At 45.5% G+C, this 288,358-nt stretch overlaps 1 protein-coding gene across 1 annotated transcript; it reads right to left on the minus strand.

Annotated features, from left to right (window-relative positions):
* Nucleotides 1-86,910: 86,910 nt before the first annotated feature.
* On the minus strand, nucleotides 86,911-227,509 carry LOC138259036 (parapinopsin-like). Its single transcript, XM_069206446.1, has 4 exons — nucleotides 227,066-227,509; nucleotides 171,933-172,261; nucleotides 108,840-109,082; nucleotides 86,911-88,151 (listed from the first exon to the last, which is right to left on the minus strand). Exons 1-4 carry the CDS (start codon nucleotides 227,391-227,393, stop codon nucleotides 88,017-88,019), a joined length of 1,035 nt encoding a protein of 344 aa, XP_069062547.1. The 5' UTR covers nucleotides 227,394-227,509; the 3' UTR covers nucleotides 86,911-88,016.
* Nucleotides 227,510-288,358: the final 60,849 nt, after the last annotated feature.

Here is a 288,358-nt window from a genome sequence, read left to right on the forward strand (position 1 = left end):
TTGTAACTGGTTGGAACCCCCTCTCCTTCTCATTGTAAGAGACACTGCAAACTGAGTATAAGTACAGGGGAATTTCCCCCACAATTTGGACATTCTTGAATCTTGAAGAGACTTACCTGAAACTGGACACTGGACGCTGCTGAGAGGACTCACCATGACCCACCTGGAACTGCTGCTGCTGTGTTGACCTGTGACCTGCCTGGTCACTAGGAGGAACTCCCACCATCTGCAACCCTTGTGCTGGACTGTAGCTGGGTTCGCCAGCCCTGTGCTCCTTTTCCACTTCTGTCCCCAAGGGGCAGGGTGCCATGGCCCCTGACCTCAGCCATCAACTCCTTCATGAGGAGTGCTGCTTGTTGAAGGAAAGCACCTAGAAGCGTGCTCACTTGTGACCCCTGCGTCTCCTGCGTCCAGTTGCCGGGGAAAAAGAATCCTTCTCATACCTCGCCGCCAAAACCTGGAACACCCTCCCCACCAACCTGCGACAGACCCAAGACCTACTCACCTTCAGAAGACTCCTCAAGACCTGGCTCTTCGACCAGTAACTCCAGCTCCCCCTACCCCCCCAGCGCCTTGAAACCCTCACGGGTATGTAGTGCGCTTTATAAATCCAATGATTGATTGATTTATTGACCAGGACCCACCTGGAACTGCTGCTGCTGTGCTGACCTGGGACCTGCCTGGTCACTAGGAGGAACTGCCACCATCTGCAACCCTTGTGCTGGACTGTAGCTGGGTTCACCATCCCTATGCTCCTTTTTCACTCCTGTCCCCAGGGGCAGGGTGCCGTGGCCCCTGACCTCTGTCATTAACTCCTTCACGAGGAGTGCTGCTTGTAGAAGGAAAAGGCATAGAAGTGCGCTCACTTGTGGCCCCTGACCTCCTGCGCACAGTTGCCGGCGAAAATGAAGTATGGCAGCAGCCTGGGATCCAAGATGTGCCTCTAGTGCTTTTAAAAGTGCTCCACGTGCTGCCCAAGTTCACCGCCGCAGCCCGGGTGTAATTTCACTGTTGTAGCGCATCGCGCTCTATCCAGTGCCCCCAGGGCACCAAAAGAGGGAACAGAGGAGTGAGCGTGCTCCAATCGTGCCCCCGGGGCACAGAGCGCTTTCAGATGCGCCCCCGGGGTACCAGCCAGCACCATCCTTGGTACCTGCTCATGAGAAACGGTGAGAAGGACAGGAGAGTGGCTCGCGCACCCTGTCGGGTGCGGCCGCCCTCCACAGCAGAAGGAAAGCCTGTGTTGTACAAACGCTTTACACATTGCCTCCGGGTTAGGCCTAACTGCTCGTGCCAAGCTACCAAGGGGGTGCACCGGGGTTATCTTGGACGTGTAACTCCCTTGCCCTGACTAGAGTGGGCGGGCTCTGCCTGGCTTAGGTGCATGCCCTAGCCAACCAGAAACCCCATTTCTAATATTGGTTGTCAACGGTGAAGATAGGACTTGCGCTTGCACAGTACGTTTGAGACTCATTTTTGCACCTCAATTTGCACTTAGACCATTACATGTTCTAATTCTCTTTTTAAAAAAATTATTCTCCTGTTCTCTCAAACTAGTCATTTTTATTTTTACTCCTGTGCTGTATACTTGCAATTTGGACTCTGTTTTACGCCAGTGTTGTGCTCTTAACAAAATCGAGTCTACCTTTGACATGGATAAGTTGTGGTATGACACTCTAGAAGAGTTAAAGGGATTCTGCAGGGAGAGAGGTATACCAGTTATGTGTGGAGAAAGCAATATGATGCTCCTCAGAAGAGCCCTATATTATTTTGAGCAGGCATGTGAGAAAGCAGCAGAAGAAGAGGCCCAAAGGGGGGATGGTTCTGAGGGAGACCCTGAAGAGACCCATGAGAGTAGTGAGGACTCTGAGAAGGAGGGTCCCCAGTCCAAACCCCTGGGGGACAGTGACCCCGAAGAGTTAGACACTGAGGTAGAAGATGACCTGCCAGGGACGACAGGAGAGAGAGAGGACCCCATAGTTAGGGAGTCTCTTACTGGGTTCTTGCCTAGCAGCAGTGCCACCTCTCATTCCCCGTCATCTGAGGAGCTCAGAGATAGGCGGGAAGAGAGTGACCTGAGGCTGCAGCTAGCCAGGCTGGCTGTATAAGAGAGATAGGCTGAGGGGGAAAAGACCTTAGTCCAGGAGAGGATGGCAGAGGCTGAAAGGGCCTTTGCGAGGGAAAGACTAGCTCTAGAGCGCAGTCTGACAGATCTGGACTCACCAGTACTGCAGGTGGAGTCTAGAGGTGGCAGCATAGATTGTAGTGTTAGGCACAATCCTTACCTACCCACAGACTTGGTACCTAGGTTTAAGGAGGGGGACTATGTACGTCAGTGGCTGAGGGAGTATGAGGAAGCTCTAGTTGCACGCAGTATTCCTGAGAAGGATTGGGGAACTGTCCTAGAGAGCTATACTACTGAGGTGGAAAGGGATGCCCTACTGGCCCCAGAAGGGAGTGACAGGCAGAGGTATCCCCACATCAGAAGGGCCCTGATAGAAAAGTATGGTCTCACTCCTGAAGACTACAGGTTGAGGTTCAGAGGTAGAAAGAAGCAGTCTCACCAGTCTTGTGAGGATTTCATGGGGAATTGTTGCAAAGCACTAGAAGGATGGGTGGAGGGTAGCACAGCAACCACTTATGAAGGGCTGTTTAATCTCATTCTAAGGGAGCACACTTTCCGTTGCTGTTTTTCAGAGCTACGCCAACACCTGTCACACTGTGAGTTCTCTGACCCCAGGGAGCTTGCAGAAGAGGCTGGCCGCTGGCTTAGTGCCAGAGGAACTGGTCAGACATCAGGGGCCATCTTATATTCACCCCGGGAAGGGGTGAGGGAGGTTCTGGGTACTCCAGGCCAAGTTCTCAGCGGGGAGGGTACAGGATCAAGAAGGACCTGTCCTTTTACGTATGTCTTAAAAGGCTCCTCATTGGTGCCCAAAGGCAGGAATTTAACTGACCCCTACAAAATCCAGCGCAGGGAGGGTGCAGGATCCAGAGGGACCTGTCCTCTTACGCTTGTCTTGGAAAGCACCCAAAAGGGGCCCTGAGGCGGGAAAGGAGTTGTTACCAAACTCCGATCATCTGAAAGGGATCCCCTAGTGTCTGAAGGATAAGGAGGGACAACTGGAAACAGTGTTGCTCCAACTCTGGAGACGAGCCAGCAGCACCACCCCGCAAAGGGGGGTGCGGACGCTTCCTCTGAAGGGTTTGAGGGAGGACACTTCCCTAACTCGTGCCCAGCCCAAAGGTACCGTCCCTAGGTTGGAGGACCAGGTCATGGGCAACCCCCTAGATCTGGGAGTAGAGACTGCTGTACCCAGCATCCCTACTGTTTTGTTCCCTAGGAATTCAGTTTCTGAGGGGAAGGGTGTGAGGGAGGACTCCCCCCTAACTCATGTCCAACCCAAGGGTACCGTCCCTAGGTTGGAGGACCAGGTCATGGGAAATCCCCTAGATCTGGGAGTAGAGACTGCTGTACCCAGCATCCCTAGTGTTTTGTTCCCTAGCCCAGGGATTCAGTTTCTGAGGGGAAGGGTTTGAGGGAGAGGGAGGACTCTCCCCTAACTCATGTCCAGCCCAAGGGTACTGTCCATAGGTTGGAGAACCAGGTCCTGGGTAACTCCCTTGACCTGGAGATAGAGACGGCTGTCCCCAGTTTCTCTACCAATACTTCTGGGGGAATCACTCCTGATGGGAGGGTGCAGAATCTAGAAGGAGGGGCAGGAGGAGGAAAGGCTCTTTCCTGACCCCGGCTCAGCCAGAGGGGAAGGACCCTGGGTTGTGAGACCAGTTACAGGGGGGCTCCTCTGAACTGGTGGGTGAGCTGACCAGGACGACTGACACCAGCGCCCTGTCAGTTCTGGATTCTGGGGGTACCACTCCTCCTCGGAGGAGGCGGAACCCTAGAAGGAGGGGCAGGAGGAGGAGAGTCTCTCCCCTGACCCCTATTCAGGCAATGGGACCAGTCCGTAGGCTAGAAGACCAGTGGAAGGGGGTAACTCCTGAACTGGTGGGAAGGAGAGTGGAGAGAGGATGCTATGCACCTGGGGCTCCATCCCCCCACTCAGAGAGGTTTCAGAGACCAGAGGCCTCGGGATGGCCTGGGACTTAGCTCTGGCCACAGACAACTAGGACACCTCCATGGGTTAGCTTAGATTGTCTGTGGAGCATAGACAGAGGGATTCAACTGGGTTCAGATTGGCATAGAACTGGATCATGCCCCTGCAGTTGCAGGCCAAGGTCCTGGTTCTATCGCCCAAAGCAGGGCAGTCCATCAAGGTATTGATTGGTCCCCCCTGGCCTTAGGCTGGTAGGGGGTCATGTTGGACCTGGCCCTTTTACAGGCTCATTTCCCAGACTTTTTGCCTCCTTAATTTTCTGACCTTTGTTGGCTGACGTTATGACTCTGAGCACTTTTTCACTGCTAATCAGTGCTACAGTGCATGTGCTTTCCCTAATAAAATTGGTATGATTGGCTTATACTTAATTGGCATATTTAATTTACCTATAAGTCCCTTGTAAAGTGGTATCCCTATACCCAGGGCCTGTAAATTAAATGCTACTATTGGGCCTGCATCAGCCTTTCAAACCTATCTCAGGCCTGCTAGCGCAGGGCCTGGGTGCGCAGTTTTCTGCCACAGGGACTTGCTATCTAAATTTACTTGCCAGGCCCAGAACTCCCCTTTTACTACATATAAGTCACCCCTAAGGTATGCCCTAGCTAGCCCTAGGGGCAGGGAGCCATGCATGCCTGGTAGTGACAAACAGCCTAACTTGGTGTCTCACTGCTGTGAGTGCTGCCTTCTCATAGGATTGCATTAGAAATGCCCTGCCTTATGTGTAAGGGGTATTGTCTGCTTTATGAGGGGTAGTATAGGCATGTTTGGTATGGTGGTAATGGTGATAATAAATGCTGCTTACTGGTGTAGGTGTATTTTTTATTACTTTTACAGAAATGCCACTTCTAGAAAGTGAGCATTTCTCTGTGCTTATGACTCTGGTGTTTTGCAGCTTGACTCCAATCCACGTTTGGGCAGACTGACAGTTGGGGCTTTGTGCATACTTTTCAGACAGCCTGTACACAAGGAGGGTGGCGGTGTCACAGAGGTGCATCTCCATATTGTATGGCCTTCCTGGGCCTGAGAGAAGAAGGAGGCGGGGCACACCTGCATTTGTAAAGGCTGTGCCCTGGAGTAGCACAATAGGGTCCTTTACCCCCCACTGATGTTTGGAGCCTGTGCTGGAGGAGAGAAGGGGCACTCCCAGAACCAGTTGTAACTGGTTGGAACCCCCTCTCCTTCTCATTGTAAGAGACACTGCAAACTGAGTATAAGTACAGGGGAATTTTCCCCACAATTTGGACATTCTTGAATCTTGAAGAGACTTACCTGAAACTGGACACTGGACGCTGCTGAGAGGACTCACCATGACCCACCTGGAGCTGCTGCTGCTGTGCTGACCTGTGACCTGCCTGGTCACTAGGAGGAACTGTCACCATCTGCAACCCTTGTGCTGGACTGTAGCTGGGTCCACCAGCCCTGTGCTCCTTTTCCACTTCTGTCCCCAGGGGCAGGGTGCCGTGGACCCTGACCTCAGCCATCAACTCCTTCATGAGGAGTGCTGCTTGTTGAAGGAAAGCACCTAGAAGCGTGCACACTTGTGACCCCTGCGTCTCCTGCGTCCAGTTGCCGGGGAAAAAGAATCACTGCCGCAGCCCGGGATCCAAGATGTGCCTCTAGTGCTTTTAAAAGCGCTCCATGTGCTGCCCGAGTTCACCGCCGCAGCCCGGGTGTAATTTCACTGTCGGAGTGCATCGCACTCCATCCAGTGCCCCCAGGGCACCAAAAGAGGGAACAGAGGAGCGAGCACGCTCCAATCGGGCCCCCGGGGCAAAGCACGCTTTCAGACACGCCCGCCGGGCACCAGCAGGCACCGTCCTTGGTACCTGCTCACGAGAAACGCTGAGAAGGAAAGGAGAGCGGCTCGTGCACCGTGTCGGGTGCGGCAGCCCTCCAGAGGAGGAGGAAAGCCTCATCGGAGGCCCCTGCTCCAACTTACCTTTGTTTTGGACATCCGCCCGAGGACGCAGGTGGCTGTCCACAAGACGCAGGGCCCGTGGAGTGGAAAGGGAGTTCCTTTCCCCCTGGCAACTGCCAAGGGGCGCGATCGCCCCAGTAACTTAACTTTGGGCATTTTTGGTGCCCCCTCCTTTAGAGGTTGTGCCAGTGGAGGCCTGGGGGGGGGCAGAGATCGCAGGCCCTGGGAGGGGCCCATTAGAAAGTCAGAGAGGATGCTGACTGCCCCTCTCTCCCGGGAGCTGAACATGGCCCCCTTGGAGCGCACAGGAGCGCTGGGGGCCCGACCTTATCCTTCCAGGCACTAGGAGTGCCTTTTTCCACAGAACCAGGTACTTTTGGGGACACTGGGATGGTGGTACGCTCCAGGCTCCTTTTTCTATGGATATATATTTGCTACATGTTCCTGCTATGGGCATGATAGGCTGGTGTATGTTTTCTTTTTCATGACTTGCCATATAATTTTATAATGTTCCTGATATAGGCCTTTATGATATTTTCTATGACAAGTGCATTTATTTACTGTGATTCCTGACTACTGCTTATGTTGCAGACCTGTACATGGACCCCAGGCCACACCTCGCCCCCAAGACAATCAGGAACCGGGGGTCAGCGGCAGTGGGCACACCGTTCAGGGGACAGAGGCACAGGCCAACAGGGATACTGGGAGGACCGATGTGCGCCGGGGGAGGCCAGGCCCAGGGAACCGACTCTCCAGGAGGCACTCACGAGAACTTGGGAGCCTACCAACATTCCCAAGACACGATGGGCCAGATCCTTGACAATGTGCAGGAGAACAGGCGGCTGCAGGAGGAACAGTATCAGGGGATTAGGGAGGACTTGGAGGCCATCAACACCACATTGATCTCCATAGCAGGGGTGCTGGCAGACATGGCCAGCATCACGAGGGAAGCAACAGCACACCAGCGGGCCCCTACCACTAGCCAATCCATTGACCAGCCCTCCACTTCCGCTGCAGCTAGTGAGCAGGAGGCCCCGCCACAGGACCCACAGGCCACCAGCAGAAGGTGAACCACCCTGCAAACGGCTCCTGTGACCAGACAGCAGCCAGAGACACTTGCAAAGACTACCCCCAGGAAATGAGACTCTCCTGATTGTCCCCCTTGTGTCCCACACTGTCACCTTGTCCACTTTGAACTTCCTTTGCTCCCCTTCCTATGGCCACTTGGACACTGCACCTGTGTTACAAACAGACTGGAACAATACCCTGGACTTTTCTCCATCATCATCCCATTCCACAGCACTTTCCCTCAATTTCATAGCACTACAATGAACACCCTTGAATAAAACTTGACTACTAGTATTTTATGTGTTGAAAATGTGCACTTATGGAAACAGTCACATCTAGTACAAATGATCTGAACACTGTGAGAGCATAGAAATAATGACCTGTAGCTGTCTGTACTCATCACATCAGTACACAGGTGGTATCTCACCAACATCTGTAAAATGACAAGCCATAGGTGACAGTAAGTTGAGATGCATTGGAATTTATTGTTATCATGCTACAGCCACACAGAAAACATCAATAGTCAGAGGAATGGTCAGTTGCACAGTCTCACCTGTGTGTCACTGGAAGTATTGACGTATAACTGATGTTCTGTTGTCCTCATCCTCTTCCTCCTCATCCTCACAGTCCTCAGGGTCCACTGCTGCCACAGGGGCACCTCCAGTCTCCTCCTCCTGCAGAAAAGGTACATGCTGTCTGAGGGCCAGGTTGTGCAACATGCAGCATGCCACTACTATCTGGCAGACCTTCCTGGGTAAGTAGCACAGGGATCCGCCTGTCAGGTGAAGGCACCTGAACCTGGCCTTCAGGAGCCCGAAGGTCCTCTCCATGATCCTTGTGGTTCGCCCATGTGCCTTATTATAACGTTCCTCAGTCCCTGACCTGGCATTCCTCACAGGGGTCAGCAGCCACGATTGGTTTGGGTAGCCAGAGTCACCTGCAAGTATTGAGGGACACCATTTAGCCTCACATAATGATATGGGGATGACACCTGAAGGCATACAGTAACATACAGTGGGTGGGGACCATGGCTTACCTATTAGCCACACCCTGTGCCTCTGTAGTTGGGCCATCACATTTGGAACAAAGGTGTCATGCACCAACCCAGGATACTTAGCATTGACGTGGGAGATGTACTGGTCCGCCAGGCACACCATTTGCACATTCAGTGACTGGAAACTCTTCCGACTCCTGAACACCTGTTCATTCTGGCGGAGGGGGGGGGGACTAAAGCAATATGTGTCGCGTCAATAGCCCCAACAATACTGGTTATATGTCCTATTGCATAGAATCAGGCCTTCACAGTGGCCAGATCTTCCACCTGGGGGAAAGCTATGTAGCTGTACATGTGTTTCACCAGGGCAGACAAAACTCTTGCCTGCACGATTGAGAACATTGGCTGTGACATTCCTGCTGCCAAGCCCACTGTCACTTGGAAAGAAACAGTTGCCAGGAAATGGAGCACTGATAGCACTTGCACAAGAGAGGGATCCCAGTCGGATGACAGATATCAGGTCAGGTTCCATTTGGGCACACAACTCTGTGATTGTGGCCCTGTCATTCTATAGGTGAGTATAATGTGCCTGTCCTCCAGTGTAGCCAAGTCCACAGGGGGTCTGTACACAGAGATTTGCCTCCTCCTCCTATTCATCCGCAGCGTTAGGTATCTAAGGGACACAAGAGTGAGTAGGCTGTCACAATTTGAACAATGGAACCACAACCTCAGTGTACATAGTGCATTTATGTGATGGGACAGTGGGAGTGGCGAGGTATGTACTAATCTAGGCTGTGACGCAGTTATGGTTGACATGACCGTTGTCCACCACCATGAAATGGCAACCGCCTGTCCTGTATGTAGGGACGGGTGGAAGTGAGGTAACTCCGCCGGCATTGGGGGTTGTGACAGGAGGCGGTCTTGCACCGCCGTGCAATTGCTCATTGGATAATACGGGGCTCTATGGAGTACAGTGGCCAATGGGGATCAGCGCCGGCGGTGATGGTGTACACCTCCGCGGACGTGACCGCCATTTTCTATCTGATTCCTCACTTGTTTCCTGACCTTAAACAGAAGAACGCCTACACTGTGTGTGCTGCTGTGACCTGTGTCTGGAACCTACCATGGCCCGCGTGACTGGGGAAATAGCCCCTGCCTTCAGTTCGGAGGAGTTGGAGCGATTAGTGGATGGGTTCCTACCCCAGTACGGACTGCTGTATGGGCCTCCAGACCAACAGGTGAGTACACCTTGGGCATGATGCATGTGGGAAGGATGCATGGAGATATGAGTGCAAGCATCGTGTCATCGGTGGAGGATGTAATGTGGTGGTGTACATGGTGTGCGCTGGCCGATGTGTGTCCCATTGGTGACGGAAATGGGATTGGTGGTCCATATGTGTGACAGGCTCAATTGTATGTGTAATGGTGTCCTCCTGTCTGTATTACCTCTGCAGATCATCGCCCTTCAAAAGAAGGGATTATGTTGTGCCATCGCCAAGGACGTGTGGTCCATGGGGGTCTATGGCAGGCGGACCATCCGCTGTCGGAAACGGTGGTAGGACTTGAAACACTGGGTATGGAAGACCGCAGAGGCCTAGCTGGGGACAGCCTCCCAACGAGGAAGGGGTGCCCGTCGAAACCTGACCCCCTGATGGCCCGCATACTGGTGGTGACCTACCCAGAGCTGGATGGGCACTTGAGGGCATCACAGAAGCCACAAGGGGGTGAGTACAGTGGGCATTACTACAATCACTGGCAGGTGGCATGGGATCTGGGTGGTGGGTGGGAGTTAGTAGGTGGCCCTTAATGCCAGACCAGACATTCCAGCGTTATCCAGCTCAAGGGTAATGGGTGTATGGCAAATGCAGGTATCCTAGTTTGTTAGCATTCCATGTCAGTCAGTGTTTTGTGGGTCCCAGGAGGGGTGCAGTTGGTGGTGTGTGGCCCTCATCTTGCCGTGGCATCTAGCCAAATCACTGGCAGTGCAATGCATAGTGCTCAATCCTGATCCCTGTGTGTGACGGTGCTGTGTATGCCAACTGTGGTGTTGGTGCAGTAATTGGCCCAGTGTTTCCTTTCTCTCTCTCCCCCTTTTTTCTTCTGTCATCGTGTCCATGTGTGCATTAGCATCATCTGGCGGAGGAGCAGGGGCACCAGCGATAGAGGCAGCTGCATCCCACACGACCCTAGAGGCAGAGTCCACTGATGCCGAGGGAACCAGTGGGATGGAGGGCAAGGGGAGCACCATGGCAGGGACAGGAGGTCACAACACTGACTCAGGTACCTCCTCCGATGGAATCTCCCTGGTGGTCCCTGTGTCCTCTCCCACCCTGTCTGTCCCCCGCCTCCTAAAGGACACAAACGCAAGCACTTAGACACCCAAAAGCCATCCACCTCACATCAGCACACTGCTCATGCGCCTGCACCCAAGTCCAGCAGACATACACCTCCAACAACCACTCCCCCAACCTCCATTCCCATCCCTCATCCCTCATCCCGCCCCACCGTCACTAAGAAGCTTTTCCTTGCCCAACTTGACCTCTTCACTCCCCCTCGCCCCCCGTTTTGCCCGTAAGAGCAGGGTCCCAACAACCCAGCCCAGCACCTCAGCCAAACAGTCCACGTGGACAGTGGTGGCACCACCTAGTCATGGTGACAAGTCAGTAAAGGATCCCACTCCACCAGCCAGGAAGGTTGAGGATCCCACACCTCCTGCCATGAAGGGGAAGGAGCCCGCACCGCTGCCATGAAGGGGAAGAATCCCTCAACCCCTGCCAGAAAGGGTAAGGATCCAACGCCTCCTGCCATGAAGGGGAAGAAGCCCTCGACTCCAGCAGATGCTGTCAGGGTGACACTGCCACTACCACCACCAGTGGTCACTGGGCCCTCTCCACCAGCTGAGGAAGTGCATCCTATCCTCCTGCAGAGGCTGCCCAGGAGGCACCTTCACATGCTGAGAGAGTGCAGCCCTCACCACCAGCAGAGGCTGCATAGGAGGCACCTCCACCTGATAACACAGTGCAGCCCTCACCTCCAGCAGAGGCTGTCAGGGTGACACCGCCACCACCAGTGGTCACGGGGCCCTCACCGCCAGCTGAGGAAGTGCAGCCTACTCCTTCTGCAAAGGCTGCCCAGGTGGCACCTTCACCTGCTGAGACAGTGCAGCCCTCACCTCCAGCAGAGGCTGCCCAGGAGGCACATTCACCTATTGACACAGTGCAGCCCTCTCCTTCAGATGACACAGTACAGCCATCACCACCGGCGGAAGCCATGTATGCCACCCTCCAGGGACTGCTGTACAAGGGGTCCCCTCCAGAAGCAGTGGGTGTGTTCCCCACCTGAGAGACTGTGACCTTGCACTCCCCAGCATAGGTAATTGGGCATGGAGCCCCCTCCAGAACCAGTGGGAAAGTCACCCACCTCAGAGACTGTGGCCTTGCACTCCCCAGCACAGAGAAATAGGCATGGAGCACCCTCCAGAACCAGTGGGCAAGTCACCCACCTGAGAGACTGCAGCCTTGCACTCCCAAGCACAGGGAAATGGGCATAGAGCCCCCTCCAGAACAAGTGGGAAAGCCACCCACCTGAGAGGCTGTGGCCTTGCACTCCCAAGCACAGAGAAATGGGCATAGAGCCCCCTCCAGAACTAGTGGGAAAGCCACCCACCTGAGAGACTGTGGCCTTGCACTCCTTAGCACAGAGAAATGGGCATGGAGCCCCCTCCAGAACCAGTGGGCTTGTTACCGTATTCGGCTGAGGTGCCCCCATCCCCTCATCCCCCTGAGGTGCCTGCCCACTTGCAAACTGATGCCCCTGCACAGTTCTAACCGGATTAAGTCAGGATTCGAATTGGGCCTTGGACTGTGCCCTGTGGCCATGTGGGCCCTTAGTACTTTGGACTAGGCATTGGCCCTTTTGTGTCCATTTGTACCTATCTGTTTTTCATACAATTGGTTCTTTTGGTAGCTGTTTACAATCAATACATTCTCATTACTGCATTCTTGTTGTCCTTGCCTTATTCTGCCATGTATTGTGTGCCATTGTTTTTCATCTGCAGCTGGTTGTGTGTATGGTGTGTGTGTGAATGGTGTGTGTCATGCATGTGTGTGTCACTCTTGTTTTCCTCCCTCCCTCCCTTGTGTGCTAGGCGGCTGTACTCACCGCCATCATCTTCATTGGCGTTGGTGTTCCAGGTGGAGCATAACATAGATGAGCATCGGGAAGACTTACAGTTCCGGTTCCATGGCGGGGTTGTTCTTCCCTGTGTCTCTGATGGTAAGTCTTTGCTCTTCTGTGTTCTGTTTCCTCCAGGCTTTTGATAGCGTTGGTACCGCCCCAGAAATCCTGGAGGATTGCAAGGTCATAATATGGTGGGTGGTACTTTGTCCTCCGCCTGGCTGTTGTTGGCTACTGCCGTGGTCAGTGGTGTTAATGCCCTGGCGGTTGGTGTGGTACATTGGCTGTCTATGGGAGTTATCACCGCCATTGTCATAATTTGGCGGCAATTACCACCAGCCTGTTGGCGGTATTACCGCCACTTTATCACTCACCGCCAATGTCATAATGCGGGCCTAAATTGTTTTATCAATAAGTTACAAGTTAATGGGAAAGTTTTTGGCCATTTCAATGGGAAATGTACTGTCTGTAAATGACGGTGTGCTACCACATCATGCTTTAGTAATGTATTTATTAAAAGTGGGCTCAGAGACGTCTCCCACCCCCTCCCACTGGGGCAGATGAGCATCACCCCCCTGCTGCCAGTGCAGCAAACATGAAAAATAAAATGGTAATACAATGAATTACCATTTAATTTTTCACTTCTCCCAGCCCAAGAAATGTTTGGGGGTGCCCCATTGCTGCCGACTGGAAGCAGGGGAGTGGTGCATGCTTACACTGTGCCTGGCAGTTTGGCCGGCTGTCTTGGGCTGGCCAGCCTCACATGCACAGTGTAAACCTCTCTAGTCAGCTGTCTGAGACAGCTAGGTGGAGAGCAGGTACAGGCCCCCTGTGCCTTCTGGAGCGTCGAGGCATCCTGCTCCAGCCAGTCCTGGCACTGCTCACATGCTGCTCATTTGCAGCATGAAAGCAGCATCAGGATTTAGATAGGGGAAGCGCCTGAGGTACCAGGAAGTGTGAAACAAAGACGAGGACGAGGAGAGTTGTTAAGTACCCTTTTTCTTTTTTTGTTTTTTTTGGCCCACTGACGGATATTGTGAGAAACTCACATTGCCTTCAGCTTTAATTCCAAAGCTCTCAGTCATGGCCCGTTATAATAACGAGCCATGATTAGGAGCTTAGGCATTGAGCTAAAGGCATTGTGGCGGTCATTCCAACCGCGACGGGCGGACCGCCGAATGACCGCGGCGGCCATTCTGGCTTTCCCGCTGGGCCGGCGGGCGACCGCCAAAAGGCCGCCCGCCGGCCCAGCGGGAAAGCCCCAGCAACGATGAAGCCGGCTCCGAATGGAGCCGGCGGAGTTGCTGGTGTGCGACGGGTGCAGTGGCACCCGTCGCGATTTTCAGTGTCTGCTTTGCAGACACTGAAAATCATTATGGGGCCCTGTGAGGGGGCCCCTGCACTGCCCATGCCAGTGGCATGGGCAGTGCATGGGCCCCGAGGGGCCCCACGACACCCGTTCCCGCCATCCTGTTCCTGGCGGTATTTACCGCCAGGACCAGGATGGCGGGAAGGGGGTCGGAATCCCCATGGCGGTGCTGCAAGCAGCGCCGGCATGGCGGATTCCTTGGGCCAGGGGTAAACCGGCGGGAAACCGCCGGTTGCCCTTTTCTGACCGCGGCTTTACCGCCGCGGTCAGAGTGGCTCTGGAAGCACCGCCAGCCTGTTGGCGGTGCTTCCGCGGTCCCCGGCCCTGGCGGTCATGGACCGCCAGGGTCGGAATGACCCCCTGTGTGTTTTCTTAATGAATCCGTCACTGGACTGCGGCTCGATGACCCTCAACTGTTGAGGGTCATTGACCACCACTGATTGGGCATTTAAACTTCAACTTAGAAACACTCCAACCGCTGCCCTGATGGCAATGCTATTAGTAAACTAAGAGGCAAGTCAGGGATCATGTGTACCCTACATGTGGGCTAGATTCTTATTATACATGGAGCAAACGTTTAGTCTATTTAATAAAAAAAGAGTTTTTTGTACACCAGAAATTCTGAACTTACATATTTGAAGGTGCATTGTCAGGAAATGGCCTCTCTGAAGGGTCACCCCAAAATGTTTTGCCTTCTTCCTCTTCTTCTGACCTAATTTTTGCTGGCTTTAGGACTCTGGACACTGTACCACTGCATCTCTTCCTAAAAACATCGCCTCCATTTTGTGAGCTTCGGCATCTTCCCCGTGTCCTAGGGGCGGCCCGGTGTTCGGGGATTGCTGGGGGACCTAGGTGGGGAGCCCCCTGACTTTTCTGGGTGAATGGTGGTTGTAATGGGTTATTTATCTCCAGGTGGGAGAGATATTGGACTAACTCTATAGGTGCAGGCTTGAGTGGATAAGTGGTTTATCTAGACTTAATTAAGGTTGTCCTTTTTATTTCTTATGTCTCAGGTCTGCTTCCTGTTATTCATCCAGGTCCTTTTTCTCACGTCAGGATTTTAATTGATTTCTGGTCTGGCCTGTTCCCGAATTGAAGGAGGTCCGGTCTTTCCCTCGTGGCAGCAGCCCAGGGTTTCCCAAAATAAAAGAAGAGCGGAAAATTAGGTAAGTGTGGAGGTAAGGCAGGGTTTAATTAGGGTTAGTAGGGTGGTGGGAGGGGAGGTAAGATTTGGGGGTTTGTGGTGGGACAACTTCCATTCAATAGTGAGTGTCACCTTCCCGTGAATCCTCTAGTTTCTTCTTGCTTTCTTTCGACGGACTTCCCCTCACAGTGAGGTTAGGGAGGGAGAGTCAGTATGGTTTCCCCTTTCTTACAGGAATTTCCCTTCCTTACTCCCCGTCTTCCCCTCCCTTGTTTCTTTTCCCCTTAACCACCAGAAAGCCCAGTTTAGGTACGAACGTACCTCTGGGTGCCACGCCCCTCCTGGGACGTGGCTGGCCCCTTCGTGGTCTCCCGACTTCTCTCCGGTAGGGGCAGGAGGCGCCCTAGGGTCTCCTTCCTTCCCTGGCATTTCTCCTGTCGCGTCGCGCTCTACTTCGACGTTCTGCCACTCCAGCGTTTCTCTCCCTTCCGTGCGCGTCTCTCCGGTCTCCTTCTCTTCTCTTCTCTCCGATGGCGTTCGAATGGTCCGTCTTCCCTTTTCTCTATCGATGAGACGCCTTCTGCGTCTGACGTCATCCCCCCGGGACTCTCTCGAGTGGCCCGGGGGTATGTAAATACAGACTCTGGAGTCGCGCGTGAACCGGCGTCGACGGATGCCCGGTTACAGTGGTGTTTGTTCAGAGGTGTTTTTTCAGCTGCCCGTGCCTGTTTTGCTGTGGTCTCTCTGTGTTTCAGGCAGCTTGGCCTTTCGGAGTGGTGGTTTTGTTTTTGGTTTAGTTTTTGCCGTGACTGTGCGGGTTGCCTTTCTGGTTTGTGTCACATGGCTTCGTGCCCCCCACTCTTTTCTGGGTGGGGGGAGGGCTGCATGCATCTTGCAGAGTGTGTTTTTGGGGGACTGTTTGCTCTGTTTCTGTGATTTGGGTTGTGTTTGGAGGCTGTCTGCTCCCCCTGTTTTTTGCTTTGGAGAAGCTACATTTCTGAGTGTGCAACAAGCAGTGTTCCAGTGTTTGTCTTTGGAACAGTCTCTGCCTTGCCTGGAGGGTGGACTCTGCTGGCTTGGAGGTGTGGATTCCGCCTGTCTGTATCCAAGGACATTCTGAGTGGAGCAGTAGCTGCCTCCTCCCTGGCCAAAGGGACTTGACTTGGCTGATTGGCTCTCTGAGTTCCTGGCAACCTGGGCCCTCTTCCCCACGCCTGCTCTGGCTCCTTCAGTTTGTGGAGCGAAGCCCAAGACAGCCACCTCTATTTTGTGAGCCTCAGCATCTTCCCTGTGTCCTAGAGACAGCCCAGTGTTCAAGGATTGCTAGAAGACCTAGGTAAGGAGCCCCCAGACTTTTCTGGGTAAATAGTAATATTTGTTCAAAAGTGTTTTTTCAGCTACCCGTGCCTGTTTTACTGTGGTCTCTCTGTGTTTCAGCCAGCTTGGCCTTTTAAAGTGGTGTTTTTTTTATTTTGTTTTTGCCATGACTGTGTGAATTACCTTTCTAGTTTGTGGCACATGACTTCATAACCCCCCCCACTTCTTTTCTAAGTAAAAAGGCTACATACATCTTGCAGAGTGTGCTTTAAGGAGACTGTTTAATCTGTTTCTGTGATTTAAATTGTGTTTAGAAACTGTCTGCTCCCCCTGTTTTTTGCCTTAAAAAAGCCACATTTCTTAGCTCTCGACAAGCAGTATTCCAGTGTTTGTCTTTTAAACAATCTCTCCCTTACCTGGAAAGTAGACTCTGCTAGCTTGGAAGTGTGGATTCAGTCTGTCTGTATCCAAGGAGATTCTGAATAGAGCAGCAGCTGCCTCCTCCCTGACCACAGGGACTGGACTTGGCTGATTGACTCTCTGAGCCCCTGGCAACCTGGGCCCTCCCCCCCACACCTGCTCGGGCCCCTTAAGTTTGTGGAGGGAAGCCCAAGACAGCCACCTCCATTTTGTGAGCCTCAGCATCTTTCCTGTGTCCTAGGAACAGCCCAGTGTTCGGGGATTGCTAAAAGACGTAGGTAAGGAGCCCCAGACCTTTGTTCAAAAGTGTTTTTTCAGCTACCCGTGCCTGTTTTATTGTGGTCTCTCTGTGTTTCAGGCTGCTTGACCTTTTAAAGTGGTGTTTTTTTTTTATTCCGTTTTTGCCGTGACTGTGTGAATTACCTTTCAAGTTTGTGGCACATGACTTTATAACCTCCCCCCCCCCCTCTTTTCTAAGTAAAAAGGCTACATACATCTTGCAGAGTGTGTTTTTAGGACACTGTTTGGTCTGTTTCTGTGATTTAAATTGTGTCTAGAAACTGTCTGCTCCCCCTGTTTTTTGCCTTAAAAAAGCCACATTTCTGAGCAAGCGACAAGCAGTGTTCCAGTGTTTGTCTTTTGGACAATCTCACCCTTGCCTGGAGGGGGGACTCTGCTGACTTGGAGGTGTGAATTCAGCCTGTCTGTATCCAGGGAGATTCTGAATGGAGCAGCGGCTGCCTCCTCCCTGGCCACAGGGACTGGACTTGGCTGATTGGCTATCTGAGCCCCTGGCGACCTGGGCCCTCCCCCCCACACCTGCTCTGGCCCCTTGAGTTTGTGGAGGGAGGCCCAGGACAGCCACCTCCATTTTGTGGGCCTCGGCATCTTCCCTGTGTCCTGGAAGTAGCCCAGTGTTCAAGGATTGCTAGAGGACCTGGGTGGGGAGCCCCCAGACTTTTCTGGGTAAATAGTGATGTTTGTTCAAAAGTGTTTTTTCAGCTACCCGTACCTGTTTTGCTGTGGTCTCTCTGTGTTTCAGGCAGCTTGGCCTTTTAAAGTGGTGTTTTATTTTTCAATTTTGTTTTTGCCGTGACTGCGTGAATTGCCTTTCTAGTTTGTGGCACATGACTTCATGACCCTCCCCCCTCTTTTCTAGGTAGAGGGGCTACATACATCTTGCAGAGTGTGTTTTTAGGAGACGGTTTAATCTGTTTCTGTGATTTAAATTGTGTTTGGAAACTGTCCGCTCCCCCTGTTTTTTGCCTTAAAAAAGCCACATTTATGAGCTTGCGACGGGCAGTATTCCAGTGTTTGTCTTTTGAACAATCTCTCCCTTGCCTGGAAAGAGGACTCTGCTGGCTTGGAGGTATGGATTCAGCCTTTCTGTATCCAAGGACATTCTGAGTGGAGCAGCAGCTGCCTCCTCCCTGGCCACAGGGACTGGACTTGGCTGATTGGCTCTCTGAGTCCCTGGCAACCTGGGCCCTCCCTCCCACACCTGCTCTGGCCCCTTGAGTTTGTGGAGGGAGGTCCAGGACAGCCACCTCCATTTTGTGGGCCTCGGCATCTTCCCTGTGTCCTGGAAGTAGCCCAGTGTTCAAGGATTGCTAGAGGACCTGGGTGGGGAGCCCCCAGACTTTTCTGGGTAAATAGTAATGTTTGTTCAAAAGTGTTTTTTCAGCTACCCGTGCCTGTTTTGCTGTGGTCTCTCTGTGTTTCAGGCAGCTAGGCTTTTTAAAGTGGTGTTTTATTTCAATTTAGATTTTGCCATGACTGTGTGAATTGCCTTTCTAGTTTGTGGCACATGACTTCATGACCCTCCCCCCTCTTTTCTAGGTAGAGGGGCTACATACATCCTGCAGAGTGTGTTTTTAGGAGACGGTTTAATCTGTTTCTGTGATTTAAATTGTGTTTGGAAACTGTCTGCTCCCCCTGTTTTTTGCCTTAAAAAAGCCACATTTCTGAGCGTGCGACTGGCAGTATTCCACTGTTTGTCTTTTGAACAATCTCTCCCTTGCCTGGAAAGAGGACTCTGCTGGCTTGGAGGTGTGGATTCAGCCTGTCTGTATCCAAGGACATTCTGAGTGGAGCAGCAGCTGCCTCCTCCCTGGCCACAGGGACTGGGCTTGGCTGATTGGCTCTCTGAGTCCCTGGCAACCTGGGCCCTCCCTCCCACGCCTGCTCTGGCTCCTTGAGTTTGTGGAGGGAAGCCCAAGACAGCCACCTCTATTTTGTGAGCCTCAGCATCTTCCCTGTGTCCTAGAGACAGCTCAGTGTTCAAGGATTGCTAGAAGACCTAGGTAAGGAGCCCCCAGACTTTTCTGGGTAAATAATAATATTTGTTCAAAAGTGTTTTTTCAGCTACCCGTGTCTGTTTTACTGTGGTCTCTCTCTGTGTTTCAGGCAGCTTGGTCTTTTAAAGTGTTTTTTTTTTCAATTTTGTTTTTGCCGTGACTGTGTGAATTACCTTTCTAGGTTGTGGCACATGACTTCATAACCCCCCCTCTTTTCTGAGTAAAAAGGCTACATATATCTTGCAAAGTGTATTTTTGGGAGACTGTTTAACCTGATTCTGTGATTTAAATTGTGTTTAGAAACTATCTGTTACCCCTGTTTTTTGCCTTCAAAAAGCCACATTTCTGAGCGCACGACAAGCAGTATTCCAGTGTTTGTCTTTTGGACAATCTCTCCCTTACCTGGAAGGTGGACTCTGCCTCCTTGGAAGTGTGGATTCGGCCTGTCTGTATCCAAGGAGATTCTGAGTGGAGCGGCAGCTGCCTCCTCCCTGGCCACAGGACTGGACTTGGCTGATTGGCTCTCTGAGTCCCTGGCAACCTGGGCCCTCCCCCCACACCTGCTCTGGCCCCTTAGGTTTGTGGAGGGAGGCCCGAGACAGCCACCTCCGTTTTGTGAGCCTCAGCATCTTCCCTGTATCCTAGAAACAGCCCAGTGTTCAAGGATTGCTAAAAGTCCTAGGTAAAGAGCCCCCAGACTTTTCTGGGTAAATAGTAATATTTGTTCAAAAGTGTTTTTCAGCTACCCGTGCCTGTTTTACTGTGGTCTCTCTGTGTTTCAGGCAGCTTGGCCTTTTAAAGTGGTGTTTGTTTTTAATTTTGTTTTTGCCATGACTGTGTGAATTCCCTTTCTAGTTTGTGGCACATGACTTCATAACCCCCCCCCACCTTTTTTCTAAGTAAAAAGGCTACATATGTCTTGCAAAGTGTATTTTTGGGAGACTGTTTAACCTGATTCTGTGATTTAAATTGTGTTTAGAAACTATCTGTTACCCCTGTTTTTTGCCTTCAAAAAGCTACATTTCTGAGCGCACGACAAGCAGTATTCCAGTGTTTGTCTTTTAAACAATCTCTCCCTTACCTGGAAAGTAGACTCTGCTGGCTTGGAAGTGTGGATTCGGCCTGTCTTTATCCGAGGAGATTCTGAGTAGAGCAGCAGCTTCCTCCTCCCTGGCCACAGGGACTGGACTTGGCTGATCGACTCTCTGGGTCCCTGGCAACCTGGTCCCTCCCCCCCACACCTGCTCTGGCCCCTTGAGTTTGTGGAGGGAAGGCCAGGACAGCCACCTCCATTTTGTGAGCCTCATCATCTTCCCTGTGTCCTAGAGACAGCCCAGTGTTCAGGGATTGCTAAAAGACCTAGGTAAGGAGCCCCCAGACTTTTCTGGGTAAATAGTAATATTTGTTCAGAAGTGTTTTTTCAGCTACCCATGCGTGTTTTACTGTGGTCTCTCTGTGTTTCAGGCAGCTTGGCCTTTTAAAGTGGTGTTTTTTTTTAAATGTTGTTTTTGCCATGACTGCAAATTAGCTTTAGTGTGAATTACCTTTCTAGTTTGTGGCACATGACTTCATACCCCCCCCTCTTTTCTAAGTAGAGGGGCTACATACATCTTACAGACTGTGTTTTTAGGAGACTGTTTGGTCTGGTTCTTTGATTTAAATTGTGTTTAGAAGCTGTCTGCTACCCCTGTTTTTTGCCTTAAAAAGCCACATTTCTGAGCAAGCGACAAGCAGTGTTCCAGTGTTTGTCTTTTGGACAATCTCTCCCTTGCCTGGAGGGGGGACTCTGCTGGCTTGGAGGTGTGAATTCAGCCTGTCTGTATCCAGGGAGATTCTGAATGGAGCAGCGGCTGCCTCCTCCCTGGCCACAGGGACTGGACTTGGCTGATTGGCTCTCTGAGCCCCTGGCGACCTGGGCCCTCCCCCCCACACCTGCTCTGGCCCCTTGAGTTTGTGGAGGGAGGCCCAGGACACCCACCTCCATTTTGTGGGCCTCGGTATCTTCCCTGTGTCCTGGAAGTAGCCCAGTGTTCAAGGATTGCTAGAGGACCTGGGTGGGGAGCCCCCAGACTTTTCTGGGTAAATAGTGATGTTTGTTCAAAAGTGTTTTTTCAGCTACCCATACCTGTTTTGCTGTGGTCTCTCTGTGTTTCAGGCAGCTTGGCCTTTTAAAGTGGTGTTTTATTTTTCAATTTTGTTTTTGCCGTGACTGCGTGAATTGCCTTTCTAGTTTGTGGCACATGACTTCATGACCCTCCCCCCTCTTTTCTAGGTAGAGGGGCTACATACATCTTGCAGAGTGTGTTTTTAGGAGACGGTTTAATCTGTTTCTGTGATTTAAATTGTGTTTGGAAACTGTCTGCTCCCCCTGTTTTTTGCCTTAAAAAAGCCACATTTCTGAGCGCGCGACGGGCAGTATTCCAGTGTTTGTCTTTTGAACAATCTCTCCCTTGCCTGGAAAGAGGACTCTGCTGGCTTGGAGGTGTGGATTCAGCCTTTCTGTATCCAAGGACATTCTGAGTGGAGCAGCAGCTGCCTCCTCCCTGGCCACAGGGACTGGACTTGGCTGATTGGCTCTCTGAGTCCCTGGCAACCTGGGCCCTCCCTCCCACGCCTGCTCTGGCTCCTTGAGTTTGTAGAGCGAAGCCCAAGACAGCCACCTCTATTTTGTGAGCCTCAGCATCTTCCCTGTGTCCTAGAGACAGCCCAGTGTTCAAGGATTGCTAGAAGACCTAGGTAAGGAGCCCCCAGACTTTTCTGGGTAAATAATAATATTTGTTCAAAAGTGTTTTTTCAGCTACCCGTGTCTGTTTTACTGTGGTCTCTCTGTGTTTCAGGCAGCTTGGTCTTTTAAAGTGTTTTTTTTTTCAATTTTGTTTTTGCTGTGACTGTGTGAATTACCTTTCTAGGTTGTGGCACATGACTTCATAACCCCCCCTCTTTTCTGAGTAAAAAGGCTACATACATCTTGCAAAGTGTATTTTTGGGAGACTGTTTAACCTGATTCTGTGATTTAAATTGTGTTTAGAAACTGTCTGTTCCCCCTGTTTTTTGCCTTCAAATAAAAAGCCACATTTCTGAGCGCACGACAAGCAGTATTCCAGTGTTTGTCTTTTGGACAATCTCTCCCTTACCTGGAAGGTGGACTCTGCTGCCTTGGAAGTGTGGATTCGGCCTGTCTGTATCCAAGGAGATTCTGAGTGGAGCGGCAGCTGCCTCCTCCCTGGCCACAGGACTGGACTTGGCTGATTGGCTCACTGAGTCCCTGGCAACCTGGGCCCTCCCCCCACACCTGCTCTGGCCCCTTAGGTTTGTGGAGGGAGGCCCGAGACAGCCACCTCCATTTTGTGAGCCTCAGCATCTTCCATGTATCCTAGAAACAGCCCAGTGTTCAAGGATTGCTAAAAGTCCTAGGTAAAGAGCCCCCAGACTTTTCTGGGTAAATAGTAATATTTGTTCAAAAGTGTTTTTCAGCTACCCGTGCCTGTTTTACTGTGGTCTCTCTGTGTTTCAGGCAGCTTGGCCTTTTAAAGTGGTGTTTGTTTTTAATTTAGTTTTTGCCGTGACTGTGTGAATTGCCTTTCTAGTTTGTGGCACATGACTTCATAACCCCCCACCTTTTTTCTAAGTAAAAAGGCTACATATGTCTTGCAGAGTGTGTTTTTAGGAGACTGTTTAATCTGTTTCTGTGATTTAAATTGTGTTTAGAAACTGTCTGCTCCCCCTGTTTGTTGCCTTAAAAAAGCCACGTTTCGGAGCGCGTGACAAGCAGTATTCCAGTGTTTGTCTTTTAAACAATCTCTCCCTTATCTGGACAGTAGACTCTGCTGGCTTGGAAGTGTGGATTCGGCCTGTCTGTATCCGAGGAGATTCTGAGTAGAGCAGCAGCTTCCTCCTCCCTGGCCACAGGGACTGGACTTGGCTGATCGGCTCTCTGAGTCCCTGGCAACCTGGGCCCTCCCTCCCACACCTGCTCTGGCCCCTTGAGTTTGTGGAGGGAAGCCCAGGACAGCCACCTCCATTTTGTGAGCCTCATCATCTTCCCTGTGTCCTAGAGACAGCCCAGTGTTCAGGGATTGCTAAAAGACCTAGGTAAGGAGCCCCCAGACTTTTCTGGGTAAATAGTAATATTTGTTCAAAAGTGTTTTTTCAGCTACCCGTGCCTGTTTTACTGTGGTCTCTCTGTGTTTCAGGCAGCTTGGCCTTTTAAAGTGGTGTTTTTTTTTTAATTTTGTTTTTGCCATGACTGTGTGAATTACCTTTCTAGTTTGTGGCACATGACTTCATAACTCCCCTCTTTTCTAAGTAGAGGGGCTACATACATCTTGCAGACTGTGTTTTTAGGAGACTGTTTGGTCTGTTTCTGTGATTTAAATTGTGTTTAGAAGCTGCCTGCTACCCCTGTTTTTTGCCTTAAGAAAGCCACATTTCTTAGCGCTCGACAAGCAGTATTCCAGTGTTTGTCTTTTAAACAATCTCTCCCTTACCTGGAAAGTAGACTCTGCTAGCTTGGAAGTGTCGATTCAGCCTGTCTATATCCAAGGAGATTCTGAATAGAGCAGCAGCTGCCTCCTCCCTGGCCATAGGGACTGGACTCAGCTGATTGGCTCTCTGGGTCCCTGGCAACCTGGGCCCTTCCCCCCACACCTGCTCTGGCCCCTTAGGTTTGGGAGGGAAGCCCAAGACAGCCACCTCCATTTTGTGAGCCTCAGCATCTTTCCTGTGTCCTAAAAACAGCCCAGTGTTCAAGGATTGCTAAAAGACCTAGGTAAGGACCCCCCAGACCTTTCTGGGTAAATAGTAATATTTGTTCAAAAGTGTTTTTTCAGCTACCCGTGCCTGTTTTACTGTGGTCTCTCTGTGTTTCAGGCAGCTTGGCCTTTTAAAGTGGTGTTTTTTTTTATTTTGTTTTTGCCATGACTGTGTGAATTACCTTTCTAGTTTGTGGCACATGACTTCATAACCCCCCTCTTTTCTAAGTAGAGGGGCTACATACATCTTGCAGACTGTGTTTTTAGGAGACTGTTTGGTCTGTTTCTGTGATTTAAATTGTGTTTAGAAGCTGCCTGCTACCTCTGTTTTTCGCCTTAAGAAAGCCACATTTCTTAGCGCTCGACAAGCAGTATTCCAGTGTTTGTCTTTTGAACAATCTCTCCCTTACTTGGAGGGTAGACTCTGCTAGCTTGGAAGTGTGGATTCGGCCTGTCTTTATCCAAGGAGATTCTGAATAGAGCTGCAGCTGCCTCCTCCCTGGCCACAGGGACTGGACTTGGCTGATTGGCTCTCTGAGTCCCTGGCAACCTGGGCCCTCCCCTCCACACCTGCTCTGGCCCCTTGGGTTTGTGAGGGACAGCCCAAGACCACCACCTCCATTTTGTGAGCCTCAGCATATTCCCTGTGTCCTAGAGACAGCCCAGTGTTCAGGGATTGCTAAAAGACCTAGGTAAGTAGCCCCCAGACTTTTCTGGGTAAATGGTCATATTTGTTCAAAAGTGTTTTTTCAACTACCCTGCCTGTTTTACTGTGGTCTCTCTGTGTTTCATGCAGCTTGGCCTTTTAAAGTGTTTTTTTTATTTTATTTTGTTTGTGCCGTGACTGTGTGAATTACCTTTCTAGTTTGTTGCACATGACTTCATAACCCCCCCTTTTCTAAGTAAAAAGGCTACATACATCTTGATTAGTGTGTTTTTAGGAGACTGTTTAATCTGTTTCTGTGATTTAAATTGTGTTTAGAAACTGTCTGCTCCCCCTGTTTTTTGCCCTAAAAAAGCCACATTTCTGAGTGCGCGACAAGCAGTATTCCAGTTTTTGTCTTTTAAACAATCTCTCCCTTACCTGGAAAGTAGACTCTGCTAGCTTGGAAGTGTCGATTCAGCCTGTCTATATCCAAGGAGATTCTGAATAGAGCAGCAGCTGCCTCCTCCCTGGCCATAGAGACCGGACTCAGCTGATTGGCTCTCTGGGTCCCTGTTTGCCTGGGCCCTCCCCCCCCCACACCTGCTCGGGCCCCTTGGGTTTGTGGAGGGAGGCCCAGGACGTCCGCCTCCATTTTGTGAACCTTGGCGTCTTCTCTGTGTCCTAAGACCGGCCCAGTGTTAAAGGATTGCTGGGGGTCCTGGGTGAGGAGCCCCCAGACTTTTCTGGGTGAATAGTAATGTTTGTTCGGGGGTGTTTTTTCAGCTACCCGTGCCTGTTTTGCTGTGGTCTCTCTGTGTTTCAGGCAGCTTGGCCTTTTGGAGTGGTGTTTTTTTTCAGTTTTGTTTTTGACGTGACTGTGTGAATTACCTTTCTAGTTTGTGGCACATGACTTCATGCCCCCCCTCTTTTCTAAGTAGAAAGGCTACATACATCTTGCAGAGTCTGTTTTTGGAAGACTGTTTAATCTGTTTCTGTGATTTGAATTGTGTTTAGAAGCTGTCTGCTCCCCCTGTTTTTTGCCTTAAAGAGGCCACATTTCTGGGTGTGCGACAAGCAGTGTTCCATTGTTTGTCTTTTAGGTGACCTCTCCCTTGCTTGGAGGGTGGACTCTGCTGGCTTGGAGGTGTGGATTCGGCCTGTCTGTATCCAGGGAGATTCTGAGTGGAGCGGTGGCTGCCTCCTCCCTGGCCACATGGGCTGGACTTGGCTGGTTGGCTCTCTGAGTCCCTGGCGGCCTGGGCCCTCCCCCTCATGCCTGCTCTGGCCCCTTGGGTTTGTGGACGGAGGCCCAGGACGGCCACCTCCATTTTGTGAGCCTCAGCATCTTCCCTGTGTCCTAGAGAGAGCCCAGTGTTCAGGGATTGCTAAAAGACCTAGGTAAGGAGCCCCCAGACTTTTCTGTGTAAATAGTAATATTTGTTCAAAAGTGTTTTTTCAGCTACCCATGCCTGTTTTACTGGGGTCTCTCTATGTTTCATGCAGCTTGGCCTTTTAAAGTGGTGTTTTATTTCAATTTTGTTTTTGCTGTGACTGTGTGAATTACCTTTCTAGTTTGTGGCATATGACTTCATAACCCCCCCTCTTTTCTAACTAAAAAGGCTACATACATCTTGCAGAGTGTGTTTTTAGGAGACTGTTTAATCTGTTTCTGTGATTTAAATTGTGTTTAAAAACTGTCTGCTCCCCCTGTTTTTTGCCTTACAAAAGCCACATTTCTGAGCGCCCCACAAGCAGTATTCCAGTATTTGTCTTTTAAACAATCTCTCCCTTACCTGGAAAGTAGACTCTGCTACCTTGGAAGTGTGGATTTAGCCTGTCTGTATCCAGGGAGATTCTGAATAGAGCCGCAGCTGCCTCCTCCCTGATCACAGGGACTGGACTTGGCTGATTGACTCTCTGAGCCCCTGGCAACCTGGGCCCTCCCCCCAACACCTGCTCTGGCCCCTTGGGTTTGTGGGGGGAAGCCCAGGACAGCCACCTCCATTTTGTGAGCCTCGGCATCTTCCCTGTGTCCTAGGAACAGCCCAGTGTTCAAGGATTGCTGGGGGTCCTGGGTGAGGAGCCCCCAGACCTTTCTGGGTAAATAGTAATATTTGTTCAAAAGTGTTTTTTCAGCTACCCATGCCTGTTTTACTGGGGTCTCTCTGTGTTTCATGCAGCTTGGCCTTTTAAAGTGGTGTTTTTTTCAATTTTGTTTTTGCTGTGACTGTGTGAATTACCTTTCTAGTTTGTGGCACATGACTTCATAACCCCCCCTCTTTTCTAAGTAAAAAGGCTACATACATCTTCGAGAGTGTGTTTTTAGGAGACTGTTTAATCTGTTTCTGTGATTTAAATTGTGTTTAGAAACTGTATGCTCCCCCTGTTTTTTGCCTTTCAAAAGCCACATTTCTGAGCGCCCGACAAGCAGTATTCCAGTGTTTGTCTTTTAAACAATTTATCCCTTACCTGGAAAGTAGACTCTGCTAGCTTGGAAGTGTGGATTCAGACTGTCTGTATCCAGGGAGATTCTGAGTAGAGCAGCAGCTGCCTCCTCCCTGGCCACGGGGACTGGGCTTGGCTGGTTGGTTCTCTGAGTCCCTGGTGGCCTGGGCCCTCCCCCCAACACCTGCTCTGGCCCCTTGGGTTTGTGGGGGGAAGCCCAGGACAGCCACCTCCATTTTGTGAGCCTCAGCATCTTCCCTGTCTCCTAGGAACAGCCCAGTGTTCAAGGAGTGCTGGGGGTCCTGAGTGAGGAGCCCCCAGACTTTTCTGGGTGAATAGTAATGTTTGTTCAGCGGTGTTTTTTCAACTACCCGTGCCTGTTTTGTTGTGGTCTCTCTGTGTTTCAGGCAGCTTGGCCTTTTGGAGTGGTGTTTTTTTTTTGTTTTTGTTTTTGCTGTGAATGTGTGAATTACCTTTCTAGTTTGTGGCACATGACTTCATGCCCCCCTCGTTTCTAAGTAGAAAGGCTACATACATCTTGAAGAGTATGTTTTTGGGAGACTGTTTAATCTGTTTCTGTGATTTGAATTGTGTTTAGAAGCTGTCTGCTCCCCCTGCTTTTTGCCTTAAAGAGGCCACATTTCTGGGCGCGCAACAAGCAGTGTTCCATTGTTTGTCTTTTAGGCAGTCTCTCCCTTGCCTGGAGGGTGGACTCTGCTGGCTTGGAGGTGTGGATTCGGCCTGTCTGTATCTGGGGAGATTCTGAGTGGAGTGGCGGCTGCCTCCTCCCTGGCCATAGGGGCTGGACTTGGCTGGTTGGCTCTCTGAGTCTCTGGCAGCCTGGGCCCTCCCACCCACACCTGCTCTGGCCCCTTGGGTTTGTGGAGGGAGGCCCAGGACGGGCACCTCCATTTTGTGAGCCTCGGCATCTTTCCTGTGTCCTAGGGATAACCCAGCGTTCAAGGATTGCTAGGGGACCTGGATGGGGAGCCCCCAGACTTTTCTGGGTAAATGGTAATATTTGTTCAAAGGTTTTTTTTCAGCTACCCGTGCCTGTTTTCCTGTGGTCTCTCCGTGTTTCGGCAGCTTGTTCTTTTAAAGTGGTGGTTTTTTTTTGGTTTATTTTTTTTGCCGTGAGTGTGTGAATTACCTTTCTAGTTTGTGGCACATGACTTCATAACCCCCCCATCTTTTCTAGGTAAAGGGGCTACATACATCTTGCAGAGTGTGTTTTTAGGAGACTGTTTAATCTGTTTCTGTGATTTAGATTATGTTTGGAAAATGTCTGCTCCCCCGTTTTTTTGCCTTGGAAAGGCCACATTTCTGAGGGCACAACAGGCAGTGTTCCAGTGTTTGTCTTTTAGATAATCTCTCCCTGCCCTGGAGGGTGGACTCTGCTGGCTTGGAGGTGTGTATTCGGCCTGTCTGTGTCCGTGGAGATTCTGAGTGGAGCGGCGGCTGCCTCCTCCCTGGCCACAGGGACAGAACTTCAGTTAACTTACTCCTTATATAAGTTCCTATTGGTTGTTGCATATGTTGTTGTGATAGGTTGTTGGGTGCTGGTCATTCTATTGGTTGCTGTCTCCAGGGCTGGGGCTGTGATTGGTGCATAGGGCTGGGATTCTGATTGGCTGTTGTTTCTAGGGCTGTGATTGGTAGATAGGGCTGGGATTCTAGTTAGCTGTTGTTTCTAGGGCTGTGATTGGTGGATAGGGCTGAGCATCTGATTGGCTGTTGTTTCTAGGGCTGTGATTGGTAGATAGGGCTGGGATTCTGATTGGCTGTTGTTTCTAGGGCTGTGATTGGTGGATAGGGCTGAGCATCTGATTGGTTGTTATGTCTAGGGCTGGGGCTGTGATTGGTGGTCAGGATTAGGGGTATGATTGGTGATTAGGGCTGGGTATCCCATTAGGTGTTTGAATCAGGGTTAGAAATTGGATTGGTTAGGGTTAGGACCAGGTTCCTATTGGCCAGTAGGGCTATTTCAGCCTAGGACTCAGGGCGTCTTAGCCCGGGCGTCGAGGCTAAGGGCAGAGAGGACAAGGGCAGTTGCCTGTACAAGGGCAGTTGCCTGTTTGGGCCTGTTCGGGACAGGTAGGGACTAGGGCCTAGGGCCAGAAACGCTGCCCAATTCACTATGGACCAGGATTGATTTCAGTCCCTACACATCCATCAACATGCAAACACATTGGCGGTCATTCTGCGGTTACCGCCGAATGACTGCCCCGCGGTCAAAAGACCGCGGCGGCCATTCCAACTTTCCCGCTGGGCCGGCGGGCGACCGCCAAAAGGCCGCCCGCCGGCCCAGCGGGAAAGCCCCTGCAACGAGGAAGCCGGCTCTGAATGTAGCTGGCGGAGTTGCAGGGGTGCGACGGGTGCAGTGGCACCCGTCGCGATTTTCACTGTCTGCAAAGCAGACAGTGAAAATCTGTATGGGGCCCTGTTAGGCGCCCAGGGGCCCCACGACACCCGTTCCCGCCATCCTGGTTCTGGCGGTGAAAACCACCAGAAACAGGCTGGCGGGAAGGGGGTCGGAATCCCCATGGCGGCGCTGCAAGCAGCGCCGCCATGGAGGAATCCCTGGGCCAGGGGAAAACCGGCGGGAAACCGCCGGTTCCCCTTTTCTGACCGCGGCTTTACCGCCGCGGTCAGAATAGCCCAGGAAGCACCACCAGCCTGTTGGCGGTGCTTCCGCTGCCCTCCGCCCTGGCGGTCACAGACCGCCAGGGTTGGAATGAGGGCCATTATCTGCAAAGACATCCAACTCATGTATCACAAACTGACCACAGACAGATTGCAATGTCCCATCACCCAACACAATACCCATTATACAACACATATACACATATCACCCACAACTACAACAGTCAAACACCTGCATTCTCACAACAAACATCCTCGTTCTTCGTTTTCAAAGGGTATTGTATCTGGGGGTCCGTGTGACTCTGTGACCGGCACCGGTGGTGTCGGTTGTTGGGAGCGACTTCGTCAGCAACACCATGATAGACTCAGTTGGAGCTATTGTGTTTTATAGGCTCTTTAGTTGGATTTAACCTTTGGAAATTCATAACTTTGCTTGTGTACATTGGATTTTAATTGTTTTACAGTATTTTATTCAGATAAATATAATCTATTTTTCTAAATGTGTATTTCTGTGGTGTTTTCACTCTGTTACTGTCTGATTTATTGTACAAATACTTTACAAATTGCCTTCTAAGTTAAGCCTGACTGCTCAGTGCCAAGCTACCAGATGGTGGGCACAGGATAATTTGGATTGTGTGTGACTTACCCTGACTAGGATTGCGATCCCTACTTGGACAAGGGTGTTTACCTCTGCCAAGCAGAGACCCCATTTCTAACATGCATCATATGTGAGAATGAAGAAAAAGGCGACTCTGTAAAATAAAATATTTGCCTAGGATTACACAGTTTGAGACCAGCTTACAGATCAAATACATTTCAGTTACGTCCAGTAGATTATTCAAGTTACTCAACCTGCAGGACTAGTAACATTTGTGTTATTTTTCAAGGTCTGTTTTTGTTCACTAAATCTGGTCCTAAATTCTCTCCCTGTCTTGCCAGCACAGTCTATGTTGCTTGAGCACAAGATGAAATATATAACGTTGCTGGTTCTGCAATTCTTCATGTTACCAAGTCTCCCTTGGATCTTCCCATATGTAATGTTGTTAGAAACAATCCTACTGTTGCAGGTATGGCAATTACCAAAACAATGGTTACCAGTGATTGGGGAATTACCCAAGATAGATTTTTGAGTACATTTTGAGTGCGAGGGCAGTCTGACTCTAACCAGCCTATCACTCAGGTTTCTGTTGTGTCTAAATGACAATACCGGTTTAGGCAAAACCAGATCATCGTCATTAGTATTCAGGTTATGCAACTATGCATTGATAAACCTGTCTAACCTTGTTATTGATGTTAGAGTGTCTGACCACACAAACTAAATTGGACTTCTTCTGTCTGTTTCCAAACAAACTCTCACAGTTATAATATTTGGCTCTTTTATCGGCTTCTCTTATCACCCTTCTTGTGTAGCCCCTTCTGAGAAAATTTTCTTTAAGTATTTCTGCATTCTGATTGTTCTCCTGTATGGTGCTGCAATTCCTTTGGACTTGAAGAAATTGACGAAGTAGAAATACCTGTTTTTGACACAGTGGGTGAAAACTTTGAACATGCAGGAGCATGTGATGTGCCTTTGGTTTGGTATTCAGGGATACTTGTAGCTGGCCTTGCCTTCATCATTGTAGATTCAAATATCAATAAACTCATCTTGGGTTCTGCTTATACTGGGAGTGAATTTGAGATTTTCATCTCATAGATTTATCCAACCTACAAACCCATTTAGAGAGTCTTCTTCCTTCACCTAAATTAAAGAAAATATCATCTAAGAATCTAGCCTATATCTTGACAGTTTCAAAAAGGGTCAATTTTGTTATAGATTCAACTTGATTTAAATTGGGCCATGTAGATGTTCACCACTCTGGGGGCATAAGCAGCCCCCATGCTGACTCCCTTCATTTGTTTAAAGAGGTCCCCCTCAAATACAAAATCATTTTCGTCTAGAACCATATTCAGACATACCAGAAGAAATATGTTGCTTGAAATGAAATTTTACCTTAAAAAAACAAAAGACAAGAGGTGTCTGGCAGGGCAGGAAACAGTTTGTTTAATCAAACATTACGGCCGGGAGAGCAGTTACAGAATCCAGTGTGAGGACTGCCTCTCAGAGTACAGGGTATCAGTTGGCGTTGTGGCTTGCAGCTTCCATTGGTACAACAGGTGCAGTGTACTGGGGTCCAAAGCCCTGAGGGGCCTACTAAAATCTGATCACTGCTATAATTCAAACAACAGCCAGGGTGTCCATTTCCTTCTTTGCACTAAGGGCCATGAAACACTGGCCACACTACTGTTGCCGACAATCGATTCGAGTATATGAAGCAGTGCAAGTATAGAGCAAATGGAATTGACCAATCATTGAATCTAGACAGAGAAGTGAAAATTCTAACCAGGAATAAGTGAATGGACAGACATGCCTGAATATTGTGAAAGAACATCCCTTCTGCTTTCTACATCTAGGGCATGTATGGGAAGAGTCTTTGCCCATGTACCAGAGTCTATCAGAGGAGTAATAGACTCTTTGTAGGTATTCAAGTTACATGAAGTCATATCAAGGGGAGATGCATCTTTCCTAGGTTACATGAGGGCATCCTACCAGTCCTCTTCAGTCAGAGGACCCACATATCTCTCCCAGGCACTGTGCAACTTGGGGAATATGTCCAGGCAATTAATAATCAGACTGTAGTACACCTGGGTGGGTTTTCCATTTAATAGGCCACAGTGTGAGCTTGCTTTTAAGTTTTCTAAAATCTACTATGTTGTTGAGGTTTTTCATGTGGAGTTAATGATGTGCTTGAGCTGGAGGTATCAAACCAATTGGGATTTATTAAGTTTATAGTCAGTTTGGAGCTTGAAAATGATTTCAGGTGGACTGACATGTTATATCATTGAGTTGAAATATGCCAATGATCTCCCACCCTTGGAGCCCTGGAGGAGTGGCACCTTTCCTCTTCACTGGAGAGTCCTGCCAATTTGTTATGCCATCAGATTGCATGCAGTGAGTCACACCCGATGACCATTTTAGCAGTCGGTGATTATGGGGTGTAACATTAGCCCCAGCAGCCCCCCACAGAGCAGGGGGGCTCTAAGTTCCAGAGGGCCCCCTCAGCACAGTACACTGTGCATGAGTGCCAGACCCCTGGCCTGAGAGCTCCTGATTGGGTACGGGTGTGGGCCCCTCCATGTACTTGGCAGGGGAGCCCCCTCATGTTTTAGTATGCCACTGCGGTCAGGCTGTCGATAGGACTCGTCAATCATACAAATAGTGTATAGCTAATTAGTCTCCAAGCACCTTTTGCTCAGTGGTGTGGGCTTCGTCGATTTGGAAACTATAGAGCTATTCAATAATGGCTAGCAGGTGCAAGGCTTTATAGCAGGAGGTGATGTCCATTAAGCCCATGCCTCCATCGGATGGGCCCTTGTAACACTTCACCATGGAGATCCTAAGAGTTCCACCCTCTCTAACAAAGACTTAGAGCAATCCATTAATTCTTTGATAATTGAAAGAAAGACAGTACATATTTAGGGGGTAATTTTATAGTGCATAGAACAGTTGAGGCAGGAACACCATCTTCACTATGGCAACCCAGTATGGAGAGTAGAGACAGGGGTTAATGTGCCATGTCTTTCTGGGTGGTCTTGATGATAGGATAGAAATTACTGTACTCTGAAGTACTGGGAGCCCTTGGACACCACCATCAGGTCAGGGAAGTAGTCGACTGTGTCCAATCGGAAACGGTGTGGGTAAAGAATTGAATCAAATTGGTAAACTTTCAATCCTGAAGTAGACCAAAACGGTCAAGAATTTTCATTGCTTGTAGCTTCGAACTTTAGAGTCAGCACACAATAAATCAGATTATCTGTAGGGAGACACAGGACCCGATTTAGAGTTTGGGGGACTGGTTACTCCATCACAAATGCAATGACTATCCTGTCTGATGTTTTACGATCTCCATAGGCTAGAAGAGGATCGTAATACGGCAGATGGAAAATCCATCTTGTTGTGACGGAGTAACCCCCTCCGCCAAACTCTAATTCAGGGCCATAATCTTCAACTCTTGCATTCCAGTGGCATCCTTGTAGGATCTGGTCTGATCTCAGAGTCGCAGCTAGCGTTTCTATCGCAAAGGTACAGAAAAGAGAGAGAGTGAGTCAGAGAGAGAAAACAAACTCTTGGATTGTATCATCATGCACTTGGGTTCCAGTGTAATTGTTATAGTGTCAATTACTGTTTGCACCTGCTATCTATTAGGCCCATTCCGTTGTTGTGTAACATGTGATTTCCTCCCAGGTTTATTAAAATGTTCCATGCTTTCAAGTGGGACATGTGCCCTTCTGGAACATTTTTGGCTTCCTGTATAAATAGCCCCTCTGAACTTGCATCAGGGCTTGGCCTTAAACCTGTTACCGACATGTGCAAGCATCATTCCTGCACTCACCTTCAAGCATCCAGTCCTGCGCAAGTGTCATCCCTGTGATCATCTCATGATTCGTCTGTAGGTTCCAGTGCTCTAGGCGTTTATAGTGTATTGCATCTGCATAGAGGATATAAAGGCCCAGAGAGTTCTTACCTTCCAGGCAGGGCACGAGACAGACGAGCAGTTCCTTCAGAGATGTGAGCTAATCTTTTTCTTGTTTTATCCCATCCTCCTTTCCTCTCTGGGGTCTGTCGGTGGAAGTAGGCAGTGTGTTACTTGTTACACTGTGCAGCCCCAGCTGGGATTGGAGCTTCAGCATAGCCCCGCAGTTGGAACCAGGTGAGTGCATTACAAGAAATGAGTTGGGATATGTCCTCTTCCACTTCAATTGTAACCTCGTAATCAAGACCCTTCTTGTCTACCAGGTTTAGCCTCAACAAGAGGATGCTAGTCAGAAAGGTGTTGAGGTCACAGAGGTAGTTGTCCATGATGCTGTGGAACTGTGCATATTATAAGCTGAAAGTGGCAGCAACCAACTTTCTCTATCAAGCATGATTTAGTGCAAATTTCCCTCATGTGTCTGGGATGGATCTTCTTCTGTACTGAGCAAGGAAAGTAGTTTGCCTGTAGTGTTGCCATGTCCATAAACTCCACACTATGTCCACAACCAAGTATTCTTTTCATCTTCAGTCAGATGCTGTAGGGAAATTTATGCACATGGTCTGCTGACTGGCTTCACTAGAGTTTGAGATCAAGTAGATACCTTTCAAGTGTCATGACTCAATCTTGTGCCCTATGTACGGTGGGTATTACTCGCCAGCCTCATGGCATTACTTCCACTGTGGTGCCTTTTCATCTCAAAATGCTCCATGACTCCCCCTTCCGTTATGCCATTGACCCTCCTGTGTGTGTTGCTAGCAGGTTTCATCTAGTTCGCACCTACAAACATCATGTGCCTTCATAGGATAGTCATGTTTCCACTGTGAACCATTGGCTTATACTATTATGCACTTGGGTTCCGTTGTACTTGTTGTTGTCAATTATCGTTTGCACCTTCTGCTTGTTAAGACATTCCCAATTGTACGTAACACATTACTTTTCCCAGGTTTCTTTGGATGCCTCCATGTGAAGCACATGCCCTTCTGGAACACTCTAGGCTTCCTGTATAAATAGCCCCTCTGAACTTGCATCGGGGCATAGCCTTATACCGGCCCGCACAAACTTTCTTCAAGTACTGCTCAAGCAGCTTCCCTGCACTCTCTTCCAGAGTTGCCTGGATCTCCCATGTACATGTTCAGCGCAGGTTTCATCCCTGCACCATCTTCCTAGTCACCTGGACCTTCCTTGCTTCATTCCTGTGCAACCTTGTTTCTTCCCTATCTGCCAAGTCATCCGGAAACCACCCATTGTTCCAGTCTTCCAGGTCCTTTCCGTTGACTCCAAGATCCTGACTCCCGAGAACCCTCCAGTGTATCTGTCTATGAGCTTCAATTCAATCTCTTCTCTATCTTCTAGCAATTATCCACCTGCTACCTCCGAACTACCGTAAAGTGATTTAGTGGTTAAGTACTCCCCCTATGTTAGTGCGCACTAATCTTTAGTAGCCATTGCAGCCTGCCTGTTATCACATTGCTTCTGCCTCTGGATTCTTTTTCTAAGTCTTGGTTTTCTGAACTGTGTTGCTTATGGACTACAGACTGTATCCTGAACCAACCTATACCTCCAATTTATGTACTGAGTGTAATAGTGTTTTCTAGCATACCTTGGGAGAGTTTATGACTCCAGTCTTGAACCAACCATTATTGTGTTTTCTAGTTTATGTTGCAAGTGCCCTGGACTGCAACCTGTGTATCAAAAGTAACCTTGTTTCCAGATTGCCTTGGGAGTGCCTTCAATCAATGTTCCCAGCACAACCTTGGAAGTATCAGTATTTCCAACCTTCTTTCATGAAGTAAACTTGTCTCATGTATGCTCTTTTATTCCAGTGTGAGGCAACTACAGAGTGTAATCCTGGGAGTGTTGATAACTCCAACTTTGTGTCAAGAACAATTCTGTTTCATGTGAATTTACATAATCCACTTCTGACCTATGTATCTAGCATAGATAGAGACTCTGTATCCCAATCTTGTGTCCCATCTGGTCTTGTTTCGAGTTCATGTAATTCTGAATGTAATCCATTTCCAGGAGTAGCATGTCTCAAACAAGCCTTGACAATGTTTGACAGCCTATGTGTTCAGAGTCACCTGGTTTTCTATTTCCTTGTGAATGTCTCTGTTTCCAGAATATGTGCTGGTTTTGGAGTGCCGTTAAATCCAGTCTGTTCTGAGTTCTCTGTGGAGTGACATAATCCTACCTAGTACCTCAAGTTCTTCTTCGAGAGTTCCAGAAGATTCCGCTTGAGTATCTGATTCATCTCCTCCCATGTTATAATTATTTAAGAAACATGTAAGTATAAGGAAATCAAAAACATTGTATTGTAAACTGTTTAGAGAATGTACGCACTGATGGTAATTACCTCTTCCTGTTACCAGAGAATTGTGTTTTCATGATAACCAGAAGTGCTGATCCGCAAAGCCTATCTTCGATAAAATCAGAAGGTCAGTAGCACCATTGCAGAGCAGAACCAGTACCACAAGTTCTTGTATATTATTTTGTACCTTCCTCCCTTCCTCGTTCAAGTCAGCGGGTACTAGGAGTATTATCCCTGAACCTGTCTTCTTCTTGACATGGGACTTGCGTCCCAACGTAAGCTCCAGTGTCATCCCCGCGGTTAGAACCAGATGAGTGCATGACAGAAGGGCCAACCTCTCACATTCCACAGCTTAGGAAACATGGATGTCCAAATGTATGTTCCGAATCTCGGCCAGGTCCCGTGCATGAATATCTTGAAATTTTTAGATATTGTTAGGGCCTTAGTGGACATGGAGTTTGTAGTCCATTTTGACGAATTAAGAAAACACATAAATGCACTCACTTACAGACATGTACATGACTCTGTCACAGTTTTCTGGGTAAATCTACCTCCTATTTGACCTAGCCCAACCTTACATGATTTTAAAACTCTAATTTGGACAACTGATATTGAGTTACTAGTCAACATCAGAATAGGCAGAATCGCTTGTATTCACTTTATTGTAATTGATACATGTATTATGGAATTTTATTGGCCTATAGAACAAAGAAGCCTTCCTGTAGTTAGATTATCAAGTTGTGAATGTAAAACATCCTTGGCACGCCTTACAAAATCTGCTTCAGACTGTTCCCAGTTCAGAGACTCATTTGCCAGGTTAAACCATAAGATAGTGGAAGGAAGGACGAAAAGTAAACTTTCTTTATTTTGTGATGTTGAGCATTCTATTTCTGAGCCTCCTGCCAAAACTATGAAAATTCAGAGGGTTGATGCCTTGACCTTGGTCTCGGTCCCTAATAGACTTGAGTGCCCAGTTGATGTAGGCATTAGTCAGTCTGGTCCTACTTTTGGCTTAGAGCTCCCTCAAGTGACTGATACCTCCCATAAGGTTCCTCAACCCATAATGTAACCAGTGACCTTGATCGTTTCACTCCAACTGAAACTGAGGCTTTCTATGCTTGTAGATTCCAGGCCTTAGAGAAGTTCCTAGATTTGACCTTAGCCCATTCAGTGCCCATCCCCAAGGTCTATAAAAGTGAGCCAGAGCAAGGTAGAACAGTATAGGGTTCTGAACTTTTCTTTGGGTTGATTGTATCACAAACTACTCCAGGGTTATTGATTTATGAAGAAGAGCATTCAGAGACTTTGACCTTTGATCTTATACATGCTCGTAGATCTGTATTAGGAATCCCTTGGTTTCAGTTGCACAATCCTGCTATTGACTGGGCCCTACATCTTGTCACGTTTGAACACGATTATTGTTGAGATCATTGCCTTGATAAAACGCTTAGCGTAGTGTCCTTATTGGCCCAAGTGGCCCTTACTCTTGACTCCTTGACTCTTAGCTCAGGAAGTAACCCAAATATTCCAGACTACGATGGTGTATAACTGAGTACATTACACCTTGCTGTAAAGAACCACACAGATGAATAGATGCTGCATCACACCCAACTCCATCAGTTAGTCAGGTTTCTGCCCCTATAGAGCCCGAAACAGACCCTATTTTATTAGTTGAGAGTGTGAACCTGAACAAAAAAGCGATTCCATTGTTCAGACATGTAGACCTTGTTCACCCTATCTTGTAGAAGCTAGTGTATCACACGTATTTGTTAACAGAGTTCCTACATCACACAGTTATGCGATAGGATATCTGACCCCTGCACCCAGGTATTAAAAAAGGTATTGCTGGTGAAGCAAAGCTCTGTTAGGTAGGATATTCTGAAATCAGATTCCATGCATACGAGGATTTCTGAACACAGTGAAAATTGAAGGGGCCAAAGATCCTGTGAGGGTAGTGTGAGGCAAAAAAAGAGTACGAAAGAAATCGATCCTTGAAAAACAAAAGAAAATGTACGTCTGCAGCTCCCTTATTATGATGCTGCCCTATCTGTTCCTACAGAAGAATTAAAACCAGAAGCCAGGAATCCTAGACACCTTAATCAGTGGTTAATTTGTAAATAAAAATGTGCTGTTGCCCAAATCTCTTCTTTGAAACACATGGCTGCTGCAATTAACTATCTGAACACAGATTACTGAAGCAGCATAATCCTAAAGCCATCTCGGACCTCTTTCATCCATTTAAGTACTGTCCCTGCCCCTATAGCTCACTCTTGCATCTTTCTGCTTTCGCCCTTTGTGACCGATTTCCCTCTTTCTTTTCTCCGCCTTTCCCATATGTGTCTTTTGCTCGCAGTAAATGCCGATGCAAAAAAAAAGTGTTGCCCCTCAAAAATAAGTGCTGGTGCCCCCCACCGGCAACCACCAGCTCAAATTAAGCACTGACCTTAGTAGATTGCCAGTTGTGGTTTGAATGGTCCACATTGTCAAGGGATATGCATGATGGTGCTCAGATTAACCCAACATGTTCTCAGGAGAGATCTTCACACTTTGCCTGTGTTAGACCTGTCAGTTCTTGGCATGATTTTCCCTGTCTTTTTGGCTTCTGACCTCCTGTTTTCTTTGTTCCTGTGCTGTATTTCTTTTTTTCAGCATTAGGGCTCTGAGCACTTAACCACTGCTGACCAGTGCAAAAGAACAAGTGCTCTCTTTCTAAATGGTATCAGTCATTGGTTTATCCATGATTGGCATATTTGATTTACTAGCAAGTCCCTAGCATAGTGCACCAGGTGTGACCAGGGGCTATAAATCAAATGCTACTAGTGGGCCTGTAGCACTGATTGTGCCACCCACATGAGTAACCCTGTAAACATGTCTCAGACCTGCAACTACAGTGTCTGTGTGTGCAGTTTGTAACTGCGAGTTCGACCTGGCAAGTGCACCCACTTACCAGGCCCAAATCTTCTCTTTTGCTACATGTAAGTTACCCCTAAGATAGACCGAAGGCAGCCCCATGGGTAGGGTGCAGTGTATTTAAAAGGAAGGACATGTACTAATGTGTTTTACATGTCCTGATAGTGAAATACTGCTAAACGTGTTTTTTACTATTGCAATGGCTATCTCTCCCATAGAGAACCTTTAAGGAATGCCTTGAAACATCTTTTAAGTGTAATTTCCCATTGGGAGCAGATAGAGATCTAGAGTTTGGGGTCTCTGAACAATTTAAAAGTTGAAGTTGTTTTTTAAATTGTTAAGTGGATATTTTCTTTCTTAGCCATTCCGTGCCCCTGCCTGTCTGTGGAATATACGTCTGGGTCAGGTTGACAGTTGGGCTGTTTGTGAATTCACTCTATGCAGTCACACAAAGGGAGCTGAGGTGTGCCCTGCATTTCCTGATGGGTCTTCCTGGGCTAGACTGGTAGGAGGAGCTGACACTTACACCTGTATAGGGCTGTGCCTGTCCTTACACAAAGCAGTCTTGTGCACCACAAATACTTTCTTTTGAAGTTGTCTACTTCAAAGGTAGAAATGAGTATAAATATTGAACCTCTGAGACTGCAACTTTAAGAATTCTTCTGGACTGAGGACATTCTGCTAGGAAGAAGAGCTAGATGCTGTAGGAGGTACCACGACTCTGCCTGTTTCTTTGCTATGCTGACCTGCTGCTTCTGTCCTGGAAACGAAAGGACTGGACTTTGCTTTCTACATTCTGCTTCCAAAGGTTCCCCAAGGGCTTGGACTGAGCTTGCCTCCTGTTAGAAGTGTCAGGGACATCAAAGATTTAATCTGCCAGCACTTGGGATCTCTTGCTGAGAGTCCTGACTCTCCAAGGGATGCCAAATTCAGTATCTGGACCCTTGGGAGCTATTCTGGTCCCTGCTGAGTGCAATGATCACGACCGATGCTGTAGGCCCGACGCCGCAGCAGCACCTCCGAAGTCCCATCACAACGGGCAGTGGCGTGTCCCAGATGTCTGAGACACCTGACTCCGACTCCGTCGCAGCAACTATGGCCCTGTGGTGTGATCGCAACACCGTGAAGTTGACGCCTTGCGTCTTGACCTGTAGGATTCAACAACCCCCTTGGATCATAATGTACTGACGCCTTGCCACCAAAGCTGCATCACCTCCCCTGCAAACTTAAGGAACTGAAGCCTCACCTGCCCTGCCTCGAAGTAAGGAACTTATACCTCACCTCTCCAGTATAGTATGAGGCTGGCTCTCTTTATAGTGTGCAGAGCTAGGCACACTGTGCAGAGAGCCGGGGCAACCACACATTGGGTTACAGAGGTAAAAACTAGACCTCCTAGTTGTTTAATTTTTATGGTGGCTTGGTCAAGCAGTTAGGCTAATCTTGGAGAAGTGCAAAGCATTTGTTTTACTCACAGTATCAAGAAAGCAAGGCACACTCTCAAAAGAACAACTCAAGACCAATTAACAAAAATGCTACAGATTTTCATACATTTTAAGACCAAGATCATCAAAATCAGGTAAGTACTTTTTCAGTTATGAATTTTAAAAGTTTAGAAAATGTCTCATTTCTGTGCTTAATTACGCACCATAGGAATCATGGGAGAGATACTTTAAAAATACATATAAGATCAGGCAGTGCATTTACCAATGTCTCCCTTTGTAGATAGGTCGAGGACAACGGAGGGCCCAGTGGACCAGCTGGAGAAGTACGGGTGGCTCCCGGTTTGGGCAGGAGCAGCTGCAGAAAGTCATTGGAGCTGGTGCAAGGCCACTTCAGGGAACCACTTGGAAAAGCACTGCACAGGTGGACCTCAAGGTGAGTCTGGTGGGTGTAGAGGTCGCAAGGGTTGGGGGACCCTTAGAACATAGTTGGATCTTCAGTTCAGGGCACAAGGCGGCTGAGTGCAGAGCGAATAAGTGAACCAGGAGCTGTGCACAAAGGTGCCCTTGGAAGCAGGAGATAGGTTGCTTTGAGGGTCACTTTCAGGTCAGCAGGAGCACTATGGTGGGAGGTCCTGATTTTTTCTGAAGTCCGTCAACTGGGGCTTCCGCATAGTCCTTTTTCAATCTGGATTGTACTGTAATTCTGTGTTTCCGTCATTTAGTGGCCAGTACCTGGGGCTATTGCATGGTTCGGCCACTGGAGGTCACAGTGCACACTTGCAGATTTTGACCCCACAGTCCGTTGGGTGAGATTTGGTCTGGCTATGATTTCATGGTTAGCAGCCGGTCAGTAAACTGGACTTCACTGACTTTTGGTTGCAGGAGAGTGATGCCTTCGGTCAGAAGGGAGATCATTGGTGATTTTCAGAAGTGGGGAAGTCCACTGGCGTTTGTAGAGTCTGTCTGATGTCTATGCAACCCCTCAGCGGTGATTGTTGAGTCCTGGGTGCAGCAGGCAGGGTTTGCGCCTTTTCTTGGTGCAGCAGGACTTCAGTTCTCAAGCCTTGGGTCTTCTTTGTTGCTGGTCTTCTTGTGTCCTTGGAATCTGAATCTCTGGTCTAGGGGTGCCCACTAAATACTGTTTTAGTGGGCGTTTAGGGGAGTACCTATTAGTGACCAATGGGTCATCTACCTTAGAGTGGCTACTTCATGCAAGATGGAGGAAAATGAAATTGAGGGGGTCACCTCATGTGTAACACCTTAGGGGTGGCGCAAGCTGGGGCTGACCACTCCTCCTGTTCTTTGTGTGTTTTCCTGCCATTGCTACCACTAAAAGTGGGGTTTGCAATGGGGGCAGCCGTCTTCTACGAGCAACAGGCTTGGGGGTTGAGTTTCAAACGTGGTAAGCCCTTTGAAGCTCGCTAGCAGAGCAGTGCACATTCCTGAGGAGGGAAGTGTGACACCTCCACCCAAAAGGGCTTTGCTCTGAGACTCAAAGAGCAGGAGCTCTCACCCCAGGGCTCCAGAATCTTGTCTGGTGGTGGCAGGCTGGTGGTGACCAGCCAGCAACCATGCCAGTGTTAGTTAGCTTTGCAGGGGTCACCTCTAAGGTGGCTTCTGGGTACATCTTGCAGTAAATCCAATACTGGTACCAGTTTGGATTTATCATTCTGAGTTGTTTGATCCCAAACAGCCCAGGATTCAGAGTGGCCATCATGTAGCTGTGAAACTCATACTGACCAGTGTACAGCACATGCATTGAAAATGGATGCTCTGTTCACTTACTATGTACTAGGTTTGTCAATGACACAGTAGGGGCATAGTGCTCATGCATCTATGCCCCTACACACATAATATAGTGCGCCCTGCCTTAGTGCTGGAAGGCCTGCCAGAAGGGGGACTTACTTATATTGCGTGCAGTATATGGTGAACAGGGCACACCCGCTGTGTACCATGTAGAGTTTGCATTTTAGAATTGCAACAGGACACTCAGCCTGTATTGGCAGTGCTTAGTGCATCTGAATGCATGGCCCTAGGGGGTGGTACAATCTGTGCTGCTGCCCTCAGGGGCCTACCCTTAGTACCCCATACTCTGAGAACCCAAGTACCATTTACTAGGGACTTATAGTGGCAGCTAAAGGTGTTGCCAATTGTGCCAATGCATCACAACAGTTTTGGGAAAGAGGTCTAGCCCAGGGAACCTGGTTAGCAGGGACCCTGGGCACTGACAACTTTGAGACCACATCAAATACCAGGCAAAAAGTGGGGTATAGCTATGACAAAAAAGGCCTTTTTTCACAGGAAGAGATTAGGAACCAGTGCCACACTGGCTCCAGCGACACTCACCACCCCAACTCTGTTCAGCATCTTTGTTTCCTCATTTTCCCAAGGTATTGTACCTGGGGGCCATGCAACTCTGTGACCGGCCCGCACTCCTTCGTGAGTGGCGTCAAGACTTCGCGATAGCCCCAGTTGGAGCTTTGTGTTTCTAAGCGCTTTACTCAGATTTAGGTGGTAAATACAACCCTGTCGGTCGGTGTTAAAGCGGCGGTAAAACCACAAACAGGCCGGCGGTAAAAAAAATGGAATCACAACCATGGCAGAAACCGCCAACTCAGACAGCCACTTTAACACTTCGACCACCACGGTGGTACAAACAAACACCGCAGCGGTAACCACCAACAGACAGGCGGAGGACAATGTACCGCCCACGTTATTACAACAGTCCAATCCGCCACCTTTTCCGGGGCGGATTCACCGTGAACAAAAATACGACAGAAACAGGACTTGGAAGCAAAAATGCTCACCTCTACACACCCCACGAGGAACTAGGACACCATGGAACCCTAACTCCAGATTCTCCCAGCCTTTGTCTTCCTGCTCCTCTACCAGGAACATCAAAGACTGCGGCGAAGACCACGGTGAGTACTGCACCTACGACACAGGGGAGGGGGGAGGGAAAAAAGAGTGACACACACACACACACACACGCAACACCCCCACCCCCACCCTCACCCACTACAACACACACACAGGTACATGTTGATACATTACATTTACAGCCCCCAACCCCCCTGGAAGAATGCAAGGACAAAAGGAAATGAGTTGAACGTTTGTAATCTATTAAAATACAGTAATCAAAAATATATATATATTTACACTGTAAACAACTATATACACCAAGAATACAAGTCCAAGGTATTCCACCATTAAAGTCCATGGACCACTGGGCCCAAAATGCATGGGCGAGGCCCACACAAGATACCCGATCAAAATGGAGAGAACACTGCTGGGGCATCAGATAGAAATACAACAGGCACCTCAGGGGGAAGGGAAGGGGGGGCACCTCAGCCGGATGAGTGCACGACGCCAGACCACGAGGGGGCTCCATGCCCATTGATGTATCCTGGGGAGTGCAAAACCACAGTCTCACAAGTCTTTCCAGTGGGTGGTTTGCCCACTGCTTTATCCTGGGAGTGCAAAGTCACAGTCTCACAAGTCTTTCCAGTGGGTGGTTTGCCCACTGCTTTATCCTGGGGAGTGCAAAGCCACAGTCTCACAAGTCTTTCCAGTGGGTGGTTTGCCCACTGCTTTATTCTGGTGTGTGCAAAGCCACAGTCTCACAAGTCTTTCCAGTGGGTGGTTTGCGCACTGCTTTATCGTGGGGAGTGCAAAGCCACAGTCTCTCAAGTGGATAACAGTCTCCACTGGTTCTGGAGGGGGCTTTGTGCCCAGAGTGCTTCATCCTGCCAAGGACTGAGGTAGTGGATGTGAATCTCCACTGGTTCTGGAGGGGGCTTTGTGCCTAGAGTGCTTCATCCTGCCAAGGACTGAGGTAGTGGATGTATCTCTCCACTGGTTCTGGAGGGGGCTTTGTGCCCAGAGTGCTTCATCCTGCCAAGGACAGAGGTAGTAGATGTGAATCTCCACTGGTTCTGGAGGGGGCTTTGTGCCCAGAGTGCTTCATCCTGCCAAGGACAGAGGTAGTGGATGTCTTTCTCCACTGGTAATAGAGGGGGCTTTGTGCCGAGAGTGCTTCATCCTGCCAAGGACTGAGGTAGTGGATGCCTTTCTCCACTGGTTCTAGAGGGGGCTTTGTGCCCAGAGTGCTTCATCCTGCCAAGGACTGAGGTAGTGGATGTATCTCTCCACTGGTTCTGGAGGGGGCTTTGTGCCCAGAGTGCTTCATCCTGCCAAGGACAGAGGTAGTAGATGTGAATCTCCACTGGTTCTGGAGGGGGCTTTGTGCCCAGAGTGCTTCATTCTGCCAAGGACAGAGGTAGTGGATGCCTTTCTCCACTGGTAATACAGGGGGCTTTGTGCCCAGAGTGCTTCATCCTGCCAAGGACTGAGGTAGTGGATGCCTTTCTCCACTGGTTCTGGAGGGGGCTTTGTGCCCAGAGTGCTAAATCCTGCCAAGGACAGAGGTAGTGGATGTCTTTCCCCACTGGTTCTGCAGGGGGCTTTGTGCCCAGAGTGCTTCATCCTGCTCATGGCGGCGTCAGTAGCGTCGGAGCTTTTGGCGCTCATTGGACTGCGGTGCTTGTGGCGGCGGTGTCCTGTGCAGCGGTGCTTGTGGGGGTGGTGTCCTGTGCAGTTGTGCTTGTGGCGGCGGTGTCCTTGGCAGCGGTGCTTGTGGCGGCGGTGTCCTGTGCAGCGGTGCTTGTGGCGGCGGTGTCCTTGGTAGCGATGCTTGTGGCGTCGGTGTCCTTGGCAGCGGTGCTTGTGGCGGTCTTGTCCGCCATGCAGGTTTTCGGCGACTTGCCTGTTTTTCTGTACCCCTTCCCCACCTAGGATGGTGGCGCAGCTGTCTTCCCACTCCCAACTGTACTCCTGGGAGAGGCTTTGGTGGTAGATGTTTTGCCTCTCTCCCGCCGGGCAGTGGCCACCTTTTTATGCTTTTGAGGTGGGGGACTGTCCGTGGTCTGGCTCCTTGGAACACTGGCTGCCCTGCTGCTTGGCGCACTCCAGAAGCCGGTTACTGCTGGCACCACTGTTCCCGCAGATGTTGTGGTTGAGGTGCTGGGTTGGGACCTGGAAAGGTGGGCCCTAGGGGACTGAAGGGGTGGGGGAGGTGAGGGGAAGAGGTCAAGGTTGGACAGGAAAAGTTTTTGGGACAGACTGGGACGGGTAGATAGTGGGGGTTTGGGAGTGGAGGAAGAAGTAGTGGTTGTAGGAGGTGTACGTTGGCTGACTTTGGGTGAAGGTGCATGGGCTGGAGGCTGTCGTGAGGGGGATGGCTGTTGGGTGGGTGTGTGGCTGCGTTTGTGTACCTTGGGAGGTGGGCTCACAGACACACTGGGAGAGGACACAGGGGATGTGTGAATGGTAGTGGGGGTGGTGAGTGCAAGTGAGCGGGGTGTGGTGATGGGTGTGCTGGTGATGGACATAGTGGCTGAAGATGTAGTGCATGCAGGTGTGAGTGGATACGAGACTTGGAGGGAGGAGGGAGACGAGGAGGAGGGGGACACAGTGGAGGCAGTGGATATTGGTATGTGTGCATGGGTATGATGCTTGTGTGAGTGCCTGTGGGATGTGTGGTGCTTATGTTTGCCTGAGCTTCCCTTGTGTGTTGAGGTGTGTGCATGCTGGTCAGATGGTGTGCTTGGGATACGCTGAGGTACAGGTGTTTGGGTCTGGGTGGAGGAAGTTGGAGGGGGAGGCTGGACACAGGGACAATGGCTGCCATCAGTGCTGAGGCCAGAGTCTGAAAAGCTCGCCGTTGGGCTGCCTGACCAGAATGAATGTCCTCCAGGTACGCAATGGTCTGTTGCAACTGCCTCTCTACACCCTGGATGGCATTCAAAATGGTAGACTGCCCAACAGTGAGGGACCTGAGGAGGTCAATGGCCTCCTCACTGAGGGCAGCAGGGCTGACAGGCAGGGGCTGAGGTGCCTGGGGCGAAGGAGATGCCCACTCTCCAGGGTGAGCGGCCACGGGGCACATGCTGAGGGGCTGCTGGGAGGGCGGTGCTGGTAGGGGGGTGGCGGCTGTACCTGTAGAGCTCCTATCAGAGGAGGAGTCTGTGTCGCTGGTTGCAGCTCCTGTCCCTGCTGTGGAGCTCCCCTCGCCCTCTGTCCCACTGGTGACTTCTGACTCCGTTGTGTCGCACTCCAGGGCCATGTGAAATGCAGCTCCCTCCTGCTCCGGTGCCACTGCTCCTCCGCCTGATGATGTTAATGCACACAAGAACAGGGAGACCAAAAAAAAGGGGGGGAAGTGAGAAGAAAGACATGTTGAGTGCATGCAATACCGCTATCGTTGGCGGACACTACATACACAGAAGCCCCCTGCACTACGCCGTGCACTTTGAGTTCCCTAATTAATCCCAGGGACATGGGGTACAAGGCCTATGTCTGATTGCTGCACACATGGAAGTCACAGGAGCCTGACTAGGTGTAGTTGGCTCTGAACACGTGTGGGGTGGGGTGCCACATGGCCTGCCTTACGAAGGGACCTTGTCAACTAAACTCACCCTGGCCTAGGGGAATCCACAGCCCACCTCCCCCACCCAAACACCTCCAATGCACGCCTAATCAGCAGAATGAGAGTGTACTCACCCCCTTGTGGCTGCTGTGATACCCTCAAGCGCCCACCCAACTCCGGATACGCCACCGCCAGGATCCTGAACATCAGGTTGGTCATGGTGCAACGGGCACCCCTCCCACATTGGGAGGCAATCCCCAGCTGGGCTTCTGCCGTCTTCTTGCTCCAGCGGCGAATGTCCTCCCATCTTTTCCGGCAGTGGGTGCTCCGTCTGTGGTGGAACCCCTGGGTCCGGACTTCCTTGGCGATGGCACGCCAAATATCCTTCTTCTGGTGAGCGCTGACCTACAGGAATAGTACAGGGGAAAAGGAGAAGATATAACTGTCCGCACCGTCACAGTCATTGGCTCCCATCCATACCCTTGCCATGACACACATGCACTCACCGTTGTTTCATGCACGCCTCATTCCCCTCCTCCCCATCTTTCATCCGCACCACTCCACACAGGCATTGCCCATTCGGCATGCTCACAGTGTACTTACCTGTTTGTCTGGAGGACCGTAGAGTAGCATGTACTGGGGGAGGACCCCATCCACAAGTTTCTCCAACTCCTCCGTGCTGAAGGCAGGGGCCCTTTCCCCAGACACATGAGCCATTGTCTCTTCCAGACTGAGGTCACAGCAGCCCTTGCAGTGTAGGTCCTCTCCTGTCGAAGATCAGGTATCAAGTGATTGAACAGACAGAAAATGTCGGCCACGTTTGCGGCGGTGCATACCGTCACCGCCGGCGTACATCGTCATTGACTCCTGAGACCCATAGGGTCCATTGTTAACCAATGCAGGATTGTGCCGTGGTCTTCGTCCACCTACTGCGATGGTGTACAACGCCAGCGCAGTTACCTCATATCCCCTTGTCCCAACTTACAGGTCAGGCAGCCGCCATTTCAGGGTGCCACATGGCATTAATTTTAACTGCGTCACACATATCTAGGCCTTGCATACACCCTAATACAGGCACATAGCAGTTTAAAAAAATTGTGGAATCAAGTTGTGTTTACGTACCCCAGTGTTGGTTGACTCTCTGCTCGCTGTTCTCCTCCACAGAGCACGCCCGCTGGGGCAGGTGAGGAGATAGCGGCATCCTCCGGTGTACAGACCGCTGGTGGACCTGTCGACAGTGGAGGAGCGACATGTAATTGTCACCTACAGACTTGATCGTACCACAATCCTGGAACTGTGTGCCCAGTTGGAGCCAGACCTGATGTCAGCTATCCACCATCCCACAGGAATCCCCCTCTAGTGCAGGTGCTGTCAGTACTCCATTTCCTGGCAAGTGGGTCTTTTCAAACTACAGTGGCCATAGCATCAGGGATGTCCCAGCCTATGTTCTCCAACGTGTTGTCCAGAGTGTTGTCTGTCCTGCTGAAACACATGCGCAGCTACATCGTATTCCCTCAGGTGGAGGATTTGCCTACAGTGAAAGGTGACTTCTATGCCCTGGGACATATCCCCAACATCATTGGTGCCATTGATGGGACACATGTGGCCTTGGTCCCCCCCGCAGGAGTGAACAGGTGTACAGAAACCGGAAGAGTTACCATTCAATGAATGTGCAGATGGTGTGTTTGGCTGACCAGTACATTTCCCATGTAAACGCCAAGTTTCCATGCTCAGTGAATGACGCTTACATTCTGAGGAATAGCAGCATCCCTTATGTGATGGGGCACCTCCAGAGGCACCGTGTGTGGCTATTAGGTGAGGACATAGACCCTATACAGTGTGAATAGTTGTCTGGGTCTGAGGTTGTCCCTAAGGGTTAGTGTGTGTCTAACAGTTGTCCCTCGACATTTGCAGGTGACTCTGGGTACCCCAACCTGTCATGGCTACTGACCCCAGTGAGGAATCCCAGGACAAGGGCAGAGGAACACTACAATGAGGCCCATGGGCGAACTAGGAGGATTATAGAAAGAACCTTCGGCCTCCTGAAAACAAGGTTCCGGTGCCTCCATATGACAGGTGCTTCCCTATTCTACTCACCAAAGAAGGTGTGAAAGATCATCGTGGCCTGCTGTATGCTTCACAACTTAACTTTGCGACGACAGGTGCCTTTTTTGCAGGAGGATGGTCCAGATGGAAATGTTGTGGCAGCTGTGGAGCCTGTGGACAGTGAAGACGAGTAAGCAGAAGAAGAGGACATAGACAACAGAAACACTGTTATCCAGCAAAACTTCCAGTGAGACACAGGTAAGAAGACATCACTGCCCGCTACATCTGATACCCTTGTTCTACCTCTCATCTGTCTGTCACTTTCACCTAGTGTATGAACACTGATTTGTCACTTTCCCTTTCAATTTCACAGATGTGGGTCCCACTGTGTGACATCTGCTTTGTTTCCGCATGGACTAGAGCTGTGTGACATAGGTATGTTGACAATACATAGGCTATAGCATTTTTCCACAGTTATTGCAAATACACATTTTCGAAAACACAGACTGACTCCAGATTGTTTTGTGATTTAAGGGTGTTTATTTAAGTGCTAAATATTGGAAGGTGTTCTAAAATGGTCAGGGGTGATTGTGGAGGAATGTCCATGGCAGAGTCCAGTCTATTAGTCTCACAGGTGCATTGTCCAAAGGGGCATAGGAAGTGGAGCTGGGGCAGTTTAAGGATGGACAGGGTGACAAAGTGGGACAGAAGGATGACAATCAGGGTGGTCTCATTTCTGGGTGGGGGTCTTGGCATTGTTCTCTGTCTTTGTCCTTGATCTCACGGACTGTTTGCGGGGTGGTTCTCCATCTGCAGGGGGTGGGGTGCTGGTGTCGTGGTCCTGTGGCGGTGCCTCCTGTCCACTAGCGCCGGCGGAGGTGGTGGGCAGTTTGTCATCCAGGCTAGTGTCAGGGGCCCCTTGTTGTGCCACAGTGTCCCTACTGGTGTTGACGAGTTCCTTCAGCACCCCTACAATGGTGCCCAGGGTGGTATTGATGGCTTTGAGTTCCTCCCTGAATCCCGAATACTGTTCCTCCTGCAGCCGCTGGGTCTCCTGAAACTTGGCCAGTACCATTGCCATCGTCTCCTGGGAATGGTGGTAGGCTCCCATGATGTTGGAGAGGGCCTCGTGGAGAGTGGGTTCCCTGGGCCGGTCCTCCCCCTGTCGCACAGCAGCCCTCCCAGTTCCCCTGTGTTCCTGGGCATCTGTCCCCTGAACCGTGTGCCCACTACCACTGCCCCCAGGTCCCTGGTGTTGTTGGGTGGTGGGTTAGCCTGGGTTCTCTGTAGTGGTGGACACACTGCTGCCTGACGTGTCCTGGGGACAGAGGTATGGACCCGCTGGGTGGGTGCTGTGCTGGTGTTTTCCAGAGGGGGGAGGCTCTGTGGTGGCATATGCCAGTGTGAGGGGAACTGACTGTCCCTAGGTCCCAGATGGGGCGGGCTGGTCATCTTGATCCAGTTAGACAGAGCTGCTGTCATCACTGTGGGCCTCTTCTGTGGGTGGAGAGGACATGGGTGACCCTGTACCCCAGTGCTTGCATTCTTGTGTGGGACCTTGTGTGATAATTGTTTAGGGGGGGTGTGGTTATGTGCAGTGGCCATGCATTGGTGATGGGTGTCCATGCTTTGGTGTTGCATGCAGGGCTTGGGGTTGGGATGGGTGGTTTGTGATAGTGGGACATCTGTGAGGAGTTGGAGTGATGGGGGTGAGGGCGAGGGTGGGGTATGTGATAGCATGCAGGTAGGGTGGGGATGAAGTAGTAAAGATTTGCCTTACCAGAGTCCATTCCTCCAACTACTCCTGCGAGGCCCTCAGGATGCAGTATAGCCAACACCAGTACAGTGCACGCTCTACAGGCGACTAGAATGCAAAAACCCAACACTCTCAAGATAATGTAATTTATGCATTGTGCTGATATGTTATTGTTTAACCTTTTGCATTGCAGAATTCAATCCTGAAGACTCATTCTTAAGGTGCTTATAAATACTGTTCATTTGCAATGTATTGCTGCAGGCTTTCAGAGTGAGTCAGGGTGTGGTCCCTTTCCAGGGCCTTCTAGAAGCTTTCCCTGCAGCATGCTTGGGTGTGGTTGTGGGCTGGGCCAAGACTCTATAAAAGGGAGCCAGCCCAGCTCCACGTGCTCACTATTCAGAGGTCCCGGTGCAGAGCAGCAGCAACTTCCTGAGCTCCTGTTCCGGAGGCCTACTTTGATCTTCCAGGCCTCTGCCCTTCATACTACAGTGGTGATCCTTATTCAGGGCAGTAAGACGGAGGTTGGGCTGGACCCCCGACCCCGTAATCGAGGACGCTCAAATTCTTGGGCCTAATTCTTCATGGTAAACAGTTTGCTCTTGCGCGTGTGAAAGCGCGTTTGGACTTTTCATGGCATTTGCATGCTGGCATTCGAATTGGCAAGACACGCGATTCTTTCCTTGTGATTAATTCATGATATTCATTGTACGCTACCATTTCCTTGGCAGTTTCATGGTGGCATTCGAATTGGCAAGACCCGCGATTCTTTCCTTGTGCGTAATTCATGATATTCATTGTGCGCTACCATTTCGTTGGCAGTTTCATGGTGGCATTCGAATCGGCAAGACACGCGATTCTTCCCTTGTGATTAATTCATGATATTCATTGTACGCTGCCATTCCTTGGCAGTTACATGATGGCATTCGAATCGGCAAGACGCGCAATTCCTTTTTCGTGTTTTAATTCATGATATTCATTGTGGGCTACCATTCCTTGGCAGTTACATGGTGGCATTCGAATCGGCAAGACGCGCAATTCTTTCCTTGTGCTTAATTAATGTTATTTACTGTGCGCTACCATTTCCTTGGCAGTTTCATGGTGGCATTCGAATCGGCAAGACACGCGATTCTTTCCTTGTGATTAAATCATGATATTCATTGTACGCTGCCATTCCTTGGTAGTTACATGATGGCATTCGAATCGGCAAGACGCACGATTCCTTCCTCGTGTTTAATTCATGTTATTCATTGTGCGCTACCATTTTTTGGCAGTTACATGGTGGCATTCGAATCGGCAAGACGCGCAATTCTTTCCTCGTGCTTAATTAATGTTACTTACTGTGCGCTACCATTCTAAGGCATTTACTTGGTAGTATTCGAGTTGACAAGTCGCATGATTTATTCCTTGAACCTACGTTCTGTATTCATGGTGCACAATCCTTCTATGGTGTTTAATACTAACATGAAAACATGCAATGTGCACAATTCACTTTCCATTGTTTTGAGAGAACACAAAAAGACCAGAGTTCTAGATGTAATGCTATGTGTTCCTGATATGTATTCTTAAAATAAGATTCATATGATGGTTCAGAAATTACTCAGATTGTTTCCTGATTCTCATGCTAAAGAAAGTACTTGAATCTGAAAGTTTTATCTAACCTCTCTTGCTTTCCCCCACAGGTATTCAGTCACCTAAAAGTCTAGTCATTTTAAGACTATTCTTAGGTTGTTCATGTTTTCTGAATGACGATGCGTAGAGTCATAGCATAGTACTGATTTCATGAGATGTTATTTTGATGTTGTGTGTTTTAACCTTTTGCTTCCTACAGGTCTCCTTCCCAGCTGTTCCCTTCCTAATCCCCTTTTCCCCACTTGGACTCCCTTAGACTCTGTGACAAATCTAATCAGAGTATTGGAGTTGTCTTGTGGTGGAAGTGTTGGGAGTATGCACAGACCCCGAGGATCTGGTGACTCTGACAGAATCGTGAGCCCACAAATTATTATCCTCCTGGTTTGTGTATGTTCTCAGCATGGCCACACTGGACGAGCTAGTCAAGGCTATTACCCAGCTCCAGTCAGAAGTGGTATCATCAAAAGATTTGACAAATAGCCTAGCTGAGAGAGTGAGTCAGTTACAGGATAAGGTAGAGAAGAAGGAACAAAGTCCCACAGGCGTGTCTTGGCCAGGTACTTCTTCTCAGACTTCTGGAGGTAATCCGACAAACATTTCCCTCAATGTTCCCTCAGCCATTCCTTTAGCTCCCCCAAAACGTTTCTCAGGTGACCCCTTGAAAGTGCAATCTTTCCTGGTTCAAGTGGAACTACACTTCACCTGCAGACCACAGACTTTTCCCGATGCCCAGTCCAAAGTAGCCTTCTTGTTATCATATCTGTCTGGAGATGCAGCTACCTGGGCTATTCCTCTTGTGCGTAAAGATAGTCCCCTGTTGTACAACTGGAGAAACTTTGTTCGTGAGTTTGAGCGAGTTTTTGATCGTAGAACTGTAACACTGTCAGCAGATCGTGAACTATTAGACTTACGCCAGGGGAATCATGACTTAGGTGGTCATTACAACCCTGGCGGACGGTGTTAAAGCGGCGGGAAGACCGCCAACAGGCCGGCGGTAAAAAAATGTGAATTACGACCGTGGCGGAAACCGCCAACAAAGACAGCCCCTTTAACACTCCGACTGCCACGGCGGTACAGACAAACAGCTTGGCGGTCACCACCAACAGACAGGAGGAAGTCAAAGTCCCACCCACAGTATCACAACCTACCAATCCGCCACCTTTTCTGGGGCGGATTCACCGCGGACAAAAACACAGCGGAAACAGGACTTTGAAGGGAAAACGCTCACCTCTACACACCCCACGAAGAATCCGGACGCCATGGAACCAGAACTGCACATTTTTCCAGCACTCATCTTCTTGCTCCTCTACCAGGAGCACGAACGCCGGCGGCGAAGACAACGATGAGTCCTGCACCTACGACACAGGGGAGGGAGAGGAAAAAAACAGGGACACACACACGCAACACCACCACCCCCACCCTCACCAACTACAACACACACACAAATACATATTTATACATTATAGTTACACCCCCCATCCCTCCCAGAAAAATGCAAAGACAAAAGGAAATGAGTGTAACCATTGTAATCTATTAAAATCAAGTATGCAAAAATATATATATACACCATAAACAAAATATACACCAATCTTAGTAGTCCAGGTAGTGCTCCAATGAAGTCTGTGTAACACTGGGCCCACACGATATGGGCGAGGCCCACACAAGATCCCCGACCATGACGGGGAGAACACTGCAGGGGCATCAGAGAGCAAGAAAACAGGCACCTCAGGGGGAGGGAAAGGGGGGGCACCTCAGCCGGTTGAGTGCACAACGCCAAATCCACGAGGGGGCCAAATGCCCACTGTTCCATCCTGGGGAGTGCAAAGCCACAGTCTCTCAAGTCTCTACAGTGGGTGGGTTGCCCACTGTTCCATCCTGGGGAGTGCAAAGCCACAGTCTCTCAAGTCTCTACAGTGGGTGGGTTGCCCACTGTCCCATCCTGGGGAGTGCAAAGCCACAGTCTCTCAAGTGGATAACAGTCTCCACTGGTCCTGGAGGGGGCCTTGTGCCCAGAGTGCTTCATCCTGCTAAGGACAGAGGTAGTGGATGTATCTCTCCACTGGTTCTGGAGGGGGCCTGGTTCCCAGAGTGCTTCATCCTGCTAAGTACAGAGGTAGTGGATGTATCTCTCCACTGGTTCTGGAGGGGGCCTGGTGCCCAGAGTGCTTCATCCTGCTAAGGACAGAGGTAGTGGATGTACCTCTCCACTGGTTCTGGAGGGAGCCTGGTGCCCAGAGTGCTTCATCCTGCTAAGGACGGAGGTAGTGGATGTAGCTCTCCACTGGTTCTGGAGGGGGCTGGTGCCCAGGGTGCTTCATCCTGCTTGTGACTGACTCAGTAGCGTCAGTGCCCTTGGCGCTCATGGGCCAGCGTTGCTTGTGGCGGCGGTGCCCCGTTCAGCGGTGCTTGTGGTGGCGGTGCCCTGTTCAGCGGTACTTGGAGCGGCGGTGCCCTGTTCAGCGGTGCTTGGGGCGGCAGTGCCCTGTTCAGCGGTGCTTGAGGCGGCGGTGCCCTGTTCAGCAGTGCTTGAGGCGGCGGGCTCCTTTGCAGCGACTCAGCTGCTGGCGGTCCACTCTGTCCCAGCGGGGCTTGTGCTGGCGGTCCTCTCGTCCCAGCGGGGCTTGTGCTGGCGGTCCTCTCTGTCCCAGAGGGGATGATGGCGGTGGCCTCCTGGGCAGCGGGGATGATGGTGGTGGCCTCCTGAGCAGCGGGGATGATGGCGGTGGCCTCCTGGGCAGTGGGGATGATGGCGGTCTCGTCCGCCGTGCTGCTCTTCCCAGACTTGCCGGGTTTCTTGTGGCCCTTCCCCACCTTGGAAGGTGTCGCAGCTGACTCCATACTCCCACCTAGACCCCTGGGAGCGGCTTTGGTGGCTGGAGCCTTACCCCTCTCCTGCCGGGCACTGGCCAACTTCTGATGGTTGACAGGTGGGGGACTGTCCGTGCTGTGGCTCCATGCCACACTGGCTGCCTTGGTGGCCGGTGCACTCCAGATTCCGGTGACTACAGGCACCACTGGTCCCAGAGATGTTGTGGCTGAGGTGCTAGGTTGGGACCTGGAGTGTCGGGCCCTAGGAGACGGACGGGGTGGGGGAGGTGTGGGAAAGAGGTCAAGGTTGGACAGGAAACGTTTTTTGGAGACACTGGGACGGGTAACTGGAGGGGGTTTGGGAGTGGAGGAAGAGGTTGTGGTTGTAGGAGGTGTTCGTTTGGTGACTTTGGGTGAAGGTGCATGCGCTGGAGGCTGTCAGGGGGATGGCTGTTGGGTGGGTGTGTGCCTGCGTTTGTGTATCTTGGGAGGTGGCGTCACAGACACACTGGGAGAGGACACAGGGGACGTGTGGATGGTAGTGGGGGTGGTGACTGCACGTGAGCGGGGTGTGGTGGTGTGTGTGCTGGTGATGGCAGTAGTGGCTGTAGATGTAGTGCATGCAGGTGTGAGTGGAGACAAGACTGGGAGGGAGGTGGGAGACGAGGAGGAGGGGGACACAGTGGAGGCAGTGGATGTTGGTGTGTCTGCATGTGTGTGATGCTTGCGTGAGTGCCTGTGGGATGTCTGGTGCTTATGTTTGCCTGAGCTTCCCTTGTGTGTTGACGTGTGTGCATGCTGGTCTGAAGGTGAGCTTGGGATAGGATGGAGTCCAGAGGATTGGGTCAGGGTGGAGGAAGTTGGAGGGGGGAGGCTAGAGACAGGGACAATGGCTGCCATCAGTGCTGAGGCCAGAGTCTGAAAAGCTCGCTGAAGGGCCGCCTGACCAGAATGCATGCCCTCCAGTTATGCATTTGTTTGTTGCAGCTGCCTTTCTACACCCTGGATGGCATTCAAAAGGGTAGACTGCCCAACAGTGAGGGACCTGAGGAGGTCAATGGCCTCCTCACTGAGGGCAACAGGACTGACAGGGGCAGGGGCTGAGGTGCCTGGGGCGAAGGTGATGCCCACCCTCCTGGGTGAGCGGGCACGGGGCAAAGGCTGAGGGGCTGCTGGGAGGGCTGTGGTGGTAGGGGGGGTGGCGGCTGTCCCTGTAGATGCGGGGGGCACAGATGTTGCCGCCACCACAAGGGAGCTCCCATCAGAGGACGAGTCCGTGTCGCTGGTGTCAGCTCCTGTCCTCTCCGTGGAGCTCCCCTCGCCCTCCTTCCCACTGGTGAACTCAGAGTCCGTAGTCTCGCCTTCCATGGACATGTGGGATGCAGCTCCCTTGTGCTCCGGTGCCACTGCTCCTCCGCCTGATGATGCTAATGCACACAAGATTAGGGAGACCACAAAAAGGGGGGGATGACAGAAGAAATACATGTTAAGTGCATGCATTACCGCTACCGTTGGCGGACACAACAGACACAGAAGCCCCCTGCACTATGCCGCGCTCTTGGGCTCCACTGTTCAATCCCTGGGACATGGCCTACTAGGCTATGGATGACATCTGCACACATGGATGACACAGAGGCATGACTAGGTGTACTTGGCACTCTACAGAGGTGGGGTGGGGTGCCACATGGCCTGCCTTACGGAGGGACCTTGCCTACTAAACTCGCCCTGGCCTAGGGAAACCCACAGCCCACCTCCCCCACCCAGACACCTCCACTGCACGCTAAATCAGAAGGATGAGAGTGTACTCACCCCCTTGTGGCTGCTGTGGTGCCCTCAAGGGCCTATCCAACTCCGGGTACGCCACCACCAGGATCCTGAACATCAGGGGGGTCATGGTGCGATGGGCACCCCTCCCACGTTGGGAGGCCATCCCCAGCTGAGCCTCTGCCGTCTTCTTGCTCCAGCGGCGAATGTCCTCCCATGTTTTCCGGCAGTGGGTGCTCCGTCTGTGGTGGACCCCCAGGGTCCGGACGTCCTTGGCGATGGCACGCCAAATATCTTTTTTCTGGTGGTCGCTGACCTACATGATTTGTACAGGGGGAAGAGAAACTTATTACCAACTGCACCGTCACAGTCATTGGCCCCATCCCTACCCTTGGCATGTGGCACATGCACTCACCGTCGTTTCATGCACGCCGCACTCTCCCCCCTTCCTTCTTACATCCACCCCTCTCCACACAGGCATAGCCCATACAGCATGCTTCCAGTCTACTTACCTGTTTGTCTGTAGGGCCGTAGAGTAGCGTGTACTGGGGGAGGACCCCATCCACGAGTTTCTCCAACTCCTCCGATGTGAAGGCAGGGGCACTTTCCCCAGACACTCCAGCCATTGTCCCTTCCAGACCGAGGTCACAGCAGCACTTGCAGTGTAGGTCCTCTCCTGTCAAAGATCAGGTATCGAGTGCTTGAACAGATAGAAAATGGCAGTCACGTCCGCGGCGGTGTGTACCGTCACTGCCATCGTACATCGTCATTGCCTCCTGGGACCCATAGGGTCCAATGTTAACCAATGCAGCATTGCGCTGTGGTCTTCGACCGCCTACCGCAACGGTGTACAACGCCAGCATAGTTACCTCACATCCCATTGTCCCACTTTAGAGGTCAGACAGCCGCCATTTCAGGGCCCACATGGCTTTATTTGTAACTGCGTCACACACACCTAGGCCTAGACTCAACACACATACAGGCCACTTTTCGGATTATGATTCGTGTTCTGTGTAAGCTTTGGGTACGTACCTCTGAGTTGGATGACTCTGTGCTCGCTGTTGTCCTTCATAGGCACTGTCCGCTGGGACATGTGAGGAGATGGCGGCATCCTCCGGTGTACAGACCGCTGGTGGACCTATCGACAATGGAGGAAAGACATGTGATCATCACATACAGGCTTGACCGTGCCACAATCCAGGTGCTGTCAGTGCTCCATTTCCTTGCAAGTGGGTCATTTCAAACAATAGTGGCCATAGCATCAGGGATGTCCCAGCCTATGTTTTCCAACGTGTTGTCCAGAGTGTTGTCTGACCTGCTGAAACACATGCGGAGCTACATCGTTTTCCCTCAGGTGGAGGATTTGTCTACAGTGAAAGATGATTTCTATGCCCTGGGACATATCCCCAACATCATAGGTGCCATTGATGGGACACATGTGGCTTTGGTCCCCCCCGCAGGAGTGAACAGGTGTACAGAAACCGGAAGAGTTATCATTCCATGAATGTGCAGATGGTATGTTTGGTAGACCAGTACATCTCCCATGTTAATGCCAAGTTCCCTGGCTCAGTGCATGACGCCTACATCCTGCAGAATAGCAGCATCCCTTATGTGATGGGTCAACTCCAGAGGCACCGTGTGTGGCTATTAGGTGAGCACCTGGTAGCAAGTCAGTGGGAATGGTTGTCTGGGTCTGGGGTTATCCCTACAGGTTAGTGTGTGTCTAACAGTTGTCCCTTGCCATTTGCAGGTGACTCCGGTTACCCCAACCTGTCATGGCTACTAACCCCAGTGAGGAATCCCAGGACAAGGGCAGAGGAACGCTACAATGAGGCCCATGGGCGAACACAGCGGATAATCGAGCGGACCTTCGGCCTCCTGAAGACCAGGTTCCGGTGCCTCCATATGACAGGTGGATCCCTATTCTACTCACCAAAGAAGGTGTGCCAGATCATCGTGACCTGCTATATGCTTCACAACTTAGCTTTGCGATGACAGGTGCCTTTTCTGCAGGAGGATGGTCCAGATGGCGGTGTTGTTGCAGCTGTGGATGCTGTGGACAGTGAAGACGAGGAAGCAGAAGAAGAGGACATCGACAACAGGGACTCGATGATCCTGCAATATTTCCAGTGAGACACAGGTAAGAATACAAACCTGCCTACTACATGTACTTTAACACTACTACCTCTCTACTGTCTGTCGTTTTCGCCCTGTGTATGGTCACTGAGTTGTCACTTTCCCTTACGATTTCACAGATGTGGGTCCCACTGTGTGACATCTGCTTTGATTCCTCATGGACTAGAGCTGTGTGACATAGGTATGTTGAGATTACAATTGAAAGAGCTTTTTGCCACAATAATTTATAATACACTAATTCGAAATCACAGACTGACTCCAGATTGTTTTGTGCTTCAAGGGTGTTTATTTAAGTGCTCAATATTTGAGGGGGTTGCACAATGGGGAAGGGTGATGTTGGAGGTATGTCCATGGCAGTCTATTGGTCTCACAGGTGCATTGCCCAAATGGGCATAGGAAGTGGAGCTGGGGCAGTTTGAGGATGGACAGGGTGACAAAGTGGGACAGAAAGATGACATTCAGGGTGGTCTAATTTCTTGGCGGGGGTCTTGGCATTGTTCTCTGTCTTTGTCCTGGATCTCAGGGACCGTTTGCGGGGTGGTTCTCCATCTGCAGGGGGTGGGGTGCTGTGTGGTGGTCCTGTGGCGGTGCCTCCTGTCCACTAGCGCCGGCGGAGGTGGTGGGCAGTTCATCGTCCAGGCTAGTGTCAGGGGCCCCTTGTTGTTCCACAGTGTCCCTCCTGGTGTTGAGTACTTCCTTCAGCACCCCTACGATGGTGCCCAGGGTGGGATTGATGGCTCTGAGTTCCTCCCTGAAGCCCAGATACTGTTCCTCCTGCAGCCGCTGGGTCTCCTGAAACTTGGCCAGCCACGTTGCCATCGTCTCCTGGGAGTGGTGGTAGGCTCCCATGATGTTGGAGAGGGCCTCGTGGAGAGTGGGTTCCCTTGGCCTGTCCTCCCTCTGTCGCACAACAGCCCTCCCAGTTCCCCTGTGTTCCTGGGCCTCCGTCCCCTGAACAGTGTGCCCACTGCCACTGCCCCCAGGTCCCTGTTGTTGTTCGGGTGGTGGGTTATCCTGGGTTCCCTGTCATGGTGGACACACTGCTGCTTGACGTGTCCTGGGAACAGAGGTATGGGCCCGCTGGGTGGGTGCTGTGCTGGTGTTTCCAGAGGGAGGAAGCTCTGTAGTGGCCTGTGACTGTGTGAGGGGAACCGACTGTCCCGAGGTCCCCGATGGGCCGGGCTGGTCCTCTAGATCCAGTTGGACAGAGCTGCTGTCATCACTGTGGGCCTCTTCTGTTGGTGGTGTGGACATGTCTGGACCCTCCTGTGTGGTGACGTTGGGTAGGGGTCCTGCAGGGGTGTAACAGCATGATTATTGCATCTGTGTGTGCCATGGTGTGCAATGGGTGGGTGACCGTGTACCCCAGTGCTTGCATTCCTGTGTGGGACCTTGTGTGAGGATGGTTTAGTGGGGTGTATGGGTTTGTGCAGTGGGCATGCTTTGGTGTTGGTTGTCCATGCTTTATTGTTGCATGCAGGGCTTGGTGTTGGGATGTGTGGTTTGTGATATTGGGACATTTGTGAGGACGTGAGGGTGGGGGTATGTGATGGCATGCAGGTTGGGTGGGGTATGAAATAGTGAGAGATTTGACTTACCAGAGTCCATTCCTCCATCTACTCCTGCGAGGCCCTTAGGATTCAGAATCACCAAGACCTGCTCCTCCCATGTTGTTAGTTGTGGTAGAGGAGGTGGGGGTCCGCCGCCAGTCCACTGAATCGCAAGGTGGTGTCTTGAGACCACGGAACGCACCTTCCCCCGTAGGTCGTTCCACCTCTTCCTAATGTCATCCCTATTTCTTGGGTGCTGTCCCACTGCGTTGACCCTGTCCACTATTCTTTCCCATAGCTCCATCTTCCTTGCAATGGAGGTGTGCTGCACCTGTGATCCGAATAGCTGTGGCTCTACCTGGACGATTTCCTCCACCATGACCCTGAGCTCGTCCTCCGAGAACCTGGGGTGTCTTTGCCATGCCATGGGGTGGTGTGGGTGATGTGTGGGGTGGTGTGTGTGGTGATAAGTGTGCTGATATGTAGTGGTGTGTTGTGTGAGGTGCATGGAAGTTATCTGGGTGATGGTCTGGTGTGCCTGTGGATGTTAGTATTGTTGATGGTGGTGTCTCTCTCTGGCCCTCTCTCGGTGATTCTGATCGTAGGGGTTTGTGGGTGATGTTGGTGTGTGTTTTATATAGTATTGGGTGTGTGGGAGTTGTGTGTGTATGTGTATCTGGTGTGTGTATTTTGAATTGTCCAATGTGGCTGTGTTTTGTAAATGTGTGTGTATTTTGAGCGCGGCGGTGTGTACCGCCAATGGAATACCGCGGTTGAAAGACCGCCGCGTGGATTTGTGTGTCGTGATAGTGTGGGCGTATTTCTGTTGGCGTGACAGTGGAGGTTTTGTTTTTGCCAGTTTATCACTGACCTTTGGTGTGGCGGACCTGTGTGGGTGTCTGAATTTTGGCGGATTCCTTGCTGTGGGTCATAATAGCTGTTGTGGATTTCCACGGGCGCAGCGGTGTGTTGCGGTGTTCTGCACGGCGGTAAGCGGCTTTTACCGCCAATGTTGTAATGACCGCCTTAGTGTCATATTTAGCCAACTTTAATCGGCTGGTCGCTGAGACATCCTGGCCAGAGGAAAAACAAGCGGCCTTGTTTAACAAGGGACTCAAAGAGGAGTTAAAAGATATCTTAGCGCAAATTGATCCGCAACCTACAGACTGTCAAGAATTAATTTGAGGCTTGATCATCGTTTAACTGAACGAAAAGGAACGCGTAAAAAGACTGAAAAATATTCCTGCCGTGTTCACGATAACAGAGACTCAAGAACTCTGAAAGAAAGAACGCCTGAACCGATGGAGATTGGAACCATCAGGAGACCTTTGACCAAAGATGAAAAGGACCTACGCAGAAAAAATGGACAATGTCTCTATTGTGGACAGAAAGGTCATTTTGTCAGACTGTTCAATCAAACCAAAGAACAAGCGAGGTCCAGTTCAGAAGGTTGCAGCCAAGGCATCAGTCAAGTCAGAAAACTAAAACACCCAAGATGCAGAGAAGGGTTGCTCTTGGGTGTCACTGTGGACCCTTCACAATCTAGACATCTCAAACTGGGACTAAGAGTTCAGGTTAAGAAAAATACCTATTTCAAGAAGGCTCTAGTCGATTCTGGGGCTACTGGGAACTTTGTTGACGCCCAATTGGTTCGTGCATGGGGGATCCCATGTATTGAAAAGAAGACCCCAGAAATCCTCCAGGCAGTCGATGGAAAACTCTTGACTGGAGGTCCGGTAACTCTTCAGACTGTCCCCTTGTCGGTGATTTGTGAAGATAAAAATGAAAGAAAGAAACATAAAGAGAAACTTATCCTTGACGTGATCCATGCTCCCCAGTATGGGATTATCCTTGGTTTGCCATGGTTAACTCATCACAATCCAGAGATTGATTGGGCAGAACGAAAGGTTGTGTTCTCATCTGCACTATGTAAAGAACGATGTCTCCAAAGGACTCAAGAATCGGAAGTTCACAACTCTTACATAGCTACTACCGCAGAGAAAGAAGTTCAGTTGCCCAAACAGTATTCATCTTATGAAGATGTATTTGATGAGAAAGAAGCAGAAAACTTACCTCCTCATAGATCTTATCACTGTCAAATTGATCTAGTCCCAGGTGCGATACTTCCCAACTGTCGTGTGTATGCCCTGTCAGAACATGAAAATCAACATTTACGAAAATACTTGGATCAATTCTTAGAGAATGGTTTAATTTGCCCCTCTAAGTCTCCTGCAGCTTCTCCTTTGTTTTTTGTTGCGAAGGCGAATGGAGAACTTCGAACTTGTATCGACTACAGGGGTTTGAACAAAATCACCATCAAGAACAAATATCCTTTGCCCCTAATTCCAGTCTTACTGGAACAAGTAAAGAAAGCAAAAATCTACACAAAGCTTGACCTTGGAGGGGCTTATCATTTGGTCAGAATGAGAGAAGGTGACGAATGGAAAACAGCGTTCAAAACAAGATATGGCCTTTTTGAATACACCTTCATGCCTTTTGGTCTGTGCAATGCTCCAGCAGCATTTCAATTTTTCATGAATGATGTTCTTAGAGAGTACCTCGATATATTTGCCATAGTCTACATTGATGACATTTTGATCTACTCAGACAGTGAAAATGAACATGTTCAACATGTCAAGAAAATTCTGACAGCCCTTCGTAAGCACCATTTATATTGCAAACTAACCAAGTGTGAGTTTCATGTTACCACAGTTGAGTTTTTAGGGGTTATCCTTACCCCTCCATGTATGGTGATAGCAGAAAAGAAAGTAAAAACTGTATCTGATTGGCCCACCCCAAAGACTGTTCGCGATGTACAATGTTTCCTGGGGTTTGCAAATTTTTACCAGAGGTTCATAAATCATTTCTCCCAGACAGTGGCTCCAATTACTAAGCTATTAAGAAAGAAAGAAAAATGTGTATGGTCCCCAGAAGCCGATCAAGCCTTTTCAACTTTGAAAGAAGCTTTCTCCACTGCCCCAGTCTTGACTCATCCAGATGCGGATCGACCTTTCATAGTGGAAGCTGATGCTTCAGATGTGGCGATAGGAGCAGTCTTGTCACAACGAAACAAAGACACTGGTCAACTTCATCCTGTAGCTTACATGTCTCGGAAGTTGAACAAAGACGAACAGAACTATGTCATTGCTGAAAAAGAGCTTCTGGCGATTCGTGACACCTTTAAAGAATGGAGACATCATTTGTTGGGTGCCAAATATACTGTCACAGTATATACTGATCATCGCAATCTTCAATTCATGAGTTCTGCCAGACTTTTGACTCCTCTGCAATTATGCTGTATGTTGTTTTTTGCCGAGTTTGATTTTGTGGTAACCTTCCAGCCTGGTAAAGATAATTGCAAAGCTGACGCCTTGTCCCGCCAAGAGTCTACCGCGTTGCCTGCAGTTCAAACCTACAGAGCTGTCATTGCTCCTGACAAGGTCCTATGTATCATAAAAATTGAAGATTTCTTTGAAGACATCCACAATTCATTCACTGATGAAAAATGGCAGACGTGGGCCCAAGCAGATCCCAAAAGGTCAATCAAGCAAGGACTACCCTTTCATTACGCTCGTTTGTTCGTGCCCACTATCAAACTTTGCAAGATAGTGTTTCATTGGTTGCATGTTATACCCACGGCAGGTCACCCAGGTACTCCTAAAAGTCTTGAATTAATCCAACGCTATTTTTAATGGCCTACCCTAACAAAAGATGTAAAAACAATGGTAAACAACTGCGAAGTCTGTGTTCGCACTAAACCAAGTCATTCAAAACCGAAAGGGTTGTTACACCCACTCCCAATCCCAAGTCGTCCATGGGAGTGCATTTCTTTAGACTTTATTACTGGTCTGCCAGTGGTTCAACAGCATTCAGTAATTCTTGTGGTAGTAGATAGTCTCACGAAATATGGACATTTCATTGCCTGTAAGAAATTGCCCACCTCCAGTGAACTGGAAACTATCTTACTGAATAGAGTGGTTGGTTATCATGGACTGCCAAAAGTGATCCTCTCCGATCGGGGGTCGCAATTTGCCTCCAACTTCTGGAAGACATGGTGTAAAACACTCCAAGTGACATCTACACTATCTACTAGCCACCATCCTCAAACAGATGGTCAAACGGAGAGACTAAATCAGACTTTGAAGCAATACCTACGTGCTTACGCTGAAAAAGCACTTAATTCTTGGATATCAATGCTCTGGTTAGCTGAGTTAGCCTACAACAACTCCTTCCACACTTCTACTGGCATTACACCCTTCTTTGGTTTGTTTGGCTATCATCCTGATACCTTGCCCATCACAATTCCTCAAGAAAGTTATCTTACTCCAGCTGTGGCAGAAACCATTCAACATTTGCATCAAACACAGAAATTGATTCAACAGCATTTAGAAAAAGCCAAACAAAAATACAAAAAGCATTATGACTAGAAACATTGTGAGGGACCGCAGTATCAACCAGGTGACAAAGTGTGGCTTTCCACAAAACATAAAGACTTCAAGAAGAAGCACATGTTCAACCCCAAATTCATAGGTCCTTACACTGTCCTTCAGCAAATTAATCCTGTGACCTATAAACTGCAGTTGCCAAGATCATTACGGATTCATCCACTGTTCCATACTTCCCTCTTAAAAAAGGCAGTCCAAAAGGTCCGCCCTCATCCAGCTCCTGTTCTAGTACAGGGGGAAGAAGAATACGAAGTCAAGAAAGTGTTGGATTCTAAACTGAGAGGGAGTAACCTATGGTACTTAATCTCATGGAAAGGTTATGGCCCTGAAAGTAACTCATGGGTTTCCGCATCTGATGTTCATGCTCCAGTACTTGTGAGACGCTTTCATCATCTCAATCCAGACAAACCAGGCCCCAGAGCGCGTCTGGGAGAGGGGAGTACTGTCAACACCAGGACAGTGCGCGCTCTACGGGCGACTAGAATGGAAAAACCCAACACTCTCAAGATAATGTAATTTATGCATTGTGCTGATATGTTATTGTTTAACCTTTTGCATTGCAGAATTCAATCCTGAAGACTCATTCTTAAGGTGCTTATAAATACTGTTCATTTGCAGTGTATTGCTGCAGGCTTTTAGAGTGAGTCAGGGTGTGGTCCCTTTCCAGGGCCTTTTAGAAGCTTTCCCTGCAGCATGCCTGGGTGTGGTTGTGAGCTGGGCCAAGACTCTATAAAAGGGAGCCAGCCCAGCTCCACGTGCTCACTATTCAGAGGTCCCAGTGCAGAGAAGCAGCAACTTCCTGAGCTCCTGTTCCGGAGGCCTACCTTGATCTTCCAGGTCTCTGCCCTTCATACTACAGTAGTGATCCTTATTCAGGGCGGTAAGACGGAGGTTGAGCTGGGCCCCCAACCCCATAATCGAGGACACTCGAATTCTTAGGCCTAATTCTTCATGCTAAACAGTTTGCTCTTGCGCGTGTGAATGTGCGTTTGGACTTTTCATGGCATTTGAATGCTGGCATTCGAATCGGCAAGACGCACGATTCTTTCCTTGTGAGTAATTCATGATATTCATTGTACGCTACCTTTCCTTGGCAGTTTCATGGTGGTGTTCGAATCAGCAAGACGCGTGATTCTTTCCTGGATCGTAATTCATGACATTCATTGTGCGCTACCATTTCCTTGGCAGTTTCATGGTGGTATTTGAATCGGCAAGACGCGCGATTCTTTCCTTGTGCGTAATGATATTCATTGTACGCTACCATTCCTTGGCAGTTTCATGGTGGCATTCGAATCGGCAAGGCGCGCAATTCGTTTCCTAGTGACTTAACCTTTGATATTCATTGTGCGCTACCATTCCTTGGCAGTTACATGGTGGCATTCGAATCGGGAAGACGCGCTATTCCTTTCTTGTGTTTTAATTCATGATATTCATTGTGCACTATCATTCCTTGGCAGTTACATGGTGGCATTCGAATCGGCAAGACGCGCGATTCCTTCCTTGTGTTTAATTCATGTTATTCATTGTGCGCTACCATTTTTTGGCAGTTACGTGGTGGCATTCAAATCGCCAAGACGCGCTATTCTTTCCTTGTGCTTAATTAATGTTATTTACTGTGCACTACCATTCTAAGGCATTTACTTGGTAGTATTCGAGTTGACAAGTCGCGTGATTTATTCCTTGAATCTACGTTGTGTATTCGTGGTGCACAATCCTTCTATGGTGTGTAATACTTATATGAGAACCTGCAATGTGCACAATTCACTTTCCAATGTTTTGAGAGAACACAAAAGGACCAGAGTTCTAGATGTAATGCTGTGTGTTCCTGATATGTATTCTTAAAATAAGATTCATATGATGGTTCAGAAATTACTCAGATTGTTTCCTGATTCTCATGCTAAAAAAGTACTTGAATCTGAAAGTTTTATCTAACCTCCCTTGCTTTCCCCCACAGGTATTCACTCATCTAAAAGTCTAGTCATTTTAAGACTGTTCATGTTTTCCGAATGACAATGCGTAGAGTCATAGCATAGTACTGATTTCATGAGATGTTATTTTGATGTTCTGTGTTTTAACCTTTTGCTTCCTACAGGTCTCCTTCCCAGCTGTTCCCTTCCTAATCCCCTTTTCCCCACTTGGACTCTCTTAGACTCTGTGACAAATCTAATCAGAGTATTGGAGCTGTCTTGTGGTGGAAGTGTTGGGAGCGTTCACAGAACCCGAGGATCTGGTGACTCTGACATGCTTCTCCCATGTTGTTAGTTCTGGGGGAGGAGGTGGGGGTCCGCTGCCAGTCCTCTGAACTGCAATCTGGTGTCTTGGTACCACAGAACGAACCTGCCCCCGTAGGTCGTTCCACCTCTTCCTGATGTCATCCCGTGTTCTTGGGTGCTGTCCCACTGCGTTGACCCTGTCCACGATTCTGCGCCATAGCTCCATCTTCCTAGCTATGGTGGTGTGCTGCACCTGTGATCCGAATAGCTGTGGCTCTATCCGGATGATTTCCTCCACCATGACCCTGAGCGCCTCCTCAGAAAACCTGGGGTGTCTTTGCGGTGCCATGGGGTGGTGTGGGTGATGTGTTGGGTGGTGTGTGTTGTGATTTGTGGGGTGATGTTTAGGGGTGTGTGGTGTTTTGTGCGTGGATGTTGTGTGAGTGATGGTGTTGAGTGCCTGTGGATGCTAGTTTGTAGATGGTGGTGTCTCTCTCTGGCCTTCAGTCGCAATTTTTGACGTAGGGGTTTGTGGGTGATGTGGGTGTGTGTTTTATATTGTATTGAGTGTGTGGGAGTGGTGTGTGTATGTGTATCAGGTGTGTGTATTTGGAATTGTACAATGTGGGTGTGTTTTGTAAGTGTGTGTGTATTTTGAGCGTGGCAGTGTGTACCGCCAATGGAATACCGCGGTTGAAAGACCGCCGCGTGGATTCGTGGGTCGTGATAGTGTGGGCGTATTCCTGTTGGCGTGACAGTGTTGGTTTTGTTATCACTGACCTTTGGTGTGGCGTGCTTGTGTGGGTGTCTAAATTTTGGCGGATTCCGAGCTGTGGGTCATAATAGCTGTGGTGGAATTCCGCGGCAGCGGTGGTGTGTTGGCAGTCTTCTGCACGGCAATAAGCGGCTTTTACCGCCAATGTTGTAATGACCCCCTTAATCTTCAAATAAAAATGTGTATCTTTACTTGTGTATGTTGTATTTTTGTGGGTTTGGTCTTGTTTTACTCAGATAAATATTGGCTGTTTTTCTAAACAGGTATGGAGTATTTTTATGGTGTTTTCACTGTGTTACTGTGTGTGTGTGTGTGTGTGTGTGTGTGTGTACGAATACTTTATGCATTGCCTCTGAGATAAGCTTAACTACTCTTGCTAAGCTACCAAGGGGCTGAGCAGGGGTTGTCTTAGCTGTGTGGCTTCCTTACCCTGACCAGAGGGTCCCTACTTGGATGGGGTACCAACCCCTGCCAACTAGAGACCCCGTTTCTAACAGCCCCTCTAAGTGAATTAAGTGTCCACAATTCCTTATCCTTGGTATGCCATCAGTATGGTACTAATTACCGACCTTCCTAGCACCAATGGTAATACTATCATTTTGGTTATAATTGATCTTTCCTCCAAGATGGCCTATTATATTGATCCTAAAGAAATACCTACTGCCAGAACCCTTGCAAGGTTATTTGTTTAATACATTGTACAATTGCCCAAGCTACCTTTGGTCATTGTGTCTAAAAAAAGCCTGCAGTTTTTTCAAGATTCTGGTGCAATCCTTGTACATTATTGTACATTGAGCTCAGCTGGACAGACAGAATGGATAAATCAAGTTCTAGAGCATGCATTACAATGTCTTGTGACCATTTCTCCCGATTGTTGGGAGTCTTTGTTGACAGTCACTGAGTTCGCTTAAAATAATGCTCCACCGTTACAGGGATTTTCCCTTTCAGTTGTGTTACTGGCATACATCCATGTAGAATCCCGGAATACTTTGTAACAAACCTTGAAAATGCTCCTGCAGTATAAGATTTTGTTAAACATCTCTCTGACTCTCCTACTAAAAACCTTCAGCAACCTCCAGACTAGAAAAGTAGAAATCAGGTTTGGCTTCCCACAAGAAACCAAAACCTACATGGTCCTTGTAGAATGCAAGCTCGTTTTTGAGACCCTTTTAGATTGAAAAAGTGATTAATTTTGTAACAGTTCAGCTCTAATCCAGTGTTCCATGCTTTCCTTCTCAGACCATATCATATCCAGTCTCGGCCCATTCCTCTGCAGTCACCTGTGACCCTGGAAGATAATTCAGAATCTGAGATCCGTAGAGTTTTAGATTTGCAAGGGTACCTTGTTTTATTCAATTGCATGGAAAGGAATAGGTTCAAAGAGTAATTTGTGGGGTCTAGCTTGTAACATTCATGCCACTAGCCTGGTTTGCTTGTTTCATGCAAGTCAGTATGACACGCATCGCACGCTGGGTCGTCCTTTGCCGGGGGAAGGAGGAAGGGGGGACTGTCACTACTCAATTTTGTGCCCTATGTACAGTGGGTATTACTCACTGGCCTCATGTCATTCCTTCCACTGTAGCGCTTTTCGTCTCAAATGTTCCATGACTCTACATTACCATTAGGCCTGAACCATTGACCCTCCTCTGTGTGTTGCTATGCGGCTATCATCTGGTTTGCACCTGCAGATATCACATGCCCTCTTAGGATAGTCATGTCTCTATTGCGAACCATTGGGTTGTACCATCATGCACCTGGGTTCCGTTGTACTTGTTTTTGCCAATTATTGTTTGCACCTGCTGCTGTTAAGACATTCCCACTTGTATGTAACACATGACATTTCCCAGATTCCTTTGGAAGCCTCCATGTGAGGCACGTGATCTTCTGGAACACTATTGGCTTCCTGTATAAAAAGCCCCTTTGAACTTTCATCGGGGCTTTGGCCTCATACCAGTATCTGGACCCGCACAAGCTCCCGTCAAGTCCCACCCAAGCAACTTCCCTGCACTCACCTCCTTAGTCACCTGGATCTCCTGTGTTTCTGTTCAGTGCAAGTTTCATCCCTGCACTCATCTTCCAAGTCACCCGGACCTTCCTCGCTTCATTCCTGAGCATTCTTGTTTCTTCACCATCTGCTAAGTCTTTCGGAAACCACATGATGTTCCAGTCTTCCAGGTCCTTTCCAATGATTTTGAGATCCTGACTCCCAAGAACCCTCCAGTATATCCCTCCATGAGCTATGATTCTACCTCTTTTCTAACTTCTAGCAGCGACCCACCTGTTACCTTTGAACCGTAAAGTGCTTTCCAGGTTAAGTACTTGCCCCCAGGTTAGTGTGCACTAATCATTAGTAGCCATTGCAGATCTATCTGTTATCGCCTTGCTTCTGCTTTGGACTCATTCTCTAAGTCTTGCTTTTCTGAACTGTGTTACTCATGGAGTAGAGTCTGTCTCCTGAACCAACCTATAACTACCATTTATGTACTGAATGTAATCGTGTTTTCTAGCATACCTTGAGAGTGTTTACAAATCCAGCCTTAAACTGAGTGTTACCTTGTTTTCTTGCATACCTTGAGAGTGTTTGCGACTCCAGCCTTGAACTGAGTGATACTGTGTTTTCTAGCATACCTCAGGAGTGTTTACGACTTCAGGCTTGAACTGGGTTTTAGTGTGTTTTCTTGTTTATCTTGGGAGTGCACTTGATCCCTGTGTATCAAAAGCAACCTTATTTCCAGATTGCCTTGGGAGTGCCGCTTAACTCCAATCCTTGTTCCCAGCACAGCCTTGGAAGTATCAGTCATTCCAACCTTGTATCATGAAGTAAACTTGTTTCATGTATGGTTGTTTTTTCAAGTGTAAGTCAACTTACAGAGTGTAATCCTGGGAGTGTTGATAACTCCAATCTTGTGTCAAGAACAATTCTATTTCATGTGAATTTACATAATCATGTTCTGACCTACGTATATAGCACAACCATGGGAGATTCAGTATCCCAACCTCGTGTCCCAACTGGGCTGCAGAAGAAGGCTTGTGGTTTTTTGCATGAAAATGGCATCAACAAAGGTTTTGTGGTGCTAAAATTACCATCTTCCCAGCTTTTATGAACAGGCAGACTTGAATCAGAAAACCCAATTTTTCAACACAATTTTGGCATTTTACTGGGACATACCCCATTTTTACTATTTTTTGTGCTTTCAGCCTCCTTCCAGTTAGTGACAGAAATGGGTGTGAAACCAATGCTGGATCCCAGAAAGCTAAACATTTCTGAAAAGTCGACAACATTTTGAATGTATCAAGGGGTAATTTGTGTAGATCCTACGAGGGTTTCCTACAGAAAACAACAGCTGAAATAAAAAAATATTGAAATTGAGGTGAAAAAAACAGCAATTTTTCTCCACATTTTACTCTGTAACTTTTTCCTGCGATGTAAAATTTTTGAAAGCAATATACTGTTATGTCTGTTGCACTTTTCTGGTTGTGGGGATATATAGGGCTTGTAGGTTCGTCAAGAACCCTAGGTACCCAGAGCCAATAAATGAGCTGCACCTTCCAATGGGTTTTCATTCTATACCAGGTATACAGCAATTCATTTGCTGAAATATAAAGAGTGAAAAATAGGTATCGAGAAAACCTTTGCATTTCCAAAATGGGCACAAGATGAGGTGATGAGAAGCAGTGGTTATTTGCACATCTCTGAATTCCGGGGTGCCCATACTAGCATGTGAATTACAGGGCATTTCTCAAATAGACGTATTTTTTTACACACTGTCTTACATTTGGAAGGAAAAAATGTGGAGAGAGACAAGAGGCAATAACACTTGTTTTGCTATTCTGTGTTTCCCCAAGTCTCCCGATAAGAATGGTACCTCCCTTGCATGGGTAGGCCTAATACTCCTGACAGGGAACGCAACATGAACACATCACATTTTTACATTGAAATCTGACGTGTTTTTTGCAAAGTCCCTGGCTGAGATTTTTGCCTCTAGCTCAGCTGGCACCTCGGGAAACCTACCAAACGTGCATTTTTTTAAAGTAGACACCTAGGGGAATCCAGGATGGGGTGACTTGTGGTGCTCTCACCAGGTTCTGTTAACCAGAATCCTTTGAAAACCTCAAAATTTGGCCAAAAAAACACTTTTTCCTCACATTATGGTGACAGAAAGTTCTGGAATCTGAAAGGAGCCACAGATTTCCTTCCACCCAGTGTTCCCCCAAGTCTCCCGCTAAAAATGGTACCTCACTTGTGTGGGTAGGCCTAGCACTCGTGACAGGAAATGCCCCAAAACACAACATGGGCACATCACATTTTCCCAAAGGAAACAGAGCTGTTTTTTTGCAAAGTGCCAAGCTGTGGATTTTGGCCTCTAGATCAGCCGGCACTTAAGGAAACCTACCACTTAAAGAAACCTGTGCATTTGTGAAAACAAGACACCCAGGGGAATCCAGGATGGGGTGACTTGTGGGTCTCTCACCAGGTTCTGTTACCCAGAATCCTTTGCAAACCTCAAAATTTGGCCCAAAAAACACTTTTTCTTCACATTTTGGTGACAGAAAGTTCTGGAATCTGAAAGGAGCCACACATTTTTTTCTACCCAGCATTCCCGCAAGTCTTCCGATAAAAATGGTACCTCACTTGTGTGGGTAGGCCTAGCACCCGTAACAGGAAATGCCCCAAAAGACAACGTGGACACATCACATTTTCCAAAGATAACAGAGCTGTTTTTTGCAAAGTGCCAAGCTGTGGATTTTGGCCTCCAGCTCAGCCGGCACCTAGGGAAACCTAGCAAACCTGTGCATTTTTTAAAACTAGACACCTAGGGAAATCCAGGATGGGGTAACTTGTGGGGCTCTCACCAGGTTCTGTTACCCAGAATCCTTTGCAAACCTCAAATATTGGCCAAAAAAAACACTTTTCTCTCACATTTAGGTGACAGAAAGTTCCAGAATCTAAGAGGAGCCACAAATTTCCTTCCACCCAGCATTCCCCCAGGTCTCCTGATAAAAATGTTACCTCACTTGCGTGGGTAGGCCTACAGCTCGTGAAAGGAAATGCCCCAAAACACTATCTGGACACATCAAAATGATCAAATACAGAACTACCTGTTTTTGCGGGGGGCACCTGCGTTTCTGGTCCTGGGCTCAGCAGCCATACAGGGAAACCTAGCAAACCCAGACTTTTCTGAAAACTAGACACCCAAGGGAGTCCAAGGAGGTGTGACTTGCGTGAATCCCCCAGTGTTTTCTTACCCAGAATCCTCACCAAAGCTCAAATTTAGCTAAAAAATCACATTTGTCCCACATTTCTGTGTGGTATCACCTCACCGGGACAAATTTCCTCCCTCCCAACGTTCCCCTCAGTCTCCTGGTAAAAATGATATCTCACTTGTGTAGGTGGGCCAAGTGCCTGTGACAGGAAAGAGCCAAAAACATTTCAAAACAGAGGGGGAACCAAAGTGGGTCCAAAAGGGCAGTTGGAAAAAAACAAACTCACAAGTGGGGCAGAATGTTTACCAGTATAGATGAGACAATGCTGAGTGGGAGGAATTTTATGCATTCCTGCAGATTCCAGAAGGTTCTATCACAAAAATGGGGAAACAATGTGTGATTTCCAGCAACATTGGAGGTTTGCAGGGCATTGTGGGTAAGAAAATGGTGCAAGGTGCATGTGAAGCAAACCACCCTGGACTTGTGGATTTTTCTACATGGCAGAGTCCCGAAGTCCCAAAAGTGCAGCCCTCACCATTCCAAGTGGGACGATTTTGAGAGTTAGCCAAGCTCTCATGGCCCAAATGTAAAACCAAAACCTAAAATAATCAAATGTCCTCTTGCTTGCCGTGGGATGAGATGTTTTAGTGTGTGGGGGAGAGCTGAAAGACTGTTACCCCCTTCAGTTAGGGTGGGGGCATAACCAGGTCCATACTGGTTGGTTCCCACCACCCCACTATTTCTTGTCTTTATTTAATTCCCTGGCATCTCGTAGACTTTCTGCCCTCCCCGGGGTGTGGATCAGGAGTAATTGCCCTATCTGCCCACTGGTGGGCAGAACAACGTTGGCTCCATTTATTTGGGGTGGGGATATAGCCATACCACCACCCTCTTATTTTGGAAACAAATCTTACCGGGTCTCGGATGGGCTTTCTGCCCCCTTGGGGGTATATGGGCCTTCCAAAAATAGGCCGATCTGCCCCCAAGGGGGGCAGATGTGGCCAACAGTAATGTGCCCCCATGGGGAGCGACCCTTGCCCAAGGAGCTGCCCCCCAAACAAAACACAGACATACACACACACCAATCCCTGGTGCCTAAGTGGTTTCTGCCCCCATTGGGGGCAGATCGGCCTAATAAAAATAGGACGATCTGCTACCAAGAGGGGCAGAAAAGGCCTAAAATACATTTGACCCTCAGAGGAGCGACCCTTGCCTATAGGGTCGCTCCCCTTATGTGAAATTGACACAAAAAAATAAAAATCCCTGGTGTCTAGTGGTTTCTGACCCCCTTTGGGGCGGATTGGCCTAATAAAAATAAGCTGATCCCCCCCCAAGGGGGGCAGTAATTACCTAAATACAATTTGCCCCCTAGGGGAGCGACCCTTGCCTAAGAGGTCGCTCCTCATATATAAAAAACATAAGGTTAACAAAATAAATATATATCCCTGATGTCTAGGGGTTTCTGCCCCCCTGGGGCAGATTGGCCTAATTCTAATAAGCCAATCTGCCCCCGGGGGGCAGAAAAGGGCTAAAAATATTTTGCCCCCACTGGGGTGCGGCCCTTGCCCAAGGGGCCGCACCCATCATTCACTAATATATAAAAAATAAAATCCTTGGTGTCTAGTGGTTTCTGCCCCTCTTGGGGGCAGATTGGCCTAATAAAAATAGGCCGATGGGGAAGAAATGGCCTAAAAATAATTTGGCCCCTGGGGAGCGGACCTTGCCCAAGGGGCCGCTCCCCTCATGTCAATAATGGGAAAAAAAACTCCCTGGTGTCTAGTGGGCATTTCTGCTGTGCGATCGGGCACCAGAAATACTGAGAAAGACATCACAGGAAAAGAAAGGCCTTTCCTTTCCTTTGATGCCTTTCTCTGCCCCTCTATGTGTTCGGAGGAGAAATGCAAAAACATTTCTCCTCCAATCCGCGCTGGGCAGGCCTCTGATGAGGTCAGTGCACAATGGCCTGCTAACGTCATTAGATGCCACAGGGGTGTGGGGAGGGGTTGGGGTGGTAGGGGAAGCAATTCCCCTTCCATCCCTGCAGTGGGGGTGCAGAGGTGAGGCACATAGGGGGGAGCGCTAGCGCTTCCCCTGTGAGCTGGTCTCAGGACATAACGGTTACGCCCTTGGTGCCTCAGCGCCGCAGCCAAGGACGTAACCGTTATATCCTTGGCTCTGAAGGGGTTAATGTGATTGTGTATGCTATGGTAAATGTTTGGAAGATGCATACAACACTCAGAGCTGACTGTCACACAGACCTCCCCCACTGGCTATGGGGATGTAATCTAAGGCCTCTCTATTGTGCAAGAGCATGGTCTTCTTGGCATCTAATTAACCGTGTATTACACCTAGGGAAATGGCAGTCACGTTAGCTACTTTTTTCAGTATATGAACATTGTGTCTATTCTCTCAATGGCCTATCTTTGCCATAGTAAGGGACTTAAATAGAGAATAATCTGCTTGTTTCACATAATCTCACTGCACCCCAGCTGCTGTTGTAGAGGGTGAACTGCAGAGTGTCTGACAGTGTGGATGATGTAGCCAGGGTAACAGACCACGACAATTCTCAGTGGGGGATAGACTCTTCTGCTACGGATGATATGTGCATAGTTCCTTCGATGTTGGCATTGTGAGTACCAGGCTAGGGGGAAGGCAGAGTTCATAGGGTGTTGCTTCATAGTATATTGTCTCTACAACTATGTCAAATTCACTCTGGCCCACAAAGACACTCCAGTTAGTTGTCTCACGATATTAAAAAAAACTGACCTATATCTGAGAAGGCTAAGTGAGTAATGTTGAGTTATAGAGGCCTGTGGGATTGTTACTATTCAAAGTCTTGCAAATTCTGTGGGATGACAGAACAGATGAAGTTTCGTTGTTGCTTAGTAGTACTATGATGAAAGACACAACCCAGAAAAATCAGCAGGCAAATGCATGCAGATCCAGCATGAAGAAAGGTTATCCATTTAATGATATTTCTCACGGAACAGTATGTAGTAGTTTTTTTCATATACAGAGTGGCAGCTTTGCTTAATTTCAGCAGCAGTACAGTTAGGCTTCTTGATAGCTCCCCATTCTACAGCAAGGATGTAAGAGCCAGAGACCAAGGGCAGTGGTGAAAATAGAGGGCCACACCCACAGATCGATCCAGTATCCAGGAGATGGCTGCTTACCTCAGGTGCAGGAGATAATAGCAAGGGGCAATTGTGCAGCGTTGGTGATGCAGATGAGAAGGGTGGACATTGGAAATCTGACCCACTAGCATCAGGAACGGCTCCAGCAGAGGACCACTGCACAAGGCTTTATGCAGGTCCGGAAGCAATCACCATCTGACAGGAGTCTTGGGAGGTACAGCACTTGTGATCTGGCAAGTGTGGACCATTACCAGACCATGGCACTTGGCAACTGAGTTAGTGATGAGTAGCACCTGATAGGGGCTGTGCCAGTGAGGCTGCAGAACAGCCTATCTCTGATGAATCTGGATACAGATCTAATCACTGGGCTGGATGGAATATCACACTTCGTTGTACACTCAGGTGAGGCAGCTTGAACCTGAAAACGTAATCTATAAAGAAAGCATGTAAGCTTTCTGAAGTATTGGATGACTGCATCATCATTCAATTGTAAGTCTGACTTGACAGCTGAGATGGGAGAGTTTGAAGGTAACATCCTACGGCATCCAAAAATTGTCTTGCACAGACTCAACTTGATTTTTTGCTTAAGTACAACCCTAATGGACAACAGAGCTAGAGACAGGGTCCTGGGCCACTCCAGCTGAGTTTCTGAACAGATCCTTACTATCCTTTTTGAGAGTGTACTGTTATTTCTCTCCAATTTGCCTGCTGACTCAGAGTGATAGATGCAGTGGAAGTACTGATCCATCCCTAAAGCTTTGTAAATCTCCTGCACTATGACTTAAATGAAGTGTCTTTCTTGGTCACACAATAAGTGATTCAGGTTTGCAAAACGTGCAATGAAGTCCCTAAGTAAGTGCTTTGCAACTCTAATGGCATTGCTCGTGCACAGGTATAGGCTTCCGCCTACTCTGAAAAAATACATACAATTGCTAGTTGGGAAGAATGTAAAGCACACTTAGGCATGTGAATGATATATATTTGGAGATGGACAAATGGGTTCTAAGGAATGTCAATGATTTGGGGCCATAACAGACAAAAGTGCATACCAGTGAGTTTGAGCAGCACAAACCATGCAGTCCCTTCCAACATTGGCAGCACCATGATCTCGAAGTCCAGATCCTGTATCTTCAAAGATAATGCATATGCACCTCCCTTCCTTACCTACTTTGTTAACTTGAGCTTGATAAGATCTCTCTTCGACAGCTTGCAATGGAGGAAGCTAGGCAAGCCTGACAGGCATTTGCGAACACGAGGACGAGTCAGGCAAATTATTACAATGACTGACCACTGGTGGGTTAGCATCAAGAGTGGTCCCTGAGATACAAGACCACTTGAGCGCACTACACCAAACAACTCTGAACTTTCCCACTTATTATCGGTCCCCGTACACGCCCCACTCACAGGCCCTGGAGGAGTTACATAATCCTGTACTGCCTGACATCCCCGTACCCCCACTCCTGTTCACAGCTCCTCATTCATGACACCCCACTCACTCTTGAAGAGATTGGGGACACCATATCTGAATTACACTCTGGTAAAACATTCAGCCCGGATTAATATCCGAGTGAATACTATCAAAAGTTTCAGGAGCTTCTTTTGCCCCATCTATTGGATATGTATTTGGAGGCAGAATCCACCTGACCCTTCCCCAAAGGGCTGGGCCTAGCAATCATAATGGTCATTCTTGAAACTGGATGACCACCTGACCGCTGATCCTCCTTTTGGCCAATTTCACTGATCAATGCTTAATTGAAGATATTTGCTAAAGCCCTGGCTCTATGACCTGATACATCCCAATCAATTTGGCTTTATACCCAGTCACAGAACTAGACGCTGCATTAGGTGGCTCCACCTTGCTCTCACTGCTGCTCACACATTTCTTCTTGTCGATTTAGAAAATGCCTTTGACTCCATGCCTTTTGTAGATGCTGTGCTGTGGGAGTTCCTGCTTTAGAGGTTTTTCCCTTTGTTTTTTTTTTCCTCTGTGCTCCTTCAGGAGGGCACTGACTGTTTTTTTGGCGTTCCTTTGTCGGCAGCACCGTGGCTACCAGAAAGGGCCGCCCTTACCTTGATAAAGGCAGAACCTACAAGAATCAAGACCCTTCTGCAGTTCCAGTGGGCCAAAGACATAAACACCGAGTAGCTGGTGACACTTACTGTATGGAGGCACACTGCCCTGGAGCCTCATGATCCCACCCAGGTGGTGGTCCAGAAATGGCGCCCCAGATGTGGGGCTGGAAGTGGCTTACCGGCGAGGAGGACCACATCTCCTTTTATGTGAATGACCTTCTTTTATATGTCAGTAACCCCAACAAGTCAGCCACTAGTATAATGAAGATCCTTTTATGGAGATGAATTGAGACACTGAGCCAGCTGGACCGAATCACTCCTGGTGCCTTTGTCTGGGGTCATATATCCCAATGCAAGACAGTATCAAATCCCGATTTGGTGTCTCAGCTTTTACTATCTCAGCATTCACATTTCAACTTTGCCAGAGCTCTTAAAGCCTCTCAACCTGATGCCTCTGGAAATGCTCAAGAAACAAGACTTTAAGGCTTGGTTCTGACTCCTGCTCCACATCTTGGCCAAAATAGCACTGTTCAAAATGGTGACCCATCCGTGCTTCCTGTATACCCATCAATATTACCTTTCCCTGATTCGATGCAGTGGTTCTTAACTCTTAACTTTCACATTTGCCCCTTCCTCTGGGCAAGAAGACACCACATATAGCCTTTCTTTCATGCTTCCAACTGTCATATAAAGGGGGGTTGGGCATTGTATATGTATGCATACGTATGGCTCTATTACTGCTCATCCCAACTCCTAGTAATTAACAGTTGCCTCACAGGAGGCTGGGGAGACTCTGCCAATAGGCTCAAACTAACCAAATTTAGTCTTGGCAACGTACTGCACTTACTGTCGCGCTGCGGCTGACCGCGGCACGAGCCAAGCATTCGGCTCAGGGCACAGCCGCGGTTCGTGGCGGCCTGGCGTGCCACCCCCCTTTTGTTCTGTACTTTCTCGCATGAGGCCCCAATGTGGGCATGGGGCCTCAGCGAGTCTTGGGTGCGGCGTGCCCTCAAAAATACTATGGCACCTTCCCCCTACCCCTCACTTACCTGGTGAGCGTATTCTTTTTTTTTCTTTTCTCTTCTTTTTCTTCTTTTCCTCAGGTTTTTATGTGTGCATTCAGCAGCCATGTTCTTTCTTTTTCCCAGCATGCCTTCTTTTTTCCTACATGCCTTAGGACCCTTTTTTAAAATGGCGTATTTTCTCTATATGTTCCTATGTTTCTTTCCCAATCCAATATGGTGACTTTCTACTTCCTGTTGGTCATTTCCTGTTCTTGGGTATATAAGGTGAGTGATTCTTGTTCTCCTTGCGCTGCAACACTTCCTTTGGTGGTGATCGTCACTCCTGCAAACTTTTCTCCAGTTATTTACCTTGCCTGTACCATCTTCTTCCAGTATTGTTTTATCCTGTTGGAAGACTCATCGTTTTGCTTCTTTTTGTTCCAGGGAGCTCCTGCCTTAGAGGTTTTTCCCTTTGGTTTTTTTTCCTCTGGGCTCCTTCAGGAGTGCACTGACTGCTTTTTTGGCGTTCCTTTGTCGGCAGCACCGTGGCTACCAGAAAGGGCCGCCCTTACCTTGATAAAGGCAGAACCTACAAGAATCAAGACCCTTCTGCAGTTCCAGTGGGCCAAAGACATAAACAACGAGTAGCTGGTGACACTTACTGTATGGAGGCACACTGCCCTGGAGCCTCATGATCCCACCCAGGTGGTGGTCCAGAAATGGCGCGCCACCCTCCGGATGATGGGCTGGAACAAGTGAGTCAAGCAGCAGACCCCTGTATAGGGGGGGACCTGGATGTCTTAGGTGTTGCCGCTGCAGGGCATCTCTAATTGGGATAATATTGGCATCACACTGCTTGGGGATGTCTGGCAGGGGTCCACTATGAAAGCGTGCCAGGAACTACAGTTCTTCTTTTCGCTTTCCTCCACCTAATTCCATAAATATCTACAATTATTAAATGTATTAGCCTGCCACCGGGAGGCCATGCCATACCTCCTGGAATGTAATCATCTCAGAGCCAGACTACTTCAGGGCACATTGAGAAAAGGGGGAAATTCCTAGATTTATAGGACACTGACACATAATCCCCCCATCAAATTTGATGACCTGAAGGAAAATTGGGAACAGTGGGTGAGCTCAGTAGGTGACTCAGACTGATGTGCTTCCCTAATGGCTCCCGATATTATAGCCATCCCAGCCCACCTCAGGTGCACCCAATTAAATTACCTACACATTACCTATCTTATACCCAGGCGGCTCTCGCTGGCAGGTAAACACACTTCACCTAAATGCCCAAGTGCCACTTGGCTGACCCTAACATCTTCCATATGATGTGGGCTTGCCCCATTATAATGTCATACTAAAGTGCTATTGTTGACATTTTAATAGGCATCTTAGAGAAACCTGTGAGCTTACCCCAAGAGTTGATCTGCTGTGCATAGCAGAGGACTTGGTGTTTACCAGTGTGGAGTGGACCCTGGTTGGAATCGCCACACTTCTGGATAAAAGAGGCATAGCTCAATATTGGACCCAATCAACAGTCTCTAGCATCTCTAAATTAACTGCTGCTATTGACTGATGTGCAAAAAACGAGGAACCCATCAATAAGGCCAGAGGATGCCTGCAGAAACATGACAAAATTTAGGGACAGTGGTGGAGTTTTTCAGGTTTAACAAATGGTCACCATTCTTAAGGTTGTTGGGTGGGCTGGAGATGCTCCAGAAAAATTACTCTGGAGTGGGGGGCATCCCAAATGGGATGAGATAGGACACCCCGAAGTGATATGATGTCATAATGTTGGTTTAAACTCAATAAAGTTGGTTATGAAAAAAAGCATGAATAAAGATGAAGGGTTTTATGTTTCAAGAACAGACGGTGAAGGGATAGTCTAAGTCGAGTTCACGTTTTATCCTACCTATACATTACTTATACCCTGATGATTCTCTTTTAAATAGGACAGGCTCATTCAGTCATTGAATAATAACCCAAGATACTTTTCAAAATGATAAAAAACATGAAAATAAATTTCAATGAAATTGACTGTTTGTCTTGATACATATTAATTATGTATGTTCAGAAAACCGGACTGTATTTTACCTTGTAGTGGCTAGATGAGCCCAGCCCTTCTGAGCCAGCCAAACATAAGTATTCTCAACACGTTTCCATGCTTCTTCTTGCTCACGCACGTCTGCCTTCTATAGCGCTTTGTACCACACTACTGCTGTTCTAAGATTTGTAAATAACAGGTGCCAGGATTACTCGGTTTAATGGTACTCAGCGGACAGCTCAGCTGTGCTGGGATTTAAAATCTTGTCTGGGAGATCCCCATACACACACATGGTCTTCACATGGTCTCAGTGGCACATGTTTATCTCGCTGAGCCATCTTGCCACTGATTAATGGAGCATCCCTAATGTACTGAATTGAAAATGCATTTATAAAGCACTTACTACCCCTGACGAGGCGTTGCCGCCCTTACAAGGCATTCAAACACTTATTGCATTCCTAGTACATACCATTTTCTATGTATTTCCTGCTTTTCTCAGAAATGAGGCACACCAGTGTCAATATTCCTTAGATCATTTATGTTAACAACATTAACCTGTGGGGGAGGCGCCGCCACCAAATATAAGTCACAGGCACTTTTATCACTTAATGATGAGAAATTGAATTGGAAACCTTTGCAGTCCATCCACAAATCCCAAGGATTCTGCATTAGGTCACTGGATTGCCAATGGAGTATTATGTTATTAGGAGATTATTACTGCATTAAACTCTAGTGGCACCACCCTTTTGGAAGACCCTAGAGATCTTTTCTGTGCCAAAATTAAGGCAGCTACATCTTAAAGTGTTAATTATTCTATGATCAATGTCCAATGTCCTTGGTACAGTCTTACTCATATTCCTGAAATTCCCCCATCCTTGATGAGTCCGACCTTTAATCCCTTACATTGACAATGTACATCCTTCTTTCTAGTATCCCTGATGCTCCTCAGTCATTGTTGTGTCTATATTTTCCATTTCTAGCATTGGCCTTTATACCAAACTCCTGGAAAGGTACAGCATTGTTTTATCCCTCACAGAACTGTTGTTTTATCTGGAGGGGGTGTTTTATAGCTTGTTCTCTAAATTCAAAATCGCTTCCCCTTTCAAAATGGAAAATATGCTATAGTCCACTGTGAGACCATGAGCGCAACCTTGCCAACCTGGATGTATGCCTGTCTGAGTTTGGTCTAATGATGTAGATATGGAGGATTAGTTTGCCCAACCCCAATAGTTATGTCCTATTTGATGATCTGTGATATTAGGCAATTTTGTGATGAATGGTTTAATAAATGTATAATTGATGTTAGGAAATGGGCAATCTGTAATTTAGCACTCTTCTACTCTGTAATGTCTATTGGGTTTTATAAGTCTCTCCCCACCTGAACTACAGTTTAACACACAGAATTATTTTACATGTATTTCCATTTCTTTCATTTGTTTTTGCCAGTGATGGTTAAGACCTTAAAATGTCCGAATAAGGAATTCCCTCTTCTGGCATCACTAAAGTGTATCTTAATTTTGTAATATTTGTATTTGTGAGACAACAACTGTCACAGGAGATCATGTTCATTGCATGGTTCACATCTGTACCAAAGTTACTGTGAATCCTCTGCTGTATAATATTGCTATGATCTGAACCTCTAGATATGTTCTACAGGCCCCACCAGCTCACCTATCACTGATCTCTCTTATCCCTTCCCCCAATCCTTCTCTTTTCCTGCTATTTATCCTACTCCCTCTTCCTCATCATGGAAGAAAGACCGATCTCGCAATCCTTCTCTCCCAGGTTCTTACTCTTTTAATCATACATCCATAGAGCGCACCTAAGAAGGCCACTAAAACTACAAACATATGTTACTTAGAGATTCCTAAGAAACACTCATCTCAAACCAGTATTATTTGTCCCACAGTGTGTGCTAGAATGTGGATCTTATTTTTGTCAAGAATGCACATCCCTCTAGCTGAAGGTCATATCATCCTATGTATCCATCATCAAACTATTTAAGATCGCTTATGGTGGGACTGCCCTCATTTCTGTTTCAAGGCTAGGATTTCTATCTTTAGTTGTAAGGAGAGAGAAATTATCATCCACACCTTGCATTTTTGATTTTCGTTTCCCAACATTTATACATGCTTTTTAAATATATAAATGCACCAACATATGTTCTTCTCACCCTGGCTGTCCCAGAACAATGACTGTAGAATAAAACTAAGGCTGTCCAAATTTATAGGATATCTATTGCAATATTCACAACAGGATGGAAGTTCCCACTGACATTAAGTATCTTAAGTATGAATGCGTGGTACACTGTAGTCAGAATCGCCATATCTTAACTGCTCTTATAGAATTTATTTTTGTTTTTGGCAGAAGTAATTTCAATGCTGTGAAATAGTTTAGCGGATGCTGGAATTTTATGCTGCAGGTTATAATAGCGCAACATGGGTTATGTAGGGAGCTGTTACATAAGACCAGGAAGACTGTGTTAGGGTTCTTATTTTGACATAATCCTCACCTTGGGGATGGATGTTTCGTTTATATTTGTGGATGTAGATACTATCTGTATCTGCTGGCAAAGATAGTAGATGGCTGATACCTCTTCTGGAGTTTATTATGCAGTGGACTCAGTGATCATGTTGCTCATGTCAGTTGCTCTTTTTGCCTTCACTAATTTAATAACCCTAGTAAGGGTTGTACTACCTGATATCAACCCCTAGAATATTGTGGTACAGGAATATCATGAACAGAATATCCGGGGACAAAATATCAGAAGGTAAGTGCATATAAGGAATTGCAGATTTACTATTTTTAACTGCACTTCTCTGTACCTTGAAGATACATGTATATATACATACAAATGTAATTATTTTATTTATTTAGCAACATAGGTAGATATATGTGGATTTAGGTATAGACAATCTAGACTTACCTAACCATCCATATTTTATGTTGTGTTTGATATTGTGTGCCATCACACAATGATGTATTGCGGTGTCGATAGTCAGGGTGTCCACCATAGTGAGTGGCCCACTGCTTAACCTAATGGCAAGGTCCTATTTCTTTCAATGTTACAGCTCCTCTTAAAATAGCAGTGTGCTTCCCTCGACATACCATCATAATGCTATGCTTCTTGATCAAAGCATCAGTGCTGATCTATTCAAGACACCTCGTTCTATTGTATATTGATTTTTCTTCTAGTCCTTTCTCTTATGGATAATCACAGTGTTTCTCCTCTTACAGTTTCCTGCTCTTATTTCATTGACTTTGCTCTACACCTCTAGTTCAGTACCAAGGCCGTATTTTAGGTTATGTCCCTTTCCTTATTCATAATTATACTTGCTTATATTCCTTCTGTGAATGCATTGTTTATGTGGCTTATTTTCTTAAGTTCTGTACTCATACCATACTACGCTCCTTTATATCTTACCCCCTTTCTTTAATTGAAGAAATACTGATGTTATTGTTGAAATGACAAGTTCTCATCTTCTGTGATTTGCCTTGTCCTTACACAAAGCCCTTCTCTCCTCTTTTGGACTATTCTGCTACATTTGCAAGAGTACCCCTTTTGAGCATGTCCTGAACCTTCCATTTTATACACAGTGTTTTAAAACTAGTGCAGTGCTCCTCCCCTGAATTGCCCAGCTGTCACTGATTTTACCCTATCGCTTTACAAAAGTGTTACATTCCTTTCGAATGGTTCATTAGATAATTAAACAATAATCGGGAAAGGAAGAAGATATGTATATATAATGAATGAAGAAGAGGAATGGAACAATAGAACAAAAGATGCAGATAATTAGTTTACCAGATGGGAATAGTGGGAAATGTAATAATATGAGCAGCTATAGCCTATATAGCCAGCACAAAAATGAAATATTCCTGATTTCTGCAATCTGTTTTTATATTCTCAAAAATGTCCTTTGATCTCTTTGTCTGGAAGTCAGACTTTAGGGGGTCATTACGACCCTGGCGGTCGGTGGTAAAGCGGCGGTAAGACCGCAAACAGGCCGGCGAAAAAAAAAATAGAATTATGACCGCGTCATCCGCCACTTCACCATTCCGACCGCCATGGCGGTGAAGACCGCTGGGCTGGAGATTGCGGTCTCCAGCCCGGCGGTCGTCATTAGACCGCCAACGGTATCAGGACCCTGCATACCGCCATGGATCTCGGGTGGTTGGGACCGCCGTGAGATCCATGGCGCTAGGCACTATCAGTGCCAGGGAATTCCTTCCATGGCACTGATAGAGGTCTCCCCCACCCCCGCAACCCCACACAAATTCTCCCCCCCACCCTCCTGCCACCCCCCAAAGGTAGCACAACCCCCCTCCCCACCCGACCCCGAACATGCACATATACACACCCCTACACGCACACACCCCCAACATGCACATATACACACCCCTACACGCACACATACACCCTGACAACACATACCTACACACATACAAACAAACATGCACACCGTCCGACCAGCACACTTTCCCATACACACAACACCCCCGCACGCATACACTCACTCACTCACCCCCTCTACACTCTCACACACACACCCCCATGCACGCACACAACACACAACAGCCCCCCGCCCCCTTCCCTAACGGACAATCAACTTACCTTGTCCGTTGATCCTCCGGGAGGGGACGGGATCCATGGGGGCAGCTCCACCACCAGAACACAGTCACCAGAACACCGCCACACCGAATCATGGGACGTGATTCAGGGGGCAGTGTTCTGTTGACGTGGCGTTTGAGGTTGAGCAACCTCCACTTTCCCGCTGTCCGCCAGTATGGCTGCTGGCGGCTTTCCGTACGAGAAAGGACGGCGGCCTGCCAGCGGTCATAATATGTGGCGCGGAAGACCGCCACCACTGGCGGTCTTCAGCACGGCGGTACCGCGGCGGTCTTGCGAAAAGACGGCCGAGGTCGTAATGACCCCCTTAGTGTCTTACAAGTCCATCCAACGTTTTCTTGCATCCTTCCTTTTTCGGTGAATAACAGTACAAAATATTTCATACTGTTCATAACATTAAAAAGTGTTTATTCCCAAAATAAATATTAATTGCTTGTTTGGAATTTGCACCACCACTGTTAATAGAGACAAACAACACATGCAAGGTTTCCAAAAACAAACTATGGTATAACAATAAGAAACATTTTCCTCTGGAAATGACTGAGATATTTATTGGCAAAAGTTGAGGGTAGTTAGATTATTCACTTAAGAGCTACCGTGTAAAGGGTGACTGAAAACGAAAGCATAGTGTCTGAAGGGATTGGCACCCTACGTGATACGCTGAGAGAAACATTGATAAGTATAACATTTAACTTGTGGTACACATGCTTTGATAAAACAGTCAGGAAAATATCAGAGTTTAAAAATGTTTTATTTTTAATGTATAGTGATTGATCTTAAACTACGGATTCCTTATGCCAGCAACAAAAGATGGAATAAAGATGAAAACATTTTAATGCATGTTATGCAAAATATGCCAGAAGCATGCAAGTACCACAGTATTTGATAGTACCAAACAGCTCGATGAAGGTATAATTTGGCAATAGCTCTCTGAGTGGATTTTGACAGGAAATAGGTACTACGGCCATACCGGAGTACCCTGCAGGGGTTCACTATGCAGTTTCAGAACACAACATTAATGCAGGACAGATGAGCAACAAAGGGCTGTATACATCTTATGACACAAGCCATACAAATATGTAAGATCACTTTTTGGTATTGTAAGCAGCAAAATGCGGATTTTGGGATTTACACAAAAATAAGTACTTTTATCTGGAGAGGAAAATTAAAAAGATGTTTCTTGCACTGAGATGCTGCTGGTCAATGCACAGTGTGAAATGCTGTGGCCACAAATCAAGATATAATTATTAATGCTATTGTTAATTCGCAATTTTTGCTAACAAAGAAATGTTTTAGAAAGAGAAACCTACGGTACACTGTGATCTGTCCATACAATTATATCAAGGGAAACCTTTTGATATAAGGGAGAATATTAGAGAATGTATTGCAGTGTAAGCATGATCTCTACATAAGGTTTATGAACGGCAAACAAGTACAATTGTTCTTTTCATTTTTGTAACTGATATTTTGCCTACATAAACTGCAATATGATTCAACCAAGATTCTGTGTAACATGATCAGGTATGTAACTGAAGAAGAGTGTGTAATATGAATTAATAATGAATTAGTTGACTTTTCTTTGCTGTAATACACTGTATGTCGTATTGTTTGAAGTGCCCCACTTTATAATAAATATCTGTCCCAGACTGATATCGACCACTCTATGAAAATGCTAAAATATTGACGGATATTTCACAGCTTTACATTTCTCTCATACATACCAGGTTAAGATGATTTTCTTTCGAGATCACAATAGTACTTGTGACTTAATACAGAATATTGTTTTTTTGCAAATACATAAAAAAGAGGGTAAAATGGATAATGTTTGTGAAAAAATACTTTAAACGGGTGCAACTTTTCCACGTCTCGAGGAGAAACTAACAGACAATGTTTCCGTAGTGGTTGATTCTCTCATTTCTGTAGCCCATGGGTTCTTCTTTCCACACAGGAGGAATGGGAAAACACAGTCACGAAACTACAACAGAGCAATGAAAGAAATTACAAAGTATTAAGTATAGGTTATGCCCTGTTTTCAAATTGCAATTTGTCTGGCTAGTGCCATCATGTACATATTTTATATTTATTTTATTTGGGAGGGTGTTTTTGTTTGTTTTTTATTATAATTAGTGTCCTTGGTATTGTATTATATATTTGGTTGTCATTTTCATGTCTGTTTGTTAAGGTGTGTATTTTGCTCACCTTTTTGTTTTTTTTTAATATTTTGCATGCAGTGAAAAGTGCGTCCCCAACTTGTATATTTCTACATTCGTTTACCCAATAAACGTGCAGTCACACTTTGGTGCCTGTGGATTTATAGTGCTGTAGTCTATAATACAGCACTGTACTTATCTGAAAACAAAAGTGGCCCAGTTGACAAAGATTTCGCAGTGGGTAGATGTCCTGTACTCTTGTAGTTCTTCAGACTTGCTATTATCACATTAGGGTTAGCCTAACACAATCCTAGCTGTATAACCTTTCAATGATCAAACAATAATATTACTGGTACCCGTACATAGCTATGTGGGTTATCATTCAGCTCAGAAAACAATCACAGAAATTGGGGTCTACCAAGTATTAAAGAAACACATATATGATGCGTGCACCGTTTGTAAGTTTGTTATTGAACGGATGCAATCCAAATGCTGAATGTGATGGATAAATTCAGGGAACATATTAATTGTAAATCACGTACTGTGATTTATACAGTTTTTTTGTCCAGGTGGTTATTTATATATTAGTATGACTACCAGAGAGTTTAGACTTAGAATCACTGAGCATAGATCGGTGATAAGTCAAAAAAGAAGGACTGCACCATTAGTTCAGCATCACATTGAGAAAAATCTTTCAATGATAATATAAAATGGTAATTATCGAAAGACTGAATTAAAATGCAAGAAAGGACGATATAGCTGAGAGACGGCTGTTGAGAGAACAACTATTTATTTATTGAACTGGTGCTCATGTGAATGGGCTGAACGAGGAGAGAGATTGGAGAACAACAGCTATGTTATGAAGATAAGTAGAGAACTGGTCTGTATAATGTTTTTAAGGATTCCATAGGGAAAAAGCATATAGCTTTAAGCTAGAGAGTCAACGTTAGTCTACTTTTTGTTAATTTAAACTAATGGATCAATTTATTTAGTGAAATAAATAGGTTTTATACCAGAAGAGGTTCATTCTTTAAAAAGATCGTGTTGGCTGGAACTTGATGATTTTTGACTTGTGCTGACTCTGAGCAGTAGGGCTGAGTGTGAGCTTTCCAGGTAGAACACTAACGACCAGAGCACATGCATTACAAATGGGACTAACTACCAGAGCATGTGTGCAAGAAAAAGCGACAGGGGTATTAATGGGTGCACAGTGCAAGTAGCTCAGTAATTTCTAGAATGCCGAGCATCACAGAATGAATATGGCTTTCCATTTTTTTTGGCATATTGGGCTGGAAGGCTAGATCAATTGGACTTCAATGAAAAGTTTGGAGGGGGGCTGAAGGTTGATTTGGTACATAAAGAGTTAACGAATGTCTTATAGTAAGCAAAAATGAAGGGACAGGTTTTAAAATATCTCTTCTCTGACCCTAATATAGTTAAACAATGAAACAGAAACATGATGAATCCCACCGCCCATAAAAAGCACAGGAAGGTTGGTGAGATGCAACAGGACAACACCATTGTTTAAAGATAGGCAAGGAGAAGATCAGTCTGATACATTTTGAAGGCATGAGTGTTAAAATACGAATTGAAGCTACATGTGTTGTTTCATAACAGATGTAATTATGGGAAATACAAACTAAATAAAATGCTATATTTAATACATCAGCTAAGGAAACCTGGCAAGACATGTAAATAGACCCTTGCACACACGTACATAATTTGAGCTATTTATGGTTTATTCTGAAATCTTATTCCTTTTTTTTTTTACTACCCAAGCATCATTCTCCACAGTTTTTAGCTTGCGAGTCAGGACTGGCCTCATTGAGGATCACCCAAAACAATACGTATTTTCTTTTACGTACATAATCTATTAGATTGCCAGTGTACAGCCCTAAATTCAAGGCAGACTTGTATTTTGTTCAGAAACAAATAGTTATTAATGAACATCTGAAACGGTCAGTTCATTATCATCAATAAAAAGTTTATTCGGCCTGATGTGGCCATAAAAGACACAGCTCAGTACAAAACATCAGATGTAAAAATGATAAATATCACACATATTAAAAAACACAGAATCATCTTCAACTTAACTATTCCAAGTTGACTTGGAGAACTTCAATGCTGCAGATTCTATTCAGCAATATAAAACCAAAATAAGTATTAACAGTTGATGGCGCTCCTATAAAGTGCAAAGTGCAGAAGAGACATAAAATACAATGTGAAAACAGATCAATTAAAATGGACCAAGATACCCAAATGGATGGAGGAGCAATGGGTTCACATTAAGAAATTACAGGCCAAACATACTGATTATCCCTCCATTGTTCTCCTTGCGTGTACTGCAGCTTTGAAGAATGAGCACGCTCTAAAACAGATATCTGGTGTGTTCAATGATTGCAAATGAAACAGAGCCTCTCTTCACCTACGATACCTAGGTGAATTTAAAAGGGGTTTAGGAAGGAGTCAGCGTGGAAAGCCATAGTACTTACAGAAAACCATATAATGCAACAGTGACATTGTAGAGGTCCTATTGCAGGTGCAAGTTGAGGCCGAAGCTCCCAGCTGACCAAGTTGGTACCCATGGCTCATGAGACGTCAAACTGTGCCAGCTCTCAAACGGAAAAGAAGGGACCTCTCCCAATCTGTTAATTCCAACGAGAGGTAAAGAGCGGGCTCAGTGTTGGCAAAAGACCTATAAAATGCCAACACTCTGCTTTTTGCCAACTCGGATTTTAACCTTCTTTCCTCACAAAACTCCCAAAAAGCACCCTGTACCCTGAGTTTGTCATCTATCTTAATTTTCTCAGGCTGAATAAAAAGGGCAAAATAGCCCTAGTAACTGAAATGTTCTGGAAACATAGCTCAACTAGGGGTTAACACATCATCTTTTCAGACTAAAGCAGTCCAAAATTATGTCTCTGCATATTTGTGCTCAAGGATTAGTCACGATGCTAATCCAAAACAAAAGCGGGGCAAGTTGTACCTCATCTTCAATGTATCAATGGGTTAACTCATTATGGATGCTCTAAATGGAGGCTGTTGGAGATAATTGAAGTAGTCTCTGGCAAATATGGTCTTCCACAAAATGTAAGGTAGTACTATTATGATATCCCGAAATCCCTGCCCCATATATAGCGGCCGGGAAACATTCTGCATTTTATACTGTTAGGCCTGTCAGTTCTTGGTGTTGTCTTGTCTGTAATTTTTGCTTCTGACCTCCTGTTATGATCCTGTGCAGAACTTTGTTTTTGCTGGCCTTAGAACTCTGGGCAATTTATCACTGCTGACCAGTGCTAAAGTGCAAGTGCTGTCTGTCTAAATTGTATTGGTAATCTGTTTATCCATGATTGGCATATCTGATTTACTACTAAGTCCCTATTATAGTGCGCCAGGTGTGACCACGGCCAGTAAATCAAATGCTAGTAGTGGGCATGCAGCACTGATTGTGCCACCCACGAGTAGCCCTGTAAACATGTCTCAGACATGCCAATGCAGTGTCTCTGTGTGCAGTTATGAAATGCCAGTTTGACCTGGCAAGTGCACCCACTTGCCAGGCCCAAACTTTCCCTTTTCCTACATGTAAACCTCCCCTAACGTAGGCCCAAGGCAGCCCCATTGGCAGGGTGCAGCGTATTTAAAAGGTAGAACATGTTCCAGTGTGTTTTACATGTCCTGATGGTGAAATACTGCCAAATTCTTTTCACTGTTGCAAGGCCTATCTCTCCCACCGGGGTTACAAGGAGATTACCTGAAAATATCTTTAAAGTCCAGTTTCCCATTGGGAGCAGATAGAGATCAAGACTTTGGGGTCTCTGAACTCACAATTTAAAAATAAATCATTTGGTGAAGTTGTTTTTTAGATTGTAAGTTTGAAAATGCCACTTTTAGAAAGTGGGCATTTTCTTGCCTACCCATTTTGTACCTTTGCCTGGCTGTGGAATACACACCTGGGTCAGACTGACAGTTGGGCTGTTTGAGAATTAACTCTAGACAGTCAGACAAAGGGAGCTGAGCTCTGTCCTGCATATCTTGATGGGTCTTCTTGGGTTGGAGTGGAGGTAGGAGCTACCGCTTGCACCTGAATAGGGCTGTGCCTGTACTTCCACAAAGCAGTCTCCAACCCCCCCCCCCCAGAATGTGTCTGTGGACAGGACACAGAGGAATAAGGTCAAAACACTTCTGGACTGAGGACATTCTGCCAAGAAGAAGAGCTGGATTCTGTACGAGGAACTGCCATTCTGCTTGTTGCTTTGCTGCGCTGCCTTGCTGCTTCTGTCCTGGGAGTGAAAGGACTGGACTTTGCTTTCTGCATCCTGTTTCCCAAGGTTCTCCAAGGACTTGAACTGAGCTTGCCTCCTGTTATGAAGTCTCAGGGAAATCAAAGACTTCATCTTATAGTGCCTGAGGTCTTCTGCTGAGCGTCCTGTCTTGCATAGTGATGCTAAATCCATTCCCTTAGAAGTGGAAGATGGTGACCTGAGTGAAAATCCACGTATCAAGGCTGTTGCAGCAGAAAAATTGACGCAGCGCCTGCACCACGGCTGAGAAATGGACGCAGTGCCACTCGCAACTACAAAATAAACGTAGCGCCTGCTTTAGCACGGATCCATCCTTGCTGTGCATCCAAATATTCCATGCTTCATCCTTGGATGGCATTTTCTGCATCAACGGTACTCTGCAACCAGGAATCGACACATCGCTACTCCAGCAGGAAAAGAATCCATGGATTGCCAGCCGGGTGGGAAATGAATTGACGCATCGCCAGCAGGGCAGGAAAAGAATCCATGCAGTGCCTGTCCAGCATGAAAATAATCGACGCATCGCTTGCCTTTCCATCACATCACCTCCTTTGCGGCCCGCATCATCTTTGTTTTGACGCATCAAAGGCACTGTGTGTTACAAGATTGTAACCACTGATTTTTCAGGATTAAGATTCTTTTAAATCTTTATAAAGTGATATCTTCATTTGTGTATGTTGGATTTTTGTCGTTTTTTGTCATTTGATTTAGATAAATATTGGCTATTTCTTGAAACGGGTGTTGAGTACTTTTGTGGTGTTTTCACTGTGGTACTGTGTGTGTGTACAAATACTTTACACATTTCCTCTGAGATAAGCCTGGCTGCTTGTGCTAAGCTGCCAAGGGGGTGAGAAGGAGTTATCTGAGTTGTGTATCTCCCTTACCCTGACTAGAGTGAAAGTCCCAACTTTGACAGGGTGTAAATTGACTGCCAACTAGAGACCACATTTCTAACATATGCTTTGAGCAGGGGTGCTAAAGTCCTTTCCCCCTTTGCCCTAGGAAGTTTAAGGATAGCTCTGGTTGACCTGTTTAGCTTAAGACAAGAACTGGTTAGTTGAGACTGCCAAGAGCCTGAGGAGGTACAAATTACACCCAAGTAGCTAAAAATGTTTATGCTACTCAAAGACTGGCCTTGAATAATAGCATTTTGGACAGGGATACTAAGTGGACCAAAGGCCATGATCCTTGATTTACTGTAGTTGGTTGCCATGTTTAAACTACTCATGAACTGAACAAAACAGGCCACCAATGTTCACAAAGCATTGAGGGTTCGGGCTAACAAAACCACTTCATCAGCGTATAATAATGACGGTACCTGTCTGCCAGCGAACCTGGGGGTATCGACCAAGCTAGCCATTAGATGGGAGCAAAGATCATTAATGTAGAAAATAAAAAGTAAGGGGATCAAGATACAGCCTTGGTGCACTCCGTGCTTAAGGTGAATGTTCAGAGACAATTCCACGTATGGGCTTAAACACACTGGTTATCAAATCATTATGCAGGATAAACAGCAAATTCACTATGGGTGCGTCAACGCCCATATCCAACAGCTTCAGCCACAGCTTGGACCTATTGACTGAATCAAATGCTGTTGAAAGATCGCTTAAGGCCTCGTACACAGGGCAGTGCTTAGCCTGGACATACTTGTTATCTTTTAGACTCAGGTTAAGGCACTGCTCTACTGTGACCATCCCTGGGCGAAACCCAAATTGAAATGGGGAAAGAATGTTTCACTCTTGAGCCCACTCAAGCAGACAATTATAAATCACACTGCCAATAATTTTAACTGTGCTATCCAGTAGAGAAATTGGCCTCTAACAGTTAGGGGACATACAATTGGATTTTTACAAAAATGGACACAATGGTCGATAGTTTCCAGGAACTGGGGATTCGCGTGTTCAGAGAGCTAGTACAAATGTTGGTGATCAAAGGACCCCAAAGGACAGTATAGCACCTTGTTAGATTGATTGGGATCCCATCAGGGCCTGGTACCTTACCTCCTGTACTCTGGCTTATTGCCAGTTCTACTTCTGACAGGAGTACCACAACTGGTAGTGTATTATCTAACCTACTATGTAGAGAATTTACCATTTCAGTATTTTCCTCAAGGTGATAAATTGCTGAGAAAAGTGCCACCCAATCAGAGCCTAAGATGTTATATTGCAACAGATAGCTTTTAGGAGAGTCCCTAGCTCTAACTCTGCTGACTGATCCCCAAAATGATTTACATTTACCACCCACTGCTAATGATTCCAGCATTACCCAATCCAGCTCATGCAGACTCTCCTTTCTAGCTTTCATGGCAAGTTTATATACCTGGCAGGCAGTTCTTACCTCAGCCGCTATTCTTGGTGAGGCAACCAATGCATAGGTGTTGCTTGGCTAATGAACAATCCTCGTCAAACCACCATGGGTCTATCTTGTTTGCCCGTGCAGGCTTGAGGAGAAATTGTTCAATGGCCTGAGCTAAGGTACTAAAATGGGCCAATACTACGCTGCTGCTGGCATCTGACAAGCAGTTGAGGAATAACCCCTGATGTTTAATCAGAAACAGACCCAGGGTTGCTAGAGAATCTTTAAGGTGTCAGACTAGCATTAGTCCGCCTGTAGAATGTTGAATAGTGATAATGTTGAGAGTGGGCGTAATCCTGCTTTTAGGTAAATGCCCTGTAGCAGACAGGCCATTGTGGTCCCCCACCCAGTCTGTATGATCTCCCCACTAATGAATTGCTGTACCAGGTTCCATGTAACAAAAATAAAATCAGTAGTGGATGGGCGTCCGTGTCCTCTATAAGTTGGCTGATGATGCTCTTCCTCACTTAAGGTTGCAATTAAATTAATCAGATTGTGCTCAGCCAGGTAACTTGCTAACTCTACTCCCCTTGCATTGCTAAGGCCCTCCAATTTTTCACCCTCAGTAGTCCCCCCAACCACGTAGGACCTGGAAATTTGGCTTTGAAGCCACCACATATCACAAGAGCAGCCTGCGTCTTGGCACTCCCCTGCAAATTGGCATGAAAATTAAACAACTGCATAAAGAAAGTATATGAAGAATTTACAAAATCATTTTTATAAACATTGATCAAATAAAAGGTAAACCAAGAGAGACTGTCCTTAATCTGTAGCACTTGAAAGGCAACAGAGCCAGAGGGAATAGGCAAACCATCCACACCTAGATTAACAAGGACCCAGGTAACAAGGCCTCCTCTGGCCCTTCCACGGCAAAAAGGGATTGCTAGGCCATGATAGCATTCATACACCTCAAATAAGATGGGAGAAGTGGCGGGAGATGAAGGGAGATGAAATCATATTTGTGGATAAACGCCCACCAGTCTGGCTTATCTATTTTCCCTTTCAAATCTGCCTCATTTCAACTCAGCAGGGGTATTTACGAGCTGTGTTGGTACTAACAATATTGCTCTCTTGTGGAACAAGGGTTTGCTGGGTAGTGGTAACACAGGAGGGTCCTTCCGCTGGTGAAAGTCAGTCTATATCCACAAGGACTTCAAATCGATTGACTGTGGGGATAGTAAAGGGAGCTGCTTGCCCCTGTATAATGGCTAGCAGACTTTGATGGAGGGCCACAGGAATGGCCTCATTATGGTGAGAGTCAAGAAGATGGGACTGTGCTAGGCGTTGATAGCCATTACAACTTTTAGATTGACTGGTAGAAGCTTGTCTTGGATGGACATTGTTCCCCAATTAATGATGCAGAAGTTTGTAAAAGTAACCCAAGAGGGCAAAGTTAATACTGCTCCTCAGGGCTAACAGTGAGTGTACAGCAAACAACAAATTATGAACTAAAAATGGAAGTCTGAAGGTTATGATGGTGCAGTCACTTGTATGGTCTCCAGGATCAGATCCAATCCAGGCGCACCTGCTCATCATTAAAATATCTCTGGTGTGGAACATTGGCTAGCCTTTGTGCCCCACTATCCAATCCAAGGTTTTGTTGAAGAGCTCCTTAGAGGGTTCTTCCTGCCCCCTGCACAGGGGGGTAGCCCAACAAGAACAGCCACATATGGGGTTGCAGCGGTAAGAAGATTAACTATGTCTCTATTAGGATCCAAATTGAGTGCTTCAGAACCATTCCATGTTTTTAGGGGTAATGTGGGTACATGAGGAGTTCTTGCTTGTGGGACTGGCCTTCATATGTTTCTTGGTCCCTTCCCCAAGAGACCGGCACGCCGTCTGGTTTGTGCATATCTGCTCCACCCTCATAATTTCACTATTGGGAACTGGGGCCGCAGACTTCACTGAATTGGACATTGCTGCTGGCAGCTCTTTATGAGGTAAGTTCAAACTCAAAGGGTGCAGGAAATTTAGAATGACAGGTGGCACTGTTGCACGCTGGATTAGAGAGAAGAGGTGAAGTGACAAGATTGGTGTATCTCAGCTTCCAATACTTCCAAGCGCGCAACCAATGCCGACAGCTTCGATTTGAGCCATACACCAAGCCGCTCAAAATGGCCCTCAATTAGCTGAAACAAAGCGTCATTGTTGGTTGATTGTATGGGCTCTCCCTCATTCGGGGTCCACACTAGTTGGAGGAGATTTCCAACCTCTATGTTGGTGGTCTAAAGAAAGGCCGGTTGGGGAACCTCCTGGCTGATATCGGGTGTGTCGCTGTTAGCAGCCTTTATGGCAGCCTTAGGATTAGATTGCTTGTGATGGACAGCATGCTTATATTTCCTCTGGGCTACAGCAAGTGGGTCCATACTTCGTAAAGGTGGAGAATATGTTGTAGTCGGTGAGATTGAAGATGTTTGAGGATGTCCCAGAGGGCTCCCTTCCACATCCACTTGGGAAATAGATGAACAGGCTGTGGGGAAGCGGCCAATGAACTTGGTCCCCTGCCGCCACATGGGGAAGTACTGGTGCCTAAAGACAGTCTTCTCTGGGTGAGTGCAATTTCCCTGCTAATGATATTTACGGCATGCTCCAACATGCGATCAATAGAAGTACTTTTTCCATATGGAGTGGTGGACCCCCCCGATGTTCTTCTTTTTCCCCCATGGTGATTAATAACTAAGGGTTGGCTATACAAGTTCACACTAGACAAAAAACAACATCACAGAAGCTTAATCAGGAGCTTCCTACCTGTAAATGACACTTTCACGAATAGACAGTGCTGTACCTTTTGAGCTGAAGAACCAAGAGATGCAGCCCAGCCCATCCTCTTTTGACTGATGACAGGCAAAGATGGGCCTGGTTTTGGCCTGGTCCTCGTCTGGGCATCCGCCTCAGTGCATCCTGCACATGTTCCACACTGCAGGACTCTTCTGCCACTTTTCAGCACTTGTCCACTGGTCCCGCCATTTCATAGTGTAGCCTGAGGGATGTAGTCCCACCCCATGCGAAACCAGCACTACCAAAGTTCAGGCAGGAGGAAGAGTGGTGAAAACACACCCACACTGTTGGATTCTTCTGGCACTTTTCAGCACTTGCCCATCAGCTTCACCTCTCCACAGTGTAGCCTAGGGAATGTAGTTCCACCCAGGGCGAAACCAGCAGCACCAAAGTTCAGGCATAGAGGAGAGCAGCGAAAACACATCCATGCTGCAGGACTCTTCTTGTGCTTTTCAGCACTTGCCCACAGTCCCCTCCTCTCCACTATGTAACCTAGGGGACATAGTCCCACCCCAGACAAAACCAGCAGCACCAAAGTTCAGGCAGGAGGGAGAGCTGTGAAGACAGTCAGTTAATATGGATAAAGTCTATGGCCCTCGATATGGCGCTGGTGGTAAATCCTGCTTACCTCCACACTGACGGCCGCAAACTTACCGCCACAGTGGCAGATATCCATTCACCATATTTTGACACACACACCAATCTGACAGAATTCAGCCACATACACAAATCCACCAGACCAAAGGTCAGTGATAAAGTGGCAATCCCAAAACCCATACCTTTACGCCAACAAAACAACGCCCACCACATTATGACCAACGAATCACCACGGCGGGTTTCAATGGTGGTAAACCATTGGCAGTACATACCACTGCGCTCAGAATGGACACCCACATACAAAACAACACTACATTGGCCAATACGAAAAGTATACACCTGACAACCATACACACACCACACCCACTCACCCACAGCACTATAAAAAAAACACACCCACATTACCCACAACCCTTTACAAACAACAATTACTGCCAGGAGACTGAAAAGAAGAGCACAGAGACAACTAGACACACACACCACATACAGCCATACACCCCTCACGCACGCCACATCACACACCCCACCACATTACTCAACACACCCTCACCAACACACATCACACAACACCCATGGCACCACAAAGGCACCCCTGTTTTACTGAGGAGGAGTTAAGGGTCATGGTGGAGGAAATTGCCAGGGTAGAGCCACATCTCTTTGGAGCACAGGTACAGCACATATCTATAGCAAGGAAGATGGAGCTATGGTGGAGAATCATGGACAGGGTCAACATCGTGGGACAGCACCCAAGAACAAGGGACGACATCAGGAAGAGGTGGAATGACCTACGGGGGAGGTACATTCCATAGCAGTAAGGCACCAGCTCGCCATACAGAGGACTGCCCGTGGGCCCTCACCTCTTCCCCCAAAGCTCACAGCATGGGAGGAGCAGGTACTGGCAAACTGAATCCCGAGGGTCTCGCTGGAGTAGCCGGACGACTGGACACTGGTGAGTCAACATTTAACACTTATCACCCCCATACCTGCATGGCATCACACCCCCTCACCCTCACTCCCATCACTCCACACCATCCCACACACTGCACATACACATATGACTAACCACAATGCCCAACTCTGCATGCCATACCAATGCATGGACAGCCCTCCCATCTCTGCATGGACACCCATCACTAAAGCATGTACAGCATAGGGAAAGTAACATAACCACAATACATCACCATACACAAGCAAAAGCTGGCAGGGCAACACCAAACATAGAGGAGAAGCTACAGCAGTACAAATGTCATGCACTTGAAGCATAATACATAATTTCATCCCCACAGGTACCCCAGCCAATGTCAGTGAAGAGCAGGTGCCACCACTATCCAAGTCCCCCAACAGAAGAGGCCCCCAGTGACGACAGTAACTCTGGACTTTTGGATCGGGAGGACCTACCTGGTATATCAGGGACCACTGGACAGCTGGTCACCCAAGCCCACTCACAGACCACCACAGAGACTCCCCTATCAGGAACCAACACCACAGCACCCACCCAGCGTACCCACACCTCTGTCCCCAGTGTGCCCACCTGTACAGGGACCACAGGCCACACCTCGCCCACAAGGCAATGAGGGACCTGGGGTCAGTGGCAGTGGGCACACTGTCCAGGGGACAGGGTCACAGGCCAACAGGGACACTGGGAGGACTGATGTGTGCCAGGGGGAGGACAGGAGCAGGGAACCAACTCTCCAGGAGACATTCCCAGGACACGATGGGCCAGATCCTTGACAATGTGCAGGAGAACAGGCAGCTGCAGGAGGGACAGTATTAGGGGATCAGGGAGGACTTGCAGGCCATTAACACCACCCTGATCTCCATTGCAGGGGTGCTGGAAGACATGGCCAACATCATGAGGGAGGCAGTGTCACAGCAGCGGGCCCCTACCACTAGCCAGTCAACTGAACAGCCTTCCACTTCCACTGCTGCTAGTGGCCAAGAGGCCCCACCACAGACCCACAGGTGACCAGCATCCCTCCCCTTGCAGAAGGTGAATCACCCCGCAAACATTCCCTGCGACCCAGACAGAAGCCAGAGACACATGCCAAGACCACCACCAGGAAATGAGACTCTCCTGATTGTCCCCCTTGTGTCCCACCCAGTCACCTTATCCACCTTGAACTACCATTGCTCCCCGTCCTGTGTCCCCTTGGTCACTGCACTTGTGCTGCAAACAGACGGGAACAATACCCTGGACTTTCCTCCATCACCACCCCGTTCCATTGCACTTTCCCGTCAATTTCACAGCACAACAATAAACACCCTTGGATAAAACTCGACTACTAGTATTTCATGTATTGCAAATTTGTATTGATTGAAACAGCTACATCCATTACAAACGAACTGTACATAGTGAGAGCATAGAATGAATGACCTGTTGTTGGCTGTTGTGATCACATCACAACATTGTTGGCATATCACCAACATCTGTAAAATGATAATCCATAGGTTACAGTAAGTAAAGGAATGTGAAGTTGCACTGTCTCACCTGTGTGTCATTGGAAGTACTGACGGATCACTAATGTTCTGTTGTCCACATCCTCATCCTCTGCCTCCTCATCCTCACTGTCCTCAGGGTCCACTGCTGCCACAGGGGCATCTCCAGTCCCCTCCTCCTGCAGAAAAAGTACATGGCGTCTGAGGGCCAGGTTGTGCAACATGCAGCATGCCACTACTATCTGGCAGACCTTCTCAGGTGAGTAGCAAAGGGTTCCACCTGTCAGATGGAGGCACCTGAACCGGGCCTTCAGGAGGCCGAAGGTCCTCTCAATTATCCTTCTGGTTCACCCATGTGCCTCATTATAACATTCTTCAGCCCTTATCCTGGCATTCCTCACAGGGGTCAGCAGCCACAATAGGTTTGGGTAGCCAGAGTCACCTGCAAGTATTGAGGGACAACATTTAGCCACACGCTATCCTATTTGGCTAACAGCAGAGGCATACACCAACATACACTGGGTGGGGACCAAGGCTCACCTATAAGCCACACCCTGTGCCTTTGTATTTGGGCTATCACATTTGGGATGCTGCTATTCCTCAGAACAAAGGCATCATGCACCAACCCTGGATATTTAGCATTGACGTGTGAGATGTACTGGTCCGTCAGGCACAACATCTGCACATTCATAGGGAGGAAACTCTTATGATTCCTGAACACCTGTTCATTCTGACGGGGGGGACAAACGCAATATGTATATCGTCAATCGCCCCAATAATATTGGGGATATGTCCCATTGCATAAAATCTGGCCTTCACAGTGGCCAAATCCTCCACCTGGGGGAAAGCAATGTAGCTGCACATGTGTTTTAGCAGGGCGGACAAGACTCTTGCCAGCATGATTGAGAAAATTGGCTGTGAAATTCCTGCTGCCAATCCCACTGTCACTTGGAAAGAGCCTGTTGCAGGAAATGGAGTACTGATAGAACCTGCACAATAGGGGGATCCCAGTGGGATGACAGATAGCTGAGATCAGGTCAGGCTCCAACTGAGTACACAGCTCTGTGATTGTGGCCCTGTCCAGTCTATAGGTGAGTATTATGTTCCTGTCCTCCAGTGTAGCTAAGTCCACCAGGGGTTTGTACACAGGGGTATGTCTCCATCTCCTCTTCATCTGCAGCGTAGGAATCTAAGGGACACAAGAGTGAGTAGGCTGTCACAATTTGAACATTTATACCACAACAGCAGTCCACATCGTGCAATGATGTTTTGGGACAGTGTAAATTAAAAGTGTGTGACTATTTATCCTGTGACGCAGAAATTATCGATAGGGCTGTTCACCCCACCTGAAATGGCGACCGTCTGTCCTGTGTGGAGGGACAGATGGAAGTGAGGTGATTCAGCCGATGTTGCGCGCCGTGGCAGTAGGTGGTCGTGAACCGCTGTGCAATTCCTCATTGGATTATATTGGGCCCTATGGGGTACAACAGACAATAGGGATGTACGCCAGGGTGACGGTGTACACTGCCGTGGACGTGACCGTCAATTTCTATCTCAATACTCACTTGTTTCCTGACCTTCCACAGGAGAAGACCTACACTGCATGTGCTGCTCTGATCTGTGTCTGGAACCTACCATGGCCCGTGGGACCGGGGAAAGGGCCCCAGCCTTCACTTCAGAGGAGCTAGAGTGACTGGTGGATGGGGTTCTACCCCAGTACGGACTGCTGTATGGGCCTCCAGACCAACAGGTGAGTACACTGTGGACACGATGCATGTGGCATGAATGCATGCAAATGTGTGTGAAGTCATCGTGTAAGGGTGTGTGGGGGTGGGGGATTGTCTGTTGGTGGTGTACATGTTGAGAGCTGGCCTATGTGTGTTGCACTGGTGATGGGATCGGGTAAGGTGGGCCATGTGTGTGACAGGTTGGACTGTTTGTTTAATGGAGTTCTCCTGTATGTATTACCTCTGCAGGTCAGCGCCCATCAAAAGAAGGGATTATGACGTGCCATCGCCAAGGACGTGCGGACCCGGGGGGTCTATGAAAGGTGGAGCACCCACTGTCGGAAACAGTGGGAGGACCTGAGACGCTGAGCACGGAAGACTGCGGAGGCCCAGCTGGGGATGGCCTCCCAATGAGGAAGGGGTGCCCGTAGGCCTCTGACCCACCTGATGGCCCGCATACTGGTGGTGGCCTACCCTGGCTGGTTGGGCGCTTGGGGGAATCACAGCAACCACAACGGGGTGAGTACAGTGGATATCATTACAACTTATGGCTGGTGGGGTGGTATCCGGGTGGTGGTTGTGTGTTAGTAGGTGCCCCTAAGGCCAGGCCAGACATAGCAACGTAGGTCCTCTGAAGGGTAATGGTTGCATGTCAATTACAGGTAACCTAGCTTGTTAGTATTCACTTCTAGGCAGGGCTGCGTGGGTCCCAGGTGTGCTGCATTTGGTGGTGTGTGCTCCTCCTCATGCCTTAGTGAGTAGCCATTTCACTGGTAGTGCAATGCATAGTGCGTAGGCCTGTTCCCTGTGTGTGAGAGTTCTGTGTACGCCAACGGTGGTGTTGATGCAGTCATTGACCCAGTGTATCCTTTGTATCTTTCCACCCCTTTCTAGTTTTGTCATCCTGTCCTTGTGTGCATTAGCATCATCTGGCGAAGGAGCAGAGGCACCGGCGACAGAGGGAGCTGCATCTCACAGGACCCTGGAGGCAGAGCCCACGGATGCCGAGGGAACCAGTGGGACAGAAGGTGAGGGGAGCACCACGGCGGAGACTGGAGGGGACAACACAGACTCTGATACCTCCTCCGATGGAAGCTCACTGTTGGTGGCAGACACCTCTGTGACCACCCCAGCTGCAGGTACAGCCGCCACCCCGTACCAGCACCACCCTCCCAGTAGCCCCTCAGCGAGTTGCCCGTGCCCACTCACCCAGGAGGGTGGTCATCTCCTTCATCCCAGGCACCTCAGGCCCTGCCCCAGTGACAAATGCTGCCCTGAGTGAGGAGGCTATTGACCTCCTGAGATCCATCTCTGTAGGGCAGTCAACCATTGTAAATGCCATCCAGGTGCTCGCATCCCAGATGCAGCAATGCAGTGCATTCCTGGAGGGCATTCTTGGTGGTTTGGCAGCCGAACAGAGATCGATTCAGGCTCTGGCCTCCTCTCTGATGGCAGCCATTGTCCCTGTTTCTACCCTCCCCCCTCCATCTTCCACTTCCCAGTCCCATTCTCCTCAACCCCAACCCATCCCAAGCACACAGACAGATGAGCATGCACACAAGACAACACACAAGAGTGGCACAGGCAAACACAAGCACCACACTTCATCCCACAGGCACTCACACAAACACCATGCTGTTGCAGACAAGACAACATCCACAGCCTCAACCGTCTCCCCCTCCTCCTCCTTCACCTCCCTCCCAGTTACGTCCTCACTCACACCTGCATGCACTACATCTACATCCACTATCAGCATCACCACACCAAACAGAACACACACCACACTGGCAGACACCTCCACAACATCCATGCACGTGTCCCCTGTGTCCTCTCCCACCGTGTCTGCCCCCCCTCCAAAAGGACACAAACGCAAGCACTCAGACACCCAACAGCCATCCACCTCACATCAGTATACAGCCCATGCACCTGCACCCAAATCCAGCAGACATACACCTCCAACAACCACTCCCTCATCCTCCACTCCTATTACTCCTCCCTCCTCTCACCCCAATATCTCTAAAAAGCTTTTCCTTGCCCAACTTGACCTCTCCCCTCCCCCCATGTCTTACACGTATGGGCAGGGTTCCAAGGACACAGCCCAGCACCTCAGCCAAACAGTCCAGGGGGACAGTGGTAGCACCACCTACGCGTGGTGGTAAGGATACCAGACCTACGACACTGGAGGGGAAGGAGCCAGCACCACCAGGGATGAAAGGGAAGAGTTCTGCACCAACTGTGAGGAAGGGGAAGGGGCCTGCACCAGCTGTGAGGAAGGGGAAGGAGCCAGCACCAGCTGTGTGTAAAGGGAAGGAGCTTGCACCAGCTGTAAAGAAGGGGAAGGAGCCTGCACCACCAGGCAGAGAGGGGAAGAGCCCTTCCACCCATGCCTGGAAGAGTAAGGGATCCCTGACCCATGAACAGGAGGAGATGAGGCACTTTACACCAGCGGAAGCTGTCAGGCACACACCGCCACCACCACCAGCTGTCACCGGGCCCCCACTGCCAGCTGTGGATGTGCAGCCATCAGTGAGTGCAGGGGCTGCTCAGCAGACTCCTCTAACAACCACCACCGTGCAGCAATCAGTGAGTGTAGGGGCTGCCCAGGAGCCTCCTCCAATAACCGCCACCATGCAGCCATCAGTGAGTGCAGGGACTGCCCAGGAGCCTCCTCCAACCACCACTACCACAGTGCAGCCATCACCGCCGGTGGACACCATGTAGTCCACCCTCCTGCGGGCTGTCCCCTCCAAAACCAGTGGGCAAGTCACCCACTCAAGAAACTGTGGCCTTGCACCCCAGGACAAAGCAATGGGCATGTTGCCCCCTCCAGAAACAGTGGGCAAGTCACCCAATAGAGAGACTCTGGCCTTGCACTCCCCAGGACAAAGCAATGGGCAGGTTGCCCCCTCCAGAACCAGTGGGCAAGTCACCCACTCGAGAGACTGTGGCCTTGCACTCCCCAGGACAAAGCAATGGGCATTTTGCCCCCTCCAGATTCAGTGGGCAAGTCACCCACTCGAGAGACTGTGGCCTTGCACTCCCCAGGACAAAGACATGGGCATGTTGCCCCCTCCAGAATCAGTGGGCAAGTCTCCCCCTTGAGATAGAGAGACTCTGGCCTTGCACTCCCCAGGACAAAGCAATGGGCAGGTTGCCCCCTCCAGAAACAGTGGGCAAGTCACCCAATAGAGAGACTCTGGCCTTGCACTCCCCAGGAAAAAGCAATGGGCAGGTTGCCCTCTCCAGAACCAGTGGGCAAGTCACCCACTCGAGAGACTGTGGCCTTGCACTCCCCAGGACAAAGCAATGGGCATGGTGCCCCCTCCAGAACCAGTGGGCAAGTCACCCACTTGAGAGACTGTGGCCTTGCACTCCCCAGGACAAAGCAATGGGCATGCTACCCCCTCCAGAACCAGTGGGCAAGTCACCCACTCCAGAGACTCTGGCCTTGCACTCCCCAGGACAAAGCAATCGGCATGGTGCCCCCTCCAGAACCAGTGGGCAAGTCACCCACTCCAGAGACTGTGGCCTTGCACTCCCCAGGCAAATCAATGGGCATGTTGCCCCCTCCAGAACCAGTGGGCAAGTCACCCACTTGAGAGACTGTGGCCTTGCACTCCCCAGGACAAAGCGATGGGCATGTTTCCCCCTCCAGAATCAGTGGGCAAGTCTCCCACTCCAGAGATTGTGGCCTTGTACTCCCCAGGATAAAGCAATTGGCATGTTGCCCCCTCTAGCACCAGTGGGCTTGTTCCCGCATCCGACTGAGGTGTCCCCTCCCCCTGAGGTGACTGCCTTTTTGCAAACTGATGCCCCTGCAGTGTACTATGTGGTCAGGAATCAAGCTGGGCCTTAGACTGTGCCCTGTGGCCATGTGGGCCCTTTGAACATTGGACTGGGAAGTGTCCCTTTGTGTACATGTGTACATATCTGTTTCATTGACAAATTGAATTATTAATTTTGATGTTGATCTGATTACAATCACTTTAGTCACTTCATGTTCTCCTTGCATTATTCTGCTGTTTTCCGGGGACAGATTGATTTTCGTGTGCAGCTGGTTGTGTGTATGGTGTGTATGTGTTGGGTGTGTGTGGTGCGTGTTTGTTTCACTCTTGTTTTCCTCCCACCCTCCCTTGTGTGCTAGGAGGCTGTACTCGCCATCGTCGTCTTCGTCGGCGTTGGTGTTCCAGGTGGAGCATAACGTAGAAGATCATCGGAAAAACATGCAGTTCGGGTTCCATGGTGGCGTGGTTCTTCACTGTGTCTCCAATGGTGAGCCCTTTCACTTCTGAGCTTTGTTTTCACCAGGCTTTTGTTGGCATTGGTACCGCCCCGGAAAAGGTGGCAGTTTCCTGTTTCCTAATATGGTGGCCGGTCTTTGTCTTCCGCCTGGCTGTTGGCGGCTACCTCCGTGGTGGCTATTGTTTCCACTGTGGTGATTGGTGTGGTACATTGGGTGTCTATGGGAGTTATCACCGCCATAGTCATAATTTGGCGGTACTTACCGCCAGCCTATTGGCAGTATTACCACCACTTTATCACCCAGCGCTAGGGTCATAATGAGGGCCTATATGAACTCACGATAAATCAGAATATTTTCACTTGGTCATTGTGAGAAGCAGGTCTATCTGGGGATGCTCAGCAGTCTAGTGTAAATTGAAGGAGGAGGTGTGGCTTGGCAGCTAAAGGTGCTGAGATTGAACTTGGGGAACCAGCCTGGGTTAAACATCCTGTGATTCTGGGCAAATGACTTAATCTCCCATGCCTAATGATTCTCATGTAAAAAGGTCTGGTTCTCACATAAAGCGCTAAAATGCACTTGGGCCAAGACAGAGCTAAAACTGCAAAAAAAGAAAAAAGAAAGTGATTAGTTTTTTAAGGAGTGCAACCTGGACTGACCTTTAGAAGGTTGAACCAAGCAACAATGCACTCCTCACAGAAAATGTTTGTGGATGTGGTGATTAGGAAGTGAACCAGTACACCAATTAAGTAAGAGGAAAGAAGGTCAATGTTCTCAGAAGGTTGAAGGAAAAAGAACAAAAATATTAAGAAAAAAATGAAAGGAAAAATGGATACACAGTTAACAAGCTATGAGAACAACAAAATCACCAATATTCAGTGGTTAAGGAAAGGTACATGAAAATCCAAGAGATAGCCAAGAATAACAAAAACTGTCAGTAAAAAAAATTTCATCATAGTTAATAAGAATCAGATAGTGAGCCATCAATGCAGTCTTCACCTCCTGATTTTGCATTTTGTCCAGACTTTGTATTGTCAACTTCTGGCTCAGTTTAATGCATGAACCTTAACATATATAAATTGGATTTCTCCAACAGTCCACAGGTTTCCTTCTGATTGAGCAATATTTATATTTTTTTCTTGTACCTTTATAACAAAGAACTGAAAATGAAATCCTGATTTTCGATGCATGTTCTTTGGATAATGGTGTCCTTACTATGCAAAAGTACTTCTACCCTATAAAGTAATAACACTTGTTCCTCCCAGAACTAGGTAGCAGTTATAGGAGTAAAGAGGCACATTTTGACCTGTTAGATCAGTAAAACACTGGACTGAAGGTGCCATCCCTTGGGTTAGACAACAATGATTGTTTATACAAGTAAGGTGGAAATGTTTTTAACTTGATTGTTTGCATATTATTGGGGGATATATTTTGGCGAACTTAAACATTTTTGTTGTAGTAAAGAATTTATAGACAAAGAGAGTGCAAATACCTTCAAAGATTAAAATTTACAAATACCGACTAATGATAGTAGATAACATGAAATATGTTACCCTTGCAGTAGATTAGTTAAGCGGATCCATCCATATTTGAGAACATATTCTACATTAGATCGGTAGCCTTTGTTCTCAAGAGACTATGGGACAATCCCTATACTTAAGTATAAACTAAAAGAATGCCAGCCAAGTAGACATTCAGTGAAAGGAATAGCAAATACTAGAAAAGGAGGTATTTTTTTAAAATGTATATTTTCTGCCTAAGTGTGTCGTAGACCTAATGTGAACTTTAAGGTTGAAACTGCCATAAGGAAGTTCTAGATTTTTTCATTTATCTTTCTTAGAACAATAAAATTAATTATGCTCAGTTTAAGTGCAAAATCAAAATAGATTGAGGAGAGTGTAGGGGATGACGCGGAGGTGACCACAGCAACCTTTTTTGACTGCTCCAAATTTTGGACTTTTTGGAACAGTACTTCAGGCAGATGCATGTGACAGCTCCTGTGATGACACAGCAGGTCGAGTTCTGTCAAATGCAAACACAAAAATCGTAACAACCAAAATAAAAGGTGATTATAGTTACCTGTCTGTTCATGAAGATGTAAATGATAGGGTTGTAGACAGTGCTGGTTTTACTTAGGTACATGGGAACTGTAGCTAGAATAGGATCAATGTAAATTCCAGGATTAGCTACCACTGTCATTGCGAAAGCGGCATATGGAAGCCAGCAAATCAAAAAGGCAATAATCATTACAAGGACCATCCGTGCAACCTGGGATTCAGCTTTGTGAGTTGTGCCTCCTTGTCCAATCCCTAGTCGAGCAACCTAGTGGAAAGAAAGACATTTATATAAGTGACTGCATATAAGTGTCATTGTGATATCATAGGATAATATTTATGAGATTATTAGATGGCATTTCAAGCCACATTCTTCATTTGTTGTTTGATGCTGTTCAAATGTAAGGTTTGACAGTACATTTTATGCATGATAAATGGAAACAGATGGAAAAACTAAAGGGACTGTCGCTTATCACAAAAATACATTTCACCTCACTTGCTGGATTGTAACATGGTGAAACACAGACATCAGAAGATGAATTGGTATATTTGGGGAAGAGTTAAGAGTGTGAGATCTTTGTCAGTGATAATATTTTTTTAATTCATAATCTCATTTCATCTTCTTGCATATTTAATATCTCCCTTATTGCCTTTATTAAAGGGGATTAAAATATAAAAAATGTTATTGCAATATACTTGACTTTAGAATGAGATAAGTATTGAGTGAATCTGCACTGTTGTAGGAATATAATAAGAGGCTGACTTAGAGGTTGGCCATTGGAGTTTACACCATGGGAATGGCTGAGGGCATTACCTCTGTCATCTTAAGGAACCTCCACCGACCAAATTTAGAGATGTCCTGTTGCTCCATGGACACCTCTCAACATTAACAAGAACCACCATCATGGTGGTTTCTGTCAATGTAGGAAACATTCAACTAATTTTTCAATAGGTCTTAGTTTTTAAAGAAACTTGTCCTGAAATGGGAAATTAGTTTTGAAAAATTAACAACTAATGAACCCCACACCATGGGACTTTTCTCCCAGGGTTTTTTCCTGTCTCTGACTGCCAGGTTTTTCCTGGAGTTGATGAGCATGAACAAAACATTACACCATATACCCTAAGTAGGATGGATGGTGTAATACCATTCATTTGATGGCTCCTACTCCATTTCATTTTTGCTGGAAGTATTTAGTTAACTGAGCCAACAGAGGTTCTGTTGACAGATTACGCCAGTCTGCCTAAGGATTTGGCAGGCAGCTGCTCTGTTCATGTTTGTGACAGAGTACCCTGTCCTCAGGACTCTAAATCAGGCATTAAAAATTGTATTCAGTGTTTCAGTAATATTTTAAGGCTAAATATATCACAACATTAAACAAATGTTTTCAATAAAATCTTATCAAATGTAGAATGTTGGTGAATGCAGGAATTGGTGAGTAAGAGTTTTTATTAATGACATTCAAGAAAAGTAAAACACATTGCTTTGTTATATGGCAGTTAAGAAAATTCTGCAGTGAACCAGTTATTCAGTATGGAGAAGTAAGGTTACATGAACTAGTAACTCAGCGTCTGAATGAAAGTAAATCTGGGAAGAGACAGACTTCTAAAGGAAAGAAGAGAGTTCATGTTTGAGTCAGTGATGTAATAAAATCGTATCCCATCCCCACTTCAAAGAATGGTGAGGGGGATCTTGCAGCACCTTTATACTTGTCAATTCTGGTAATTCTGACCACTGAAATTACCGCAATCAAATTGAAATGCACTGATTTCATTTATAGAGATCAATGTTTAAGACTAAATTAATAGGTAAAGGAAGTAACGAGTTGTCCACAAAATATCGAAGACTCTAAGAACTTGACTGACTAGGTCAAGAGATGTATTGCCTGAGTCTGCATACAACCTTCAGTGTCTGCAATATGACTAGAGGCAAGCCCTCAGTCTAAGCGAGGGTCTAGGAGTTTGTCATGGTCTGTTGGCCCACTTCACCTGTGCACAAATCTGGTAAGACTTTCTCTTGCAGAGTCTCTGAAAAGCTTTGGAAGCCTATTGGTCCAGCTACGCTGATGCAATTTAGTCTGGGAGGTACTAGTTGTAAGCCTCCCAAAGCAAAGATCTCAGGCCCATGTCACTCTCAAGCAGTCTTACACCCTTCCCTATACATTACTAACTGGGGTGGGCTCAGAAAGGTTCACTTTCTGAGCTGAGCGGAAAAGGCAGGGGTTAAGGGAGAGCCTTTGTTTATTACTGGTCTAGCACCACCATGCTCCCTCTTCTTAGAGAGGAGAGGGAAGAAATAGACCAGTCAACATGTGACTGTGGTGTACATTATGTGCCAAACCAATCCATAGTGAGAGAAGCCATACTCTGAACAAGTGAACTGAGTGAGAGAAGATAATGCACCAAGGAAATACTTGGCAATAGTGGGGGGATGTGGGTTCAGTTGGTAACAGTGTGAATATCCACTCAAAGCAATACATTTTAGAAATTATAACATGATAAAATTATTAAAGATTTGGCTTTGCTTCTAGTAACTAAGGAGCAAAATATGTGCATTCTTTAAAAATGTACACATAGAAATAATAATGGGACTTGTTTTTCCAAATGGATTTCTCAACTTAGAGGTAATGCATTGCTAAAACTATTGATAGAAGGGATTGCACAATCAGAGACTCAAAGCCAGAACAAGATAGGAGTAACCTGGGTCAAGCCACTGTTAGACAGTTTTCCTTTGATCCTCCATATTTGTGACAGTGTCTAATCAGCCAAAGTCAAGCCTGGTGATGTAGCAGACATGCATGAACCACTGAGAGTGGTAAGTAGGTAACAGAAGGTAGGTCACCCGGAGAGGGCTATTCATTCAAATGATTGAGAAAAGGTATAGGCAAGAGCTTACATCCAGGTCCACAATGGTGAGTGTGCCTTAGATCTTGTCCAGATCCCAATATGGAACCACAATTCTGATCTCAAGAATACAATAGGGTCATCCAACTCTTGGGTGTAGCCGTGATAAGCACAAGAGGGTCATTGATGCAACTGCACTCTTCTTGTTCTATAGTATAGTTGGAGCAGGCAGAAGCAGTAATCTATCCCCATAGGCCATGATTGGGAAATTAGGAGAACCCCCAATGACATTTTATAATGTGTTGGCACTTGATTGCACAAAATGAAGTTGTAAAAAGGCCATATTTCTCAAATTAGTGTGAAATGGGCAAAGTATTTCACAGTTGCACACACAAATACACACATGATAGTGTGCACACTTTGCCCCTGTCATCTTAGTCCAGTCTTGGAAATACAGGTAAATGCTAACTGTGTTTTGTTCTTCCTGAACTTCATGAGATAGTGTACCAGATGGTACCATATGCGGGTTGTCAGTTCAGGGGGGTGTGAGCTCTTCTGAATCAACAGCTACAATCCTTGTCAGGGTGAACCACAATGGTCACTAAATTAACCCATACTATACCCTCTGGTAGCTTGGCACAAAAGCAATCAGGCTTAACTTAGGGGCAATATGTAAAGTATTTATGCAGCACACAAACAGTAATAACGTGAAAACCCAACAGAAGAAAATCACACACCAATTTAGAAATATTGAGTAAAATGTAATAAATTATTTGACACCAAAGCAACAAAAATCCAATTAGGGGAACCGGATATATATAAAGTTTCAAAAGTTTAGGTAAACATAGTGCTTAAAAGCACTAATCAACAACTGTGCTTATCTGGTCGCAATGGAGTGGGACAAAGTCACAAGTTCAGGCCGACTGCTATGGAGCACACGCAGGATCCAGGGACCAAGTTAGTTCAGCTGAGAAATGTACCTGAACTACACCACGCAGCAGCAGTCCAAGAAGCGATGTGAGGTCAGCATTGAAGATGCATCATGCAGCTGGGGTTTCAATGAGCTACGAGGGCTGGGATGAGGGCTTGCGTTGAGGCTGGAGGGTCACAATTATTGGGGTTAGGACTCATAGTAGACAGGGGTAGAGTTCAAAATGGTTGGAGGCTTTCCTGTCTCTGAGGCTATGATCAGGAGGTCACCCAACTAGCCCTTGAAGTCTCTCTGGTGGTCTGGGGTTCAACGAGCAGATCCAGTCCTTCTCACTCAGGCAGCAGGGCAGCAAGGCAGCAGAGTAGCAGGTCAGCAGAACAGTCCTTCTTGCAGTAGAGTACCACAGCAGTCCTTCTTCTAAATCCTCTAATGGTTCAGAAGTGTACTGAAGAGTTGGGTCTGAGGGTTCACTATTTATACCTGATGCCCACTTCAAAGTGGGGGGAAGTTTTGATAGTCTTCACCCTACAGAGGTGTCCTGAATTTCCTGCCCCCTCCCACCTTAGCCCCAGCTTGTCTGGAGGTACAATAGATTGGTATGAAAGCCTACATGAGTGTGCTGAGGCAGAGTCTAGGTGATGTGCAAATGCGGGAGGTGACAGTTCCTCCCCATCATCCTTACAGAGATGGTCCATCCTGCCAACACCTATTCCCCACTTGTCTCACTGTCAGGGAGTAATAAACAAAGACAACCTACCGACTACACCTAGTCATGTGACCCATATTCCAAGCTATCGAAACCAATTGGTGGGAACAAGAAAATGCCAACTTTCTTAAAGTGGTATTTTCAGAATTGTGATTTGAAATCCAACTTCTGTTAAAGAGTTTTTTTTTTTTTATTACAATTCTTTAGACACCAAACTCAAACTGCTACCTGCTCCCAATTGAAAGATACTGTGAGTGCTTAATCTGAGTCTGTGGTTTCCTGTGCTCAGCACCGGCACTTATGGCAGTCTGCCACATGGTGGCATTGTTTATCTAATTTGAAAATGAACACAGCAGCAGTTGGTTATTAAATGACTAATACCTGCTGCCCAAGCCAATGTGTAGCTTCAGGTGCCTGGAATAGTCTTAACTGTCACACTTGTAGGAGTGTGATAGTTAGTAGTGGTGTTGCTATGATAATTATCAGTGCAGGCAGGGGACATTGGTGGTGCAAGTTGCTATGGCCTCCTGGACGGACGAGGGCCCTTGCACCTACGTTTTTTACCCATTAAGTCCTGGTTATTGCTTATTAAAAGCAATAAGATAACCCAATGTTATCCTATGAAAGGGGAGGGCCTCATAGTGGTGAAAACATGATTTAGGAGTTTTTCAGTACCAGGTCACATTAAACTTGAAAGTACATGGCCAACTTTTTTATTAGAATGCATCCTGCCCTCTGATCTTTTTGGAGCCTACATTAGGAGTGACTTATATGTAATAAAAAGGGAGTTCTAGGCTTCACAAGAGGGTTATTTTGCTAAGTCGAATTGGCAGTTTAAGTTTGTTACAAGAATGCAGTGGCAGGCCTGGGATATTTTCTAAGGGGCTACTTCATTGGGATGCACAATAATTGCTGCAGGTCCACTAGTAGCATTCAATTTTCCTGCCCTGGGTTTATGATAAACCACTTTACTTGGGACTTATAATTAAATATGCCAGGCAGGTGCATACCTGCAGAGGTAAAGTGCACAGAGTTCTAAAGCCAACAAAAGCAAATTCAGCAAAATAGGAGTGAAGGCAAAAGGTTTAGGGGAAGACCACTCTAAGCTGACAGGTCCAACAATGGGGTGTACCAGAAAGTACCATTTATATAGTTCAATGTAAAGGTCCTGTTTGTTATAAGATCTACATCTGAATCTTTTAGCATAAGTCAGTATTCCCCTGAGGAAGAAGGAACATCCAGACCCAGCCACCTAAATCGCATTCTCAACATAGAAGCTAAGGATGTCTCTATGTGTTTCTGTTTCCTGATAATTTGTCAGGGTGGTATAGCACGAGCTCCTAATCAAAACAAGCCAGATTACGTCTTTTGGGGCCAGATGTATCAAACATTTTTGTGATGCCATTTGCGACTGCAAAAATTAATTTTGGTATGTAACAAGTCCAATTTGCGATTCAGTAACTTGTTACTGAATTGCAAATTGGATTTGCGACTACATACCGATTCGGTATTAGGAAGGAGCGTGTCAATGGCGTCCTTTCTTAATACCAAATCACAGAGGTATGTATGATTGTTTTGAGACCGTGAATGCTGTTGCAAAACAATCGCAGTTACCACCAATTTCAAATTGGTGGTAACCCATTCGCAAAGAGGAAGGGGTCCCCAAGGGAACCCTTCCCCTTTGTGAATGTATACGAAAACGATTTGTAAGAGCAGGCAGTGGCCCTAGGGACCAATGCCTACTTTTAAAAAATGAAAAGAAAACTTTTCATTTTTAAACATATCCTGTTTTCCTTTAAGGAAAACGGGCTGCATTTAAAATAAAAAAAAAGATTGCTTTATTGAAAAACAATCACAGACATGGTGGTCTTCTGAGCCCAGCAGGCCACCATCCCTGTGATTGTAGCCATTTGCAATGGCTTGCAAATTGCGAACTACCTCATGAATATTAATGAAGTAGGTCCATTTGCGAGCCCTTGCGAAATGCAGTATGAAACTCCTGGAGTTTCATACATTCCAATAGCGATTACTTAATTGAGATTCGCAAAAAATCACAATTAGGTAATTGCTATTGGATAAAATGGTACATCTGGCCCTTGGAGTGGTAACAGTCTCAGTGATTTATAGTAAGTTATCTTTGTGGTAGTGGGCACTTTAGAGATAAAAAAGTGTTGACCGTAGCATGGAGAGTGCAACCCATGTAGCTGAAAATGTTAAGCTGTAAGCATTCCCCTCACATCAATTTCGTTTTTTTGATAATTCTAAGACATGCGTTTGGGGGTTTCTAATCAGATGGAGTATTTAGCTATGGCACTCTGAACTTACTGTCCTTTGGAAATATTCATGAAGAAAACAGAGGCAGAAGTGCACTTGGGTTCATTTGTTCTGGGTAAAGGATGAGAATTGAACTGCTTCTTTGGAGAAATAGCAACTTTATTTTCATTTGGTTGGCTTTCTTCCATTAAAACTCTGCATATGCCCAACAGCTTACAATGCACAGATTCACAACTTTTGGATTCTAATAAACTGACCATCCCTGGCACACATGATGGCAAGGCTCTCAAAAATTATCCCAGATATGTTGATTCGGAAGCTGTGTTCACTGGCACTGGACATATATTGTCATAGCACAGGATTGAAAAGTGGTTTCCTGACGCAGGATATATAATGGCTGTTTTTCCTCTGGGGTAACATGCAACAAATACTATTTCTGTTGTGTCAAAAGACACTTTTCTCCTTGCAGCCAGTTTTGTGGGCAATACATTTTCCCTACGTTTGAAAATTCCTCAGAACAGTTTTTAAACTCTGATATTTTTAAATTAAATGTTTAGAAAATGTTTCATAGTCTGACTTGGGAGTTGCACACATACTCAGAGGTTTCGTTAAAATGTCTTTGAAGTTATATATATCTTCTTCGAAACTTAATAGACCTCTGGAAGAGGCTGCTGTGCATTTTTTTGTTAATAAACTGTACTGTAACCAGATGGAAAGGAAGAGCCCGTATCTCACACAACAAGTCCAGGTAACCATGTGCTGCTGTGTTGGATTGCTGTTCATCCTAATGCTAAAGCTGAGCCAGAACGCAGAGTTGAATGTGGTGAGACAGCGTAGCATTTATACTCAGTATTAACATGAAATGTTTATGAACTAATGCATAATAATGCTGTATAGAAAATGTATAAATGTACTTTTGCTAAAAAAGCGCTTGAAATGTGTCCACGGGGAGTGGCCATCAATGTATACAATGACTAATGAGACTGACTGATAATAATGAAAATGAGATGTTTAATGTATGATTTTACACTAATATTAAGAATTATATGTTAAGGTTTTGCTAATAAATCATTAGGCTTTAGTTAGCATGAGTCGAGGCCTAGCTGCCCGGTTTTCATATTAGATGTGTTTTTCTAACGTGCAATGTGCTGACTTGCTGAAGGACATGTACTTGTGTTCTTCCAAAGCTAAAGGATGAATTTAACCGTACTAGATCCGTTCTCATGAAATTCGACTTGCTAGGAGAAACATTTTTGCTAAATGCAACACTGTACAGTAGTAACAGGTACAAGGTCGCCTGAACCAGTACAGACAATGGACCTACTGACTGAAGATGCGAGAGGACCACGAGAGTATGAAATCATACCGGACATTCTGCCTGCTGGAGACGTCAATCATAAGCACCAATAAACTACGTGAGAACTGTTATGGGGTGACAATTTTGATGAAATCATTGAAAAGCTATTGGATGGAGATAGTGGGGTGCCAACCCCCACCAAGCAAGAATTAGGGGACTGTACAACAGAAAAGGGATAAAAACCTTTAACACGAGGAGCCATTAGGAGAGATGCCATTGCGAACTTGTTATGACCCAGACACTTTGTCACTCTGCATAGAGACTTTGCTGTTTGGTTCTTCAAACCATCCTTGCCTTGCCTTGCCCGTTATATACTTTTCCTCCTTATGAGGGAAGTGTCCCTTTTTACCTGTCTTGCTGTGTTTCCCTGACTGATGGCAAATTAACTGATGTCCTGAGGACGAAGACTGAATCTGCATGCTGACCCATTATGGAGGGTAACTATTTGATGATGAAATTGTAATTGTCTGATTGCCTTTCCTTTCTAGGTACCAACTGCTTCTTTTGACAGAGACCATAGTTAGCTGTTTTTCCAAATTTGTGTTACCAAATTGTTTGCATGAAGCCCAACATGCCAATGCTAATTCAAGGTTAGTTAAGGGGATCACTGAATCAGACACAAACAGACAAATGACTGGTTCAATGCTTTGTTGAATGATGCGCTAATGATACTCTTCTAAGGTTAACCTATGTTGACGTCGTGCTATGTTCTAATGTTTGTGATCTTTGCCTTATTGAAATCCTATTTGAGTTGCCATATTATGACAATGCTAATGTGTTTCATGGTTTTGAGACTAATAAACTTGCTAGTAAAATTGTAATCAATAGGGAATAAACTTCATATAATCGTACTAAACTGGTGTGGTTATTCATGACTACAAGGTCATGGTAGTGCCTGAGTCTTATTGATGACGTTATTGACATATTGATTGACATGTTGATCAGTTATCTCATCCTAAGGTGTCTTCAATCAGGGTCAAAAGATTAATTGGCCTAAAATGAGCCCCAGAGTGAATAAAATAATCAGAAAGGGAGGCGTTAGCAGTGGAAAGTACTGACAAAAAAGGTATTTCTAGAGGAAGTGCATGTTCTAAGGTTTCAGGAAAAGATACAAATAGATGCTGATACTTTCTGATTGAATGGCAATTGTGCTTGTTTGTTAAATCACAGGTTACGCAAACAGGTGAACAACGATCATCCACATTCCACATACTCAGTAGTATCTCGCACACACACTTACATGCACCCTCTCTCACACACACATTCTCTCCCATATGCGCAATCACACACATTCTTTGGATGACCCTTAATTGGACCCTTTGTCCAACCAATTTAAGGGCCTAATTTAGAATTCAGCGGAAGGGAATACTCCATCACAAACGCGATGGATATCCCGTCTGCAGTATTATGATCCCATTCTATCCTCTGGGGATCAAAATAAGGCAGACGGAATATCTGTCACATTTGTAACAGAATATTCCCTCCACCGACGTCTAAAGCAGACCCTAAATTATACTTAAAATGCTGACTGTCTTAGGCTGTCCCTCCTTAAGACTGGAGGAGCATCGCCCCACATGCTGCGAGCCCAGCAGACAAACAGAAATAAAATGGCATAATAATGCCATTTCATTTTGCCCTCACGCTCACGCTGTGTACAATGCGAGCGTGAGGGGATGGGGCGGGGCAGAATCCTACAATTGCAGGAACACTGCTGCCCCTTACAGTGCTCATGTCGGGTAGGCACGCTGTCTAAGTACAGCCAGCCGAATATGCACACTGTAGACCCAGCAATCCCAGGGCTGTCAAACAGCTGGGGGAAAACTGGCACAGGCCCCCAGCCTCAAAATGAGCACTGGATTAGCCTGCTCCCACCAATCCTGGAGCTGAGCTGCTCTCATGCTGAGAGCAGCATGAGAGCAGCTCCAAGATCGGCTAGATTTGCGTTACCACTGAGCAGGAGTCCTTCCATTTCTGCTTGTGGATGCAGGGGGTGAAGTGCCGCACCAGGGGAGCCGCATATATGGTGAGTTTGGCGCAATCGCACCCCACCTTATTCTCCTGGAGGCCGCCACTGACACTTGACACTCATGCAGAGCTCCTTTCATTGGAAAAGCCCACAATCTGCTAATGAAAGTCTATATCCAGCTACTTGGTACTGCGCCAAGAGTCAAAAGAATTGTTGAACCTGTGCTATACAAAAACAATGTAACATAAAGAAATCATCAAGGCAATGAAACATCCTATATCTAAACTTGAGTTATAAGTTACCCCTCTCACAACACAGATCTCCATAATATATGGAGTTACTGGGTAGATTCTCTTTAGGAAAATGCATTCACCTACCTTTTATACACAACATACTAGCAAGATGTAAGAATGCGATAACTAGAAACAGATCCTCTACGCTATTTCTCAGGACCTAAGTTGTCTTTCTTAGACCAAGTAAATATACTGGCTAGCAGAGGGCGTGTGCTTCTGAACATTACAATAAGTTTTGTTTTTCTGTATTTATTCACAGAAAGGGTTGTGGAAAATAAAGGTGAGGCTTCTCTAGGCTCTTGTTGCACCTTGCCCTATCTCTAAAGTCATGTACGTTTTTCTAGTGCTTAGGTACACAATGGTTTGTGGGCTATAAAGGGCCTCAGGTGTATATTAACCATGCTGTGAGGGACAAGTTCAATTATTAACAAGCATTTTCAATGCAACGGGTCTCGCATTTGTTCGAGTTAGACCTATTAGCGTTGTAAAGCACACAAAAAAAACGCTATGTAAAATTCAGCGCGATCGCACTGCGTGGATAATACACAGATAAAGTAGATAGGACTCCAGGCTGAAAACATTGAGCCTGGTATATTTTTGGTACTTTACCGGTGCTGTGTAGGTGGGCTAAACACCGGAAAATGCATGACGTATGCATGCCTTTCACAAATGAAAGCAAACGGATTTTAAAAGGAAAGCCCACGAACCAGTGTGAGTGACTGACGTGGCATGGGCGTGGTTTCAAGCCCAACGAGAGATTACAGAATGGATGGAGCACTTTGTGCTCGCCCATAAAAACGCTTTAAATACTGCATTCAGTCACTAATGCCGAAAAAGCTGCGTTACTAGTTACAAAATTAGCTCAAAATATTTCCTCTAGAAAAATTGTTTGTTGAAGGAAGACTGCATACTTACAGGTGGCCTGGTAGGGCGTCCCGCCCACTCTGGTAAAGGGCCCTTTCATGTACTGACTGAAAAGAAACAAATACGTTTTTTTGTTTCTCTTCAGTCCTGGGTCAGCGTGGTGTCAGCTGCAGCTGCCTTAGAAAGGCAACCATATTTATTGCGCTGACAGTTAAATCCTATTGAAGGTAAATCTGGTTTGAAATACATCACTGAATGATATTTAGGCTCAACAATGTAAAATGCATGCACTGAAGATTTTTCTTTTTTTAATTGAGTATTTGTGAGCATTAACTGATTTGCATTGTGAGAGATAGCAGTCTATCAGACATTGAGAGAGTAGAGGCAAGGTATTAGTCTATCTTCACTGCTTCGAAAGTAGGAGAAGTAACTGTTTCAAGTCACTAATAGTTTGAAAAATGAGGCCATATTTCATTAGACCAGCCCTTTGATGTGCAGTTAAATGAACAGAGCATTGAAAGGAAATAACAGGAATGCCAAGAATAATTTCAATTTACATGTATTGGTCAGCCATATATGTTATCATTACCTAGCAGTATTCATAAGTAAAGGTAAATGGCAACTATTACTAGAACACACATCTGCAAAATGAAATATCAAAAAATATTGCAAGCAGTACACTGATCGTATTTATTAAAATAACCCTCAAGTGCAGTACCTAATTCCTGTGTCTCTAATCTGCGATTTGTAGGATAGCTACTTTTCCTTCTCTATTTATGCTTGTGTTAGTACTCTCTGCATTGCTATTTGGGTCCATGGTGTGTGCTCTATCCCTAAAAAGGTACTGTCAAAACTGGTTTCCCCCAACTGTTCTTTTAAGCTTTCTGCAAAGCCATGGTCGATGGTGTTTTCACTGTGTGGATTAGGTTCGGCTCTCCATGAACAGTCCTTTGTGTGATTAAAATATTGTTTCCACGTCCTCGCCTGCAAAAATGCTAAAAGCATGACTCAGCTCACAATATCTCTTTTGACATTGAGACATTAATGGGACTAACATAATCTGCTTCTATTCATTCCCTGAGTCCCCTAGACTTCCTGACTTCAGACCCACCAGAAGGAAAATAGTTATTGGCTCTGAAAGAGGGAGGCAATCTCATCTGAATAAAGAGTGGTATAAAGAGACTTAGAGACCCTTCTTATAGAAGTTGTATCTACACAATGTGCACTACGGTGTCTCGGAGTTTTTACAGTAAGGGAAAATAAAGTGCTGCAAAAGGGGGTGGTCATAGGGTGAGAAAATAGACTGGGTTATATTACAATTCTCCTATCATTGGCACAGGATAATACTGGCTCCCCACTACTACCTCCTCAGAAAATTTGTATCTCTGGGAAGACAACACCTGAAGTAAGAAGACACTGCTGAAAGAGAAGTAATGACTCCTACTGAATCTCAGAGACACAAACAGTAGAAGGATTCTTGACTCCAAAAGGAGCAGCTTCCCACAGAGAACTGGACTCTGCAGGAGTTCTGGATGGAGGAAGGCCTGATGCCTCAAAGTCTGTCCTGAGAACCTCATGGGTTGACACAGTGAGTAGACATACATTTCCTAGCAGGTGAAAAAAAGTAGGATTTAGCCATTCTTTACCCCTTCAGAGGAAAAGGACCAGGTGCTGAGGCTTTCCAAAGGATATTGCACCCTAAGTGTGGAGGTAAAACTGGGGTTTTTGTTGCACTGAGGTTTTGTTACACTGACAGCAGGTTCAGGAGAATCCTGCATTAAAGGTATTCAGCCCTGTAGAGCTGTTCCTGGCTACTAATTCAATGTTTGCCCTGTTTAATGATTTTGAAAATAAAAAAAATATGACTTAGGGCCTGATTGTGATCTTGGTGGGCAAATCACAACAGTGGCAGATATCAGGCCGCCAAAATATAAATCCCATTATATCCTATAGGATTTCTTTTTCAGCAGACGGGATATCCGTCACCGTTGTAACAGGGTAACTCATCCACCAAGATCTCAATCAGGCTCTAAGTCTGAAGGTAAAACTTTGGACCGGGGCAAGGGTGCAGGTCTATGCCAGTGGCAAAGCGACCTCGGTGACTATGAAATTTGTCTTTGTCTCACTCAAACCAAAGACTGAGGTCAAGGAAGGTCATCAGTCTTGGACCTTGCCTCATTAGAAAAGGCTGGAATAGTGTTGGAATAACCTCCAGTGGCCTGGCAGAGGACTCAACGGCCACCAGGCTGAGACTGCTCTGACCAGCAAAGCCGACTGTTATTTCTAAAGCACTGGCAGGAACAGCCTTCATGGTGGTTCCTATAAATGCTGTTTCTGTCTACCTTAGGGAGCCCTGCAACACACTGGTTTTCTTTGTTTTTCAAAAAGAAAATCCCAAGGCGGTATTTCCCTTTTGACAGTAAAAAAAAAAATGCTCCCCTCACCATGCGAGAGGACTCCCATGGTGACTACATTTAGCAGTTTTCACTGCCCTTTACCACCAGGGTTTTCCTTGTGGTGATGGGCAGTGAACACTGACACCCTAAATCTGCCCATCTAAATTAGGGGGTGGAATTAGAGGTCTGCAGGGCCCTCTGAGAAGTTTAATCTAAGTGAAGATGGAGTAGTCTCCACTGTGATTAAACCTATGGTCTGCCTGCATTTAAATCAGGCAGGTGGACCTTTTTTTTGTAAACCTTTTTTTTTTTTTTCATACCATCTCTATAAACCCACATAAAGTACATTTGAAGCAATGTAATCCTTACACTATAAGACATCGGACATTGCAAGGACATCTTAGGTCACACTGATATTGTACAAGGAGGAGATTCTACTCCCATTCCCCTCCCAAGATCCAATAACCAGTTAAACATAAAATTCAGCCTTTTCCCCCTTGTGTGGGTGTGAGTGTTTGTTTAAGGTCCAGGGCGGGGCAGGGCGCCAGGATAATGTCAAAAACATCAGTCCAACTCTGCCAGATCTTCAGGTGTTTTTGTGGGCATCCCTGCACCTGGTAGATCAGTCTTTCCAAGCTATATAGTGGTCCATGCACTTGGCCCACTTATTGGTGGGTGGAGCTAACTCCAAATCCCTTTCCTGGGTGATGTCTCTTTTCATTATCACTAAACTCAACTCCAGTAATGATCTATTATATCTGGTCCCCTCCGTGACACAGTAATATTAATTTGGGGTCTCTAGGAACAAGCCATCCCAATATCTCCTACATGGTATCCAAGATGTGTTTCCAATAGGCCACTAGGGCAGGTCATTGCCAGAAGGTATGCACCATGTCTCCCTCCAGGTGGCCACAGCACAATTATAGACCTGATGGAATCAGTCCCATTCTATAGAGTTGTATTTGTCTAAGGTATGTTCAGTGTAGCAATTTGAACTGTATTTGTCTGAAATGAGAGGCCATTGCTGCTTAGCGCGGGCCTGCCAGAACTTCAATCCAATCTTCACTGTCAGGGGGTCCCAAGTCAGACTCCCCGGCATCTCGCACCCCAACCTTACAGTCCGGCATGTTCCAAACTAGCATGCGGTAAATATTGGACAGTTTATGTTTCTTAATGTTAATCAGGAGCAACTTAGCCTCCAACGGGGAGTACTCAGGGAGATCTTTCCCAGGCGGCAAGCAGGGTTGAAGCGCATGCTAAAGTTGGAGGTATCTGAAAAATTGGGATCTGTGGAGGTCATATTCCTCTTGTAAATCTAAAAAGGATTTCAGTAGCCCCTTTTGTAAGACATCTCCTAATGTCAAAATTCCAATGGTGTCCCAGTGGAAAAAATACCAAGGGCCACCACCTGTGGAAGCCGGTTCCCCCACCACATGAGTTGGAAGCCCACCCCATGTTTCTGAGTGCATCCGCCCACACCTTCAGCACGGCCTAAGTGGCAGACTATAGCCAGTCTGGAACTGCATCTAAGTTAGCCATCCCCATAACCCAGCCTTTCGAAGCATAGGCCGGGTCATCGAATCCGGTGAGCCACCAGTCATTCAGGATGAGATAGCGGGCAAGTTCGAAGTGGCTAGGCAGGTGGACATTTTTCTTGGAGGCATGTATACTCCATTGCAACAAAGTATACATATACCAGGATATAAATCAGCCTCGAAATCCCAAGGTGAGAACTTTGACAATGATGACAAATTGCTGTGTTGCCTTACTGTGTCCTGGGAAGGCATTCCATGGGTGTTGTGTGGGTGATCCCACACACTCCCATGGTTTTTTAAACATTCTGAAATTTATCAGCAATGGTAGACCTGGAAATGCACCCAAAATATATACCTTCCCAGATAAGGTGTAACAAGGAGGAATATCTTTATTTCTCCTTGTTACTTCCTTTTCTATGTGTGCTGCAGTATGCTTCTCATGGCACCTTTTCTGGTGTACCTTCCTGCACTAAAATGATCCTGCTTTCAACACAGGCATTCTGGCTAGGTTGACAAAAGGGCACCAGTGCAGGGTAAAACGAAGGAATGCTCTGTATTGCCTTAAATATCAAATCACACCTAAGCTCCCATAGTGTGTTGCTGTCTAGAGGGAATGCACAAAGCGCAGTGGTCACCCTCCCCAGACAAGTGATCAGAGACAGGTGCTATGCACCAAATTGCTAGTCAGAAAATACTTTCTAAAAGTGGCATTTTCAGAATTACAATTGAAAAGCCACTCCCCCATAAGTTGTGATTTTAAATTGTAATTCCACAGACAGCAGACTTGAAAAGTTTATCTCTTCTAGATCGTGAATTAATAAATTGTAATAAGGTAATCCCAATGTTATCATATGGGAGGGTAAGGCCTTGCTGTAGTGAGAAACAACTTTGGGAATGTTTCACTACAAGGACATGTAAAACTTAAACGTACATATGCTGCCTTTTACACACATTGCACCCTGTCCTCTGCGTTGTCCAGGACCTACCTTAGGGGTAACTTATATGTATAAAAAGGGAAGGTTTGTGCCTGGCAAAAGTTTTTTTTTTTTGTTGCTAGGTCGACAAGTCAATGTTACCATGTTTAAGGAAAAGAGCAAAAGCATTTTAGCACTGGTTAGCAGTGGTAAAGTGCACAGAGTCCTAAAGCCAGCATTAACAAGGTCAGCAGCATAAAGCAGGGGCCCCTTCAGCACATCTTCTGGAGGGGACTCTCACATTATTTTATCCCACTGCACTAAATAAATTAAATACCATAACCTGTGTTTTATTTATATTAAGGAAACAAGGCATTTACATATTCAGTGTCTCCTGAAAGATCCCAAAACACTTGTACCAAATTGGAAAGATAAGCTTCCTCCCGCTTGCAACCTATAATGGTTCATGAAAGTATTAGGGGTTGCACAGGTGGTTGCATTACAGATGTCCAAAATAGAAACTCACGTGATTGCTGCCAAAGAAATTGATGCTCCTAGAGTACACCTACCCTGAACTGGACCAGAAGGATCCCTCCCTGATGACACATAGGTGATGATTACCTATTTTAGCCCACAACTTATAGTTGTAAATGAAGGATGAATCCCTTGGCTAGAGGCATCAAACGCTACAAACAAAATATCTACCTTCCAGAATAAAAGAATTCTGGCTAAAATGATAAAAGGGCTATATGGGTGTCAAGTGAGTGAAGAGAAGAGTGTGAAGAGAAGATTCCACTACCGAAGAGGTAAAATGGGGAAAAACCGGCAGTACCAGGTTCTGAGCACAAATAAAAGAAGGAGGTGCCTCAGGAGAACAGGACAGTCTCAGCTTTGAGACTTCTTTGTCTGGAAAAAAAACCTGAAAGGGCTTTGAACTCCAAAGTACACAAATCTCAACTAAAAGCAACACCTTATATGATAGAAACATAAGTTTACTAAATCAAAGGATTCCAAATAAGATTCCTGTAAAGATTTAAGACCAAAAGTAAACACCACACTGACACAGGAGAGTAAATGTCCCAGCCCTCAAAAAAGTAATTTCTCAGCAATCTAACTGCCAAAAATGAAATAGACTCTACCTCGGAAATCCAAGGCCATGGGTAGAAAGAGCAGCTATCCCTAAGGCGTTTGGCAATGGAAATAGAGAGTAAATAGTTAGTCGCAGAGATTTATCCTGAGTTGCAAATAGATTCAACCAGAGTGTTCCGAACCTTTGCAAAATCTGGTGGAATTTAATTGGGCTGAGACACTGAGATATAGAAGAGGGAAATATCCTGTGGGCAGATTCTGCCTCAATGGAAGACAAATTGGTGTCAGAGTTTGGAAACTGATTTGTCCCAAAAACAGATTTCTTGAGCCAACCGTGACAGTTTTGGAACCTTGGTTCACATCTTGTAACCTAAATGTGCTTGGATAATCATATTGTTGGTTCTTACCTGAGCCATTTGATCCTTCACTAGGAGGCAGTTGGACTTGTCCCTTTCTGCAGGGTCCCCCCCAGATGTTTTGCCTCCACTCTCCTGTATTCTGAATTTCATTTTTGTTGCCATTAGGCTTCTGTGTATGGGCACGTTACCACCGCTTATTAGTGCTAAAGTGCATGTGCTCTGACCTTGAAACATGATAAAATTGGCTTATGCCAAGTTGGCAGATTTAATTTACTTATAAGTTCCCAGTAAAGTGGTACCAGATGTACCTAGGGCCTGTAAGTTAAATGCTATTAGTGGGCCTGCAGCGCCTATTCTGCCACTCACTTAAGTAGCCTTTTAAACATGGGGTGGAGGTGTCCCCTGCCCCACTTACGTTTTCAAAGGGCTGCTTCCAGACCACTTACAAAGGGCTGTGACACCGGCCTATTGTCACCCAAGCCCACTTGGAGCCTGGGCAGGGGAAGTATGAAGATTTCCAGAACCAGATATGAGGGTAGCCTAGATGTTTCTCCCACCTCACAGGCTGGCACCAGATATAAATATTGGACCATCAATCCAACTCATTGTACACTCCTGGACCTGCGGATGACGACTAGAAGAACTGCCTTGTAGTTCAGAGTACTGCTCTGTTGCTTGTGGCCTGCTTTGTACCTCAGAGGACTGCCTTGCTGCTCCCACAGCACTGACTTGCTGTTTGAAACTTGCCTTGTTTGATAAGAGGACTGCCTTGCTGCTTGATCCCAGGACTACAAGAGTAACTCCAAGGGCTAGTTGGCTGGCCTTCTTTGTGAGTTACAAGACATGACAAGCTCCATAGACTCTGAACCATGCACCAGACCCTTGACTGGAGTGAGTTCTGCCCCTCCTCTCACCAAGAGGTGACCAACCTGTCCTTCACCTCTGGAAAATGCTAAACATGCTCCTCTGGCCAAAACCTGAAACATGTGACTATAAGAGGGTTAGGCACAGGTTACATTAGTGACTTTTGTGGTCCACCCAACGAAGATTGTAGTTGTTGCGTGAGAAGGGTTTCCATCCCCAACAATCAGAATCCCAAATTCTTACATGGGAAATGTGAAGTAATGCCAACTGGAATGCCTTCAATTAATTCCAATTGAAAGAGGTCTCTGTCTATTTTGCAGTCCATTGATCATGAGTCATCATATGTTCCTGGAGTAGCCCCACAACCTACCACACCTGAATTCTTTTTTTACATCTTTGGGAGAGATAAAAGCCAGAAGGAAACCTTTGTCCAAATTGTTCTAAGTCAGTCACCATTGAAGAGAGAAATAGATTTCTGATGCCACTGGCATCGTGGCTTCATAACACTTGGATGCTAGATCCCAAAACCCAAGAAGCTGTCTCACCAGGGGCTATAGGTGCAGTGTGGACCAATCAGAAATTGTCACATCTCTGGCCACATCCCCTCCCTTGAACTCTCAACCATCCTGTACCATTGCTGCTGTGAAGTTTTGTAAAGCATTTCTCAAGCTTGTTTCTTTAAGGTGGAAAGAAACACTTTCCCACAATTTGTCTTGAATGCAGCCCCATTGAACTGAAGGTCTTTAACAGGAGTCAGGTCAGATTTCTTTATATTGATGAGAACGCTGAGATTCTGAAGGATACTCTAGACTTGTGCCACATGCTTGCTTGCCTTAGAAAAATAAGAAAAGGCAATTAGCCACTCATCTAGGTATGGGAAGACTAAGATTTATTTAGAATGCACCATACCCTCCAGAAATGTAAAGACTTTTATGCAAATTTTTGAAAGTGATGACAGATTGCAGTGTAAGATCTAGAATATGAAAGTGATGTCCCTGAATGCATAACTAAATAACTGAATATACTTTTCTGAAGACTGCTATATCAAAATGGGAAGATAATGTTTATAAAATCTCCTATCTTTATAAATGGCAGAATGACTTACAAGGGTATTGTTTTGAAAGTTTGATATAGAATAAAGAATTACGCAGTCTTTAGATCCAACACTGGCATGAAGTCCCCTGAAACTTTTTGAACCCGGAGCAAAACTGAATAGCATCCTGTTCCTCTTTGTGATGGAGGCATTGGATTGAGTGATGACTTGTGCAACAATTGTTGCACTCCTTTCACTAAGGCCTGTTGTTGTAGGGAACACACTGGAAGAGGAGTCTGCTGCAACAAGTCGTGTACCCTTATTTTATTACCTCCAGAACCCTGCTGCCCATTATTCATAATCTCCTTGTTGAAAGGAAATGAGACAGCTTTCCATCAATTGGAAGGTCCAGAAGCATAGGCCCATAGTCATGCCTTTGAGGGTGGAGGAGGGGTTGATCCTGCTGCTGGCATGGCTGCAATTGGTACTTTTCTGAGGCTTGGGTGCCGTGGCCACAGCCCCTTCTATGAAAGGGCTGGTTTTGAGCTCTGGAGAAGAATGCAGGACCAGCAAATCTTCTAGAACCAACTCAATGACTTGTACTCTGAGTGTGTAAGGGGGGCATCAGTTTCCAGGCCTCTGCTGAGTTTTGCGAAGTTGTCTAGTTGAACCTCAAAAATGTTTGATGCCTTTTAGGGCAAGAGCAATAAAAGTGCTTTTAGAGCAGCATCTGTATTCCTGGAGAGTATCCATATATGCCATCTTGCAGAGACATATGACCTAGCTGCACCTGCACCTAGCGAGTCAAAGTAAACATGTAAAAGGAAGCACATCTTTAGCTCCATGAAGACAAGAGTAGCTGGAAAATCTGCTCCCTGTTGTATAAGATTGGCCCACACCTGAAAATCTGTTAGGAGAGACTAGATGGAATAGTTGCATAAGCAGAGGCACAGATAGTGGACTTCAATGCTGAAGATGTCTCTGGCAATGCTAATTCCACCTTCTGTCAACTGTATCAGCTGGAGAAGCATATTCAGATGCAATAAATCCTTGGAAAGAAAGGTTGGTCATCAAGGAATCAACCATCATGACTGATGATAACTCATCCTCAAAGTTTTGGAATGGATATCTTGTCAACAGGAATCAAGGAAAGTATTATTTCTACAATTCTTTCCATTCATGTTTAAAAATTTACAAACTGCCCCATAAAGGAGGAGGGATTCGGGTTCCTGCTGCTGACAGTGAATAAAAAAGCAACTGTGCTAGCATGCACTGCAAGCCCAAATTAGATCTTAATTGCAGCAGTGCGTCTGCACTGGTGTGCCCCTGAATAAAGCGGCCACTGACCTCTCTATCAGGTTTCTCTGCTACATCATCATCCAGTAAGGTATCCATATGAGGAACTTTTGCTGCAAAAGCATTGTCCATTAGCAGAAATGTTTCCACAACAGCCTGCTGAATCATTGCTTTTATGGATCCCAGAGTGGGCACATGTGCAGAGGTAATGCCATGTTGAGCTTCCTCAGCCATTGAGAAACCAGCGGCAGCTGCCGCAAATCTTGAGGGGAGGGGCGGGCAGGGGGGTTGGACAGTAAATAATACAAAAAAGTTAATAATTGTTCTAAAAAAAATTAACTTACTTTTCCCAACGCCACCAGCTGCCTCGCGCTCCTCTTCTAATGGGGTCCCAGCATTCCCGAGGACACCAGTACAGGCTCCCCAAGCAATCCTGACTCTGCTCTCATGCTATTCCTTGCATGAAAGCAGCACCAGGATTGGTCTGAGTGGTTTGGTCTGCTACTCAGATGCTGCACTGGAGTCTGTGCAGTTTCTCGAACCCGGCTGTTTAACACAGCCGTTTGAAGAAACCTGGGTGCACATGTCAATTTGGTCGACCTAAGACGGCCGGCCAAACTGACATGTGCACTGACTCCACTCCCCCTCCTCCCACTTCCCATGGACCACCCCCGCCCCTCCCTCCATCTGCTGGCTGAACCAGCAGCTGAAAAATAAAACAATAATAAAATATCATTTTATGTTTGAGCTGCAGGCTCAGTCAGTGGGGCGATGCTCCTTTGCCATTGCGAAGAGCTGCCCTATGAGGTACTGGAAGACTGCCCTTCCTTGGAATGCTTTTTGCATGAACACTGCCAGTGTGCCTCAATAATTGATGCTTTTCCTGAATGTAGGAAAAAATTAAAGGACTAGTTTAGGTCAAAGAAATTCTCATAGCAAAATATACCGCCATCTGCTTTCCCGGTTCTGGCAAGGGCTTTAAGCTTACGTGGTAACCATGGAAACCTGATATCATGTCTGCAAGTAGCACCATTTTAAAATCTCTTATGGAAATAGCACCATTTTAAAGTCAGGCCCGGTGGCGGCTTTGAGAACTACATATTTTAATACTCCTTAACACTAATTCCATAGAATTATGGGATTCAAGTATTTATTTGAGTCGGAGTCGCTGAGCGGGTCTTTAAGCCTTGCCATTTATGAAAAACAGTGGTATAATTCATTTCACTAGTCCGTTGGCAACTGCTCAGCAACCCTCTGTAGCAGGGTACCCTGAAAGGTCAATGACTGGGTCTAGAAACCAAATTCATTTCCAGCATGAACCACGATACCAGATTCATAAACACTGAGTAATAAATATAAAAGAAAAATGTATCACATATGGAGTCCTACTATGGTAAAGGTAGTCATAACGTTCGACAAAAACAAAAACCAGGAAGTGCTAGGGATGAATTTCTTCCTTTTCTAGAAGCAGGCGTGGTTTCTTGTCTTAAAAGGTACAATATTGGAGACATGGGATATTTTAAACTTGGATAGGTAGCCAAGGCTGTGGATTAGGACAAAATGCTCATAAAGCAAGGACTGGGATGAGGAAGACAAACGACGAAGTAATGAGATGTTGTTATCGTCTATGGAACATTGGCTTGATGACGACTGGGTTGCCGTTTTTCGAAATCAGTAGCTGAATGTTTTTTAACACACTGAATATTGTGAGATGTGTTAAATACCTCAACCTTTTGTAAGTTTTGGTAGGTCAAACCTGCCAAAATTTAACAGAGGAAAAACGTGTTCTTTAGCGTATCATGAGGCTTTGGGAGTGTTAAACACCAAAATCCACATTATTCCCCGGAAAACTGGTCATAGGTACTATTTATCGGATTCTATGGTATTATTTTCAGGTAAGACAAATAGCGCCTATACCTGTAATTAGGCCCTAAGTGTTCAACCCTGCATTGTGCAATTGAAAAAAATGCAATAGTAGTAAAATAGTGTTAGAAATGGGGACTTTGGTTGGCAGTCAGGTTACCCCCTGTCCAAGCAAGGACCCTCACTCTAGTCAGAGTAAGTCACACACAATCCAGATTATCCTGTGCCCACCCTCTGGTAGCTTGGCACTGAGCAGTCAGGCTTAACTTAGAAGGCAATGTGTAAAGTATTTGTGAAATAAATCATACCATAACACAATATTGCACCACAAAGATACACCACACAGTGAAAAATATATAATATTTATCTAGATATTTGCAGGTCAAAACGATAAAAGATGCAATAAGAAACTGTAAAGATATCACTGGAAAGTGATAAAAGTGTCTTAAGTCTTTAAAAAGCAAACAAAGTCTCTTTCAAGCACAAAGTACCTGGTTTGGAATGAAAAATCTCCGCAAAGGGCCGCAGAGGAGGAGATGCGTGGAAAATGGTGTGTCCGTCGGTTTCGCCCCTTCACACACAGACTTGCGTCGTTATTTTTCACGCGGGGAAGCCGTTGTGTCGATTTCCGGCACGCGGACAGGTCTCCTCTGTGGGTCGCGGGGTTTTCAGACACTCCGGGGTCTGTGCGTGGAATCCTGGGCTTGTTGTCCGGCTGCGCGTCGTTCCGGTGGGCTGTGCGTGGAATTTTCTCCCACGCGGCAGGCGCTGCGTCGATTTCCTCTCTGGAAGTTGGGCGGCATTGTCCAGACGGGCCGTGCATCGAAGTTCCGGTCGCACCACAGGTGCAGCATCGATCTTTTCCTCGCGAAGTCAAACGGCGTCTTTCCGGTTCGGCGTGTGGTGAATTTTTCACCGCGGAGCAAGCTGTGCGTCGAATTTTTCTCCGCACAAGGAGTCCAGTTGCAAGAGAGAAGTCTTTTTGGTCCTGAGACTTCAGGGAACAGGAGGCAAGCTCTATCCAAGCCCTTGGACAGCACTTCTGCAGCAAGGCAAGAGTTCAGCAAGACAGTAGGGCAACAGCAAGGCAGCAGTCCTTTGTAGAAAGCAGTCCGGTGAGTCCTTTAGGCAGCCAGGCAGTTCTTCTTGTCAGGGTGCAGGTTCTGGTTCAGGTTTCTTCTCCAGCAAGTGTCTGAGGTGGTAGGGCAGAGGCCCTGTTTTATACCCAAATGTGCCTTTGAAGTGGGGGAGACTTCAAAGAGTGGCTTAGAAGTGCACCAGGTCCCCTTTCAGTTCAATCCTGTCTGCCAGGGTCCCAGTAGGGAGTGTGGAAGTCCTTTGTGTGAGAGCAGGCCCTCCACCCTCCCAGCCCAGGAAGACCCATTCAAAATGCAGACGTATGCAAGTGAGGCTGAGTACCCTGTGTTTGGGGTGTGTCTGAGTGAATGCACAAGGAGCTGTCAACTAAACCCAGCCAGACGTGGATTGTAAGGCACAGAAAGATTTAAGTGCAGAGAAATGCTCACTTTCTAAAAGTGGCATTTCTAAAATAGTAATATTAAATCCAACTTCACCAGTCAGCAGGATTTTGTATTACCCTTCTGCCCATACTAGATATGACCTTCCTACTCCTTTCAGATCAGCAGCTACCACTTCAACAATGTATGAGGGCAGCCCCAATGTTAGCCTATGAAGGGAGCAGGCCTCACAGTAGTGTAAAAACGAATTTAGGAGTTTTACACTATCAAGACATGTAAACTACACAGGTACATGTCCTGCCTTTTACCAACACAGCACCCTGCTCTAGGGGTTACCTAGGGCACCCATTAGGGGTGACATATATATAGAAAAAGGGGAGTTTTAGGCTTGGCAAGAACTTTTAAATGCCTAGTCGAAGTGACAGTGAAAACTCCACACACAGGCCTTGCAATGGCAGGCCTGAGACAAGGTGGAGGGGCTACTAAAGTGGGTGGCACAACCAGTGCTGCAGGCCCACTAGTAGCATTTAATCTACAGGCCCTAGGCACATACAGTGCACCTTACTAGGGACTTATAGGTAAATTAAATAGTCCAATTGGGTATGATCCAATGTTACCATGTTTAAAGGGAGAGAGCATATGCACTTCGGCACTGGTTACCAGTGGTAAAGTGCACAGTCTAAAAACCAGCAAAAATGAGGTCAGAAAAAGAGAAGGAGGAAGGCAAAAAGTCTGGGGATAACCCTTCAGAAGGGCCATTTCCAACAAATAGGAATCCCAGTGCAGACTTTAATGTGAAACTGATATGCGGAGAATGAATAATGGGTGAAATTTGGGTATAAGCTCCTTATTTAGCATGGATTGGTGAATCAGTACTATAATGATGTTGTTGCATTAGCAAATGTGAATATGCCCTTGATTTAAGCCTTTCCGAACATAAATTAGTATATGTTATGTTGAGCACTAATAGGGGTCTGTATTTGGCAAGTGCCACACAAATTCCACATCCCTCTCAAAGAAAGCTAAGACACTATGGGGGTCATTACAACATTGGCGGTAAAAGCCGCTTACCGCCGTACAGAAGACCGCCAATACACCGCCGCGGCAGCGGAATTCCGCCACAGCTATTATGACACACATCTCGGAATCCCCCGAAACTCAGACACCCACACAAGTCCGCCACACCAAAGGTCAGTGATAAACTGGCGAAAACAAAACCTCCACCGTCACGCCAACAGAAATACGCCCACACTATCACGACACACGAATCCACGTGGCAGTCTTTCAACCGCGGTATTCCATTGGCAGTACACACCGCTGCGCTCACAATACACACACATCTACAAAAAACTGCCACATTGGACAATTCAAAATACACACACCTGATACACATACAAACACCACTCCCACACACCAAACACATTATAAAACACACACCCACATCACCCACAAACCCCTACGACCAAAAATTGGAGACGAAGGCGACAGAGAGATAGCACAGCAATAGACGACCCCACCACACAGAGGCACACAACACCATCACCCACACAACATCCACGCACAAAATACCACACACCACTACACATCACCACACTCATCACCACATACACCCCACACACATCACCTACACCACCCCATGGTATGCCAAAGACACCCCAGGTTTTCGGAGGAGGAGCTCAGGGTCATGGTGGAGGAAATCGTAAGGGTAGAGCCACAGCTATTTGGATCACAGGTGCAGCACACCTCTATAGCTAGGAAGATGGAGCTATGGCGGAGAAACGTCAACAGGGGTCAACGCAGTGGGACAGCACTCAAGAAATTGGGAGGACATCAGGAAGAGGTGGAACGACCTACGGGGGAAGGTGCGTTCAGTGGTCTCCAGGCACAACATCGCGATTCAGCGGACTGGCAGCGGACCCTCACCTCCTCCCCCACAAGTAACAACATGGGAGGAGCAGGTCTTGACCATTATGCATCCAGAGGGCCTCAGAGGAGTCGGTGGAGGAATGGACACTGGTAAGTCTAATCTTAACTATCATATCCCCCACCCTACCTGCATGCTATCACACACCCCCACCCTCACCCCCTCCCCTATCACTCCAACTCCTCACTAATGTACTAATAACACAAACCACACATCCCAACACCAAGCCCTGTATGACACAACAAAGTATGGACACCCATCACTAAAGCATGCCCACTGCACATACCCATAACAACCCCCCAACCATCATCACACAAGCCCCCACACAGGAATGCTAGCACAGGGGTACACGCACACCCACCCATTGCACACCATGAGACACACAGATGCAATAATCATGCTTTTACACTCCTGCAGGACCACTACCGAACGCCACCAGACAGGAGGGTCCAGACATCTCCACCCCACACACAGAAGAGGCCCACAGTAATGACAGCAGCTCTGGCCAACTGGATCCAGATGACCAGCCCGGACCATCGTGGGCCTCTGGACAGTCGGTTCCCCTCGCACAGGCACAGCCCAACACTGACCTTCCACCCTCTGGTAACACCAGCACAGCACCCACCCAGCGGGCCCATACCTCCGTCCCCAGGACACCTCAATCAGCTGTATGTCCACCACTACAGGGAACCCAGGATAACCCATCACCCCAACAACAACAGGGACCTGGGGGCAGTGGCAGTGGGTACACAGTCCAGGGGACGGAGGCACAGGAACACAGGGGAACTGGGAGGGCTGCTGTGCGACAGGGGCGGACAGGCCCAGGGAACCCACTCTCCACGAGGCCCTCTCCTCCATCATGGGAGCATACCACCACTCCCAGGAGACGATGGCTACAGTCCTGGCCAAGTTTCAGGAGACCCAGCGCATGCAGGACGAACAATATTTGGGGTTCAGGGAGGAGCTCAGAACCATCAGCTCCGCCCTGGGCACCATCGTAGGGGTGCTGAAGGACATACAGAAGACCATGAGGGACACCGTGGCACTCCAAGGGGCCCCTGACACTAGCCTGGATGATGAACTGCCAACAACCTCCGCCGGCGCTAGTGGACAGGACACCCCGCCACAGGACCACCACACCAGCACCCCACCCCCTGCAGATGGACAACCACCCCGCAAGCGGTCCCTGAGATCCAGGGACAGGACAGAGCACGATGGCAAGACCCCCGCCAAGAAATGAGACCACCCTGATTGTCATCCCATTGTCCCACTTTGTTACCCTGTCCAGATGGGAACTGCCCCATCTCCACTTCCTATGCCCATATGCGCAGTGCACCTGTGAGACTAATAGACTGGACTCTGCCATGGACATTCCTCCACCATCACCCATCACCATTTTGCCACCCCCTCCAATAATTAGCACTTCAATAAACACCCTTGAACCACAAAACAATCTGGAGTCAGTCTGTGATTTTGAAAATGTGTATTATCTATGACAATGACAAAATCCGTTCGAAAATGTAATGTCAACATACCTATGTAACACATCACAAGCCCATGAAGGATGCAAGCAGATGACACACGTTGGTAACCACACCTGTGAAACCGTAATGGAAATGTACCACTCAGTTAGCAAATACTGATTCAAATTGACAGACAGGATAGAGGTAGAAGTGTGAAAGTAAATATAATAGTAAAAAAATTGTTCTCACCTGTGTGTCACTGGAAATATTGCTGTATGACAGAGTCCCTGTTATCAATGTCTTCTTCCTCTGCTTCCTCCTCATCACTGTCCACAGGCTCCACAGCTGCCACAACACCGTGATCTGGACCATCCTCCTGCAGAAAAGGCACCTCTGCGTCGCAAAGCAAGATTGTGCAGCATACAGCAGGCGATGATGATCTGGCACACCTTCCTTGGTGAGTAGAATAGGGAACTACCTGTCATATGGAGGCACCTGAACCTGGTCTTCAGGAGGCCGAAGGTGCGTTCGATCGCCCTCCTAGTCCGCCCATGGGCCTCATTGTAGCGTTCCTCTGCCCTGGTCCTGGGATTCCTCACTGGGGTCAGTAGCCATGACAGGTTGGGGTAACCAGAGTCCCCTAATAGCCACACACGGTGCCTCTGAAGTTGACCCATCACATAAGAGATGCTGCTATTCCGCAGGATGTAGGCGTCATGCACTGAGGCAGGGAACATAGCATTTACCTGCGAGATGTACTGGTCTGCCAAACATACCATCTGTACATTCATCGAATGATAACTCTTCCGGTTCCTGTACACCTGTTCACTCCTGTGGGAGGGGCCAAAGCCACATGGGTCCCATCAATGGTACCTATGATGTTGGGGATGTGTACCAGGGCATAGAAGTCACCTTTCACTGTAGCCAAATCCTCCACCTGAGGGAAAACGATGTAGCTCCTCACGTGTTTCAGCAGGGCAGACAACACTCTGGACAATACGGTAGAAAACATAGGCTGGGACATCCCTGGTGCCATGGCCACTGTTGTCTGAAATGACCCACTTGCTAGGAAATGGAGTACTGACAGCACCTGCACTTGAGGGGGGATACCTGTGGGATGGCGGTTTGGTGACATCAGATCTGGCTCCAACTGGGTACACAGTTCCTGGATTGTGGCACGGTCAAACCTGTAGGTGATGATTAAATGTCGCTCATCCATTGTCAACAGGTCTACCAGCGGTCGGTACACCGGAGGATTCCGCCATCTCCTCACATGTCCCAGCTGACGGTGCCTAGGAAGGACAACAGCCACCACAGAGTCAACCAATTCTGAGGTATGTACCCACAGCTACACCGAACATGACACAAAATAAAAAAATCTTCCTGTATGTGTGTTGAGTCCAGGCCTAGGTATGTGTGACGCAGTTGTAAATGAAGCCATGTGGGTCCCTGAAATGGCGGATGCCTGACCCCTAAAGTGGGACAATTGGATGTGAGGTAACTGCGCTGGCGGTGTACACCGTCGCGGTAGGCGGTCGAAGACCGTGGCGCAATGATGCATTGGTTAACATTGGACCCTATGGGTCCGAGGAGCCAATGACGAAGTGCGCCGGCGGTGATGATATGCACCGACGCGGACGTCACCGCCATTTTCTATCTGTTCAATCACTCGATACCTGATCTTCGACAGGAGAGGACCTACCCTGCAAGTGCTGCTGTGACCTCGGTCTGGAAGAGACAATGGCACGTGCGTCTGGGCAAAGGGCCCCTGCCTTCACTGCACAGGAGTTGGAGAAGCTCGTGGACGGGGTCCTCCCCCAGTACACGCTACTCTACGGTACTCCAGACCAACAGGTTAGTACATAGAAAGTACAGGTAGACCAAGGCACACAGAGAAGTAAAAGTTCAACAATGTTCATGGGATGAAAGTAGAGCCCAAGTACAACGAATCCAAAGGCGAAGAGTAAAACGATGATTCCGGGTAGGTGTTAAAGGTAGAGTCTTTATTCACGGGTTTGTATCGTCTTACAGGAGACAGCCAACACGTGTTTCGTCACACAAGTGACTTTATCAAGGCTGTGAAGAAGTAATAAAAATATACCAATATATACAGTTGGTCTGAATATATGAAATTTGCAAAGTTTTTTTGCACAATGTGTGTTAAACCCGTAATCACCAATGAAAAAAGATGCATGTGCGATTAGATACAAGTGAGAAAACAGTCATACGGCACGGCAAAAACTGGATGCTGTTATGTTGATCCGAACACAAGTGCGAGTTAAAGCAAAGTCTATTATTGTATGCCTATGAAAATGGTGAATATGTATTGAGGTGAACCCAAACATCAGTAAGATAGAAAGCAAAGAGGTAAGGTTACCACAGTGACAACAGTGATTATATTGGTAGAGTGAAGTATAGTACCAAATGTGAGGGTTTAGCCCGAGACAGCGCTCAGAGAGAGTGGCAAGGTAGCCGGAGAGGGAATGAGTTCAGAAATGGGGAAAGAAGAAGGGGGAGGAACACGTGATAAGCCCGAGACAGCGCTCAGAGAGAGTGGCAAGGTAGCCGGAGAGGGAATGAGTTCAGAAATGGGGAAAGAAGAAGGGGGAGGAACACGTGATAAGGGGTAGTAAAGAAATTGCTAAAAAGGTAAGTCATAGAGAACCATACCTGGGCCCGTCCGGCCAGAGGCACAAGAAGACAGTAAATTCAGTAAATGTAGACACGGAGATTTCCAGTGGTCGAGTATATGGTGATATCAGAGCCCTGATAAGCCCAAAGTGTAACCTAAATTGGGTAAACAGAGTTGTAGTCAAAGAGGTTGTAGGGGTTGGAATCTCCAAAAAATGGCTTGTGGCGTAGGATAGTTTGCCAAAAATTAGAAAGAAAAAATTCGATTGCTGGTAGGCGCAATATTGTGCTAATATGTAAGTACGAGGTAATATTATCCATGCCCTTAAAAAATGTATAGTAAGACTGAACCAATGTAAGGCATTAGGTGTCAGCGTGTCCGTAAACTTACAGTGAATGCCGGGCAGATTCATCAACAATAAATACTAGAGTAAGCCGCCGTTGCATAGGGGTAGATAACACCACCTTGGAAAGTAAAAGCAAAAAGCTTACTTGTATTTCAATCGGATATGTCAAAGACCGAGTTGTAGCAAGTACGAAAGTCGGTTTGCAAAATATTGTTTATCTAAGTATGGTGAATGGAAAAAAGTGAAAAAGAACCCTCCAGTGGTATGTGCCACGTTGGGAGGGTCCCGATTACCTGAATGTTGGTCCGTGAGTGTCTAGTTCAGCGAGGCGAGTCCGTAGCTCAACGACGCGCGTTCATTTTGAACTCGATCACAAAGGGTAAAAATAGAAGAGGGACTAGGCTAAACAATTGTAGGGAGGTGGATGGCCAGAAACACAGGAAAAAGGAAGTGAATGTCGGCGGCCATATTGGGAAGGATACGAATATATTAGAAATATGGTAAAAAAGTATATGATAATAAAAGAAAAATAACATAATAAAAAAAAAAAAAGACTGAGCAAGGATTAAGAGAATTGAAGTAACAGGAAAGAATATGAAAGAACAAGTCATTATAAATAGAAGTCAATATAAGTGGACAAATTGAAGAAGTGAGGAAAGGAAAAGAGGATAGTATGTATTGTAGTATCAAAGAAGTGAGGATAGTGGAAAAGTATGGTGTGTGTAGAACACAGAGAGAATCATTGTGGAAACGTATATGTACTGCGGGATAAATATAGTTAAGGAAATTAGAGAATATATAAATGGCCCGTAAGTACTGCTGAGCTGTGTAAGGAGCATATGGTGTACAGGTGTCATGTCATCCAGGGTGGTTATACAATATTGGACACGGAGTAATAAGGCAAAGGTAACAGCGTAAAACATTGGAAGAGTTTGTAAGTTCCGTGGTTATAGACACAATAGGAAAAGCAATTTATACTGATGGTAGACACAACAGTGTTGAAATATTACAGGCCAGGTTTCTCTGAGTCAATCAGAGCATAAGGTGCATTGTATACGCAAATGTGCTCAATCTCTGTGTAATGCTGATGCCAGAATATGGCAACGTGTAACAAGTATTGTGAAAGTTACAGTCATGACTATTACATAGTACAAAATAGAAAAGTAATAAACACAGAAACATAACATTGATGTTAAACACAATTTACGTGAGGAAAAAATGCAGTTCGTGGTCAGTGTTGAGTCCAAATTCAACTGCACGGAGTTTGAGAATCCATTTGGCCTCACATTTGCGGAGGTCCCTGGTTCTGTCACCCAGTCTAGGTGAACCTGTGACCTGAGCAATTCCGTGAAATTTGATGTTGAGGATGTCCCTCTCACCATGTGAGGTGTTGAAATGAACAGCCAACGGGTATACATTATTGTTGTTTCTGATAGCCCTAATGTGTTCCTGAACCCGTTCTTTGAGTGGCCGTATAGTACTACCGATATAGATGCGGCCACATGCACAGATGTTACAATATACTGTGTATCTTGTATTGCAATTGATAAAGCTCCTAACATTGTAGACCGTCTTAGTATTGTAGGAGAAAGAAGTAGTTCTGTTGAGAGCCATTTGGCAGGAAATGCAGCCCCCACATTTAAAGAATCCATTGGGTTTCGTAGGAAACCAAGTTGGGGGGTGTGTCTGTGTATGGGGCATGAGAAAGCTAGGGCATAAGATGTTCCTAAGGGTGCGTCCCCTGCTATGTGTCATGGTAGGTGAGCTGTTGATATAGTTTCTAAGACCTGAGTCAAGGAGTAGTAGGTGCCAGTGTCGTTTAAGGATGTGAAGTACAGTTTTGCTGGCAGGGCTGTACTGAGTGATGAAGGAAACGGGACGTTTGTTAGATGTTTTGGATGTTCTTTTTGAGCCCCTTACGAGGAGCGAGTGTTGATTCATATTAGAAACCCGTTTGGTAGCCGTAGAGATGAGCTTCTCAGATTACCCCCGTGCTTGGAACCGGTGTGTTAGCTTCTTGAGTTCATCCTTGAAGATGTCAGTATCGGTGCAGTTACGACGAATTCTAATCATTTCCCCATATGGAATTGCTTTGATTTGTGTCAAGGGATGGGCACTCTGCGCATGTAGGATAGAATTGCAGGCTGTTGGTTTTCTGTATAGCCCGGAGGTAATTCTGTTGTTGGTAGTATATAGAAGAAGATCCAAAAATTCAATTTGGGTGCGATCTGTCTTATGTGTGACGGTTAGGTTGAAGTCATTGTCGTTGAGATGGACTATGAATGTGTCTAGATCAGATATACTGCCCGTCCAAATGGTGAGAATATCGTCAATGTACCTTCCCCAGAACAGAATGTGTTGATTGATATGTGCCGGGCATTTGGACCAAAGATGAATTTTTTCAAACTGTCCCATGTACAAGTTGGCATATGATGGAGAGAATTTAGCACCCATCGCTACCCCCTGGCTTTGTCGGTACCAATTACCATTGTGTAAGAACACATTGTTTTCAAGTACCAAACGTGTTAGATCAAGGAGCATAAGCGTATGTTCATACAAAGTGGCATCGCGTGAAAAGAGAGTCAATGAGAGCATCTCCAAACCCTTCTCTAGGGGGATTGAGGTGTAAAGTGAACTAACATCTAAACTGATGAAAACACAGTCATCATTCCATTCTATGTCCTCAAGTTGACATAGGAGATCTCTGGTGTCTTGAATATAAGATGGAAGATTCCGAACCATGGGTTGTAAAAAGGAGTCAATATACTCAGAGATGTGTTCTGTAGGAGAACCAATTCCTGAAATGATGGGCCTGCCCTGTGGAAAGTTGCCCTGTTTGTGTACTTTGGGTAGGATGTAAATGCAGGGTGCGCGGGGTGCTGATACAAAAAGGTATTTGTACTCATGATCGGAAAGGAGACAGGTATTCTTCCAATGGGTCAATTTACTCTCGATAAGTGTGGTGATGTCGGGGAGAGGGTTAGACTGTATAGTAGTGTAGGCTCGTGTATCTTCAAGTTGTCTGTTTATTTCCAAGATATAGTCAGATCGGTCCATCACCACCACGTTACCCCCCTTGTCCGCTTCCTTAATGACTAAGTCTGTACGTTTTGAAAGACCTTGTAGGGCTAAGGTTTCTTTCTGTGTCAGATTCTTGTTATGTCTACACTTGTGTGTCCCGAGTTTGTCTTCTAGTTGGAAAAGGTCAGTACTCACTGCCTTGTAGAAGACATCGATACAGTTGTCCGGGGGTAGTATCGGCACAAAAGTAGATTTTGGTCTGAGTCCACTGTTCAGCTCAAGATTAGATGGAACGTCAAGTTGGGTTAATAACTCGTCCAGACAGTTGGCAGACAGGGATGGGTTGTCAAGTGAGAGTACTGTCTGTATATCTTGCAGATCCTTGATGGATCTGTTGCATGGTAGTGTTGGGTTAGGTGAGTCCCTGTTGGTTGTTACTTTATTGTGGAAGAATTTCTTCAGTTTGAGATTACGTACAAATTTAAAGAGATCGACGTGTAAATTAGTATAATCAGGTGTGGAAGTAGGACAGAAGGCCAATCCTTTTTTCAGAACATTTATTTCATGTACAGACAGACAAGCGCTAGATAAGTTAATGACCTGTACGGAGTTGTCTAATGTGGTTAGAGAGGCCTGTTCAGATTTCTTGCTCAAGATTTCTGTGTTTTCGAGATAGAACGGGTTGTCATTTTTTCTCTTGTGTTTACTGTTGTGTCTGAACTCTCCCCTCCTGGTGCGTTTCTGTTTTGGCCTGGTCTGTTGAAGTTCTGCCGAATCCCTTTCCTGTATCGGCCTAGTTCCTCTAAAAAAGCATTCGGTTGGTGAGAGGCATTTGCGTGAGTGGTGTTGTCAGAGGGCCTGTCTAAGGAAAGGCTTGTGCTATCACTGGAAAGATTGGAGACGTCAGACAGACTGCTGGAGATGGACTCAGTCGGAGTGGTGAATCTAGTTTGTACGGTGGGGGTTTCTCTATTGACCTGGTCAAATTTTCGTGCAAATGTGTATATTCTTCCACTACTGTAGTCATTCTCGTCCCTAATGAGCTTCCTCATTTTTTTGTCTTTCACATATAGTTGGTAAACATTAAGGATATCTTTCATGATTGCATAATTCTTATCGGTCGCCTCAGTGAGGTTGAGATTCTTGATCTCTTCCTCAAGTGAGGCAATTTCCAAAAGTAATTTGTTACGTTTTCTGTCAGCGTGTTTAATGAGTATGTTTATCATGCTGAAAGAAGTAGAGGAGATGAGATGTTCCCACTCTCCCAACAAATCTGGATCTAGGTCTTCAAATGATGGAAAAATTATGACACGTAGTCCTCTCGGGACTTGTTTGATTTCTAGGTAACGCTTGAGAGTAGTTATGTCCCACCAACGAGCTAATTCTTGTTTTCTGAGTCTTTCTAGTTTGATGAATTTATGTTTGAGCCCTTCTTTGGGTGGTATGGGATTAATAACACGTGTAGTAAGTGGTTTCTTGGAGAACAATTCAGCTGCTAAAGTGTCTCGGTTATCGTCAAAAGAAGCCATGCCTAAACTATTGGTGGAGAAAATGTCTTGAAAGTAGAAAATACAACAGTTAGTGAAAAATCGTTTAAGAGTAGGCGGAGTGCAGCTATACCACAAAGGAGGCAAGACCGAGCCAAAGACCAAATAAAGACACGGGTAGTGAGTGGTGAGAATGCCGCACTTCCGTTCCGTTACAATTCTTGTTGAGGTAACGCAATAGGTTGGATGAGAGAAAGAGGTGCCTCTTGGTCAGGTGCCCCACTACCCAGGTAGGCACAGAGATTAGTGTATCAAGATACACAATAACAGTAAGTACAGGTAGACCAAGGCACACAGAGAAGTAAAAGTTCAACAATGTTCATGGGATGAAAGTAGAGCCCAAGTACAACGAATCCAAAGGCGAAGAGTAAAACGATGATTCCAGGTAGGTGTTAAAGGTAGAGTCTTTATTCACGGGTTTGTATCATCTTACAGGAGACAGCCAACACGTGTTTCGTCACACAAGTGACTTTATCAAGGCTGTGAAGAAGTAATAAAAATATACCAATATATACAGTTGGTCTGAATATATGAAATTTGCAAAGTTTTTTTGCACAATGTGTGTTAAACCCGTAATCACCAATGAAAAAAGATGCATGTGCGATTAGATACAAGTGAGAAAACAGTCATACGGCACGGCAAAAACTGGATGCTGTTATGTTGATCCGAACACAAGTGCGAGTTAAAGCAAAGTCTATTATTGTATGCCTATGAAAATGGTGAATATATATTGAGGTGAACCCAAACATCAGTAAGATAGAAAGCAAAGAGGTAAGGTTACCACAGTGACAACAGTGATTATATTGGTAGAGTGAAGTATAGTACCAAATGTGAGGGTTTAGCCCGAGACAGCGCTCAGAGAGAGTGGCAAGGTAGCCGGAGAGGGAATGAGTTCAGAAATGGGGTAAGAAGAAGGGGGAGGAACACGTGATAAGCCAGAGACAGCGCTCAGAGAGAGTGGCAAGGTAGCCGGAGAGGGAATGAGTTCAGAAATGGGGAAAGAAGAAGGGGGAGGAACACGTGATAAGGGGTAGTAAAGAAATTGCTAAAAAGGTAAGTCATAGAGAACCATACCTGGGCCCGTCCGGCCAGAGGCACAAGAAGACAGTAAATTCAGTAAATGTAGACACAGAGATTTCCAGTGGTCGAGTATATGGTGATATCAGAGCCCTGATAAGCCCAAAGTGTAACCTAAATTGGGTAAACAGAGTTGTAGTCAAAGAGGTTGTAGGGGTTGGAATCTCCAAAAAATGGCTTGTGGCATAGGATAGTTTGCCAAAAATTAGAAAGAAAAAATTTGATTGCTGGTAGGCGCAATATTGTGCTAATATGTAAGTACGAGGTAATATTATCCATGCCCTTAAAAAATGTATAGTAAGACTGAACCAATGTAAGGCATTAGGTGTCAGCGTGTCCGTAAACTTACAGTGAATGCCGGGCAGATTCATCAACAATAAATACTAGAGCAAGCCGCCGTTGCATAGGGGTAGATAACACCACCTCATTAGGGACGAGAATGACTACAGTAGTGGAAGAATATACACATTTGCACGAAAATTTGACCAGGTCAATAGAGAAACCACCGCCGTACAAACTAGATTCACCACTCCGACTGAGTCCATCTCCGGCAGTCTGTCTGACGTCTCCAATCTTTCCAGTGATAGCACAAGCCTTTCCTTAGACAGGCCCTCTGACAACACCACTCACGCAAATGCCTCTCACCAACCGAATGCTTTTTTAGAGGAACTAGGCCGATACAGGAAAGGGATTCGGCAGAACTTCAACAGACCAGGCCAAAACAGAAACGCACCAGGAGGGGAGAGTTCAGACACAACAGTAAACACAAGAGAAAAAATGACAACCCGTTCTATCTCGAAAACACAGAAATCTTGAGCAAGAAATCTGAACAGGCCTCTCTAACCACATTAGACAACTCCGTACAGGTCATTAACTTATCTAGCGCTTGTCTGTCTGTACATGAAATAAATGTTCTGAAAAAAGGATTGGCCTTCTGTCCTACTTCCACACCTGATTATACTAATTTACACGTCGATCTCTTTAAATTTGTACGTAATCTCAAACTGAAGAAATTCTTCCACAATAAAGTAACAACCAACAGGGACTCACCTAACCCAACACTACCATGCAACAGATCCATCAAGGATCTGCAAGATATACAGACAGTACTCTCACTTGACAACCCATCCCTGTCTGCCAACTGTCTGGACGAGTTATTAACCCAACTTGACGTTCCATCTAATCTTGAGCTGAACAGTGGACTCAGACCAAAATCTACTTTTGTGCCGATACTACCCCCGGACAACTGTATCGATGTCTTCTACAAGGCAGTGAGTACTGACCTTTTCCAACTAGAAGACAAACTCGGGACACACAAGTGTAGACATAACAAGAATCTGACACAGAAAGAAACCTTAGCCCTACAAGGTCTTTCAAAACGTACAGACTTAGTCATTAAGGAAGCGGACAAGGGGGGTAACGTGGTGGTGATGGACCGATCTGACTATATCTTGGAAATAAACAGACAACTTGAAGATACACGAGCCTACACTACTATACAGTCTAACCCTCTCCCTGACATCACCACACTTATCAAGAGTAAATTGACCCATTGGAAGAATACCTGTCTCCTTTCCGATCATGAGTACAAATACCTTTTTGTATCAGCACCCCGCGCACCCTGCATTTACATCCTACCCAAAGTACACAAACAGGGCAACTTTCCACAGGGCAGGCCCATCATTTCAGGAATTGGTTCTCCTACAGAACACATCTCTGAGTATATTGACTCCTTTTTACAACCCATGGTTCGGAATCTTCCATCTTATATTCAAGACACCAGAGATCTCCTATGTCAACTTGAGGATATAGAATGGAATGATGACTGTGTTTTCGTCAGTTTAGATGTTAGTTCACTTTACACCTCAATCCCCCTAGAGAAGGGATTGGAGATGCTCTCATTGACTCTCTTTTCACGCGATGCCACTTTGTATGAACACACGCTTATGCTCCTTGATCTAACACGTTTGGTACTTGAAAACAATGTGTTCTTACACAATGGTAATTGGTACCGACAAAGCCAGGGGGTAGCGATGGGTGCTAAATTCTCTCCATCATATGCCAACTTGTACATGGGACAGTTTGAAAAAATTCATCTTTGGTCCAAATGCCCGGCACATATCAATCAACACATTCTGTTCTGGGGAAGGTACATTGACGATATTCTCACCATTTGGACGGGCAGTATATCTGATCTAGACACATTCATAGTCCATCTCAACGACAATGACTTCAACCTAACCTTCACACATAAGACAGATCGCACCCAAATTGAATTTTTGGATCTTCTTCTATATACTACCAACAACAGAATTACCTCCAGGCTATACAGAAAACCAACAGCCTGCAATTCTATCCTACATGGGCAGAGTGCCCATCCCTTGACACAAATCAAAGCAATTCCATATGGGGAAATGATTAGAATTCGTCGTAACTGCACCAATACTGACATCTTCAAGGATGAACTCAAGAAGCTAACACACCGGTTCCAAGCACGGGGGTACTCTAAGAAGCTCATCTCTACGGCTACCAAACGGGTTTCTAATATGAATCAACACTCGCTCCTCGTAAGGGGCTCAAAAAGAACATCCAAAACATCTAACAAACGTCCCGTTTCCTTCATCACTCAGTACAGCCCTGCCAGCAAAACTGTACTTCACATCCTTAAACGACACTGGCACCTACTACTCCTTGACTCAGGTCTTAGAAACTATATCAACAGCTCACCTACCATGACACATAGCAGGGGACGCACCCTTAGGAACATCTTATGCCCTAGCTTTCTCATGCCCCATACACAGACACACCCCCCAACTTGGTTTCCTACGAAACCCAATGGATTCTTTAAATGTGGGGGCTGCATTTCCTGCCAAATGGCTCTCAATAGAACTACTTCTTTCTCCTACAATACTAAGACGGTCTACAATGTTAGGAGCTTTATCAATTGCAATACAAGATACACAGTATATTGTATCATCTGTGCATGTGGCCGCATCTATATCGGTAGTACTATACGGCCACTCAAAGAACGGGTTCAGGAACACATTAGGGCTATCAGAAACAACAATAATGTATACCCGTTGGCTGTTCATTTCAACACCTCACATGGTGAGAGGGACATCCTCAACATCAAATTTCACGGAATTGCTCAGGTCACAGGTTCACCTAGACTGGGTGACAGAACCAGGGACCTCCGCAAATGCGAGGCCAAATGGATTCTCAAACTCCGTGCAGCTGAATTTGGACTCAACACTGACCACGAACTGCATTTTTTCCTCACGTAAATTGTGTTTAACATCAATGTTATGTTTCTGTGTTTATTACTTTTCTATTTTGTACTATGTAATAGTCATGACTGTAACTTTCACAATACTTGTTACACGTTGCCATATTCTGGCATCAGCATTACACAGAGATTGAGCACATTTGCGTATACAATGCACCTTATGCTCTGATTGACTCAGAGAAACCTGGCCTGTAATATTTCAACACTGTTGTGTCTACCATCAGTATAAATTGCTTTTCCTATTGTGTCTATAACCACGGAACTTACAAACTCTTCCAATGTTTTACGCTGTTACCTTTGCCTTATTACTCCGTGTCCAATATTGTATAACCACCCTGGATGACATGACACCTGTACACCATATGCTCCTTACACAGCTCAGCAGTACTTACGGGCCATTTATATATTCTCTAATTTCCTTAACTATATTTATCCCGCAGTACATATACGTTTCCACAATGATTCTCTCGGTGTTCTACACACACCATACTTTTCCACTATCCTCACTTCTTTGATACTACAATACATACTATCCTCTTTTCCTTTCCTCACTTCTTCAATTTGTCCACTTATATTGACTTCTATTTATAATGACTTGTTCTTTCATATTCTTTCCTGTTACTTCAATTCTCTTAATCCTTGCTCAGTCTTTTTTTTTTTTATTATGTTATTTTTCTTTAATCATCATATACTTTTTTACCATATTTCTAATATATTCGTATCTTTCCCAATATGGCCGCCGACATTCACTTCCTTTTTCCTGTGTTTCTGGCCATCCACCTCCCTACAATTGTTTAGCCTAGTCCCTCTTCTATTTTTACCCTTTGTGATCGAGTTCAAAAAGAACGCGCGTCGTTGAGCTACGGACTCGCCTCGCTGAACTAGACACTCACGGACCAACATTCAGGTAATCGGGACCCTCCCAACGTGGCACATACCACTGGAGGGTTCTTTTTCACTTTTTTCCATTCACCATACTTAGATAAACAATATTTTGCAAACCGACTTTCGTACTTGCTACAACTCGGTCTTTGACATATCCGATTGAAATACAAGTAAGCTTTTTGCTTTTACTTTCCAAGGTGGTGTTATCTACCCCTATGCAACGGCGGCTTACTCTAGTATTTATTGTTGATGAATCTGCCCGGCATTCACTGTAAGTTTACGGACACGCTGACACCTAATGCCTTACATTGGTTCAGTCTTACTATACATTTTTTAAGGGCATGGATAATATTACCTCGTACTTACATATTAGCACAATATTGCGCCTACCAGCAATCAAATTTTTTCTTTCTAATTTTTGGCAAACTATCCTACGCCACAAGCCATTTTTTGGAGATTCCAACCCCTACAACCTCTTTGACTACAACTCTGTTTACCCAATTTAGGTTACACTTTGGGCTTATCAGGGCTCTGATATCACCACATACTCGTCCACTGGAAATCTCCGTGTCTACATTTACTGAATTTACTGTCTTCTTGTGCCTCTGGCCGGACGGGCCCAGGTATGGTTCTCTATGACTTACCTTTTTAGCAATTTCTTTACTACCCCTTATCACGTGTTCCTCCCCCTTCTTCTTTCCCCATTTCTGAACTCATTCCCTCTCCGGCTACCTTGCCACTCTCTCTGAGCGCTGTCTCGGGCTTATCATGTGTTCCTCCCCCTTCTTCTTTCCCCATTTCTGAACTCATTCCCTCTCCGGCTACCTTGCCACTCTCTCTGAGCGCTGTCTCGGGCTAAACCCTCACATTTGGTACTATACTTCACTCTACCAATATAATCACTGTTGTCACTGTGGTAACCTTACCTCTTTGCTTTCTATCTTACTGATGTTTGGGTTCACCTCAATACATATTCACCATTTTCATAGGCATACAATAATAGACTTTGCTTTAACTCGCACTTGTGTTCGGATCAACATAACAGCATCCAGTTTTTGCCGTGCCGTATGACTGTTTTCTCACTTGTATCTAATCGCACATGCATCTTTTTTCATTGGTGATTACGGGTTTAACACACATTGTGCAAAAAAACTTTGCAAATTTCATATATTCAGACCAACTGTATATATTGGTATATATTTATTACTTCTTCACAGCCTTGATAAAGTCACTTGTGTGACGAAACACGTGTTGGCTGTCTCCTGTAAGACGATACAAACCCGTGAATAAAGACTCTACCTTTAACACCTACCCGGAATCATCGTTTTACTCTTCGCCTTTGGATTCGTTGTACTTGGGCTCTACTTTCATCCCATGAACATTGTTGAACTTTTACTTCTCTGTGTGCCTTGGTTTACCTGTACTTACTGTTATTGTGTATCTTGATACACTAATCTCTGTGCCTACCTGGGTAGTGGGGCACCTGACCAAGAGGCACCTCTTTCTCTCATCCAACCTATTGCGTTACCTCAACAAGAATTGTAACGGAACGGAAGTGCGGCATTCTCACCACTCACTACCCGTGTCTTTATTAGGTTAGTACATAGGGTGCAAGTTGTATGGGCTATGCCTGGGTGGAGAGGGCTGGATGTAAGTAGGAAGGGGGCAGAGTTATGCGAGCATGAAGGACTGTGAATGCATGTGCCACATGGCAAGGGTAGGGATGTGGGCCACTCACTTCAACGGTGCAGTTGTTAATGACTTCTCTTCTTCCCCTGTACATTTCATGTAGGTCAGCGCCCACCAGAAGAAGGATATTTGGCGTGCCATCGTCAAGGAAGTCCAGACCCTGGGGGTCCACCAGAGACGGAGCACCCACTGCCGTAAAAGATGGGAGGACATTCGCCGCTGCAGCAAGAAGACAGCGGAGGCTCAGCTGGGGATGGCCTCCCAACGTGGGAGGGGTGCCTGTCGCACCATGACCCCGCTGATGTTCCGGATCCTGGCAGTGGCCTACCCTGAGTTGGGTGGGCACATGAGGGCATCACAGCAGCCACAAGGGGTTGAGTACACTCTCATTCTGCTGACTTTGCGCACAGTGGAGGTGTCTGGGTGGGGGAGGAGGGCTGTGGGTTTCCCTAGGCCAGGGCGAGTTCCGTAGGCTAGGCCCCTCCGTAAGGCAGGCCATGTGCCACTCCACCCCACCTCTGTAGAGTGCCAAAAACAGGTATACATGCCCCTGTGTCATCTATGTGGGCAGATGACACTCATAGGCAAGTAGGCCATATCCCAGGAACTGCATCTGTAGAGGCCAAGAGCACGGCGTAGTGCAGGGGGCAGCTGTGTCTGTATTGTCCGCCAACGGTAGCGGTAAGCCATGCACTCAACCTGTCTTTCTTCTGTTTCCACACCCCTTTTTGTGCTCTCCCTGTTCTTTTGTGCATCAGCATCATCAGGCGGAGGTACAGGGGCACCGGAGCATGGAGGGCCACACCACGGACTCCGAATACACCAGTGGGACGGAGGGCGAGGGGAGCTTCACGGCGGTCAGCGGATCAGCAAACAGCGACACGGACTCGTCCTCCGATGGGAGCTCCCTTGTTGTGGCGATATTATCTGTGCCCCCCACTTCTACAGGTACAGCCGCCACCCCCCCTACCAGCACCGCCGTCCCAGCAGCCCCTCAGCCTTTGCCCCGTGCCCGCTCACCCAGGAGGGTGGGCATCACCTTCGCCCCAGACACCTCAGCCCCTGTCACCCTTGCTGCCCTCAGTGAGGAGGCCATTGACCTCCTCAGGTCACTCACTGTTGGGCAGTCTACCATTGTGAATGCCATCCAGGGTGTAGAGAGGGAGTTGCAACACGGTAATGCATTCCTAGAGGGCATTCATTCTTGTCAGGCTGCCCATCATTGAACCCTGCAATCTCTGGCCTCAGCACTGATGGCAGCCATTGTCCCTGTGTCTAGCCTCCTCCCTACAAGTTCCTCCACCCAGACCCAATCCCCTGTACCTCAATCTATCCCAAGCACACCATCAGTCCAGCCTGCACACACCTCAACACACAAGGGCAGCTCAGGCAAACATAGGCACCACACATACCAAAGGCACTCACACAAGCATCACCCACATACAGACACAGCAACATCCACTGCCTCCACTGTGTCCCCCTCCTCGTTGTCTCCCTCCTCCCTCCCAGTCTCGTCTACACTCTCACCTGCATGCACTACCACAACAGCCACTAGGACTCGCACCAGAACACCCAGCACCACACCCCGCTCACCTGCACTCACCACCCCCACTACCATTTACACGTCCCCTGTGTCCTCTCCCAGTGTGTCTCTGACGCCCCCTCCCAAAGTACACAAACACGGGCACACACACACCCAACATCCATCCACCTAACGGCAGCCTCCAGAACATGCACCTGCACCCAAATCACCAAAAGTTACACCTCCTACAACCACCTCCTCTTCCTCCACTCCCAGACCCCCTCCAGCTACCCGTCCCAGTGTTCGTCAGAAACTTTTCCTGAGCAACCTTGACCTCTGTCCCATCACCCCCCCTCCAATTCATAGGTCCCGTAGTAGCACCTCAGCCAAAAAGATTTCAGTACCAGTGGTGCCTGTTCGAGGTATGTGGAGTGCACCGGACACCAGGGCAGCCAGTGTGACACGGAGCCAAACCACTGCCAGTCCACCCCCTGTGAAGCACCAGAAGTTGGACAGCGCCCGACGGGAGAGGGGGAAGACACTTGCCGGCAAAGCCGCCCACAAGGGTCCCGGGGGGAGTGTCGAGTCAGCTGTGACTCCTCCCAAGGTGGTGAAGGGGCAGAAGAAGTCTCCAAAGTCTGGGAAGAGCAGCACGGCGGAGAAGGCCACCATCCTCCCCGCTGCCCAAGACGCCACTGCCAGCCCCATCGTCACTGGTCAGGAGACCACCGCCAGAGTTAGTGCCCAGGAGGGCAGCACTATCGCACTATTGTCACTGGCCAGGAGACCACCGCCGGAGTCAGTGCCCAGGAGGGCAGCACTATCGTCACTGGTCAGAAGACCACCGCCAGAGTCAGTACCCAGGAGGGCAGCACTATCGTCACTGGTCAGGAGACCACCACTGGTGTCAGTGCCCAGGAGGGCAGCACTATCGTCACTGGTCAGGAGACCACCGCCGGAGTCAGTGCCCAGGAGGGCAGCACTATCGTCACTGGTCAGGAGACCACCGCCGGAGTCAGTGCCGAGGAGGGCCCCGGCAGCCACAGCCACAGCCCCGCTGGGCAATGAGGGACCACCATGGCACACACCGCAGCACAGGTCACAGACAGCAAAGTCAAGCACCGCTGAACAGGGCAAAGACCGCCATGGCAAGCACCGCTGAACAGGGCAAGCACCGCTGAACAGGTCAGAGACAGCAAAGTCAAGCACCGCTGAACAGGGCAAAGACTGCCATGGCAAGCACCGCTGAACAGGGCAAAGACAGCAAAGTCAAGCACCACTGAACAGGGCAAGCACCGCTGAACAGGGCAAAGACCGCCATGGCAAGCACCGCTGAACAGGGCAAGCCCCGCTGAACAGGTCAGAGACAGCAAAGTCAAGCACTGCTGAACAGGGCAAAGACCGCCATGGCAAGCACCGCTGAACAGGTCAGAGACAGCAAAGTCAAGCACCGCTGAACAGGGCAAGCACCGCTGAACAGGGCAAAGACCGCCATGGCAAGCACCGCTGAACATATCAGAGACAGCAAAGTCAAGCACCGCTGAACAGGGCAAGCACCGCTGAACAGGGCAAAGACCGCCATGGCAAGCACCGCTGAACAGGGCAAGCACCGCTGAACAGGTCAGAGACAGCAAAGTCAAGCACCGCTGAAGAGGGCAAGCATCGCCAACTCAAGCACCGCTAGCCCATGAGCGGCAGGGGCAGTGACGCAACAGGGACCGTCACGGGGTGAGTGATGCACTCTGGGCACCAGTACCCTCCAGAACCAGTGGAGACATGCATCCACTCCATCTATCCTGCATAGGATGAAGCACTCTGGGCACCAGTCCCCCTCCAGAACCAGTGGAGACATGCATCCACTCCATCTATCCTGCACAGGATGAAGCACTCTGGGCACCAGTCCCCCTCCAGAACCAGTGGAGACTGTTATCCACTTGAGAGACTGTGGCTTTGCACTCCCCAGGATGGTACAGTGGGCAACCCACTCACTGTAGAGACTTGAGAGACTGTGGCTCTGCACTCCCCAGGATGGTACAGTGGGCAACCCACCCACTGTAGAGACTTGAGAGACTGTGGCTTTGCACTCCCCAGGATGGTACAGTTGGCATCCCACCCACTGTAGAGACTTGTGAGACTGTGGCTTTGCACTCCCCAGGATGCTACAGTGGGCAACCCACCCACTGTAGTGACTTGAGAGACTGTGGCTTTGCACTCCCCAGGATGTAGAGACTTGAGAGACTGTGGCTTTGCACTCCCCAGGATGGTACAGTGGGCAACCCACCCACTGTAGAGACTTGTGAGACTGTGGCTTTGCACTCCCCAGGATGGTACAGTGGGCAACCCACCCACTGTAGAGACTTGAGAGACTGTGGCTTTGCACTCCCCAGGATGGTACAGTGGGCAACCCACCCACTGTAGAGACTTGTGAGACTGTGGCTTTGCACTCCCCAGGATACATCAATGGGCATGGAGCCTCGTCGTGGATCTGGCGTGGTGCAGTCATCCGGCTGAGGTGCCCCCTTCCCCCTGAGGTGCCTGTTGTATTTCTATCTGATGCCCCTGCAGTGTTCTCTCCGTTCCAGGACAGGTATCGTGTGTGGGCCTCGCCCATGCATTTTGGGCCCAGTGGTCCACGGACATTGAAATGTGCATACCTGTACTACTAATCGTGATGTATATATTTGGAATGTGTATATATTGATGTATATATGAGCTTACTGTTTTTTGATACATTACAATGGTTGAACTAATTTGCTTTTGTCTTAGCATTCTTCCGGGGGGGTTGGGGGTTGTTACTGTGATGTTCGGAAATGCATTGGTGTGTGTGTTGTAGTGGGTGAGGGTCGGGTTGGGGGTGGGGCTGTTGCATTTGTTTGTCCGTGACTTTTGCCTCCCCCCCTCCCCTATGTCGTAGGTGCAGTACTCACCGTTGTCTTCGGCTCCGCCGTTGCTGATGTTCGTAGAGGAGCAGGAAGACAAGCGCAGGGAGTATTTGGAGTTCCGGCTCCATGTTGCCCTCCTTCCTCGTGGAGTTTGTTCAGGTGAGCGTTTTCACATTGAAATGTCTGTTTCCGACGTGTTTTTATCCACGGTGAATCCGCAATGGAAAAGGTGGCGGATTGGCCTGTTGTAATACTGTGGGCGGTACTTTGTCCTCCGCCTGTCTGTTGGCGGTGACCGCCGCGCTGCTTGTCTGTACCGCCGTGGCAGTCGGAGTGTTAAAGTGGCTGTCTATGTTGGCGGTTTCTGCCACGGTCATAATTCCCTTTTTTTCTACCCTTCCCACTTGGGGCAACAAATGCAAGAAGAACAGATGATGGCTGGAATGCTGAACAATGCAAACATTCATCCCAGTCGCAAAGATCTGGGTTTAATACATCACTGTTTTGCTCACCATGTCTCCCCACTTTGGACCTAGCCATATGCAAATCAGTTTTGACCCTGTTACTCATAGGAACTGTCCAGCCGGAACTGCCAAGCCATGTTCTCTCTGGACTGGAAACAACCAAGGTACTTTCTCAGCAGACTGAACTCAGTCATGTGTCTGGTCCGTGCTCCATTGCGGTCAGCCTGAACTTGTGACTTGGATCTGGCCTACATGGACCAGATAACCTTTGTTGGCATGTTTTGCTTCAAAATTGCATATCTTCGGTTCTACTAATGGATTTTTGTTATTTTGGTCTCAAAAACATTACTGTATTTTTCTAAATTGGTGTGGGATTTTAAATGGGCTGTGTATTTACTTTATTACTTTTTGTGTGCTGCATACATCCCTTACAAATTGCCTCTAAGTTAAGGTTGACTGCCTCTTGTACCAAGCTACCCAGGGTTAAGCATAGGTTAATTTAGTTACTTTTTGTGATTCACCCTGCAAGGGATTGTGCTGTTACTTGACCATGGCTCCTTCCCCAGTCAACCAACAACCCAATTTCAGGCTACCAGTTGGTTAAGCACAAGTTAATTTATGGTTACTTTTTACTTCACCCTTGCCAGAATTGTGGTTGCTGCTTGTGTAGGGTCTCGCCCCCTCAATCAGTAACCCAATTTCCTAGACACCACAGATTCTAACGTGCATAATTCAAATGGCCTTGGTCATCATGCACACATTCTGTTACTAATAAAAAGAAACTGGCAAAGCCAATGGTCCAGCCTTGTAAAATGAGAACTGTTGGCTTTGTCAATTGTTGCTTTAAATAAGTCATATTTAAAGTTTTGATCAAATTAATACACTTTGATTTGACTGTGTGTGGTTGGTCTTAGATTGTTGAAAAAGAAGTCCATGACCATGAGAGGAGGCAGGGGTCATGATTACGACCTTAGCGGATGGGATACTCTGTCTCAAACATGAAGGATATCCTGTCTGCCATATTACAAGTCCCATTTTATTCTATGGAACTTGTAAAACGGCGAGAGAGATATCCGTCACGGTTGTGACGGAGTGTCCCATCAGTAACGGTTGTAATCAAGCCCTGAGCTTGGGTTTTAAATCCGAAAAGAAGGAATAATGAGAAAGTCCTCAGGACCTCAACAAGGACAGATCACTTCAGAGGAGAAGAAGTTGAAGAGGCACCACAGGACGGGGAGTTGTTGGTCCTCTCACATCTGGTCCTCATCATAGCTGGAGGTTCACAGATTGGCTATGAGGAGAAGGCTGATAGCAACCTGAAAATACAACTGGCTTCCCTTTCAGTGGAGGAGAATAATCCTGCTGTGGATGTAGAGGAGTAAAAGGCAGCCAGTGATTATGAGGAGAAAAGGGCAGCAGTGGCCCTTGAGGAGATGAGCCTAAAATTGGAAGAGTAGAGGCCATGGCTGCAGACAGCAGCAACTCTTGTACCCGAAGAGAGAAAATTGGCTTTGGAGAAGTTTAAGGCTGTACTGGCTCACGGGAGGAGCCAGCACAAGATGGACAAGAGATTTAGAAGGGCATCAGAACCTGGGTGAGGATAGGGGCAGTGACAATGAGGTACCACAGAGGGATCATTCATGCAATAGTCTTCATAATGGTATTGTGGCTAGCTATGCGGTTGGGATGATGAGATCACCAAATGGTTTGCTGCATATGAAACAGCCTTGCATATAAATAGGATCAGATAGGAATGAGTGAGGAGCTGAAATATGGGCTATGCTGAACTACAAGGATAGAAGTAACCACACATGAAGGCAGCCATCATTAGAAATTTAGTCTCACACCTGTAAACAATTGCACACCTCTAAACAGTCTGGTTTTGTGGATGAGTCGATAAAGGCAAAGGATGGTGGGCTACATAATTTGTTGAATGAGAGAACACCTTTTGAGTCACTCTTTGTTAGACCTGTCAGCGTTAGCGTTAGCGTGGTCTTCCCCAGAACTGTTTGCCTGTTTCCCTCCATGTTCTTGCTGAAATTCTTTTTTGTTGGCCTTAGGACTCTGTGCACTTTACCAATGTTAACCAGTGCTAAAGTGTTTCTGCTTACTCCGCCAAACATGGATAAATTGGTTTACCGTTATTGGCCTAATTAATTTACTTATGTGTTCCTTGTAGAGTGTTATACATATACCTTGGGCCTGTAAATTAAGTGCTACTAATGTGCTTGCAGCACTGATTGTGCTACACACTTAAGTATCCACATAAAACATGCCCCAGGTCTGCCACTGAAACCTGAGTGCAGTTTTAAGGTGCCAATTGGAGTTGGTAACACAACTCCCCTGCCAAGCCCTAAACTACCCTTTTACTGCATATAAGTCACCCCTACGTAGGCCCTACACAGGCCATATGGCAGGGTGTATTGTAATTATAAGGTTGTATATGCACTTTTAAGTCTTACATGTCTTGATAGTGAAAAACTGTTAAATTAATTTTTCAGTACCTGAGGCCCCCCAGCCCATAGGAATACAGTTGCCTTATTACATTTAATAAGTGGAAATTTTGATTGTGGTCAAATCAGCATTTTGGATTTGGTATCTATGAAATTGTGATTAAAATCCTCTTTGATGTTAAAGTTGGGTTCTAACTTTAAATTTGGAAAATGCCACTTTTAGAAAGTGGGCATTTTCCTGCCCTTAGCCATTTGGTTCCATGTGGCCTCTCCTGGGTCACATGACTGGGTGTAACTGACTGCCAGACAGTCATGCAATAGTGGAACTAGGTGTGCCTGAATAGACCATCTGCTGGCAGGATGGGAGGGCAGAGCTGGGCACAGCCACACTTGCAACAGAACAGGCTGTGCTCTGCCTTTACACAAAGGGCTTGTAACCGCCACATTGTCTGTTGACAGCTTGGAACCAGGGGAGTTAGGATATTGAAAGCAGTTCAAAGAGAAACCTCTAGAAGCATCTCCCATATTCAAAGAAACACCAGATATAAAAATAGGGCTTTCAAACCTCATCTTCAGTTCAATTTCCGGACCCATGGAAGGGTTTTCAGAGGACTGCCTGCTGCTGTGGCTTGCTCTGTACTCCACAAGACTATTTTGCTGCACCTGGAAAGACTGCTTTGCTGCCTGGAGCCTGCCCTGAACCCTCAGAGACCAGCACCCAGCTCTGCTGTTTCAACCCTGCATCTTTACCTGAACCCAGAGCTACCAGAGTGACTCTAGGGGCTAGTTTGCTGGCCTCCTTTTTCAGAGCCACAGGGACATTAAAGGCTCTAACCATCTTGAACAAGCACCTGGTCCACCAAAAGTGGTGCCCCTCATGTCTCGGACCCTTGGTGTGGCTTCAGTTGAGCTTTCCTGACATTTTTGGGCTCTTGGCGAATGAGCTTGTTGGCGCCAAAACCTTGCCTGAAACACCAAAGCAAAGCAAAGTTCCAGCGAAGCAACTCTTTGTGCTACAGCATCGACCACTAGCAATGACCGCAGATGCAAGCTGTAGACCAAACCATCCGCGATGCCCGACAGGATCTTCCTGCTACAGCAATGACAGTCCGTGACACTCGGCCTGCCGTTTGCTACTTTGATGGCCATCTGCAGCGCTCCCCATAGTAGTATGTGACAGCGTTCTGGCATGGCACTCCATTTGCCATGAGTTTCTGAACTCTCACATTGTTTGTAGGCAGTGGTGGCCATCTTGGATTGCAGGGTATAAATACTAGTAGTAGTAGGAGAAGTAGTTATATTACTAAAAGGGTGTGTATTAATGACCATATGTTATGTGTATTTGTAAAGCCCACCTGCGAAGATATCCTGGCACTGAGCAGGTGTGTGTGCATAGCCCTGCCTATGGTAGCTTGGTTAATTGAAAGGGTAGGGCTTCAGCTTCTTGCAGAATTCCAAAAAAGAGGAGGAGACTCTGATGTGGAGTGGGGATCATACTGCGCTTTAGGAGCAATGTAAGAGAATGCTTTTCCTCCTGATTTGGTTCTGTATATGCCGTGGAATGTGTGTCAGTAGGAGTCCTGCAGAGTGGAGGTGTTGCGTTGATTGGTGGAAGGGGATGCAACTCTTCAGGTTGGTGGGGCCTGTGTTGTGTAGTGCCTTCAATGTGTGGGTGAGGAGTTTGAATTGAGCATGTTTGTGTACTGGAAGATAATTGAGTTCTCTGAGGTGTGGTGTGATGTGATTTCTGTGTGGGAGATTGAGGGTGAGCAAGGGTGCCAGGTTCTGGATGATTTGTAATCTTCTTATGAGCTGCTAGGTTATGCAGGGTGTTCCCATAGTCCAACTTGCTGGTAACTAGAGGGTGAGTGACAATGTTTCTAGTGTTGCTTTGAAACCATTTGAAGATCTTCCTCAGCATCTTCGGGTGTGAAAGCAGGATGCAGTGACGTTGTTGACTTGTGTGGTCATGTTCAGTTTTCTGCTGATGATTATTCTGTGGTTCATAGTGTGGGTTCTGTGTGTGAGTCTCAGTCTGAGTTTGGTCGGACACCAGCTGGAGTCCAATGGTGAGGTGGTCTTACCGAAGACTACTACTTCTATCATGTCAGTGTCGGACTTTAGACAGTTGAATTCTATCCAGTTAGCGATTTTGGTCATGTAGGCGGTTAACTTGTTTCTTGTATTAGGGGGTTTTATCTGCGAGAGAGAGCATGAGTTGCATGTCATCTATGTAGGAGAGGATATTGATGTGTGTGCGGATGACATTGGCCAGAGGAATCATGTATATATTGAAGAGGGTAGGGCAGAACAATGCACCATGAAGCACTCTGCCGATGAGTGTGCGGCCTTCTGAGGTCCAGGAGAATGAGGGCTGCCTTCTCCTCTGCCAAGGATCATGCAGGTGTTGTCTTTGACAACAACAAGTGCTGTTCCTGTACTGTGATTGGACCTAAATCCAGACTTTGGGAAGTCAAGGAGCTGGTGGCTGCTGAGTTGATTGGTGAGGCATTGGTTGATTCATTTCGCTAAGACCTTTGACACGTATGGGAGACTGGGTCAGTGGATGGTTTCTTGAGCAAGGGCAGGGCCATGATGGTGGCAATCTTCTAAGAGTCCTGCAGACATTGGTGCATAGCAGAAGTGACAAGTCAGAAGCATAATGCCCAGTGTGTCTACTTTCTCTTATATGCTGTTCCAACTTTCTTTTCACATTTCTCCTACTGTTCCTCATATTATAGTTAAATGTGGTCACGGGTGGCGGCAGTGAAATATGAACAAGTGCATATCTTCCTTTGAATATATACATAGCACATAATATTGGCTTTCTGACACTGAGGGACTAATTTGGAGTTCGGCGGATGGGAAAAGCCCGTCCTCCAAACTTCCGATGGGTAGGTTGCCGCCACACTGATGACCTCCCCGCCATATCCATTACAAGGTTTCCACTAGGCTGAAGGGCGGAAAACAAAGTTTCCGCCCTTTAGCCTAGCGGGAAACTGGCGGCAGCATTGTCACCACGACCATCAAAAGCCTGGCAGAGAACAAGCTTTTAATCAGCAGGGAGTGCTGCCCTGGCTGATTGCGATCTCCACCCACCGTCATCCCCTCGGCTCACCGATCCCAGCGGGGACAGTGGAACCCTGGTGGTCTTACCGTCAGTGTCTTAATGTGGCGGTTGGACCGTGAGCCTCGTAATGAGGCCCATAATGTCTTTGCCCCTAGGGAGGTGGCGGTCCATGGGGCTGTGGGGGGGGGATTCTTTTGGCCCCGGGGTGGTGGTGGTGCCAGGGGCATAAAAATGCCCTAGGTGGGGGACACATACACCCCTCCTTTATTTTAGCATGCCCTTAGGACCTGTTGTGAATTCGTGACAAAAATATTTTTAAATGCTTTTTTGCCCTGGAGGTTCCCTAGCAACAGAGCTAAGGGGTCAGAAAGTCCCTACCCTTTCCCCTTTTCTTTTTTTTCAAATGTTTTTATAGGGCTTGGCTGAAGTACACTCCCAAGATGGCTGCCAATACTTCCTAGTTCCTAACTATAATGTCCCTTTAACCTTTGTTTTTTTCAGTGATTTTTTTATGATTTTTTAACGTAAAGTAATTTTCAACACTATATGTTAATCCAACCACCATCGCACATGCCCTTCGGCCAGTCCCAGTAGCTAAACCCTGTAAGTACCCAACCCCGTGCTGCGCACGGCCTTTGACCATGTGCAGCGGGGTTGTCCATAGGGCTTGGACTGGCTGCACGCTCCCACTCCCCAGGACCATCTCGGTCCCAGGGACCCTATCCCCTGGGCACAGCCTAATTATAAAAAGAAAATTGGGGGAGGAGGGGTTAGCACGGCCCGCTTTCCCAGGGTAATCTCAGACCCGGGGACCCCATCTCCTGGGGCACGGCCTAATTATTTAGATTTCTTTGGTGGGAGGGGGACTTTGCAGCCCCCTCCCCAGGCCGATCTCGGCCACGAGGACCCCATCCCCTGGGACGGGGCCTAATTATTTTTTGGGGGGGACGGGGACTGCGTGCCCCCCTCCCCAGGCTGATCTGTGTCCCCTGGACCCCATCACCTGGGGCCCGGCTATGTGACCTGGATGCCAACCAGCCAGCAGCCTTTGAGAGCTGAAAGGAACGCGGATCCACTACTTTGGATTCTGTCTAAAAACATATTTTCTTTGAATAAATACCTTATTTTCCAGGTCTACCTCTCCCTATTTGAGATCTCTTCATCATGTGGATTTTAAATTGAACACCGTCAAATATTCTTACCGGATAGTTTTTTCTAGAGCCTTGAAAAAGTCCGAGAGGACGAAACACGTGTTGGCTGTGTTGGTTCTCAAATTTGGAGGCAGACTGTTATTGCAACCTGCCATTCAACCTTTGCTTTTTAGATGTGGACTTAAACATCTTTGATGTATGATTCAACTACTTAACACTGAGGATTAAACACTACATACTAAGTCACCCGACTTTGGACTCATTTTCTTGGAGTGCCCTGGTTGCTCTTTCCTTAGAGCCTGTGAGAGCAGTTGTTTCCTCTGTCTCTCTGCCTGCATCTCTGTGCGGGAGGGACACAGAGGAAACCTCTGCTCGCAGTGAGGGAGAGCTGTTTAACAGCTCTCCCTTGCTCCAAGCAGAGTGCTTGCTGTGACTAGGTGGCAGCTATCAAAGCTGCTGTGAAACCACAGCAAATAGTGATTTTTTAATGATTTTTTAACGTAAAGTAATTTTCAACACTATATGTTAATCCAACCACCATCGCACATGCCCTTCGGCCAGTCCCAGTAGCTAAACCCTGTAAGTACCCAACCCCGTGCTGCGCACGGCCTTTGACCATGTGCAGCGGGGGTTGTCCATAGGGCTTGGACTGGCTGCACGCTCCCACTCCCCAGGACCATCTCGGTCCCAGGGACCCTATCCCCTGGGCACAGCCTAATTATAAAAAGAAAATTGGGGGAGGAGGGGTTAGCACGGCCCGCTTTCCCAGGGTAATCTCAGACCCGGGGACCCCATCTCCTGGGGCACGGCCTAATTATTTAGATTTCTTTGGTGGGAGGGGGACTTTGCAGCCCCCTCCCCAGGCCGATCTCGGCCACGAGGGCCCCATCCCCTGGGACGGGGCCTAATTATTTTTTTGGGGGGACGGGGACTGCGTGCCCCCCTCCCCTGGCTGATCTGTGTCCCCTGGAACCCATCACCTGGGGCCCGGCTATGTGACCTGGATGCCAACCAGCCAGCAGCCTGTGAGAGCTGGAAGGAACGCAGATCCACTACTTTGGATTCTGTCTAAAAACATATTTTCTTTGAATAAATACCTTATTTTCCAGGTCTACCTCTCCCTATTTGAGATCTCTTCATCATGTGGATTTTAAATTGAACACCGTCAAATATTCTTACCGGATAGTTTTTTCTAGAGCCTTGAAAAAGTCCGAGAGGACGAAACACGTGTTGGCTGTGTTGGTTCTCAAATTTGGAGGCAGACTGTTATTGCAACCTGCCATTCAACCTTTGCTTTTTAGATGTGGACTTAAACATCTTTGATGTATGATTCAACTACTTAACACTGAGGATTAAACACTACATACTAAGTCACCCGACTTTGGACTCATTTTCTTGGAGTGCCCTGGTTGCTCTTTCCTTAGAGCCTGTGAGAGCAGTTGTTTCCTCTGTCTCTCTGCCTGCATCTCTGTGCGGGAGGGACACAGAGGAAACCTCTGCTCGCAGTGAGGGAGAGCTGTTTAAGAGCTCTCCCTTGCTCCAAGCAGAGTGCTTGCTGTGACTAGGTGGCAGCTATCAAAGCTGCTGTGAAACCACAGCAAATAGCTATCTCCTGGGCGTGGGAACCCCGGGACATAGCAGGAGCCAGCCCTGGGAGGTGGCGATCCCCAGGGCGAATTGTGGCTCCACGAAGGGTGCTGTGTGGCCCCCCTCCAATGTGCATTGCCTCGGGGAGGTGGTGGTCCCCGGGGCTTGGGGATCTGAAACTAACTCACTTCACTCTTTTATTCAAGCCCTGGAGAGGTAGCAGTCGCTGGGGCAGTGGGCATGGCCAGGCTGTCCCCTGCGTTTACATTGTGATTAGCCCTGGGGAGGTGGCGTCGCCGGGGATGCAGGGGGTTCGACGGCCCCCCATATATTAAAACAAAAATCCTGGGGAGGTGGAAGTCCCCGGGACAGTGGGGGGGGGGGCTGGACATCCCCCAGGATTAGATTATGATTAGTCCTGGGGAGGTGGTGACTGCTGGGGCTGCGTGGGGCCGAGCAGCCCCCGCATCCATTAAAATTAAAGCCCCGGGGAGGAGGGTCCTTGGGACAGCGGGTGGGGCTCCGTGGCCCCCAACATTTAGATTGTGATTAGCCCCATGGAGGTGGCGGTCCCCGGGGCTGTGCCCTCCCCACATCCATTAAAACTATAAGCCTGGGGACTTGGCGAGCCCTGGGGCAGCGGGATTCCAGGTGCCCCCTGCATTAGATTGCATTGAAACCCTGGGGAAGTGGTGGTCCAGGTGTTGGCCCTCACAAAAACAAGCACGAGAGACTGCATTTTTTTTTTTTTTTAGTGGATCTGCCACAAATACTGCAAAAATTCAAAAAAATATTTTTTTACTTAGAGCTAAGGGGTTAGGGTGACTCTACCCTGGCCCTTTTCTTATTGTTTTACTTTTTTCCTAGGACTCGGCTGAAGCTGATTCCCAAGATGGCTGCCAACACTTCTTTGTTGAAGTGTTAGTAGCAAATCAGATCTCAGCATGAGAGCGGGATGCTTCGTGGAGCCTTCGCATCCATACATGTACAAATTTGGATATTCTTTAATTTCTCAAAAACTACTGAACTGATTTACAGCAAATATCAAAATGGGCGCTTTCTGGACCAAGAGCTACCGGTCTGCCAAAATGAGTGTACTTCCGTCCAGTGGTTCGGGCGCTATTGCTGTTCAAAATCCCTATGGAAAAATGAATGGGAAAAAAGTTATTTAGATCGTGCTTTTTTCTCTGCCCCCACTTGATGGATCACCCCGAATCTTTCCAGAGAGACGCCGAAGTGAGCATCGTATTTTCTTGGAAAACTTCATGAAGATTAATATCAGACAGTGACAAAGTTATTAGCAACTAGACCCTAACTATAACTACCTAGTAGTGACTGCTACTAGATAATATATGTATATATACAGGGAGTGCAGAATTATTAGGCAAATGAGTATTTTGACCACATCATCCTCTTTATGCATGTTGTCTTACTCCAAGCTGTATAGGCTCGAAAGCCTACTACCAATTAAGCATATTAGGTGATGTGCATCTCTGTAATGAGAAGGGGTGTGGTCTAATGACATCAACACCCTATATCAGGTGTGCATAATTATTAGGCAACTTAACAAAAAACAAATATATACCCATTTCAATTATTTATTATTACCAGTGAAACCAATATAACATCTCAACATTCACAAATATACATTTCTGACATTCAAAAACAAAACAAAAACAAATCAGTGACCAATATAGCCACCTTTCTTTGCAAGGACACTCAAAAGCCTGCCATCCATGGATTCTGTCAGTGTTTTGATCTGTTCACCATCAACATTGCGTGCAGCAGCAACCACAGCCTCCCAGACACTGTTCAGAGATGTGTACTGTTTTCCCTCCTTGTAAATCTCACATTTGATGATGGACCACAGGTTCTCAATGGGGTTCAGATCAGGTGAACAAGGAGGCCATGTCATTAGATTTCCTTCTTTTATACCCTTTCTTGCCAGCCACGCTGTGGAGTACTTGGACGCGTGTGATGGAGCATTGTCCTGCATGAAAATCATGTTTTTCTTGAAGGATGCAGACTTCTTCCTGTACCACTGCTTGAAGAAGGTGTCTTCCAGGAACTGGCAGTAGGACTGGGAGTTGAGCTTGACTCCATCCTCAACCCGAAAAGGCCCCACAAGCTCATCTTTGATGATACCAGCCCAAACCAGTACTCCACCTCCACCTTGCTGGCGTCTGAGTCGGACTGGAGCTCTCTGCCCTTTACCAATCCAGCCACGGGCCCATCCATCTGGCCCATCAAGACTCACTCTCATTTCATCAGTCCATAAAACCTTAGAAAAATCAGTCTTGAGATATTTCTTGGCCCAGTCTTGACGTTTCAGCTTGTGTGTCTTGTTCAGTGGTGGTCGTCTTTCAGCCTTTCTTACCTTGGCCATGTCTCTGAGTATTGCACACCTTGTGCTTTTGGGCACTCCAGTGATGTTGCAGCTCTGAAATATGGCCAAACTGGTGGCAAGTGGCATCGTGGCAGCTGCACGCTTGACTTTTCTCAGTTCATGGGCAGTTATTTTGCGCCTTGGTTTTTCCACACGCTTCTTGCGACCCGGTTGACTATTTTGAATGAAACGCTTGATTGTTCGATGATCACGCTTCAGAAGCTTTGCAATTTTAAGAGTGCTGCATCCCTCTGCAAGATATCTCACTATTTTTGACTTTTCTGAGCCTGTCAAGTCCTTCTTTTGACCCATTTTGCCAAAGGAAAGAAAGTTGCCTAATAATTATGCACACCTGATATAGGGTGTTGATGTCATTAGACCACACCCCTTCTCATTACAGAGATGCACATCACCTAATATGCTTAATTGTTAGTAGGCTTTCGAGCCTATACAGCTTGGAGTAAGACAACATGCATAAAGAGGATGATGTGGTCAAAATACTCATTTGCCTAATAATTCTGCACTCCCTGTATATATATATATATATGCACATATATATATATATATATATATGTGTGTGTGTATGTATTTGTGTGTATAGGTGTATATATATATCTCTTTGTGTGCATACATATATATTTCACCAGTGGGTAGTTATAGTTAGGACCTAGTTTCTATAGGAAAATCATATACTTTTCTGCTATTAACTTCGGGCCTTCATCTGATATCTGTAAACTTTTGGGATGATTCGTCAAGCGGAGCCTCAGAAAAAGGGGGGTCCCAAAACGAATTTTCCCCATGTAATTTCCATAGGGATTTTAGACATGACTACAGCCTGAACTGCTAGACGGAACTAATGAAATTTGGCAGAAAGCTAGAACTTGTTCCAGAAAAAACTCTTTTTTTAATTTGGTGTAAATCTGTTCAGTAGTTTTGGAGTTATTAAAGAAAAAAGATTTATGTATGTGTAGAGGATCGATGAGCCAACAATGCTGTGACTGAGTGGCCACAACCTGAGAGAAAGGTTGCAGCTACCATTTTGACAATTCCAGTGGGAGGATAAAGATAAAATAGGATAGAGGTATCCTGACCCAATGGGGCTGATGAAGGGGTCTCTGGTGGATCCCTCATAGGAAAGACATTGACCAAAAAAATGTTTTGGGGCACCTAAGGATCCATGATCCTCCGCTGCACTCAGCGCAGCCCACCACTGTGAATTTTCAATGGATCCACGGATCAAGACCCCAATAACAAAAAATACACCCGCTCACAGACCCTCTCTCACACACACACCTATTTACACAATCACACACTCACTCACAGATCCTCAAAACCTCTACCACACCCAGTCACAGACCAACAAAGCTACTCACACAGCCACTTACAAATTGATACACCTACTTACATGCCCACACAACCACCCATACACCACTCACAAACCCACTCACAGACCCACAAAACCACTCGCACACCCACTGTCAATCCCACTAAGCCACTCACACAACCACTCACACACCCACTCACAGACCCACAAAAGCACTACCACCCCAGCGGTTGGCTTAACGTATGGAAATTAAATATCACTTTACATTAAGAAAAACCCTAGAAATTCACTGTAAAAAAACAAAGGTTACAGGGACATTATAATTAGGAAATAGAATTTAAAAAATCCTTAGAAATTCCTGGGATAAACAAAATAATAACTGCTGAACTAATATGGTTTTGTGTATGTAAAATCCGAATCAAACTATAACATCCATGTAAACGTTGATGTTTTTTAGTGAATATAAGTGTATATATATATATATACATATATATATATATATATATAGCTTTATATATATATATATATTTACACATATATATATATATATATATACATATAAATATATATATATTACAACAAATGGTCCTTATTGTGGCGTGCATATCATGCTGGTGCCAGCGTGAGGAATGGACCCTTCCTCCTAATTAATTGTGAAACAAAACTGAAACCAGTTATAATGCTGCACTCCAGGAAAGTTTTCTTTGCTGTTTAATCAATTATGTGCATCACCAACCATCACCAATGATGACATTCTTATCTTTCACAAGGAGCACAACAGCACACAATGCCAGTGACTACTATGACAATGTGTTCATTTTTAAATCAAAAACATGGTGTCTTAACCATAGTTTCTGTTTAACATTGACAATGGTCAGGAAGCTCCCCTATCAATAAAGGTTTACACAAACCATGACAAAACAAAACAAATATTGACAAAGCCAAATGACAGGTATCCAACGCTAGACCGATTGGCTTTGCCCTATCTTGCTTATTACACAAAGGACCTAATTATGAGTTTGCCGGACGAGATAACCTGTCCGCCAAACTCCAACAGGGTGGCTGCTGCCGTAGTGTCGACCACCCCGCCGGACCTATTGGAAGTTTCATGCTAGGCTGACTGGTGGAAACCGAGGATTCCGCCCATCAGCCTTGCAGGAAACAGGCAGCAGCATTGGCTCTGGCTCAAAATTGAGCCGGCGACAATGCTTTCGCCTGCAGGGTGTACCAACATCCTCCTGTGCTCTGCCAGCCTTTTCATGAAAGTAAAACCGCCCTGAAAAGGCTGGCAGAGATCAAGGTTGTAATCAGAAGGGCAGCACTGCATGCAGTGCTGTCCTGGTGGATTGCGATCTTCACCCGCCGTCAACCTGCCAGGATCACCAAACCCGGCGGAGACAGCGAAACCCTGGCGGTCTGACTGCAAGGTCTTAATGTGGCGGTTGGTCCTGATTGCCACCGTGAGGCTAGCGGTCTTAAGACCACCAGCCTCGTAATGAGGCCTAAAGTGTGAGCGAAAGGTAAATATTTCTTGAGGCTAGACCTAAAATTGATAGCAATGCACCTTTTGCAGTACATGGACTTTTGACATTCCATGCTTCACAATATACTCTTAAACATAATGCACCATATTATAAGGTTGAAGGCTGGTGAAGAGGAACCAATGACTGAAGGAAGCTGCCCTAAAGAACAAATTACTGTAGTTCGTCAAACCCCTATTGTTGCTCGTGACAAAAGCTAAAAGAGAGCAGTCCTTTATATGGTCATGGAACTCCTCTGTGAATTGTAATAATATAATATATGGCAGGGGGTACTTTATCCCATATATAATAAGCGACTTGTGCTGCACCTAGTCATCTATTACATATGGGATAAAGCACCCCCTACAGTACATTATGAGGATATTGAAAGTCACAAAGGAGTTCCATAACCACATACAAGAAGGAGGCCGAAGGTTGAGTTCTTTTATAAGGTTATGGAACACCAAGGTGATTTGAAATATCCGTATCATTATGGCTGGGGTACTTTATCTCTTATAATACATGATCACACATCACCTTTCCTACAAACCACTTAAATCCTTAGCACATAGCTATTTTTAATAAAAGAAAGAGCATGATTGCAAACATGAAGAATAACAAGGACTCTCTTATGCAAAATCAAATACATCAAAAAAGCTGTGAGATAGTTGTTGCAGGAAGATATTAGAATCAGTTTAATACAAGTTGTTTTAAAAACAAAAAGTCTAGTCTGGAACATGTAGAAACATGCATAAAGATTCTAACTAACTAGAATTTTACTAAACATGTTGCCATAAATACCTCGTTTCTACTGGGTACTGCACAACTAAAAAAGCAGAGCCAAAAAAAAGAAAAGCCATGTTTTGTTTTGTTCCTTAAACAGTTTCTTGGGGTATGCTCTGTGACTTGGCCTGCCTTTCCCCTCGGCTGGTGGCTATGGCCAGTTATTCCAGTTGAGTTAATCGGCAACTGGGGGTGTCACAAGTCGCTGGGTATAAAGAATCTAAAGAAATGAAGGACACGTTTTTATACAGAGATTGCAGAATCAGATATATTATATAAGGAATAAAGTACCCCTTATCATACATTATACGGATATTGGAAGTCATTGAGGAGTTCTATAATCATACAGAGGAACAATGCCGAAGGCTCAGTTCCTTTGTAAAGTTATGGAACTCCAAGGTGACTTGCAATATCCTTATCTGGTATGCCAGGGTTATTTTATTCCATATTATACATGGTCACACCATCACCCCTTCCCAAAAAACACTTAAAACCTTAGTGCAAGCTCTTTCCTATAAAAGAGAGAGCATGTTTGCAAACATGAGGAATAAAAATAAAACCTCTCATGCAAAATCAAACACATCAAAAACCTGTCAGTATTTTTGTAAACAAATATTCAAAACAGTTTGTTTAAAAAAAAAAAGCTTCAGTAGCTCAAGACGTGTAAAAACACAGAGAAAGATTCTATCTTTTCTCCATCTAAAGAGTGCAAAAATAAGCATATTCTCTGTGCTTCTCAATGTAAGCTAGTAGTACAGAGAAGAAGAAAGGAAAGCAATGTCCCATTGGTTGTTTTAAACAGCTGTATTAATTGGTCTCCTCCCCTGCCCTGTCTTTCACCTCGGCTGCTCAATCTGGCAGCAGGCAATGTGATATCAGAACTCAACTGTAATAACCGTATCACAGTTGAGTTCTGACCTCTTTTCTTTATAAAGGGCGACTTTGTGCATCACAAGTCACCGATTATAAAGAAATTAGTGACTGCTGTTTATAGAGGGATACAGAATCCCATGTATTATAAAAAAAATTGCATTAGAACTCAACTGTGATAACTTATTACCGTTGAGTTGTGACATCACAATATCTGCTGCCAGAGGGAGCAGGCGAGGGGAAATAGGGGTGAGGTCACGGAGCATAATTAAAGCAGCTGTTTAAAGAACAAACAAATGGACCAAATACATTTCTTCTTCTTTTCAAATGAGAGAGATGAAACCTTGGGTGCCTTTTTTATAAATTGCACCTGGCAAGTTGGTGGTAATTCCATCTCCAAAATGCCCACATTGCATTTGGAATTGCATGGTACATCAGTATGGGAAATGCAAATAGGAAATCCGTATTTGCATTTTCTGCTCTGGGAATCGCAAATCGGGATTTCTACCAGGTAGAAATCTCAATTTGTGACTCCTTATAGGGCTTTGTACATTAGAAAAGCCCAGTTTGCATATCTTAACGGCCCAAAATACTGATTCGGACCGTTAAGAAGTGCAAACAGGCTCCGCATATCAGGCCCATTGTTTGAGGCAAAATCATCTTGTTCTGTTCTTTATTTCAAATCAGAAAATATAGTGCAAAATGCGTTGGCATAAGTTGTTAACAAAGGTTATTGCTGAATTCATATTTGTAAATCATACATGTGTAATATTATTTATAAACCAAACATTACTCATGGCCCACCATGCTGCTGCTTCCTGTAACCTTCCATTTGTATCAATGCAAATATGTTTTAGCGCAATTTTGAAGATAGGCTTTTTGCTTTTCACACCAATTCCTTTAAAAAACAGTATTATCGCTTTCACTCTCTTTGCACCCACTACCCATTTTCAGTTTCAATACAGGACTTTCAGAGCCCCAAGCAAAGCCTTGCTGTTTAGGCACCCCCTTCTAGTAGCAAAATATTTGAGGCCATTAACTGCAATCTGGCACCCCCTAGTGGTGGCACCCTAAAACAAGTTCCTATTTTCAGCATAAGTGCTGCTCCCCCTCGCTTTTTTGTAAACTTCTTAGCTTTTGAAATTGAGTTGTGCCAACTATATATGTTTGTTTTTACCTGTCTCAGGGTCCACATCAGGTATCCATATGAAACCACAATGGTGATAAATGGAATGGAAAAGCAGAAGGAGAAGTAACAGACTATGTATGAAACATTGAACGGATCAGTGCTGTACCAGTTGGGGGCACAGGATGTTTCCACACCTTCTAGCTCGTAGCTACCCCAACCAAAAAGCGGCGGTGTGTTCCACACAAGAGACCACATCCATGAAATTGTCACTCCAGCTAAGGCTTGCCGACTAGAAAAAGTCAGTGTCCCCAACGGCTTGCAAACCACGATCACACGTTCCACGGCTATGACTGCCACGGTGCACAAAGATGCAATACCTGCATAAAATAAACACGCATGTTAATTTTACAAATAATGAACACATTTTGCTCTCTATATGCATCATTGTTACAGCAGAAATAATTTCTGCCCACATTGTCTAAAAGAATACACCATTTATATCAAACTATAACAATATGACACAGACTTGCCATGGAATAGAATTATGCTTGGTGTGTTATGAATGCAGGAAAGCTAAATATTTCTAATTATAACTGCCTCAACTAGATTTTTTTTAGTTCTTCTCTGCAAGTTACCGGTACAGTACAGCATTCAAACACTTACTTACAGTATTAGCTTTTGGTCAGCTCCATTCAGCTTTTGTCTGTTGGCAATTTTAATAATTGTCATTGAATGGGTGGGATGTACTTAAAGCTATGGCTTTTCCCAAATGGTAACGGGGTTTTAACAACTGTTCTGGGGGTAACGTAGTCTCTCAAGTGTTGGCGATATTATTCTCCCTCTTCACGACTTTTCTGTATTTGTGTCCACCCTGTTTTAGGATGCAGCCAGTGCCTTCATCCTCTGCCACCGACTGCTATGTGCCACCACCACTGCTCATGCTTTTGGCTTTGCAAATTGCTTTAGAATGATTGACAAAGCTGAACCACACCAAAATGGCTGCTGTACAATCGTATGCATACGCAGCAGTCATCTTCTAATGGATTTTTCAACAAAAAAAATATATATTTTACAAGATGGCTACCGTGTATGCGCATGTTATCCCAGCAACCATTTTGTAAAGAATTTTCAAATAAGGTAAGAAAAGTCATCACAAGAGGGCACTCAAAAGCATGATGGCTATCTAGAGGTAGATTTAAGGCTACTGTAGAGAGCCTGGCACCTCCCCAGGGATGTAGCATGCCTGATACCTCATCAGAAAACTAGACACTTGTATCACAGTCACTAGTAGGGGGCTGAACATCGGGCACAAAGGGGACCCATCATTCTCATCAATCTTGATGGCAGTTGGTGAGGTGGGACAGCTACGAACAAGTTACTTATCCACTTTGCCTCTGCTCCAGTGTGTATATTCAAATCAGTGTGGACGAATTGGACTTGAAGCAAAGACCAAGCAGGAAGTAAGCACTGTGCTGGCTGCTCCAGTGCACTGTGTAACATCATTTAAAATCAATGTGATATTGTGAGGCACTCTGAAGTGTATATTTTGTTGTAAGTGGTGCTGTGGCTCATTGGCTGCGGTGATGGTAGTGCAGCGTCAGACTAGGTCCATAGGCTGGCAGTGGTCACTATATGATTACTTCAGAGCCTTACTGTTAGAAATTGTGTCTCTGATTGGCAGAGGTATTCATCCTGTCCAAGTAGGGACCCCAATCCTAGTCAAGGTAAGTCACAACACAACCTAAATTATCCGGTGTTCACCCTCCGGTAGCTTGGCACAGAGAAAACAGGCTTAGCTCAGAAGGCAATGTGTAAAGTATTTGTGCAATAACCCATACAGAAAGACAGTGAAAACACCACAAAAAGTATTCCACACCAGTTTAGGAAAATAGATAATATTTATCTGAATAAAATAAGACCAAAACGACAAAAATCCAATATGCACAAGTCAAGATATCACCTTTTAAAGGTTTCAGTGAGTATCAATCCTTAAGAATCAGTTGTTGTATCATTTTAACACCAAGTACCTGGGTTGCGTCAAAAATAATGACACGGAGGAAGAGATGCGATGAAATGTAAAGCGATGCGTTTATTTTCTCTCACGGCAGAGGTGATGTGCCGTTTCTTTACACGCTGCAAGGCGATGCGTCAGTTTCCAGGAGCACTACCTTTGTTCCTCACTGCCATGTGGGAATTTTTTGAATCCCAGGAATGATGCGTGGAAAACCCAGAATGTGTTGAGCAGAGGCAACAGGCTCTGCATCGATCCAGTAGGCGATCCAGTGATTTTTAGCCACAGAGCAGGCGCTGAATCAATCCAGCATGTGTTGCATCAAAGTTTGCAGGCATTGCATTGATTTTCTGTTGCACTTTGACTTCCTTCTCTTTGGTGAAGTCTTTGATAGCCCTGAGACCTCAGAACAGGAGGCAAGCTCAATCCAAGTCCTTGGAGGGCACTTGAGGAAGAAGGCAGAGTCCTTACAGCAGAGTCAAGCGTCAACAGGCAGCAGGGCAACAAAGCAGGCCAGGAGTCCTTCCAGGAATTCAGTGCTTGTGAGTCCTTGTGGCAGCCAGGCAGACCCTCTGACAGAGTCCAATTGTAGGGCCAGAAGTGTCTGATTTGCGGGGTCACAGACCCAGTATATATACCCAAATGTGCCTTTGAATTGGAGGAAACTTCAAAGTGTGATTTTGAAGTGCAGAAGTTCCTCTTTCAACCCAGCCACATGGAGGGTTATCAGTCCTTTGGGTGAGGGATGGCCTCTGGCCTTTGAAGTGTAAGAGAGAGACCCTCCACCCTTCCTGCCCAGTGAATACCCTATGTATGGAGATGAATACACATGTAGCTGAGTATTCTGTGTCTATGGCTGTTGGGAGGAAATGCATAAGGGGAGCTGTCATCCAGCAAAGACCAGATGTGGATTGGAGACAGGCTGTAAGGCACAGATGTCAGTAAGTGCAGAGAATGCCTACTTTATAAAAGTGGCATTTCTGAAAGAAATAGTAATGTAGGATCCAACTTCACCAGTAAGTAGGATTTCTTACTACCATTCCAGCCATACCAAACATGACAAGTCTGTTCCTCTCAGATCAGAAAATACCACTTAAAAGCTTATAAGGGAATCTCTATCGCTGGCCTATGAGAGGAGCAGACTTCACAGTAGTGAAAAACGTCTTTGGGAGTTTTCTACTACCAGAACATGTACAACTTGTAAGTACAGGTCCTGCCTTTTACTTACGTAGAAACATGACCTATGGGTTATCTACACCCTACCTTAGGGGTGACATATGGAAGAAAAGGGGAATTTAAGGCTTGGCAAGTAGTTTCAAATGCCTAGTCGACGTGGCAGTGAAACTGCACACACAGGCTGGCAATGGCAGACCTGAGACATGCTCATGGGGCTACTTATGTGGGTGGCACAATCAGTGCTGCAGGCCTATTAGTAGCATTTATTTTACGTCCCTGGGCATATCTACTATACTTTATGTGGGACTTACAGGTAAATTAAATATGTCAGTTGGGTATGAGCCAATGTTACCATGTTTATGGAAGAAGGCACAAGCACTGTAGCACTGGTCAGCAGTGGTAAAGTGTGCAAAGTCCTAAAATCAGCAAAAAGGAGATCAGAAAAATGAAGGGAGGCTGGCAAAAAGTTCGGGGAAGACCACACTAGGGCTGTTGGATCTAACACTTACCTTAGCCGTCATCCATCAAGAAAGGGACAAAGCAATAACAGTCAACTAACTCATCCACTCTCCCTCCACTCTGACATATTTGTACTAGCAGTGTACATGCTTTGGGCTTCGACTGAAGGCACAGCAGATGAGTGAACACTGTGCTAGCACAGTGCAAATATCAGAATCCACTGATTTTTACTGGGCGATGGGGCACATCTCAGTAATAACTGAGGATTAGTTAGTGGCGGTGCATGTCTGAACATACACATTTATTAGCGAATGATAGGGCAAACATAAGCACACACACAGGGATTAGAGTATGGTTCAAATCTGAGCATGTACTAAGGATTAATGAGTGATGTAGGAATTGTGCTTTTACAGCCAAGACTGCTAAGTGATGGTACCAATCAAGGTGTGCACTCAAGATGTTGTTTTCCAAATCTGAACATTTATTCAGGATCGTGCTGTGGTGTAAATCTGAACATGCGCTAAGGATTACTAAGTGATGAGAGAATATAATTATGTAGCTGGGATTAATTAGTGATGGTGCAAATCTAATGTGAAATAAGGATACGAAGTGAGAGGAAAAATCTAAACATGCACTATGGTGGTAATTCTTCATATTGTGCGCAGCCTTGGAAAATTAGTGCCTACTACTATGTAATGCTGACACTAGCATACTGGTGGTAATTCTTGATATATTGTAGGCACGCCTGGCATAATGTTGCTCGCGCTTCATGTAATATTTACTCTGATATAATGGTAGGAGTTCTGTGTAAGGTTTGGGTATTGCTGGCACAATGATGCCCAGCCCTCATGTGACAGTTGCACTGTCATGATACTGGTTATTTTGGCCTTTTGTAATAAAATTACGCGTTTACCAGTGCATGTAACTTTCTCTGTGTGCACACACACACCTACTCCACCATTTATCCATCCCTCTGTGCACTCGCCATACATAATGGATATTCCATTCACTCAGTCACTCATCCATTCATCTATTTATGCACTCACTTATCAAGCCAACCTGTGACTTAGTCTCACATTCACACACTCAGTCATCCACAGACACACGCACAACAACTAATCAATCAGTCAATCAGAGATTTGTAAAGTGTGGCTAATAACACGCAGGGTGCCAAGGTGCTGTTTGTGGGCATGCTGCTCAGTCGAAGAGCCAGGTTTTGAGGTCCTTCCTGAACTGCTTCATTGGTGGGGTCTGCCTGAGCTTGAGAGGTAGCGTGTTCCATGGCCGGGCTGCTAGTTAAGAGAATGATCTTCCTCCTGCTGTGCTTTTCCAGATCTTGGGGAAGGCTGCAAGGGCGAGCTGGGAAGAACGGAGATGCCTGTTGGCCAACATCGGTCAAAAAAGTAGCACTTTTGCTTACCAAACAACCCGATCTATTGGCTTTGCCAGTGCTTGTTATTTAAATATCTTCCCATTTACTCAGGGCTTTAGTTGTTTGCTATCAGATAAGCTGAATAACTTAAGTTTTGGAGGAATGTTGAAAAATGGCAGATCCGTCTAGTAAAAAGGAAAGTTTATAAAATGTGCTTGGATTTTCGTAAAAAAACAATATATCAATTTGTAGTTGAGAATAAACTAAGCTCTGCCTATACAGATGGAATAATCAATTATCAGAAAATGACTGCTAATCTACAGTACACAGTGAAAGTGCAATCACTGCAACATAACTTTAGAGCCCCAATAATTGTTTTATCTAAGTTGATTTATGGTACGCATTTTTTATCGTGAGGATTGTTTTAGAGTTGCAAATCAATACAAGTAACTGAACTGGATTATTGCAGTAATATCTATGATGGCTTTCTCCGTGGCAAATTGCAAATTACTCCAAGCCCTCGTAAAATGATGTGAAGGTCCCTTGTGGTGCTTGCTGAGTGCAGTGTTATTGTCAAACCTCCAGCATTGAGTAGTGAATAAGGCCATTTAATTGGCCAATATTTGGGGAGAGCTGTTTCCATTAGACTTCTAACATCTTTGAACACGTTGTCGTTTTAGAACTGAGACAATTGTGGGTAGTTTTTCACCGATGTTATCCCCTCCGAATTCTCTTAAATTCAGCATTCGTTTTTATCTATTGCCAAATGCTTTAATTTGAATAATTTATGTTTATCTGGATATGCTGTCATTTTGCGAGGAAGACACAAGTCAGAGGGAAGTGGAAGAGATGGCTAAAGGACAATACCTGTGTTTTAAGTAGACTTTCACGACAAACAAACTCAGCTGTTCACAGTCAGAGGTGACTCAAGGTGTATCTGTGTGTTCTTAAATCCCCTTTTTTCAGCCTATACAAGATTATGTAACATCATCAAGAGCTCCCAGAGGAGTCTTTCTCTGTAAATTCACACAATTGTGTAGCCCTATTCAATGTCTCCCACCATGACTCATTAATGAATTGTTATTGTTATTTTCAGATTAAGACAAAATGAAAAGTACTCAGTTTATGAAAAACATTTGCAAAGCAATTCTGAAGTTTCAGAAAAGTTACAATATAAATTGTAATTAAATATATTATTAATATAAATGTGGGGACCATGTACATGAGCCTATGGCAAGAGTGCTGCATAGTTAGAAAGAGAAACTGCTAGGTGCAACATTAGATACCCAACAATTAGAAATACAATTCATAAGTACACTCCATTGCATATTACTTTATACAATATCAGCGAGACAAAATTTTAGTTTTGGTACCTTGATGCTTAAGTGTGTACAGGAACACCAAGACAAGATATTTTGCTCTTTGTAATTATACTCTATGGGCCACATGTAGCAAGCTTTTTGCACGTCGCAAACAGCGAATTTCGATGCTTGTGACGTGCAAAAAGCACATCTCAATGCACAGACCCTGTTTTGCGATTCGGTAACCTGGTTACCAATTCGCAAAACAGGTTTGCGACTCGCAATTAGGAAGGGGTTTACCCTTCCTAATTGCAAGTCGCAGTGCAATGTAGGGTTAGTTTGTGTCACAAACCAATAGCATTTTGCACCCATTACAAATGGGTGGTAACCCATTCGCAAAAGGGAAGGGGTCCCCAGGCAGTGGTCTGAAATAAAACTGCTTTGTAGAAAAGCAGTCACAGACATGGTGGTCTGCTGTCCGCAACAGGCCACCAGCCCTGTGAGGGCTGCCATTCACAAGGGGGTCGCAAATTGCGACCCACTCCATGATTATTCATGAGGTGGGTGTTTGTGACCCCCTTGCGAATCGCAGATGGTGTCAAGGACACCATCCAACATTCGGATTTGCTACTCGCAAATTGCAAGTCACTCTGACTCGCAATTTGTGGGTCGCAAATCTGAATGTTGCTACATGTGGCCCTAGGTCTTTATGAATTACATACACTAAAGTACATTCAGTAGAAATTATTCAGTTGATGATTTTTGCTAATACAGCATAATTAACTGGACGGAACTCGCAACGGTGAAAACACAGTTACCATTTCTCACTGTGCAGCTAGGTCAGTAGGACAAACCAGATTATTTTGTATTTTTGCAGTCTGATTGCAATGTTATGCATGTATTCGTCTTTCTGGCACTGTGTATTCCACTAGTGTAAATATAACCCGAGGAAAAGGTTCCAAAATAGTGTCCACAACAAACATGTGGCATTAGGCCTGGGTAAAATGTATGTTAGCCTGACAACATTTGCCAAATTTTGCATTACCTGAAAGCAGCAAAAAATCTCAAAATGTTCTGTTGTATAATTTTGTGTAATTCATCACTTGCGGAGGCCGGTGTAGGCAGAAAATGTCTCCATCTAGTACCTTTTACGCGACACATGCCTTATGTGAAAAGGGTAAAGCTAAGTACTAGCACACCACATTTGAGGTCAAGAGTATAATTTCACAACATTTCCAAGAAATGTAACAATAAACATCAAGAGATTTTGCGCTCTTCTAGGATGCACGCCCCAGTGCAAATTAGGGACAGGGTAGAGAACAGTGAAACGAATATTGTCCTTCAGATTGTTCTTTCTTGCAAATATCCTGAACCATAACCATCCCCAGAAAAAGACCCCAATTAATGATTCCCTTGTTGGCACTGACTTCATATGTGACCTTCGCCTACTGCCTTCATCTACCTTTACCTTATTGCATCCAGCTGTCTTTGAGTGCAATAATGCGTTTGCATGCGTGCACGTGCAGGCACGACGTGGATTCTAATTTCCTTTGTACAGTGCTTAGTAGAGTGTGAGCACAGCGTGGTTATAAATTCTCATCCTACGACAACCCGAGAGCGATTAAACAGAAGCATATAAAAGCCTAAACGACCTAAGCCAAATAATTGTAAGTTCATATTTTAACTCTCATGACAGCGAAGGTGGGGGCTGGAATAAAGGAAGTCAATAGAACACTAATTAAAAATGAGGGCATGAAGCACTTCATATACTTTGAAAAATAAATGAGTTAAACAGCCTCCCACCGAAGGTTGTTAAATCTATAAAAACTAGAGTCATTAAACCTTAATCTTTTCCCCCGGGAAAAGACAAAGGAAAGGGAGGGGCTGAGCAGCTAATGCGGAAGGAAGCAAACATGGTAAATTAAATACTCTCTGCAGAATTACCCAAAAGTAAACCTGTTTCAATATTTGCCTTAACTCGATAAAATATCAATAAGAGTATAATCACACTTGGCAGTGAGCGCTATGTTTTAAGCAAGATTTGCATGTTAATTTACAGCATACACATATTTGTTCATAAGAACACTAAGGTACTATTTGAAGCGTAAAGTCATTTATTTGCGATTTAGCTAAATGCATGAACGGTGAAAGATGGGATTCAGTGAAATTGGCACTTTGGTGTTGGAAGGTTTACTGGGGTCTCACATAAAGGCGGTTTTGGGCGGCATCTAGCGGTGACAGTAAACAGCTTCTATGTTACCTCGCCCTATGGAACTGCCCAACGAGGCTTTGTGCATAGCTGGAAATAGGCCCTATGTTATCAGGGAGAATTTCATTCCCCTGGAATAAACAGAGTGTTTTCCAATATACTTAGCCACTTATTTCTAGACAAACGGAATGACTCCGAGTCTCAATTTAGGTAGAAAAAGTAATTTCCCCACTCCACTCACTTCACACCTAGAAACATGGTCAGTACAGCAACACTTCTGGCTAGGGCTAATTTTGTTTGTGATTTTGAGGAGATAGGTGCCCTCAATCTATGTTTCGTACTCCTTTTATACACTGAACCATTACTTGAAGCCAGCTGGAATTTATTAAAAACTAATCAGGTCAAAATACACATGAAGGTCTCTAAATGGTGACTTTGTCTCGTCATTAATTCTTATAAGTAACTGTCCCACGATGTCATTTGTCTGATGCTATGAACTTTAGTGCCGGTTCACGAATCTTCACACAACTTTCCAAAAACAGTTCATGCATCTAAGCTCCGTTCTGGAAAGTTTAAGGGTGATCCATTTAGCAGGAGTAGAGAAAAAGGGTGTGATGTTTCACAGGTTGATCCTCATTGGAATTATTTGAAGCAATACAAAAAAAAAAAAATGGCTCAAAAGAATAACACCAAATTTGGTTGAAAGTTAGATCTTTACTCAGACTGTGTGCTTTTATGATTTGGTGTAGATTTGTTTAATACCCTGACCCCCTTGCCCTTGAAGGACTCCCCTGCGCCCCCCCAAACAATAATTGTGCCTTGGTACTCCTGTGGGACCCAGTGACGTCCCCCATGCAGCACACCAGGGCTCTGTGGGAGCAGTAGTGCAGCAATACAAGGCAAGCAAGCATCAACAAGTGAAGCTTATGTGGTCTCGCATTACTACTTTTGGTGCTTCAGCTGCGGTACTGCAGGAGTAATGTAATGCAGTGCAAAAAAGAGGGTGGGAGTCGGTGGGCGGTTGACCCCTTGTGGGAGGGGATGTTCAGCTCACAGGGGATTGGCTGCAGGGCCTGCATGTAGGCTACGCCTTGCGGCCAACCCCGTGCAGTGCATAGCCTAAAGCTATGCTCAGTAAGGGAGTCTGGTAAATATGATGAAGAAAACCCCAGGATTTTTTACTGAAATAACAAAGGATAACGTGACATTTCAGTTAGGTATGGTAATAAGGTCTTTCTTTACATTTAAAAAGCCATAAAAAATTACTGAATAAAACAAAGATTAAAGTGATCTTATAGTTAGGTAATGTAATTAGATTTTAGCTTACATTTAAAAAAAAAACTAGAAATTCACTGAAAACATTACAGGTTAGAGTGACATTCGTTTTACATTTTTTGAAAAATATAAAAACTCATTTTAAATTCACTTATGATATCTCAAATGACATCATTAATAATATCACTGATCACATCACTAAGTACATCATCCAATTGATATGAAAGTTTGCTATCCGATTTTCATACTAAAAGGTATTTAGCAAGGCACACGAAAAGCCATTTTACCATAATGTTTGTGGTACTAATGGGGGTATCCTTTTGCTACAAGCAGAACATGAAGCATATCTGTGAAATCTCCCACATTAAGTAAATATGATATATTTTACTGGCATTGAGGTGCATAAGAAATGTAATGGCTCTGTAGACATTAATGATATCAGAAACTTATTAAACTTTGAATACAATTCAAAAACAATGTTTGAATATTATTTACTTTAATGAGATGTAACTGCTCAATATCTCACCTGACATAGAATCTTGAATCAAAGGCTCCACTTCTGTAAATTAGCCAACCATAAAGCATGCACTTCCAGCCCTAATGGACTACCCTTCATAGTACACATATTCCTGAAACACCATTTCAATAATCGTACAATTTAGCAATCATACTGCATCTTGAAACATCTGAGTCACAAATTCTTCATGCATTCTATAACAATATATAGCTCTGAATTTTTACTGAACTTCTAGAAATAAATATTAAACAATATAAATCTACAGGTTTTTATTAAAATTGTGTATAGCAACTACATGATAATTCTTTAACATCATCATATACACAGATATACCCAAATTAAAAATGTATTTTAAGGGAAAGCTTTACTTTTTGTCACATATTTGTAGTAACAAGCCTTTGAATTAAGGTGTAACCTATTTGAAACATACAACTGTAACTCACACTAGTTGCACTCAGCCTCTACCTTGCATTAATGAAGTACTGCTTGAACTTAAAACTTCACTGGTAGCTAAATGAGACTTCTCTCCAATACTACACTGTTTCTGTTGGTGGGACAATTGCTTGGATTGTCCCCTATCCTTGTCTGCACTCAGTCATCCCTACCTTCCTCTTGCATAACCCTGTTGCATCATCACCACACACAAATTCCTGGAAATATCTCTCAATATTACTGTGACCTCTTTCAGTCAGAAGATATAGGAGCTGCACTTAAAGCTTTCATACTGACTATCACCATTTTAACCCAGTATTGTCATATTTATTTCTGACTGAGAAAATAAGCAAACATATTTAGGCAAAATTGTTGGTAAAGCAACACCGATTCTCTGTTCTGGCTGACTAAATAAAGGGCATTCAACTTTTTTGCAATTGCTTCTATCCAATTTAAAGAAACAGGAGACATTCAAGGGTATCTGCTCTGTTGATCATCACCTGCTATCCAGAGATTGAGGGGCAATGGTGGATGCCTGTGGGATGTATAGTAACTGCCTGAGGTAAGGCAGCCTGCTTATTACAAGGACTTGTATCTGACTCTAGGAACCTAAAGTACAGTTAAGGTATCACTAACTGTAAAATAAATTGAATTACGTTGATCACCTGGAGCCTCTAATATTGACCTAAGGTACCACAGCTTTCATTAGGAAAGGGCAGATTGCAGCCTTTCAAAACTCGCAGGACATACAAATGCAGGATTTGGCAATGGTGTTTTTGTGTGTTTTCTGCAAATTTAATTCTCTTGTCTTTGGCAGCTACACAGTTCCGTAGTTCAGTACACTAATTAGTGTGTTAGAGTGCACAATGTGAACAAGCAGGGCCAAAGAAATAGGGCCTCATTATGAGTTTCTTACCGCCATCAGGCCGCCTGTGCGGCCTGAACCTTGCCGGCCCTATTTTGAGGTCACAGCTGGGCCGGCGGGCTGGCCCAGTGGGGAACAGGGCCTTAACATTGCAGCCAGCTCCTAATGGAGCCGGCTGAAATATGGTGGTACGGCGGGTGCAGCAGCACCTCTCATGCATTCCACTGGCTGTAATTCGGACAGTGAAATGCACGATGGGGCTGTGCATGGGGGCCCGGGCCCTGCAAGAGCCCCCAGGAGCCCCCCGAGACCCCTATTCTGCCAGCTTTTCCATGGCGCTGTAAACCGCCATGGACAGGCTGGCAAATGGGGACTCATAATCCCTGGCGGATTACAAACGCAAGACCACCGAGACCGCTGGGACCGCTGGGACCGCTGGGACCGCTGGGACCGCCAGGCAGCAGGCTGGCGGCAGCCTGGCAATGTCGGTGGTTGGACTGTGATGGCTCTGCCACATGCTAACATAATGGCACGATCGGACTGCCAATTTGGCGGTCATAATGAGGCCCATAGACTGGGGTTGCATTTTTAGTCACAAGACAAGAACTTTTTGCTTTGGCAGAGCGTTTATAAAACCCAAGCCTGTGACTGGGGGTGAATCTTTGATTGATTCTGCATTCCGTCCATCATTTGTGTTTTTTTGCTTTGGAAAATGATAATAAGCGCAGAACAGCACATGGACTGGGGGGTTTTCGTGGCACATAGTTTTGGGAAAAATGTATGAGAATTGTTATAAGGCTATGGTTTCATAATAAGTTTTGCAAGCTTACAGCACTGAGGACCTGGCCGGAATACAATCGTTACAGGTAAGCACAGAGACAAATATTCCGATATGGGGTTTACGTTAGGACAATCATATTACGTTTAGAATTGCACAGATACCATTGAAATGGTACTTGATGTTTCCCCTTTCTGTAAACATGTTTATTTTATTAGCACGTTCCGGGTTTAGGGGGTGGATGTCCGTGTGGGCATGCGAACCAAAAAAGTAATGGTGCCTTCAGAACCAAATCTCCTCAGGGTGTGTAGACTATGCCACCCTCATTTAAAACATCTGCCGTCTATTGATAATTAATGAATACTTCCCCAGCATGTGCCTTTCTCGAAATGCATTTTCACTAATCAGCTTTCACTGCACAACAGATCTAAAGATATAAGATTTAATTTTGTTTATTGCGGCCCAGTGCTTGATTTTCAAAACAACATTGAAACTTAAGATTTAGGCTTCCAAAATATTAAGGGAATTCCTTTATTGCAGAACAGTAAAATATAACACTGGCTACTTCAGAGAGCAACCTTCCTTCTTAATTTTATGATTGGACATAGCATTCAATTTTATGATTAGTATTAATTCATTGCTTTTGTTTTGTTTGCATATTCTAAACAAGACCCAACTGGGCATCAACCTGCTTTACATAGCCACATGGAACTTCAAGGTACTCCAGAAAAACCACAAATGCAAATAGGGTGGTTTAGTTTTAATGAGTACAACGGGGCTCAGATAGCAATACCACGAAACAAATAGGGTGTGTATACATACCTAAATAAAAATTACAAAAACAGTTATACGATATCGTATGCGAGTTTTCAGAGAAATTCTTGTGCTCACTACAAAATCACCCGTTGGTCAGTAGCGTGACATCGCAAGCTACATATGGCAATGTTGCAGAAAAGTAGGCATTTAAGTAAAAAGTATTGTAGGAGGGATTTCTACCAACTGGATGCAAAATTCAATTCCATGCCTTGGGCGCACTGTGTGAAAAAGATTCACTCAAAATTTTTATTTTCTGACAATAGTGGTTTCAAGTAGAAGAACAAATGGCCAGGTATCTCTGATGTGCCCTGGTTAATTGACCCCCGAAACTCCCGCCCCAACAAGCCCACTGACATGAAAACAAACAAGTTATTTCTTTGGGTTAGGGGTCGTAAGACCTCCAGCCCTATTTATTCACACATATACACAAAAACACATTTTACTTTATGTCCAGTAACCCACAATTTTGTAAAAGGTTTGCTTACAGGGATTGATACCTAACCTCAACAGAGTCGCTAATACATGGTATTTACCTAACCATAGCTAAAATTGTTCCTGTTCATCCTTCAGAATACTTTCGAGAGTGTGATCATGACTGGCCCCAGTGTCCTTTCCTTTTAACACCCCTTGTTCAATAAAAATGGACACGGATGGATACCTCCTTAGGGGCGGACCCCACCCACTGTCCTCCCCTACCGGGATACACCTGTGCAAGTGGCATGTCTGCCCGCTAGGAAACCCACCTAGGCCCCCCCTACACCTATCATTTCTCACACCCAAGGGTCTGTGCTAGCTTTCGCCCAGTGCACCTGTGAAGGTGGTTAGCATTAAGAAGCGCATGTCAGTGACTCACTGCAACCTCCTTTCAACTCAGTGCCAACACGCTTTAGAGGGTTCCGTGACACAGCTGTTATTTTGGTCTAAAAGGATAAGGATGCTTTGCATGGACCTGAACTGTCCCACCAATCATGACCTCACGTGCCAAGGGCCAGCATACCTCACCTACTGTCTGCTCCCCCAACACACAAACGTGGGCGATGAACTAACCATGGTAGCAGATTATTGAGGAATATTTTATTACCTTCTTTAGACAGGTGGACCCCATCCTGTAAGAAAAAACGCTAGCCCTTTATGCAACCATGAGGTATAGATGACAGCCTAGCCAACATAAACAACTTACCAATCTTATTCACTTGCTTCACTGAGTCGTTAAGGCCCCTGACCGACTTCCCACCTCTCCATTGTAACCTGGGAATGATGTTGGAACATGATAGCATCATATATGAAAAGGTCATAGTGAGCCACCTAATCTCAGAGATCAACTGAAACAAGTCCTTCCTGCTGATCTCCACTAAGTCATTGTCACTGAGATGTACAATAATAATTCCTGGAGCCTTATACCCCTGGGGCAATGCGGTAACTGATTCAAGGAATGCAGTAACTGATTCAAGTCCTCACGCCATCCATCTGCCTCAACATGAGTATAGAGGAAGGAAAAGAAGAGGTTAGCGGCAGGTGCCAACAACAGGTTAAATTTTACATAGCGATCATAGCACTCAGAATTCCACCTGCCAATTTTTTCACCACCTGAACTGCTAGCCCCATCTCTGCCTCAGTGGTGGTAGCCCCAATTCTAAAATAGTTCGAGCCATACTCTGTGGGATCAAAACCTGCTGCCCTCAGAGCACTGTTAAGTACTCTACAAAACTGAAACCTAGAGAGCGGTGTCCCATCTTCGTGTGCTAGAAGGGGTCCCCATGCCCCCAAGATCGGTGCGCCAGATAACATTCAGGTTCCCCAGAGGACAGCATTCATTACCTGGATCCGTATGCAACAGTATGTTATCGCCCCACCCATCTAGTCCTTCTTTGAACAGGGAATAGTGATCGCCAGGGTGCCATTCCGCCACTGGATTTCAGCACACTGAAAACTCCCATAGGTGTCCCGCTTGTTTTTGGCCACCAGCTCCCCTACCCTCAGTACCCCATAAAACACAAGGGCAAATGCTGTCCTGAAAAGGCAGACCTCATCATGTGACTTGCAAATGCTCCCTAGGGTGGACAAGATTGCAGCTAGCTTAACCGCATCAGTGAGGCACCTAAAGTCCGACTTGATCCCCTCCAGATACTGCCAACCCTTCAATGCCCTCTGCACCAGGGAAGTTTTCTGTGTGGCCCAGCATCTTTAGAAAAATTATATTGCAGCAGTATCTGTCATATGAAACCAATCTCTCCTCCTTCCTTAGAGACCCCACGAATGCTATCACTTACTTGGGAGTGAACCATTCCCCAACGCAGCACTTCCCAAGAACTTGCAATGTGTGCCAAATGCCCCCCCACAGGCACACCTTGTACTGGGCACTAAACTGGTTGCCACAAGGTCTGGTAGACTGGGGCACCACGCCACCACATTTTCTCCGGTAAAGGCAAATGTGGTGACCTGGTTGATGTTACCTGAAGGCCTGCATCTTGAAACGAGATAAAGCATCTGCTGCATTTTTAAATACAGGCACATGCAGGCACAGTCACATATTCAGATTTAAATATGAAATTCAGCCTCAAACACAGTAACACAATCTCTTTCAGAAGTCTAAGGAACATTTTTTACACTTCGCTACTTGTTGAATAATGCATTCAACCACCTTCATGCCATTCAACGAAAATACTATTGACTGGTTGCAGAACTGCTCTGGCCAGACCATGAGAGCAACTAGAATGGGAAAGAGCTTGAGAAAACCAATATATGTCAACAGCTCATACTGTGCCCAGTCCCTCGGCCACCACTGCGCACACCATGCTGGACCCAGAATAGCACCAAACCCTTCACCGCGTACATCACCTGTGAATAACCCTATCTCCTCATTGGTCTTGGCTGGGCTGGACCACACTTTTACCCCAGTGAGATCCCTAAGGTATGCCTTCCAGATCCTCATATTCTGGCGGATCTCACATGACAACCTGGTATGGTGGTGTTTCGCTTTCAAGCCAGGCATGGCGTGCGCCATCGATCAGGAAAAAGGGCAGCCCATGGAAATAATGCACAGAGTGAAATTCAACTGCCAAACCACCACCTCCAACTTCTGAAAGTTCATTTTAAAATCCCCCAAATATGTCTTCAGGATTTGGAAAAAAGCATAAATTTTCTCCAAGGGGAGCGTAGATAGCCCTGTGACCAAGTGCAACTGTTTCTCTAGGAACTCAATAGTTGTAGCAGGCCCAAACGTCATACCCTACCCTACGCATCAATTTGTGAAAAGACTGTAATACCCCAGCACACTCTACTGTCCTGGGTGGTCCCAAAAACAGTAAGTCATCCAAGTAGTGCAGCACTCACTTGTGCCCCGACTTCTGCCTGAATACTCATTTGATAAAAGTGCTGGAAATCTCTAAATAGGTGCATGAGACCAAGCAGCATATAGGAATGCGCTTGTCAAAGTAAAATGGACTCTCAAACTGGAAACCCAGGGGATGGAAGTTGTCCGGGTGAACAGAGAGCAAGCTGAAGGCTGATTCTATGTCTGACTTTGTTAAGATCGTTCCTGGCCCAAGCTCCTGAAGCATCTGAATCACTTGGTCAAGAGAAGAGTACTTGACTGAGCATAAAGCCCCATCAATAGCTTCATTCATAGACTGACCCTTAGGTGCTGATAAATAGTGTTTCAATTGGTATTCTCCAGTCTCCTTTTTGGGGATGACCCACAGGAGGGAGCAGACAAAATTCTCGAGGGGGACTGACTCACAGGGACCTGTCACCCTCCCCAGGTTCCTCTCCTTGAGGATCTTAGTCCTGGTGATGCTTTGATTAGACTGCAGTGACTGCTGATTCTTGCAGTATTGGATTCCTACACACCCGCTGCTGGGACCCTAAAACTGTCATTGAGAACTTTAAACAATGTCTGTGTTGCAGGGGGTTATTATAGACATTGAACCATGAAACCATTGCTGCCAGTTAACCCGGGGAGGGGGCCTTGATCAATAGGGAGTGATCACTCCTGTTTTTTTGGTGCCTCTGTCCTTAAACTTTTTGAAACACTTGACCGCCGGGTGTGATGGAAGGCCACAGAAGGAACAGCAGTGCTTGAACGTGCATGTTCCAGGGGGTCTAGTACAGGATAGCTTTGCCCCCCTCTTGCCAAACTGCCACTCGCTGCCAGCCCGCCCTAAAGGAATGCTATGGGGCAGCATCAAGCTGTTGTGGCTTTATAAAGCGCAGCCATGTATCCTCGTCCATTTGATCCAAAGCCAGTGTTAACGCGTCCCTTTATGATTCATTTACTCACTTTGGGACTCGTTTTAGGCCAATTAATCTTTTGACCCTGATTGAAGACACCTTAGGACGAGATAGCTAATCAACATGTCAAACAATACGTCAATAATGTCATCAATATTTATTAAAACAATGCAATTCACCTTAGTCAATGACATTTAATGAAACTCAGAACACCTATGACCTTTCAGTCATGAATAACCACACTAGAATGATATGTGTTTTGTGGATTTTATTCCCTATTGATTACAATTCTACTAGTAAGTTTATTAGTCTCAAAACCAAGAAACACATTAACATAGTCACAATATGGCAACTCTGATAAGATTTCATCAAAGCAAGAATCACAAACATCAGAGTATAACAAGGCGTCGGCATAGGTTATTCTAGCAGAGTATCATCATCACATTATTCAACAAAGCAGAGATTTGGTCATTTGTCTATTTGAGTCAGTTTTAGTGAACCCCTCTCATCTATCCTCTAATTAGCATCGGCATGTTGGGCTTCATGCAAAACAATTTAGTAACACCAATTTGGAAAACATCTAACTATGGTTTCTGTCAAAAGAAGCAGTTGGTACCTAGAAAGGAAAAGCAAACAGACAATCACAATTTCATTGTCATATAGTTACCCTCCGTTTGGGGTCAGCACTCAGGTTCGGTCTTCGTCCTCAGTTGATTCGCCATCAGGAATTCAGCAATCTGGTAAAAGGGGCACTTCCCTCATAAGGAGGTAAAGTATAAACTGGCAATCTAAGGGCAAGGATGGTTCTAAGTAAAATTAGCAAGTCACTAATCAAAGTGACAAAGTCTCTGGATCATAGCAAAACGCATGGTGTCAAGGGTTTTTATCCCCTTTTCGTTGTACATTCCCCTAAAATTTTATTGGACAAGGTGTTGCACCCCACTATCTTTAACCAATTAACTTCACATTAGGTCATTGAATTTGTCACCCCATAACAGTTCTCACGTATTTTATTGGTCCTCATGATTGACGTCTTTTGCGGGTGGAATGTCCAGTATGATTTCATAGTCTTGTGGTCCTTTGCACATCTTCGGTCAGTGGCTCCATTGTCTGTACCGGTTCAGGCGACCTTGTACCTATGACTGGTCTACAGTGTTGCATTCAGCTAAAATGTTTCTATAAGCTAGTCGAATTTCATGAGAGCGGATCTACTACAGTTACATTCAGCTTCTAGTTTAGAGAAAAACAAGAGTTCATGTCCTTCAGCAAGTCAGCACGTTAGAAAAGCACATTTAATATGAGAGTCAGGCAGCTAGGCCTCGACTCATGCTAACTAAGGCCTAGTGATTTATTAGCAAAACCTTTACATATAACTATCATTATTAGTGTAAAATCATATCATAACATATCACTTTAACATTATTAGTCAATTTCATTAGTCCCTGTATATATTGACGGCCACTCCCCGTGGGCACATTTCAAACGCATGTTTTTGCAAAATACATTAATACAGTTTCTTGACAGCATTATTATACATTAGTTCATAAACATTTCATGTTAATATAGATTATATAAACTACGCCTCTCAGTCCCTCCTCTGATGACACTTGTCATCACACAAACCTTTCCCTTAACCTTTCACTTTGCGCATAATGCACATTTCAACATCCTGTCCTTTGTGTAAGCTTTCCCAAATTTCATTAAACATTTTCTCCCTTTCATTTTCTTTATTTCTTTTATTTCGTTTTGTTAAATTTCGTTTAATTCTTTCATTAATTTTGCATGATCCCCATAATCCCAATAAGCAAATCAGAACAATCAATAGACCCCCTAATATTTTTGCAAGAACCCCATTCCAAATATTACTAAACCAATTACCTACTTTTGTAATTTCTTTTCCAACTTTCTCCCAAACTCCAGTGTCCCTCAGCTCCTTCAAATCTGCACTATCTCTTGTTAGGTTAGTAAGCATACATCTAATCTTTTTGCTATTGTCAGGAATGAACGCACAGCAATGGCGCTCATTAAGCATTTTACAGACTCCGCCGCACTTCGCTAAAAGAATGTCTAAAGCAAGCCGGTTTGGAAGAGTCATAGCCCTCTCCGCAGCAAGTTCAGTATCCATCAGGAGTATAGCCCCAGTGAAGTTTGTCAGCATGTTATCCACAATAGTAGACAACTTTTGAATCTTTATGGAGTTTAAGATAACCCCAACTGAAGGAATTATGGCTCCAAATATGTCACCAACGACAGCAGCCGCTGTCTCTCTCTTTTGTCTAGTGTGTTGTAATTCAGACATTTTAGGAATTTGCTTTAAGTCATCAATCTGGTAAATCTTTGGGAAAACTATCCCCAAATAACATGTCCCATACCATCCCTTTGGAAGACGGTAATAAGCATTAAGTCCACATAAATAATAGATCCCAGGGATCGCTGGATCCTGTCCATTTAACATGAATGTCCATTTACTCTGAAACAAAAACACATGCCTGCATTCACTCGTTCCCACAAATAAAGTGTCATGCTCAGATTTCGGCCTATATATACAAAGCCTACCTACATGTAATGCGTCTATAGCTAACTTGCCCTGTGTCTTTATTGCAGTGTAAGCATAATCATTTGCAAGCATGCGTTTTTTTAATCCCTTTTCTAACCTTTCCTTTAATGCCTTTCGTCTATCATCAGTGTGATCTAAGAAGCTCTTTTCTACAGGCGTTAGTAAGCAGGTTAGATTATTGGAGTGCGCATAAGCCGTCCCAAATGTTAGTGTCAGCTCAAAGAAACCCCTAACTAATTTTATACTGTGTTCTTTAGCTAATTTATTTAGAAACTCAATCACAGGCACAAAAGAAAACACTACATCCAAGTTAGAGTAGAAGTATTGCGCATGCCCTTGATCAAAGAATCTTGTTAATAGCAAGCTACAGCTTATCCCGTAAGTTAGAGGCAAGCTATGATAACTAACCCCTTCTTGTACTGACGAAGGAATCTTTGTGCACACATAACAATTCTTTGCATCCATTGTGTCAACATACTCATTCAACAAGCAACAGAAGACATTAGTAGATAGTTCCCCTTTTGAATTAGTTCCCTCATGCAAGTATTTTGCATCCTGCTCAAACTTCTCCCACGGTGTTAGTGTAGCAGTCTCAGGTTTTGAAGCATTGTTAGTCACTTTCTTATCTATCCATGGCATTCCCACAATCACACCTATAATTATTATTGCACACACAATACCTAGAATAACACTCAACCAACCACACATTCTACCCTTTTTACTCTTACTCTTAGTGTAACTCATGATCTGTAAAGAATCAGATAGCAGAATAATATGAAGCAAACAATCAACTTGAGGACGATATAAAAGCTCTTTTTTTTTTTCAAAGTCTCTCTCTCTCTGCGAGTATTTACAGCGTTTTACTCACTCCTGGACCCTTTTGTCAAATCAGGTTTAGCAGCTTGTCATAATCGATTTTCAAAGTCAATTCAGGTTATCAGTGTCACATCTGGTAGTTTATCAGTCTCTTTTCTCAGATTCTCAGCTTTCAATTTTAATTTCAATATTTTAACACAGTCTCTTTATAGGATTGAATTCAGGTGCCATAGTATTGACCTGGTACCTCTCGATCAAAACAGAACGCCAGGAATTCTTGTTGCCATTCAGCTGTTTTTGCATACGCCCATTCAGGACCTGCGTACCTTTTGTTCGCAACTCTTTTTCTTTTCAGTCTGCGTTCACTCTGTAGCTCTCCTTTACTAAGATCCTCTTTTCTGGTTGTGTCAACTTCTTCAATTGTGTCTCCAGGAATCACTTTCTCTATTGCAGCTTGTGGCTTTGGCCAGTTATCTCCTTTATGTGTTTTCTTCTTGCTTGGCTTTTCAGAACGTTGAACAGCTCCCTCCTCTTGTGTTATGTTTTTTTTCTCTTGATGGACCTGCAATCGGCTCAGGAGGAGTCAGTTCGCTTTGACCTCCCTCTGCTTCTTCCCCCTCGCATTCTGGGTCTGTCACGGGTTCAACTTCAAGCCCAAATCCGTCTGCTTCTGGGAGAACCTTTCTTTGCGTTGGTTCCCCTGTTACTTCAGCTGAGATAGGCTCACTGTCACCCCTCTGGAACTGACTTTCAGTGACTGAGCCATCCTCAGTGGGTTCTCCTTCAGTCCCAGTTCCCCTTTGAATACTCTCCGGCCCTGAGACTTCCTTTTCTGCAGCTGTTGTCTTGGATACTTCAAGTTCCTCGTCAGTTGGACACATCACCCTCTTTGTGTGACTGGCATGTATCCAATTCGGAACACCTGCACATTTCACAGCAGTAGTGGTTGTCAGTATTACTTGATATGGCCCTTTCCGGCGCGGTTCCAAACACGACTTCCTCACATGTTTCTTGACAACAACCCATTCACCGGGTTTCAGGGTGTGAGCTGGATCACTGATCGGTGGCAGTGTGTTAGCCTCCACCTGGTGAGAGAAAGAGCGGACCACATCGGCCAGACCCTTGCAGTAGTCCAACACCCTATCATCCGTGATATTTACAAGAGCATTCGCAGGTACTGCGGGCAATCGCATAGCTCGACCCATCAGAATTTCATGGGGGGATAGTCCAGTTTTCTTGTCAGGTGTGTTTCTCATTGACATCAGTACTAAGGGCAATGCATCCGGCCACTTCAGATTGGTAGCTGCGCACATTTTTGCCCTTCTCGACTTCAAGGTACCATTCATCTGCTCCACTAGTCCTGATAATTCAGGGCGGTAGCTACAATGCAGCTTAATATTCAATGCGGCACACAAGAGCTTAATCACCTCATTTTGAAAGTGTCTGCCCCTATCTGATTCTAAAGAGATCGGGAATCCAAAACGTGATATTAACTCTCTAAGCAACAGTTTTGCTACCGTGAGACTGTCATTCCTACGTGTAGGGTAAGCTTCAATCCAATGACTGAAAACACACACAATCACCAACACATATCTCAGTCCTCCACACACAGGCCTTTCAATGAAGTCCATCTGCATCCTGCTAAATGGACCACCAGCTCTCCCAACGTGGCTCATATTTACCACAGTCCCTTTTCCTGCTTTCATCTGTTGACAGATGACGCACCTGTGGCAGATGACGCACCTGTGACAGATAACCTCTGCAGCTTGTCTGAATTTTGGATTGAAGCAATCAATTTTGAACAATCTGATCATTGTGTCTCTCCCTATATGGGCTTGGCCATGAGAGAACCTCGCAAACTGTAACAGGAGACTGTTTGGCAAGACCATTTTCCCCTCATTTGAGACCCATATGTCATCAGCTCTTTGTACACAGTGCATTCTCTGCCAGGAGCGTTTCTCTTCTTTGCCAGCACGTCCCTGCAGTAACCTTAGCTCATCTAATGTGTCAACCACCCTTAATGCAGAATTCAAACATGTTTCATTCTCCGTTTCAGGTAACAATTCCCACTGATCTTGGAACGAAATACAGTTCAATGCGCAAAACCTTGCAACTTGATCTGCATAGCCGTTTCCCATTGACACAAAGTCCTGTGACTTAACATGAGCATTACATTTCACCACGGCAATTTCAAGAGGTAACTGAATTGCATGCAGCAAATCCTTAATCTTTTCACAATTTTTTTACTGGCGAACCAGAAGAGGTCATGAAACTGCTCTGTGACCTCAATTGGCCAAAATCATGTACAATTCCGAATGCGTATCTAGTGTCAGTATAGATAGTGACTTTCAGGTTTTCAGCTGCGTGGCATGCCTTAGTAAGGGCAATTAATTCAGCCACTTGTGCAGAGTACACTCAGTACTCCCAATGAGTCTCTCAAGCATGAACCATCAACAAACATAATGTAATCATTTTCTTCTAACTGGGTATCTTTGATGTCGGGTCTTGGTTTGGTGCATGGTTCTGTTCCCTCAAGACAATCATGTTCCACTAACTCAGCATCACTAATGTCTGCATTTTCAATAGGAAGTAAAGTTGCTGGGTTCAATACAGTACATCTCTTGAGGGAAACATTCGGAGACCCAAGTATAACAGTCTCGTATCTAGTTAACCTAGCATTTGTCATATGCTGTGTCTTGGTTCGTATTAGAAATTGGGTTTTTGGTTGGCAGTCAGGTTACCCCCTGTCCAAGCAAGAACCCTCACTCTAGTCAGGGTAAGTCACACACAATCCAAATTATCCTGTGCCCACCCTCTGGTAGCTTGGCACTGAGCAGTCAGGCTTAACGTAGAAGGCAATGTGTAAAGTATTTGTGCAATAAACCATACAATAACACAATATAGCACCACAAAAATACGCCACACAGTGTTTAGAAAAATATATAATATTTATCTGGATATTTGTAGGTCAAAACGATAAAAGATGCAATATGAATTTGTAGAGATATCACTGAAAAGTGATAAAAAAGTGTCTTAAGTCTTTAAAAAGCAAACAAAGTCTCTTTCAAGCACAAAGTACCTGGCTTGGAGTGGAAAATCTCCGCAGAGGGCTGCAGAGGAGGAGATGAGTGGAAAAATGGTGTGTGCATCGGTTTCGCCCCTTCACACACGGACTTGCATTGTTATTTTCCACGTGGGGAGACGTGCGTCGTTTTCCGGGAAGAAAAATGGTGTGTGCGTCAGTTTCGCCCCTTCACACACGGACTTGCATCGTTATTTTTCACTCGGGGAAGACGTGTGTCGTTTTCAGGCGCGCAGACCGGTCTCCTCTGTGGTTCGCGGGATTCCCAGATGTCCTGGGGTCTGTGCGTGCATTCCTGGGCTTGTTGTCTGGCTGCGCGTCGTTGCGGTGGGCTCTGCGTGGAATTTTCTCCCTCACGGCAGGCGTTGTGTCGATCTTTTCCTTGCGGGGTCGAGCTGCGTCTTTCCGGATCGGCGTGCGGTGAATTTTTCACCACGGAGCAAGCTGTGCGTCGTATTTTTTGCCGCACAAGGAGTCCAGTTAAAAGAAAGAAGTCTTTTTGGTCCTGTGACTTCAGGGAACAGGAGGCAAGCTCTATCCAAGCCCTTGGAGAGCACTTTTGCAGCAAGACAAGAGTTCAGCAAGGCAACAGGCCAACAGCAAGGCAGCAGTCCTTTGTAGAAAGCAGTCAGGTGAGTCCTTTGAGCAGGCAGGCAGTTCTTCTTGGCAGGATGCAGGTTCTGGTTCAGGCTTCTTCTCCAGCAAGTGTCTGAGGTGGTAGGGCAGCGGCCCTGTTTTATACTAAAATGTGCCTTTGAAGTGGGGGAGACTTCAAAGAGGGGCCTAGAAGTGCACCAGGTCCCCTTTCAGTTCAATCCTGTCTGCCAGGGTCCCAGTAGGGGGTGTGGCAGTCCTTTGTGTGAGGGCAGACCCTCCACCCTCCCAGCCCAGGAAGACCCATTCAAAATGCAGATGTATGCAAGTGAGGCTGAGTACCCTGTGTTTGGGGTGTGTCTGAGTGAATGCACAAGGAGCTGTCAACTAAACCTAGCCAGACGTGGATTGTAAGGCACAGAAAGACTTAAGTGCAGAGATATGCTCACTTTCTTAAAGTGGCATTTCTAAAATAGTAATATTAAAATCCAACTTCACCAGTCAGCAGGATTTTGTATTACTATTCTGGCCATACTAAATATGACCTTCCTACTCCTTTCAGATCAGCAGCTACCACTTCAACAATGTATGAGGGCAGCCCCAATGTTAGCCTATGAAGGGAGCAGGCCTCACATTAGTGTAAAAACAGATTTAGGAGTTTTACACTACCAGGACATATAAACTACATAGGTGCATGTCCTGCCTTTTACCCACACAGCACCCTGCTCTAGGGGTTACCTAGGGCACACATTAGGGGTGACTTATATGTAGAAAAAGGGGAGATTTAGACTTGGCAAGTATTTTTAAATGCCAAGTCGAAGTTGCAATGAAACTGCACACACAGTCCTTGCAATGGCAGGCCTGAGACAAGGTGAAGGGGCTACTTAAGTGGGTGGCACAACCAGTGCTGCAGGCCCACTTGTAGCATTTAACCTACAGGCCCTAGGCACATATAGAGCACTCTACTAGGGTCTTACAAGTAAATCAAATAGCCAATCATGGATAAACCAATCAACAGTACAATTTACACAGAGAGCATATGTACTTTAGCACTGGTTAGCAGTGTTAAAGTGCCCAGAGTTCAAAAACCCACAACAACAGGTCAGAAAAAATAGGAGGAAGGAGGCAAGAAGTTTGGGGATGACCCTGTAAAAAGGCCAGGTCCAACAGTTCGGGTTAGGAAAATTCCAACTGAATGAGGAACCATTACTGTTAAGGGATGTCCCTTCACTATGCCTTCACACTGTGCGAGGCTTTGACCAACTGCTGCAACTGCACGCAAACAACCCGGTATGGCTGCTGCGACTGGGTCCAAAGTAGCTGAAAAATATACTACTGGGCGGTTTGCACCTCCATGGACCTGTGTTAAAACAGACAAAGAACATGCATCACATTGATGACAAAACAGTAGAAAAGGCTTTGTGTAATCAGGCATACCTAAAGCTGGTGCCCTGCACATACATTCTCTCAACTCCATGAATGCTTTCATTTCTTTTTCAGACAAGATCATGTTACCCGGGTCATCCTGAACTTCCTTGCCTGTCAGTTTTATCAGTGGTTTAGAGATAATGGAGACATTGGGAATCCACTGACGACAGTAGACCACCGTTCCCAGAAACATTCTGACATCTCTCTTGGTTGTCGGGGATTAATCTGCAGTATGGCTGTCACTCTCTCTTCGGATACTTTTCTCGACCCTTTCTCAATCAGGTGACCTAAGTACTTCACCTCTCTCTGGCAATATTGCAGCTTCTTTGGGGGACACTTTATGTCCGTTCTTTCCCAAATGGTTCAGTAAGGCAATTGTGTCATACCTGCAGTCGTCTTTTGTTCTGGACGCAATTAGCAAATCGTCAATATACTGCACTAGAGTCAAACTGAAAGGTAGTTCTAATGACTCCAAGTCCTTCTTCAATATCTGATTGAAGATGGAAGGTGACTCAGAAAACCCTTGAGGAATTCTGCACCAACTGTACACCTTATCCAGGAATTTGAAGCTGAAAAGAAATTGGCTGTCCTCATGAAGAGGCACTGAAAAGAATGCTTGAGACAGGTCCACAACCGTGAACCACTCTGCATCACACAGAACCTGAAACATGATTACTGCTGGATTTGGGACTATGGGGCAGCATTTTACCACAATCTCGTTTATTTTCCTCAAGTCCTGCACAATTCGAACCTTCCCACAAGGCTTTTTCAGACCCATTATTGGTGAATTACACGGGCTGCTCATTACTTCTTTCAAAACTCCTTGCTTCACAAAGTCCGCAATTATCTGCGCTACCTGAATAAGGACATCTTGGGTCATCCGGTACCTGCGGGAACACTACATTCGGCTTAACCCCTTAAGTGCGGGTGTCGCCCACTGGCCGATGCCCGCACTACCTCCCTGGTGCGGGTTACGACCAGTGGCCGACACCGGGGAGGGGGTTTGAAAATCCTCGGGTGTGTTGCACCCGAGGATTTTCTTTTTTTTTTTATCCCTGGGAGTCTCCCCCCGCCCCCCACCCACCCCTTTGTGACATCAACGCGCCGCGAGGCGCGCTGACGTCACACTGTTGTTTTCCCCATCGGAGCATGAAGCGGCCGTAGGGCCGCTTCCTGCTCAGATGGGGAAAACATCCCCAAACGGCCTTCCCCACATTCGGGAAGGCCTCGTATGAAAGGGAAGACTCTCCCCTTTCATACGAGGCCTTCCTGAACGTGTTTCCTGGCCCCCGATCGCAGCAAAGCCAGGAAACGCCACTAGATGCCAAGGATTTCACTTGGGGGGGTCGGCCCCCCTAGGAAAACGGGCCGCTCACCCCCCCCCCCGGGGGCCATATTTGAACAAATTTATGGTGGGGCCCCCAGGGGGTGGTGTGGGGGGCGCGATCGCACACGATCGTGCCCCCCCAGGGGCTAATTTAAAAAAAGATTAAAATAAGAACATTGACAGGAGTCGCCCATAGGCATATTTTTCAATGTTGATGTTGGGGCCCCCTGGGGGGGGGGCGCGATCGCGCCACCCCCAGGGGCTAATTAAAAAAAAAAAAAATTGACATGGGTGGGGGCATTTTTTTTAGTAGTTGTAGGGCTTCCCTGGGGGCCATTTGGGCCCCAAGGAAACCCTACAACTACCAAAAATACATATATATATATATATATATATATATATATATATATATATATATATATATATATATATATATATATATATCAATCCATGTAGATAGATATGTCTATAGATAGATCTATATATATATATATATATATATATATATATATATATATATATATATATATATATATATATATATATATATGTCTATAGATATATCCATGCAGATAGATATATCTATATAGAGATCTATATATATATATACTTTTGTCAGTGCATGTGTGGCTTCCCTGGGAGCTGCAATCGGCCCTCAGGAAAACCAGACCCACATATAAAAGTGATATATATATATATATATATATATATATATATATATATATTTGCCACCAGTTGTCTTGCAGTTGCAGCTTTCATCTTCAAAGCAGTGCACATACTTCAACTGACGCATTTCAACTGTAGCTTTTAGGCAGCAATAAAGAAGTCAAGTAAGTCTTGTGATTATGTTTCTGCTACAAAAGGATCAGACTTTTGTCTAGTGGCAGTTTTAGTCCCATAAAGAAGCGCAGAAGGTTTATATGACTACTGCAAAGAGCAAATCTGTATTTTAAGTAAATAGCTGAGTACGTTAGTAAAGTCAGCCACTACCTGCGCTATAATACAAATGAAATGTATGTGCGGGGTTGGCTATGGCGAGATGAAGAGCACGTTTGCTGGGTGGTAATGAGGGAATCCAAGGAGGACATGGGATTGGGAGCACCAATAATGATTGTTGGACTGGACGCAGGAGGTGCTAAAGACTGTGATGAATGGTATGTGACAAGGTGTTTGAGTGTCTTGAAAGAACGTGCTGATTGAGGGAAGAAGCGCAGGTAAGGTGGCCTCTACTGTTGCACGTATCACACACACACACCAGCAATTTTGTGACTGTCTATGTAGGCTAGTGTTTTAGAGCAACAGTTTAGCCAATAGCAGAGATGGCATCTTGATGGATGACTGCTGCTGACGTCACTCTGGTTATAGAGGACAGCTCTGACATAGGATCAGAGATTGAGACAGCAGATACTGAGACAGCATCTGAGGGATAGGACAATGGCGCAGACTCGGGGAGTGATTTTTCAGTTGGAGGAGTCCCATTGGATAACTCCTTCCAGTAAATTGTGAGGGAGGTGATGAGGGCAGTCCTGTTGTCCCTTCGCAAGCACAGTCTGTGCAGTAGGGCAATAGTGGGTTAGCCCAACCCAGAGAGCAGGTGAATGCAGGGGCAAGCACAGAGAGGGTGATCTCTTGGGAGCTCCCCAAGTTAGTTCAGCCCCGAATTCCACTGCCCAAATTGTATTGTGGAGACATCAAAATTATCTATCACAAAAGAAACTGGTTTTGTAAGGCAGGCACCTGTGTTTTTGGTCCTTGGTTCGGCGGCTATATAGGGAAACATACTAAACCCAAACATTTCTGGAAACTAGACATCCGGGGGAGTCCACAGAGGTGTGACTTGTGTGGATTCCCCAAAGTTTTCTTACCCAGAATACCCTGCAAAGCTGAACTCTATTTTTCTTGCATTTCTGTCACACAAACTACAGGAATATGCTGCGATCCACAAAATTCTTACTACCCAGTGATTCCTCACCTGTCCTGATAAAAACACTACCCCACTTGAGTGCCTATACCTAGTGCCTGAGTAAGGAATGGATCACCCCAGGGTCAACAGTTGTCTCATGTAAGTACCAACATTGACGTTGTGTGATCTATTCCTGTCACGGGCACTAGGCCTACCCACACAAGTGAGGTACCATTTTTATTGGGAGACTTAGGGGAATGCTGGGTGGAAGGACATTTGTGGCTCCTCTCAGATTCCAGAACTTTCTGTCACCGAAATGTGAGGAAAAAGTGTTTTTTTGGCCACATTTTGAGGTTTGCAAAGGATTCTGGGTAACAGACCTTGATCAGAACCCCACAAGTCACCCCATCTTGGATTCCCCTAGGTGTCTAGTTTTCAAAACTGTGCAGGTTTGCTAGGTTTTCCTAGGTGCCTGCTGAGCTAGAGGCCAAAATCCACAGCTAGGCACTTTGCAAAAAACAGCTCTGTTTTCTTTGTCAAAATGTGATGTGTCCACGTTGTGTTTTGGGGCATTTCCTGTCGCAGACACTAGGCCTACCCCCACAAGTGAGGTATAATTTTTATCAGGAGGCTTGGGGGAACGCTGGGTGGGAGGACATTTGTGGCTCCTCTCAGATTCCAGAATATTCTGTCACTGAAATGAGAGGAAAAAGTGTTTTTTTGGCCACATTTTGAGGTTTGCAAAGGATTCTGGGTAATGAAACCTGATCAGAGCCCCACAAGTCACCCCATCTTGGATTCCCCTAGGTGTCTAGTTTTCAAAACTGTGCAGGTTTGCTAGGTTTCCCTAGGTGCCTGCTGAGCTAGAGGCCAAAATCCACAGCTAGGCACTTTGCAAGAAACAGCTCTGTTTTCTTTGTCAAAATGTGATGTGTCCATGTTGTGTTTTGGGGCATTTGCTGTAGCGGGCACTAGGCCTACCCCAACAAGTGAGGTATCATTTTTATCGGGAGACTTGAGGGAACCCTGGATGGAAGGAAATTTGTAGCTCCTCTCAGATTCCAGAACTTTCTGTCACCGAAATGTGAGGAAAAAGTGTTTGTTTGGCCACATTTTAAGGTTTGCAAAGGATTCCGGGTAACAGAACCTGATCAGAGCCCCACAAGTCACCCCATCTTGGATTCCCCTAGGTGTCTAGTTTTCAAAACTGTGCAGGTTTGCTAGGTTTCCCTAGGTGCCTGCTGAGCTAGAGGCCAAAATCCACAGCGAGGCACTTTGCAAAAAACAGCTCTGTTTTCTTTGTCAAAATGTGATGTGTCCATGTTGTGTTTTGGGGCATTTCCTGTTGCGGGCACTAGGCCTACCCCTACAAGTGAGGCATCATTTTTATCAGGAGATTTGGGGGAACGCTGGGTGGAAGCAAATTTGTGGCTCCTCTCAGATTCCAGAACTTTCTGTCACCGAAATGTGAGGAAAAAGTGTTTTTTTGGCCACATTTTGAGGTTTGCAAAGGATTCTGGGTAACAGAACCTGATCAGACCCCCACAAGTCAGCCCATCCTGGATTCCCCTAGGTGTCTAGTTTAAAAAAATTTGCAGGTTTTGTAGGTTTCTCTAGGTGCCGGCTGAGCGAGAGGCCAAAATCTACAGCTAGGCACTTTGAAAAAAACACGTCAGATTTCAATGTAAAAATGTGATGTGTCCATGTTGCCTTTCCTGTCGCGTGCATTAGACCTACCCACGCAAGTGAGGTACCATTTTTATCTGGAGACTTTGAGGAACACAGAATAGCACAACAAGTGTTATTGCCCCTTGTCTTTCTCTACATTTTGTCCTTCCAAATGTAAGACAGTAAAAAAGACGTCTATTTGAGAAATGGCCTGTAATTCACATGCTAGTATGGGCACCCCGGAATTCAGAGATGGGCAAATAACCACTGCTGCTCAATACCTTATCTTATGCCCATTTTGGAAATACAAAGGTTTTCTTGATACCTATTTTTCACTCTTTATATTTCAGCAAATTAATTGCTGTATACCCGGTATAGAATGAAAACCCATTGCAAGGTGCAGCTCATTTATTGGCTCTGGGTACCTAGGGATCTTGATGAACCTACAAGCCAAATATATCCCTGCAACCAGAAGAGTCCAGCACACGTAACGGTATATTGCTTTAAAAAATCTGACATTGCAGGAAAAAGTTACAGAGTAAAACGCTGAGAAAAATTGCTATTTTTTTCAGCTCAATTTCAATATTTTCTTTTTTCAGCTGTTATTTTCAGTAGGAAAACCTTGTAGGATCTACACAAATGACCCCTTGCTGAATTCAGAATTTTGTCTACTTTTCATAAATGCTTAGCTTTCAGGGATCCAGTATTGGTTTCACACCCATTCCTGTCACTAACTGGAAGGAGGCTGAAAGCACCAAAAATAGTAAAAATGGGGTATGTCCCAGTAAAATGCCAAAATTGTGTTGAAAAATGTGGTTTTCTGATTCAAGTCTGCCTGTTCCTGAACGCTGGGAAGATGATGATTTTAGCACCACAAACCTTTTGTTGATGCCATTTTCAGGGAAATAACCACAAGCCTTCTTCTGCAGCCCTTTTTTTTCCCATTTTGTTTTAAAAAAATAAACGTTTATGTGTATTTCAGCTAATTTCTTGGTCTCCTCCAGGGGAACCTAGAAACTCTGGGTACCTTTAGAATCCCTAGGATGTTGGAAAAAAGGGCGCAAATCTGGTGTGGATGGCTTATGTGGACAAAAAGTTATGAAGGCCTAAGCGCGAACTACCCCAAATAGCCAAAAAAGGGCTCAGCACTGGGGGGGAAAAGGCCTGGCAGCAAAGAGGTTAACCTGTGCTTTGACTGGTTCTACTCCTTTTATCAATCCCACTTCTTTTCCTGTCAGTTCCCACACTGTTCCATGCAACTCGGGTGGCAAGTCATTGTCTCTGACTCTGAAAACTGCCCATCGTCCCCTTCATCATCACTGTTTGTCTGGACTTCAACTCGTTCATTGGAACAGGTAATGGAACACCTCGTTTTGCACAGCAAGTCTCTTCCCAGTAGGGATACTGGACTAGAATCACAGACTACAAATTTGTGCAGTCCCTGAAAGTTGCCAATCTCAAGTTGGACCGGGTCTGTAATTGGATTTGTCAAAAACTGATTTGCTACTCCTACCACTCTTATGGTACGGCCCGAAAGTGGTAATTTCGGAACCTCTGCACTCCTGACTGTAGAACGTGTAGCTCCTGTATCAACTAGGATTGAAACCTTATGACCCATTACCTTCCCTTCTACATAGGGTCCTCTCTGATCTACTTCTAGGGACGCTGCAAGCCTGCACTCCTCACTGTCTGAACAATCATCCGACCATTCATCGTTTATTCCATCCTCACCACGCAATGGGAACTGTTGTACTGTGTTATTTTGACTCATCATTTGGCCTGTGACCTGTTGAGGAAGCATCACCTGTTGCTGTCCCATTGGAGCTAATGGTAACTGCATTTGCTGTCAAGGTACCATGGGAACCTGCTGTTGTACCTGCTGCATTTGCGCTGGTTGAACACACAGCATTTGCATTTGCTGCATGGGCTGTAACCCCTGCATCTGTAGCATGTTATTCTGGAAGTTTTGATTTTGACCCCTCAGTTTTGGACCCCTCACATTTTGAAATGTACCGACATCATTGCTTTGTTGAACAACACCATCCTGCACCATATTTGGGCATTCCCGCTTCCAATGCCCCCCGCACGCGTGACATGGTGACACCTTTTTCATCCCCTGCACATCGTTTTGAACCACAACAGTATTCGAGTCTGGACCACGGTTCACAAAACCTCCTCGTCCTCGGCCTCTCGGTTGCGCCTGAAACACTCCATTCCCTTGCGGTTGTTGCTTTATCATCTGCTGTACTCCATTTCCCTGCATCCCTGCTTGCGCTGCCTTAATCTGCATCACCATCACCTTCTCTTTCAACTTTCTCTGCTTCAACTCAATCTCGTCACTACAGTATTTTGCATACTGGAACACCTCATCCATCCATCGGCTTGTCTGCCAACAGATCAAATGATTCTTAATCATCTGGCTAATCTCTGGTCTCAGCCCTTCAACAAACCTAAACACAAGATGGTTCATGTCTTTCGGCTCTATGGTCTCAGTGCCACTGTAATGTTTGAACGCTTTCAACAATCCCTCATAATAAGCATGAATAGACTCTTTGGCCTCCTGTGAGGTGCGATCGATTTTCTGCCAATCAGTCACTTTCTGCGACACTTTCTGCTTCAAAAACTCAATCACCTTATGATAATACTTCATCACCTCCTCATATGGTGCTCCAGTCACCTTATCCCTTGCCGGTTCCTGTGTCGGCCAATCCACACCTCTCTTGCACTCAAGCCATAAGTCAGGTGGAACTATAATCTCAAACAGGGTATTCAAGTCCTCCCAGAGACATTTTGCTAACTTCACAAACCTGTCCGTCTGTTGGTACCATTCTATTGGCTTCTCCCTTAACCTAGGATAATCATTTGTGCATGACAGGATGTCTCCCCTAGACCATGGTACATGGACTAGAACCCCTCCGGCTGTCTCTCTCATTGGTAAAATTGTTATTGTCCCCGTGTCCGGTGTGGCTTTAGCCTGCTATGGTTCCGGATCATCGCCTTTCTCTTTATCTCTTTTTTTTGCCCATCTGCCTTCTCATTTCTCTAAGGCTCCCAGATCTGCGCACTTTGCAGTATTTCTTTAAGATGCGCTTTCATTCCGGTGAACCTCATGTGATCAAAATATTTAGAATCAAAGTCTAATCTGTAGCTTCTTTTCAAATGTTTAGTATTCTCAATATCAATGTTGTATTTATCCGCTAGGTTTGCCAACCTCTGGTGCACCTTACTCACTTCTTTAGTAATTTTGGGGCACAGATACCTCAATTCTGCTTCTGTGTATGACTCTAATCTGTTCACCCCCATTGTTCCTTCCACCAGTTCTGCAGCTTCTACACCCAGTCTCACAAAATTCAGGTATTCATCCCTTTCTGACCTCTCTGCGGTCACTGTAGTAGTTTGTGAAGCATTGGTCTTTTCTAACCACTCATTCAACGTTCACAGAAAAGCCTTGAAACTAAATGTTTCCTGACTGCATTAATGGTGATTGTGAAGTATTTATACTCAGTGTCTGTGGGGCTAGCACACTTAGCCCTGCTTGTCTCATTGCTTCTAAAGGAGCCCCAATCGGACTGAGGTCTTGCAAAGACCTGAGCTCTTCTGCCGCTTGTTCCCTTGGTGTCACTGGCTGGGGAGTTCCTATGAACCCTCCTCTTATTACCTCTTGGGTCCTCACTCCCTGATCACACATGACAGGTTTACCCTGCGCATACAGTGGTACTGGTGGACCGACAGTAATTGGTAATGATATGGCAGCTGGCGTTTGACAAGGTCCCAAAACCCATGGAGCAGTAACTCCCAAATCTTGACTCACCGTGGCTGGTGCAGGTACTGACTGCGGTCCTGCCACTGGATTGTAACCCGGGATCAGCTGTTGCTGTGGCTGCGGCTGCTGCAGCAATTGCGAAGTTGGCTCAATCTGCACTAGCTTTGATCTCGTATATATCGGATCAGACGGCACCATCAGACTAGTGTTTGTCTCTAATACTGGGACATCTAGATAGACCCTTTGAATCTGTGCGGAGGTTGCAACTGTGTCTGCATGTCTGGTGCAGTGGGTACACTGTCACCATTTCGTATCAAAACTGTATCGCTTGTCTACACTTTACTTGTAATTCTCTTACTCTGTGTCGAATCCTCAGGACCTGTACTAGTGCTCGGAGCAGTGTCATTTATAGCGTATGGTGGCGGGCGATCATGTAACAACTGATTAAGAAACTCTTTGTCATCTGAATCATCTTCATCCACCCAAGACCTCTGAATCTCCTTTGGCTTGCTAGAGCCCTTGTCTGTCTTACAGGTGGCTTTCTTTCCCTGTGTCTCCTCTTCCTGGGTTATTGCTGGAAACAATTTAAGTCTGTCAACTATTCCCCTTCTCCACATCCTGCTCTCATTGTCCCATCTAGCCTCAGCTAAAGTCTTTTCGGCCCTTTTCATTCTCCTTTCAAATTTTTGCTGTCTTTGTCGTATGGCCATTAGATCCCAAACTGCTAATGCCTCATACTAGGCTAGTGTCAGGAGGCGGTTTCTGTTCACTTAACATCCACCTCAAATTTTCTAACATTCTTGTATTGAACGTTCCATGCTCCGGAAACGCTAGACAACCCTCCTTCTCTGTTAATTTGCACCACTGCTTCATCCAAAGACATGGCGCGACTCCCGTTTCTTCCATTACAATATAAGCTGGAGTACCCTCAGGCTGTGTAGGCTCCTCTTCACTCGCCCTAATGTATATATCTCCCTTCCACGCACTCTTTAAATCCTTGAAAAACTTCATTTTCACGTTTTTTATTTTGTTTGCATCTAATCAGAAAGTGACTTTAATTCCCAGAACACTCTTCACCCACCTATCTCAACCTATTGCCTCTCACGGATGCCTGCCAATCCATGCGCGACCCCTCTCGGCAACTGACCTATCCCAGCGCGACACCACTGATGTCACACTCACACACACTGCAGCTGACAAAGTCTTGTGGCTTGTCCTCTCCACATACACAAAACTAATGCGATATATTGCGAGCACCTTTAACAACAAAACCCAAATTTGCCGGTTTACTACAGGAAGGGTAAGACATTCGCTTCAGAACTTTACAGAGATTTCACTTGAAGCCTCACCGCTACTCTCTCCTTCTCAGCTCCCGCATACCAAGCAGAATTCGACCCGCAAATCCTACTCTCGACTTGTCAATGGTTCGTCCTAGTGCACTTTGGAACTTGCCAAATCTCCATCGATGGTTTCATTCACAAAATTGACTCAAACTCGACTTGTCAACCACGTCAGATTGACCTATTAAACCGCACAAATTACAACATAAACCCAAGTGTCTCCTACACTTGTCAATATACTCCGGAGTCTTAGACCACGACGGGTCCGTACATCACCAACAACCACGTGGATAATTTTTTAGCACAAAGCCCCACACTCACATGAAGTTCGCCGACTTCCCTACTCTCATACTGCGGAGTACGCCCACTCCTACTAAAACAACATTACCTGGCCTAAATCTACACAAATTTCACAAAACACCTGCAATATGCATAAGCTGAGCAAGCGCAAATTCTACACCACACATACTTAAAATGCCGAGAACATGATTCTATGTCTGACTTTGTTAAGATCGTTCCTGGCCCAAGCTCCTAAAGCATCTGAATCACTTGGTCAAGAGAAGCGTACTTGACTGAGCATAAAGCCCCATCAATAGCTTCATTTATAGACTGACCCTTAGGTGCTGATAAATAGTGTTTCAATTGGAGAGCAGACAATATTCTCGAGGGGGACTGACTCACAGGGACCTGCCACCCTCCCCAGGTTCCTCTCCTTGAGGATCTTAGTCCTGGTGATGCTTTGATTAGACTTCAGTGACTGCTGATTCTTGCTGTATTGGATTCCTACACACCCGCTGCTGGGACCCTAAAACTGTCATTGAGAACTTTAAACAATGTCTGTGTTGCAGGGGGTTATTATAGACATTGAACCATGAAACCATTGCCTGCCAGTTAACCCGTGGAGGAGTCCTTGATCAATAGGGAGTGATCACTCATGTTTGTTTGTTGCCTCTGTCCTTAGACTTTTTGAAACACTTGACCTCCGGGTGTGATGGAAGGCCACAGAAGGAACAGCAGTGCTTGAACATGCATGTTCCAGGGGGTCTAGTACAGGATAGCTTTGCCCCCCTCTTGGCAAACTGCCACTTGCTGCCAGCCCACCCTAAAGGAATGCCATGGGGCAGCATCAAGCTGTTGTGGCTTTATAACACGCAGCCATGTATCCTCGTCCATTTGATCCAAAGCCAGTGTTAACGCGTCCCTTTATGATTAATTTACTCACTTTGGGACTCGTTTTAGGCCAATGAATCTTTTGACCCTGATTGAAGACACCTTAGGACGAGATAGCTAATCAAAATGTCAAACAATACGTCAATAATGTCATCAATATTTATTAAAACAATACAATTCACCTTAGTCAATGACATTTAATGAAACTCAGAACACCTATGACCTTTCAGTCATGAATAACCACACTAGAATGATATGAGTTTTGTGGATTTTATTCCCTATTGATTACAATTCTACTAGTAAGTTTATTAGTCTCAAAACCAAGAAACACATTAGCATAGTCACAATATGGCAACTCTGATAAGATTTCATCAAAGCAAGAATCACAAACATCAGAATATAACAAGGCGTCAGCATAGGTTATTCTAGCAGAGTAACATCATCACTTTGTTCAACAAAGCAGAGATTTGGTCATTTGTCTATTTGCGTCTGTTTTAGTGAACCCCTCTCAACTATCCTCTAATTAGCATCGGCATGTTGGGCTTCATGCAAAACAATTTAGTAACACCAATTTGGAAAACATCTAACTATGGTCTCTGTCAAAATAAGCAGTTGGTAGCTAGAAAGGAAAAGCAAACAGACAATCACAATTTCATTGTCATATAGTTACCCTCCATTTGGGGTCAGCACTCAGGTTCGGTCTTCGTCCTCAGTTGATTTGCCATCAGGAATTCAGCAATCGGGTAAAAGGGGCACTTACCTCATAAGGAGGTAAAGTGTAAACGGGCAATCTAAGGGCAAGGATGGTTATAAGTAAAATTAGCAAGTCACTAATCAAAGTGACAAAGTCTCTGGATCATAGCAAAACGCATCAGCATCTCCCCTCTCCTAGTCTCCTACTCCCTAGTTCTTGTTCTAATTTACTTCCTGGTGTCAAGGGTTTTTATCCCCTTTTCGTTGTACATTCCCCTAAAATGTTATTGGACAAGGGGTTGCACCCCACTATCTTTAACCAATTAACTTCACATTAGGTCATTGAATTTGTCACCCCATAACAGTTCTCACGTATTTTATTGGTCCTTATGATTGACGTCTTTAGCGGGTGGAATGTCCGGTATTTTTTCATAGTCTTGTGGTCCTTTGCACATCTTCGGTCAGTGGCTCCATTGCCTGTACCGGTTCAGGTGACCTTGTACCTAAGACTTGTCTACAGTGTTACATTCAGCTAAAATGTTTCTATAAGGTAGTCGAATTTCATGAGAACGGATCTACTACAGTTACATTCAGCTTCTAGTTTAGAGAAAAACAAGAGTTCATGTCCTTCAAAAAGTAAGCACATTGCACGTTAGAAAAGCACATTTAATATGAGAGTCAGGCAGCTAGGCCTTGACTCGTGCTAACTAAGGCCTAGTGATTTATTAGCAAAACCTTTACATATAACTATTATTATTAGTGTAAAATCATATCATAACATATCACTTTAACATTATTAGTCAATTTCATTAGTCCCCGTATATATTGGCGGCCACTCCCCGTGGGCACATTTCAAATGCATGTTTTAGCAAAATACATTAATACCGTTTCTTGACAGCATTATTATACATTAGTTCATAAACATTTCATGTTAATATAGATTATATAAGCTACGCTCTCTCACCAGCATGGGCCTAGTAGCCTTAATCCTCCTAAACTCCTTGTTGAAATCTTTCCAGGCCATGCGACCTAACTCATCATACACACAAACCATTCTATTCTGATAGCGTGCCAGTTGGGCTTCAAAGTTAGAAAAACGTTCTGCAATGATAGCTTGGAAAATCTTAAATCCTTTCACCCAGGTCAATGTTTCCTCAACCCTCTTTATGTAAGCCCAACAGGAGAAATATGTATAGTTGGAGCACTCGTTGCACCACTTGCCATCCTCCCTTTCGGATCTATCCACAATCAGTTCACATATATCTATATAGCTCCCTTAGAACGCACATCCTCCAAACCACTACGCAGCAATGTACTGTACCTGATACCGTTGTTTTCTGTGGAGGAAGTGTGGCCCCCACCATCACTGGTACTGTGAGAGGCACACCGCTAGTAAGCAGGGTACCTGGAGTTGGAGTCCCCTGTGCCCCAGAGCTAACGGTCATTACCCCGCTGGCCCCTGCCATGGGCACGCAACCCACCTGCACTCCCAGACACACGCACCGGCCACTAACCTCCTGGCCCTCTCAACATTATTCCCTTCTGCTAATCTGACTAGCATGCCCCCCATTAGGAGAGTTTGACAACTTTCCCACCTTTGAAAGCCAAGGCAACACATTGGCTAAATTAGCAAGCAAATCAGGCTGGCTAATGCCTCCAGCCAGCGTAACCCCAGTAGCTATGCAATTGTTTCCATTCTGAGCAATACTACCACTGGCCTCTGGTACCATTATGGCAGAAACACTACCCTGTGTTCCCACATCACCAGCGTTACCTGCTGGTGGAGGCTGCAGGGCAACCCCAGTACTCACGACTATCTCCTTACGAGATCCCTAATTCCTATGCTGCTTCTTAACTGGGGGAAATGCTGTACGGGGATCCACCCCCCAGTCTCCTAGGTCTCTCTGCTGGCATTACCGGTTCACTAGGTTGCCCCCTGGCAGCCTGCGAACACTAGAGGGCCAAAATCTCACCCATTGCATCCATCCTATGCATTAAAGCTTCCAAATCAACTTCAGCCTGGGGGTGCTTGGAAACTTTCTTCGTGCCACTTGGCATCCTTGCACAAGGGCTAACATAAAAAACCTGAAACCACATACCTCAACACACCACTACTCAGGTAAGTCACTGTAAGCTATCACAGTATTCCCCACAAAAAGAGGGCACTACAAGATTACCCCTTTGCGCAAGCCATGCATGATACACAGTAGCAACAAATCCTCAATGCCCGGCGTGACCAATTACTAGCTAAAAGAAAACAAAGGCGGGGTCCAACAGCTCCCAAACAAACAAGGCGCAAATATATAACAAAGGCAGGCTCAGGTTGCTCAACAAATCGGCAGCTACAAAAAAAAGGGGGTTAGCTAGCAATTACCACAGTCACAGCACACCAATAGAAAGACAGAAAAAAGGCTGTAGTGTCTAGCTAATAATGCCCAGTACAGCACACCCAGAATACCCAACAGGGAATTTAGCACTTGAAAGCCTCTTCTGTTTCTTAGAGGGTCTAATGCCTTTCTCTCCAAACCACCAGTTATCCAAGAACACCCCCCCTCTCCTTAATCAACAAAAAGTACCCCCTACACCAGGCCCCCATGTAGCCCCTCACCTCCTCAGCCCAGCCTGCCCACCGGAGCCACCACCGAGTGCAGGAATCCAAATAATGCAGCTCGGGTCAGATGAGAAAAGACTCTCAGCCTGTGCGGTGCCCCGAGGCACCTGCTGGACTGTGGCTGCAGAGCTGGAAGTAGAGTGTGCTGAACACGAATTCGCATTGGCCGGCAGAAAAGAGAACAAAAAGAAAGAGATTGAGGGAGATGTGTGGGGGCTCCTTGGTCCTGGTGGTGTCCTGTCCAAGGTGGCGAGTAGGAAAAAGAGACCCTCTTGCTGCCACGCGGCACCTTTTATGAGGGCAGGACTGCTGCATTACTGGGAATGACTCCAGAAGTACTCTAGTGCTTCCGGGCCGTGTTCCAGCCAGTCAATCCAGCCTCGACATTCCCTAGAAGATTGCAGTGCCCAACGTCACAACCCAGGTTCAGACCATTTGCGCAGCTCCCCTAAGTTGTGGACGTTTTTGTCATAAGCTTCTGTTGGCAGCGAGAGCCTAACGAGAGTGCAAGTTCTTAAGCTACATCAGTTGTAGCCCCAGAACAAATCATTTTTTATTATAGTTGTATTGATTTTTGATCGATTGGCAGCTTACGATACTTTTTGTTAGTGGAAAACATATTACAAACATTAGTATATTTAATTTGGAAACTTGTGTTGAACAAGTGTACCACCTCTTGCTTGTTTGTCATGCATACAATTTTAGAAAGCCTGATTTCATTAGGGGTAGTTATGATAACACAACAATAAAGAGTAATGATGTGAGGCAGTTTAAAACCTAATGTATGTTATTATAGGCGAAAAGGAAATGATGACAGATTGAGGATTTGGAATTAAGTCATCCTTGAGCAACTCCTGACATATTGGCCAATCTATTGGTCTATTCTTTTCCCAATCGTCATTACTAACTTATGTTCTATTTGAAATGGCAAAGGTAGGTTTTCAAAAGAAACATGCTTACAGGTATCTGTGACCTTTGTGGTTGACATTTACTTCGTTTTACATGAAAAGTTGACAGCTTTTGGTCTGATGAAGTGAACACTCAAACTGTAGGAAAGTACCCTCTTTCTAGCATGGTAACCCCCATTTTGGGCCTGGTGGTCAGTGTGTTTGACTGTGTCTGTTGGGATCCTGCTAACAAGGACCCCAGTAGTTATGGTCTCTCCCTCTAAATTTGGTTGTTGGATACTGTTAACACAGTATTCCACTCATAATTGGCATACTGATCCCCCTTATATGTCCCTAGTATATAGTAACTAGGTACTCAGGTCATTGGGGTTCCAGGGGATCCCTATGGGCTGCAGCATTTCTTTTGCCACCCATAGGGAACCCATGCAAAGGCTTCTACAGTACTGCCATTGCAACCTGTTTGAAATGGTGCATGAAACCCTTTCACTGCCATTTACACTGCACCAGGTCACTTATAAGTCACCCTTATTCCAGGCCTTCCAGCCCTGAACGCAGGGTGCTGAGTACCTGTGTGTGAGGGCATCCTTGCACTAGCAGAGGTGCCCCCATAACCTCAAGGACCATTTTCCCAGACTTCGTTAGTGCGGGGATGCCATTTTACACGTGCACTGGACATAGGTCACTACCTGTCCAGCTTCACAATGGTAGCTCCGACTATGGCCATGCTTGGTATCAAACATGTTGGAATCATACCCCAAGGCTTTTGCAAGCATTGGTTGTATGATTCCATGCCCTTTGCTGGCTCCGCAGAGGACCCCCAATACAGCCATTACAGTCTTTTGAGGTTTTCCAGGCAGCCCCAGCTGTTGCCACCTTACAGACAGGTTTTTGCCCTCCTGTTGCTCAAGCAGCTCAAGCCCCAGAAGCCAGAACAAAGGACTTCCTTTGGGAGAGGGATGTTACGCCCTTTCCCTTTGGAAATAGGTTATCACAGGCATGGGAGGGGTAGTCTCCCAGAGCCTCTGGAAAAGATTTGAAGGGCACAGATGGTGCCCTCCTTACATAATCCAGTCTACACTGGTTCAGGGACCCCCAGTCCCTGCTCTGGCATGAAACTGGACAGAGGAGGGGGGCGTGTCCAAGATGGCGACCGGCCTATTATAAGAATCCTGAAATTAAAGACGCCTCGCCCTGCTGTGGAGGTTTGAAACCTCTCCATTTGTCCGGAACACAAACGGGACGGAGGCGACGTCGAGCGACCGACCGAGGGAGTTGCTTGTGGCGCTTGACGAGCGCCCGAATCACGAGACGACTGGGGCACCATTTCACGCAGCGCTACTGCGTTGGGAGACGCCGGAAGGGGGCCACCAGCGGAAGATCGAGGCGCAGGGAGCCGCGATCATAAGGAGCGGCGGAGGTGAGATCCCTGTCCTCCCAACAAGGACGCTGATTGATCGGGGGAAGTTTAAGAGTGCCGGGCCGGGAGAACTATCAGGGAGGCTCGGAGCGCACTCGCATCACGGGGCACCGGAGACGCTTTCTCCCGCAACGAGATCGCGCAGGGAGTTACCTGGACGCGGCAACCAGGAAAATGTCAGGATAATAGGAGGCGAGATTTCAAAGGGTGACGGAGATAGGAATCCTCACCTTCCGATCAAGGCGCAGGTGGGGCGGAAGAGAAGACGAGCGGCGGGGCGTGGGAGCTGCTCGGGACGGCCAGCGCGCGTTTGGCTCACGTGTCGATTGAGGCGCCCTTCCTAATGGCATGATCAAGCTGGGACTGTTCCAAAAGCGGCCTCCGGTGAAAAAAGAAAAACGAGACATCTGGAACCGAGATCGGCGGGAGAGACGCGTGCAGGCACCCTCTCCTACTAAGCAGGATATAAACAAATAGGAAATAACGGCGAGTAGCGGGCCGTAGGAACTGCCCTGGACACCTGGGGGGCGTTTGACGCACGGGATGGTAGCGGCATCCCTTACAGAAGCGCGATTACGTTGGGGGACACCCGATTGCGGCCGCCATGGAAAAAAGGGGGTGTCTGGAGTCGTGACTACAGTAGAGGGTGATGCATTTCATGTGCGGTAAGTGGTAAGCCGCCCCTGCGGGCACTGAAAAAGGGTAGGCCCGGAAGTCTCAAGTGGGCTCAACAGACCTTTCAAAGAACCCCATGCGAAGCACTGAAGTACGCATAGGTCCCTGAACAGAAAAAACCTGAAAGGCTGACAATTCCTAAAAAGAATAGTTCCCAAAGAGTACAAAGTAATGCAAGTCAGCCATAACGGGACGAGGCCAAGTGTGTGCGCGCTGTATATTCACAGAGTGGCCCAGCAAAGAAACGTAGTACCCGATCTGGGGGTGGATGAAAAACATAGGACATGTCAACGCAGAATGAATTAACATAAAGACGTAAATGAGCCGCAGAAGCAATTGGCTAAGATAGCACTTATAGACGAGTGCGTAGGGAGCGAGGGGGAGCACTGTCTGGGATCCTCAAGCATCGTGTCACAGCCGGATTGCTATTTGCTGCATTCGACGCGTCATTGCCGATGTAATGCTCACCCACTGAGACAAAATCAAGCAACACAACGCTGAACCCAGAGACAAATAAAAATATTGCACGGAAATCTCCCGATGGGAAAACCAAAAACTTCGCGTGCACCTCCAGACACCATGGATTCTACTAAGTCGCCTTTAACAACCACTCCTGTGGACACACTCCAGACCCTCCAGAAAATGGAAGAGACATTACAAGCGCACTCAACACAATTTGAAAGGGTGCTGCAAGCCATCCTTGATACTAAAACAACGCTAGAAGCGAAAATGGGATCACTCACGGAAGAGGTGAATCTACTCCGCGTAGACCATCAGTTACTAGCTGAAAAGGTATCTGAGCTCGAAAAGGATACGTCACACCTCACACCATCCATGTTGGAAGTTAAATCCCAATTGAGCGCTATAAATGCAGAAATCGAGACACTCAAACGTAGGGCCGAGGAAACCGAAGGCAGATCGCGACGGAATAACATCCGGTTCGTGGGATTTCCGGAACGCGTTGAAAGTCCCAATACGGAACTTTTTATCGAAAAATGGCTAATTGAAACGGTGCTGAAAGATAATGTTCCAAAGTTTTTTTCAATAGAGCGCGCCCACAGGGTTCCGGGCAGACCCCCACCTCCGGGTGCTTATCCACGTCCCCTCATAGCAAAACTACTGAACTACTGCGATAGAGACCTCATATTACAGCTATTCCGGAAAATTGGCCCAATATACTTTGAGGGCGCACAAATATCAGCCTATCCGGATTTTACAACTGAAGTTACAAAAAAACGAAACTCATTCTACCGGATTAAAGAGCACCTAAGAGGGCACAATATTAAATATTCTCTGTTGTTCCCTGCTAAACTCCGAGTACAAGACAATACCCGTACTCTTTTTTTCACTACCCCTGAAGATGCATGGACATGGCTCCATGCAAAAGGTCTGGCGGATACACTATCCCTTACCGATAAAAGTCTCCCTCCGAGGAATAAACGGAGACCTCGCAACAAGCAAAACAACAAACCTTCCCCTGAACAGTCACGTGTCGAACGTTCACTATTGTTGCTATCTACCTCGCGCTTTGCCAAGACGTCGCCGACATCCATATCTGGGCAATCAGATGCAGACCTTGACCCAGAGTTAAATTCCGACTCAACGGAAATTGATCGGGGTCCTACCCTCACACCTAGATCAGCGGATGACATTTGATATATGTTAGATACCTGTCTCTAAGTACTAGAGTACATCCTGACTGCTGTTCCTGTCTGGAGATTTTTATCGTTTGGGTCTGCACAATCCTAAGATGCTCGGGTTGCTGCCGACACTGCTTGATACGGGCACCAACATATGCAAAATAGGCCGGGTCTAAGACGCTTAACTACCCATAGCCATGGACTACCCTCCGATCCGTAAGGACTGTTACCCTAAGTTGACAAGTTCCGTCACTCCCCTGTCGCTATCTCAACTACTATTGGTGCTATATATAGTGGATGTTATTGTAGTAGTTGAACAATATGTTTTATTGTTACAAGTAATGACACATATCATTTGTAGGGCGTCACATCACAATGTAAACCTTAAAGGCTGGGCTCCCATATTAATAACCAAACGGCTAGATATTACGAAAGAGGGTCAAATAGCAAGGATAATTGGGCTTCTGCAGACACAAGCTGCATTCCTCCACATCACCTCACTCAAACTCCATGGTGACCCAAAATAAGCGTTATATTACACATTACAAAATCCTCACATGGAATGTAAAGGGTATGGCATCTGTAAACAAAAGGCAACGGATTTATACATACCTCAGAAGACACCAGATACATATAGCAATGCTACAGGAAACCCACTTAGACGAATCCTCGTTAGCACACACGAAAACAAAATGGAAAGGTCAATTGTATGGTACCACTTTTTCGACATTCGCGAGAGGCACGGTAATCTGGATAGCCCCTGGTATCCCATACATTACGTCCCGCACTCAATACGATACCAACGGGCGATACGCAATACTAGAGGGTACTCTGGATGGAAGTCCCTTAGCACTGATAACAGTATACGCGCCTAACATAAACCAACGCGACTTCCTGGTGTCACTAGGCAGCAGTATGCTCAGCGATCCTGCAATGGATGCCATATGGGGGGGGGATTTCAATTGCGTTCTAGATATTTTAAAAGACCGCTCTACTCCTCCACTGGAGCACACTCCAGCTAAACGTGCGTCGCTAGACCTGATAGATTGGGCGTCGAATAACGGACTGAGCGAAATGTGGAGAACTTCCCATCCCACATCGCGCGAGTATTCGTTTTACTCACCAGTGCATAAACTTTACACTAGGTTGGATATGCTCTTCACTACATCTAACATAATCCCAAAGGTAACTACATGTGGCTATCTAGCCCGCACTATATCAGACCACAACCCACACTATTCCGTATTACTATGGGGATACATACATTCCCGCATTCCTACATGGCGCTTGCAGCCAGATGCCTTGACTGACCCCCCATTTAACTCCGAACTGGCCACATGCTTGACGTCCTATTTTTTATTAAATAAAAACACAGCATTGAATCGTGCTACTGAGTGGGATGCCCATAAAGTAGTAATCAGGGGGCACTGCTTGGCAGCATCTGTGGGCATTAAGAAAATGCTTACCACAGAGTTACTAAAGTTAGAAATCAAAATACATAGGGAGGAGAATGAAGTCTCAACAAACAATAACTCACAAGAAACACTGATATCACTGAAAGCAAAATATAGAGAAACGGATGACAGCCTTAGCAGACATGACTATAGACACTTCAAAACGAGACAACATGCTGAGGGGGACAGATCGGGCAAGATGCTGGCGTGGCTGGTGCGACAGACCCCACAATCATCACCAATAGGAGCTATTAAATTACAAACAGGTATAGAGGTTAACACTCAAGCTGATATTAATAAGGCTTTCTACAATTATTATCACACGCTATACCAATCCTCTACTCCTCCTATAGAACAACAATTGGCCGAATTCTTAGTTCAGATTCCTCAAAATTCGAACATCGTTAATAATGCTGATAGCTTAGACGGTCCCATTACTATGGAGGAGCTTCGTCTGGCCCTCTCTCAAATGGCACGTGGTAAGACCCCTGGCACAGATGGCCTACCGCCAGAATATTACAATTCACACAGCATCCACTTGTTACGGCCCCTACTAGAAGTGTTTAATGAAGCACGCAATAGGAAACAATTGCCAGATTCTATGAGGGAAGCATTGATAGTGGTCCTTCCAAAACCAGGGCGTGACCCACTAGATGTCAGATCATATAGGCCACTCTCTCTTCTGAATACTGACTGCAAACTTCTGGGGAAAATCCTAGCAAATAGACTGCTCCCCCATATGTCGAACTTAATACATCCCGATCAGTCGGGATTTATTCCGGAAAGAACTACTTTTTCTAATATTAGACGTCTAATCCGTATCATGCACGCCACCAAGGACCCAGATAGTGTAACTGTGTCACTGGACATAGAGAAGGCGTTTGATACGCTGGGCTGGGAATATTTATTCAGTACCCTCAAGGCGTTCGGATTCCAGAGAGGCTTCATTAACTGGATCACTACATTATATTCCAAACCAATAGCCCGAGTTAAAACTGGTCAGGTAGTTTCGGAAGCCTTCCTTGTGAACAGAGGAACTAGACAGAGCTGCCCACTTTCGCCATTGCTGTTCGCTATAGCCATGGAACCACTTGCAATTAAGCTTAGGAGCTTTGCACATAAGTGGGGCATAAAGGAGTTCGACACATATCACATAGTATCCTTGTACGCTGACGACGCCTTGATATATCTGCGGAATCACTCTGTCTCCCTACCTGAAATAATGCAAGTATTGAACAGGTTCGCTCTTGTGTCTGGCTTACACGTGAATTGGTCTAAGTCTTGTATTTTCCCCTTGACCTGCCTGACCCCTGAACAACGTGCATCACTCCCCATGCACCAACTGCCATGGTCGCACCAAACCTTCAAATATTTAGGGGTTCAGGTATATCATTCTATGTCAGACATTAGAGAAGGTAATTTAGATAGGCTGCTCCGCTCTACCCGCGGCTCCTTGTCATTTTGGAGCTCTTTACCCTTATCGCCTATGGGTCGAACTGCATTAGTCAAAATGCTAATTTTACCAAGGTTCTTATACTACTTCTCTGCACTCCCGCTGAACATACCACGCTCTTTTTTTCACAAGGTGCACTCTCTATTAACAGACTTGTTATGGGGCAGAGACAGACGTAGAGTGGCCCTAACCACTACACAATACTTACAAGAGGAGGGGGGCCTAGGCATGCCAAATCTTGAGCTGTATTATGCAGCAGCCCAACTTCAATGGGTCACTAAATGGCTAAATGAGCCGGCCAATATAGAGTCTACAGCAATAATGGCCTATACATCCCCAACAATGATACTGACATGGTTATTAACAGTTCTCCCTCATCTATTATGTAATACTCCCCTTCTTGACTCGGCCAGATTTTGTTGGAAGAGATATGTACAAGGCAAAATGCAACCTCTCCCCTATTCTCCCCTAATCCCAATTTCACAATTGCCGGGTATCCATGCACTTTCATCACATCACGATGTGCGGGCGATTAATACTCTGAACATAGGGGACCTATACAGCGACGCTAGTGCAATCAAATTTGCAGATTTGGTGACTTCGGGGGTTATGCAACCACGAACCTTCCTGACGTTCAGTGCTATATCTAACCTCCTACGTAACATATGGGGCTGTGGACAAAATGAGCCAAACGAATCCCCACTACTTACAACAATGCTTTCTATGAGCACAGCGAAGCACGCTGTTACTAAACTATACAAAATACTCTTAACAAAGAGCTGTAAAGCTCTAACCCAGGCCAAGCATCGATGGGACTCTGCTCTCCCCGCACCAATGACGCAAAAATCCTGGGACACGGCCCTCACCTCGATCAAATCCGTATCCCGCAACTTCAGACTAAGATACACGCAATTTAATTATGTGCATCATGCATATCTTTCCCCTGCTCGTATTCATAAAATATATCCAGGAGCTAATTCCATATGCCCAAGATGTGCTACCCCTGCAGCCACCTTTTACCATATGGTTTGGGAATGTCACGTGATCAATACTGGCTGGAATCAAATAGTCGCTACATCCGCAGACATAGTAGGCCATCCACTGTCCCCTACTCCAGAATCCTGTCTGCTTAATGTGCGGCATCGTACAAAAAATGATAAACATAAGCATAGGTTCATAGATTTAGCATTCGTGACATATAAACGTCTGATAGCTACACATTGGAAGGCCCCAAACGCCCCCTCCCAGTCCCTCTGGATACGAGACTTATATGATTATGCACTGGCGGAATCTCGAACATTAAGGCAATTACAGCACAGAGGTCAGGCACAGAGCGGGATTGACAGTTGGGACCTCTTTATAGTTGAAATTGAATCCAAAAACGACAAGTACCCACCTTGAAGCAATCTCTTTAAAATTCTAAAGATACGTTAATACTAAAGCCATCCATAGCAGTCGAGATTGCCGTAAATTACCTTATGCCAATGTAATATCAGGTCTAACCCATTATAAATCTGCTAAGCGGCTACACTTTGTTAATGTGACTCTCTGATACCAATGTACATACACAAAAAAAAAAAAAAAAAAGGAGTATCTACGACCTATACAGATCCCTGCTTTCACTATAATAATTGACGCCAATATACATATATTTTAGAATAGTAATCCTCATGTAATGTGTTATTAGTTATATAATGTTTATGAAAATCAGTACACTCAGATACAGCTTTGTTGTGCAGTATAATGTACAAATGTCAAAAACTAAAAAAGATACAAATGGAGAAGTACTGGATACTCTCCCTACAATATATACGTAATGTACTGATACTTTTGCATTTTGTTTTGTATTAAGTTTAATAAACAGATTTAAAAAAAAAAAAAAATAGAAACTGGACAGAGGAAAGGGGAGTGACCACTCCCCTGTCCATCACCACCCCAGGGGTGGTGCTCAGAACTCCTCCAGAGGCTCTCTGGGTTTTGCCATCTTGGATTCCAAGTTGGCAGGGAACTCTGGTAGTATCTGAGTGCCCAGTGCCAGCAGGTGACATCAGAGCCCTCCCCTGATAGCTGCTTACCTGTATAGCTGACCAATCCCCCTTTCAGGCCTATTTAGGGTTTCTCTCTTGGGTGGGTCTTCAGATTCGGATTGCAAGACTCCAGCAGGATTCCCCTGCATTCTTTACTTCACCCTCTTACCGAAGAAACTGCATCTGGACCCTTCAGGAACTCTACAAACTGCAACAAAGAAGCAAAGACGACTTCTGCAACATTGTAACTTCAGCTCCTGCCAGCAACTGCAACTGTTTTCAGGTTGTGCATCCTTCGAGGACTTCCTGTCTTCAGCCCGCACCAAAAGAACAAAGGAAGCTCCCTTGAAGTGAAGGAGTCACTTCCCTGCTTCAGTTGGCACCCCTCTGCAGAGATGACTGGTGGCTTGGGTTTCCTCTCCTGATGAAGTGCTTGGTGGACTGAAGTGGTCCCGACGGTCCTGAATGTCCCTTTGGTGTAGATAAGAGCTTGTCTCCCCACTCAAGACAGTACCCCTGTGCACCACGTGTTTCGCAGTTGCCAAGGTTTTGTTGGCATCCTTCCACGAAGTTCTTCGTGCACCTTGCAGCTCCGGCCCCGAGCACTCCTTCGTAAGATGCATAACTTCCAGAGTGGTTCTCCGGCGGCGAGGGATCCCTTTGTGTAGTACTGCACGGGCCTCCTTTTACACCTTCTTTGTCCCCATGCTGTGGGACTCCTGTGCACACTGCCTGGTGTTCTGAGGGCTTTGTGAGTTGCTAAAAGCCCCCTCTGACTACCCCTCCTGAGCAGAGTCCACCAGGTCCCTCCTGGTCCCGGGCTGTGCCATTTTCCACTAACCGCGTGCTTTGTTAGTGCTGAGGCTTGTTGGCGGAATCCAATGATACACACCAGACTGCAATTATCCATCAGTCTTGGGACATCATCTGCACCAACCAGGACCCCGCATCCATCTTCTTGGGTGCAGTACTGACTATTGTTCTTCACCGGTGGTTCTTCTTTTGCACCTTCATCCGGGTTAGCAGGGGCTCCTGTTCTCCCTGGACTCTTCAGTGCTTCTTGGACTTAGTACCCTCCTTCCACAGGTCTTCAGGTCCAGGAATCCATCATTGGTGTCTTGCGGTCTCTTCTGATTCTTGCATAATCTTCTTTCTGGTGTTCTTGTGTGTTCTAGGAGTTACTGTGATTTACTCCTGCTTCCCTGGGCTCTGGGGTGGGTTCTGTTACTTGCCTTTGGTGTTTTCTAATGCTCCCAGCGCCCCTCTACACACTACACTTGCCTAGGTGGGAAACTGACTTTTGCATTCCACTTTCCTAGTATATGGTTTGTATTCCCCCTAGGCCCATTTCTACCTATTGTGATATTCACTATTCACACTGTTTTCTAACTGTTTTACAGCTATTTCTGCATACTAGTGTATATAATTTGTGCATTACTTACCTCCTATGAGAGTTTAGTCTCTATGGTAGTTTTGGCATTTGTGTAACACTGAGTATTTTCTTTCATGTGTGTGAGTACTGTGACTACAGTGGTATTGCATGAGCTTTGCATGTCGCCTAGTTAGGCCTTAACTGCTCATCCACACTACCCCTAGAGAGCCTGGCTTCTAGACACTGACTTCATTTCACTAATAAGGGATAACTGGACCTGGTACAAGGTGAAAGTACCTGTGGTACACACTACAAACCAGGCCACCTTCCTACACCGACTTCCAGTGTAATTGGTGTGGTGTGTATTGTGACTACTACAGGCTCTACAGTAACATACATTGCTCAACTACAAGGTCTATGAGGGGTCGTTGGTGACGTTAAAGGTTACTAGTGGAAGAGGAAAGGATGAAGCTCACTTGGCCCACCCCAGTCCTCACTCAATAAAGCCAAGAACCATCTTTTTGGAGGATGCATCAAGATTAGCATCAGGCACCTGGGTCACTGGTCAAACGCCTATCTCTGGTAAAAACAACAGCCTCTTTGAGCTAGTGGGGCTTATGAAGTGACAGCAAATCTGTGAGAAAAAAAAGAAGCCATGGAGCAGGTGGACAGAGAGCCAAGGGCTCAGGGTGTAGGAGGCAGGGGTCAGCTGATGAAGGCACAACGACCTGAGGTGGCTGGATCTACTGGACTTGTTGGCTAGTGACAACTGCAGGCTCAAATACCACAACACCAGTGTTTTCAGTGATCCACCTCCTCACCAAGATGCCTTCCAGAATATTCTATCCATACACTTCCATTGTCGGTCACACTTATATTTGGTCAGTGGCTGTCCTTCAGTCGGCATTGTCTCCGCCCGAGAGTGCCCTTAGCTATAACTCTAAAAGAAGAAAGACCTGATGGTGGGATATTAGTTCCAGGCACCAAACGTTAGTATTTAAAGACAATTCGGGATTCACAGATGAGTTATAACAATGCGAGTGCTCTAACATTCACACAACAAGTCTTAGCTGCTTCTAATCTATTATCTATCTCAAGTGTTATTAGTTACTCCCATCTGCTTCAGGCTCCAAATATTCCAGATTAAGAGTGCAAGAGGCACACTGTGTGCAAAGTCTCTTAAACTTTAAACTTTCTCTGCTTAGACCTCAATCTCCAAGTCTTACACACAATGAAAACCAATCACAGCTGTGATTCAAACAGATTTCTAATTCTAAAGTGTAATTAATGCCAGCCTCATGGGAGCAAATCTGGATGCAAATTATTTTACAAGGAGCCCTTGGTTACCCATAGCTATTGCTTTCTTCATCGAGTATGGAAGTGATTGAGACACTATATCGATCAGACGTCACAGAGTGGGATGAGATGACAACGATCACAAAAAAACATTCAAATTCTTTCCAAGCCCAAAGGAAAAACGCTCATCCGCAGTTTAGCATAGTCCCTGTGTGAAGCAAAGCACTTTGGATGCAGACCAATTGTGGGTGCATGCGGAAATGTTCATGTCAATTATCAAAAGGAGAAAACAGCAAATGCAAGCGGACTGCATGAAATCAGAGGAGAGATGTAACAACAAAAAGCTCTGAGAGAGAGTTTATTGGTGGAACTAGTTCCCTGTTTGCAATGAAATGTGAAACCCTATAGCAAGGGAGTAGCCAGAAAATGTAAATACCCCCCTCTTTGAACCAAAGTTCCTATGGCACCAAGCAAGTGAAGCAAGTCATCACAACCCTCCCCAGAAGAGCTCTTTTGTCTCTTCCATCCAAGCATCACTCCATTCATCCTTTTATTCTTCCACCCACCATCCCTTTCACTTATCTATAGATTCTTTCACTCATTCATCTTTGCATTCATCCTTTCACCCATCTATCATCTATTCTTTCTCTCATCCACTGATCCATCCATCCGTTTTGCTCATCCATCCATCCATCCTTTCGCTCATCCATTTATCCTTGCACTCCATCCATCCAGGCTTCTACCCAATCATCCATCCATCCATCCTTCTATCCATTCATCTATCCATCCAGTCTTTCATTCGGCCATCCTTCCTTTCATTCACCTGTCTTCCCTTTCACCCATCATCCACTCAACCATTCTTCCCTTTACCCTTTCACTCATTCATCTATCCTTTTACTCACTCATCCATCCATCCTTTATCTCATCCATCCATCCACCCTTTCACTTATCCATCCATCCAGCAATCTTTCACCCGTTCATTTATCCATCCCTCCATCCACCTTCCGTTTCACTCATCTATTCATTCTTTTACTCATGGATCCTTACATCCATCCTAACACTCTTCTATCCATCCACTCATCCATTTATCCATCCATCCAACCATTCTTCCATCCATCCTCTCACTCATTTATTCACCCACCCTTTCACTCCAAACAACCATCAATCCTCAGTTTCCCTCATCCATCCATCAATTTACCCTTTCACTTATCCATCCGCCCTTTCATTCACTTATCCATCTATCATTTAGCTCATCACTCATCCACCCTTTCACTTATTGATCCAGCTACCCTTTTACTCATGCATCCATCCAGCTTTTCATCCTTCGATCCATCCATTGACCCTCCCTTTCACTCATTCAACCATTTTTTCCCTCATCCATCCATTCTTTCACTCATCATCCTTACATTCATCCATCCAGCCTTTCACTCACTCAAATCACCCAACCTTTCACTCACACATCCATCCATTCTTCCTTTAACTCACTCTCCAATCCCCTATTCACGTTAATTAGGAGCATTTGTCTTCCGAACTCCAGATTGAACACACCCATCAAGAACTCCACCCCTGCTGTAGCAGATAAAGCAGGTGGGTTCACAACGCCCCTGGCCTATAGTGTCCATATACATAGAAACAAATGGGTTAAGATGCATCAGATTTCCTCGGCAAAAAGGACCCTGTAAATGGGGAATGGACATAAGAAATCCTGCAACTCAACATCCCTGCAAAACATGGAGCAATCCCTTCAACCTCTAGTTTCTGAAAATATTGTAGTTTCGGTACCCTTTTTGGAGTTCCTTTACATATGCATTATACTTAAGAAAATCCATTAGGAATGTGAATATCAACAATAGTCCAACTTTGTAGGCGTTGTAAACATGCCTGATGCCGAGTGACTAACTCTGTACCTGGAAACGTCCATGCTCCCACATTGAGCCTACAATTAGGAGTCAAGCAAATGTGGCCACTTGGTAGATTATCTCTAGAAGTACATTCTGTGAGCAGGCACAAAAAGAAAGATCCTAACATGAATATGTCAGTTGCTCTCCAAGGTAAAGCAATTTGTGCGCCAAAGTGAAACGTTCTTGCACATAAAAGTATCTGGCCCCAGCGCCTCATATTGTGTGCTTAGTGAACTAAGAGATTAGCTGTTTCTTCCTGGTATTATAAAAGCAGAACATGGAATTGCAAATTTCGCTTGTTGTATTATCTTAAATGCTCAACTCATAATTAAGGAAACACATATTACAGAGCTAACTTTGGTTAGAAGTAGTAAACACTGATCTATATGATGTATGATCTAATCTATAATAGCTGTTATTTCTCAGCTGCATGTTATAATCTTAGATCCAGCCCGCTAAAACCTCACGCCATAAGAAAGCACGATACATTGACCATTGTTAATTGGTAAATGCAACATGTATGATCAAATTTGAAACGTTTTCAATGTTAAGAAAATTTGATGTTTGCAGATCAAATTCATTTAGTGTCTCAGGGCTAATGGGAGACTGTCAGTAGTAATTTCGATATTCAGTAATTGTACTCACCGAAGAATGCCACAGCAAACCCCTCAATCACGCAACCGGCCCTGCCCAAGTTAAAATAACCAACTGCATTGGTTTCAACAGTCAAGCTTCCTCCAAGAACAGCGACTCCCAGATCCGCCACGGCGAGATTTACCAGGGAGTAGTTGATAGGCTGTCGAAGCTGTTTGTATTTTAAAGTTACTACAATCACCGTGGTATTTAAGATTATGGATCCTGTTACAAATGCTGCCATTATGACTGCCAGTATGGTGTAACCAATCCTAGGCATTAGAACCCTCGGGGCATGCAGCTCCCCTGAGATGTTCATCACAGCTGTCTCGCCATCCATGATGGTGCTCAGGTCACTGGAAGTCAAGAGATTCAACCTTTCAGCGTGGCGTCCAGAGTCAGCTTCTTTGCGCTTCGCTGCCCGATCCTCTGCCCTCAGCTATTACTCCCTTACTAGGCAACTCCCGCTCATAAAATATTGCGGATGGTTACAAAAAAGGCTGTCAGATTACTGGACACGTGAAGTTAATCCAAAAATCCGGATTTATTTGAAAATAATACATCCTGCCTCCAGCCCCCACCCCACCACTCTTCTAATTAACCTGCTATAGCACTTCTACAATTAGCAGAAGAATATCACAAAATCAGGCAGGCTCGCGTGCTTTGCACAGGACATACAACCAACTATTGAAAAAGGCATGTTAGCAAAGGCACTGACGAGGCACATAACCAAAATGATTGTATGTAAAACATTCAGTTTTTGATGTTAACAATTCTGCAAATGTGATATTTGAGATTTGTTAGAAAAGCGTGTTCATGAGCAGATTTTCTACACTGCGACGCTGAAATAAATATTGTCCAAGTGACTATGAGACATAACTAGTCATAAGGCATAACAATTTAAGTGGACCGAAATTGTGCAAAATATGAGAATACAGTGTACAACACGTGCAGTGCTTTAAATGGTAAAAAATAGGTGCAGGTACTCATTGACATGAGCTTGTAGTGTGGTGGGTGGGACTAGGGGCGGGGCTAAGAGCAAGACATGAGGATACTTTATGACTTTAATACCAGTTGCAGCACATACCAAGACACACTAGTAATGTGTTTCAATAAATAAAACAGGTTAACTCGTTACACAAAATGAAAGGTAAACACAATGATATTTTAAAATTTCTTTTGTTTTGTAATATTTACAGCTTCTTAATGCCATACTGTTATTTGCTGTTGTTTTCCACAATACTATATATTCTTGAACGTGCACACAGAAAGAAACAAGCAGACACGCACACGCAAAGCTTTCCACACAGTCCTCCGTAAAGTGTCCCGATTCTCTCCCTTTCATTCGTTTTTCTCTCACACAAAAACACACACATACAAGCAGGCAAACACACATACATAAGCAGACCCTCATTCAAAAGACTCAGGTGGGATTAAAGATTTTAAACTTCTTTCCTCCCATGGCTTTCTTAGTTGTGGCTGTCAGCGGGGCGGCCTCCATTCCTGTGTTTGCACCTATGCACACAGTAGTGTGAATGTGATTGACAGCACAGGGCCTGAATGGACCCTGTTCTGTCAAACACATAATACCCAGACATTAGGCACATAATCCCTGCTCAGCGGGGGTCAGCTCAGGCCTACAGAAGCACTCTAGCTGTCAGAGGCAGGTTCAACTCTGACAGCCTAGTGCTCACCAGCACTAGCAGCTAATGAGCCTACCTTTCATGAGTCCCGGTACTCTCCTTGGCGGCAGAGAAGTACTGGTACTCAGAGTGTGAAAAATAAGAAGTGCCATACTCAGTACCTGTGAGTACCGGCCCATTTAAAGCACTGAACACGTGTTAACTAATACACATTAAAGCCAAACACTGTAATAGTGCATTTGCATTTAATGAGTTCATAGTCATTTAAACAGGGATTTAAAAAAGGTTTTGTGTGTGCATTTCAATGCATGTTTTAAGTAGAAACATGATAAATTAATGACTTAATACATAAAAAACATACGTGTTGATAAATGCGATATAGGATCCCTCTGTTCACTTGTGGGCCTCACTCAAATAATTGCACAAACGAATAAACGATGCAGCATTCTAGCATCTAGGCAGTTTCACCGAAGCCGTTTTCAATTGTTTAAAAAATCTGCAATTGTTTATTTGGAACAATGTGAAATTCATCGATTTAACTCGTCCACGACCGTGAGCAGGTATCTCCAACACAGCTTCGACCAAGATGTCAGAAAAACTATGAGAAATATTTTCTTATCTGCCCTTGCCCCAAACTAGTATAGTCATTATCCTGCCACTAACATTTATGGTAGGTTTCTTGAATTATAAACTTCCACTTGCCTTCAATATCTCTAAATGTACTAGCCTGGTACTCACAAACAGAGTCAAGGAGACCCTTTTAGCAGTAAATGTTGCGTTTTTCTACGTGTAAGATAATTCTGGGAAGACCTCAGATAATTTGCAAACTACGTTGATTGAGATGTCTCAAAAATATGTAGCTCCCTTTCAATCTGCTTAATTCTCTGAAGACTATCACTTGGGAGAAAGGAGGGCCAGATGTAGCAAAGGTTTTTACCCATTCTGTGTCTATGGGAAAAAGTGTTCGTACATATGGCCCTGAGTGTCTCATTTGGGAGAACCTTTCTATTACAAATTGGGCTGCTGGTTGACTGGGACGTGAGCCCTGGTCAAGCTGCAACCACAATCCTAGTCAGGGCAAGGTAGAAGCAAACCCCAAATTAACCTGTGCTCACCCCCTCGTAGCTTGGCACAGAGCAATCAGGCATAGCTTAGAGGCAATGTGTAAAGTATTTGTGCAGCACTTAAACAGTAAGAGTCAAAACATCACACAAAAAGATCCCACACCACGTAAGAAAAAAATAACTTAATTTACTAAATAAAACAAGACAAAAAAAAAATCCCATAAGTAGAACCGAAGTTATTAATTTTTAAATAATAAACTGCAACATATGACCTAAAAGCATAAAATGCCTACTGTGACTATATGGTGTGCTGGGCAGGATCAAAGTCAAAATTTCAGGCTGACAATGATGGAGCGCAGGTTGGATACAGTCCCTAATTAGTCCTGCTGAATTTTTACTTTTTAAATTTTTGTGCCAACAGTCCCGTTTGCATTGGAGAGGGTGTCAGGTAGCAAGGACAGCTTTGTGGGTGGTGGTTGGCATGACACAAAGAGCAGGCTGGGTGTTGTGGACAGGTGAGCTGAAGCTTCCCAGTGGTGATCCTCTGTGGCGATCAAAGCTTACTTTGAGTAGAGACGGGCTGGTGGTGACTCACATTCAACTTAGGTGCGAGCAATGCAGTTCTGGTGCGAATGGGCCCATTTGTGGTCAAAAAGAGCCCAGAAGGTTGATTTCAAGAGCCCGTGAGCCACACAGTTGTTAACCCGAGGACTGTTTTGTCAGTGCTTTAAAAATGTGATTATAGGATTTCTAAGGCGTGGATAGATATCACCATGGTCAATACTTGTTCCAACTTCCAACCTCCCAATGCTTGAAGATTATGACAAGTGCAGACTTTGACATTTTAACCATGGGTATTGTTTTATGATCGATTAAAAGCTAACCAAATAATACAGCACTGAGGCAGGCAGAGGCACTGATATTGTTCTGGTGACACCTGTAATTTAAGAAACAAGAAACTTTAAAAAAAGTCTGATTGCAGTCTGCACCATTAATTGGCCCTCTGAGAAACAATTGACTAGAAATATGAATATAATACCTGACTAAGAGTAACTACCTACTACCACAAGGACTCAAGGATGCCTCGCTATAATTATACATCCTCAGTCACCATGACATTTATGGATAAATCTATCTCTAGGAAACAACTAAGTTAGAGGAACATTTCACCCAAAGACCCTACGTGTACCACTAATATGTAAGAATATTCTTCATTTGGCTCTATCTCAGACACTTCCAAACACACATAGCTATTTTTCATATAGTTGTCCAGCATCCATTCGATTTAACTTAGCCTAAATAAACGTTATTCTTTGATTACGCCTTTAAATTCCGTATTGCTAATTGTGATGTATTTGATCTTGCTTGGTGTGAAGTTGATTTATTAGGTAAAGCATATCATCTAGTCATACACTTCCAATAATTTAAAATTTACCTTGTATTGGACAATGAAATGTACTGCTGTTTAGTTTTTTCAAATATTTTACATCTGTCTCTGACCGTGCTCCCTGCAAGTTTTAAGCAGTGAACCTTGTCAAGACAGAGTTTGAGCAGCATTGATCCTCATCTGTTCGTGAATAAAGTTCTTCCAAGTGTTGCACTCTTGACTTCTTGTGACATTGTTATATGTTATTTTAAAATGTTGTTTAGCCATTTTTTTGTGAGAAAAGTCTTGTTATTCTAATTAAAGGCAATTTTCAAACCTGTTTTTCACATCATCCCAACCCAAGCCCAACATCTGTCCCAGGAATTTCTCCTACACTGTGCTAAATAAAATACTAGGAACTTCTGTGTATACCTGAGGTTACAACACAGTTAGAATTATTGTACTAGACACAAATGGTTAAGGATCAATGAGGTATGTAATGTGAAATGTAAGGTGACAAGAGCCTTATATGTGAAATGTAAGGTGACAAGAGCCTTATCATGGTATTTGGGGCCAGATGTAGCAAAGTAAAATTTTGCGAGTTGCAAATTGCGAGTCATACCGACTCGCAATTTGCAACTCGCAAAATTTTATACAGAAAGGTGTCTCAGACACCTTCTGCGACTCGCTATGGGGTCGCAAAGACCCACCTCATGAATATTAATGAGGTGGGTCGCATTTTGTGACCCCCATAGCGAGTCCATGCACTCACAGGGATGGTGGCCTGCTGGAGATAGCAGACCTCCATGTCTGTGACTGCTTTTTAAATAAAGCAGTTTTTTTTTTCTTTTTGCAGCCCGTTTTCCTTAAAGGAAAACGAGTTGCAAAAAGAAAAACTTATGAAACCATTTGGTTTCGTTTTTTTCGGCATTCACAAAGGGGAAGGGGTCCCACGGGGACCCCTTCCCTTTTGCAAATGAGGGTGGTAACTGCGAGTTGGTTTGCGACCACATTCGCGGTCACAAAGCAACTCAGCATGGCGATGCGGTCGCAAATAGGAAGGGAACACCCCTTCCTTTTTGCGAGTCGCATCCCCAAATTGCGAGTCGGTACCGACTCGCAATTTGGGGATGTGCATCACGTTAGGCTGTTTGCATGGCGCAAACTGCGTTTTTCGCAGTTTGCGACATGCAAACAGCTACCTACATCTGGCCCTATGTTCTATGGCGAGGGCATTTTTTGTGTTTCCCTTTATTTTATGCTTGTATTCTTGTGATAGGATTCCAGTCCAAGAGTGCTGGGGGAAGGAGTTAAGTTATAACTGCACTAGTGCTGATGCCTTTTATGTTAATTAACTCTGACAGGGAAGAGAATGGAAGCTCTGAAACTCTAATTAATGGAGAGTGAAAAAGCTACACAACTAATCTTCGCAGGGATGGCAACTTCCGGATTAAAAAATGCACTAATCTGCTCTACCACTAAATCACTAATGATAGAGCATATAGAGAAGAATTGCGCACATTTCTCTTTGGCAGACAATGATTCATATGTGTACAGTCTCTCCACATTCATATACTTCGTCCACACGATGCTGCACCCTTTGCCTTTCTTATTTTGACTATTTCCAGATCCCTCGGCTAATCCTTAACTAGAAAACATTCTTGGGTTTTCACTGTTTACTTCTGGCATCTGTTGTTGCAGCACGGCCATCCGCGGGTAGTCATTCGTCTCTGATTCCCGTGCGTCCTTGGGGAACAATAGGGTATCCTTGTTGTCGTCTGTACTAGTGACTGCATCATCCGTCTACGACTAGGGTATGCTTGCTGACTTTGTTGTTACTAAGGTCTCATTACAGGTGACAAATCAAAATAATACCCGCTCGTTGACCTCTAACTCTTTGTTGTGCTCATTTATCCTTGGCTCCAAATAACACCCGCGATAAAAAAACAGTGTGCTAATCCACAAGCATATGCTATTGCACCCCAGGTTTTGCACCCACTGGTGACAGCAAGCTTCCTTCCTTCTTTTTTGAGGCATTTAAGTAATTGAGGTGGGGACAGCTGGTACTCTCAGCGGATCTAAGTCTTCGCCTAAAGCTTGACATCTATCCCTAGCACCAAACCTCCGTTGTTTTTTTTTATCTGCGAAAGGGAAGAACCAGCTTGTCTCTCACCACCAAAGTGGTGTAGCAAGACCACTGATTGACTTGACGATGGTGAAACATGTACCAGGCTAGGCGCCCTAGGCATGTTCTTATCCTCCTTCTCCCTCTCTCATAGAATCGTCTTTCTCCTTGCACCTCTCAGGACACATATTCTCTTGCCTCTTCTAGTTCCTCTCTCACGGCCCGTTCCCTCCTGGTCTCTATTTCTTGCATCCTGATGAATAGTCTAACATTTTTCCTTCTCTTTCCTCTCTTTGACCCTTGTCTCATCTTGCCGGTACTTTTACTCCACCTCTCTTTACTACTCTTTTCTCTACCTACTAGCCCTCCTAAGCTGCATTTCTCATTCTCTATACTTTGTTTGTCCTTTCGGTCTTAACTCTTCTCCCAATATTTGCTCCAGTGGCACTGTGAAGATGGATTCTCACCAATTATATATTTTAGCTTCATGCCCACGCACCCCAACCTAGCACTCCTTACAAAAAGGGAAAGATAATAAGTGTCAGTTTACAGTGGATGTGTGGGGAGCAAGGGGCTGCTTCCTCGATTTCAGGCTTGAAATATGGTGGAGATGGTGGAGATGCAACAGAAATGTTATCACTTGGATGAAGTCTATCAGCCTAGGCCAGCACAGAAAGACTTGATGACTAGAGTCACCTCTGCTCACTCTGTACGCCCATGGTTGACCTTTTTGGGCACAACACCCAATTATCGCTCTGACTATTATTTGCCAATACTACTGTGGAGGGATGGGATTTCAGACATTAGCACCCCCTTTCCAAATTACCCTATCCCACATTTAGGTAGGCTGGTTTAGATGAATGCAGCCCTACTACATTCTTCTTGTCTGCGATTGGGGAACTGTATAGGCACGACTCTCACTTACAATGAATTGATTGCCATGATGTGAGATAGCAAAGCAGGAATGTGCCACTATTACCACAAACAATTCACAACCCATTAAATATCATGCAAATAGTTTAGGGCAGTGTCAGTGTGGTGGCTTCAGTAACAGACAGCAACACACATGACTTCCACTGAGCATTCCCACAAAGGTTACCCTAATCATTAACAGGTTGCTATGGTTAGCTGGTCCAGGCTTGGAACTTGACATACTGTGGAACTGCTGGGCAATGGGAGCAGTGATTGCCTGTCCCTGCACTATGTCTGTAGGCTAGTATTGAGAGTTATATGCTGAACTCGGGCACAAATACTGCTTCTATTAGTTGCCATTCTGGGAGATGACTCCGGGAGGAGCTGAAAATAGACAGCACAGGATGATTGCAACATACACCACAGTAGAAGGCATCAAGCATATTTTCAGGTACCATTAGGGCATCCACGAGAGAGCCATTCACTCTCGCTGTTAATGCAGAGATTTTAAGTATTAAATGTCTCAGGTTTACTAGAGAGGTGGGTATATGTTTATTTTTTGTTTTTAATACATAACATTAGATGTAGAAAATATGGGAGCACCTCTCCACCAAAACTCAGGAAATACCAGAATTCCTTGTGATTTGCATAACATGGGATTATCAGACGTGTTCGCTTGGCAAGCATCGTTTTTCCATGATAATCCCAAGGATGGTTTATCAGTGTTCATTTTGAATGAGCCCATACTGTTTGTACAATGACGATTCACTAGTAAAGTATCCGTTGCCACAAATGCATCTGTTGGATCCCAAGTACCTTGGACAACGTTTAAAACTCTTTGAAGATTAGATGAGCACGCCAGTGCTCTGAAAGGTTCATAAATCATGTTATTCATAATACTGCATGAGTACAGAATATGCTCCTCAGAAGTCTGTCGAGGAAGCTCACCATAACCTTGGACTTTACTATTATGCTATTTGGAGAGATTTTTTGAAACTTAATAATTCATATCCTGGCAGTGAGGATACACCCTCGCAATGATGATGGAGTATGCTTACTGCCAAGATAATGGTCCACCTGTCCGATTGATATGCAGGAGGACCACTGGTGTAACCATGGTGGAAACTCCACCATCTCTGCCATGGTTAGACCCCTGCGGTGACCTGACAGAATCAGGGTCATTGGAGAATGGGCTATATGTCCCTCTGCCCAACTAGGATGGGCGGACATATAGCCGTTTTTTTAATGTCCATCACCATCAGGCAAACCATGGCGATGACAGACAGTGAAAAGGAAATAATGACTTCCATGGTGAGGGGGGCATTACATTTTTCATAAAAAAAAAAAAATCACATTTTTTGATTTTCTCTTTGAAAAAAAAAGAGAAAACTGTTTGATGCAAGGCTCCATTTTGTTGACAGAGTCTTGCACCAAACATCAAAATGCATTGACTATGTTGGCGGTTCCTGCCAATGTTTCGTAAATGACCGCTAGCAATGGTGGTCATTTATAAATCTGGTGGTTGGGACCTCTGCCAGGGTGATGGAGACATTTTGCCTGGGCAGAACAACGGCCTGACCTCCAACGTCTAAATCTGGGCTAATGTCACAATAGATGTCAAAACCCAAGCAATCATCATCAAACAAAGGAACAGATTAGAATACCTGAGTTACAAGGCTTGGTGAAAATAATTGTTTTTTCTCTGCACTGGGTGGCCCCTTTAAAGCTTAGCGGGTGATTAACATTTCATATGCATATCAATTTTTTATACCTATATGTAATTATCTGTTATACCTCGTAATAGGCTGTTTGTAAAGCAATCGTCTGAACTTGAACAAATAATTTGTTTTTCTAATAAATATTAAATTAAGGAAACACATTGTGGTTTGACATTTTTAATTCAAACAAAATATTGTCTTGAGAACTCTTTTTACTTAGGCGTCACTGTATTCAAGATACAATGCCTATTTGAAAGTGCTTCAGAACATGATGAGAACATGATTTTTATTTCTCAGATTTTACAGTATTGGAAATAATGTAAAGAGCTTGAAAATTGCCTACAATGCAAAAACCCTGGATCATTGAGTACAATAATGTCAGCATGTTTTCCTTCCAGTATCAACTTTACAGTCCATTGGAGATCACGCCATTATTTAATGACACATTTGTCGTGAAGAAAGCTAACGTTAATTGTTTCCTTAAAGGGAAACACCGCTTCACTGAAGCATAAGGTAAAAAACAAACAGTAATGTTAATAGTCATCAGAAAACAAAAAACACATAGTGAGGCACAGAGACTGTCAAACTGTGGAAAACTAGCGTCTACACTTCATATTCGCAGAAAACACATGCAAAATATGGCCTACTGCTTTCTTGAGGGATTGTAGGTGGTGTTTTAGACAGATGCAGACATATTGGTAGAAATTGTGGGCCTCATTTACAAGTGGCCTGCGCCGCAGGTGCGTCACTTTTTTTGATGCACTGGCGGCGCAGGCTGCAGGCCCATATCTACAAGGCTACGCAAAGCCAATCTGCATTGCTTTACATGGCCTTGTAACTGTGGCCCTCTTTCACACATTAGTCTGCACACATCACCCATGAAATCTGACGCATTCCCAGATTTACAAGGTTTCATAAACCTGGGACTGTGTCATTTTCCTACACCCCCCCAGGGATGGTGTAAGGGTGGCACAATGGGGAGAAATTACATTATTGCTCCCTGTTTTTCCTCTCTATGATAAAAGGCCTCTTTTTCACATGGTTAGCCCCCACTTTTTGCCTGGTATATGATGTAGCCAAGAAGTTGTTAGCGTTCAGGGCCTCTGCTAACCAGGTTCCCTGGGTCAGAGCTCTTTCCCGAAAAACTGTTGTGAGGCATTGCCACAATTGGAGACACCTTTTTCAGACCCCATAACTCCCTAGTAAATGGTACTTAGGTACCCAGGACAGGAGGTACTAAGGATAGGCCCGAGGGCAGCAGCACTGATTGTGCCACCCTCTAGGGCCATGAACCCAGATGCGCTCAGTCCTACCATTGTAGGCTGAGTACTCTGGGGCAAACCAAAAACACAAACTCGACATGGCACACTGCTTGTGTGCCCTGTTCACTATACACTGCATGCACTATGGGTAAGACACCCCTCTGGCAGGCCTTCCAATCCTAAAGCAGGGAGCACTATAATGTATGTGAGGGGGTGGCTGCATGAGCCATATGCCTCCACTGTGTCCTTCCCAAACCTGGGACATAGTGAGTGAACAGAACAGCCATTTTAATACGTGTGATGGACACTGGTCAATACAAGTTTCACAGCTACACGATGGCTGATCTGAACCCTGGGTTGTTTGGTATCAAACAACTTAGTATGAGAAATCCAAACTGGTACCAGTATTGGATTTATTACTAAATGTACCCAGAGGTCACCTTAGAGGTGCCCCCTACAAAAGCTAACTACCCTGACATGGTTGCTGACTGGTCCTATCCAGCCTGCCACTACCAGACAACCAATCTACAACCTTAGGTTGACAGATCCTTCTCTCTGGATTGCAGAACAAAGCCCTTCCTGGGTAGAGGTGCTAACACCCCCTCCCTCACGAATGTGCACTGCCCTGGTGGTGAGCCTCAAAGGGCTAACCACCTTTGAATCTCAACCCCCTCAGGCCTGCTGCTATCAGCAGCTGGCTGCCCCATTGCAAATCCACACTTTTAGTGGGAGCAACGGCGGACAATTCAAACAAGGGACAGAAGGAGTGGCTACAATTGGCATGCACCACCCCTAAAGCGTTGCTTGTGAGGTGGACACTACATTTAATTTTCCTCCATCTTGGATGGAAGGACGATAGCCAATCAGGTGTAGGGAAGTGACCCCTGCCCACAGGACATGGTCACTTAATGGTTGTAGCCATCCTAAGGTAGATGACCCGTTGGTCACTACCAGGTTACCCCTAAAACACCCACTAAATACAGTATTTAGTGGGCATCCCTAGACCAAGAAATCAGATTTGATGGACAGAAGAAGACCTGAAACAAGAAATCCAACGCACAAGAACTGTGGACCTGCTGCATAAAAAAAGTGCCAAACCCTGCCTGCTGCACCCAGGACCAAACAATCACCACTGAGGAGCTTCTGGACACCTGGAAAAACTCTAAAGAGCCCCAGAGGGCCTCCGGGCTATACAAATTGCCAGATAACTCCCTCCAGAGTGGAGGTACCACTCTAAATCCACAGGGAACCAACCAGGCAGTGAAGCCATTTCACTGACCAGATGCTAACTCTGGAACTGGGTGCCACGCCACACCAGGCCAAACTTCACACCAGTGACCATGAGGGCAAACCCCACCAGTGTGCAAAGTTTGGTGGCACTTTGCGCTCTAACAGCTGAATCATACCAATACCCTTGGTAGTGATCATCTGACTCCGGCCACCAGGAAAAACAGTCCACCTTGGACTGAAAAAGGATCAGGAGGAGTCTCCCGTCCAGAAACATCAGAAACAGCTGAGACCTCCAACTAGAGTGCCCCTGTTGTCTTGCAATCACCCCTTGAACCAATCTACCTCCTGCTTCTGAGGACATCCTTGCGCACTGCTCCTGGCTCACCGATTCGCTTTGCACCTGGTCGCCCTGTGCACTACACTAAAGAACCTCCTGTCCCCTCAGAGTCCTCCACATCTTGTGACCTCGACACTCCAAGGGGACCCCCAGGATCTAACTTTAAACTTACCTGTTCAGTGCTTTTCCACAGTGGCCCTGCACCAGCTCCAGAGACCTTCTCCTGCTGCTCCCGCCAGAACCGGGAGCCACCTGAACTTCCCTACCTGGCACAGTGTGCCCACCGATGGCCTCGACCAACCTGCAAAGGACAACTTGGTAAACCAACTGTATGATTTTTTCTGTATTTTTAAACGTGATCCTCCATTGATTCTTATGGTGCATAATTACGCACAAAAAGACTATTTTTATTAAACTCCAAAAATTCAAATCTCAAAAAGCGCTTAACCAATATTGATGTTCTTGGTCTTCAAAATTACATAAACATTTGAAGCTTTTTTATATATTGGTCTCGAGTTATTCCTTTAAGTGTGTGAATTGCAAGATTGATGCTGTAAGTACACCAAATGCTTTGCAGTTCTCCGAGATTGGCATAACTGCTCGACCAAGCTACCTTCGAAATTAGAGCATTAGGTGATCTAGTTTGTACCCCAGTAAACCAATGTGTGGTTGTCTGGACCCCCTGAACAGTGTGCCTAGCTTTGCACACTACATACAGGGCCAGCCTCCTACATTTAGTGGATCAGCGGTGGGATAAAGCCTTTGCATTTGCTGATACCACTTTTCCAGTTTTGTGAGCACACGGATTACTCTCCAAATTGCCTTTAGCTTAATTGTTTTTGATTTTCAATTGGCTAATCACTTTTTGTAAATTTAAAAAATAATTGTTAGGGCCCTCGTTAAGTCCCTACAACTTTACCAAAAAGTATTAATAGTCCTAATTCTAGTTGGACAATTGAAAATGGGGATTCCAAATCCTTAAAAAGGTCCCAACTTTAGTAAAATAAAAATGACAGATGCAGAGACCAAGAACTAGGAGCTCGACCTAGAATCATACGAGACTGCAGACTGTACCAAATTCGTACTGGAAAAAGCCCCAGTACAGAGAAACCTAGGTTTCTGGTGGCCCACCATGAAAAAAATAATCCCCCAGATGAGATAGATGATGATGCATCTATGGTGGATGATGAAGACCCTCTGGACAGTGGAGATGAGGGTATCTCCTCTACCAGAAGCAGGCCTGGACATTGCCAGGCTGACCAAAAGACTCTCTTTAGAGAGCCAGCTTTTGGAAATAGAGAAACAGAGAAAAGAGTTGGGCCTTGGACCCATCTCTTGTGGCAGCATACAAATGTTCAGGGAAAAATCCATCAACATCAAAATCCCAAAAGGAGTTGTCCCTCCCTTCACTGAAGGGGATGATGTAGTCACATGTTTTTTGCCTTTGAAACAGAATGATTTGAGTGGGAAATCGAGAAATAATGTTGGGGTACACTGTTGTGAGAGTTATTCTCAGGAAAGTGAAGAGATAGGCTCATGGCACTGAAGCAGATTCAGTGCCATGAATGAGGCAGATTCTAAATCTTACAACCGCATAAAGGGTACCCTGGCTGAGGGCTTTGGATTTACAACTGAAGAGTACCATATAAAGTTCAGAGAGGCTTGAAAAACCCAGAGCTAAACTTAGGTAGACTTTGTGGACTATTTAGTAAAGATGCTGGGTGGCTGGTTAGCTGGGAACAAGGTACAATATTATGATGAGCTCTATAAACTATTCATGAAAGTCCATCTGCTAAGTAATTGTTTCAGTGGTAGGCTACATCAACACCTTGTAGACCTGGGTCCACTTTTCCCTCAAGAATTGGAGAGGAAGGCAGACCATTGGGTCAAGACAAGGGTAACCAAAACTGCCACTGGTGGGGAGACCAAAAAGGCCCTCAAAGATGGGTGCCAAAACAAAAATAACAAAGAGTCTTCTCAAAGCCCCCAAACATCTGCACAGGAGGTGGCCCAGAGACTCCTCACAGTCTATGGGTGGGTACAAAGTAAGACACATTGATCCCAATAAGGCATGGTACATGACTGCAAAACTAAAGGGCACCAAACTGGAGACTCTAGCTGTAAAAACAAAAATAATGCCTCTAGTCAACCTGCAGTAAATGCAGATGCCAATCTCCAGATGGGATCATAGGTGTGGCCTGACCATGACAGGGACCCCACCAAGGCATCATTAGTCACTGAGGGTGAGATAGTATTATCCTGTGCTGTCTGGCCAAGTAATATGCAAAAACACAGACAGCACCATTTGATTAGTGGGGAGAAAGTGGAAGCACAGAGGGAGACCGGAGCTAGTGTTAATATGGTAACTCGGCACTTGGCCCACTCAAATCAGTTCCTGGTAGGAAAGTCTTATCCTGTCACCATTGGTGACAATGAGACAAAGTTCCATCCCATGGCTATGGTAACTTTTGACTGAAGGAGAGTATAAGGGCAAAATGAAGTGATGGTGTCCTCATCCATCCCAGTAGACTGCTTGCTTGGAAATGACCTGGAGCGTTCACCCTGGGCTGAAATAGAACTGAAGACCCATGCAGCAATGCTAGGATTCCCAGAATGGGCATGTGTCAAGACAAGGGCACAAATCAAACTTCAGAAAGAAAAAGGAGAGGTGGACCAGCCTACCAAGAGAAAAGTCAAGACGACTAGGGGGACTTGCTTGTAAAACAGATCCCAGATCAGGACCCCTCTTCCAAGAAAGAGGAGTCATCTTTCTTGGAAGGAACTGAGCCTGCAGAACTTGGGCCTTATTACCCAGAGCTCTTGGACGCAGGGGGGCCTCCAGGGAGGATCTGCGCCAGGGGCAGATGATCTGCCCCACTCTTGAAGGCCTGAGGCAGAACGCTGCACAGGAAGATTTAGGAAATGTCAGTGGTACCCACAGGATTTATTGGGAGGAGGGGCTCCTGTACACTGAGGCCAGAGACCTCAAACCTGGTGCAACCAGGAGGATGGTAGTGCCCCAGCAGTTCAGAGAATTTCTCCTCACTCTAGCCCATGACATTTTCCTAGCTGGGCATCTGGGCCAAAATAAAACTTGAAGTAGGTTACTTAACCATTTTTATTGGCCAGAAATGTCCCAAAAAGTAAAGGACTTTTTTCAGTCCTGCCCTAACTGCCAGGACAGTGGCAAAGCAGGTGGACACTTAAAGGCCCATTTAATGCCACTACCTGTGGTTGGGGTACCCTTTGAAAGGGTCGAGGTCAACATCGTTGGCCCCCTTGACTCTCAAACAGCTCCATGACACAGATACATACTAGTGGTAGTGGATCATGCCACTAGATATCATGAGGCTATACCCCTTAGGACCATTACTGCTCCTGCAGTTGCAAAAGCCCTCCTGGGTATTTTCACCAGGCTAGGGTTTCCTAAGGAGGTAGTACCAGACAGAGGTCGAACTTCATGTCTCCATACTTAAAACATATGTGGAAGGAATATGGGGTGACCTATAAGTTCACTGCCCCAGACCCTCCTCAAACAAATGGGATGGTTGAAAGATTTAACCGGACCTTAATAGGCATGATTGGAGGACTCCCTAAAAAACTCAGAAGGAGATTGAATGTCCTGCTTCTTTGCCTGCTGTTTGCCTCCAGGGAAGTGCCCCGAAAGGCAGTAGGTTTCTGCTCCATTTGAGCTTTTGTTTGGGCATACTATTAGGGGACCACTAAGTCTTGTTAGGGAAGGCTGAGAGAAGCCTCTCAAAGAGCCTAAGCAAGAAATTGTGGACTATGTGCTTGGCCTACGTTCAAGAATGGCTAAGTACAAGGAGAAAGCCAACAAAAATCTTCAGGCCAACCAGGAGCTGCAGAAACTCTGGTATGACCAGAAAGCTGGTATGGTTGAGTTCCAACCAGGGCAGAAAGTTTGGGTGTTGGAGCCTGTTGCTCCAAGGGCCCTCCAGGACAAATACTCTGAGCCCTATCCCATACTTCAAAGAAAAGGGGAGGTCACTTATTTAGTTGACTTAGGTAGTTTGAAAACCCCAAAAAGAATTATACATGCCAACCACCTAAAACCCTTCTTTGACAGAGCTGATGTGGCTATGCTCATGGTTACATATGAGGGCCAGGAAGATGAGAGTGAGCCTCTCCCTGATGGCATCTCCAGCAACCCACAAGATGGTTCTGTGGATGGAGTGGTCTTATTAGACACCCTCACAAAAAACAGCAAATTGATTGCAGGCAAGTCTTCAACCAGTATGCTGAGTTATTCTCTCTGACCCCTGGAAAGACAAACTGATGTACCCATTATGTGGACACTGGTGACAGCTTGCCTGCCAAAAACAAGATTTATAGACAGCCAGGCCATGTCAGGGAGAGCATCCAGACAGAAGTTAAAAATATGTTGGACTTGGGTGTCATTGAACCCTTTGAGAGTCCCTGGTCTAACCCAGTAGTTTTAGTCCCCAAACCTCACTCCAAAGCAGAGAAAAGGGAAATGAGGTTTTGTGTGGATTACAGGGGCCTAAACTCTGTTACCAAAACTGATGCACACCCAATGAGCTCATAGACAGACTAGGGACAGCCAAATATCTGAGTACCTTTGATTTCACATCTAGGTACTGGCAAATTGGTCTGACCCCAGGAGCAAAAGAGAGGTCAGCAGTTTCTACTCATAGTGGGTATTATCAGTTCACTGTTATGCCCTTTGGACTAAAGAATACACCTGCCACCTTCCAGAGGTCAGTGAACCAAGTCCTTGCTGGACTGGAATTCTTCAGTTCAGCTTATTTGGATGACATAGCTGTCTATAGTTCCTCCCGACAGGATCACCTGATCCACCTAGGGAAGGTCCTTGAGGTTCTACAGAAGACAGGCCTCACTATCAAGGCCAGTAAGTACCAGATAGGGCAGGGGAAAGTTGTTTACTTGGGCCACCTGGTTGGTGGAGGCCAATTGCCACCCCTCCAGCCCAAGATCCAGACCATTCTGACTTGAGAACCTCCCACAACCCAGACACAGGTCAGGGCATTCCTTGGCTTGACTGGGCAATATAGGAGATTTGTGAAGGGTTATGGCACCATAGTTGCCCCCCTCACAGAACTAACCTCTAAGAAAATGCCCAAAAAGGTTAACTGGACAGTGAGTTGTCAAAGGGGATGTGACACTCTGAACAAAGCTGTGTGTTCTGCTCCAGTCCTACAAGCACCAGCCTACTCCAGGTAATTCATAGTCCAAACAGCTGCTTCTAAAATGGGGATAAGAGCAGTCCTTTCCCAGAAAAATGATGATGGACACAACCGGCCATTTGCTTTTATTAGCAATAAACTACTTTCTAGGGAACAAAATTGGAATGCCATACAGAGGGAAGTCTTTGCTGTGGTTCGGGCGCTGAAGAAGCTGAGCCCACACCTACTTGGCTCTCACTTCATAGTTCAAACTGACCACAGGCCTCTCAGATGGCTACAACAGATGGAGGGTGAAAACCCCAAATGGCTTAGGTGGTGCATTTCCCTACAGGGAATGGACTTTTAAATGGAACACAGACCTGGCACTGCCCATGCCAATGCAGGTGGCCTTTCCAGTTTCTTCCACTTAGATGATGAAGATTCATAAGTGAAAGGGTAGTCTCATATTCTTTTGTTTCGGGGGGTAGTGTGAGAAAAGGCCTCTTTTGACATGGTTAGCCCCCACTTTTTGCCTTTTATATAATGTAATATAGAAGTTGTTAGTGACCAGAGCCCCTGCTAACCAGGTTCACTGGGTCAGAGCTCTTTCCCTGAAACTGTTGTGATGCATTGGCACAATTGGAGACTCCTTTAGCTGCCCCCATAACTCTCTAGTAAATTATACTTAGGTACCCAGGGCAGGAGATACTAATGGTAGTCCCATAAGGGCAGCAGCACTGATTGTGCCACCATCTAGGGCCATGCACCCAGAATCACCTACCATTGTAGGCTGAGTACTCTGGGGCAAACCTAAAAAACAAACTCAACATGGTACACTGCCTGTGTGCCCCGTCCACTACGCTGCATGCACTATGTATGGGTAGGACACCCCTTTGGCAGGCCTTCCAGCCCTAAGGCAGGGTGCACTATTAATGTATGTGAAGGCATATCTGCATGAGCAATATGCCCCCACTGTGTCCTTGCCAAGACTGGGACACAGTGAGTGAACCAAACAGCCATTTTAGTACATGTGCTGGACACTGGTCAATATGAGTTTCACAGCAACATGATGGCCACTCTGAACCCTGGGTTGTTTAGTATCAAACAACTCAGAATGATGAATCCAAACTGGTAACAGTGTTGGATTTATTACTAAATGTATTGCTAAAAGTATTGGATTTATTACTAAATGTAGCAAGGGGGCACCTTAGAGGTGCCCCCTACAAAAGCTAACTACCCTGGCATGGTTGCTGACTGGTCCTATCCAGCCTGCCACCGCCAGACAACCAATCTACACTCTCTGGGTTGCAGAAAAAGGCACTTCCTGGGTGAAGATGCTAACATCCCCTTCCCTCAGGAATGTGTACCGACTTGACGGAGATCTTCAAAGGGCTTAACATTAACACCTTTGAAACTGGACCCCCAGGCCTGCTGCTAGCAGCAGATGACTGCCCCCATTGCAAACCCCCAATTTTGGCTGTAGCAATAGCGGGAAATCCAAACAAAGAGCAGGAGTGGCCTCACCTGACATGCACCACCCCTAAAGTGTTGTCTGCTAAGTGACTCTCCATTTTATTTTCCTCCATCTTGGATGGAAGGAAAATAGCCAATCAGGTGTAGGGAAGTGACCCCTGCCCACAGAAAGTGGTCACTTAGGGGGTGTACAACAAATGCTTTGCAGTTCTTCAAGATTGGCCTAACTGCTTGACCAAGCTACCTTAAAAGTGTGAGCAGTAGGCAGCAGTGGCTCGCGTGGCTAGGGCTGGGCGGGGGGGGGGCACGGGCAAAAAATAATTAAATATTAATAGTTAAAAAAAACTTACCTCTGCTTCGCTGCGCCGCTCCTCTACCGTCGCTGCTGCAGGCACAGGCTCCCAGCCTGCCCTGCACCAATCCTGACGCTGCTCCATGGTGCAAGGGTGCCTGCATTGGTCATGGCAGCAATTTGTGCACAAGTACTGGAATGCACCATATCTTGTAGATATGTTGAATTTCTGCCCTTTTGTTTTGACGCAGGGCGGAGTAGCAAAAAGGCTTACAAAGTTGCCCTGCACCAAAGCTTTGTAAATGAGGCCCTGGATCTCTAGTTGGCAGAGGTATGCATCCTGTTCAAGTAGAGATCACAGTCCTAGTCAGGGTAAGTCAGATACACACCCTAAATTAACCTGTGCTCACCCTCTTGTAGCTTGGCACAGAGCAGTCAGGCTTAACTTAGGAGGCAACCTGTAAAGTAGCTGTGCAACACTTTATTACAGTAACACAGTGAAAGACACCACAAAAAGACAACACATCAATTTAGCAAAATAGAAAATATTTATCCAAGTAAAACATGACCAAAATGACAAAAATCCAATTAGTGTATCAAAACGCATTCACTTTTCAATATTTCTCAAACAGTGCTTTCAAGGGGCTCCTTTTAGAGCCTTTACAGTAATGTAGAAGCTCCATAACACTGCTGTCTCACCCTGAGAATCTCAGGGACACATTCAAGTGCGCAGTTTGGAATATGACAAAGTAATTCCCCTAACAGACCTCGATATGGTGAGGGTCCAAAGTAGACCACACATCTCCTGCTAACGCTGTGCCTTAGCTTGCGAGCAGTCGCTCTGGGTATTGGTGGGCCTCTTACGGTGTCCACATTGCTATTAGGTCAGTAATGCAGTTATCCATCCCCAAGGGACTGCAGTGTGTACACCCAGCATGGTGGGGTTGCTGGGCAACAGAGAGGGGCACCCACATCTCTCGGCAGCAGGAGCAATGAAAGAGAACTGACAGCAAGTAGCACAGTATGAGGCATAAAGGTGATACCTCGTTTGTTGCCTTCACTTAGCGCCGCGGCGCTACTGTGTCTTCAAAACGGCACTCTTGAGCGTAATCAAAAGGTGATCGAGGGCCAACACAGCAGGTGCTGGGCTGTGGAAGTGCATCTGGTATCCTGTTAGCATTTACAAATACCCTGCAGCAGATGTTGGTTTGCAGGCAGTGCTTGGTCTGATCACACTGAAGTCTTTTATGGCCCTGGATCTTCCAGAACAGGAAGTAAGCTTAACAAGCCCTTGGAGTTCCTTGGGAAATTGAAGGATGTAGGGGACAGGTCCAGTCCTCCCTCACTGCAGAGGTAGTAGGCAGCAGGCCAACACAACAGAGCACAGTGTAAAGTAGGAGTCCTCCCTGGTAGCACAGCGATCAGCAGGCAGCAGGCAACACAGCAAAGCAGATGACAAAGTATCAGTCCCTCCTGGCAGTGCAACTCCTCTTAGATGCAGAGTCTCCTTAAGACCCTGAGTTGAACTAGTTTGGTGGGGTTTATGGTCCAGTACTTATACCTAAAAGGGCCTTTCAAGTAGGGGAGATGTCAGGAAAACTATTGCCAGTATTGTTATGTTCTTCCCTCAGCAAAAACGATTCCCCTTATCCTTGTACCCACATTGGTTGCAGCGGCGTCCTCACTCACGGTGACTCTTGCGGAGGCTGTTCTTAGAGCTAGCTTCTTCAGGTTTAGCTGCCACTTAAGATGGTGGCCGCAAATCTTTGTGAGGTCAGTGCTCTAGTGTTTCTTCCTTAGTCTTGTGCTGAAGCTTCCCTCCAGCTGTTTCCCTCTGGGAGCTGCCGACTTCAACTGACACCCTGAGGAGAATGAGCAGTATTCCTGAGGTGCTTTGTATCATGGAGAATTATTTAATTCTTTCAGTTTTGAGTAATTAATTTGTTTTCTTTTTACGGTGTGCACACCAGCTACTTTTTCCCTTCTGGAGAAGCTGAATATCTTCCTTCTTCCAACAACTGGCTATCGGCTTTCGGAGGAGAATTTGTTTTGGCTTCACAGAACGTCAAGCAACTGCAGTGAGGAATCCTTTTGTATGATTTCCAGGCTTGCTAAAATATAAATGTACATATATATTCAAAAACTCTTCCCCTTGCAGACTTGCCAGTCTTAGAGACAAACCTCAGTGCTCAGACTAATTCCTAGAGACTGTGATTGTGAAAACTGAACCTTGAGAAGGAGTTTTTGTTTCCTTTAAAAGACGTTAGTAGATTGTATATTTGTGAACCTTTGAACTGTTCTCCAGAGATTCTTGGATACCCCTGACTCCTGGAGAAAAGAAAATATTGAGTTAAGTTCTCTTAGAGAGAGGCTAGTCTTTCCAAAAATCCAGGTTAGGAGAACAATAGAATTGGGTGAATGTGAATGGCTGAACCATTGAATGCGCAGTAGGAATGTACTTATCTATGCTCTTATCACCTGCAAGGTCCTTCCTTTGAAGAAATCCCAATAAGAAGAAAGGTGCAGAATACAGAAGCACACACTGAATAGCCTATTTTCAACAGGCTGGAACTGGATTTGGAGGCAGACTCTCTTTTTCTATTCCCATTCCCCTCTCCTCCTAGCGGATGCAGGGTTCAGATAATCAGTAATGTCTGAGCTCGCATCTACTGGAGGGAGTTGGGTAAAAGGCATCTGCTCCTGTGGAAGTTTGATTTAATGGGTAATCTCCTAACAGGAGACTTCAAAGGGTTCTCTGAAGTGCACAATGGGTCCTTTTATCCTAGCCCTGTCTGCCAGTCTATTGAAAGGGAGTGATCAGTTCTTTGTGTGGAGGCAGGATACCATCTACTGAAATGTAAGTGTGAATCACTCCCCTTCCCTCTGCTCAGGAACACCCATTAGTATGCAAATGAGTGCAAATGCAGCTAAATGTCCTGTGTTTGTGGCTGTCTAGAGGGAATTTACAAAGTGTAGCTATCACCCACTTCAGCCCAGATGTGTATTCAGAGACAGGCTAAAGCATAGAATGGTTAAAGTAAGAAAATGCCAAGTTTCTAAAAGTGGCATTTTCAGACCAACAATTTCAAATCTGACTTCACCATGAATTGCGATTCTAAATTGTGAGTCCGGCGACACCAAACTCCCTATTTCTATCTTCTCCCAATTTGGAATTACACTTAAAAGATGTTTTAAAGCAATCCGAATGTTAACTTATAGGAAAGATAGTCCTTGCAGCAGTGGACAGCGAATTTAAGAGATATACACCTCCTGGACATGATAAACTAAAAAGTACATATCCACCTTTTTTAATACACTGCACCCTGTCCTTGGGGCTAACCAGGGCCTACCTTAGGGGTGACTTAGATGTAATAAAGAGGAATGATTCGGCATGGCAAGTAGGAGAACCTGCTAAGTCAAACTGTCAGTTTAAATCTGCGCACAGACTCTGCAGTGGCAGGCCTGAGACATGTTCAAGGGTACTCTAGTGGGTGACACAATCAGTGCTGCAGGTCCACTAGGAGCATTTAACTTACAGGCCCTGGGCACACCTAGTACACTTTACTAGGGACTTACAGGTAAATTAAATATGCCACAGGAGGATGTAAGTTAGCAACTATTATGCATCTTGCTATGCAGGATCAGTGTATTATTAAGGGTTTACGGAGGCCTGGACAAGACACATTTTGTTTTTTTCAAGAATAATTAACCATTTATTTCTCTGTTTGAGCTTATTCAAGCCCTCATGAGTTGTGAGTTTTAGAAAGTGAGGTACACAGAGTAGGATAGTGGTAGCGATGTAACAGTAGACACAGAGTGAAAGAGAGAGCCACACAGTTATAGAGGTGGAAAAGAGGCATGTAGTAAAAGAGAGGTGAGGTCGAGTAAAAAGACTTGAGGTACGTAAATAGAGATTTAGCAAGGTAGAGAGAGGGAAAAAGGAAGTGAGTGTAGTGAAAATGATCAGGTGAATTATGGTGAAAGACATGAGACGTAAAGATATTTGAGGCAAAGAAAGTGTTGTTAAGCGTTGCTAGAATGATGACTGAAGTAGTCAATAAGAGTGGTGGCTAGAGTGGGGAGGTAGAGAGAAAGGTGTTGATTTATAGATGGTGAGATAGAGAAAAATGATGGGCAACGACACAGAGTCACAGGAGACATAAAGAAGAGACAGGTGAGATACAAAAGGGAAGAGATAGAGACAAGGAAGACATCTGAAGATAAGAGTAACTTAAAGGGACTTAGGGAAGCAGAGAGGTGAAGAGTGGTAAGCAAGGGAAACAATATAGCAAGAGATAAGTGAAGTACAGAAACAAAGGTGGGTAGAAAGGTAGAGAGTAATGAGCTATGGATATGTAGAGAAAGTCAGAGGTAGCAGGAGGCAGAGAGGTGGAGATAAAGAAAGAGACAGTGGGGAGAGAAAAAGTGAGGAGATATAGAAGGAGAGATGCAGAGAAAAAAAATCTGAATATTATCACTTCACCAGTCATTTATTAGGGGCCCCCTTGAAAGGTGGGGGGCCTGGCGATTGCCCACTTTACCTATTCCTTAAAACAAATCTGTGAAGGCTCTAGGATTTCCAAGCAGTCTTGAAGGAAGCAAGACAAGAAGGTAGACATCAGTTCACAGCGGAGGTGGCATAGGATGAAAGATGCTTCATAAGGTGATTTAGGGACAGCATGGAAGTTAGGGTAAGAGGGTTCAGCTTCTGGGTGCTGAGGGTGAGGGACTGAGCAGGAGAGGGTTTAAGAGAAGTATGACGTCTAGGGCCATTCGATGGTCTATTACACCAGAGTAAGACTGTGTTGACGGCCATTTTTAAGAGGAAGGTACCCATGATGGTAACAAAATTAATAGATGGGAGTGTGTCAAGAGAGAGAGTGTTTTGGGTCTTGTTAATGGCTTTGCAGAAGGATAAAATAATGTGGGAGAGAAAAAAACACTGTTCTCATGAAGTAATTTGCTTATTTCCATTCAGTTGATGAGAACTTTGGCTGTATGTGGGGCAGAGAAGGGGAAGGATGCTTCTCATGTTCATAACCGTAGCTGTCAGCAATGGTGGTAATAATCTACTCCACGCATAAGTATGCATCCTACTTACCCTTGACATTTCATCCCTAGATATGATTAACAGATTCACAGACCCGCTGGGAAAAGCCTCAATCTGGGCAGGACCGCGGGTTTCCTAGGTAGGTCACCATCCAGGTAGAACAGGAGGGAGACTGGCTGTCAAAAAGCCTGACACCATGCATTATGAAAATACTGAACAAGAATAGAACTTTTCTAACAAACTCAGGAGCCCAATCTACTTCAGCCAAGAGAATGTCATTTGCATTAGTCAAATTCTGCCAGAATATTACTTTAATAGTATGCAGTATGTCACCCTCGATATGGACGTCCAAATCATAACGTCTATCAAGAGGGCTTAGCCGCTGATCTGGAGTTTCAAGTTGTATAAATTCATTAGTCGGTCTCACCACCAGAAACTCTTAAATAGTCTGGTGAACTATTGTGACCTCTGCTGCACTGTTGAGCAGAATTTTCACCTATGTCTTGTACAGAAAAAGAGTTCTGAGTACTTATGGCATAAGTAATGGAAATTCCTGTGACTTACTTCTTTTTAAATTGTGGTTTTTGCTATGGAAGATTTTCTTTCTTTTATATGATGCGATCAGAGGAGCGTTGTGAGTCCATTTTCAGTTTCACATACTCTTCCTGTCTGCGTTCACCTCGTCCCAATCTTTCTGACTTTCTTCTGAAGACTCCTGAAGGGAGCGCGAAGGATATATATTAGAATACTGATTCCTATCAAGCTGTTTAATTGCATCACGGTTACATAAATTATAACATTTGTCAATTGTTTCTGGTTGCGAAGATCCAGTCTGTGTTTTAGTTTTATCTTATTTTTATCCCAGCTCTTTTTACAATACTCAGGTATCTGCTTGGTAGTATCTGTGTTAGATTTTGTTTTAAGTTGTGGCATACTGAGTTCCCAAACTATCATCAACCTATCAAGGTATAGGCCATTTTAGGTAGCCCACATTCCTGATCAGCAAAAGGAACCAATGCAAGACATTGCATTGCCAAAGAAGTTGTCAAAGACGTTGTCTTCTGTAGTATGTCTTGCTCCAAATGCAGAAATGAGTAAACACTGGAAATCCTTGGAAAAGGTTATATGTATCTATTTAGATTCTCCATCAAAGAAACTCCAACCACCTTCAACATATCGCCTCTCCATCGACCTCAACTCCTCTCTCCCCTCTTCATTCTAGAATCTCCACATGGCTCAATACAATGCCTCCCAAGAAGAGGGAGAGAGGAGCATACCAAGTATAACACAAAATAACTTTACATGGCATAGAATAAGAAACATAAACACTACTATAAAATAATACTACACAATACTACACCTTCCCTTTAATATTACTTAAAATTATTAAGGACGCCGTGTCCAGGACAGGGACTGCTGTATGTTCATTTTGAATTTTCTTAAGCACTCCAGACAAAACAGAAATTGATAGAGTACCATGTGCCATGTTATATATGGCAGCAAAGGCAGTACCCCATGTAGTGTAATTTCCAGTTGGGGGAACCATACCTAGTGAAATACACACAGGGTCCCATTATTTTACCGCCATCAGGCCGCCTGTGTGGCCTGAACCCCGGCAACCCTATTTTGAGTTCCCTGCTGGGCCGGTGGGCGGAAACAGTGTTTCCGCCCGCCATCTCAGAGGGGAACAGGGCCTTAACATGGAGCCAGCTGCAATGTGGCAGTGCGGCGGGTGCAGCAGCACCTGTCGCGCATTCCACTGCCCGAAATATAGGGCTGTGCATGGAGGCCCCTGCACTGCCCATTCAAAGTGCATGGGCAGTGCAGGGGTCCCCAGGAACCCCCGAGTCTCCCATTCCACCAGCCTTTCCAGGGCGACACCGCCATGGACAGGCTGGCGGATGGAGACTCAAAATCCCTAGGGCAACACTGCTTGCTGGCGGCAGCCTGACAGTGTCGTCGGTTAGACTGTGTCGGCTCTGCCACGGTCATAATGTCGCGGTCGGACCGCCACTTTGGTGGCAGTCCAAACGTGATGTCATAATGAGGCCCATAGTGAGAATTCTAAATGTATCCTGGTGTCCTGTACGAAGAAACACTGCTTCAAGCTGATTTGTTTTTGGTGCAGCTCATAATGGAATTTCACTTCGTTTGGTAGAGATCTTACCCATAATGGCATTAATAGTAACTGGATTAATAGCAGGCACAGCTAACTGTGGCTGCCCAGATTGAAGGGCCCTTGCTGAGGCAGTAGTCAATGTACGCATAAAAAACTGCATTAGACATCTATATGGTCTAACTAGGTGGTTTAGAACAAGCGTGCCAGCCTCACTTAATAGTTGTGCATTTGGATATGGCGTATAGCCTGCCAATGCTGCCAGGTTGCCTCCTCATTACTGATAAGACCCAGTCTTATATGGCAAACTGTGTGTGGGAGGGTGCCTTGGAAACAGTTTTGATGTCCCTGATATGTTAATGCTATTTCTAAATAGTCATAAGGTCTGAAATGTCTGTGCATTAGCATTGACTGCAGGAAAATTAACCCAGGAATAAAAAGTTTGAATTTATAAGCTTTGTGGGCCTCAACCACAAAGATAACATCTTCACCGCCATTGTTGAGCCCATGTGCAGTTAAGTGTGTAGTTACTGCCCACCTACCATTGACAGAAATATTCACTGGTTGTGCCATATTTAATGAATGGAATTCACAGAAAGGAAAGACAATAAAGGAGTAATCCTCTTAAAAGTTCAAGCTTGAACAACCTACAGACATAAATAGGTGCTTCCTATTAAGCTGAGGAGGATGAATCCTTTTCTCCACATACGTCTCTCTGTGTAAGGGCGAAAAAGAAACCTTGGGCACACACAATAAAACTAGGCAGGAGACCCTTTAATTAAGTACTCGACGAATAGCATTGGTGGTGCCATCTTATATGGTTCCTATGAGTTTAATAGGACTGTGTATTATGTCAACAGAACTTCACAATATAAAGGCTTAGGGCCTGATTTAGATCTTGACAGAGGGGAACGTAATGGCAGGCGAGATATCTGTAACATTTGTGACAGAGTATTCCATCCATTGAGATCTAAATCAGGTCCATAGTCTACATATATCTTTAGTAAGTGTTGATTTGTTTTGATTAGCTCATAGTACCACATCCAAACCCCTAACCGTACCAGGGTGATAGATGTTATTGGTAACCTTGAACATGACCATTCTGATTCCCAAAAAATATGTGCTAACAGATCTAACCCTTTCGTTTGTTACTTTTGCATGCCTATAGTACATATAAGATATGAAAATGCATTTTCAAGAACACTTATTGTAATGATTGTATTCTTGCAAAGAAAAGGTGAGCTGTGAATATTAGATAAATTAGACACATTACTGTAATCAGCATAATTAGAATGGTGAAAAATACAAACAATTCAACCATGTTAATTATTACTGCTAGTCTACTAGTATCTGTCTCAAGCACATATACTAAAGACAGCATGGCAAGAGTACCCTCTGCCAAGACCAATTGAGATAGTCTAACCCCCATACCTTGGTCTTATGTGTCATGAAAACAGTCTAAGAATACAGGCTATCTTCCTTTGCAGGATGAAGGTCCAAGTCAGAAGGGCTGCCTGCCTCTCAGTTACAGTTCACAGCGGTTCCATGATAATCCCAGCATGTCGTGCTCCTCACACTGAGCCTAGCATGGATGCTTTTTATATAGTAAAGCACTGTCTTTATCACACTTTGACAAAGGTGCTGAACAGCTTCTTTGGTTTGTCTAGCATAAATGGGTTATCTCCAACGAGCACAGAAAGAGATAACAAGGGCATTGCGTTCTAATTGTACAACTTTGGAACTACATGTGCAGACTATAGAGTGACAGTTTCTACCAAGAATAAATGCATATGCATCATATTCTCATGTTAGTGGAAATATGTAAAAAATCACCATTAGAAAAAGGTGTCAAGCTAAAAAGGAAATCTAAAACGGAGACTAAGCGCAAGCCATACAACTTCCTTCCCCTGCAGATGTTAGGACCAGTGTCTCTCAATGGGCCGCAATGCATGGCCTGTTCTTGGTCCCAGCAGGTACTGGGGGTAACAGGAAGAAGAAGCTTTGCCTTTGACAAAGTGTTGTGGTGGAATTTGGATGGAGGGAAAGGGTTTTCTTCCCAATCCAGGATGGCAGTAATTAAAACTTTGGGATAGCTTTCTGTTCCTCCCCTATATAAGATGGAGTTTTTTGCCACACCCTTGTGCCACAACACTTCGGATGTTATTTGTCATGCTTCCAGTTTTCCTTTGATGCTCCAGCTCTGGTCCAGTCCTAACTTCAGAACTGGCCCAGTCCTCACACCAGTCATGCTCCATCATTTGCATTTGTCCTTCATGCTTCTGCTGTGTTTTTGTCTGGGAAGATTTTGTCAGCTAAGATTTCCTCCCTGGTACTCATTTCTATGGGCTCTTGCCGTCTAGTGCTTCCTAGTGCCAGCAGCATTGTGGCTACTACAATGGATCGCCCATACCTCTTACAGTCATAGACCAAGGCGTTAATTTAAGAGAGACATCATCATAATACAAACCTTGACAATATCCCAAACAAAAGATGAATCACCACCTAGCGACAAAGCAGATCCATGCATCGGACCATCTGACAGCAAGGCTGCGATGTAGGCAGAGAAGAGAAGGAGATGTGCACCACCAGGAGACGTCCATCCCAGACATTACCAAAACTCGTCAAGGAGTCACAGAGCACACACGTATTAGGGGCTGTTGGAGCAATAAGTCAAGGGATAAAAGGGTCGCTTGGGAAAAGACCAAATGGAGGAATAAAGCATTGCCTAATTACTTAACCCAAAGGAAGGAAAGCTGATGGAGATTAAGCCACAGTTATATCATTATTTTGAGTGAGGAAACCATTGTGAAAAAAAAAAAATAGAAGTGTAGTTCGGACACAGGAGGACATTTTCCCAATGCCCATCTATAAGAAAGAGAAAAGTATCCCAGAAATTTAACACAAAGAAAATAACCAGCTCAATACCCAATAATAGGGAGAAATGTCCAAGGAATTTTACCCCTAAAAGAGGAGAAATATTTAGGACAGATTTATTGATCAGGTTAAAGGCTTCCATGTTAAACAAGCAAAAGAAAGACTCCTTAAGATATAAGTAAACCAGTAAATGTAGATTTTAATCAGATTTACAAATATATGCCACCTTCGTAATCCTTACCTCTTTCTTTCTTGAGATGATAGGAAATGTCTTGGTTTAGCCTAGAATAGGTTCAGCAGAATAAAGCATCAGAATAAAATTCAGGTCAAGGATTCTGACTCTGAGGCAAAAGAGAAAGACAAACATTTATTTAAAATAACCAGATATCTGCTAAAGCTCAGTACTATAACTTTGAGGGCATTATTATAGCCAGGAATGTAAAATTCCTCAATAGGTCTCAGTCATCTCCTATGTTTATTTCCATTCTCTCAGTATATGTTTGAATCAAATAATATGCCAAGGGTCATTGGGGAGGGAAATTAGGCTAAAGTGTCAAGTGATAGGGGCATTAGAATATGTGTCAGCAAAGTAGTTCTGTCACAGGAAGAAGAAAGCTAGATAATATTTGTTCCAGAGGTGTTTATCATTACACCGATCCAATGTCAAATGGTTGTCACACATCAAAGTTGTGTGGGCATGAATGAGGACAAAATTAAGAAACATGGTATGTTGTGAAAGGAGACTGTGGTGACAACCAATGGTTAGTGACCACAGGTCACATCTTGGAGGATTCCTATTTGTAGCTGTGAGGGTGGAGAGACAGCAATAAATTCCAGTAGATGAACAAGGAGTGAATTAAAATCTAGAAAGACCAGTTCAGGTCTGTGGCGGGATTGTCCATGGAGACAAAGTTAGCTGTAATTATAGGATGCTCATCTATATTGAATCCCACAAATAGCTCAGAGAGCATTTCCTGACTGGTTATATTTCACAAAAGTCTTGATGTTCAATAAATGTGCATTTAGATCTCCTTGGGGTGTAGTGTGAAAAGTGCAGATTAAATATGATTTATTGGATTTTGGGTGTATAAAGCATGATTTAATTGAACTCTACTCATTCAGTTGATTTGCAAGCTACCACAAGTATTTGGGGTTGATAACCTTCTAAAGTGATAGTATGACTTTTATGATATTTGAAAAATCGAGAATAGGCACCTGAGACGAGAGAGTTATTGAGGTGCTCATGGGGCAGGCTTGGACCTCAGAGGAGATGGCCAGAGGGTTGATGGTTTGAAGACCAAAGGGTTGGTGGTGAAGCATCCTTCCCAACCTGGGCACAAGGCAATGAATACATCACACACGCAGCTACGTGTTACATGTTTTTATTAGTCTGCTTGTAAACATAAACTCAACTTTTTAAACCTGCATTCCCTTCACAACATTAACACTTGCGTTATTGATCTACAGAATAATTCGGGAGCCAAAGGGTTCCGTCATAAACACTCACAAGACAGTACATCTTCCCCTATGTTAAATAAAAAGTTAAACATTTTTACAACACATTCACAATTATAACTCTTCAATAAGTCTTCTCGGTACTTTGATGACTCGTCCTGATCGTGTCTTCTAAAACTGGGAATCAGCAAAAGAAGTGACATTGACATCAGAATCTGACAAGCATTGAGCTACATGTCTGAAATGAGAGGAGTCTCACATAATGGATTTTCCAGGACATTGGGCAGTCACCATGTGCCCTATACTGGCTACAACATGGAATGGCTCGGCACAAAAAGGAGCATCAAATTTACATCTTCCTGGCTGACGTATGAACAGTTGATCTCCTCATGTGAAAACAAGGTCCTTGGCATTTTGTCTCTTGTCTGCATACGCCTTCATTTTCTTTTTACGATCCACATCTTTTGTAGGGGTCCCTTCATTAGCTCTTGATCTTATGTTAGTCCACTTGTTGAGTAGCCGCTGTGAACTTTAATTCAGATATATTTTATTCAGCTTTGTTTTATTATTTTAACAATAGCCACGTTTGTGGTCTTGCTTTATTTTCTCTATCTTTGCCTAGGCCAGCACTGCGTTCTTAAACAAGACATTTTTTCCCTCTGTGATATTCTCAAGGCTGCAGTAAAGATAGGTTGCCGGCAAAAGTGGTACGCTTTGTCTCTAATGTTCACAGAAACATGTACTCTCTTACATGGGGATCCTTTCTTGTAACATCAGCTGTTTTATTATAAAAACACTACTTTTACCCATGTACGTTAGAGGGAGATTCCAGCCAGATGACCATGACTGTATGATGATTGCTGAGTGCTTTGCTGCAGCTGCTTATGTAGAGTACAGGCCTCTTGCTCAGGTATGAGGGATGATGTCTTCCCAGGGGAACCTGAAGGGCAGAATTAGAGATTAACATGCTGTGCTCTAACATAGCATAGATAGAAACTATTCCTAGTGATCTTGGTAACAATATGGTAGCGTTATTTTTATGTTTCATTCTCCTTGTCACAATTTTAAGCCTGTTATGCTTCATCGTCCTAGTTATTGTAATACACGCTTTATTATCAAGATGCAGTTACTTCAATAAAACCTCATTGAGCTATCCTCTGCCTCTAAACGTCCTTGCATATGTGAGACTAATGTAACTGGGAGAAACGGATGAGATCTGAGTGACCACAGTTTCCCTAAGGAGTCATTTTTGTCATGAGCTCGGTTTCCCAATCATCCCTGCTCTAGGGTGGAGATGAGGCACTGCTAGTTAACTGGAACAAAACCCAGATTAGGCTGACAGGCGTCATCTGTAGTGGGTTCAGATTCAGTCCCCCACAGTGCAAGTGATTCTGCCGCACAAATCCAGTAGCCTCATTAGGATAATGAGAGACTATGCGACATGGTGCCGCCAACGTTTGGTCAGGCACTAATTTTCGGGTCCTCCTGAGTAGCTCTGTCTCACTACATGCCCTATACGTACTATATACAGAGACATCCGTGGTATTGAAGATTTTCCTCCTCAGCTAAGTAGGGAGTACCTAACTAACGCTGTTTTCAAGCTTGAACCTGAAATGGATAATCCCCATTCGGTGTGCTTATCTTTGAACAAAATTTACCATTCATCATGGAAAACCCACAACAGGTAGCAATTGCAGTCAATATGCGACCACCCCTTACTGCACATTTATTGGCACATGGCCTAACGGCCCAGGGGGGTCCTGTTACATTTGTTGTTGAGGCTCATCCAGCCTATTTCGGCAGTATACAGATTATTAGTACATTTTGTAATGCAAACATTAAATACAAACCCAGCACGTGCTGCCCAGGCGCAACCACATGCAGTAGCGCCAGGCATTAATCCTGCGACTGTGCATGCGATCATAGGTAAAGTACCCACCAAACTAGAAGAGATTGCATTTTGGTTAGTTAAAAAAATAAATGCACTGGAAGCAGCATTTCCCCATACAGGACCTCAGGATGAGCATAGAATATCAACTATGTGCTTGCCATTTGGGATGGTTCCCACAGTAAATAATTGCAATACTTGGGGCACGGTATTTGCCACGCTCTATACTACTGCACATGGTACACCGACACTTGCCAATTTACCGGAAGAGTTAAAACAAATTCAAGATGAATACGGGGCTGCCCCGGCTCTGGACTTGGGGATGCAACTGATGAGCAATTTTACCACTATATCTTCAATTATATTAAGTAACCTTAAAGGTAAAGCAGTTGCACCAGCAGAATGTGTGCGGCTCTGGGAAGTTCCTCCACAGTATCAAGAATGTGAGCTGCCAAAGATTGTCGCGGAGACCTACTCCAGTATTGGTCGAGATAGTCTGGTGGCCAGACCCACAAAACCACAGTTTCAGGGTAAATCTAATAAAGATTCTACCAAGCAAGAACCTGAGGGTTCTAAAAAACGCTGGGATAAAAAACAACAAACACCTAAAAAATAAAGGGGAGAATCTCTGCATACGGAGACCCTACAGAATAGATATAATCTCAGAAATGGAGATAATATAAAAACGCCTGACAGATATCAATATACTGATACATGCCAATCTCATTCCTTTCAGGACTCACCGGAAAAATGCAGTGAGAGGGGTGGGTTGTCAGAGCGAAGAACAGAGTATGTGAAACCGAGACAGAAATCACAACGCTCTACAGAAGTTTCTGTTAAAAAAGTTAAAAAAAGAAGAGAAACTTCCCCAACAAAAACCCTAATTTAAAAAGAAGAAAGTGGCAGCAGTTGCGATTTGTCATGCCACTCAAGAAGAGGGCTCTATTGAAGAACAATAGGTGGAAACTAGCTCTGCAAGACAGTGCTGCAGAGGTCACAGTAGTTCACCAGAATATTCAGGAGCATCTGGAACTGAAAGCAACTGATGACTTCTTACAAGTTGAAACTGCAGGCATGCATATCTCCACGCCTGATAGGGTGTACAAAGTAACATTACAGTTAGGAGCAGACATTGAACGCACAATCGACGCAACCTTTTGGGACCGCGCTGTAAACATATATGATATTCTACTGGCAGAAAGGGATTTGCCACCTGAATTTGTCCATATTGGGGAAGATGTTATCAAACCTTCTTTCTTGCCCCTTGTTTCTGATGAGCTCGCAGAATCCTATGTCATTGATCGGGCATTGGCGCAGGCACCCGCATTATATCACAACCACGTAGGTTGGGATAAAGATTCCCCCTATCATGTAATTCCAAATAAAAATCAACCCCAACCTCAACCACAGTATCCAAGAAAACATGATGCAAAAGCACCCGTGAGGGAAATCCCCACACAACTAGAGTACCAGGGCGTAATCGAACCTTGTGTCTCACCAATGAATAATCCTTTATTACCTGTAGCTAAACCAGACCATTCGTACAGAATAGTCTTAGATTACAGACATTTAAATAGTCATACATGCACATATGCTATACACAACTCTAACAGCACAGCACATATGAACAACATAGTGCGCAAAAAATACAAAACAACACTGGACATTTCCAGTGGTTTCTTCTGCCAGAATATAGCGCCTGAGAGTAGAGACTTAACAAGTTTCAGCGCACTTGGCTGTCAGAAAAAATTCTGTTGTTTACCTCAGCTGTATAAGAACAGTCCAGGACTGTTCGCAGCTTGCGTAACTTCAATATTGCACAAGTATTGTTGTGGGATTTGCTGAATTCGGCTATAAATTCAATTTGAAAAACAAAACAAAAATAGCCTTCCTTAGTGTCCTGTTTTTGGGATACGAACTATCAAGTGAAGGAAAGAGCCCAGTGCCACCATTCTTAGAAAAATGTGTACAGTTACAACCTCCAAATACCTTTAAAAAACTCCAATCCCTATTGGGTTTCCTAAATTTTGGCAGAATTTACCTTCGAGATTACGCATCATGCTTAAAACCCTTATATGACTTAATATGTCCTGACTTTTCCAGTAAATTTTGGACAGTCAAACACACGCATTTTCAGAGCTTCGCAAACAGACATGCTTGCAGCACAACATTTACACACAAGGGACAATAAAATACATCTTGTCATCAGAGTAATTGCTGGTGCCATTGGTTTCACCTATGTAACTTTCAATGAGGGTGAGACGGTCCCGACTGCATACAAATGACATTTGTATTCAGCAGCAGAACAACGCTTTGCTCCCACTGAGAAAATTCTCACTGCTGTTCAGATGGCTGTCATCAAATAAAGACCACTAGCCCAGGGCAAACGCATTATTGTCATATCTCCAATTCCAGTCCTTAAGGCTGTTACCAAAGCCAGCGTTCCAAATGCTAAAGCATTACATCCACGTTGGATCCAATGAGCAACATCTCTGACAGCCACTGATGTTGACTACGTTTTTGACCCAAAGTTACAAACTCAAGAATTTTTGCTATATGAACTAGAATACCCAGTTCCAGCAAATACATTGCCTATTGATCAAAGAGTCATGTACACTGATGGCTCAGCACAACCAGCAATAGGCACAAAGCATCAGTACTCGGTTGCTTGCGCAATCATAAGCGGCTATATAGAGGGTAATAAATTCTATCCACAACATACTTATAGCAAACCCTAGGGGATTGCACTGCACAACTGGCAGAGCTAATGGCTCTGGTGATGGCACTGGAACATACGGACCCCCGCACAGCTAACACTGATGGTCTGTGATTCGTACTGTTGTGTCCAGTCCTTCAATGAATATCTGCATTACTGGCGCCAGAATGGGTTCAGAGATTACAAAGGTAACTCCATCAAACACAGACTTCTGGGGGGAAAAGTGGCCGATCTGAAGGAAACGCTACCAAACGTCCATGTTGTACATACACCATTGTGTTGGAATACACATTGCTGGAAATACATTGGCTGATGAAGAAGCCAAATCATCAGTAGCCACGGCTGCTGTTGCTGCAGTAACTCGTTCTAGAATGAAACCAAACAATTACATATGGGCTGCTGTGAAAGCCACAGCTGAAGGCACGCCCTTTCAAAAGCATTTCCTGCTATGTATTCCTACTGCATGGGAGGCTTCATTGAGGCAGAAGTTAAAATACCAGGCATGGAGGTTTGAGTAATTCCCAATAAAGACCTAAGATCAGAGTTGATGATTAAAGCAGCGCATGGGTTGCCTCTGCCCATGCTGGTGTGGCGGCTACAATATAATTATTGCAAGCATGTTATTGGTGGCCAGGTCTGTACAAACAGACCAAGCAGTATGTTGCATTATCTGCCAAGAAATTAAGGGGTTCACCGTCAGATGTCTGTAGCAGATACCCCTTCTAATTTCAAACAAACCATTACAATGTTGTACTTGAACCATTGTGGTCCCCTAACACCGGACAGTGCATACAAATACATCTTAGTCGCTCTTGACTCCTGTTCCATATTTCTATTGGTGTAGCCACAATGCTTGGCTGACGCTCGGACTGTTATTAAAGATTTGCAAGTCTTTATTGGCACATATGCAGTTGCGGCTTTCCATTCGGACAAGGAACCTGCTTTCACCTCAAGGGCACTCAGGGACGCCATGGCTTTGTAAGGGGTCCAACTCCATTACTCTTCTCCATTTCATCCTGATGGATATAGTGTCATCGAGCGATCAAACCGAGATTTAAGGCGATCCTTAACAGCCAGAGTATTAGGTATGGGTCGAAGTTGGCTTAGTCACCTGTATGGAGTCCAGAGAACACTTAATAATCTGCCTAGAAGTTCCCTGGGGAGTTGTACTTCATACGAGTACCTGTTTGGAACTCGAATGTATGTTCCAGATCTTGATGGTCCTGGTGTGGAGGTGGCAGAAACACCTTTTGACATAAATGAACGTGTCACTGTCTTGCACAAATTACAACAGTTCAGGGATGACAACGCTTCTGCCAGTGCTGCCTCCTTAGGAATTAAGGATGTACCAATAACACCTACCGGCTGGATTCCAAAGGTTGGGGATCTAGTACATGAAAAAGTTGCTGTGAAAAAGGAGTTTGGTCCTTCCTATTGTGCACCTGTCCCAATCCTGGGAATACACGGTACCAGAACTGTAATTCTATCACCGTTACCTGGTGCTAAAGAAAACCGCTTTGTCTCCATCAACAATGTCAAGTTACACTATGTGGCTGATCCTGCACAGCAGACCAAGAGGAACAACCAGTAGTTACCAAATCCCTCTCACTATTGGTCAAGATGTCCCTCTTCAAGTTTTGAGCAGCAACGCTGATACCTCTCCGAGCTTGGGGAGGGTGGAAAATGACCTTGCATTAGTTCCACTAACATCCATTACAACACAGAAATTGCTGATCTATTTGATTCAACTTCTACAGAGACGGATGCCATAATTTACAGTGAACCACACAGGAGACCCCTACCAGTTCTCCTCCTTCAAATACAGCTCCAGTTTTTGCAAGAACTGCTTCTGGATACTTTGCCGACATCAGTGATACCTTTTCGAGTTAATTTGTCTCTTCTACAGTTGAACTGCCAAAAACAAGTAAGCTGATAAACTGGCTTAAAACAAATTACATTATTTTTCCATGGAACTGTCAGTGGCTTTCCTTGACTATGTTAGCTTTTCTCCTTTGGATAGGCTTTGTTATTACTTTCTTTCTATTAATACATGGTCCTTACCTTCCTGAAAGATCAACAGTTGAACTGGTGAATGAGGTCCTAAAACCCAATTTTAATTCACACAAGTCCGCAGAGACTTGTCTTTCGTGAACGTTTCCACTATACCAGTTCCTGATGGGATTGTTTGGGATAAAGTCCCATTTGATATATACGGCTCCACAGAGCCATATGTGTTTAAACTTTCTATGAATTATGTAATAATACCTGAAGTTTGTTTCTGATGACTGTTATGTGAAAACAGTTGCTTCTCTGATGACTGAATTGCAGTATTTTACTGTATTTGAAAGTGAGGATGTTTATCAATCCAAATAAAATTATGGTGACATGTTTTGCTATAATTATTATGGATACCATTTCATTCACAAAGCAAGTACCCCAAAGACTATTTTTAATTACACACAATGGGAACACTGTCCAACTCCACCACAAGGGAGCTGTAAAACATATTCTGAAAAATGTGCATATTTTTCTGGGCACAATGTTAAAAATGCTGAGTCGTATTTTTTCAAATTGTCGTTGATGAAAAATGACTGTATTATTGACAGATACGAAATTCATTTATTCGGTTTCCTTTGTTTCACGGTTGGCTATAGAAGGCTATGAATATTGGCTGAAGTCGATTGACTTAAAAAGTGTGTGGAGAACAACAAATTGGCAAATAAGGGGAAAGGAAGCTTTATTTAGAGCATGTCTGATACCTGTTCAAATGATATTTATAAATGAAAATGTACAACAGACAAGCTGTTTATGCTTAACAAAAATTAAGGAATTGAATGCGCCCAGTATTCCTGCCCATGCAAACTTTTACCAATGGCAAAAATATATAAATGCAACTGAAGATCAGCTCGATGAATGGGTCCAGAAAGGCACATTTAATGCTTCACTTTCATGTCTTTTTGGGTGGTTATTCTGGCCAATAGATACCAATGGGTGTCAGAAACGTTTTATAAACTCCACAGGGGTTTTAGAACAAGTAGGCCAAACCCTTGCTATGTGTCATCTGAACATGTGGGTATAGTAACAACATAGAGTGTAGGGAAGCTATGCCAGATATGTTTGAAGAGTTCCTCTCTAGATGCTGTTAGAGAATACCTCAGTCTCCTGTCACACTGACTTACAGGATTTCCTGTTAGGCCCTAGAAAACATCGCAGAAAGCGCTTCTTTCATGCAGTTGATAATTACATTTGGAAGCTTTCTCAACAAGAAGCTGCTGCCCTGTTAAGGCAAATAGATCAGGAGAATTTACAGAAAGCATTAGCTGTTGTAGATAATGAGATTAGTACCCTCTCCGAGTGGATATACACCGTAAACAACATTGTTTCTTCTGCAATAGACGTAATACAAAGTGACATGTCCTCTTTACACCATGGACAGAATCAACTAAGGCCCATTCTGCAGTTAGGTTGGACACTACAAACACTGAAGGCAGGTTGCGTTCCCTGGCAACATGCCAGAGCAAGGGATATATTAACTGCCTTTAATTTAACGCGACAACAACAACTAATGGCTAAGAAAGAAGCGACTTATGTCATGTTAAATATTGAAAAATTCGAAATGTTGCCTTTTACCGTGGCTGAAATACCATCTGCTGGTTAATACATGAGGTCATTATTCTGCCTATTTCAACACTTCAATTCAAGTCCTGCTTAAAACACGTTCTAGTGGGCAGTTATGAAAGGCTAGGAGATAGTTACATCCATGAGGTGTGGGAGCTACCCTTCTTGTACAAATGTCTCAGTGGCATGAAAGAGGTTTTTCTTAGCGGTAGGGAATGCAAGACTTCTGTCAGCCATTCAATGGTTTGTAAACAGCTGTCCTTGCAGGGGGCGTGTAACGCTACAGCAGCGACTTCGGCTTGCTATCTGAAGGAAGTACCAGTCCCCTTGATTAGACCTGCGTTCTAGGTGCTCTTGAATGGCAGCTATGTCCTCCTCAATAGTGAGAACTGTTGTGGGATGAGATCCGGATAGTTTATGTCAGTTCGGTCTCTAAGATTGTTACATGCTGCGGGAACATACTTTTTCCTTCTAAATGACAGAGGGAAGTAGCTGAGATTTGGCCATACATCGCTACTTCAAATGTGAATTTTGACAAGTTGAGCAGACTCAAGGCTATATTGTTTCAAAAACATGTGGCACTCACATCTGCACGCGAGACCTATGCGCTTCAGGTTGCGAGGTCATCAGCAGAGATACAGTCACTTTTAAGTACTAACTTTCTGAGACACTTTAGTGAACTCGTGGGATGAATATTTAATGCATTTAATGCATCCAGTACAACTGGAATCGCAAATGTATTTAAGGTTGTTGGTTCTGGTTTCGTTCACACCTTCTCCTCTACATTCAGCTTAATACCTTCAACCATCCACTCAATATTCTCCAGTATTTTCGGGGGATTTCTGATAACTTTGGCTATAATAGGTGACATTTTGCTATTACTACTTTTTCTGGGCAATGGCTGTCCCGTTGCAACAAGGAGGACTGAAAGCACTTCCACCAGTGCAGCTGTGTTGTGAACGCATGATGCAGTACTTTGGAGCATCACTCCTGGAGCAATTGGAGTGTGATTGGTCTCTTTCGTTCAGACTGGTTCTGTTTTGTGTGCAGCCCGTGTTTTGTGCCTCTGGTGCTCATCTGAACATGCACTAAAAGTTTGTCTTTCTACGCAGCGCTTTCTTTAATTGGATGCTGATCTGTTGATGTTCTCGCTGAGGGTTCATTACCAGATGTGAACTTCTTACTTTACCACCTGCCGAAGTTGAAGATTTCCTGTCTTCAATTATCTCAGATTCAATTAGCAACTTCCAAAATGACTCTGACTTTTGAGATTTGGCCTTTTTAACTCTACATTTTAAATTGTCCTTCTAATACATGCTCCAGTGTCTTTTAACTTGTCATTGTTGACATTCCGATATATATGCCTTAGGTTGAATTTTAGTAGCTTTTATACATAATTAGGCGTGAACCACCTTTGAACCGGCAAGGGGAGGTCGGGTGTAGCCATTTTAGTTACAGCTTCATACATAGGGGGTTATTACAACTTTGGAGGAGGTGTTAGTCCGTCCCAAAAGTGACGGTAAAGTGACGGATATACCACCAGCAGTATTACGAGTCCATTATATCCTATGGAACTCGTAATACGGCTGGTGGTATTTCCGTCACTTTTGGGAGGGATTAACACCTCCTCCAAAGTTGTAATAACCCCCATAGTATTTTAGCAAACTAAGCCTGCTGCTGTGCACTTTAACCCAGATATATTTTATTCATCTTTATTTATTATTTTAACAATAGCCACATTTGCGGTCTTAAACAAGACATTTCTTTCACTCTGTGCTTCTCTTAAGGCTGCAGTAAAGATAGGTTGCTGGCAAAAGTGGTACGCTTTGTCTCTAATGTTCACAGAAACATATACACTACTACATGGGGATCCCTTCTTGGAACATCAGCTGTTTTATTATAAAAACACTACTTTGACCCATGTACGTTAGAGGGAGTTTCCAGCCATATGACCACGACTGTATTCTGATTGCTGAATGCTTTGGTGCAGCTGCTTACGTAGGCTACGGGCCTCTTGCTCAGGTATGAGGGTTGATGTTTTTCCAAGGGAACCTGAAGGGCAGAATTAGAGCCTAACATGCTGTGCTCTAACATAGCCTTGATAGGAACTATTCCTAACTATCTTGGTGACAATATGGTAGTGTTATTTTTATGTTTCACTCTCCTTGTCACAATTTTAAGGCTGTTATGCTTCATCGTCCTAGTTATTGCCATACACTCTTTAATATCTAAGATGCAGTTACGTCAATAAAACCTCATTGAACTATCCTCTGCCTCCAAATGTCCTTCCATATGTGAGACTAATGTAACTTAGAGAAAAGGATGAGATCTGAGTGACCACGATTTCCCTGAGGAGTCATTTGTGTCATGCGCTCGGTTGCCCAATCATCCCTGCTCTAGGGGGAGATGAGGCACTGCTAGCTAGCCGGAACAAAACCTGGATTAGGCCGACAGGCATCATCTGGAGAGGGTTCAGACTCAGTCCCCCACAGTGCAACTGATTCTGCCACCCGAATCCAGTAGTCTCATTAGGAAAATGAGAGCCTACGCGACACACTGAGGTAGCTTGGTTGTCATTGCTCTCCCAAACATCAACGCTGCAGGGATTTCACCTATGATCGAGAGAGGAGTTGAACAGTAAGCTTGCAGGGTAGAATTGAACACAGTCTTGAAGTCTAGCTTTTCTAATGAAGTACGTAGAGCAGCTTTCTTTAACGTACTTATTAAACGTTCAACTAGGCCATTAGCATGTGGCCAAAGAGGTGTGCTCGCCTGGTGCTTCACATTAAGTAGATTGAGAAAGTGTCTGAATACTTGACTATTGAATGATGGGCCATTGTCAGATTTTAAAATCGTAGGAATGCCCTACATCACAAAGATGCCATGTACACTCTCAAGGACTCTTTTTTTAGTGATAGGCGAGAGATCTTCAAATATTGGAAAGCAAGAGTATTCGTCCATGTTAGAAATGGGGTCTCTGGTTGGCGGTCAGTTTGCACTCTGTCCAAGCAGGGACCCTAACTCTAGTTAGGGTAAAGGAGAAATTCACTTGGTTAACCCCCACTCACCCCCTTGGTAGCTTGGCACGAGCGGAAAGGCTTAACCCCAGAAGCAATGTGTAAAGTATTTGTACCAACACACACAGTAATACAGTGAAAACACTACAAAATGGACACCATACCAGTTTAGAAAAATAGGTAATGTTTATCTAAATCAAACAAGACCAGAATGACAAAACTCCAACATACACAAGTCAAGATATGAATTTTAGAAAGAATAAGAATCTTAAGACCAGATGTATGAAACTTTTTTGCATTCGCAAACAGTGCAAATCACAATATTTGCCTGTTTACGAATGCAAAAATGCCTTTCACGATGTATGAAAGGCATTCACAGTGTGAATAGAAGGAATCGCTAAAATAGCGATTCCTTGCAACTGCAACAAGATTTTGCGGGTTGCAATCTGCTTATCGGAAATAGCAACATGATTTTGCGAATCGCTATCTGCATAATGCAAATTGCGACCTAGATTTGCGAAACGCAGATAGCAATCTGCAAATTCATGTTGCTATTTGCGATACGCAGATTGTGACACGCAAATTCCATTTCGCAATGCGATGCATCAAAAATTCGCAAATAGCGAATATTCGCAGAATGGCCTTTTGCACATGCAATTTACCACAAATTAAAATCAGGTGGTAACCAGGTGCAACCTATATAAAGAGGCCCAGAATGACTCAGCTTCTTTTCCACAATGTCTGCACTCTACGTGATGGTGAGGAGGATGAGTATCCTGGCAGGTTTGAGGAGAGCGAGGAGGAGACAGGAACACATTTTTTGAGTGCATATAACCCTTTTTGACCAGACAGAGGAGGAGATATATGAGAAGTACAGGTTAAGCTTAGCCATGATACTTGACCTGATAGCTGATCTACCACCCATACTGCAGGCGCACCACACACAGGACCAATAGTATACCAACCCGTGTGCAGGTATTATGCTCCCTGCACCTATTAGGCTCCGGGAGCTTGGAAGGGGTCATAGCAGCAGCAGGAGGGGTCTCACAGAGTGCCCTCTCACGATTTTTCAATGCATTCCTCAAGGCCATGCTGAGCAGAATTCAACAGCACATAGGATTCCCCAACACCCCACAGGAATTACAACAGACAAAAATAAATTTCTACCAAATTGCCCAATTCCCACATGTCATAGGTGCCATCGATGGGACACATGTAGCTATCTATCTACCATCGGCCACAGAGTATGTTTATTGGAACCTTAAGAATTTACATTCCATGAACATACAAGTGATAAGCAATGCCTCCAACATCATAATCGATTTCGTGACTAGATATCCAGGTAGCACGCATGACTCCTACATCTTTTGCCACAGCGGAATTTACACAAGACCACTAGCTGGGGAGTTTGGCAAAGGATATCTACTGGGTAATGTAATAGTTGACAATGTTGCATTGATGTAAATGTGACATCCGATATCACAAGTACTCATTTTTCTCTCTTACCATTCCAGGAGACAGTGCTTACTGGCGCCCTACCTGAGTCCTGCGATGCCAGCTGAGAGGAGGTACAATGTTGCACACAGGGCAACCCACAGTGTTGTGGAGAGGACCTTTGGACTGCTGAAGAGCCACTTCAGGTGCATCCTCAAGAGTGGTGGTGCACTACAGTAAAGCCCTGAGACGACCTGCAAAATTGTGGCTACATGTGCTATGTTGCACAACATTGCAATGAAAAGGGGCATATCTTTGGAACCCACCAAGCCGGACTCAGATGAGGATTGTGATCCCTTACCACCCCTTCACCCAATTTTATTTGTGATTCGGTATTTGCAATGCACAAATTGTGTTTGCGAATTTTAACAATTCACTATTACCAACTCGCAATTTCGATACATCCCATTTTGCATTTCGTAAAGAGTGATTTCTTAAAATTCGCTATTTAAGAAATGCAAACCAGGAGTTTGATACATCTGGCCCTTAATCCTGAAAAAACAGTGAGGATGCTGCTGTTACACAAAGTACCTGGTTAGCGTAAAAAATAAAGCTGCATGGGCGAGCGTGCGTCGGAAAAGGCAGCAATGCGTAGATTCCTTCCTTGCAAGGGAGGCAGTGCGTTGTTTTCTTCTCCGGTCAGGTCCGCGATGCATCGTTTCTTCTCACTCACAAGAGAGCAATACATTGTTTTCCAGATGGGGCACTTCGAACCTGCGCAGAAACGGGAAGACTTTGACGCCAAGGGATGATGCGTGGAAAATGTTGTTGTACGGTGTTAGAAAACCACATTAGTGGGGTTTGCGTTGTTATCAGCAGCCGCAAGTGGGTGTTGCGCGTCATTTCTCCAGCTGCAATGCATCGATTTTCCAGCTGTGATGCAGGTGGAGCATCAATTTTAGCCATGAAGCTGGTGGTTTGTTGTTTATCAGACGCGTTGCAGATGGTGCATCGGAAATTTCCCAGCACAGCGTTCTGTGCATGGATTTTCAGCTCTTCTCTGCCAACTTCACCTTTCAAGGGCCCAGGGACTGGATAGGGCACAACTTGGCAGGGCAGGGGTCTCAGCAGAGAGTCCAGGTGCTGGCAGACGAAGTCTTTGATGGCCCTGAGACTTCAAAACAGAAGGCAAGCTCATTTCAAGCCCTTGGAGATTCTTCTCAAGCAGGTATGCACAACAAAGTCCAGTCTGTCCCCTTTCACAGGCAGAAGCAACAACTGCAGGATAGCCCAACAAAGCACAGTCACAGGCGGGGGCAGCACTTCTCCTCAGCTCTTCTCCTTGGCAGAGGTTCCTCTTAAATCCAGAAGTGATCTAATTTTCAGGGGTTTTGGGGCCAATACTTATACCTCTTTCTGGCTTTGAAGCAGGCCTACTTCACAGGAAAGTCTCTGTTGTTCACAAGATCTTGCCTTGTCCAGGCCCGGCCCCAGACACACCAGGGCGTTAGAGACTGCATTGTGTGAGGGCAGGCACAGCCCTTTCAGGTGTGAGTGACCACTCCTTCCTCCCCTCCCAGCACAGATTGCATATCAGACAGCTCCCTTTGTGTCACTGTCTAGAGGAGATTCACAAAAAGTTCACCTGTCAAACTGACTTACGGGAGACCACGCCAAGGATGTCAAGTCTAACAGTCCACAATCACCATCAGGTGATGTCCGTTGCCAAGTGGACTGAAAACGTCAAAAGCAATTGTTTCCGATGTATGCTTTGACAACTCTGACATATTTATATATTTAAGGGGTGTTGAGTGGTTTTTCATGAGAGGCAGTTTCCTAGATAACAGTCCTTCAACTCTCTTTCAACTTGATCATCAAGGTGAGGAAACCATACTCGATCACGGAGAGCTCTTTTAGTGGCAATGATTCCACAATGTCCTTCATGGGCCACTTCAATTATCTGTTGTCACAAACTCTCCAGAGCGACAATTCTTGAACCCCTCAGGATAATTCTTTCTTATGTCTTGGACAGTTCATCTTTGTCATTTTTATACTTTTGGTGTTCACTGTCACTGGTTGAGTTTGTTGGTTCCATGACTGATGTGTACTAATGTCTTTCTGTTTTAAAATATCACTATCTTGACTTATGACAGTGACAATGTTTTCCAACAAAATAGCAGCCGGAGTGTTTGAATTCACAATTACGTTTATGTAGGCTTCAGTTGTCTATGATGGGGTACATTAACACTACATAGGTACTCTGGAGAGGTAGTCAGCAGGGTTTTGACCTTTCCCTTGATGATGCACAACTGTGTAGTTGTATTCTTTTAACCATCAACCCAACGGTCAATGCACAGAGGCATCTTGGCCTTGGGATTGCCAAAGATGGTCAGCAATGATTGATGATCTGTTGCAAGCGTGAAAGGTTTTCCGTACAGGAACAGATTGAAATGTTCACAAGCCCATACTACTGCTAAACTTTATTTTTCAGGTTGTGAATAAGCACATTCAGTCCAGTACAAACCTTTGCTTGCATAAGCCACAATAGGTCTTCCAGCATGTGGATGTCCACTGTGCTGTGCAAGGATTACACCTAAACCATCTGGACTGGCGTCAACAACAACTTCCATATGTGACTTTGGTCTGAAATATTCAATTTCAGTAGCATTTTCAATAGGTGGTTTGATTCTCTTAAATCTTTGGTCGCATTCATGTGACCAGTGAAATGAAACATTTTTTTCGTCAGCTCTCTCAATGGAGCACTCACAGTGGCAAAGTCTTGTATATATCTGAAACAGTAATTGGCCATGCCAAAGAAAGAACTTAACATGGAAACATCTTGTGGGGGACTGGCAGTTGACAACACTTGTACTGTGGCTGGATCTGGTGTCATACCCCCATCAGAAAAGATATGGCCAAAAATGTTAGCTTTGCCCTATTGAATTCACTTTTTGTTTGTATTTAGTGCTAACCAGGGTCAACAGGTAAGCAACACACTTGTCTGAGGGCTTTGTCATGTTCCTTCTGTGTAGCTCCAAAAACTAACTTTGCAATAGTTGAAAACATTCACGACAGGCTGTATAATGCGACTAATTACATTTTGAAAACTTTCTGCAGCTGATGATACTTCAAAACTTAGGGCCTGAGTTAGAGTTTGGTGGCAGGGGGGTTACTTTGTCACAAACGTGACAGATATCCCATCCACCGTATTACGATCCCATAATATCCTATGAAGATCTTAATATACGGATGGGATATCCATCGTAATAGTGACGAGTAGCCTGTCTGCAAACTCTAAACCAGGCCCTTCGCCTTTTTTATCAAAACTGACCAATATGTGTAAGAAATTCATAGAAAATACGCATCCTTAGGTAGGGACATTTTCTAAGAACATCAGCTGTTTTATTATAAAAACACTTCCCTGTCCCTTACACGTTAGAGGGAGATTACAGCAAGAGAACCACAACTGTATGCTGATTGACGAATGCTATGCTACAGCTGTCTTTACAGACTTCAGGCCTTTGCTCAGGTATGGAGGATGATGTCTTCCCAGGGTAACCTGAAGGGCAGAATTAGAGCTCAACCTGCTGTGCTCTATCATAGCTTAGGTAGGAATTAGTCTGCTGACTCTAGTGACAATATGGTAGCATTATCTTTATGTTTTACTCTTCTTGTCACGATCTTAATCTTGTCATGCTGTATCGGCCTGGGTATTGCAGTCCATGCTTTGCTATCTAAGATGCAGTCACTTTATTAAAGCATTATTGAAAAATATACTGCCTCTGTTTGTCATTGTGTATGTGAGACTAATGTAACTGAGAGAACCGAATGAGACCTGAGTGACCCCGGCTTCCCTGAGAAACCACTTATGTCATGCGCTCGGCTGCCCAATCACCCCTACCCTAGGGTAGAGGTGAGACACTGCTAGTTAGCCAGAGCAGAACCCAGATTGGAGCGACAGGTGTCCCTTGTAGTGGGTCAGACTCAGCCTTCCACATCGCAGGCGATTCTGCCACTCGAAATCCAGTAGTCTTATTAGAATAATGAGAGCCTATGAGACATGGCGCCGCCAACGTTTGGTCAGGCTCTAATTTTCGGGTCCTCCTGAGTATCTCTGTCTCACTATATACAAAGACACCCCAGTACTCTATATACGGAGACGTCCGTGGTATTGAGGATTTCCTTCTCAGCAAAGTAGGGCACCCTATCTGATGCTGGAGGTTGTTCAAGCTTGAACTCTAAAAAGGAAAATCCCCATTTGGTATGCTTTTCGCTGAACAACTTTACCACTTACCATGGCGAATCTGCAACAAGTAGCAATTGCAGTAAATATGAGGCAACCCCTCACTGCAGATTTATTGGCAAATGGCCTACCGGCCCAGGGGGCTCCAGTCACATTTGTTGTTGACACAGATGCAGCTTATAGAACAGAACTATTTTATTCTTGGGTCACATTTCCAGCAGTTGATGGGAACACAAATACATTTCATCACTATACACTTGCAAACGTACCTGGACAATACAGAGCATATGCATATTTAGAAATACCCTTATCTTATCATGAACACAATAATTGGCTTGATGGTGCCCTACCCCACACAATTTTACCAGTTAGGTTAGGTCCTCTAAGTAATTAAGGTCCTACCTGGCTGTATTGGCCACTTATAAACCTCACCGTGCAGTAGCAAATTTAGCAGGAGCTGAGATTTGTCGCTTATTTACTGAACTGACAACGATATACAGGCGTTTAGTACAGTTTGTAATGCAAACATTGAATACAAACCCAGTACGTGTTGCTCCATCGCAACCACATGCCGTGACGCCAGGTATTAACCTTGCAACGGTACATTCAATTATGGGTAAAGTACCCGCCATACGATAGGAAACTCCGTTTTGGTTAGCTCAAAAAATAAATGCACTAGAAGCGGTATTTCCCCATACGGGACCTCAGGATAAACATAGAATTCTAACGATGTGCTTGCCATTTGGGATGTTCCCCACCGTATATAACTGTAATACCTGGGTCACGGTATTTGCCGCGCTCTATACTACCACACACGGTACGCCGACACTTGCCAATTTGCTGGAAGTGTTGAAGCAACTTCAAGATGAATACGGGGCTGCCCCTGCCCTGGACTTGGGGATGCAATTAATGGGCAGTTTTGACACAGTACCCTCCATTATTTTAAGTAATCTTAAAGGGGAAGCGATTGCACTAGCAGTGTGCATGCAGCTCAGTGACGTTCCTCAACAGGATCAAGAACGCGAGCTGCCAAAGATTATCGCAGAGACCTATTCTAGTATTGGTCGTGATAGTCTAGGGGCCAGACCAACTAAACTACAGTTTCAGGGAAAATCAAACAAAGATTTTTCCAAGCAAGCTCCTGAGGGTAACAAGAAATGCTGGGATAAATAACAACAAACTCCTAAAAAAGAGAGGGGAGAATCTCTGCGTATGGAGACCCCGCAGTATAGATATAATCTCCGAAATAAAGATAATGTTTAAAAAAAACTGATTGATATCAATATATTGATACACGCTAATCTCGTTCCTTTCAGGACTCATCGGAAAAACGCAGTGAGAGAGGTGGGCGATCAGAGCGAAGAACAGAGTACGTGAAACCGAGACAGGAATCACAACGCTCATCAGAGGTTTCTATAAAAAATTAAGAGAAACCGCCCAACAAAAATCCTAATTTAAAAAGAAAAAGGGGGCAGCAGTTGCAATATGACATGCCGCTCAAGAAGAGGGTCCGCTTGAAGAACAGGAAGTGGGCACTAACACTGCTAGACAGCGCAGCAGAGGTCACAATAGTTTGCTGGAGTCTTCTAGAGCACCTGGAGGTGAAAGCAACTGATGACTTTCTACAAGTAGAAACTGCGGACATGCGAGTCTCCACGCTGTATAGGGTGTATAAAGTAACGCTACAGTTAGAAGGAGGCATTGAACACACAATAGACGCAATCTTTTGGGATCGCGTGGTAAATATATATGATATCTTGTTGGCCAAACAGGATTGGCCACCTGAATTTGTCTGTACCTGCCCATATGGGGAAGAGGTTATTAAACCTTCTTTTTCACCCCTGGTTCCGGAGGAACTCGCTGAATCTTACGCCATTGATTGGTCATTGGCACAGGCACCCGTGTTATATCGCAACCATGTAGGATGGGATAAAGAATCCCCCTACCACGTAATACCTATTAAAAATGAACCTCAAACTCAGTATCCAACAAAACATGATGTGAAAGCACCTGTGAGAGAAATCCTCACACAACTAGAGTGCCAGGGCATAATTGAACCCTGTGTCTCCCCAATTAATAATCCTTTATTTACAGTAGCTAAACCGGACCATTCATACAGAATAGTCTTAGACTACAGACATTTAAACAGTCGACATGCGCATACGCTATACAAAACTCACATAGCACAGCACTAATGAACAACATAGTGAGCAAAAAATATAAAACAACACTGGATATTTCCAATGGTTTCTTCTACCAGAATGTAGCGCCTGAGAGTAGAGACTTAACAAGTTTCAGCGCATGGGCTCTGAGAATTTTTTTTGTCATTTACCTCAGGGGTACAAGAACAGCCCAGGACTGTTCGCAGCTCGTGTGACTGCAATTTTGCACGACATTGACCCTGAAGCATTGTCCTATGTAGAGGATATCTATTTTAGGGATGATGAATTACTACAACATTTAAGACAGGTAGCCCGCATTGTTGTGGGATTTGCTGAATTTGGCTACAAATTCAACTTCAAAAAACACAAAAATAGCCTTCCTCAGCGTCATGTTTCTAGGATACGAGATATCGATTCTTAGAAAAATGAACACAATTACAACCTCCAAATACGATAAAAAAACTCCAATCTCTATTGGGTTTCCAAAATCATTCCGGATTATGCGTCACGCATAAAACCATTATATGACTTACTACGTCCTGACTTTTCAAGTAAGTTTTGGATAGTCGAACACACACTCATTCTCAGAGACTTGCAGACAGACATGCTTGCAGCACAACATCTACATATAAGGGACAACAAAACACACTTGGTCATCAGAGTAATTGCTGATGCCATTGGTTTCAGCTATGTAGCCTTTAATGAGGGTGAGATGGTCCCGATAGCATACATATCACATTTATACTCAGCAGCAGAACAACGCTTTGCTCCCACTGAGAAAATTGTCACTGCTGTTCAGATGGCTTTCATTAAAGAAAGACCTCTAGCCCAGGGCAAACGCATTATTGTCGTTTCTCCCATCCCAGCTCTAGAGGCTGTCACAAAAGCCAGCGTTCCTAAAGCAAAAGCATTACATCTACGTTGGATCCAATGGGCCACGTCTTTGACAGCCACTGATGTAGTTTACATTTTGACCCAAAATTACAAACTCAAGAATTTTTGCAATATGAGCTACCCAGTTCCGGCAAACACACAGCCTATTGATCGCTATTATAGAGTCATGTACACCGACGGCTCTGCACAACCTGCAATTGGCACAAACCACCAATACTCCACTGCTTGCGCAGTTGTGAGTGGCTACATGGAGGATAATACATTTTGTCCCCAACATACATACACGCAAACCCTAGGGCATTGCATAGCACAATTAGCAGAGCTGAAGGCTCTGGCGATGGCACTGGATCATACGGACCCTGCACAGTAAACACTGATTGTTTGTGATTCGTACTTTTGTGTCCAGTCCTTCAATGAATACCTACATTACTGGTGCCAGAATGGGTTCAGATATTTTAAAGGCAACACCATTAAATGCAGATTACTGTGGGGGAAACTAGAGGATCTGAAGGAAACGCTACAAAATGTCCACGTTGTACGTACACTTGGACACAAGCGCGTTGTAATAAACGTGGCTGGGAATACACTGGTTGATGAAGCCGCAAAGTCAGCAGTTGCTACGGCCACTGTTGCTGCAGTAACCTGCTCAGGAGCGAAACCGGACGCAGACATATGGGCTGCCGTGAAAGCTATGGCTGATGGTATGCCCTATCAAAAAGCATTTCCTGCTAAATATTCCTACTGAGTGGGAGGCGGCCTAAACGCTGAAGTTAAGATACCAGGTACAGGTGTTTGAGAAATTCCCACTAAAGATATAAGACCAGAGTTGATTAAAGCAGCACATGAGGGGGCAGCATCTGCCCATGCTGGTGTGGTGGCTACAATATCACTGCTACAAGCCTGTTTTTGGTGGCCAGGGCTATACAAGGAGGCCAAGTAGTATGTCCTTTGCTGTGACATCTGCCAACAAATCAAAGTTTCCACTGCTAATCGCCCACAACAAACACCCCTCCTAATTTCAAACAAACCTTTACAATGTGTGTACTTGGACAATTGCGGTCCCCTAACACCAAACCGTGCACGCAAATACATCCTAGTCGCTGTTGACTCCTGATCCAGATTTCTATGGGTGTGGCCACAACGCTTGGCTGACGCTCCGACTGTTATTAAAGATTTGCGAGTCTTTATCGGTACATATGCAGTTGCAGCTTTCCACTTGGACTAGGGCCCTGTTTTTGCCTCAAGGGCTTTCAGGGAGGCCATGGCTTTGTTGGGGGTCCAACTCCAGTACTAGTCTTGATTTCATCCCGTGGGAAATAGTGTCCTGGAGCAATTAAACTGTGATTTAAAGACATCCTTAACAGCCAGAGTCTTAGGTATAGGTCATAGTTGGCTTAATCACCTGTATGGAGTCCAGAGAGCACTTGATAATCTGCCTAGAAGGTCCCATTGGGGGGTCGTGCTTTATATAACTGCCTCTATAGGACTCAAATGTGTGTTCCAGATCTTGATGGTCCTGGCGTGGAGGCGGCAGAAACACCTTTTGACATAAATGAACGTGTCACTGTCTTCCAGGAATAACAAGAGTTCAATTACGACAACTCTTCTGCCATTGCTGCCTCCATAGGAATTAAGGATTCACCTGTAACTCCTACCGGCTGGATTCCTATAGTGGGGGTTCTAGTATGTGAAAAATGTGATGTGAATTTGGCCCTTCTTATTGTGCACTGGTCCCAGTTTTGGGAATACACAGCACCAGAAGTGTTATTCTACCACCGTTGGCTGGTGCCAAAGAAAATAATTTTGTCTCCATCGACTACACCATGTGGCCGATCCTGCACAGCCGACCAAAAGGAACAGCCAGTAGTTGTCGCTACTGGTCAAGAAGTTCCTCTACAAGTTGTAAGCAGCAACACTGATACCTCTCGAGGCTTGGGGAGGGTGGAAAATGATCTTGCATTGGTTCCAAAGACATCAAATAATATGGAAATTACTGATCGATTTGATACAACTTCAACACAGACGGATGGTGCTATTTATTCTGTGCCACCGCGGGAAACACCAACTCCACCAACAAACACGCCTCCAGTTTTTGCACAGACTGCTTCTGGATACTTTGCCGACATCAACGATGACTTTTCTGACTCATTCGCCTCTTCGACACCTTAACTGTTAAAACCACATAAGCTGATAAATTGGCTTAAAGTAACTTACTTAATTCTTCCATGGAACTATCTGTTGCTTAAAATGACTGTACTAGCCTCACTGGTTTGGATTGGGTTTGTCATCACATTATTTTTGTTAATACATTGTTGTTTTCTTCCTGAAAAATCAGCAGTTGAACTGGTGGATGAGGTCCTAAAACCACATTTTTCTTCTCACAAGCTCTGCAGAGACTTGTCTTTTGTGAACACTTCCGCTGTACCAATTCCTGATGGGATTGTTTATATACGGCCCTACGGAGGTCATTCAAATACTATGGCCCTCATTACAACTTTGACGGGCGGCGGAGGCCGCCCTCCAAAGTTGCGCCGCAGGAATACCGCACCGCGGTCTGAAGACCGCGGCCGGCATTCTGAGTTTCCCGCTGGGCAGGCGGGCGGCCGCCTTAAGGCCGCCCGCCAGCCCAGCGGGAAACAACCTTCCCACGAGGACGCCGGCTCGGAATCGAGCCGGCGGAGTGGGAAGGTGCGACGGGTGCTACTGCACCCGTCGCGTATTTCACTGTCTGCTATGCAGACAGTGAAATACAAGCGGGCCCTCTTACGGGGGCCCCTGCAGTGCCCATGCCATTGGCATGGGCACTGCAGGGGCCCCCAGGGGCCCCGCGACACCCCCTACCGCCATCCTGTTCCTGGCGGGCGAACCGCCAGGAACAGGATGGCGGTAGGGGGTGTCAGAATCCCCAAGGCGGCGCAGCATGCTGCGCCGCCTTGGAGGATTCTGACGGGCAGCGGAAAACCGGCGGGAGACCGCCGGTTTTCCTGCACTGACCGCGGCCAAAGCGCCGCGGTCAGAATGCCCTAAGGGGCACCGCCAGGCTGTCGGCGGTGCTCCCGCCAACCGCGAGCCTGGCGGTCACAGACCGCCAGGCTCGTAATGAGGGCCTATATGTGTTTAAACTTTCAATGAACTATATAATAATACCTGGGGTTGTTTCTGATGATTGGGTTGTGAAAACAGTTGATTCTATGATGACTGAATTGCAGTATTATACTGTATTTGAAAACAAAGATGTTTATCAATCTAAAGAGAATTATGGTGATATGTTTTGTTACAATTATTATGGGCACCATTTCATCCATAGAGCAAGTAGCCCTAAAACTGTTTTCAATCATACACAATGGGAACATTGTCCGACTCCACCACAATGGAGTTCTAAAACGTATTCTGAAAAGTTTACATATTTTTCTGGGCACGATGTTAAAAATGCTGAGTCGTATTATTTTAAATTGCCACCTACAGAAAACATACGCATACTATTGACAAATACGAAATATATATATTCGGATTCTTTTGTTTCCCAATTGACTGTAGAAGGCTATGAATATTGGCTAAAGTCGATTGACTTGAAAAGTGTGTGGGGAACTAGACATTGGCAAATACGGGGGAAGGAAGCTTCATTTAGAGCATGCCTGATACCAGTTCATATGATATTTTTAAATGAAACTGTACAACAAACGAGTTGTTTAGGCTTAGCAAAGATTAAGGAATTGAACATGCCCAGTATACCTGCTCCTGCAAAATTTTATAAATGGCAAAAATATAGAAATGCAACTGAAGATCAACTTGATTAATGGATCCAGAATGGCTCATTTAATGTTTCACTGACACGTCCTGGTGGGTAGTTTTTGTGGCCAATAGATACCAAAGGGTGTCACAAACGTTTTATCAACTCCTCAGGGGTTTTTAGAACAAGTAGGCCAGACCCTCGCTGTATATCGTCCGAACATGTAGGTATAGTAACAACATACAGTGTAGGGAAACTATGCCAGCAATGGTTAAAGAGTTCCTCACTAGACGCGGTTAGAGAACACCTCAGTCTCCTGTCTAATAACACCGACTTACAGGACTTTCTGTTAGGCCTCAGAAAACAACGTCGAAAACGCTTCTTATATGAAGTATATAATGAAATTTGGAAGCTTTCACAACAAGAAGCTGCTGCCTGGTTAAGGCAAATAGACCAGGAAAATTTAAAGAAGGCATTTGCTGTTGGAGATAATGGGATTAATACCCTATCCGACCGGATATATACCTTAAATACCATTGTCTCTTCTGCTATAGACATTGTACAAACAGATATGTCTTCCTTACATCATGGACAGAGTCAGCTAAGGTCTATTATTATACAGTTGGGTTGGACACTTCAAACACTGAAGGTGGGTTGCGTTCCCTGGCAATATGTCAGTGCGAGGGAAATATTTTCTTCTTTTAATTTAACGCGACAACAACAACTTATGGCTAAGAAAGAAGTGACTTACATCATGCTAAATATCGAAAGATTAGAAAAGTTGCCTTTTACTATGGCTGAAATACCATCTGCTGAGTGGTTACTACACAGGGTCATTAATCTTCCTATTTCCACACTACAATTCACATCCTGCTTAAATCAAATTCCGGTAGGCAGATATGAAAAACTGGGAGATAGTTACATCCATGAGGTGTGGGAGCTACCCTTTGCATACAAATGTCTCAGTGGCATGAAAGAAGTCTTTCTTAGCGGTAATGAATGCAAGACTTCTGTCAGCCATTCGATGGTTTGTAAACAGCTGTCCTTGCATGGGGCGTGAAACGCTTCTGCAGCAAACTTGGCTTGTTATCTGAAGGGAGTTCCAGTCCCCTTGATTAGACCTACGTTCCAGGGGTTTCAAATGGCAGCTATGTTCTCCTCAATGGTGAAGACTGTTGTGGGATGCGAGCCAGAATAGTTGATGTTGTTTCGGTCTCTAATAATGTTACATGCTGCGGGAACTTACTTTTTCCTCCCACTAAAATAAAAGAGGTACCGGACATTTGGCCTCATATTGCTACTTCCAATGTAAATTTTGACAGGTTGAGCAGACTCAAGGCTTTATTGTTTCAAAAATATGTGGCTCTTACAACTGCGCGTGTGACCTATGCACTTTGGGTGACAAGGTCGTCTGCAGAGATACAGTCCCTTTTAAGTACCAACTTTCCGAGACACTTTGGTGAACTAGTGGGACGGATATTTAATGCGTCCAGTACTACTGGAATCGCAAATCTCTTTAAGGCTGTTGGTTCTGGTTTTGTTCACACCTTCTTCTGCATATTCAGTTTAATACCATCAATGACACAGTATTTTGGAGCAACACTCTTGGAGCAATTGGAGTTTGAATGGTCTTTGCCATTTAGATCGGTTTTACATTGTGTGTAGCCTGTATTTCGGTGCTTCTGGTGCTCTTTGGAATATGCACTGGAAGTTTGTCTTTCTACGCAAAGCTTGCTTTCTTTGGACGCTGATCTGTTGATGTTCTCGCTGAGGGCTAATCAACAGAAGGTGCGTTTGCTACGGGAAGCTACATATGAGTTGCCCTTCCTGGAGGATGTGGCTCTTAACTCGTCATTGGGCACACCAAGGAATGCGGCCTTGGCTGAGGCTCAGGCTATGCAACACAACTGCTCCTTGGTCCTTCTCGGCTATGCCTTTCCAACTTTAACACCTGCTGAAGTGGAAGATTTCCTGTTCTCCATTGTCCCGGAATCGATTGGAAATTCTAAAAATAACTCTGACTCTTAAAATTTGGCCTTTTTATGCCACATGTTAACAGTTTTAAATTGTCATTTTAAACGCTCATGTGTCCTTTTAACTTGTCATTATTGACATTTTGACATATATATGTTACGTTGAGCTTAGTAGCTTTTAAGTATATTTAGGCTTTGAACCACCTTCAACCGACAATGTTGTGTAGCCATTTTAGTTTTAGCTTCATGCATGGTATTTTAACATACTAGGCCTGCCGCTGTGCACTTTAACCTAGATATATTTTATTTGACTTTGCTTTATTATTGTTACAGTATCCACTTTTACGGTCTTGTTTTATTTTCTCTTTATCTGCCTGTTTTTACCTAGGCCAGCACTCTGTTCTCAAACAAGGCATTCTTGGTCACTCTGTGCTTCTTCCGACGCTGCAGTAAGACAGGTTGCCAGTGAACGTGGTATAAGTTTAGTCTCTGACATTCATAGACAATACACATCCTTACATAGGGACATTTTCTAAAAACATCAGCTGTTTTATTAGAAAAACACTTCCCTATCCTTTACATGTTAGAGGGAGATTCCAGCCAGAGAACCACGACTGTATGCTGATTGCCGAGTGTTTCGCTAAGCCTGTTTTTAAAGACTTCAGGCCTTTGCTCAGGTATGGGGGATGACGTCTTTCCAGGGGAACCTAAAGAGCAGAACTAGAGCTTAACATGCTGTGCTCTATCATAGCCTAGGTAGGAATTAGTCTGCTGACTCTAGTGACAATACAGTAGGTAGTATTACTTGTATGTTTTACTCTCCTTGTCTCAATCTTAATCTTGTCATGCTGTATCACCCTGGTTTTTGCAGTCCATGCTTTGCTATCTAAGATGCAGTCGCTTTATTAAAGCATTATTGAAAAATATACTGCCTCTGTTTGTCATTGTGTCTGTGAGACTAATGTAACTGAGAAAAACGGATGAGACCTGAGTGACCAAGGCGTCCCTGAGAAACCAGTTTGTCATGCGCTTGGCTGCCCAATCACCCCTGCCCTAGGGTAGAGGTGAGGCACTGCTAGTTAGCCGGAGCAGAACCCGGATTGGAGCGACAGGTGTCACCTGTAGTGGGTCAGTCTCCCACACAGCAGGCGATTCTGCCACTCAAAATCCAGTTGTCTCATTAGAATAATGAGAGCCTATGTGACAATATCATGCTTAAGTAATGATTTGAATTTCTTTTCAACAGCTTCTTGTAAATTGAATGCAATTCTCCAGTATCTTTGAGCAATACTACGAACATAATTCATTAATATGCAATTGTACTTTCATAGTCTTAAGTTTTCCTGATCCATTAAATAAGGAAGGTAACTGACCTACTATTTCATGATCAGCATTCATATTGTAGTTCACTGATATCAGTTCCATATCCGCAACTGTGCTGAACCTGGGTAAACAGGCTCTTGATGCTGTACCTTGAAGTATGTGAATGGCCTCTTGCACCTTTGTTTTCTTGTGTTTCATATGTGCTACAAAAAAACCTTTACTTTTCAAGGGTGTTGATGCAGCCCATATGTACACTTTGGTTTTTTATGGCATCGGTCCTGGAAATGGAAATAGTTCATTCTATTTCTCCTCAGGCATGATATTTATCAGCTCACCACTGTTGATGATGAAAGGTATGGAACAACTATTTATTTTTAGTGTAATCCTTGGACAATGTTTGAATGAATTAGGTGCTTTTTCATTAGACTTTTCTCTGTCTGGTATTTTTCTTCAGTTGTAGCCAGTCCAACATGTGCACATTTTTCTGAGGTAAACATCAACATTCCACAATCATCTTCTTCACTTTCACCTGATATTGGTACTGACAAACTTTTTGATGATGATTTAGATGATGGTCGACTTCATTTGGTGTTGATTTGTCTCAACTGATGTTGTCGCTTGGCCTTGTGGGTGTGCGTCGAGTGACGCTTCTGGAATGTTCGGTCAACCATTTTTTCTTTTTGCTGTGATGCACTTTTTCCTTTGTCTTGCAAACCATCACGAAATGGCCACGGCCTTTGAACCTCTGTCCAATGGCATGACATTCACTTTTGTATGGATTCAACAATCACATTTCAAACACAACTTCTTTTTCTGGGGAGGTATCACCTTGTGTCATTCAGCTTTGTGTTTTTGCTTACTTTTCATGTTCATGACTGACTCCCTTTGGGCACCTCCAGCCTCCATGCCAGCAGCTTGTCAATTGGCATGCTCTTCGGCTCTGGCAGCCATGAGAACTATCTTCTGACTAAGAGTTTCAGTAAGCATTCTTTTTCTGAATTAATCTGAATGAGTAATTCTGTGATGTATTGCTTGTTGGTCATTAAATTAATTGAATCTGCAGTGTTCTTATGAGCATATCCAGTTTCTCAACAAATCCAACTATGGTTTCACCAACTCTTTGTTGTTCTTGACTGAAAATGTATCTTTTGTAATCTACATTTGGCATTGGATTTAACTTGAAATTCAAGGCTTCTTTAATTCAACAGAATGTACTATATTGAGCTTGTTGTATCTTCTTTATGACTACTTTTATACCAGCACCAGCAGGATTCTTGAGCTATTTGATAATCTTTTTGCTATCTGTCTCTTCTAGTGCATCAATTTAAGCTATCAACTGTCCCTATCCAGGCAGTCCATATACCACCAATATTTGGTTTTTGGCAGTATCGAAGGGTGATGATGGTTTCAAGAAGGTGGCAGCATTATAACTGTTCACAGGATTGACAGACAGACTGGAGTTCTCTCCTACTGCATCAACCGTGCTAGCGCAGGAATTTTAATAAAAATTATTAATGAGTGTTCATGTATTCTGAGTAATGGATTTGCATAGAAAAGTTAATAAAAATAGAAAAATAATCCACGCATTTGAAAATGTGATCATGATGAGTGGCCACCAATGTTCATGAAGTGTACTTATTGATAATTTATTAATATGAAATGTTGAGTGTATGTTTGACTAATGTAGTGATGTGTCATATAAACTGTTAAGTATTATGTATTAGCTTTATTAATTGTAGGCCTTAACTTAAAAGCAGTCTTGGCTTAGTTGCCAGGCCTCATGTCAAGCTGTATTTTTTAATGTTTAATAAAATGGCTGTCCTAGAGTTAAACTGTGATTTTCCATTGAATTGTGTAAATGTGTTTGTAGCTAAAGTGCTTTCTCATGTGAACCCACTGCTAGAAGATGCTGTTCTTCCTAAATGTAACAATATGTGTGTAATGTGTGTATGACTGACTTTCTTGGGAGGAGAACAATGGAGACACTGACTGGAGTAAAAGCTGCAACAGTATCGTTACCTGACGAGCAGGATGATAAGGACATTGCAGGAGAAACCAATCAACGACATGTGAACGGAGTTCATAGATTTTAAGTTTTAGTTTTATTAGTCAAAGTGTGAACATGCGATTCCTTGACCAATAGGGACTTGGGAAGTAGTTTTAGGGAATTTAACCTAACAGGACTGCACTGAGAAGAAACCAGCATTTTGCCATTTGCCATTTAGCCCATTCTTGCCCATTTTCCGTCTTGACGAGAGACATGCTTAACTTTAATGCTTAAAAACTTCGCATTTTTCTGAACTTTGATGCAGAATCCTGATGCCTTGCTGACCGACTGTTCTCCTGATGGCAAAGATTATTTTAGCTTGCCGATCCAATTGAAGAGAGGTATTATTGTACACATGTGTTAGTTATGCCTGTTTGCTATTTCTTTCCAGGTACCAACTGAACTGTTTTGATAGAGCCATAGTTAGATGTTTTCCAAATTTGTGTTACTAAATTGTTTTGCATGAAGCCCGACATGCTGATGCTAATCTGATGTTAGACAAGGATTCTAACCAATAAAATCTGCCAATAGGGAATAGTGTTTGATGAATTTTCTGCTGAATCTAGATGTATGTGATATTGCTTGCGCAATTGTTCTTGTTATTAATTTGCACCGTAACCTTAGAATGTGTGCTAGTTCAAGCTTTGATTAGATTACGGTTCTTCTGCAGATTTGGACAGTCAGTGATGTTTCTGTATGTGTATCATTTGATTTTGAGATTAATTTACGTGACTTTAGCATTGTTAATATAGGGAAACAAATATTCTAATTTTTACTAAAAGGTGTGGTTATTCATGACTAAAAGGTCACGGGTGTGACAATTACTGACTCCAATGATTATTAATGTCATTGATTATTGTTGATTATTGATGTTGTCGATTGATTATTTATTATTGATCTGCATGTACTGGAGTTATGGTGGGATCATCTTAATTGCGAGTCAAAAGGTTCATCGATCTATTTGCTTCCCCTTGTAAGTTCACTTATTAAGGTCAGACGCGCTAACAACCGTTCATCAGTATCTGTTTCATTCATACCATTCACCTGGCCCTGTGACGTGCTGGCCTCAGGGGTCATCTTTTATGCCTGCAGGAAATGTGGCCTCTTTCTTGGACTCCATTGGAAGAATGGACTTCTACTAGGCCTCTCATTGCTGCAGGTATGGATGGTTCCATTAGCACAACACCAGGCACTTCTCTTGCGGCCACTTTCAGCAGTAGTATGATGACTCTTTTTAACTGGTTCTGGTAAGCAGATGACCTTTCCTTGTGTCTGATTTGCTGTTTTTCGGGCGTTCTTTTGCGCTTTTGACACTTAGTTAATCTCTGCCTCGTACTGCTTTTGATTGCATCTTTATTGTGTAATTTAATGTTTGTTGACCTTTCAAAACGTGGTTGTATCTGCCTTCAGTGGTTGTGTTCTGTACACTATATAACTTTATGTTGTGTAGTAACATGGTACCTTTTTGTGTGACCTTGATAGTAGTTTCTTGACCAACTATGCCTATACGTCTTAGTGAAAATGTATTTATCTTCAAACTCTTCACACCAGCTGGAGTTGTGCTTTGACTCCATATATGTCAAACAGCAATCTTCGGCACTTCGATGAAGGCACATGTGGCATGCACAAGCAGTGTGCTTGGACCACGGACACTCTCTGGGAAAGCACTGCTGATCTTTGGATTACTTGTTCAGTCTCTCTTCACCAGCTGTTGTGTCCTCCCCAACCTGGGTACTTGCCAATGAATACGCTACACACGGAACTATGTATCACACGTCTTTATTTGTCTGTGTGTAACCACAAACCCAACATTCTAAACGTGCCTTTACTTAACTACGTTCTAACACTTGCGTCATCACTCTACGGAGCCTTTCAGGAGACAAAAGTGTTCTGTCATACACACTCACACAACACTACAGGTGGAAGCACATGTGTTTCTGTGTTTTTAGTATATTGATGATATCCTTGGAAGATGTAGGGATAGAGAGCAAATTATGCAACATGCAACACAGTAAAGCGTTTATTGATTCTGGGGGAGGTGTTATGTTCCTCAGGAGCGAGACTTTAGGAGCAAAAGAGGAAAAATGAGTAGCAGAGAAGCAAGATTGATTTCCTCGGTTGTGGCTGGTGGTACAGGTAATTTGGAAATATCCATTAAAGGATAGACAGAACCAAGAG

Source organism: Pleurodeles waltl, chromosome 9, assembly GCF_031143425.1.
Source record: "Pleurodeles waltl isolate 20211129_DDA chromosome 9, aPleWal1.hap1.20221129, whole genome shotgun sequence".
Classification (NCBI taxonomy): Eukaryota; Metazoa; Chordata; class Amphibia; order Caudata; family Salamandridae; genus Pleurodeles; species Pleurodeles waltl.

Bases quoted from the DNA above. Each gene is read 5' to 3' on its own strand.
- LOC138259036 (XM_069206446.1), bottom strand. From the start codon at position 227,393: ATGGATGGCGAGACAGCTGTGATGAACATCTCAGGGGAGCTGCATGCC. The intron at 172,262-227,065 runs GTGAGTACAATT...TATTTTATGCAG, and splicing joins GTTTGCTGTGGCATTCTTCG to GTATTGCATCTTTGTGCACC. The intron at 88,152-108,839 runs GTAACTATAATC...GCTCTGTTGTAG, and splicing joins ACATCTTCATGAACAGACAG to TTTCGTGACTGTGTTTTCCC.